Source organism: Aquarana catesbeiana, linkage group LG06 (assembly GCF_042186555.1).
Source record: "Aquarana catesbeiana isolate 2022-GZ linkage group LG06, ASM4218655v1, whole genome shotgun sequence".
Taxonomy (NCBI): Eukaryota; Metazoa; Chordata; class Amphibia; order Anura; family Ranidae; genus Aquarana; species Aquarana catesbeiana.
The window spans coordinates 189087788-189376145 of NC_133329.1; the positions used below are offsets into that span (position 1 = coordinate 189087788).

Consider the following 288358-nt stretch of genomic DNA (forward strand, 5'->3'; position numbering starts at 1 on the left):
GAGCACTATTTATATTTGGGGTGTTTGTTTATTTATATCACTTATCTTTAATAAACATTCTTATTTCACTTTACATGCGTTTTGGTTTCCTCTTTGCAGTCCACACAATCTGGTCACACCGGTTCATGACACCACCCCCCCATGTTGAGGGCATGCGGCCTGGTACAGTTCAGGAGGGGGGGCGCTCGCTCTTCCCCACCTCCTTTCCTGACCAGCCAGGCTGCGTGCTCGGATCGGGGTCTGGTATGGTCTTTGGGGGGACCCCACGCTGTTTTTTTCTGCGTAGGGGGTTCCCCTTAAAATCCATACCAGACCTAAGGGCCTGGTATGCCCCGCGACGGAGCTCGCAAGGTGCTAATCTTGCCGATAAAAGCGGCGAGATTGCCTCCCTTTTCTAGTCCTGTGGTGCCCGAGTCCCGTTCAAAATGAACGGACTTGGCCGTGTGTGGGCAAGTCCGTTTATTTGGAAAGTCCGCCGTAACTCCGTCGAAAGTCCGGCGGGAAGACCGGAGGACCTAGTCTGCCGGAAAGTCCGGTCGTGTGTAGGCAAGTCCGTCCGTTCAGAAAGTCCGCCAGAAGTCAGTCAGGAAGACCGTCGGACCTAATTTCCCAGAAAGTCCGGTTGTGTGTACGCGGCATTAGGATAGCTGTGATCTAAAGGCCCCCTGGACCAGTATCAACCTTTCTTGATGACTTCTCTGCCTGGCTACCCTACTTTCTTTCCTCTGAAATCCCCACAACCATTCTCGGGGACTTAAACATCCCTATTAATACTAACACTCCTGCCCCTTCCAAACTTCTCAGCCTAACCTCCTCCTTTGACCTTAAGCAGTGGATATATGCTCCTACACACTCCAAAGGCAATATCCTTGACCTCGTTTTCTCTCACCTTTGCACTCCATGCAACCTCTCTAACTATCCATTGCCTCTCTCTGATCACCACCTTATTAGTTTCACTTTCTCCCTTTCCTTCACCTCCTCTCCCTCCAACTGCCTTAAAGTTACCCGCAGAAACCTACGTCATCTCAACCCTTCTCTTCTCTACTCTGCTATCGACAACCTCTACGACAAAATCTCATCCCTATCCTGCACCAACCTAGCCACTTCTGTCTACAACGCTTCACTTCTAGCCTCACTGGACTCACTGGCCCGCCTCACTACACACAGAATCAAGCCCAACCCCTTCAACCTTGGCAAACAGATGATACTAGAAGTCTGAAAAAATGTAGTCGAGCTCTTGAGCGCCTGTGGCGTAAGACCAAGTCTCAGAGAGATTTCAACCAATATAAATCTGCCCTCCAAAAATACAATTCCAGCCTCCTCTCTGCCAAGCAGACCTATTTTACCACTCTCATTAGCAACTTATCATCCCGTCCCCATCAACTCTTCTCCACCTTCAACTCTTTACTTCGTCCTCCACCCGCCAACTCACTCACTGCCCAGGAGATCGCCAATCACTTCAAACAGAAGATTGATACAATTCGCGCGGAGATCTCTACTGTTCCGATACCCTCCACGCTTTACACTTCATGCCCACAGGCACAATCATTACTTCCCTCTTTCAACCCCAACACTACAGACGAAGTTGCTAAACTACTTGCTAATGTCCACCTTACCACCTTTCCTCTGGATCCTGTTCCCTCACAAATGCTACATTCACCCTCTGGCTACACTCTCTAACCCACATCTTCAATCTTCCCCTCTCTTCTGGCATCTTCCCCAATTCTCTAAAACATGCACTTGTCAGACCCATACTTAAAAAGCCCTCACTGGACCCATCCAATTAACAACCTGCGCCCCATCACCTTGCTCCCCTTCTTATCCAAACTCCTCGAACGTCTGGTCTACAACCGACTGAGCGTCCACCTCGCTGATAATAACCTTCTTGATCACCTTCAGTCTGGATTTCGTCCTCAACACTCCACAGAAACTGCTCTCCTAAAACTAACAAACGATCTACTAACGGCCAAAACCAATCAACACTATTCTGTACTCCTACTCCTGGTCCTCTCTGCTGCCTTTGATATGGTTGACCACCCCCTCCTCAAAAAAACTACACGCCTTTGGTCTCCGTGACTGTACACTTCGCTGGTTCTCTTCCTACTTATCCAACCGCACCTTTAGCGTTTTCTTACAACTCTACTTCCTCCTCTCCTCTTCCTTTCTCTGTTGGGGTTCCCCAGTGTTCTGTTCTTGGACCGCTCCTATTTTCAATCTACACCTGGGTCAACTGATAGCCTCCCATGGCTTCCAATACCACATCTACACTGACGACACCCAAATCTATCTCTCTACCCCTCAGCTCACTCCCTCTGTCTCCTCATGTATCGCTAATTTACTCTAAGATCAGTCTGGATGTCACACCACTTCCTCAAACTCAATCTATCCAAAACTGAACTTATAATTTTTCCTCCCCCATATGCCCCTGATCTCTCTGTCAAAATCGATGGCACAACTATAAGCCCATCCCCACATGCCAAGGTTCTAGGTGTAGTCCTGGACTCTGAACTCTCCTTCAAGCAACACATCCAATCACTGTCCAAATCCTGCCACCTCATCCTCCGCAACATCTCCAAAATTCGCCCCTTTCTAACCAATGACACAACAAAGCTCTTAATTCACTCGCTGGTCATCTCTCGCCTCGACTACTGCAACTCCCTTCTCATTGGCTTACCTCTACATAGTCTATCACCTCTTCAGTCCATCATGAATGCTGCTGCCAGACTCATCCATCTTACCAATCGCTCTGTGTCTGCCACTCCTCTCTGTCAATCCCTCCACTGGCTTCCGCTCGGCCAAATAATTAAATTCAAAATTCTAACAACTACGTACAAAGCCATCCACAATTTCGCCCCCCGCTACATCACTAGCTTAGTCTCTAAATACCAATCTACTCGTTCTATTCGTTCCTCTCAAGACCTCCTGCTCTCTAGCTCCCTCGTCACCTCTTCCCATGCTCGTCTCCAGGAATTTTCCAAAGCCTCTCCAATCCTATGGAATGCTCTACCCCAATTAGTCCGCTTATCTCCTACTTTATTAGCTTTTAGACGATCCCTGAAAACCCTTCTCTTCAGAGAAGCCTACCCTACCCACACCTAACAACTGTATTTTCTTTTTTTTTTCCATCAGCTCATCCCCCACAGTTATTACCTTTTTGTTTTCACTTGACCCTCCCTTCTAGATTGTAAACTCTAGCAGGGCCCTCTGATTCCTCCTGTATTGATTTGTATCGTAAGTGTACTATCTGCCCTCGTGTTGTAAAGCGCTGCGCAAACTGTTGGCACTAAATAAATCCTGTATAATAATAATACGTTAAGAGCCTACACAAGCACCTGACTTCTGGTAGTTATACTGTAGGTGCAACTGTGCAGGGTACACAGTACAGTAACTGGAAATACGTCAAGAGCCTACACAAGCACCTGGCTTCAGGTAGTTATACTGTAGGTGCTACTGTGCAGGGTACACAGTACAGTAACTGGAAATACTGTAAAAACACCTGCCTGTCAGTATATTAGGAAGAGAAGAACAGGATCTAGCTAAACTGAATACAGTGTGTCTCTCTGTCTATCTATCTCTCTCCACCGCAACACACTACACAGGGCCGATGTGCAGGCGGCCTTATATAGTGTGAGGCATGTACTAAACCCCCTGAGCCATAATTTGCCAAAGCCTCCCTGGCTTTGGCCAGTTACGGCTCTCTGTACACACGATTGGCCAAGCATGCGGATCATAGTGCATGCTTGGCCAATCATCAGCCAGCAATGCACTGCGATGCTGCAATGAATTATGGACCATGACGCGCCACTCGAATTTGGCGTGAACGGCCCATAACATTCGTAATTCGGCAAATGACCGAACACACGATGTTTGAGTTGAACATGCGTTCGACTCGAACACGAAGCTCATCCCTAGTGTAAACACATAAATCCACGTCCTGTCAGGGGAGAGGAGACAGATCTTGTGTTCCTAGTATATAGGAACACCGATCAGACTCCTCCCCCAGTCAGTTCCATTCTCCCCACAGTTAGAACACACAATGAGGGAACATATTTAACCCCTTAATCGCCCCCTACTGTTAACCTCTTCCCTGCCAGTGACATTTATACAGTAATCCGTGGCAATTTATAGCACCGATTGCTGTATTAATGTCAATGGTTTCAAAAAAGTGTTAAGTGTCTGATCTGTCAAATAAAAATAATAAAAAATCGCAGATCGCCGCCATTACTAGTAAAAAAATTAAAAATAATAAAAATGCCGTAAATCAATAGCCTATTTTTGTAGGCGCTATAACTTTTATAAAACCAATCAATATACGCTTATTGCGATTTTTTTTTTTTTTTTTTTCTTACCAAAAATATGTAAAAGAATACATATCGGTCTAAACTGTAGATATTTTTTTTTTTTTTAAATAGGGATATTTATTATAGCAAAAAGTAAAAAATTGTGTGTTTTTTTTTTTTTTTTCAAAATTGTAGCTCTTTCTTTGTTCATAGCGCAAAAAATATCAATTACCACCAAAAGAAAGCTCTATTTGTGGCAAAAATACATCCATTTTGTTTGGGTACAGCGTCGCATGACTGCGCAATTGTCAGTTAAAGCGACGCAGTGCCATATCGCAAAAAATGGCCTGGTCAGGAAGGGGGTAAATTATTCCGGGGCTGAAGTGGTTACAGAAAGAAACTGATATACGTTAGTAATAAACTATTTTCCATTTATATAAGTGAAAAAAGCAGGGCATGAAAAACCTGATCTGAACTTTATCAAGCAAACGTGATGATATTTGAAGATTCAGAAACGAATAAGAGACCCAAAGACTGTGTCAATTTTTTCAAGGTGTTTAGAGCACTTAACCACAAGAGTGCCTTCAATGTCCCTGAGAAAAATGCTGTATGTGTATGTATGTATGTATGTATGTATGTATGTATGTATATATAATATATTTTCTGTCTACTTCATTTCTAAGATATTTGATTAATAAAACTATGAGTACCTTTATTTTAACCACTTGGTGCCTGCTCAGAGTAGATTTACTGCGAGCAGACGGCACAGCCAGGTGTACTTCCTGGTTTAGCAATGAGCATGCAAGCAATTGCCAGTTGAAGCAGAAGAGTGCTGAATAACAATAAAATCATCTGGCCATGAAAGGGGTAAAACCTTCTGGTGGTCAGTTGGTTAAAACATTCACAATTTAGTGCCTAAGAATGTTTCACAGTTCTGTGTTCGCATGGTGCAACCATGGTAAAGTAAGATTCAAAGATATAATTTCTAGTCAAACTACTTAAAATGCGTGAAGGAATATAACACATTGTAATCACAAATCCATTAGCCCTGTTTTATTTTTTTATCAGTAACAAAAACTTGGAAGATGAGCTTTGGATCACTAGGATATTCTCTGACACACCAGAAATACATACTAAAATGCATCTGAAAACAATGAAACAAGACTCTGCAGTGAGTAGTGAACAGCCTTCGTACTAACCTGTAATTTGCATGCTCAGTGACTTGAAATTCTCTCAACTAAAAAACTGTATGATTCTGCTGAGTGCTGTGAATAGGATCACAAATGGCCACACGTTGTGACACAAATGAATACTTTGATTCTTTGCTGTTGTCTTGTAAGCCCTGTCACCTTCGATGCCCAAAAATACCACAGGAATGTAAGAACCCTTGTCCAGGTAAGTTAGCATTCTGATTTTTTTTTTTTATATATTGAACAGGAGCTTGAATGTAACTCATTGTTAGATGTGTAGCAAGTTGGGTACACACTATAAGAAAATTGGACAAAAAATCCCATCTGAGGAACGATCGTTCGATTTTCATATAGTGTGTACACAATTTTCGACATCCGATTCAGACTTTCCAAATGAAAATTTCTGATGGGACAAACCCCAACATTTTTTTCGTACTTTAACGGAACTAACGATTTTTGTATAATGTGTACTGTTTTTCGACATGAAAAATCAGATATGAAAGACTGCTCAAGATCAGAAACAATAAACAACCATAAACTACAATGTTTCTATGTCAAATAAAAAAAAAGCCTTTGTCTTTCGAGAATTTTCATACAATTAGTACTATCCTTGGGTTCAACTTGCTGTGAAACATCAAGGAAATCTGGACAATTGTTTGTTCAATTTTCTCAGTGTGTAACCAGCCTTAGTCTCAAGGTAAATGTATGCAATAATAGTTATACAGTCTAATCTAAACAAGACTGTTTTGAGAGCCAGGTTGTCCTTGGGCAAAAGGATTGTTAGTGAGCCTATTTTTGTAAATCCATGATGTATTATTATCTTAGAACCGTGTATTAAAATGCTAAAGACCAATACATAATTTTAAGTAATGCTGTGTAAAATGTACGGTTTCTGAGCTGACAAGCATTTTGGAAGATCACCTCTCAAAGATCATAAGGTTTCAGAGTCATTAGTAAAGCTGGACATATTATGGTAAACTGCCATGATCCAGCTGTTGAGATTGGGGAGAGCAAGACTACATTTTTTTCACTAGCCTGATTAGCATAAAGATAAAAAAAAGAATAATTATATATACAGTATCTCACAAAAGTGAGTACACCCCTCACATCTTTGTAAATATTTTATTCTATCTTTTCATGTGACAACACAATGTAAAGTAGTGAGTGTACAGCTTGTATAACAGTGTAAATTTGCTGTCCCCTCAAAATAACTCAACACACAGCCATTAATGTGTGTCAGGTGCTGACTGCGCTACCTATAGTACTTTTAATTTCAGCACCTGACACACATTTGCACAATTTTTTCCACTGGTTGGAGAATTATATTTCTTAGACTGCAGCAACCGGTCTTTAAATTTAATTTAAGTTGTTATATATAGGTTTGCACCGGTGTCACATACACAATAAACCGAGCGATCAGCTGTTTTTTTAATTTTATTTCCAATTTACAACAATACTCAAAACACACAACATTCCCACCAACCAACCCCAACAAACAACAAAAAACAAAAAAAACCCCCAAAAAATTAAAAACATTTTTGCGCTTCCATATTATACCTTGACTGTTACTAAACTTTTATCACATCAAACTCAATGAGATTACATTCTCCCTACGAAAGGTTATTGACGATATAATCGAACCATTCTATTTAAACTGATCAGATCGCTACACCTTAACAACATATTATATATATATATATATATATATATATATATATATATATATATATATATATATATATATATATATATATATATATATTTATATCTCACAAAAGTGAGTACACCCCTCACATTTTTGTAAATATTTTATTCTATCTTTTCATGTGACAACACTGAAGAAATGACACTTTGCTACAATGTAAAGTAGTGAGTGTACAACTTGTATAACAGTGTAAATTTGCTGTCCCCTCAAAATAATTCAACACACAGCCATTAATGTCTAAACCGCTGGCAACAAAAGTGAGTACATCCCTAAGTAAAAATGTCCAAATTGGGCCCAATTAGCCATTTTCCCTTCCCGGTGTCATGTGACTCATTAGTGTTACAAGGTCTCAGGTGTGAATGGGAAGCAGGTGTGATAAATTTTGGTGTTATCGCTCTCACTCTCTCATACTGGTCACTGGAAGTTCAACATGGCACAACATGGCACCTCATGGCAAAGAACTCTCTGAGGATCTGAAAAAAAGAATTGTTGCTCTACATAAAGACGGCCTAGGCTATAAGAAGATTGCCAAGAACCTTCTTTCCTTATCCGTTAGAACACCACTCCTTGATCCCATATGCACCAGGATTTCCAACTGATCCCTATAAGATTGAGTAGGATCACTATCTAGACGTTTATACGTTACTTCATCTGAGAGCATGTCCATGATCTGGACATGATAGAACTCTTTTGGGAGTATGACCACTCCTCCTCCCTTATCAGCTGGCCTAATAATGTCTTTTCGTTCTTCTAGCATAGTGATCCCCTCACTAATATGTCTCATATTTATCCCTTTGTTGGGTTTGAGATGTTCCAAATCCTGTAAAATCAATCCCTTGAATACCTCCACTTGATGGTTGGGGTTGTTGAGGGGGTTGAAGAGAGATTTATTTTTAAGACCACTATTGACCACCCCGCCGGGCTTTTGAACCACAGCTGTCGTGCTCGGATTGCATCCTAAAAAGTATTTTTTGATGTTCAACTTCCTAATGTACTTATGGATGTCAATTAAAACATCAAATTTATTAATTGTTTTTTTCAAACCACATTTTAAACCCAGATTTAAAATGTTAATTTCCTTATGTGTTGCTTCTGAGAAAGATTAAAGATGCCTCCTATTCCGATTCTCTTCTTCTTTTTTTGGGCCCTAGATCCTGCCCTACAGCCCCAATGTTTTTCTCCTTTGAATATGGGTGCTGCGGATGGTCTTTCATTCGTTGTGGGTGTTGATCCTTCCAATAAGGGGCCTTGCGATGATCCTGGGGCTGTAGGCCCCTGTGTTGGACCCAAGATTGGGGGTGCGATGGTGGTCTCCCTCTGCGTGGAGGTTGGTTCCGACCCCTTGATGGAACCCCCTCCCTAAAAAAAAGGACGGGGCTGGGGATAATTGACATAATTTCCTTGATTTCCTTGATGTTCCTCTAACGGTTGAAATCTATTGTACACAGGTATGTCATATGTATCAGGTGGATGATATCCATTTTGATTATTCTTCCTTCCAGTCCCCCTCGATTTCCTTCCTCCTTTTTGTATAGGGGTGGAACACCTAGCTGGGGAATTCACATATGAGGTATTTTCTGCATAGGCATTGTCGTATGGATAGTGATTAGTGGATGATGACACAGGTATAGAGTGTCTCGGCTGTTATAAAGGAGCAGGTAGCACAGGGCTGGATTGCTCAAATGCCTCCTTCCCATATGGTGCTTGTTGCCAAGAATATATAGAATTAGTTTTAAAATCTTCTAAATCCCTATGGTATTTCTTTATCTTCTTTTTTTGTGTGTCTCTATCGACTTTTTCCAATTTCTTTTGTATCCTAGCATTAAAATCGATAATTTGTTGGATATCTTTTATGGGGTCTAATTGTTGTTGTAGATCATTGATTTTCAATTCTAAGTTGGCCATTTTGCGTTTTTTCCTTTGGAGGACTAATTCTTGTAACTTGAAGCCTACACCATTAAAAAATCAAACCACTCCTCAGAGGAACCTTGATCATCCAGACCGTCCTGTGGGGCAATGTCCCACCTAAGGCTCCTAATGATGACGTTTTCTTTGATGTATTGCTCAAGACTACATATATCCCACCAAGTGCGTACTTTTTTTTTCTAAAATGTGGCCTAGTGCTGTATAAATTTGTTCACTATAGGGTCATACAAATCCAGTTATATGACCCGTTTTTGTTATTTGGTTGGTGCACGAGAGCACCTTTTTATTTGATATATTTTTGATATGTTTAGCGCGATTCTATGCTTTCCAATTTGATTACTGTGTTTATGTTGTGCAGGAGAATTGCTGCTTTGTATGCATGGTATTAATAAGATAGGACATCCCCCCCAGCAAACCTTCGATACATCAAGCCATGTTTGCCATATTTTAGTGAACTTCTTAGGGCACGCCCTACTCATGTATATAAATTTTAAATATGGGAAGGACCCCATGAACAATGCGGAAGAAGGCATGGGCTGAAAGAGGGCCCACATCCTTCCAGCGCATAAGGATGGTTTTACGTGCATAAAATAATAATATATGTAGCAATGTCCTGGCATGAGTGCGGTGAACATGGTCATTGAGTATTCCCAAGAGTCCCACCTCCGGGGTGTGAGGTATCGGCAGATGGAGGTTGTGATCAAAGAAAGCAAACAGTTCCTTCCAGAAGGTTGACAGTCCGGGACAGGTCCAAAACATATGGAAGAAATTGTCAGCAATCATATCACATCTAGCACATGCAATATTTTGTCCGAACCCCATTCTTACCAGCCTAGCTGGAGTATAGTGCAATCGATGTATGACCTTATAGTGGACCAGTATGTCAGCTGTGCTAATGATATCCTGAAAACATATCTCAGTTGCCTCTCCCCAGTCCTCTTCAGAAAGCTCAGGTATAGACAATAGCCATTTGTGGTGAGAGTTCTGGAAGGGATCAGCTCCCACCATTTGGAGGCGACCGTAAAAGGTTGTCACCAGTTTGGCAATTTCTGGGAATGACAGGAGATCTTCAATAGATGATTCCATGAGCTCAATGGCCAAGGATCCGAACTGCGCCCTGATGGCTTGTCTGAGTAAGAGATATTTGTAGAAAAATGTATTGTTCAGGTCATATTTAAGCCGGAGTACTTCAAAGGATAGTAATACATTCTCTTTGATTATGTGAGTTAGATGCGTGATCCCATGTCGACTCCACAAAGGTCGAGTCTGGATGACCGAAGAGCTCAGAGAGGTTGGGGTTCTGTCATAGAGGGGTCTGTGGCGTGATACCCGTGGAAGATTGTGTTAGGGTTCCCCCCCCTCCCTCCAGGCCATAAAACAAACCTCAAGAGGGGAGAACCTAGAGCCCCCCGATTTCTTTGATCTATGAAGCTCATCCCGCAAGGAGGTAGGAAGTTCAAACAAGGACAACATAAGCGCCATGGCAGAAGTCATTGGTTTAGAGTGTAACCAAGCATGGATATAGGTGAGCTGGGAAGCAATGAAGTAATTTCTTGGGCAAGCCAGGCTGCCCGCAGTCTTTGCCACCTGCAAGGAGGACCTGGCTCTACGGGGTTGACGATCATTCCAAACAAAGGAGGAGAGAGTGGAGTCTATTTTCGCAAAAAACTATTTAGTGAAAAAAACTGGGGCAGCTCTAAAGCAGTATAGAAGCTTGTGTAGAAAGATCATTTTGAATATGTTAATGCGTCCAATTAGGTTAAAGGGCAGCAATGACCAGGTACGGAACCTGTCTATCATTTGTTTGATTATAGGAGTGACATTTAGATCCTCATATTTAAAGATGTCAGCATGTATTTGAATACCTAGGTATTTAAAGGAGGATGTCAATTGAATATGCGATCCCTGGAGATATTCTATAGGAAAGGGGGGGCCAACAGGGAAGGCCTGAGACTTTTCCAATCCCACCTGTAGTCCTGAGGCCACACCAAACTCCTCCACGACACACAGTAATTTACGGAATGAGCTTTCCCTACCATCCAGATATATTAGGGCATCGTCTGCATAGAGGGAGATCTTCTCCTCCAGGGGACCAGAGCGGATGCCCCCTATCTCTGACATCTGCCGCACCGCCAGGGCCAGCGGCTCAATGGCCAGTGCGAACAGGAGTGGAGAGAGAGGGCACCCCTTTCTGGTGCCTCTCTTCAAAGAAAATAGTTCAGATATGTCTCTGTTAGTGCGAACCCTAGCTTTTGGGTACAATAAACGGGTCCATTGAATAAATTGCAGACCGATACCCACTCGTGCCATGGTTTCCCAGAGAAAGGGCCAGCTCACAGTATCAAAGGCTTTTAATACATCTTGGGATAGGACCAATCCCCCTTGTTTTGTACGTGCTGCATTATGGACATGTAGGTACAATCTTGAATGTTGTCAAAGGTGCTTCTGCCAGGCATAAAACCGGATTGATCCGGGGGTACGAGGGACAGAATGAACGTTTGGAGTCTAAGAGCAAGGATCTTAGCTAGAATCTTAGCATCGTTATTTAGAAGGGATATGGGACGGTATGATCCACATTGCAGTTTGTCCTTGCCAGGTTTTGGTATAACCACTATAAGTGCTTCATTCATAGAGTCTGGAACTTTCCCCCGGGTAAGAGATTCCTGGAAAATCTTAAGGAGTTTAGGAGCAAGTTCCTCTATGTGTGTCTGGTACCATACTGAGGGGAGTCCGTCAAGGCCTGGAGTTCTATTGGTCAGTAGTAAACGTATGGCCATGGTTACCTCTTCCAGTGTAATGGGTTTGTCTAAAGAAAGCTGCTGGAGGGTAATGAGAGTTGGGAGGTCAAGTGATTCGAAGAAACTCAGGAAGGTTTGTTCTGAAGGAATAGTCGCAGTGTCGTATAACGTTCTGTAAAAGTTTGCAAAGGTCTGGTTAATAGTCAGAGCATCAGCAGTAGTTGACCCGTTGGGAAGTTGGATTTCAGCAATCGAGCTATCCTGGAGATCCATGTGGGCAAGGTAGGCAAGGAGCCTACCGTTTTTTCCCCCATGTTCACAAATGCGAGCAGAGAGGTATAGTTGTTGTTTCCTGGTCAAATCGACCATAAGGAGCTGGAGTGCCTGATGAGCGTCTGTGAGTATACCTCTGGTCACAGAGGAGGGGCTACCCATATGTTGGGAGCGAGCCTCCTCTAATGATTTTTAGAGAGCCTCCTGTGTAGCCTGCCCAGTGGATCTGTATCTTTTAATGCATGAAATATATGAGCCCCTGACTACTGCCTTAAAGGCATCCCAAACAGTGTCTCCCCCTGCAAAGTCCGTGTTAAGGGACCAGTAGTTAGACATGTCAGTCGGGATGAGGTCAGAGATTTCCGGTGTGGAGATCCAGAGAAGACTGAGTCTCCAGGTCCGGAACGTTGGTCTATGGCCCAGAGTCAAACCAACCTGCATTATGGAGTGGTCAGATATTGTTTGGTATAGGTATGCCATGGACTGGACATGGGGTAAAAAAAAAACCCCGTGGCCAGAGCATTGTCTATTCTGGAGAGGGTTGCATAATATCTGGATTGGCACGGGAACACTTTGACATTAGGATATTTCCAGCGCCATATATCAACATATCCATAGGCACTGCACCACACAGGAAACAACTTAGACTCAGACTTCAGAGGTTTCAACCTGTCCAGGGCCGGCTGCAACACAGAGTTAAAGTCCCCAAGGATGAGCGTGGGACAGTTAGGTAAGGATGCAAAGTGCACACTGAGTTCAGCAAACACTGTGGCCGTGACCGGAGGGGGGAGATAGACAGAGGCAAAAATAAGGGGGGGGGCATATATGGTTGCATATAGGATGACATATTGCAAAGAGAGGACACAAGAAGAGGAGAAAAAATGCTGCTCACCCCTATGAATATACTACTTTATTGGGGGCGTGTGTGCCTCATCATAATGATGAGCCAATCCCGGGTTGGGTCACAAGTTACAGTCTATTTATATGGGGCAAAATGGTGCAATCACACGTGCTACCTAATACCCTCTAAGGTAATGTTTGGATTCACGTTTTTTCTTTTCACTCCCTGGATCCATTTTGTGTACTCTCACTTGTTTTGCTCACTGTTGGTTTTTTCAAAATAATTTTTCACTTATGTCACCATCTTTCTCACATAGCATAAACCCATTGCACAGTTTTTCCTTACTCTCACACTATTGATCCTATGTTCATCACCCTCTCACTTTCCTTCCATTTTCCTCTTCTTTTTTCCCCCTTTTTTTTTTCCCATCTTCTTTCCCTTTTGCCTTCACATTCATCTTACCACTAATTTGACACATGGTATAAATTGAGCTGGCTTGCATCACCATTCTTACTTTTTATGCAATCACTCCATCCAATTGGTTCTCCCCCCCCTTTTCTACCTATTCATATATTTGGCATACATATATCTTCAGAATGCTTTGAGGCTTTCTCTACTTATATACATATGATACATTTGGAGACTTTTGTCTCCTAGTGTTCAATTGTCCATCCATTAATCTTATTAATTTGTTTTATATATAATGGGTGTTCCACTTAGTTTGTCTTTGAACTTCATCACAGGTGTGGCCTGCCTTTCGGCCGGCCCTCTGACCTAGCAGGTGGTGCTTGGTAGTGTGACCTCTCGTAAGTTACATCGCTGGATTACTGCCCCGGTTTTGGCTGCTGTGGCGGTGGAGGTGCCTTGGGACTCCCCTTTGGGGAAGAGGAAAAAGTAATTTTTAAAAGGGATCTCCATGTGGGAGGCTTCTTTCTTTTCTTGCTGGACATACATTGTTGGGTAACTATATTACATCTATGTTTTGTATATTAATTTTATTATACATAAGTAAGATTTCTATATGTGTACCGATCTTATATATATTTTCCGGCAGACTGACCCTCTGAAGAAGACCCTTAGTGTATGGGTTGAAACGCGTCAGTTTAATGTTCATATTAACATTTTTGTTGTTATGGATTTATGTCTGCAAACGTATGTTTAGCTTAACCAGAGTTTTAAAGTACTTTCCACTGGAGCTCATTGTTTTAACTTTCATGTCATGTCATTTTTGTAAAAATAAATACGTCTATTTTTTCATACATTATTGACTCAATCCGTTATTGTGCTACCTAAAAACCCCACCCCGGGGAAACTCCTTTCTTTTATAGGATAACATATTGTCCTTTAGGGTCCAAGATGACTTGGTGACACAGCAACGGTATCCCCTTGCGGATTAGAATTGCAACCCCACATGCGTAATTAGAATAAGTAGAGTGGTAACTATGAGCCACCCAGTGTTTTTTCAGGGCCAGGATTTTGGATCTCATGAGATGGGTCTCCTGGAGGCACAGAATGTGTGGTTTGCTGTGCTTCAGGGCCTCAAAGATAGAAACTCTTTTGAATTTAGAATTCATTCTACGCACATTCCATGAACAAACTGTTACTTGAGACATGGAACCCAGAAATAAATTATTGTGGCAGGGGGGGAGAGGGGGTGAGGGGGAGTCTAAAAAACTCCACAACCCCGGGCACAGCCACCGGAGTTCGCGAGGGTCGCGGTGCTGCAAAAAAAATAAAACCACGCATACATCACACACACAACAATACAACTATGTACAGAACAATAATCATTACCCAGTAAGGGTAGCTTTACCCCTGCCCAGCTCCAGAACAAGGGAGAGAGCCTATACCCAAAACTTGTACCATGCATGGGGTGCATGGCCAGTAACAGGAGACAAAAAAGATGTCAGGGATACAAAAAAAAAATAGAGGGAGTGAACCCTAAGGTAGCTCAGGCCTGTTCAGAAAAAGAACAGGACAAGGTGCTCTCCTCACAGGAGATGTAAATGGTCGACCATAGTTATCTCTGAAAAAGGCTTCGCTGCTGAAAGAAAGGGACATTGGGGGTGGTTAAGGGGAGAAAGAGGAATGCAGGCTCATCAGCCTTTCCAGCAAAAGAAACACATGGGCCGACATCAGGCAGGTGGTTTAGGGGGCTGGGGTAAAGATTCCCACCAGGCCAGGGCATCCTTTGGGGATTGGAAAAATTGGACTTTCCCCTGGTAGGCAACCCGGAGGGTGGCCGGAAACAATATTGAATATCTTGTTCCCGGAGTTTCTGCTTGACACGATGATGGCTCGCTCTGCAATTGCAGACTGATGCAGAATGGTTGGAACAGGGACACCACAGCATTATTGATATGGAGACTGCCCTTTTTTCTGGCAGCCCCCAAGATATAGTCCCAGTCTCTGTAATCGAGGAGACGAATCACGACAGTACATGGTGGGTGTCCTTCAGGAAGGGTGGCGCCCAGGAACACGGTGGGCCCTCTCAATCACAAAACAAGGGGATAATTGAGTGCGGCCAAATTCTTGCTCGAGCCAGCTTTCAAGGAAGGCTACGGGATCAGGGCCCTCCACCTGTTCCGGGAGAACAACCAGACGCAGGTTGTTTCTGCAGAGATGATTCTTGAGGTCATTGACCTTGTCCTCCAGGGTGGCAATCTTCCCCCCATGCGTATTAAGTTTGGGCAGGATGGGGTTAATAGTATCTTCTAGATCACTAATGCCTTGCTCAGTTTCAGTGACCCGGGGGCGCAATTCATGCATGTTCTGCCGCATAATGGTCAGGTCAATCTTCAGCTCATCCACCCTCCCTATAAGGTCCAAATGATTTACCTTGATAATGGCGAGGACCTCTGAAAGAGTGGGTTCCCCGCCACCATCCACGAACACCGGGCCCGGGGTCGCCAGCAGATGCACAACTGGATGGTCTGGGATCTCAGGGGAGGCCGGTGGGAAGGCATCCTGGCTGTCTGCAAAGGGATCCGGAGTGGAGGCTGGGATGCACTAGGCCCATGGCTGGTGGTATGGCAGCCATCTTGGCAGGATCGAGTGGTGATGCTCATCTTTGGCTAATTCCCATCCACCAAAATGCCTCCCCAGGGTACAGGAGATGCCCCGGGTCGTTGTGGGCAAGAAATAAAGCGTTTTCTGGTTATGGTCAATCAGGATGGAGCAGGATTGCAGAAGGAGAGACCGGAGCTACACAGGAACACCTCTGCTCACATCCCGCTCCAGGCCACACCCCCTTCCTCAACAACTTTAATATGTTCACCTGATTACCCAAGTTTGAAACGATGTTCACCTGATTATTAAGTTGGAAACTAACCACCAGGGCCAAATTTTCTAAAACTTTTTTTAGGGCTTCTCCTATGTTTATATGCCAATTCCTCCCATTTTAGATTAAGATTAATCACTTCGGACCATTGCGCTATTGTTGGTGGAGAGTTTGATATCCATTTTTGTAATATGAGTTTACAGGCTATATACATAGATCTTAACCACATCACATGCATTTCGGCCTGGGAGAGTGTCTTCCGGTACAATCCCTAGCAATGCTATTTTTGGGTTAGACTGTACCTGTGTAGAACATAGGGTATTTAAAGTATCAAATACACACTCCCTGTAGCGATGCAATTTAGGACATCACCACAGCATATTCATAAGTGTACCCATATCATTAGTACACCTTGGGCAAACTGATGTAGTTGCTATACCCAAGAATGTAACTTTAACCACTTTAGGACAGAGCCTCTTTTTTTACACTTGTTGTTTACAAGATAAAATCATTTATTTTTTTTTTTGCTAGAAAATTACTTAAAACCCCCAAACATTATATATTTTTTTCCTAACACCCTCGAGAATAAAATGATGGGCATTGAAATACTTTCTGTTACGCCGTATTTGCTCAGTGGTCTTACAAGCGCACTTTTTTGGAAAAAATACACTTTTTTTAATTAAAAAAAAAAACAACAGTAAAGTTAGCCCAATTTTTTTATATTGTGAAAGATAATGTTATGCCGAGTAAATTGATACCCAACATCTCGCACTTCAAAATTGCGCCTGCTTGTGGAATGGCGACAAACTTTTACCCTTAAAAATCTCCATAGGCGATGTTTAAAAAAGTCTACAGGTTACCAGTTTTGGGTTACAGAGGAGGTCTAAGGCTAGAATTATTGCCCTCGCTCTAACAATCGCGGCGATGCTTCATATGTGTGGATTGAACACCGTTTTCATATACGGGGGCTACTCACATATGCATTCGCTTCTGCGCGCAAGCTCGTCGGGACGGGGCGCTTTAAAAAAAAATTTTTTAATTTTTTTCACTTTTAATTTTTTATTTTGACTTTTTTTTTATGTTTGGGTCACTTTTTTTCCTAATAGAAAAAAAGCATGACAGGACCTCTTAAATATGTGATCTGGGGTCAAAAAGACCTCAGATCTCTCATATTCACTAAATGCAATAAAAAAAAAAAAAAATTCTACTTTAAGAGCTATGGGCGGAAGTAACGCTTGACGTCGCTTCCGCCCGTCCATGCCATGGAGCCAAGCAGGGCCATCTTCCCCTCAGTTGGCAGCCAGGCTTACCGGCGGGACCGGTAAGCAGTGGAGACGACTGTAACGCGGCGGGAGAGGGGTTTGCACCTCTTCCACTGCCGATTAAAAGTGATCTTGTGGCAAATCCGCTGGGGAGACCACTTTTATCGTAAAGAGAAACGCACGCCGTTCCCGAAAATACCAGGTTTATGGCAGCTAGCTACTGCCATAACCCTGGTATTTAGCATCGAAGTATCGACATACGTGTACAACGATTTGTGTGAAGTGGTTAAGGGGGTATAGTGGGATCTATGAATAATAAATAGCTGGGTCAGACACTGGGAGGAGGCTAAGGATACTCTGAATAAATTCTTCAAAGTTTGCTCCCACTCCTCATCACTAAGAGTCTCTAAATCCCTATGCCATCGTCCAAGACTACCATCTTTTTTTTCTAGTTCCAGCTGTTCTTTTGTAGGGAAGAGTATACAGTATATCCCCAATAACTCTGTTTAGAGTGTCTTATAGTTACTGCCATGGCTAAAATTAAAAATGGAATATATGGGGCGTGTCCAAGATGGAGACCGGAGCAGACGTACAGTGAGAGAGCTCCGCTCAGTCTCCGGCATAAAATCCTGTTTCCCTGCAGATCGACTTCAATACACAGACCTGATCAGCTGCATCGACGCCGGAGGAAGGTATGACCAAGGAGAAGGGCACACTTTCCGCCCGCAAGTCACACAAGATTCCCCCGAGTACCGCAGCACGGACCCCTCATCCCGCCAACGGATCTAATATGGCGACTCAGGCCAATGACACTGAGCAGGCCCCCTCAGAAAGAGAACAATCTAACTTTGAGGCCCTCATGCAGGCAATAACTAACTGCCAATCCACCCTCACAGGGAAAATCGAGCAAATGCAGCTCGATATCAGTCTTATACGGCGGGACATGGATACTTTTAGATCCCACCTCACTGAGGCAGAACGACGCGTGGGAGATTCGGAGGACACGCTGAGAGACCATACAGTCTCACTCCGCATGCTGCAGACAAAAATAAAGACCCTAGAGAATCGTGCAGAGGACGCCGAAAATAGGAATAGGAGGAATAACCTCCGAGTGGTAGGCCTCCCTGAGGGGGCTGAGGGAGCTGACCCCACGGCCTTCACCGAACAGCTCTTACGTGATCTTCTGCCCGGAGCGCCATTTTCCAACTTCTTTGTGGTGGAGAGGGCACATAGAATGCCTGCTGCCCGGGGGCCCCCGGGAGCTCCTCCATGCACATTTATCCTGAAACTATTGAACTTTAGGGACCGAGACTTAGTCCTCCGTGAATCCAGGAAGATTGAGCAACTGAGTACGAGGGAACTAAATTAATGATATTCCTGGACTTCTCGGTGGATACCCAGAAGCAACGCCGCTCCTTTGACCAAGCAAAACTGAACCTACGCAATAAGAAGATAAAATACAGTATGTTATTCCCGGCAAGACTGCGAGTTCAGGATGGCGAGACGGTGCGATTTTTTACTTCTCCTGAAGATGCAACACACTGAATGGAGACCCTACCCAGAAACTGATACTTTCAGAGAATCGCATGGTCTGCTTGTATTGTCCTATCTCTGTGGTCGCATTGGTTTTTGTTTTTTTGAGCCTCATGAATACTGTTACTAACACTGATTAGACTGCAGTCCTATCTCCCCCCACTGGGGATGGATGGGGAAGAAACGATTGTGCCCTCAGAAACCTCGTGTCCACGTGGTTCTTAAACTCCACCTATGGGGTGCATACTAATGTATTAATTGTACGGGACCTTACATACCACAGATGTGCACATGGAAAAGGTGCGGGGTGAGGTACTTTCAAATTTTCTTTTCGTGGGAAACCTTTTATTTTTAATTTTCTTGTATTTTTTCATATCTACCCACAGTTTATATGATTTCAAGTTTTGTGCCCCCGGAGGAATGTTGGGTCCTCCGGGTGATATTTACTCTTTATTCTGCAGGGAATTTTATTCTAAATTTTAAATAATTTTAAAAGAGTGAACAAAAATCCTGGATGGCTTAACTCCAATGTAAAAATGCATATAAAAGCAAAGGAGAGGGCCTTCAAAAAATACAAGGTTGAGGGATCATCCTCAGCATTCAGACTTTATAAAGAATGCAATAAGAAATGTAAGGGTGCAATTAGGACGGCTAAGATAGAACATGAAAGACACATAGCGGAGGAGAGCAAAAAAAATCCCAAGAAATTCTTTAAGTATGTAAACAGTAAAAAAGGGAGGACAGACCATATTGGCCCCATAAAGAATGAGGAAGGACATCTGGTTACAAAGGATGGGGAGATGGCAAAGGTATTGAATTTATTCTTCTCCTCAGTCTTCACGAGTGAATCGGGGGGCTTTGGTAACCAAAACTGCAGTGTTTATCCTCATGACACAACACAGGAAGCACCTCCATGGTTAACAGAGGAGGGAATTAAAATTAGACTTGAGATACTTAACATTAATAAATCACCGGGACCAGATGGCTTGCATCCGAGGGCACTTAGGGAACTCAGTCAGGTGATTGCCAGACCGTTGTTCCTAATTTTTACAGACAGTCTATTGACTGGAATGGTACCAGCTGATTGGAGAAAAGCCAATGTAGCACCAATATTTAAAAAGGGCCCAAAAAACATCCCTGGGAATTACAGACCAGTTAGCCTAACATCAATAGTATGTAAACTCTTGGAGGGGATGATAAGGGACTATATACAAGATTTTAGTAATAAGAACGGTATCATTAGCAGTAATCAGCATGGATTCATGAAGAATCGTTCTTGCCAAACCAATCTATTAACCTTCTATGAGGAGGTGAGTTGCCATCTAGATAAAGGAAGGCCCGTAGACGTGGTGTATCTGGATTTTGCAAAAGCATTTGACACAGTTCCCCATAAACGTTTACTGTACAAAATAAGGTCCGTTGGCATGGACCATAGAGTGAGTAAATGGATTGAAAACTGGCTACAAGGGCGTGTTCAGAGGGTGGTGATAAATTGGGAGTACTCAGAATGGTCAGGGGTGGGTAGTGGGGTTCCCCAGGGCTCTGTGCTGGGACTAATCCTATTTAATTTGTTTATAAACAACCTGGAGGATGGGATAAACAGTTCAATCTCTGTATTTGCAGACGATACTAAGCTAAGCAGGGCAATAACTTCTCCGCAGGATGTGGAAACCTTGCAAAAAGACCTGAACAAATTAATGGGGTGGGCAACTACATGGCAAATGAGGTTCAATGTAGAAAAATGTAAAATAATGCATTTGGGTGGCAAAAATATAAATGCAATCTATACACTGGGGGGAGAACCTCTGGGGGAATCTAGGATGGAAAAGGACCTGGGGGTCCTAGTAGATGATAGGCTCAGCAATGGCATGCAATGCCAAGCTGCTGCTAATAAAGCAAACAGAATATTGGCATGCATTAAAAGGGGGATCAACTCCAGAGATAAAACGATAATTCTCCCGCTCTACAAGACTCTGGTCTGGCCGCACCTGGAGTATGCTGTCCAGTTCTGGGCACCAGTCCTCAGGAGGGATGTACTGGAAATGGAGCGAGTACAAAGAAGGGCAACAAAGCTAATAAAGGGTCTGGAGGATCTTAGTTATGAGGAAAGGTTGCGAGCGCTGAACTTATTCTCTCTGGAGAAGAGATGCTTGAGAGGGGATATGATTTCAATTTACAAATACTGTGCTGGTGACCCCACAATAGGGATAAAACTTTTTCGCAGAAGAGAGTTTAATAAGACTCGTGGCCACTCATTACAATTAGAAGAAAAGAGGTTTAACCTTAAACTACGTAGAGGGTTCTTTACTGTAAGAGCGGCAAGGATGTGGAATTCCCTTCCACAGGCGGTGGTCTCAGCGGGGAGCATTGATAGCTTCAAGAAACTATTAGATAATCACCTGAATGACCGCAACATACAGGGATATATAATGTAATACTGACACATAATCACACACATAGGTTGGACTTGTGTCTTTTTTCAACCTCGCCTACTATGTAACTATGTAACATTGATCCTTAACAATAGTTGGAGGACTTACTGTGTGTACTGTGACACTCGGGTGTCCTTTTTGTTCATCTTCCCAATTGGCAGTTGCCATGACAGTTCTAGGGATGCAAGCACACCGAAGTTTGGGGGGTGGGGGGGGGACGGGTTTGGAGCACATGGCTTTGCTCCTTGTTGAAATTGTTATTTTTTGTTTTGTTCTTCTATTGGTGTTGCATCTGTCTCAAATTGTGTGCTACAGTATACTGTGTTAAGGCTTGGAGTCGCTCTGGTCTCTCTCCACTAGATGATGCGAGTGATCCGCCTGCCAACATTATAGAATGGATGATTGTTATCCCCCTTTTTTTTTCTGTTTGCTCACACTTAGCTGGACCCTGCTAAGGGTTGCTTGTTCCCCTCATTTAATCTTTACCAAAACGCAATGTCTCCCCTGACACTGTTGTCATGGAATGTTAGGGGGTTAAATTCTAAAATTAAAAGGTCTTTGGTTTTTAATTTTCTGAAAAAGTATAACCCGCATATATGTGTGTTTCAGGAGACTCATTTGGTGGGGAGCAGGACGCTGGCACTTCGGAAACCGTGGGTTGGTGCATATTACCATTCCACTTATTCCTCCTACTCGAGGGGTGTCAGCGTCCTGATCCATAAGTCACTTGGGTTTACCCTACTGGATCTTCATTTAGATCCGGGGGGGAAATAGGTGGCCCTTCATGCAATGTGTGATAGATTAGAATTCTTGATAGTAGGTATTCCTCCCCCAGCTACGATAGATATCCTTAAAAAGCTCACACCAATCATAACTCAATATCCTTCGGCTGGAGTAATCCTGACAGGAGACTTTAACATGACCCCAAACCCAGATTTAGACAGGCCTAGTGTGGGACCCCCGGGGTCACCCCATTATCACAATGGGCTGATAACTACGGATTTACTGACATATGGAGAATGAGGCATCCGGATGAGAGGCAGTATACCTGTCACTCAGCTACACATGCGTCTTTCTCCAGAATCGACCTGATATACACGTCTGACTCCCTTCTCTGCCGGGTACAGGAGGTTGAGATACTGCCGCGGGGTATTTCAGATCACGCAACCCTCCTACTTAAATTGCAAATGGACTCTCCCATGGGCAATGCACTGTGGAGGCTCTCGGGGTATTGGATCACAGACGAGAGGGTGGCTCCTCTGGTGGAGGGCGAATTGGGAGTCTACTGGGCTAGTAATGAGGGCACGGTCCCCCCCCCCCTACACAATGGGATGCCTTCAAGGCATATGCCAGAGGGCAATACAAGATGGCAATTGGGAGGGTTAGAAAGGACACGCGCTTTGCATTGGAAGAGGCAGAAAGGAAGGTCCTCCTTTTGGAAAACATATATGTCCATACCAAAGATGCTCTAACATATGATGCAATGCAATCTCTCAACAGAGAGATTTCTATCCTACGGATTGAGACCACAAAAAAACAACTGCTGGCTCAATCACAAAATCTTTGAGCAAGGGGAAAAGACAGGAAGATTTTTGGCCTGGCTGGCTATAGAACGTTCCTCCTCGCTACATATTGCCCACATAAGAGATGACACAGGGATGCTTCACTCTGACCCCATTGGTATCAATGGTCAATTTGCGCAATACTACAAACACCTTTACACCTCTAAGGCCACCTTTACCAAGGAGGCTATGGCCACCTTTTTGAACCAGATTGACTTCCCACAATTATCAGCTGAGGCCAGAAAGACACTAGACGCTCCAATTACTCTCAAGGAAGTCCAAACAGCGGTAACAGCACTCCAGCCAGCGAAAACTCCTGGCCCTGACGGCTTGCTGGCAGAATTTTATAAGACAAATAATGAAATTCTCCTCCCTAGGTTTCATAGTCTGCTCCTTACATTGTTAGGGGAGGGCTGTCTTCTTCCTATGTCAGAGGCGGTGATTGTGGTCATAGCTAAACCCAATAAAGACCCCACATCATGTGCCTCATATCGCCCTATATCACTTTTGAATGTTGATGCCAAGATAACTACTAAAATACTCGCGAATAGACTTAATTCGGTTATCCTCTCTATAATCCATGGCGACCAGACGGGCTTCATGCTGGGCAAAGGTACCGACATCAACCTACGTCGGCTTTATACTAACATTTCTCATGCAGAGAAGTCAGAATCCCCGGGTGTGGTGGCCTCTCTGGACGCCGAGAAGGCCTTCAACTCGGTAGAGTGGGAATTCCTGTGGAAGGTGCTTGAACGATTTAATTTTGGTCCCAAATTTATCGCCTGGATAAAGCTCCTCTATAGCAATCCCATTGCACGAGTTCGAACGAACGGGGTGCTTTCTCCCCCCTTCTCTCTGGGCAGGGGAACCAGACAGGGGTGCCCTCTGTCTCCGGGCTTATTCGCACTGGCCATTGAGCCTCTGGCTATCCTGCTTAGAGCGTCCCCGAGGGTTGGGGGAATAGAGGTTGGTCCGTTGACTGAGAGGCTTTCATTATATGCTGATGATGCATTGTTGTATCTTCCAGACGCAGCTGCCTCATTGTCGGCGGCCCTGGAAATTATTAATCAATATGGGACCTTCTCGGGCATACGGATCAACTGGTTAAAATCCATTCTCTTTTCCTTGACCCCAACTCCACCTACTATAGATTCTTCTAACCAGCTAGTCTTGGTTTCTAAGTTTAAATACTTGGGAATTGAAATACAGAGAGACCCAATTATGTATCTGACAGATAATATTTACCTGATCTTGCACCAACTCATTACCAGATGTCAGGCTTGGAAATCTCTTCTCCTATCAGCAGTAGGTCGGATTAATCTTATAAAAATGACGTTCCTTCCCAAATTCCTATACGTCTTTCGGAACACTCCTGTCCCCATCCCCAAGTCCTTCTTTGGCAAACTAGATCAAGCGGTTAACTCGTTTGTATGGGGGGGATTAGCCCCTAGAGTCGCCAGGATCACTCTACAGCTCCCTCTGTCCCTTGGAGGCTTGGCTCCCATGCTTCAAAAAATATTATTGGGCAGCGGTTGTAGTGACTGTTCGATGGTGGTTTTCCCAGCCAAAGTCTAACCCCTCAGTTAATTTTGAAGCTGCTATACTAGGTTCCTACTCGGCTCTGAGTAACCTGGTCTTTAGAGGGTCTAGGGCACATTCGGCGGTGACAACTCTGATGCGAACGATGGTAGGGGTATGGGAACATATGTTGAAGAAGTTGTCTCGTCCCAACACTGTTTCCCCTTACATACCACTATGGGGCAATCCTAAATTACAACATCTGCAAACAGTTCCAGATCCGGCCCTGTGGGCGAGGCACGGAATTAAGATACTACAGCATGTATGGTCCGAAGGCAGCATTATCCCTTATGACAATTTGAAAGATGATTTCCAACTCCCCCCTAGAATGTTTTTTCGTTATTTGCAATTGCGGCATGCGGTACAGGCTCAGTACCCAGGAGGAGTCACTTTACAATCCCACGGGGTAGAGAAGTTTTTAATCTCAAAAAATATAGATCGCATTCTGTCCTCCCTATATATTCGTATACTGAGTGAGGAGCAGACTGGGGGAACTGGACTCTATGAGAAATGGAAGGCAGATATACTCGCCCTAGCTCCAGATGATTGGGAAGAGTGTATACAAGAGTGTACATCCCCCTTATGGTGTCAGCAAGGGATAGATATGTTCAGCTCAAATTCCTTCACAGAGTATACTACACGCTGCAAAGGCTGTCTAGAATATACCCAACTCAATCAGACAGATGCCCGAAATGCAATAGGGAATTGGGCACCTTTTATACATGTTGTCTGGTCATGCTCAGTTATACAGCAGTTTTGGTTAGAAGTGGTGGGGTCATCAACTCAGCGGCCAACCTCAATGTACAAGTGAACCCGATTATTCTACTTCTTGGAGTATGTGATAATCTTATATCTAATGTACATAAAAGATTGTTTGTTTTCTATGCCTCATTTTATGCCAGGAAAACTATTCTCCTTAAATGGAAGCAACCCAATCCTCCCACGGTCTCCCAATGGAAGGCTTTGATAAATGCAGTACTGCCACTTTATAAACTTACTTATATTAATCGCAAATGTCCTAAAAAGTTCTCCAAGATTTGGGGAACATGGTCTAAATAATAGAGTTGGCAGGATATGCGTGACGGGCAGTGTGATGTGCCTTGATTGGACGCGCCCTCTCTTATCTCTCCTCCTCTGTCCCCTTCTCCTCCTTTCTATTCCCTTCTAGCCTCTCTTGGCCCTTCTCTCGTGACCCGTTCCCCCCCCCCCCCACTCCATGATCCTTAATAATTTAATGAATGGATATCCTGACCAATAGATAGGGATAAAACCTTTTTTAAGTGATTCCTAATACGGTCAGATAGAGGATAGTACTATTAAGCCGGTGTAAATTATGATATTCTGAACTCCCTGATATTACCCAATATAGAAGTATTCTGATATGAACACAAGGTATATGGAAACAAGTTTGTCAAATATTTTGTATAACTAAGATAGTATATGTATGGAAAAAAGTATATATATGAGATGTAGCAGCAATAAGATGTTTGTACATTTGTTTTGTTTGTATGTTTGAAATCTCTCCTTCTGGAGACAAATAAAAACTTTTCTGTTAAAAAAAAAAAAAAAGATGGAATATATTTTGGTAGAAAAGTCGTGGCCTGACTGCAGAGCGTGCCGTAATTGTAATTGAAAACATTTTTTATTAGACATATGATATTTCTCTGCCAGTTTATCAAATGGTTGTAAAACCTCGTTATCAAAAAGTTGATACCGACTCTTTTCCATAAATCAAAATCTTCAAGTTTTGCTACCTCGGGTAATTGCATATTTTTCCATATGGGCATATATTGGGTATATCCCTCATGAAGACTTTCTTGTTGAACCGTAGTCCAAATTTTATTAATTAAATGAAATGTGGGAAAACAACGTTTACTATAAAGTGATTAGCTACTATTAGCTGCACTGGTGGATCTATCGGCAGAGAAAATATCATTTGCTGTATAGGGTCCTCTCAATTTATGTCATTCCAGCCATATAATTGCTAAAGTTGTGATGCCAGATAATACGATCTGGCATTGGGAACAGCTAAAACTCCTTCATCCTTAGGCAACTGTAGAGTTCCTAATCTAATCCGAAAGTGTTTGTATCTCCATATAAGCTCTCTAAACAAAGTATCTATCTGTCTAAAATTTTTTTGAGGCAACCATACAGGCCAATTATGTAAAAAGTAGTTGTGGCATTCAAACCATCTTTATCAAATTGGCTCTACTGACTACTGTTAAAGTTAACTTACTCCAAAATTTCCCCACTTGTTTAAAGTGCTTGAGTATGAGAACTAAATTCCTCTCTACATATGTGCTCACTTGTGATGTAACTTGGATGCCTAAATGTTTAAATATAGAGACTACAGTTATTTGAGATGCTGTTATTGGCAGATGAGTCACCAATAGGGGACCACAGGTAAAAGAACTGACTTATCCCAGTTTATTGTAAATCCTGAAAAGAGCCATATGAGTTATTCAAAGACATCACTGCTACTAAGGAAGACGATGTGTCTCCCAAAAATAGAAGCGTGTCATCAGCATATAGGGCAATCTTGTCCTCTCCTAAGGGTCTACAGAACCCAATAATATTTGATGATTGACGGATAGCAGCAACCAAAGTTTCAAGATCCAGGGCAAAAAGTAGAGGTGATAATGGATATCCCTGTCTTGTTCCTCGTTGTAAAGAGAGAGGGGCTGATACATGTCTATTTACCTGAACTCGTGCCACCGGCGCAGAATAAAGGAGCAGTGCCATATATACATAGCCTGTATAACAGTGTAAATTTGCTGTCCCCTCAAAATAAGTCACACAGCCATTAATGTCTAAACTGCTGGCAACAAAAGTGAGTACACCCCTAAGTGAAAATGTCCAAATTGGGCCCAATTAGCCATTTTCCCTCCCTGGTGTCATGTGACTCGTTAGTGTTACAAGGTCTCAGGTGTGAATGGGGAGCAGGTGTGTTAAATTTGGTGTTATCGCTCTTACTGTCTCATACTGGTCACTGGAAGTTCAACATGGCACTTCATGGCAAAGAACTGTCTGAGGATCTGAAAAAAAGAATTGTTGCTCTACATAAAGATGGCCTAGGCTATACGAAGATTGCCAAGACCCTGAAACTGAGTGTTTCTCAGTTCTCCTGTGCTCCTAGTGCTCCTGTTCTTCATTCCAGCATCCAGGGTTTTGGCTTGGGCACTCTCCTTGTCTGTCTACCTGCAGGCTGATTAATGTGATCAGTCTCTGGGTAGAAACCAAGCCTGTTATAAGCTAGCTCAAACCTCATTTGGGTGTTTGTGATAGAGTGCTACCGGTGTTTTTGCTGATCAAGCTCCCTGTCTGTCTGCCCTGCTTTGCTAGTTTGGATTTCTCTGTGTATGACTTTGGAACAGATTATTGGACTACTCCCTGAACTCAACCTGCCTTTTACCTGGACTGTCATAAAACCACGCTATCTTTCTCCTAACCGCAAGTATCTATTTCCTTTGCTCAGTTACCATCTGCACTGGCATGGTGGTCAGGCACTATAGCATTGTGTATAAGTCCTGGGGGCAACCGAGTACCGGTAGGCCTGCTTGCCTTATGGAAAAGGGGGATACTATATGTGAAGGACACAGTAGCCAGCTATAGTGTCTGACCACCTGCATTGACGTAGATGTGACACCAAGATAAACGTATTTAGTTCAAATGGTTTCAAGCGTGTGTGGCGGCAACCAGGTGAAGAGTACAAAGACAAATGAGTCTTGCCTACAGTCATGCATGGTGGTGGGAGTGTCATGGTGCATGGGCCGCACCATGAGTGCTGCCGGCACTGGGGAGCTACAGTTTATTGAGGGAACCATTAATACCAACATGTACTGTGACATACTGAAGCAGAGCATGATCCCCTCCCTTCGGAGGCTGGGCTGCAGGGCAATATTTCAACATAACGACCCCAAACACACCTCAAAGATGACTACTGCCTTGCTAAAACTGAGGGTAGAGGTGATGGACTGGCCAAGCATGTCTCCAGATCTAAACCCTATTAAGCATCTGTGGGACATCCTCAAACGAATGGTGGAGGAGCGCAAGGTCTCTAACATCCACCAGCTCCATGATGTCGTTATGGAGGAGTGGAAGAGGACTCCAGTGCCAACCTGTGAAGCTCTGGTGAACTCCATGCCCAAGAGGGTTAAGGCAGTTGAAAAAACTAAAGCCTCTATTGGTATGAGTTGCATGAAAAGTTGGTAAAATGTACCATCATTCAATTGAAAGGGAAAAAGAACTGGGGGATTGAGCCCCACTCAATCACACCATAAGGGAGTTTGGTGAATGACTATCTCGGTACAACTTAAACAGCATAGACTAAAAATTTTGATAAAAAGTAGTTTTTTATTAATGCAAAAAGCTTAAAAACATAAGAACTCCAAGTACTTACTGTATACTTTTATGATGTCTATCATTATCGATCCAGGTATATCACCAGCATTCATGTCCTCTTAAGGAGGATCAGGATATGATGGATTCCCATGGATATCATTGTTCTTGTGGCATTTTACCGCTTCATCAGGTGAATATCTGTAATCAATCATTGGGATAGAAAATACCAGATATAACATAGGGGGAAGAAAAAGGAAGGGGGGGGAGAAAAGGGGGGTGAAAAAAAAGTAGATGGGAGAGATAGAATCTGGGAGCTTGGGAGAGAAGTATGTTTTCCGACGATTAATTTGCTATCTTCAATTCATTCTGTGTTGGTATAGATTTATAGACCATCTATTTTTGGTTTGGACAGGCCCATTGGAAATGCTGAGAGAGTTTATTCAACCACTCAATATTAACAATCTGAATTTACACTTTACTTTCAATGTCAATGATACACAGATCCGTTTCTGGATCTTATGATCATCAAAAACCCAGATGGAACTATCAGTACCAATCTATACTGCAAACCTACAGTTGGCAACACTCTGCTGCACGCCTCCAGTGCGCACCCTAGACCCTTTATGTGCAGTATCCCCTTTGTGCAGTATCTTCGTTTATGCAGAAACTGCGCAAGAGAGGAAGATTTCCACACACAGGCTGCTCTGCTGCGTGGCCGATTTGTTACTTAGAGACTACTCTCGTACCAATCATAGAAAAGCATTCAACTAAGCTTTAGCACGTACAAGAACCTCCTCGCTCTATGAACCTACACAACCTAAATTGCCTAGTGCTGTTAAGGTGATCACCAGGTTTTCGGCCCATCATGGTCAGCTCAGCTCCGTGATGTCCTATCGAAAAACTGGCACATTTTAATAGACCATTATATTCTTAAGAAACATGTTAGAGAAACTTCAGAGCTTGTCTTTAACGGTTAATAAGCAGTCACTATTCCACTACTGGCCATTCCCCAGGTCGACGAGGCATCTCCGAATGTGGACAGTGCCCACGCTGCCCCTGGATCCTTGATGGTACCACTTACAGATTTAATGCTTTGTGAACGCCCAACCCCCCACCCCCCACCCCACCCTTCCTCCTTTCTGTTTGTTCCTTTCACTTTTCCCTATTACGCTCCCTTTCACCTTCCATTCCTCCCTGTTCTTTTTCTCCCATTCATCTTTTTTTCACCCTCTTTGTTTTCCAATTAGCTGTCATGGGTATATTGTTTATACTTACACTGTCATTATTCATCTCAGACATCCGTTCATTTCTTGCACGTCTCCCTTAGCCGCCGTGGGGGGGGGGTTTCTCTATGGTACCTTTACTCCAACCAGGCTTGGGTCCCGGGTAAGTGACCTTGCTCTTTTTTCCCCCTCTCTTTCTTCCATCCCCTTACAATTTTTTTTGTTGAAATGTATCTTATACATTGTTATACTGTAATATCTGGTATTTATTATCCCAATGATTGATTACAGATATTCTCCTGATTAAAGCAGTAAAATGCCACAAAACTTGTCGAGAACAATGATATCTGTGGGAATCCATTATGCTCTGAACCTCTTTAATAGAGGACATGAATGCTGGTGATTATACATAGCTTGTTACTGTATACTTTTATGATGTCTAAATACTATCCTATGTTCTTAGGCTTTTTGTATTAATAAAAAAATGACTTTTTATCAAATTGAGTCTATGCTGTTTAAGTTGTACTGAGATAGTCCTTCACCAAACTCCCTTATGGTGTGAACGAGTGGGGATCGATCCCCCAGTCCTTTTTTCCAGGGTTAAGGCAGTGCTGGAAAATAATGGTGGCCACACAAAATATTGACACTTTAGGCCCAGTTTGGACATTTTCACTTAGGGGTGTACTCACTTTTGTTGCCAGTAGTGTAGACATTAATGGCTGTGTTGAGTTATTTTGAGGGGACATCAAATATACACTATTATACAAGCTGTAGACCCACTACTTTACATTATAGCAAACTGTCATTTCTTCAGTGTTGTCACATGAAGATATAATAAAATATTTACAAAAATTTGAGGGGAATACTCACTTTTGTGAGATACTGTATTTACATATATATAATTGGGCATGTGCAAATTAGGCAGGGAACATTAACATGAAAAAGTAATTGCACCAAAATAATATAAACGTAAAAAAAAAAAACTGTCTATTGTTTGTGAAATTTTTAGGTTGCTATTTGGACTACTGTTTTTTCCTTTTTTGTCTAAAAAAATAACAAAGTACAGCAAAAAAAGAAAGACAAGGAGAAGGCCTAAAGAATTTTTGGACACTTTTTACTCATTTTTTAAACTGTTTTTCTTTTAACAGCATTCATGATCACGCTTACTGATCATGATCACACGTGATAGGAAAAAAAGGAACGCAAAGTTGAAAGTGAGAAAGTTGTGGTTTTTGTCATTTTTGAAAATAGAAGCTTTTGCGATTATAACCCTGGGTTACATAATTACTTAGAATCTTATACCCAGAGTAAGGCACAAAAAAAAACAATAAAGCACAGTCCAATTTGCTTCAGCTGGAAAAATGTACTGCCTTCCAGTTCTGCCAGAAGGTATTTGGACATTCCCTGGATCAACGATCTTTGGTTGCATGCTTGTGTTACTGTGTCTTTAAGAGCTATTTGGACACAAGAAAAAGAATACAAAATGTTTCACATTTTTAGATTTGCTGCAATTTTAAAAATAATTGTTGCCAGGTGCTTGGCTAGAGACAGAGAGCAATTTAGGGCACTCTGCTGCAGTGCTCTCTGAGCTTACAATGAACTTCAGCTGAATGGGTTAACACGGCCTCACCTCCATCCACCGGGGAGAGCTGACTAATAGAAGCAGCTCAGGAGACTTGATACTTGGCAGCAGTAAATCATGGGAAATTAAGTTCGAGAAAGAAACTTTATTATGGCAGTCCATGGACCATTGGACTACAATTCCCAATGCAAGCCGGGTGTAAGGGTAGAGAGAGATGTATTTTCTCAGGCTGAATACCAAGGAACATTCTCTTTGCTGCAAGGAGACTGAGGTGTGCACATTACTACTCCTGTGTGCATATATACCTGCTACAAACCTGTGGCCATGTGCTGAGGACTGGAGTCATTCCAGATAGATCCAGAAGTGGGCTGACATCTGAATAGCAGGACCCCTGTTGCTGTATCACTGGGACTAAGAGAGGACACTCTCTCCAGTCCAGTCCAGTCTGCTGCCATTAACTTGTTGCTACTAGCAAAGACTGAGCACATAAGGACTAGCAATCTAACTAGCAGCATTATTTGCTGCATGCAGACTTTACTCTGGCTGTACTCATGTGCACCACTGTACAGACTGGGCCCCGACACTGGTCAGCTGAAGAACTAGGGCTAAAGACTTCTCACTTGGCTCAAAATTCCACATGTAAGGTGCTTATCCTCAGTATTCATAAACCATCAATATACTGTACCTTTTAAGTATATAAAACAAACCCCATGTCAGTGTCATACATTTATAACCTTAAATGAAAACTGAATATTGTCCATTGAAATGTATAATACACACCACGTGTAAATTTCATGCACATATAACCATAAATAAATGTCCCAGGAAAATGTCTAGAAAAAGTGCAAGAAATTTGGAAAGAAGGTCCAACTTTTCCCTTTCCAGGACACCAGTGAACCAATCCTTTTACCACCACCAGAAGAGATAGCCAAACTGCTTAGCCTGTGATATGACCCCAATGTCACTGGAGGTCAAAATAGTGCTTGTTCTTATACAACCACTCCACAATCATTTCTGTTCCAAACCCCTCTGATGGTTCCCAGGGATCTCCCAGACAACTCACAGGACTCGCATGGAAGGTTTCTGGGTATATCAAAATGGTGCACAGAAATATAATAGATACCTGCAGGGGTTCACTCCAGACTCTGTTCAATGCTGCTATTATAGCCTAGTCAACATATTGTCTAGTGAACTGTGATTGACCTAATCCTTTACTTACTCATTTATGCGGTAACTGCTATTTACTGCAACCCATGAAAATATAGTGGGTTCTTTTACCACCAATCAGTCTGATGTTTGCATTTCGATAGTCGGTAAAGATATTGCATGTGATATTTGGGTCACTGACACATTTTTCCAAATATTTCCTACAATATTGCAAATGTCAATTCACTATTCCTTAATGCGGTATTTACATCAAAAAGCAAAAATGCTTGAGAGCATGCTAATTCATGAATTGTATTTGATACACAATGGGATGGGCTGTGAGGTCTGATCATATCTACAATGGCATCTCCCTTATTCTGTACACAATTGTCATTTACATAAGAATGGCCTATCCCCTGGTGTTAAGGTGTTAGGAGAGCTATGCACAAGTATTCTCCACAAGCACAAACTAGGCTGCAGATCCTCATTGATGTTAGTCTAAACTTACATTTATTATTTTAGCAACATATATGTTCACCTATTAAATCATTTTGAAATGATTACACCAAAGGAGTCTCTATTGTCATAGTTACATAATAAGGCACCATGCACTCTGGGCTAAAAAAAACCTCTGTTCTCTTGGGAGTAAAAAACACTCATATAGAGCATTTTGTGTACAAAGTTTAGACAAGTTTAGGAGAGTTTTTTACGTTTTTTTTTTCTGCCAGTAAGCTTCAATCGGAAACCAGAAGGTTTTTTTACCTGCCTCTAAACGTTGAGCTCAAAATATGCCTGTAATCGTCCTAATGTGCATGGACACATAGGATAATATTGAGCTGCTTCTACAGGCAGAGCACAAAACTCCTGTAGAAGCAACATTTATTACGCCAGTGTGCATGGAGCCTTATGCCGCGTACACACGAGCGGATTTCTTGTCGGAAAAAGATGGCTTTTCCGACGGGATTCCGCTCAAGTTTGCCTTGCATACACACAATCACGCAAAAGTTCGCTGAAATTACGACCGTCAAGAATGCGGTGACGTACTACACTACGACGAGCCGAGAAAATGAAGTTCAATGCTTCTGTGCATCCGTCGAATTGTTTCCAAGCATGCGTAGGGATTTTGCATGTCGGAATTGCCACAGACGATCGCATTTTCGGACAGGAACTTTTCCCGACCGAAAAATTGAGAGTTATTTACTATTTACTAAAGGTTTAAAAAAAAAAAACAATGTAGGAATAATGGGAGTGTTGTAGAAAGGTGCTCATACCCTATTATACTGTATGAGGGGAGGTGCTTTCAAAATATACTGTATGTACCAGCGTCCTCTCCCTTTATGCTGTGTGCTACAGGAAGCAATGCTTAGACCTACTCTGCATAGTCTACACTGAATGCAGAGTGTATGGGGGTATATACAGGCATACCCCACTTTTAAGTACACATTTGGGTTTATTTACTAAAGCTGGAAAGTGCAAAATCAGGCTCACTTCTGCATAGAAACCAATGAGCTTCGAACCCCAGCCTGTTCAATTAAGCTTTGGTAACAAAACCTGGAAGCTCATTGGTTTCTATGCAGAAGTGAGCCTGATTTTGCACTTTCCATCTTTAGTAAATAAACCCCATTGTGTACTTAAAAGTGGGGTATGCCTGTGTATATGTGTGTGTGTGTGTGTGTGTGTATATGTATGTATATATATATATATATATATATATATATATATATATATATATATATATATATATATATATATATATATATATATATATATATATATATATATACACAGTCAGTGCAGGCAGTGTATTAATATATTTATATATACAATCTAGTGTGTATATGTATGTACAGTATCTCACAAAAGTGAGTACACCCCTCACATTTTTGTAAATATTTTATTATACCTTTTCATGTGACAACATCGAAGAAATGATTCTTTGCTACAATGTAAAGTAGTGAGTGTACAGCTTGTATAACAGTGTAAATTTGCTGTCCCCTCAAAATAACGCAACACACAGCCATTAATGTCTAAACCTCTGGCAACAAAAGTGAGTACACTCCTAAGTGAAAATGTCCAAATTGGGCCCAAAGTGTCAATATTTGGTGTGGCCACAGTTATTTTCCAGCACTGCCTTAACCTTCTTGGGCATGGAGTTCACCAGAGCTTCACAGGTTGCCACTGCAGTCCTCTTCCCCTCCTCCATGATGACATCACGGAGCTGGTGGATGTTAGAGACCTTGCACTCCTCTACCTTCTGTTTGAGGATGCCCCACAGATGCTCAGTAGGGTTTTGGTCTGGAGACATACTCGGCCAGTCCATTACCTTTACCCTTAGCTTCTTTAGCAGGGCAGTGGTCATCTTGGAGGTGTGTTTGGGGTCGTTATCATGTTGGAATACTGCCCTGCGACCCCGTCTCTGAAGGGAGGGGATCATGCGCTGCTTCAGTATGTCACAGTACATGCTGGCATTCATGGTTCCCTCAATGAACTGTAGCTCTCCAGTGCCGGCAGCACTCATGCAGTCGCAGACCATGACACTCCCAACAGCATGTTTGACTGTAAGCAAGACACACTTGTCTTTGTACTCCTCACCTGGTTGCTGCCACACACACTTGACACCATCTGAACCAAATAAGTTTATCTTGGTCTCATCAGACCACAGGACATGGTTCTAGTAATCCATGTCCTTAGTCTTCTAAAGTTGATGCGCTAGTTTGCTGAAGACAAGCAGGGGCTTCCTTCTGGGATGACAGCCATGCAGACCAATTTGATGCAGTGTGCTGTGTATGTCTGAGCACTGACAGGCTGGCCCCCCACCCCTTCAACCTCTGCAGCAATGCTGGCAGCACTTCTACATCTATTTTCCACAGATAACCTCTGGATTTGATGCTGAGCACATGCACTCAACTTCTTTGATCGATCATGGTGAGGCCTGTTCTGAGTGGAACCTGTCCTGTTAAATAGCTGTATGGTCTTCGCCACGGTGCTGCAGTTCAGTTTCAGGGTCTTGGCAATCTTCTTATAGCCTAGGCCATCTTTATGTAGAGCAACAATTATTTTTTTCAGATTCTCAGAGTTCTTTGCCATGGGGTGCCATGTTGAACTTTCAGTGACCAGTATGAGAGAGTGAGAGCGAAAACACCAAATTTAACACACCTGCTCCCCATTCACACCTGGAACCTTGTAACACTAACGAATCACATAACACCGGGGAGGTAAAATGGCTAATTCGGCCCAATTTGGATTTTTTCACTTTCACCAACTTTCACTTAGGGGTTATACAAGCTGTACACTCACTACTTTACATTGTAGCAAAGTGTAATTTCTTCAGTGTTGTCACATGAAACGATATAGTAAAATATCTACAAAAATGTGAGGGGTTCACATATATATATATATATATACATACACAGTATACTCTGCATTCAGTGTAGACTAGGGATGAGCTTCGTGTTTGAGTCGAACCCATGTTCGACTCGAACATCGTGTGTTCAGTCGTTCGCCAAATTACGAACGATATGGGCCATTCGCGCCAAATTCGAGTGGTGCGTTGCGGCCCATAATTCACTGCAGCATCGCAGTGCATTGCTGGCTGATGATTGGCCAAGCATACACTATGACCCGCATGCTTGGCCAATCACAGCGCTGTGTGTACAGAGAGCCATAATTGGCCAAAGCCAAGGAGGCTTTGGCCATTTATGGCTCAGGGGGTTTAGTACACGTCGGCCCTGTGTAGTGTGTTCCGGCTTGAGAGAGACAGTGTCATTTGATATATATATTTGATATATATATATATATATGCATCCCAGGTGTGTGTGTGTGTGTGTGTGTGTGTGTGTGTGTGTATGTATATATATATATATATATATATATATATATATATATATATATATATATATATATTGTATTCAGTTTAGCTAGATGCTGTTTTTCTCTTCCTAATATACTGAAAGGCAGGCAGGTGTCTTTACAGTATTTCCAGTTACTGTACTGTGCACCCTGCACAGTTGCACCTACAGTATAGCTACCTGAAGCCAGGTGCTGGTGTAGGCTCTTTGAAGTATTTCCAGTTACTGTACTGTGTACCCTGCACAGTTGCACCTACAGTATAGCTACCTGCAGCCAGGTGCTTGTGTAGGCTCTTTGAAGTATTTCCAGTTACTGTACTGTGTACCCTGCACAGTTGCACCTACAGTATAGCTACCTGAAGCCAGGTGCTTGTGTAGGCTCTTGAAGTATTTCCAGTTACTGTACTGTGTACCCTGCACAGTTGCACCTACAGTATAGCTACCTGAAGCCAGGTGCTTGTGTAGGCTCTTGAAGTATTTTCAGTTACTGTACTGTGTACCCTGCACAGTTGCACCTACAGTATAGCTACCTGCAGCCAGGTGCTTGTGTAGGCTCTTTGAAGTATTGCCAGTTACTGTACTGTGTACCCCGCACAGTTGCACCTACAGTATAGCTACCTGCAGCCAGGTGCTTGTGTAGGCTCTGTCACGTACCTGGTAGGAGTCTGAAATGACGAGGTCAGCCTCTCTTGTATCTCCAATCCAAGCCCCACTGGAGGTGGAACAAATGGTGGCAAGGATCAGGAGGAACACGAGTGCCTGTGAATGCTGCGAGCAGAACTTGCAGGAAGTGTTGCAGACTGGGAAGTGCAGGCAGGGTTTCTGGTGAAGAACTGAAACCACCAAAACTGAGAGGATGGACGGCCAGCACAGGTACTCGGAAACAGCGTGGAGCCAAACAGGAGACAGGAGCAAGGTCATCAGGTAAGCCAGGTTCAGCAACGGGCGGGCAGCAAGGTACCAAGGCATAAACAGGAGCAAGGTTAAACTGGTAATCGGAATAATCAGAGTCCAGAAACAGGGTCAGGAAAGCCAGGGTTCAGTAACAGGAAATCAAGTCAGACAAACAGGGTTTCAGAATCTCGGGACACAGCTGAAGATCAAGCAGCACTTGTCAGAAGTCAGAGCAACCCTTAAATAGGCTGTCTGGTGCCAATTGTGGCCAGATGTGTGCTCCTGCGCGTGCACGCAGTGCGACGTGCACGTGCATTGGTGCGCAAGGAAATCTGCTGATGCCCGTGAATGCGCACGTGTGTGCGCCGGACGCATTCTGACAGTTCTCTTACATTGCCCCCCCCCTTAAGGGCAGCCTCCGGATGCCCTTCAAGTGTATTTTCTCTGGGTGGCATTGAAAAAAGGCTTGCACTAGTTTGGGAGCATGCACATCTGAAGCTGATTCCCAGGAATTCTCTTCCGACCCATAACCTTTCCATTTAATGAGGAACTGTGTTTGGTTATGCCTCTTTCTACAGTCCAACACGGCTTCCACCTCAAATTCCTCATTCCCTTCGATGAGCAGCGGAGGAGGAATTTCAGAAACCCGATCTGGAAATGGATTTGGTACAGCTGGTTTCAACAAAGAGACATGGAGTACAGGGTGGATCTTTAGATTCTTGGGTAACAGCAACTCGAATCCTACTGCATTAATTTTCCTTTTGACTGGGAAGAGTCCCAAAAATTTTGGGCCAAGTTTTCTTGAAGGACAGCTCAGTTTCAAGTTTGTTGTGGAAAGCCAGACCTTATCTCCAGGTTTAAGGTTCACATTACCTCTCTTCTTCTTGTCAAAGAACTTTTTATTGCTTGCTTGAGTCTTGGAGATTGTATCTTGCAGTAATTGGTTATTAGTACTGAGGAAGTTTAATCTGTCTTGTACAGCAGGTACAGATGATTCAATGGCCAGCTCAGGTAAGAAAGAGGGGTGGTACCCATAATTGGCAAAAAAGGGTGATTGCTTGGTTGCAGAGTGGATGGAATTATTGTATGAAAATTCTGCCAGTGGGAGAAGTGATAGCCAGTCATCTTGTGCAAAAGAGGAAAAACACCGTAAGTACTGCTCGAGGGTTTGATTGGTTCTTTCAGTTTGTCCATTAGTTTGTGGATGGTAGGCTGTGGAGAGGCGGAGTTCAATGTTCAGTGCTTGGCATAATGCCCTCCAAAATCTAGCCGACCCAGTACTTTCTTTACATGAGTCCTATGGGATTCTAGAGTTTCAGAGAATATAAGGATGTCATCCAGATACACGATGACGAATAAATCAAGGAAGTCCTGAAAAACGTCATTCACCAGATGTTAGAATGTGGCAGGGGCGTTGCAGAGTCTGAATGGCATGACTTGATATTCAAAATGACCAAAGCGTGTTCGAAAGGCCGTCTTCCATTCATCTCCCTCCCTGTGCCCCACGCAGCCTTTGAAAAAGTTCAGGGATCAGAGGCAGAGGGTACCAGTTTTTAACAGTGACCCTGTCAAGGTCATGATAGTCCACACAGGGCCTCAGGGTATGGTCTTTCTTTTCAACGAAGAAAATACCGGCCCCTGCTGGTGAAGTGGAGGGCCGGATGAACTGTGTTTCAAGGCTTTCATCGATATAAATCTGCAGGGCTTCTAGTTCAGGCTCAGAGAGGGGATCAATTTGCCCAAATGGGATCTCGGCCCCTGGTAAAAGTTCAATAGGACAATCATATGTTCTATGGGGGGGAAGAGTGTCCGCTCCTTTCTTGTTAAATCCAGATATTCGTGATAGGCAGCAGGGACCAGATTAGAGGTTTCATGGTCAGGGAGGATACCCAGGAGGGGTGTGGTATTGAAAGTTTTTTCAGGTAGGCAGTGAATTTGGCAGTCAGAGAAGGAGATGTCTCTGGTAAGCCAGTTAATGTGAGGATTATGTGCCTTCAACCATGGAATGCCAAGGATGATGGGGAACATGGGAGAAGCTATGATATCCAAACGGAGGAATTCATGGTGGCCGGAAGAAGTACGGTAGAAAATAGGTAAAGTCTCTTGGGTAACTGGGCCTGATTTAATGCCGGAACCGTCAGCCAGATGAACATGGAATTCCTGCTTCTTGGCACATACAGGGAGTTGATGGAGAGAAGCAAATGCAGAGACCATAAAACAACTACAGGCCCCAGAGTCTATGATTGAAAGTACAGGAACAGTCTTTTCAGAAAACTGGAGCATAATGGAAAGAGAGACATGAGACCGGTACTTCCCTGAAAGATGCATCATGTGAGGCTAAGGGGAAAAAGACCTGCGGGTCTTTGCCGGGCAAGTCTGTATAAAGTGACCTGCCTCCCTGCAATAGAGACACAGATTGTCCTGTAATCGATGAAGGCGTTCATCAGGAGAAAGGGGTGGTCTTTGAAAACTTCTATGAGGAGTCTTATGCCGTTCCCTCCTTCTGGGGGATGCAACAGATGAGGACGCAGGGATGTCAGACCTTGAAGCCACAGAAAGGGTTCCTTTGGACCTTTCGGATTGCCTTTCACATAATTGCCGATCGATCTGAATGGTTAGATCGATCAGGTCTTCCAGGGATGCTGGTACTCCCACTCTGGCAAGCTCATCCTTTAAGGTGTCAGACAGTCCTAGTCGAAACTGGTGGCGAAGTGCGGAATGATTCCATTGGGTATCTGCACTCCATACACGAAAGTCAGTTACGTATTCCTCAGCAGGCCTTGGACCTTGCTGTAATTTGCCAAGCATGGATTTGGTAGTCTGCTGGTAGAAGGGGTCTGCATAAAGCTGAGCCATGGCTGAGAAGAAAGAATCCGTAGTTGTCAGGACAGGGTCATGTTGTTCCCGGAGATGAAGAGCCCAGGAAAGTGGTTCATCCAATAGTAACGTAATGATAAACCCCACCTTGATGTTTTCAGACGTGAAGGTTCGGGGTAACAGGGAGAAATCTAGTTCACAGGAATTCTAGAATGTGCGAAACTTCTTGCGATTTCCGGAGAATCGCTCAGGCATAGGCACCCTCGGTTCAGGAGCGGAAGCAACCTCATGGAACAAGCCGAGCTCTGTTTGGGTATATGAATCAGAGACCAAAAGCGGAGCACAGGCCAATGCAACATTCTCATCGTAGGGAAATCACTCTTCCATGCGACTCAGATTTTCTTGTAAACTTCTGCACAATATTGGATAGTACAGAAATAGATCTGTAAATGTCCTCTGGTGGAGAGGCCTCCCTTTCAGACTCCATTTGTGGCTGCTTGATACTGTCACGTACCTGGTAGGAGTCTGAAATGACAAGGTCAGCCAGAAACCCTGCCTGCACTTCCCAGTCTGCAACACTTCCTGCAAGTTCTGCTTGCAGCATTCACAGGCACTCGTGTTCCTCCTGATCCTTGTCACCATCTGTTCCACCTCCAGTGGGGCTCCAATCCAAGCCCCACTGGAGGTGGAACAGATGGTGGCAAGGATCAGGAGGAACACGAGTGCCTGTGAATGCTGCAAGCAGAACTTGCAGGAAGTGTTGCAGACTGGGAAGTGCAGGCAGGGTTTCTGGTGAAGAACTGGAACCAGCAAAGCTGAGAGGATGGACGGCCAGCACAGGTACTCGGAAACAGCGTAAAGCCAAACAGGAGACAGGAGCAAGGTCATCAGGTAAGCCGGGTTCAGCAACGGGCGGGCAGCGAGGTACCAAGGCATAAACAGGAAGCCAGTATCAGCACCCGGTAATCAGAATAATCAGAGTCCAGAAACAGGGTCAGGAAAGCCAGGGTTCAGTAACAGGAAATCAAGTCAGACAAACAGGGTTTTTAGAAAGCTACCTGCAGCCAGGTGCTTGTGTAGGCCCTTTGAAGTATTTCCAGTTACTGTACTGTGTACCCCACACAGTTGCACCTTCAGTATAGCTACCTGCAGCCAGGTGCTTGTGTAGGCTCTTTGAAGTATTTCCAGTTACTGTACTGTGTACCCCGCACAGTTGCAACTACAGTATAGCTACCTGCAGCCAGGTGCTTGTGTAGGCTCAGTTACTGTACTGTGTACCCTGCACAGTTGCACCTACATTATAGCTACCTGCAGCCAGGTGCTTGTGTAGGCTCTTGAAGTATTTCCAGTCACTGTACTGTGTACCCTGCACAGTTGCACCTACAGTATAGCTACCTGAAGACAAGTGCAGGTGTTATCATACTAATAATACTACAGGCAGGCAGTTGATTCTGCTAGCTGCAGTATAATCGGTGTATACATATATACATCCCAGTTTTGTGCAGCTCACTGCAGGCCAATAGTATGTCTGGAAGGCCAACAAGGAGAGGCAGACAGTCACAAGCCAATAAAAGAGGGCAAGCAGGCTCTGTCTAGAGGCAACAGTGCTGGTCGTGGACACGGTACATCCTCATCAGCATTTGGCCGTGGGACACGCGTGGCCTTTTTTTTCGGCAGCTGGCAGTGTTGAGCCGCAACATGCGGAAGACTTGGTTGAGTGGATGACTAAGCCGTCCTCATCGTCCTCATCCTCTCTCACCCAGACTCAGGGTACTTTGTCTGGCAAAGCAGCTGCCAATGCGGCCTCTTCCCTTGGCTCAATGGCATCAGTGACTCCTTCCCTAGCCCCACCATGTCCTCCTGAGGAATCTCCTGAACTGTTTGACCACAGTGTTGGGTACATGCTCCAGGAGGATGGCCAGCGTTTTGAAGGCTCTGATGATGGTACTCAGCTAGAGGAAGGCAGTAACGTGACCCCAGACAGAGGGGGTGCCCAAGAAAGACAGCAATCTGGCAGTCATGTTCCCCCTGCTGCAGCATACTGCCAGGTTAGCTCCAGTGATGAGGAGGGAGGGGATGATGAGGTCACTGACTCCATGTGGGTGCCTGATAGGAGAGAGGAGGAGGACGCACATCACCAATGAGGCAGGATGCCCTCCAGGGGCCAGCCTAAGGGCAGCACACTGACTGCATCACACCGCATGTGCAAGGCGCTGCTGTCTCTGCGCGTTATTCCAAAAGTTCTTTGGTTAGGGCCTTTTTTGAGACGAGTGGATCAGATCCCACTGCTGCTATTTGCAACATATGTCTCAAGCGTATCTCGCGTGGCCAAAACCTCTCCTGCTTGGGCACCACATGCTTGATCAGACATATGTTGACCTGCCATGCAGTTCGTTGGCAAGCGTACCTAAAAGACCCACACCAAAGAACAAAGAGGACCTCTCCTTGCTCCTCATCAGCTGGGATCTCCAACCCCACTATACCTTCAGTCCTCTCTGAGACCTGCACTGAGAGGAATGAGGGTGTAGAATTAGGTGTGTCACAGCCAAGTACTTGCGGGCAATCTACTATCGGTACACCAACGTCAGATTGTACCAGGCAAATTTCCCTGCCCCAGCTGCTGCACCGCAGAAAGAAGTTCGCTCCCAGCCATCCACATGCCCAGCAGTTGAATGCTAGCTTGGCAAAATTGCTAGCACTTCAACTGCTACCTTTTCAGTTGGTAGACTCTGCCCCCTTCTGTGAGTTTGTGGAATGTGCGGTTCCTCAGTGGCAGGTTCCCAAACGCCACTTTTTCTCAGGGAGGGCGATTCCGGCTCTCTACCGGCATGTGGAAGGCAATGTCTTGGCTTTGCTGGACAGGGCAGTCAGCGGTAAGGTGTATATTACCGCTGACTCATGGTCCAGCAGGCTTGGGCAGGGACGTTACCTAAGTTTCACGGCGCATTGGGTGACTCTGCTGGCAGCTGGGAAGGATGCAGGACAAGGTGCAGTAGTGTTGGAGGTTGTTCTGCCACCACGCCTCCAAAATGCCAGTACTGGTGATTCTGACACACTTCTCTCCTCCACCCCCTCCTCTTCTTCTTCCTCCATGGCCTCTTCCTGTGCTTTGTCCTCGGAACCACCAGTGCTCCGTAGGCGTTCAAGGGGCTACGCAAGTATGCAGGCCAAAAAATGCCATGCGGTGCTTGAGCTGGTTTGCTTGGGGGACAGGAGCCACACTGGGGCAGAGATTCTGTCAGCTCTGCAGGGGCAGGTTCAGAGGTGGTTGATGCCACGCCAACTTAAGGCAGGAATGGTGGTTTGTGACAATGGCACCAACCTCCTCTTCGCCCTCTGACAGGGACAAATGACCCATGTGCCCTGTTTGGCTCACGTCCTTAACTTTGTGGTGCAGCGGTTCTTGGGCAGGTACTTGGGCTTACAGGATGTCCTAAGGCAGGCCAGGAAAGTCTGTGTGCATTTTCGCCGGTCATATAATGCCAGTGCTCGGCTGGCAGACCTCCAAAAGGAATTTAACCTGCCCAAGAACCGCCTAATCTGTGACATGCCCACCAGGTGGAACTCAACGTTGGCCATGCTGCAGCGGCTGCACACGCAGCAGAGGGCCATCAATGAGTACCTGTGCAACTATGGCACCAGGACAGGGTCAGGGGAGCTTGGTTTTTTCTCCACACCAGTGGGCCATGATCAGGGATGCATGCACTGTCCTGTCACCATTTGAGGAGGCCATGAGGATGGTGAGCAGTGACAGTGCATGTATCAGTGACACTGTCCCCCTTGTCCACCTGTTGGAGCACACGTTGCGTGGAATAATGGACAGGGCACTTGAGGCAGAACAGAGGAAGGAAGAGGAGGACTTCCTTAGCTCTCAAGGCCCCCTTTATCCAGACAGTGTTCCTGCGTGCCCGCTGATCACACAGGAGGAGGAGGAAGAGGAGGATTGTGTCAGCATGGAGGTGGAGCCTGGCACTCAGCATCAGCAGCAGTCTTTAAGGGATCATTTACAGTCCCAAGAAACCCATGGACTTGTACGTGGCTGGGAGGAGGTGGCTGCGGATCATCTCATCCTTAGTGACCCAGAGGACTCCGGACCGAATGCCTCAGCAAACCTACGCTGCATGGCCTCCCTGATCCTGCAAAGCCTGCGGAAGGATCCTCGTATTCGTGGTATCAAGGCGAGGGATCAATACTGGCTGGCAACCCTCCTTGATCCACGTTACAAGGGTAAGGTTGCGGACCTTATCTTACCGTTTCAGAGGGAGCAGAGGATGAAACATCTTCGGGAGGCATACAGAAAGGTCTGTGCAACGCGTTCCCAGAGACTGGGAGGTTACAAACTCCTGTTCCTGGACAACGTGTTGCTGAGGCTTCGGTCAGTCAAAGAAGGAGCGGTGGAGAAGGTGGTCGTCTGACCGATGCGTTCAGACAATTTTTTAGTCCGCAGCCCCAAGGTATGATCAGTTCCAGCAACCATCGCCAGCGTCTGTTTTACATGGTGCAGGAATACCTAGGGGCAAGATCTGACTTGGACACCTTTCCCACCGAAAATCCTCTGGGTTACTGGGTCTTGAGGATGGATCACTGGCCAGAGCTTGCACAGTATGCAATTGAGCTACTGGCCTGTCCTGCATCCAGCGTTCTTTCAGAACGCACATTTAGTGCTGCTGGAAGCTTTGTAACCGATCACAGGGTACGTCTGTCCACCGACTCGGTCGATCGACTGACCTTCATAAAAATAAATCAGTCTTGGATCACCACCAGCTACCAAGCACCTGATGCTGACGTAACCAAATAATTTTTTTTGAAATGTCAGATCCCTTCAAGACTGCCTATGCTGATGCTGAGTGACTATCCTGTTATGCTGAGTGATTATCCTCTTCCTCCTCAATGATCATGCTGATAGCTTGTCAGAACATTTTTGGTTCTGGGCGTCGCCACCAGTGGCTAAGGCCCAATTTATCTGTGAGGGGTTGCAGTGTTGTGGCACCAGCACCAGTGCCTAAGGCCCAATTTCTCAGCCCCTGTTTAACAGGGGTGTGTAATTACAATTTTTGATGCAATACTTTGCAGCAGGGCTCGTTCCTGCGTTCCAACTAGAGTATCTGTGAGGGGTTGCAGTGTTGTGGCACCAGCACCAGTGCCTAAGGTCCAATTTTTCTGCCCCTGTTCAACAGGGACATGTGATTACAATTCTTGATCTAATATTTCACAGCAGGGCCCGTTCCAGCGCCCACCAAGAGTAACTGTGAGGACTTAGTGTTGTGGAACTAGCACCACCACCACCAAAGGCCCAATTTTTCTGCCCCTGTTCAACAGGTGCATGTAATTACAATTCTTGATCTAATACTTCACAGCAGGGCACTGTGAGGGCTTACAGTGTTGTGGCAACACCAACACCTAAGGCCACAATTTCTGCAGAGTATATAGGGCAGGCCCCTACTTTCAAACATCCAACTTATAAACGACTCCTACTTGCAAACGGAAGGAGACAACAGGAAGTGAGATGAAATCTACCCCTAGGAAGGGAAATTCTCTCTTGTAAGAGTTAATATGGGAAAAACTTTCTCCTTTCCACTGATGCTTTATCACCAATCCTTGTTTCACTAAAAACTCCAAATTTTCTAAAAACATTTTTCATTGGGACAGAAAGTGAGGTGAAATCTTCTGAAGAGGAGCACAGACAGCAAAACAAATGTCACAGGGGTGATAACCCTTCCCTATGTTTTCCAAAAAGCTTAAAAATAGATTTTTTTGGCTGGAGCTACACTTTAAAAATGTACCAGTTCAAAATTACAAACAGATTCTACTTAACAACAAACCTACAGTCCCTGTCTTGTTTTCACCGCCTGTATACTGCTGTTCAGAGTATATAGGGCCTGGTGGCCCCACGCCTTTCCTTTTTTTAATTTGGGTGTGGAGTTCCCCTTAATATCTATACAAGACCCAAGGGCCTGGTAATGGACTGGGAGGTACCCATGCCATTTGTCTCACTGATTTTCATCCATATTGCCAGGACCCGACATTACATTAAAGCCGCAATCAGTTTTAAATGACTTTTATTCCTTTAAAAATGTCATTTTGTGCAGGGACTGTTCTAAGCACGGGAAACATGCGCCACTTTACAGGCATACTATAGACACCCCTCAGGTACGATATTTAAAGGAATATTTCACTTTTTTTTTTTTTTTTTTTTTTTACTTTAAGTATCATTTTAATCACTGCTCCCGAAAAAACATCTGTTTTTAAAACTTTTTTTTGCATTGATACATGTCCCCTGGGGCAGGACCCGGGTCCCCAAACCCTTTTTAGGACAATACCATATAAATTAGCCTTTAAAATTAGCAGTTTTGATTTTGAAAGTTCGAGTCCCTTGGACATCAATGGGGTTCTAACGTTCGTGAAAATTTTCGGTCCGTTCGCAGGTTCTGGTGTGAAACGAACCAGGGGGTGTTCGGCTCATCCCTAGTGTAGACTATATATATATACAGTGCATTCGGTGGTGTACAGTATATAATATACTTCTGGCGGTGTATTAATATATATTTATAGTCTAGAATATATTGTAAAGTTTGGGGTTATTTAGCTCAAGTGTAGTGCCCACTAGCGAGAACAGTCCACACAAATGTTTCCTTTTCAGGGCTTGTTGGCCCACTTTTAATAAAAGAAGATCAAACAAAGTTCCAGAAATGAAAACAAAGAGTTTTCCCTCGCAGGGGGTTTCACCATTAGCACCAAATAAAAGGATATTCAGCCTCCTGGCTTACACATGCAACATTGCAAACAAGAATACCAAGCCATATGGTTCTCAAGCAGCAGCACCACTGCTCAGGCTCCCACACTGAGCCCTCCTGACTCCTGTCTGCGACCTCAGGCTTGGGTCTCTGGCTTTCATAGTGCACACCTGCACTCTTTGGATTCTCCCTTGCAAGCCTGGACTCATCAGGAACGTGGAGCCCAGAACCATGGTTAGGTGTCTACAAATAGCCCAGCACACACCTGACCAGTCAGTGTGCTGGTGGATTGCAAAATCAGGACCCAGAGATCCGGATCTCTAAGAAATCCCCGGGCTCCAGGTCCCAAAGTGGACTTTCCTAAACAATGAGGAAACTGAAAAGCCAGTTTCCTCCCAAATAAGCAAATCCCCTGGAGCCCCTCAACCTGCCTGGTTGAGAATCCTTACCCTGGTGGGGTGCCACACTACCACAATATAAATATATATACAGTATCTCATAAAAGTGAGTACACCCCTCACATTTTTGTGAATATGTTATTATATCTTTTCATGTGACAACACTGAAAAAATGACAGTTTGCTACAATGTAAAGTAGTGAGTGTACAGCTTGTATAACAATGTAAATTTGCCGTCCCCTCAAAATAACTCAAGACACAGCCATTAATGTCTAAACGGCTGACAACAAAAGTGAGTACACCCCTAAGTGAAAATGTCCAAATTGGGCCCAATTAGCCATTTTCCCTCCCCGGTGTCATGTGACTCATTAGTGTTACAAGGTCTCAGGTGTGAATGAGGAGCAGGTGTGTTAAATTTGGTGTTATCGCTCTCACTCTCTCATACTGGTCACTGGAAGTTCAACATGGCACCTCATGGCAAAGAACTCTCCGAGGATCTGAAAAAAAGAATTGTTGCTCTACATAAAGATGGCCTAGGCTATAAGAAGTTAGCCAGGACCCTAAAACTGAGCTATAGTATGGTGGCCAAGACCACACAGTTATTTAACAGGACAGGTTCCACTCAGAACAGGCCTCGTCATGGTCGACCAAAGAAGTTGAGTGCACATGCTCAGCGTCATATCCAGAGGTTGTCCTTGGGAAATAGACATGAGTGCTGCCAGCATTGCTGCAGAGGTTGAAGGGGTGGGGGGTCAGCCTGTCAGTGCTCAAACCTATACGCCGCACACTGCATCAAATTGGTCTGCATGGCTGTTGTCCCAGAAGGAAGCCTCTTCTAAATATGATGCACAAGGAAGCCTGCAAACAGTTTGCTGAAGACAAGCAGACTAAGGACATGGATTACTGGAACCATGTTCTGTGGTCTGATGATGAGACCAAGATAAACTTATTTGGTTCAGATGGTGTCAAGCATGTGTGGCAGCAACCAGGTGAGGAGTACAAAGACAAGTGTGTCTTGCCTACAGTCAAGCATGGTGGTGGGAGCGTCATGGTCTGGGGCTGCATGGGTGCTGTCAGCACTAGGGAGCTAAAGTTTATTGAGGGAACTGTGACAGACCTAGCCGGGAAAGAGACTTTTGGAGGGGACTGTATGCTAGCCTCTTGCCGATCGATCGGGGGTCCTTGCATTTGGGGGAACGGTGCTTTTTGTGAGCTGTATGTCTGGGGACCCTGGATTTGCCATATTGGAATAGTGGCTGATTCGTAATGCTGGAACAGATACTGTTAGGAGATGCTGATGTAAATTCCAACACCTGTCTGTCTATTGTCTGCTAAAATGTGTATTGTAAATAAGTCTACTATGGGATCTAAGAGTCATTAGATCCCCATTGTTATTTGTGTTAATTAACTCTGCTATTGTGTGAAGAAGAGTCTATGTTGATTGTGATAATGTTGATTGGATTTTCTGAACTACAAGACGGCCAGTCTGGCCTAACGGTCATGTCTGAGTCATCTAGTCTGTCTAAAGGGATTAGTTAATTAGCTCATGTTAATTAGGTTAATTAGGTTACAGCTGTATTGTTAGAGTAATATGAGCAGGAGGTCTGCACCTACACTTTGAGTGTATAAAAGCCTGTATTTTGTCAATAAAGAGAGATTCCTGTTTGAACTTACATAGAGCCTGCATGGTGTTTGTTCTGAGCTATCACAACTGGGTTAGAACGGCACATAGCTGAAGTTCTAATCCGGGAGCATTGGATGACCGAACCATCAGACGTTGCAATCTGATTCTATAGCTGCAGAGGAGTGTCGGGAGAGTGGAACCGAGTGAGCAAGGGGCTCGTTACAGGAACCATGAATGCCAACATGTACTGTGGCATACTAAAGCAGAGCATGATCCCCTCCCTTCAGAGACTGGGCCGCAGGGCAGTATTCCAACATAACGACCCAAAACACACTTCCAAGACGACCGCTGCCTTGCTAAAGAAGCTGAGGGTAAAGGTGATGGACTGGTCAAGCATGTCTCTAGACCTAAACCCTATTGAGCATCTGTGGGGCATGCTCAAACGGAAGGTGGAGGAGCGCAAGGTCTCTAACATCCACCAGCTTCTTGATGTCATCATGGAGGAGTGGCAGAGGACTCCAGTGCAACCTGAGAAGCTCTAGGGAACTCCATGCCCAAGAGGGTTAAGGCAGTGCTGGAAAATAATGGCCACACAAAATATTGACACTTTGGGCCCAATTTGGACATTTTGACTTAGGGGTGTACTCACTTTTGTTGCCAGCGGTTTAGACATTAATGGCTGTGTGTTGAGTTATCTTGAGGGGACAGCAAAAATGTGAGATATAGTGTGTGTGTGTGTGTATATATGTATATGTATGTGTGTGTAATATATATATATATATATATATATATATATATATATATATATATATATAATATATTACACGCTGCATTCATTGTAGACTATATAGACAGTGCATTCGGTGGTGTACAGTGTATAATACACTTCAGGCGGGGTATATATATTGTGGGACATTAGCTAGTGGGGATCACCTTTTCTGGAAAACAAGGTCAGTGTGCAGGCAATTTCTTTAAAATCGGGCGGGTTTCCAGGTTTATTTAGCAGAGGTTTGCAAAGTAATGAAAACAAACAAAACGTAGTAAAGCAAATCCTTGCCATCCGTTGCTAAAATATACAGTAGTCTCCTCTCTATATGGTGTGGGGCTGGTCCCTGTCACCCACAAAACATGTGGTAAAGCAAACCTTCTTTTTTTAAATACAAACAGAGCTCCTCTCTCTCAGATTCCCTTCTGAGTCTTGGACCAGAGCTCTCCTGTGCTCTCTTCCTGCTCATTTAAAGTCCTCCTGTGCGTGGACTCAAGTGGATCACAACATCCAAACCGGAACCGAGCCTGCCACGGAGGCTGGAAAAACTTGGGCCGGATTCCGCTTCAGTCTCTTGCAACAGAACGCATGCGAGGTGAAATATACATTTATTATCCATTACCTCACATCGCATACCGTCACAATAAATATATATATTTATACATACACACTGCATTTAGGGTAGACTATATAGACAGTGCATTCGGTGGTGTACTGTATATAATCTACTTCAGGCGGTGTATTAACCACTTCGGCCCTGGAAGGATTTGCATCCTTAATGACCAGAGCACTTTTTACAATTTGGCACTGTGCTGCTTTAACGATTTAACTGGTAATTGCGCGGTCATGCAATGCTGTACCCAAACAAAACTTGCGTCCTATTTTTCCCCACAAATAAAGCTTTCTTTTGGTGGTATTTGATTACCTCTGCGGTTTTTATTTTTTGTGTTATAAACAAAAAAAGACCAAAAATTTGGAGAAAAAAAATATTTTCAACTTTTTGTTAAAAAAATACCATAAGCTCAATTTTAGTCATACATTTAAGCCAAAATGCATTCAGCCACATGTCTCGGGTAAAAAAAAATTCAATAAGCGTATATTTATTGGTTTGAGCAAAAGTTATAGCGTCTACAAACTAGGGTACATTTTCTGAAATTTACGCAGCTTTTAGTTTGACTGCCTATCTCATTTCTTGAGGTGCTGTAATGGAAGGGCAGTACAACCCCCCCCCCCCCCCAAATGACCCCATTTTGGAAAATAGACACCCCAAGGAACATGCTGAGAGGCATGTTGAGCACATTGAATATTTTATTTTTTTTGTCACAAGAGATTGAAAAATGATAAAAAAAAAAAAGTTATCATTGAAATTATATATTGCTCACACATGCCATGGGTATATGTGAAATTACACCCCAAAATACATTCTGCTGCCTCTCCGGAGTACAGAGATACCCCATGTGTGGAACTTTTTGGCAGTCTAGCCACATACAGCACCCCGAAAACCAAGCACCACCTTCAGGCTTTCTAAGGGCGTACATTTTTTATTTCACTCCTCGCTACCTATCACAGTTTAGGAGGCCATGAAATTCCCAGATAGCACAAAACCCCCTCAAATGACCCAATTTTGGAAAGTAGACACCCCAAGCTATTTGCTGAGAGGCATGTTGAGTATTTTGCAGATCTCACTTTTTGTCACAAAGTTTTGACAATTGAAAAAATAAAAAAATAATTTTCTTTCTTCATTTTCCAAAACAAATGAGAGCTGCAAAATGCTCACCATGCCTTTTAGCAAATACCTTGGGGTGTCTAAAATGAGGTCATTTGGGGTGGTTTTGTGCTATCTTGACATTTCATGATCTCCGAAACTGATAGGTAGTGAGGAGTGAAATAACCATTTTACACCCTTAGAAATCCTGAAGGCGGTGATTGGTTTTTGGGGTAGCTGTACGCGGCTAGGCTCCCAAAAGTCCCCCACGTGGTATCCCCGTATTCAGGAGAAGCAGCAGAATGTATTTTAGGGTGTAATTCCACATATACCCATGGCATGTTCAAGCAATATATAATTTAGTGACAACTTTGTATAAAAAAAAAAAAAATGATTACATGAAAAAAAAAATATTTTTTTGCTAGAAAATGACTTTGAACCCCCTAAACATATATATTTTTTTAAATCAAAGGCCCTACAGATTAAAATGGTGGGTGTTGCAATTTTTTTTCACACAGTCTTTGAGCAGCGACTTTTTAAATACAATTTAGTGGGAAAAACACTTTGTGAATTTTAATGTACTAAAACGCACTATATTGCTCAAATGTTTGGTAAAATATAAAAGATGATCTTATGCCGAGTACATAGATATGAAACATGACATGCTTTAAAATTGCGCACAACCATGTGTCAAACTACATACATTTTTAAAAGCCTTTACAGGTTACCACTTTAGATTTTCAGAGGAGGTCTACTGCTAGAATTACTGGTCTCGATCTGACGTTCATGGTGATACCTCACATGCATGGTGCAATTGCTGTTTACATATGACACAAGACCGACACTTGCGTTCGCCTTTGCGCGTGAGGGGTGCTTTATTTTTTTATTTTTATTTATTTCGCTTTTTTATTTTATTTTTACATTGTTCCTTTATTTTCTTTTTTTTTTAATCATTTTTATTGTTATCACAGAGAATGTAAATATCCCCTATGATAGCAGTGACAGGTACTCTTTTTGAAAAAATTGGGGTCTATTAGACTCTAGATCTCTCCTCTGCTCTCAAAGCATCTAACCACACCAAGCTCTGTGTGATAAGATGCTTTCCCAATTTCCCAATGGCGCTGTTTATATCCGGTGAAACCAAAGTCATGAAATGCTCGTAGCTTTTGGTTTCTTAGGCCATAGAGATGATTGGAGCTGTTATGGTCTCCGATCAGCTCTATGGTCAACTGGCGGAACCACCGAGTGCATTCTCCGGTTCCCCAGTGGGGCAGGAGAGCCAGGGAAAACCATGGAAGACAGCGGGAGGGGGGATGTTCCCTCCCACTGCTGTAAAAATCAGTCTAGCAGCTAATTAGCCACTAGGATTGCTTTTACATGAAATCTGACCGCCGGCTAAAAAGAATGATACCAAGATGATACCTAAACCTGCAGGCATCATTCTGGTATAACCACTCAAAGTCCAACAAAATACCAGTATGTCGCTGGTCCTTGTTGGGTATATATTGTAATGCTCTTTTTTTTTCATGCAGCCTGTGGGCTGAACAAAAAAAGATTGATCGGTGGGTATGCCCACCAATAGAATACCGCCCTGCATCCACCCACTTCTAATGATGGCCATACATGCACCATTTTTTTTTTAAACTGTGGTGATGAAATCACCTCTTACAATACATCGTGAGAGCAAACCCCATTGTTGTCAAAATAAATAAATCCATGCTGCAGCTGAATGGCGTACCTGAAAAACAAACAACGGTAACAATAAAACATTAACTCAATAAAACAACCACAGCTCTCCACATCATGGGTGAGTCACTCTCTGCCTGCTGTGTTCCACAGGCTGACCTCCTAACTTCATTAGACTCCCCTACATGCTCAAGAGACTGTAATTCTCCAGGCCCTTCCTCAGAGGAGCCTACTCTGGCTGAAATCATGTTAGCTCTAAAAGACTGCAAGGCCTCCCTTACAGTTCAGATGGAAAGCATCCATATTGATTTTTCCCTATTGAAGCAAAACTTGAGGGAGCAAATGGGGGGTGAGGCAGAAGAATGTATCAGCTCCCTGGAGGACACAGTACACCCCTTAGCTGCCACTGTGCATATGGCTACTGATGAGCTTGTGTCCCTCTGAGCTAAAATGGAGGATTTAGAGAACCGCTCTCGCAGGAACAATCTCCGCTTTGTGGGGTTCCCTGGGAGTTCAAAGAGGGGCCACCCTGAAAGGTTCCTTCACTCCTGGCTGTGAGATGTTTTTGGGATGGAGGTGTTGTCCCATGCCTTTGTGATTGAGCGTGCACATCGCACCCCTCACGTCCTCCTCTCTCGGGGGCCCACCCAAGATCCCTGATTGCATAAATCCTCACTTTTCAAGACAAAGTCACCATCTTGGGCCCACTCAAGTTTAATGGTAATAATATCTCCATATATCCGGATTTCTCGACTGAAGTTCAACGCCAGCACATATCCTTTGCTGCAGTGAAAGCCTCCACGCTGAGGGCCTGCCCTATGCGATGCTCTTCCATGCTAATCTGCGGATCATCCATGAGGGTAAAGTTCTCTTTTGCATTTGTCCAAAGGATGCTATGGCTTGGATAGACACTCATTTTGGGAAACAACCTAGACACCGCAACTGATGCTTTTCTCAGTAGGTTTTTTCCTCTCTGCCTCACTACTCATCTCTCCTGAAGCAAGCTTGAGCACCTGCGGGTCACCCTATCCTTCCTTTTGCCTTCTACACTCCATTGCTACAGATGACCTGAGGACTGCACCCATCCCTTCTTTCCTTCAGTTTCCCTATGATGGAACTGTCAGATGCCATTGTAGGCTAGAACACCTGTCCTAATTGGCGGGTAACCCCTGCCTTGCCTTATATGACTACCACTGTTTGTGCCTTCTTTTACAGGTTACTGTTATATCCTGCCGCATGGAACCTTCGCCCTTACAGAGAGCCTCTCTGAACCCACTACCTCCCCCACTCCAGTAGGTGGTGAGGCCACAAGTTTTTGTTTCCTTGTTTAGGGAACCAAAGCTCACTATGTTTGGGACGGTTGAGCAGGGTAGGGGGGGGAAAGGGATTTCATTTTTTTTTTTCTTATTTGGCCCCTTTCACATTTTAGTTGTTGAGACTGGCTGTACTTTTAGGTTTTTTTCTGCTGCTGTTTTGTATGCTCCTATTGCAGATTCATTTCTATTGTTACAGTACATTTATTCTGGTGTCTCTCTCGTGCAATGATTTATATGTTGTATTGCATCTCCTCATGATCCTTCCTATGCTGTTATGCTGTATATGACTGAATATGACTAATGTGCTAAAACTGATCTCTTGGAATGTCAGGGGTTTGAACTCAACTAATGCTGTTCTTGATCCTGCCATGGATCGCTTGGGGGTGGGGGTAGACCCTACCCCTCATTTATCGACTGGACCCAGGTGTATGGTCTTGCTGAGCTGTGGCGGTGGAAGCACCCAGAGGAGCGACATTTTTCTTGCCACTCTGACACCTTCCACAATATGTCACGTATAGATATGGCATTCTCTTCTATTAAAGTACTCCCTATTGTGCAGGCGGCTTCCTACCTTCCCCGAGGGGTATCTGATCATGCCCCCCTTTCTGAGGATCTCCTCCTCCTGCCAAACTCGAGCACTTTTGTCTGGTGGCTGAATTCCCATTGGTTGGAGGATGAGATAGTACAGAATGACTGCAGGAAGAACATTGCCTATTATTGGCATACGAATCAGGGCACTGTTGGGTCCTCAACTGCCTGGGAGGCTTCTAAGGCTGTGCTACGAGGCACCTTTATGTCCATTACTAGAATTTTGAACAAGAACACCCAGCAGTAGGGATGAGCCGAACAACCCCCCCCCCCCCCCCGGTTCAGTTCGCACCAGAACTTGCAAACAGGCAAAAAATCTGTTCGAACACGCGAACACCGTTAAAGTCTATGGGACACTAACATGAATAATCAAAAGTGCTAATTTTAAAGGCTTATGTGCATATGGTATTGTCATAAAAAGTGTTTGGGGACCTGGGTCCTGCCCCGGGGGACATGGATCAATGCAAAAAAAAGTTTTAAAAACTGACTTTTTTTGGGAGTAGTGATTTTAATAATGCTTAAAGTGAAACAATAAAAGTGTAATATTCCTTAAAATTTCGTACCCGGGGGGGTGTCTATAGTATGCCTGTAAAGGGGCGCATGTTTCCTGTGTTTAGAACAGTCTGACAGCAAAATGACATTTCAAAGGAAAAAAAGTCATTTAAAATTACTCGCGGCTATTAATGAATTGCCGGTCCAACAATACACATAAAAGTTCATTGATAAAAACGGCATGGGAATTCCCCACAGGGGAACCCCAAACCAAAATTTAAAAAAAAAATGGCGTGGGGGGTCCCCCTAAATTCCATACCAGGCCCTTCAGGTCTGGTATGGATATTAAGGGGAACCCCGGCCAAGATTTAAAAAAAAAATGGCGTGGGGTCCCTCCAAAATCTATAACAGACCCTTCAGGTCTGGTATGGATTTTAAGGGGAACCCCGCGCCAAAATTTTTTTTTAAAATGGCATGGGGTCCCCCCAAAAATCCATACCAGACCCTTATCCGAGCACGCAACCTGGCAGGCTGCAGGAAAAGAGGGGGGGTGAGAGAGCGCCCCCCCTCCTGAACTGTACCAGGCCACATGCCCTCAACATTGGGAGGGTGCTGTGGGTTAGCCCCCCAAAACACCTTGTCCCCATGTTGATGGGGACAAGGGCCTCATCCCCACAACTCTTGCCCGGTGGTTGTGGGGGTCTGCGGGCGGGGGGGTTATCTGAATCTGGAAGCCCCCTTTAACAAGGGGACCCCCAGATCCCGGCCCTCCCCCCTGTGTGAAATGGTAAGGGGGTACAAAAGTACCCCTACCATTTCACAAAAAAACTGTCAAAAATTTTAAAAATGACAAGAGACAGTTTTTGACAATTCCTTTATTTAAATGCTTCTTCTTTCTTTTATCTTCTTTCTTCCTTCGGTTTCTTCCTCCATCTTCTTCTTCTTCTTCTGGTTCTTCTGGTTCTTCTTCCGGTGTTCTCGTCCGGCATCTTCCTCCGCGGCGTCTTCTTCCCTTCCCGCAGACCCCCACAACCACCGGGCAAGGGTTGTGGAGATGATGCCCTTGTCCCCATCAACATGGGGACAAGGTGTTTTGGGGGGCTACCCCAAAGCACCCCCCCAATGTTGAGGGCATGTGGCCCCCCTCTTTTTCTGCGGCCTGCCAGGTTGCATGCTCGGATAAGGGGGGACCCCACGCCATTATTTTTTTAAATTTTGGCGCGGGGTTCCCCTTAAAATCCATACCAGACCTGAAGGGCCTGGTATGGAATTTAGAGGGACCCCCACGTCTTTTTTTTTTTTAATTTTGGTTCGGGGTTCCCCTGGTTGGGAGTGATCAGGGGGGATTTATACCAGGCCGTTCAACCAGAATGAATATTCGTAGATTGTTCCACAATTTGACCTATCCCCATGACTGTACCTCTACCCGTGTGATTGTGTCACTAGACACTTGTAAAGCCTTCAATAGTGTAGAGTGGCCTTATCTATTTCGGGTATTGCAACTGTATGGGTTTGGCCCTCGACTCGCAGCGTGGATGCGGCTACTCTACACATCACCGCTTGCCCGACTAAGAATTAACTCTCGGGTCACTGAGCCCTTTCCGATTACTAAAGGCACCAGGCAGAGGTGTCCCTTATCACCCCTCCTGTTTGCTTTGGCTATGGAGCCCCTTGCTGGAAGGGTCCGTAGCTCTACGATTATTAAGGGTCTTCCTATAAATGACATTGAAGAGCGTATATCTCTCTATGCTGACAATACTCTAGTCTATCTAGCGGACCCTCATACATCTCTTGATAATCTCTTATCTGAACTTAACACATTTGGTGACGATTCTGGGTGAACTGGGATAAATCTATCCTATTTCCAATAGATCAAACTGTACTCCTGCTGATTCACTCAAACTCTAAACTGCAAGTCGCTACCTCTTTTAGATATCTAGGTGTTAAATATTGTTCAGTTACCACTATCCTTGTATATTGCCAATAATCTACGCCCCTTACTGCTACAATTACAGATACAGACCAAACACTGGAAAGATCTGCCCCTGGATCTCATGGGAGAGCCAATGTCCTTAAAATAATTTACTTACCTAAACTACTGTATGTTATGGCTAATTCAACTTGCAAAATTCCCGAATCCATTTTAAAAAGCATTGACTCCATCTGTATTGCGTTCCTTTGGAACGGGCAGTCCCCTAGAGTTGCCCTAGAAACTCTGCGCCTCCCCTCACATATGGCAGGTCTGGCATTCCCTAACTTCTACTTCTACACCTGACCTGGAAAAACTTCTGAGAGACCCGGACCAGACAAAACTTATATCCACGTATTACTCCACTCTCATGACAGGCACTAACCCTAGGTTTCGGAGGGCTCAAGAGAGGTGGGCCTCCTTTGATATCTCTATAACAGAAGAGGATTGGTCTGAGCTCTGATACTTTCAAAACCTTTCTGTTATCTCCCGAGGGACAGGGTGATTCAACTAAAAATTTTCCCTCATTCACACCTCACCCCTGCTAGACTGTATAAAATGGGACTATCCCCCTCTGCTGACTGCTTCCGCAGTTGCGGACAAACTGCTGATTTTCTCCACTGCTTTTGGACTAGTCCACTGGTACACGACTTCTGGGTTGACATTCCTTCATATCTTCTGCATTGTGTTTGCCAAATATAGTGCACCCTAAAAACTGTCTGCTGGGCATATTTGGTGACCTCACTGTCCAGCCTCAGGCTAAGAGACTATTTTGCATCCTCTATTTCTATGCAAGGAAGTCCCTCCTGCTGACGTGGAAAGGATCAGAGACCCAAACACGGAATATGTGTCTGAAACTTGTCAATGATTTCCTGCCTCTATATAAATTTACCTTTGACATCAGTAAGAGGACTAAAGCAATCCACAAAATATGGGGCAGATGGCTGGCTAGCCCACTGACCCTCTTTCCTGTACTACCATGACAGGGGTTCACCTTGTGAGTGTTGTATTAAACAGGAATTTCTGTTATGCCCAGGATGTTTAAAAACCGTATCGCTTACTCCTCTGTTGATGTTTATATCCACTGGTAAATGTAATATTTAGTTTATTATTGCACACTGCCTACATTTTCATGATATGCTGGATTAGAAGCATTCTGTTATTGGTGTTGCAGTTTTTGTTTGTGCCTTTTGTTTTATGTCTGTATGTCGTAAAACTGCAATAAAAATATCTTTAAAAAAAAAAAAGCATAAAATACAGTAAAACAGAGCAGAACAATTGAGAGAGAACATTTTATTTATATATATATATATATATATATATATATATATATATATATATATATATATATATATATATTATATATATATATATATATATGTGTGTGTATGTGTATATGTATATGTATATATATATATATATATATATATATATATATATATATATATATATATATATATATTTTTTTTTTTTTTACACTTTTATTTAAAGGCGTCTTCTTATGGATTGTTTTAGAAAAGGAAGGAGAAATGGGGAATTGATCTGGGGTGTGCCATGGTCAGTATGCCTAAAAGGGGGCATACCCGAGTATGAATTTAAATGGAAAGTAAAGGAAAGAAATGGAATGGGCAGGTGGGACATGATGTGAGCAATCATCGACAGGAGAGGAGGAATGGAGGATAGCTTTTATGCAGCCTGACTCCTCCTACAAACACAGGTTGACCTGTGGTCAGCCTTACACTTGTACTCAGAGTCTTCTTATGGATTGTTTTAGAAAAGGAAGGAGAAACTGGGAATTGACCTGGGGTGTGCCGTGGTCAGTATGCCTAAAAGGGGGCAAAAATAAAGACAGTAGGATGAAACTATCAAAAGATTTATTGAAAACTGAATGCAACATTTAATCAGTCAAATTTACAAAAGCTCGTGACATCTCGACCAGTGGATCCGGGATATATCTGGAGAAGCATAATGAATTCCACCTTCTTAATTTTGTAATCCCATGAACAGGGACTCCTTGGCAAGAAGCAGCGGAAGCTGCTCCTAAACTGAAAGAATGTCCGGAATATGCTTTGGAGTCCAAACCCAGGTTAGACAGCAGGGTGTGGCAATGTTTCATAAACTGAGCTGTAGAGAGGGAAGCACTAGGCAAAGGCAACAGTGGACTATCCCTGGGCTTGTCTGCTGTTACCATCACGAGCTGGTCTAAGACCAAGACCGAGCACCATGCATTACTGAATATATATGAGATAAAACAGTCTATCACATTAAGCAAACAAATGTGAAGAGACACATAATATCCAAGCAGCGCTCCTGTCAAATTATATGCAATTGTGTCAATTCTCAGTAAAGTAAAATGCACATATAATAGCTAAACGGTAAATCGCAGATCTGACAAGTGAATGAACGTGAAGATAAAGTCCGTGGTTAGCTGCATAAGTGGATAAAAAAGGGGAAATGGTCGCATAGTGCACCAATCACGGAGAGATCAGATCTCTCCCAGTCCCATTGGTGACAGAGTTGGATGGGCGTTGTTGGATTCGGGAAGGTTCCCCCTGAGCTGGATTGGAGTTGATATCTGCTGGAGAATTGGAGTTGGGAGCTCAGACAGAGGAGAAGTTCTCCGGGGTTGGATGTCTACTAAAGATCTGGAAGGAAGATGAAGATGATGAGGGTAAGGAAGTTCCTTTTGGAGTGAGGGGGAAGAGGAGTCGTCCTTCAAGATTGCCAGAAACTTTTCACTCTGAAAGAGGAAAGAAGAGAACATCTCCACTTCACTCCAATCCAAACTACTCCTCCCGGTTATTATTTGTCACTAATTCCACACATCCTCCCCTGAGATAAGGAAGACCAGGAGCATCAGAAATAAAGGGTATCCAGGAGGAGACTGACGTGGATGATGTGGATTTCCAATCCGGCCCAGCAGTAAATCAGTGGGAGATCGTGAATGCTTATCTGCAATTTTGTGGTGAGTTTGAACCCCAGAGGGGCGTGTGGAGCAAGGGTTTTGAATACGGTGATTGGTGCACTATCTGACCATTTCGCCTTCTTTATCCACTTATGCAGCTAACCACAGACTTTATCTTCACGTTCATTCACTTGTCAGATCTGCGATTTACCGTTTAGCTATTATATGTGCATTTTACTTTATATGCAATTGTGTCAATTCTCAGTAATTTGACAGGAGCGCCGCTTGGATATTATGTGTTTCTTCATATTTATTTGCTTAATGTGATAGACTGTTTTATCTCGTATATATTCACCTTTTAGTTTTAAGTGGCAGCCAGTTTATTTGTCTTACATAGTGACTAATCATAGTGTTATCATTTGTTAATCTGTTTGGAAACTCATTGCGCTGAGTTGGAAGGAGATAAGTGAGCTAAGTTTTTATTTCTTTCCTCTTTTTTTGTTACCATGCATTACTGGTCTTGAAAAATCTGATGTTAGTACTGACTCCTGTTTGCTGTGTCTTGCAAGCGTGCAGACGCAACCGGAAGAGTATACGGGATCCTGTCCCAGTACATGTAAACTCCCCAGGCCTCAGGAAACCATAAAAGGCCAGATACATGGCTGCCTTGAGCACCAAGCTAGGTAGCAACCTGAAAGAAGACATGGTGAGTATATCGGACATGCCCCGAAATATATGTACCGTGGTGGGAAGTCTGCTAACCACAGTAGGAGGGATACTCTTCTGAATCACATTAAGGATAGCCTTGATGGGATGTGTTGAAAAAAATGGATGGCTTATTGGGGTCCTGTACAGACAAAAAATGCTGCATACCCACCAGATATGTTCTGATAGTGCTGTGGGCTAGTTAAGCTGAGAGTGGCAAAAGGCAGTGAAAGCCAGTAGATACTAAATGCTGTAGTCATCAACCCTAGGATACTGTGACTGGAAAGCCTGGAAAACATTCCAGGCTGTCACATAAGCCTTTCTGGTATTCACAGACAATGATTTGTCGATCAAGGCTGTCGCGTCAGCCCAGTGGGTATCTAATCCGTCATTAGGTGAAAGAAATGTAGGGATGGAGTAGCACAAGCGTCTGCGACCTGCTTGAAAAACAGTGGGTAGTTAAAACAGGACAGAGCATTCGCCGCTATGTTCTCTACACCATTGATGAACCTGCAGTGTATGCGGAAGTTAAATTGGAGGGACAGCCAAATAAGCCTACGTACAAAAGACATGATAAGGCCTGGATCTGCTTTTGTTGACAATTTCTGATGTGGCCTGATTATCTGTGGAAAAAACCAAGGTCTGACCTGCCCACAAGTGACCCCACACCCGTGCTGCCACAACTATGAGGTAGATTTCAAACAAAGCTGATGTGTCCGTAAACCCTGGAATAGCCAATACTTTGTTCGGCCAAGGCCCCGCCAGCCAGTGTGTGTCAAAAACGACCTTTCGTGGCTGCTGCATCTGTTGAGACTTGAGGGGAAAACCCAGACTCTGCGGGGATAAACATGGTGACACCATTCTAATGTTGGAGGAACTCGTCCCACGTGTGTAAATCAGATAGAGCTGAAGGGTCTAGTTTATTACAAGAATCTGAGTTGAGAACTGAGGGTAACAAAGCCAATAACCTAGAAATAAAAGCCCTCCCTGGGGAATGATCCTCATTGGAAAATTCAGCATACCCAGCAGAGACTGTAATTCAACCCTGGTACAGACTTGGGAGATCGTAAACGCATGTGTATGGTCTCTGATCCTTACTAGCTTGTCTGTATGAAGACTGGCCTGCATGGATTGAGTATCAAGCGTGATTCCCAAGAACGTAAGTGTAGTAACTTGGCCTTCCATCTTCTTAACTGCCATTGGGATGTCGAGTGCCGAGAAAACTGGCGTCAGTTTCTGTAGATCGGCGGGGGCCTGTTTACAACTCTCGATGAGGAGAAAATCATCTAAATAGTGGATAACTTCTTGACAATTTTCTGTGTGAGGATCCAGCTGAGTGCCTGTGTGAAAGAATCAAACAGCCAAGGGCTACTTTTAGAGCCAAAGGTAAGTTTGGTGGCAAAATAATAAAACCCCTTCCACTTAATTCCATGCCACTGCCAGAGTGACGGCAGAATCGGAAGAAGTTTAAAAGCGTCCGCTATGTCAGCTTTGGACAGCCAAGCGCCCTCGCCCCATCCCGATGATACGTTGTATCGCCTGATCCACAGATGCATACTTAAGTGAAAACTCCTCTGATGGAATCAAAGAGTTAAAGTGATTGTAAACCTTTGTGTTTTATTTTTTTTAAAATGACAAACATGTCATACTTACCTCCACTGTGTAGCTCGTTTTGCACAGAGTGGTCCTGATCCTCCTCTTCTGGGGTCCCTCGGCGGCTCTTGCGGCTCCTCCTCGCATCATTTAACCCCCTTGGAGAAGGGCTCTCCCTGGGGGTTACCTTGCGGGCGCACTCCCGAGTCCAACATTTGTGTTCATAGACACGAATACCGGACACGGCCCTGGCACCCTCGTCATTGGATTAGGTTGACAGCAGCGGGAGCCAATGGCTGTGCTGCTATCAATCGATCCAATCCAGAGCTGAGACCCCATGCAGAGAGGGAGAGCTTGTCTCCACCGAGGGACTAAAGGGGCTCAGGTAAAAACGGGGGGTCTAGGGGGCCGGTCACTGCTTTTTCACATGAGGGTTTACAACCCCTTTAAGGCTAGGTACATGCAAACAATGAGGGGCTGACAAGTCGTAAATTAACCGTAATTTATTAGAAAACTTCCCTTTGACAGGACCCAGGGGGTTGACCCTCCAAACCCAGAAGGGTGGGGTTGAAAAAGGACCAATGACAAAGCCCTTCTCGAGTTCAGACTGAAGCAACAAATCCATCGCCTCCATGTCTGTGGCCGATGACCTCAGATTCTGACACTCAAAACACTGACACTGCCTAGTGGAAAAGAAACAAACCCAGTGTGGAACGCCTCAGTGAAACCTAACAAAAATTTGCTCAACAATGGTGACGGATGGGTGGCTAAACAAGCCTGTAAAAAAGGCACGTTAATGCGGCTTAGTCACGTGATCTTGTTCTGTCTCAGTGAACAAGGCGACTTAGGGTGAGCCCTGAAACAACCGATACATATATGTAAAAGACGGCACTGGCAATAGTTGCACGTACCATTGTTGAAGTTGTTACAAATCTGAGATTTACCTAAATAATGAATGGGCCGGCCTATTTGTAAAAAGGTGCAGGATGGACTGGGGTCGGGAGTGAATTACCTGAAGCCCTGGACGTACCTGGTAGTGTGGGAAGTACTGAATTGGGGCACCAGTAAGTGGTGTGAGTGGACGATTGGCAAGTTGCCCAAACTGGTGACCTAAGCCCAGCGAAATGCCAGCAAAACAATTCCGTATCTATATTACTCCAGACTGTCACCACTTGGTATTGAGCAAAACAGGCTGCGGCCTTGGCGGAAAAAGAACGATGATAGTCGTAAAAATTCAAACCCCCCCTAACTTCTGACCTAACTCTACCACTGTATAAAAGTAAAGATCCAGATCTTCCTTCCTTTCTGGACTCACAGAGCAAATGATGTCTCTGAACAAACTAAAAGCCAGGACAAACTCTAGGATGGAGAGCTTGCGGTTGAGCCTATGATCCCTGGTCTTCACTACCACAGAAACATCACCACAAGCGTACAATCTATTATCGGCTACAACATGGGCAGCTATTAACAGGGATGCCAAGTTAACATCTTTGCCCTCCAAAATGTATTTTTTGATGATCTCAGGAATGAAATGTGCCGGGAGAATGGAAGGAGCCCTCATGCTATTACCTGGGCCTATAGGTACAATGCTTGGTACCAAGGGGGTCCTTGGAAAGGTAGAAGCTCCTGGAGCTGGATTCGGCTGACTCTCCAATACCTCAACCCTGGCACACGATTCCTGACAGGAAGTTGCCAGGGAATTCAGGGCAGCGTGAATCTGTGAGAGGGATGAGTTGACAGTCCGAAAGGTAACCTGCTCCGCACTAGAGCCTGAAGCACAGGGAAATAGCAACCTGAACAGCTCAGCTTTGCGCGCCGAAGCAGGGTACAAAATACCCCAGCGCTGCAGCTCCACCATGAGTCTTGGGACAGTCCAGGTTCTTAGGAAGGGCGTGCTACTGTGTTCTGAACACCTAGCCGGAGAAGGAGGGATGGATGCAAAGTCCTCAATGACCGCTGCTTTTGACCTGACCTGCATAAACCGAGTACCAACACTGTCATAAGCCAAAAATGTAAATCAACCGTACCCATCACTTACCTTTGACCCCCCCTTTTTTTTTCCTAACGGTGACTGTGAAATGATGAAGAAAATGTTTGTGCAGGACTGAAAACGCGTCAGTCTTGTGAATTTACAAGGCCGAGTTACCTGAGGCGTATCAACGTAAACTCAGGCCTTTGAACCTGAAAACGTGTCAGGTATTGATGTGAGTAGTGAAATGTCAAATGTAAAAAGATCGTAACGTAAGTTGTATGAGAAATGGGATACTTGCCACTGCACAAGCCAGTTAGAAATGACCATCTTAATCCGTTGATGCCTATAAACGTGATAGGTAATGCTGCAGGTGTGATCCTAAAACATGTATGTGATGACAACAGACAAATGACATGAGAACCCAAAATGCAGAGAAGTATACGTAGTATAATGCCCCGTACACACGGTCGGACTTTGTTCGGACATTCCGACAACAAAATCCTAGGATTTTGCACAAAGTTGTCGGAATTTCCTATCGCCAACAACGCGGTGACGTCAACCGCGTACGACGAGACTAGAAAAGGCCAGTTCAGAACCAAGCGTGGCACCCTTTGGGCTCCTTTTGCTAATCTCGTGTTAGTAAAAGTTTGGTGAGAGACGATTGGCGCTTTTTGAGACTGGTGGCTTTCAGATCGTTTTCCGCGGTTCAGTTTGTGCTTGTGGGTTTGTATCTGCTCTTCAGTGCGTGCAAGCAAGTTCCGCGTGACTTTAATTAGTCATTGTGTTCTTGTTCGTTCGTTACTGTTTTTCAGGTCGCTCTTCACAGGCCTTGCTGTTCTTCAGTGCGTTCTGTTACTTCGTTCTGACCATGTTGCTTATACGTACTCCTCGTAGAGTTCGTGCTGTGCAGGGGCTTGGTGTTGGGGTCCTGACCTTGACACAAGTCCAGTCCATGAACAGGGTGGGGAGGAGTTCATGGACCAAGAATTGGTTGCTTCAGCGTGACCAGTTCTCTCATATGCCTTTGCTCCGTGAGATCCGTGAGAATAATCCTGATGATTTCAGGAACTTTCTCAGGATGATGGACCCCGTATTTCACCGTCTGCTGGCTTTGCTGACCCCCTATATCAGCAGGCAGGATACCTGGCAGGATACCTGCATGAGGCAAGCCATCACTGCGGAGCAGAGGCTCGTCGCTACCCTGCGGTACTTGGCGACAGGGAGAAGCCTGCAGGACCTTAAGTTCTCGACAGGCATCTCCCCCCAGGCTCTGGGTATCATTATCCCAGAGACCTGTTCTGCCATCATCCAGGTCCTGCAGAAAGAGTATATGAAGGTAAGATTTATCCTTTAATATCACATTTTATTGTATATAATGTTTGATAATATATTGTATTTCTTTCCTCAATCCCTAATTACCATGATTGGAATATGCTGTGAATGTCCCCTTTGTTCTCATTCATGCTGGATTTTTATGTAATTATTTTTTTAGTCCTTCATACATATTTGCCTTCAATAACCTCCCCAGCATGCTCTCCTGCCCCTATATTCACCTCATGTAGTCACTTAACAATGTATTTTCTCAGCTCCATAGTACTGCTTTACCCCAAACACCCCCTAAAATTTTTCCAAATGTGATTTTGGCTTTAAATTCAGGCAGAGTGGCAGAGGCTTTGTTTTTTAGTGTCCCCAAATCATTTTTATAAACCCTCCCTCCCCCCAACTGCTAAGTCAGCTGATCCCAATTCTCTATCTATCCTCAATCATCTATCTGCTGACTTTGCCAAACCCATACACACTATACCCACCTCTTTTGTGGTCATATTTATGGATGAATTCCCCAAAGCATGTAGTGCAAGGGCCTGCCTGAATACTTTCAAATGGTACTGTTTGAAGTTTTTCTATCCTATTATTATCTTGATAGGTAATAGCAGAATGTCAAAATGTGCTCTAATGTGTACAATGTGTATTTATATCTTTGTATTATGACACTTCTTTTACCTGTCCAGTGGGCTGCCAATAGTGTAACTAAGGAGGGGCTGTTCCAAGTAATACCCTGTATTTAGGCATTCATCTCTCAATGAAGTGAAGAGGGTTACCTGTCCAAGATTCCCCCCCCCCCTATAATGTTAGAAATGGCCCATGAGTGGGGGTGGGAGGGGGAATATGATAGGTGTATCTTATACTTTGGTGTTGTAAAATTCCCTTTAATAAATGTGATCTGGATGTTGGGCAAGAATGTTTTGTGTCTATAATCTGCTTTCCATGGTTATGTGCAAAAATAATAATTTTTTTTTTTCCTCAACAGTTTCCTTCCACGCCACAGGAATGGCAGACTGTGGCCTCCCACTTTGCCCAGCGGTGGAACTTTCCTAACTGCGGAGGGGCAATTGATGGGAAACACGTCCACATTGTCCCACCACCCAATTTGGGGTCGTACTATTTCAACTATAAGGGGTTCAATAGTATTGTGATGTTGGCGGTGGCGTCGGCTAATTACGACTTCTTGTATGAGGACGTGGGGAAGAATGGCCGGATATCCGATGGTGGAGTCATCGCCCAGACGGAGTTCTACAGGCGTTTACAGAATAGCAGCTTGGACTTGCCACCTCCAGAGGACAATGTGGAAGGACTCCCATTCGTCTTCGTTGCTGTTGAAGCGTTTGCGTTGGGGGACCATCTTATGCGTCCATTCCCTGTGATGACCCTCACCCCGGAACAGAGGGTTTTTAATTACCGGCTGGCCAGAGCCAGAAGAGTGGTGGAGAACACATTTGGAATCCTGGCCAGCCGGTTCCACCTATTTCTGACACCCATCCATATGGCGGAGTATAAACTTAATCATCTAATCCTGGCGTGCTGTATTCTCCATAACTTTTTACGCCAGCATTCGGCCAACTATGCTGGCTCAGTTGGGCCTGAGGCAGGAATGATACATGAAACAACAATGACGGCGCTTGAAAGTGGCCGTCCTGGCTTGCCCTCCCTGAGTGCCCGTGATGTCCGGTTACGATACCTGGAGTTCTTTGTGGGTAGGGGGGCCATCAATATGCCAGTAAAATTGTGAAGCCTTTATCAAATAAAAAAACAAAAAAAGAAACTGTTTGTTGACATTTACTGCTTGTGTTTGTTTTAGATGACACTGACAGAAATGTGGTGAGTCCCGAAAATGGCGTGATTGTGTAACCTTATACAAAGCACTGTTGGGTGTTATTTACTAAAGGCAAAGACACTTTGTACCACTTGAAACTGCACTGAAACTGCACTTGTAGTGCAAAGAGGATTTGCCCTTAGGAAATAACCCCCATTTTCACAGAAAGCAGCAATTAGAGCCCCAAAAAAGTGTTGTAGCGTTGAGACAATAATCCACACATTCTTGATTAACAATCTTTTTAATACCTGCACAATCACATGTGCATTTAGAAAAGGTTTTTAAAACAAACCAACATGTTTGTTGTATAACAATTTTTGGGGTATCATTATAAAAAATAGAAATGTCCATTTAAGCTAAAACAGGCATGTGTAAAACAAACAAGAAAGACACAAATCTTGAACTTACAAAGTTCACATTTGCTAGAATTTGAAGGCAATATCAGACATGAGTATTTAGGAACTGTGTTTGATATTGCGTTCAGATGGGGTGAAGTCACCCCAGGAAAAGCCAAATTTGGAAGATGCACACAAATTTCCCAATGTCAACATGTGCTAGCTGCCATCACTGGGGATCAAGGGACGTGTTTTGGGGGAACAACCCCTTCCTCTCAGCTACTTTATTATTGAGGAAGGGGTTGCACCCCCAAAATGCCTACATTGATCTCCCGTGATGGCAGATAGCACATGTTGGCACACTGTGTGCATCCTCCAAATTTGTTTTTTTGAAAAATCGCTAACAAATTTAGAACATTGTAGCACACCAAAAAACAAAGGGATTTGGAGGGGTTTTAAACTCGCCCCAAAACATCAATGATGTTTGTATTTTTTTGAATAACATCATTGATGTTTTTCTTGATGTTTTCCAATTGTAAATTACACCCCATGATCTCCCTGATCAGGATCTGGGCACTTTCTGATGTGAAAGGATCTGGATCCACAACATCACGATCACCTAAAAAGAGAGAAACCAAAAAAAAAAACAGGTATCAAAAATATGCCGGCATCCATCTCTTACCTGAGCCTGTGGTCACAGACACTCACCTGTTGTGGTGACAATTTCCACCACGTCTTCTTCCTCCTGCTGTTGGGTGGATTTCCCCTTCTTCCAGAGGTGGGGGGGTCTCTGGTCTCCTCGGATGAGGGGTGTCCTCCGAGTCTTTTCTCCCCTATGTAAAACAAAAATGGTATACTTAGCACCCAGATATTTGATGGCAGAACTATAAATATGAAACATTGCTTGGAACCCACTTCAAATGTCAATTTTAGCAGATTTCCAAGATGTAGCATTTTCAGTGTCCTTTGTCAAGCTGCAATACTTTACCTGTCTTGTACAAGCTTCACAGATGGAGACCCCCCTATAGTATACACTGGGGCACCTGTGTGGGCCCCCTAATAAAAAGGGTGTTCTTGTGTCCCACACTAGTGCTCCAGTGTCCAGATGTGAAAACAGCTGCTGAGTGTCCTCTCCTTACACAGAATCTAGTTTGCATTTCATTCTAGTAACAAAGCCATCTACACAACCAAATTAGTTTCAGACAAGTAGGGCGTAAAAATTGTGGCCAAATGCATATGGCCTAAACAATGGTGTTTTATAGGCCGAAAGAAAAATGTTTGATACGAACGAATAATGTGGCCATGAACATGAAAGTTGCCATTTAAAAATGTACACTTGTAAGAAAAGCACATGGAGCAGCACGAATGTAATAAACAGAAAGAATAGGAACACAGGACAACTACTTACTTTTTTGCAGCACTCTCCGGATCTTTCTGTACTGATCATGTTCTCGTAATTTGAGGTCCGACCACCGCTTCCTGAGCTGATCTTTCGATCGTCGTACCCCGAAATTCCGGTGCAGACTCCTGACCGCTTTCGCCATGATCTTGGCCTTTATGACATTGGGGTTGTGGTAAGGTCCATACTTCCCCTCATAGTCGGCCTTCTTCAGGATGTCCACCATCTACAACATCTCCCCAAAGGACATATCTGAGGCCTTAAATCTCCTTCTGGATCCAGACGTTTCAGGCTCCGGGCTTTCCTCCCCCTCCTCCTCGTTGCTGTAATTAGCACGCACCTGCTGTGTATCCACCATGTGCTCTTCCCCCACTGCGCCGAACGAAAAGGGGCGGGGAATAGACTAGAAAGAACATCAGGGGCGGGCGGAGTTACACGCATGCACAGTGTGTATAAAGCATAACACGCGTGCGTATTACGTACGATCTGTGGGCGGAGGAAGGAGCATTGGAGGGGCCGATCGTGATAACGAAGGTAAGATCTAAACTTGGGCCTATACTGCTTCGAAATGGAAGCCTATATTGTAACAAGATTAGGGGAGTTTGGCCTGACCTTAGGGTTTGTCTTGTGTTGTGTCTTGCAGAGAAAATGGATGGCTTCAACGACCACAATTTCCTCCCCCTGTTCATAGACAAGTACAGGGAGCTGCCCTGTCTGTGGCAGGTGAAACATCCACATTATAATCATAAACAAAAGAGGCAGGCAGCGCTGGAGAAACTGCTGGAGTTGGTGAAGCCGGTGGTCCCCACAGCAACCATCCCCTATTTAAAAACCAAAATTGGTGGCCTGAGGAGCACTTATCTAAGGGAGCGCAAGAAGGTCACAGATTCCCAGAGATCCGGAGCTGCAGCAGATGAAGTTTATGTCCCCAGGCTGTGGTACTATGAGAGACTGCGATTTCTGCCAGACCACACTGAAGTCAGGGAATCCCTCTCCACTCTTCCTTCCACTCTTCCTTCCACCCCAGCTGAGGCTTCCGATGTCCAACCTGGGCCTTCCAGCCAGGAAGAAGTGGAGGAGCCCAGCTGGAGTCAGGTATAGCATTCTTCTACTGATTTCTGGTCAATAAATAAATGATGTTTATTAGATGTTATTATTGATCACTAATTGCTGATTGAAAAAAGTGTTTGACATATCAATAGACAGTAGTGGGCACCCAAAATTGGGACAAGAATGAAAAATCCTGGGCTCAGAAGGATAGTCTGTTTTATTTGTTAACATTCAATTTGCAACAGTCAGGAGGTGAAAATTGTGTGTGATTGATGAAGAAAAAACTAAAACAATGTCCCTTTTTCATACACAGGAAGACCTAAGCCAGGAGGAGGTTGTGGAATGTGGCAGTCAGGAGGAGGCGGGGATTAGTGGCAGCCAGGAGGAGGCGGGGCTAAGTGTCAGCCAGGAGAAGCCTGGGACCAGTCGCAGCCTGACTGAATCGCAGGTTCCTCCCCTCCGCCTTCCATACAAAAGAGCGAGGAAGACGACTCCCATGCAGGATTCAGCGCTCCGGCTAATTCAGGAGGCTTCTGCGTCCCTCCGAGCCTTACCCACTCCTGAAGAGGCCTTTGCCTGCATGGCTGCCACAAAACTGCAGGGCATGCAGGAGGGTCAACGCAAGCTATGTGAGGACCTGCTTTATAAAGTCCTAAGTAAGGGGGTGAGTGGGGAACTAACACCCAAGACCGACGTGATTGAGTTGGACCATCCTCCTCTTCCTCCTCTTGCTGCCACAACTCCACCACCACAGCCACAGTGTGGAAGGAAGCGTGGAAAGAAGACCAGAGAGTGATGGCCTTGGGTTCAGTCTGGTCTGACAGAAGTTGCAGTCTCTCGTATGACCACAGCCTGGGGACACAGATGTCATCTGCTGCTTTCCGGAGCTCTGGGACTTCTGGACCAGACTGCACTCCCTTAGATAAGGACTCCTCAGGCCCCCAATTTTGCTTGAAATTAGTTGATGTGTGCCCTGGGGGTCCAAGGCTTCACCCATTTCTGCAGTTTCTCCAGCGTTGCCTCCCTCTTTGTTTAGTTGTGAGCCCTTAATAAATGTTTTTTTTTTTGGAAATTATACTCTCCTATGTGTGTTTGCATCCAAAAAGGACAGTTTGTTGGTGACGATTCAGGTACATTTCTAAAATACAATGTGAAATTAACAAGAGACAACAACACCAAAAAATCTCCTACAGATTAAATAGAACAACATATCAATGGTGTTGTGGTAACTTGACACAAAAAACACACACACAAATTTTCGGGAGTAAAAATAAAAATCCAAAAAAACAAAAATCAGCCTTGAAAAAAAAATACAAAGCAAAAATAACTAATCTGCCTTAAAACCAAAAAAACAAACAAAAAACACCAAAATAATGTTGTCAGATGTGACTAATCAAAATATATTGAGGGAATCCCGATAAATAATAAAGAAATAAGTTTGTGAGAAGTGTGTGTGAATTTGAGCAGCAAAACTACTTCATTCTTCTCACATTATAAAGAAGAAGAGAGTGCGCTGTATTAAACCATATTTAACATTGCAGCGTGACGAAAGTGCTGTATCCATTGCAAACGCTAATTTTACCAGACCGAGCTGTTCCGTGTCGGAATTTCTTCTGAGCATGCGTGGCACTTTGTGCGTCGGAACAGGCCACACGGTCGGAATTGACGCGATCGGATTTTGTTGTTGGAAAATTTTATAGCCTGCTCTCAAACTTTGTGTGTCGGAAAATCCGATGGAAAATGTCCGATGGAGCCCACACACGGTCGGAATTTCCGACAACACGCTCCGATCGGACATTTTCCAACGGAAAATCCAACCGTGTGTACGGGCATAAGACTAAATTGTGTGCGATTTGTGACTTCCCCTGAAGCGTAGCAGGCAACTCAAATGTGAACTCAAGCCTATAGAGCCTGAACCGTGTCCGGCCAAATGATATGATCGATTGACTACTCGTGAACGGATGTCTGCGTAAGAAAGTTAGTAACGTAAGCTGCATGAGAAACGGATGAGGAGACTTGCCAACATACAAGCCAATGAGAAACAATCACCTCAACCCGTTGGTACCCATAAACATGATGGGTAAATACTACAGTGGTGTACAGCCGTGAGACACAACGTGTAAAGACATGACGCACTGCGAAATATGAAAACAGAAAAACCAACCTGAAATGAACTGAACCGGGAAAACAAACAAAATGAACTCCAAGAACCTGTTGAAATGTAGAAACCACCACTATGGAAAAGAAAACAAATACACAAAAGCTACCACTTAGAAAGAACGCATATGGACCGACGAGTCGGGTTTTAGAAATGAAAGTAAACCACCCCTGAAAATCCATCATAAAGGAACCAAACAATACCCACGTGAAAGCGACTGAAACCGCAAAATATAAAAACGTTGTGAATACTGTTGATGTGTAGAAAAACCAACTATGGAAAAGGAACATAAGCATACAAAACTACCACTCAGGATAAATACCTATGGAATGTTGAAGTTTCTGACATCATACCCCGGTCATAGAGATGTGGGAGTTTGGCGTGCATCAGTGAGGGTGGTCTGTGAAGCCATGCATGCACATGTGACCCCCTAAGCCGGAGTATGGGGTGCTCCAGTGCTGAGCACTGGGGGGGGGGGGCTGCTAGCCAAATCCTGGAATGGAAACATAATGGTGAACCATATGAGAGCCCTGCGGTTGTTGCCTCTCAGCAACAGAAGAACGGGGTCGGTTTGCCTGACCTTAGCAGGGACCACTACTCCATCGTCAGAGCTATCTGTCAGGGTGCCGCTGCTCTCTACTGGTTCCTATACTGAGGCTGAATCTGACAGTGAGGCGGCTTCCCCTTTGCTCTCATCTGTCATGCTCAGCAACGTGTAGGCCTCTTCACTAGTGTACCTCTGTTTGGACATTTTAGCCTCTAAATTTATAGGTACAGCTAGTGCGACTGTCAGAGCCTGCTTCAATCGCTACCAGGGATTAGGCGTGACTCTGCGAATGCTGCGGTTACGTGTGCTGTGTTTTGTAAGTGACAGTGATCGATTGATACTGCACGTGGGTGGGGTGGGCTGGGCTGGGTGGAGGGGCTAAACGCAGGTACTAGCATATGTCTGGACTGATCCTGCTAATGTCGCATTTTTGGGAAAACAACTATTGGGGACACTAGTATAGATCTGATCAGATCAAAGATATTGATCTGTTCAGACACTATACTAGTAAGGGAGGTGTATGGTGTGGGTGTTAGCACTACTGGCACTAATCTGATGCTGTCTGGGATTGGCGGGGCCCTACCGCGCAGTACAGCTATGGTGATTTGCACAGCAGTGCCAACCGGCGGCTGGTCGGCAACTGGTTAATATATATATATATATATATATATATATATATATATATATATATATATATATATATATATATATATATCTTAGATTGTAAGCTCTAAGGAGCAGGGCCCTCTGATTCCTACTGTATTAAAGTGTATTGTATTTGTACTGTCTACCCTCAAGTTGTAAAGCGCTACCTAAACTGTTGGCGCTATATAAATTCTGTATAATAATAATAAAATATATATATATATATATATATATATATATATATATATATATATATATATATATATACATACACACACACTGCATTCAGTGTAGACTATATAGACAGTGCATTCGGTAGTGTATATAATCCACATCAGGCAGTGTATGTACAGTATATAATACACTTCAGGCAGTGTATTAATTGATACAGTATCTCACAAAAGTGAGTACATCCCTCACATTTTTGGAAATATTTTATTATATCTTTTCATGTGACAACCATGAAGAAACGACACTTTGCTACAGTGTGAAGTAGTAAGTGTACAGCTTGTATAACAGTGCAAATTTGCTGTCCCCTCAAAATAACTCAACACTTAGCCATTAATGTCTAAACTGCTGGCAACAAAAGTGAGTACACCCCTAAGTGAAAATGTCCAAATTGGGGGCAAAGTATCAATATTTTTTGTAGCCACCATTATTTTCCAGCACTGCCTCTTGGGCACGGAGTTCACCAGAGCTTTACACGTTGCCACTGGAGTCCCCTTTTACTCCTCTATGACGACATCATTGAGCTGGTGGATGTTGGAGACCTTGCTTTCCTCCACCTTCCATTTGAGGATGCCCCAAAGATGCTCAATAAGGTTTAGGTCTGGAGACATGCTTAGTCAGTCCATCACCTTTACCCTCAGATTCTTTAGAAAGGCAGTGGTCATCTTGGAGGTCGTTATCATGAAATACTGCCCTGCAACCCAGTCTCTGAAGGGAGGGGATCATGTTCTGCTTCAGTATGTCACAGTACCTGTTGGCATTCACGGTTCCCTCAATGAACTGTAGCACCCCAGTATTGGCAGCAATCATGCAGCCCCAGGTAGGGATGAGCTTCGAGTTCGAGTCGAACTCATGTTCGACTCGAACATTGGCTGTTCGCAAGTTCACCGAACAGCGAACAATTTGGGGTGTTCGCGGCAAATTCGAATGCCGCGGAACACCCTTTAAAAGTCTATGGGAGAAATCAAAAGTGCTAATTTTAAAGGCTAATATGCAAGTTATTGTCATAAAAAGTGTTTGGGGACCTGGGTCCTGCCCCAGGGGACATGGATCAATGAAAAAAAAAGTTTTAAAAACGGCCGTTTTTTCGGGAGCAGTGATTTTAATAATACTTAAAGTCAATCAATAAAAGTGTAATATCCCTTTAAATTTCGTACCTGGGGGGTGTCTATAGTGTGCCTGTAAAGGGGCGCATGTTTCCTGTGTTTAGAACAGTCTGACAGCAAAATGACATTTTGAAGGAAAAAACTCATTTAAAACTACCCGCGGCTATTGCATTGCCGACAATACACATAGAAGTTCATTGATAAAAACGGCATGGGAATTCCCCAAAGGGGAACCCCGAACCAAAATTAAAAAAAAAAATGACGTGGGGGTCCCCCTAAATTCCATACCAGGCCCTTCAGGTCTGGTATGGATTTTAAGGGGAACCCCGCGCCAAAAAAAAAAAAAAAAACGGCGTGGGGTCCCCCCAAAAATCCATACCAGACCCTTATCCGAGCACGCAACCTGGCAGGCCGCAGGAAAAGAGGGGGGGACAAGAGTGCGGCCCCCCCTCCCTCCTGAACCGTACCAGGCCACATGCCCTCAACATTGGGAGGGTGCTTTGGGGTAGCCCCCCAAAACACCTTGTCCCCATGTTGATGAGGACAAGGGCCTCATCCCCACAACCCTGGCCGGTGGTTGTGGGGGTCTGCGGGCGGGGGGCTTATCGGAATCTGGAAGACCCTTTAACAAGGTGACCCCCAGATCCCGGCCCCCCCCTGTGTGAAATGGTAAGGGGGTACATAAGTACCCCTACCATTTCACGAAAAAAGTGTCAAAAATGTTAAAAATGACAAGAGACAGTTTTTGACAATTCCTTTATTTAAATGCTTCTTCTTTCTTCTATCTTCCTTCATCTTCTGGTTCTTCTGGCTCTTCTGGTTCTTCTGGTTCTTCCTCCGGCGTTCTCGTCCAGCATCTCCTCCGCGGCGTCTTCTGTCTTCTTCTCCTCGGGCCGCTCCGCACCCATGGCATGGGGGGGAGGCTCCCGCTCTTCTCTTCTTCTCTTCTTCTTTTCTTCTTTTCTTCTTTTCTTCTCTTCTTCTCTTCTTCTTCATTTTCTTCTCCGGGCCGCTCCGCAATCCATGCTGGCATGGAGGGAGGCTCCCGCTGTGTGACGGCGCTCCTCGTCTGACAGTTCTTAAATAACGGGGGGGCGGGGCCACCCGGTGACCCCGCCCCCCTCTGACGCACGGTGACTTGACGGGACTTCCCTGTGACGTCACGGGGAATGCCACAGGGAAGTCCCGTCAAGTCACCGTGCGTCAGAGGGGGGCGGGGTCACCGGGTGGCCCCGCCCCCCCGTTATTTAAGAACTGTCAGACGAGGAGCGCCGTCACACAGCGGGAGCCTCCCTCCATGCCAGCATGGATTGCGGAGCGGCCCGGAGAAGAAAATGAAGAAGAAGAGAAGAAGAGAAGAAGAGAAGAAGAGAAGAAGAGAAGAAGAGAAGAAGAGAAGAAGAGAAGACGAGAAGAGCGGGAGCCTCCCCCCCCATGCCATGGGTGCGGAGCGGCCCGAGGAGAAGAAGACAGAAGACGCCGCGGAGGAGATGCTGGACGAGAACGCCGGAGGAAGAACCAGAAGAACCAGAAGAGCCAGAAGAACCAGAAGATGAAGGAAGATAGAAGAAAGAAGAAGCATTTAAATAAAGGAATTGTCAAAAACTGTCTCGTCATTTTTAACATTTTTGACACTTTTTTCGTGAAATGGTAGGGGTACTTATGTACCCCCTTACCATTTCACACAGGGGGGGGGCCGGGATCTGGGGGTCACCTTGTTAAAGGGGGCTTCCAGATTCCGATAAGCCCCCCGCCCGCAGACCCCCACAACCACCGGCCAGGGTTGTGGGGATGAGGCCCTTGTCCTCATCAACATGGGGACAAGGTGTTTTGGGGGGCTACCCCAAAGCACCCTCCCAATGTTGAGGGCATGTGGCCTGGTACGGTTCAGGAGGGAGGGGGGGCCACACTCTTGTCCCCCCCTCTTTTCCTGCGGCCTGCCAGGTTGCGTGCTCGGATAAGGGTCTGGTATGGATTTTTGGGGGGACCCCACGCCGTTTTTTTTTTTTTTTGGCGCGGGGTTCCCCTTAAAATCCATACCAGACCTGAAGGGTCTGGTATGGAATTTAAGGGGAACCCCACGTCATTTTTTTTTTTTAATTTTGGCCGGGGTTCCCCTTAATATCCATACCAGACCTGAAGGGCCTGGTATGGAATTTAGGGGGACCCCCACGTCATTTTTTTTTTTTTAATTTTGGTTCGGGGTTCCCCTTTGGGGAATTCCCATGCCGTTTTTATCAATGAACTTCTATGTGTATTGTCGGCAATGCAATAGCCGCGGGTAGTTTTAAATGAGTTTTTTCCTTCAAAATGTCATTTTGCTGTCAGACTGTTCTAAACACAGGAAACATGCGCCCCTTTACAGGCACACTATAGACACCCCCCAGGTACGAAATTTAAAGGGATATTACACTTTTATTGTTTGACTTTAAGCATTATTAAAATCACTGCTCCTGAAAAAACGGCCGTTTTTAAAACTTTTTTTTGCATTGATCCATGTCCCCTGGGGCAGGACCCAGGTCCCCAAACACTTTTTATGACAATAACTTGCATATAAGCCTTGAAAATTAGCACTTTTGATTATTCATGTTCGTGTCCCATAGACTTTAACGGTGTTCGCATGTTCGAACGAACTTTTTTCCTGTTCGCATGTTCTGGTGCGAACCGAACAGGGGGGTGTTCGGCTCATCCCTAGCCCCAGGCCATGACACTCCCACCACCATGCTTGACTGTAGGCAAGGCACACTTGTCTTTGTACTCCTCACCTGGTTACTGCCACACACGCTTTACACCATCTGAAAAAAGTGTCATTTCTTCAGTGTTGTCACATGAAAAGATAGAATAAAATATTTACAAAAATGTGATGGGTGTAGTCACTTTTGTGAGATACTGTATATACAGTCTAGTATATAAATATATACACACTGCATTCCGTGTAGACTATATAGACAGTGCATTCAGAGGTGTACAGTATATAATCCACTTCAGGCGGTGTATTAATATATAAAAAGGCCAGTAAGATGGCCTGAATTTATGGGAGGAGCCCGGGGGGTATTTAAGCAGACCACTCACCTGTGGTCATTGTTGGTTTCGGTGCGTGATAGCTCACATCTCTAGGCTGGCTCTTCCCAGCTCACCTCAGTTCATGAGTCTGTGTGTTCGATTTCCAGTGTGTTGCGGCGTCTCCGTTTGTAGTCTTTATTGGCGGTTCTCGCTCGCTCTTGCAGGTAGGATTCAAACCTTTTTGATATATAATATATCAGTTGCGATTCGTTATGTTTATTATCCCGCATCCCTTTCGTAGCTAGCTGCCTCCAAGGCATCGCCGGTCGTGTCCTGACATCATTTGGCACAGGCCTAGTGCATTCGTACGTTCCCTCTACCTTGTTTGTACCCCCTTCTACGAATGTATGATTCATTCGTAGATCCAAGCCGCTGGCGGTCATTGGCCGACATCACTCGGCACAGGGTTAGCTTGCTGCAGATCAGAAAAAGCAAGCAAGGGTTAAGGTACAGTTAAGCATTTATAATCTGTCTGCTCATGCTCATATGTGGTTCAGTCATAGGGCCTGGGGGCATACTAGAAAGAGAAAATGTACGGTACTCTCTCCCCAAAGAGAGGGGACAGCAAAAAGGAGGACCATGAATGACTGGGAGTGCAGATCGCTCACAAATCGTGTATAGTTTTATTAAACAAAGAATATTAAAATTGTGTTGCTGCTTAACATAAACAGGTATAAAAATCCGATTTTTTCTAGATAATGGAAGTTAATGCACACTAGCAGAGTCTAAGACACTAAAACCCAGAATGGGTGAAAGAACAGAAAACTGTAGCAAAATACAAAAAAAACCCCAAAAAAACACACATAACTGTTCGGACGCAAAGTTAATTGGCACACAGGGGCTCCTCCACGGCTGCCGCTGTATGTCAGGTGTAGTAATCGATCTAGGAGGTGTGCCTGTGTGCCAACCCCTTGGAGGCTCGAGCTTCAGGGCTGAGGGGGACCAGGAGAGGTGATAATATTCTAATAATCTCTGTGTAACAGTGACACATGCTAAAGTTGACTAGAATAACAAAGTAAAGCGCTTGAGTCCCTAATGGGAATATCCACGTCAGTCCATGTAAATCACAGAAGGTATTTCTATTGGGTGGAGTAATTGGTGGAGGAGTATTGTAGATCCTAGGAATTATTCAGAGTGAAAAGCATGAAAAGGGGGAGGGTTGCTTCACTGTTGCTGTATGCAGGAAAATTCTGCTGGTGTTCCTCTCAAATTCACTGCCAGTGTCTCTCTAACTACCTCTGGTGTGCAGTGTATGTGTAAGGGAGAGAGCAGTTCCCAGGAGCTAAGAGGGCCCGGTGCATATCAGGTTGGGAGGGGATATAGTTGTTAGCCTTATTGACATCTGCCGTGTACAATAACACAGTTTACACAAATACAGTGAAAGTGTCAGATGGCTGTACTTATCCCTTCCATTGGAGTAGAGGTGCCTGATCCTCCGCGGTATTCACCCGCCCGTTTCCGTGGTTGGCGCGGTTACTGGCTGGAGTGTCCGTTTCAGTTCAGCCTGTGGTATACCGGTTTGGGGGCTGGTGATATCATTGCGGGTTTTTCCTCGTTCACTCTCGTTGTCAGGGCTGGGCTCTGCCCTTCCTTCTCAAAGCTGGCCGCTCAACTGTCGGCTAATTGCCAGCTCCTATCTCTCCACAGTGATTCACCTGTTGATGATATCCTGCTTGTCAGTCCTGCCTACTTACGCCGTCTAGTCCAGATGATCTCTGCCTTCGCCTTGGTCACATCTCTAGAGACTCTCTCCTGTGTTCCTGTTAAAGACTTGCTTGGCTGACATTCCTTCTGGCTCCAGATCCTGTTTGCTGTTCTACTGCGCTGTTCTCTGGCTCCCTGACATTTTGGCTTGTCTGACTATCTGTTCTGGTTCCTGAACTCTGGCTATGTTTTGACTACGTTTACTCTGTTTACCATTTTTTATTATTATTAACAAGTGTGATTTAACTGTACTTCTGTCTCAGTCTGATTCGTGGTTTCTGACACTTGTCCTCTCCCATCCGTCAATAAGGTCTGCCCAGCTGCTGCTGCCACCAAGTGGTGCCAAGTGGTACTCTCCTAGGGAACAGTCCCTCATGCGCTCGCCAACACTATAGGGGATGCTTGTGTGGCATCCGGGCGATGATGGCAGTGATGATGTCAACGTGTTTCGCTGTGCAGATGCGTAGCTTTGTCTGGACATCAGGTGGGTATCCAAGAGCTCCCTTTCAGTATCTCGGATAGAACCGCCCCTTTCTTGGGAAGTCTTAAAGGGACCTACTGGGTTTTTTTTTTTGCCCTGGTGTTAAAGTACAGGCTGGAGGTACTAGTCCATGTTACATTTAAGGAGTAAGTATATATTTTTTTTAGCCGTTTCTATTTCCATTCAATCCAAGAGGCCATGTAACACTCTCCAGCTATCTATTATTGATCTGAAAGAGGGGGAAATGGTAACACAGGGACATTGGGTCATAGACAAAGACATTAACAAAATAAAATAAAATCAATAACGTGCAATCAGGGGTATTCATTCATCAGATATAAAGAAAGTTAGTTATAGATATTTTTAGCTCAATTCATGGAGCTATACAGTGGGGTTGATTTACTAAAGGCAAATCCACTTTGCACTACAAGTGCACTGCAAGTGCACTTGGAAGTGCAGTCGCTTTAGATCTGAAGGGAAGATCTGAAATGAGGGGAAGCACTGCTGATTTTATCATCCAATCATGTGCAAGCAAAAATGCTGTTTTTTATTTTCCTTGCATGTCCCCCTCAGATCTACAGAGACTGCACTTCCAAGTGCACTTGTAGTGCAAAGTGGATTTGCCTTTAGTAAATAAACCCCATAGGTTGGTTTATTGAGACTGCTGTGGTACCATTCTCAATGGTTTTATATATATATATATATATATATATATATATATATATATATATATATATATATATATATATATATATATATATATATATATGCTCTATATCCTCACTGAGTCCCTAGAATCACCCATAGTGCAGTGCTAGCGACCCATGTGTATTTATCCGGGGAGTCACATCGCATCCAATCTGTTGACTGTATGGGCTCAGTCCACCCATCCTCCCGATTTTTATTAATGGTGGGGAGGATAAAATATATAGAGTATATAGACCATATTTGGGGTAGGTAGGGAAGGGTACAAATATGTTTTAGGATCCATTAGTGTGCGTGCATACCCACTGGGTATATAGATATGCACGCCATCATGAATTTAAATAGGTATTTCCTCGATATCGTGTGTTTATTGTTCTAAAAAGACCTGAATATTTAATGTGTTTAGGCCTCTTGGTACAAGAGATCGCAATCTATAAATCCACCACTTTTCTTTTTGGAGGAGTATCAAGTCAAAGCCCCCCAATCTTGGTGATAATTTCAACAGGTATACGGCCTTGACTCGCATACCCTCGAGTTTACCGTCATGAAATTGCGCAAAAAATGTTTAGCTAGTGGTTTATCCGGGTTCTTTTCTGTTATCTCATGCATATGTTTCCCTAAACGTATTCTAAGTTGATGTCTTGTTTTCCCTACATACAGTTGTGCTCATAAGTTTACATACCCTGGGAGAATTTATGATTTCTTGGCCATTTTTCAGAGAATATGAATGATAACACAAAAACTTTTCTTTTACTCATGGTTGGTGTTTGGCTAAAGCCATTTATTATCAATCAACTGTGTTTACTCTTTTTAAATCATAATCACAACAGAAGCTACCCAAATGACCCTGATCAAAAGTGTACATACCCCAGTTCTTAATACCATCTATTGCCCCCTTAACATCAATGACAGCTTGAAGTCTTTTGTGGTATTTGTGGATGAGGCTCTTTATCCTCTCAGATAGTAAAGCTGTCCATCGCTCTTTTCAAAAAGCCTCCAGTTCCTGTAAATTCTTGAGCTGTCTTGCATGAACTGCACGTTTGAGATCTCCCCAGAGTGGCTCAATGATATTGAGGTCAGGAGACTGAGATGGCCACTCCAGAACCTTCACTTTATTCTGCTGTAGCCAATAACAGGTCGACTTGGCCTTGTGTTTTGGATCATTGTCATGTTGGACTGTCCAAGTACGTCCTATGCGCAGCTTCCTGGCTGATGAATGCAAATGTTCCTCCATTATTTTTTGGTAATATACTGCATTCATCTTGCCATGAATTTTGACCAAATTTCCTGTGCCTTTGTAGCTCACACATCCCCAAAACATCAGCGATCCACCTCTGTGTTTCACAGTAGGAATGGTGTACCTTTCATCATAGGCCTTGTTGATTCCTCTCCATATGTAGCATTTATGGTTGTGGCCAAAAAGCTAAATTTTGGTCTGATTACTCCAAATGACTTTGTGCCAGAAGGTTTGAGGTTTGTCTCTGTGCTGTTTGGCGTATTGTAAGCGGGACACTTTGTGGCATTTGCATAGTAATGGCTGTCTTCTGGCGACTCGACCATGCAGCCCATCATTCTTCAAGTGCCCCCTTATTGTGCATCTTTAAACAGCCACGCCACAAGATTTCAGAGAGTCCTGTATTTCCCCTGTAGTTGTTTGTGGTTTTTTCTTTGCAACCCGAACAATTTTTCTGGCAGTTGTGGCTGAAATTTTAGTTGGTCTACCTGGTTTCAACAGAACCCCTCATTTTCCACTTCTTGATTAGAGTTTGAACTCTGCTGATTGGCATTCTCAATTCCTTGAATATCTTTTTATATCCCTTTCCTGATTTATACAGTTCAACTACCTTTTCCCGCAGATCCTTTGACAATTCTTTTTGGTTCCCCCATGACTCAGAATCCAGAAACATAAGTGCAGCACTGGATGAAAGATGCAAGGGTCTGTCAGGAGTCCAGAAACTCAATGACCTTTTATACACACACACTAATTACAAGTAAACAGATCACAGGTGAGGATGGTTACCTTTTAATAGCCATTCCAAACCCCTTTGTGTCAACTTGTGTGCATGTTATCAGGCCAAAATCACCAGGGTATGTAAACTTTTGATCAGGGTCATTTGGGTAGTTTCTGTTGTGATTATGATTTAAAAAGAGTAAACTCAGTTGATTTGATAATAAAAGGCTTCAGCCAAACACTAACCATGAGTGAAAGAAATGTGTTTATGTTATTCATATTCTCTGAAAAATGGTGAAGAAATCATAAAGTCTGCCAGGGTATGTAAACTTAGGAGCACAACTGTACTTACTCCCTAAATTTAACATAGGACTAGTACCTCCAGCCTGTACTTTAACACCAGGGCAAAACCCAGTAGGTCCCTTTAAGACTTTCCAAGAATGGGGCGGTTCTATCTGAGTCTGTGATACTGAAAGGGAGCTCTCGGATACCCACCTGATGTCCAGACGAAGCTAGGCATCTGCACAGCGAAACGTGTTGACATCATCACCGCCCGGATGCCACACAAGCATTCCCTATAGTGTTGGCGAGTGCATGAGGGATTCCACAAGGAGGACTGTTCCCTAGGAGAGTGCCACTTGGCGCCACTTGGTGGCAGCAGCAGCTGGGCGGACCTAATTGATGGAAGGGAGATGACAAGAGAGTGAACGAGGAAAAACCTGCAATGATATCACCAGCTCCCAAACCGGTATACAACAGGCTGAACTTAAACGGAAATGGATATAAAAATACTGCGCTATAAATGAAAACAAAAAAGGGAGCTGCGACTGAAAAGTGTTATACTACACCAAACAAATGTATAAAAAGAGCAAAAAGTTGCGCTAATCAATGAGTAGTGCAAAATGAAAAGCAAAAATTAGGACGTAAATAGCAAACAACCCCTACTAAGAATTAATGATAATACAAATATACATCTAAAGATGAAACTGAAGTGCATCTGCCGGCACATATCATGGTTATGCACCAGATGTGCAAGTACAAATGCTAAAGTGAGTAAAAAATTGTGACATGGTGGAAAATCAAAATAACAAAAGTCCGTGAAAATCAATCCATAAATGAAAAAATAAAGTCTATATTGAAAGGTAAAACTTCAAAAAATCCAATAGTGAAGGTAAGTCCACAGTGATAAATAGTGAAGGTCCACCCCGGAGTTACAAGTGCAATATATGAATCTCATCCACCGCTGAAAAATACTTCCGCTTACTAGAAAGTGTTGGTCCCTTATCACAGGGGACCACACTGGGCGGATGGCTACAACCCCAGCACGGGATCTCCCTGGCAAGCACTGGTCTCCAAACCGTCAGCAGAAGTAGCCAGCAGACAGGATCGGTATTGTGACAGTATTAAGCCGAAAAAACAAGAAAACTCCACATAGTGTAAATCCTTATACATTTATTCAGGTAAAAAGACAAGTGGTAACTTACATAAAGATGGATAAAATGCGCATAATAAAAGATAACGAGCCGTCCGGCTTTCACAAAGCCCGTATGCTTTCGGGACTACAGCGGTGACGTCAGGACATAGCTCCTCCTACCTACGTCGTTTCGTCACTAGCGGACGTGGTCACGGGATACGGGCGGCGTCCTGATGCACTGCTTTAATAGCAAACTAGCAGCCCCACCTCACTCAGAGTCACGGGGTAAGAATCACAGGGCGCCATCCCACTGAAGGGAAAGAACTAAGGGCAAACCCGACAAACCATCTGGAAACCATAAGCAATGGCTCTCCAGTGGGAACAAATGAAAATTATGGGATATGTTAAAAAACGAAATAACAAAAATAAGGAAAGAAATGAGCTAAACGTCTACTGCAAAATAGGAAAGAAATGCATAATATGAGTGATAATCCAATGTTAAAATTTACCTAGTGGCAACATACCGCAACCAATAGGTTAAAGGCTAGAGCCACCAGAGCGAGCCCAAACATACCACACGTAAAAAAGTGGCAATTTTATCCATCTTTATGCAAGTTACCACTTGTCTTTTTACCTGAATAAATGTATAAGGATTTACACTATGTGGAGTTTTCTTATTTTTTCGGCTTAATACTGTCACAATACTGATCCTGATTATTTTGATTTTCCACCATGTCACAATTTTTTACTCACTTTAGCATTTGTACTTGCACATCTGGTGCATAACCATGATATGTGCCGGTAGATGTACTTCAGTTTCATCTTTGGATGTATATTTGTATTATCATCTTAGTAGGGGTTGTTTGCTATTTACGTCCTAATTTTTGCTTTTCATTTTGCACTACTCATTGATTAGCGCGACTTTTTGCTCTTTTTGAACTTAAACGGACACTCCAGCCAGTAACCGCGCCAACCACAGATACCGGCAGGTGAATACCGCGGAGGATCAGGCATCTCTACTCCAATGGAAGGGATAAGTACAGCCAATCTGACACTTTCACTGTATTTGTGTAACTGTGTTATTGTACACGGCAGATGTCAATAAGGCTAACAACTATATCCCCTCCCAACTGATATGCACTGGGTCCTCTTAGCTCCTGGGAACTGCCCTCTCCCTCACACGTATACTGCACACCAGAGGAGGTTAAATAGACACTGGCAGTGAATTTGAGAGGAGCACCAGCAGAATTTTCTTGCATACAGCAACAGTGAAGCAACTCTCCTCCTTACCACGCTTTTCACTCTGAATTATTCCTAAGATCTACAATACCCCTCAACCAAATGCTCCGCCCAATAGAATTACCTTCTGTGATTTACATGGACTGATGTGGATATTCCCATTAGGGACTCAAGAACTTTACTTTGTCACTCTAGCCAACTTTAGCATGCATCCTTGTTCCACAGAGATTATTAGACTATTACCACTCCTCTTGGTCCCCCTCAGCCCTGAAGCTCGAGCCTCCAAGGGGTTGATACACAGGCACACCTCCTAGATAGATTACTACACCTGACATACGGCAGGGCCAGCTTAAGTACATCATGGGCCTGGTGCTCAGGATTTTGGTGGGGCTTTTTGTAAAAAATAAAAATGCAAACAATTTTTTGTTACAACAAATATAATTAAATAGAGAGAGGGAGGATGAGAGAGAAAGGGGATGAGAGAGGGGTGAGGGGTAAAGGAGGGAGGATGGGAGAGAGAGGAGGGATGAGAGAGAGGACGCGCATGAGCATGCATGGAAGTGACAGCAACACAGCCCGACCAAGGCAAGTGAACGAAGGCACAAAACCGACCGATTGAAGATGGAAGCACCCGGGACCAGCTGGATTGATCACAGCACAGTGCTGGAGGGCTCAGTCTGACAGGTAAGTGTACCCTAATGTGCTAATATGCTGTGCATACTTGTACATTATGGCATAACCTACCTCAGGGCCTCTAAAAGGTAGTAATGTTAGTGAAGTTTACTACCGCTTTAATATCACAGGATCCCAGGAGCCTCTGATGATCCGGTGGCCCTTGGGCAGTGCTCAAGTACATAGTTGTCAACATTTGAAAACATTTTTTACCAGTGACAGATTTACAGTAGCTGACATCCCCTATGTTCCTCTATACATTACAGTAGTAATCACAAAATTAAATGAGTACTACTAATGGACAGAACAAATATGAGGACTGAGAAGATTTCCTTTAGTTGAAGAGGCATAGGGGGGGAGAGTATGGATGATATAAAAGTGGGAACTATGTGCAGGTGAGGGAGAAGAATGTGGAGGGGGGTATAGCATTGGGCACTATGTACAGGAGAGGAGTGTGGAGGGTATGGCAGTGGGCACTATGTGCAGGAGAGGAGTGTAGGGGGTATGATAGTGGGCAGTATGCACAGCAGAGGAGTGTGGAGGGTTGACAGTGGGCAGTATGTACAGGAGAGGAGTGTGGAGGGTATGATGGGGGCAGTATGTACAGGAGAGGAGTGTGGCGGGTATGATGGGGGCAGTATGTACAGGAGAGGGGTGTGGAGGGTATGATAGGGGCAGTATGTACAGGAGAGGAGTGTGGAAGGCATTATGTACAGGAGAGTAGTGGGGAGAGAAAGACAGTTGGCTGTATGTACAGGAGAGGAGTGTGGAGGGTATGATGGGGCAGTATGTACAGGAGAGGAGTGTTGTGGATATGACAGTGGGCAGTATGTACAGGAGAGGAGTGTGGACCGTATGATAGTGGGCAGTATGCACAGGGGAGGTGTGTGGAGGGTATGATAGCCGGCACTATGTACAGTAGAGGAGTTTATCAAAGTGGGCAGTATGTACAGGAGAGGAGTGTGAAGGGTATGACAGTGGGCAGTATGTACAGGAGACGAGTGTGGAGGGCAAGACAGTGGGCAGTATGTACAGGAGAAGAGTGTGGAGGATATGACAGTGAGCAATATGTACAGGAGAGGAGTGTGGAGGGTATAACCATGAGCAGTGTGTACAGGAGAGGAATGTGGAGGATATGACAGTCAGCAGTATGTACACGAGACGTGTGTGGAGGGTAAGACAGTGGGCAGTATGTACAGGAGAAGAGTGTGGAGGATATGACAGTGGGAAGTATGTACAGGAGAGGAGTATGGAGGATATGACAGTGAGCAATATGTACAGGAGAAGAGTGTGGAGGGTATAACCGTGAGCAGTGTGTACAGGAGAGGAATGTGGAGGATATGACAGTCAGCAGTATGTACAGGAGACGAGTGTGGAGGGTAAGACAGTGGGCAGTATGTACAGGAGAGGAGTGTGGGAGCTATGACAGAGGGTAAAATGTACAGGAAAGGAGTGTGGAGGGTATGACAGTGGGCATTATGTACAGGAGAGGAGTGTGGAGGGAAAGACAGTGATCAGTATGTACAGGAGACCAGTGTGGAGGGTAAGACAGTCGGCAGTATGTACAGGAGATGAATGTGGAGGTTATGACGGTGAACAGTATGTACAGGAGAGGAATGTCGAGGGTATGACAGCTGGTACTATGTACAGGAGAGGATTGTGGGGAGTATGACAGGGGGCACTGTGTATAGGAGAGGAGTGTGGAGGGTATGACAGTGAGCAGTATGTACAGTAGAGGAGTGTGGAGGGTATGACAGTGAGCAGTATATACAGGAGACGAGTGTGGAGGGTAAGACAGTGGGCAGTATGTACAGGAGAGGAGTGTGGAAGGTATGACAGTGGTCACTATGTACAGGTGAGGAGGAGGAAGGAATCTGGGAAGGAAAAATGTAAAGGTTTGTGGAAGGATGTTTAGGGACTGCGTAGTGGTTAAGCGGGCCATACATGGATTGAAATTAAGCCAATTAAGCAGAAACCAGCCATAGTCGATCTATGTATGGGCTAGCTGGTTGTACACAAGTCAATCTATTAATCAACTTGAGTACAACCAGCCTGTCAGGTTTTTCCCAAAACAATCAGTGCTGCCAGCTATGGTTAGCAACACTGATCATTGTATTCTGTGGGTAGGGAAGGCTCCCCACTGGCACAAAACAATAACACTGCGGGAGTTATCCCCCCATTCACAGGTCAGCAAGTGAGAGGGTGTGTGGGGACAGACTGGGGAGAGAGGTCTGTCAGCAGGGGGTTGTGAGGTGGTCATGGAGGGATATCAATCAGTGGGTGGGGGGAGTAACTGGGAGTGATATCTTTAGGAATAGGGCCTGTCATCTGCAGGTTGGGAAATGGTCACCTGTGATATAAGTTGAAGGGAGGTGGCTAACATAGGAAGTGGCTGGGGAGTGATCTGGTTGGTGGCGAGTGCGAAATGCATGATGTGTTTCAGGTTTCTTTCACATTTGAGGTAATGCTTACTGCCCTGTGAAAAGTGATTTGTGGTGGTTTGCAACAAGTGGTATAGCAGCAGCTGACAGGCATTCATGAGGTGCTATTGCTGCCTCCTTGTTTTTTTTTTTTTTTTACATTGCTGAATGGCTGTTTTACATTGTTGGACTATGCTGCTTGTTGGCTTGCAGTTTCAGATTGGCCCCATTGAAATTAATAGGCAAGTTTGAAAGGCGGTGCCGCATGTCAAACTCTGCAAGCTCCGAGCTGTTCATTGAGCTCAGTGCCTCTGAGGAGAGGCACTGTGAGCTCATCCTCTCAGTCTGCTGCAAAGTGTGCCAGCTTGTATTTAAAATGGCTGCTCTGTATGTATGTAGCTTTTGACAGGCTGCGCGAGGATCCCCGTATCTCCGGAACCATAGGTCGTAGGAGCCCCAAATTTTGACCAATGGTGGAGTGGGCCTTCAGCTAGATACCTCCCAAATTGTGACCTTGGTCGCTGAGCCATGACCCTCAAAATTGATCATTTTTTGGGGCGTTTGTTTGGCAAATGGGCCTATCTTAAGGTAAGGGGCCTGGAGCTGCAGCTCCAATAGCCCTTATGTTAATCCGGTCCTGCGTGGAGGAGCCCCTGTGTGCCAATTAACTTGACGTCTGGACGGTTATGTGTGTATGTTTTTTGTTGTTTTTTTTGCATTTTGCTACATGTTTCTGTTTTTTCACCCAGTCTGGGTTTTAGTGTCTTATGCCCTGTACACACGACCGGTGTTGCCATCGGAATAAACTCTGAAGGTTTTTCCAACGGAGTTCTGACGGAATTTCGCTCAAGCTGTCTTGCATACACACGGTCACACCAAATTCCGACCGTCCAGAACGCGGTGACATACAACATGTACGACGGGACTAGAAAACGGAAATTCAATAGCCAATAGCCAATAGCTTCCGTCTCGTACTTGCTTTAGAGCATGCGTTTTTGTTGCGTCGGAACAGCATACAGACGAGCGGTTTTTCCAATAGTAATTTGTTCCGTCTGAAAAATATAGAACATGTTCTCTATCTAAGTCTGTCTGAATTTTCGACGGAAAAAGTCTAATGGGGCATACACACAGAATATACGATGAAAAGCTCCCATCTGACTCTTTCTTTCGGAAATTCCGCTCGTGTGTACGCGGCATTAGATGCAGCTAGTGTGCATTAACTTGCATTATCTAGCAGAAATCTGATTTTTATACCTGTTTATGTTAGGCAGCAACACAATTTTAATATACTTTGTTTAATAAAACTATACACGATTTATGAGCGATCTGCACTCTGTCATTCATGGTCCTTCTTTTTGCTGTCCCCTCTCTTTGGGGAGAGAGCACATTTTCTTTTTAGCTTGTTGCAGGATTCATAGTCTATGGGGTTGGAGTTGTGCAGTTATTTCATTGCACAGGTTCTGTGGCTGATTGAGATGGTAATTAAACCCACCTGGTGCCTTGTCTGCATGGATTAGCATCGGGGGCTGGGTGGTTGGTATGTGTTCGGTTTGGAGGGGTGATGTAGCAATCCCAAGACCCCATACACACTGTGCAACTTTTGTTGTCTGATTTCCTTTAGGTTTACCAGAGCCATTTAGTGCAGGGGCCTGCCTGATTGCATACAAATTGAAGCCCTTGAGGTTTGGCCTCGTGTGGCATAGTTTTGGTGAATCTGGGGGAGGGGATCGGCAGAAGATTGTACAGTGTGTATCCAGCTTTCCCTCTACCACAGCCCGTTTTGAGTCCAGTCGCGTTGGCGGCAGAACAAAGTGTATCAGTTTTATTGCATACATTTATTTAATTTCATATCACATACTACAGTCTGATTCAAGTCCAGTCGCATCTGCGGCACAACAATTCGTATCGGTTTCATTCATACACTCTACAGTCCAATTCGAATCCAGTCGCATCTCCGGCACAACGATTCGTATTGGATCCATTTCATACAGTCTCAGTTACGGTTGACAATCAATCAGGGCTATAGTTCCCCAGTGGCACATCGGCCACTCACCGTTTTCTGCCTGTCGTTTCTCATTTAGGTCAGTCGAGTTCAGGTTGTTTCATTCTGCACCAGGTTGGACGTTATTTCAAAAAATATATATATTTCACAGGGATCGCATCTTCACCAGGAGGTCAGTCGCATCAAGGGGCGGGGCAGGTCATTTAAAATAAAAAAAACTGCACTTCTATGACACCCTTACTACAGGTCCCCGGTCGACTGAGTTTTCGACCTTAACCAAGGCTTCGCATCTAGGGTGTCAGTCAGGTGTGTAGTACATGGGCTCCCCTCTCACATGACCATGCAGCACTCTTTCACTAAACGTTCACTTCACATACACGTTTTGGGCTGCTCATTGGGTGTTAGTCACTGTCACATGTTTATTTGCATTACACTCTGTTTTAGAAGGGCAACCCTTCACCTACACAGACAAGGCCGCCAAACGTTGAGTTTGCTGACAGTGCAATCCGTTGGCAGGTAGAGCCTGTTGGCCGTCATGAACTACAGAACGCAACATTCCTACTTCGGCCATACCAGACTTCAGTTTCTCGCCCCAGTACACCCCGGGGCTCTTTTGAGTTTTCAAAAATTTTCACTCAACAGTGTTCGTACACAAACTGGCTTCTTCACTACGTCTGTCATTTCTTTTTCTGTCCTCCTTTTCCTCCTTTTTTTTTCTGTATACAACTCCGCTCACTATCCTACCTTTTACAACTCCTCCTACAAATGCACCCCCCTCTCCTTGCCTCATGGCTGCTAGAGGGAGATTGCTATTGCCAGTTTACTTCTAGTTGCATTTGGGATGTTGGCAACTTATCTTGGGGTTTTGTAGTGGTTCATCAGCTCCTTCCCCTTCACCTTGTCTTACAGCTGGAGCCATGTCGCAGGCCGACAGCGAAGACCACACCTCCGCCCCTCTGTCACCCTTCGCGGGTTCAGAGCACGGCAGCGTTCAGTCCCTCACAGGATGGACCATTCCCAAACTCACAGCGGAGCCGTGGCGTAGGGGAGTTCCCTACCCAGCCACAGCCAGAAAAGCCAAGCTCTTCAGGATGCTCTCCCTACCACCAGCGGCAGCTGAGCCCGGCACCCAGCAGGCATCCCTGCAGTCTAATTCAGTCACATCGGCGGCACAACGGTTCGTCTCCTCTGCTCCACATATCGGTTCTATCTATCACGTAGCTTACTACAGTTCGGTCTCTATTGTGAGGCATCTGCCATAAGCTACTAATTATTACACAGACTAAGCCACTCGTACATACTCATAACTCAGCCAATACTCTGCTTCCCGTACTGTCAGCTCATTCACACATCCTACTGCCACGTTGGCGGCGCAACGATCTGAATTTTCAGCACGATACTACACGATTCCATTTGTCACATAGCTTCCGCAGCCCAGTCTGCATCGTGAGGCACCTGCCACAAGCCACCAGTGGTTACTCAGTACATCCATTCGTACGTACTCTCAATCTTTGACGATAAGCAACTCAATTTTAACTACGGGACTCGGAACTTTAGCCAGTGCTGGCTGCTTCACCTTGCGTCATGGGCCACAGAGTGCATTTTAAGGTCATGTGCTACCTCAAGCAGCACAACACTTCATGGCTAGGCCAAGTGGATGTCCTGTGGCTGGGGTTTTACCTTTCCTCACACCTGACTCCCTCATTGGTGCACGGATTTATGTCAGGGTTCCACACCGGCCTCATCACGCCACCCCACTCGACCCATGAGTGCAGTCTTCTTCTCTCAGCTGCCGGGCGCATGGCTGCCCAAAGTGGACATGTTAGATGCGTCTTAATTACTGCCCATTGAGCCATCTCTCTGGCAGTGGCATGGCATCAATTGGAAGGTACAAGACCCCGATCAAGTTCTCAGCAGCCAGCTAAAGCAGATGTAGGACGAATTCCGTGCAAACTGGAACAGCATATCCATGTTTATTCCCTTAGTATTAGCTTTGTCACCTGAGGTAGTCACGGATGCCACAGCCTGCACAGGCTTCACTAAAATTTTTCCCATCACTGGTTTGCAGGACCATGGCCACCAGAAATCCTTCTAATCCCCAGTTTTGGTCAGTCATCCTCGCTTTTCGAACTATATCCCATTGTGGCAGCTGCTCAGGTCTGGGGCCATACCTGGACAGAACAAACGACAACCAGGCCACGCCCAAAATTATAAACAAAGGCAGGTCCAAGTCGCTCACCATTATGTCCTTCCTACGCAGGGAGGTGCAGTTGTCCCTGCAGCATCAATTTTATTGTTCACTGCGTTTCTATCCTGGGCAGGCACAACGTCGCAGCAGACGCACTGTCCCGCTTAACTTAACTTCATTCTTTCAGCAGAAACCTGGAGCTGACCCAACCACTTCTTTTATCCCATCTTGGTGGCAGCTGACCATGGGTTAAAGACACACCTTCACAACGCAACCCATCTTGATAATCAGGCATTCTTCTGCCACACACTGAGGGCCTATCACCCTGCTTGGAACGCCTATTACAGGTTTCTAGCCTCATGCCCCGCAGCAGCAACAGGAGACATCAAGCACGTCCCAGCCTTTATGTATGTATTGCCACACGCAGCTGGCTCTATCTCATAACTAGGGATGAGCTTCGAGTTCGAGTTGAACTCATGTTCGACTCGAACATTGGCTGTTCGCAAATTCACCGAACAGCGAACAATTTGGGGTGTTCGCGGCAAATTCGAATGCCGCGGAACACCCTTTAAAAGTCTATGGGAGAAATCAAAAGTGCTAATTTTAAAGGCTAATATGCAAGTTATTGTCATAAAAAGTGTTTGGGGACCCAGGTCCTGCCCCAGGGGACATGGATCAATGCAAAAAAATTTTTTAAAAACGGCCATTTTTTCAGGAGCAGTGATTTTAATAATGCTTAAAGTCAAACAATAAAAGTGTAATATCCCTTTAAATTTCGTACCTGGGGGGGTGTCTATAGTATGCCTATAAAGGGGCGCATGTTTCCTGTGTTTAGAACAGTCTGACAGCAAAATGACATTTTGAAGGAAAAAACTCATTTAAAACTACCCGCGGCTATTGCATTGCCGACAATACACATAGAAGTTCATTGATAAAAACGGCATGGGAATTCCCCAAAGGGGAACCCCGAACCAAAATTAAAAAAAAAAAAATGACGTGGGAGTCCCCCTAAATTCCATACCGGGCCCTTCAAGTCTGATATGGATATTAAGGGGAACCCCGGCCAAAATTTAAAAAAAAAAATGACGTGGGGTTCCCCCTAAATTCCATACCAGACCCTTCAGGTCTGGTATGGATTTTAAGGGGAACCCCGCGCCAAAAAAAAGAAAATAAATGGCGTGGGGTCCCCCCAAAAATCCATACCAGACCCTTATCTGAGCACGCAACCTGGCAGGCCGCAGGAAAAGAGGGGGGGACGAGAGTGCGGCCCCCCCCCTCCTGAACCGTACCAGGCCACATGCCCTCAACATTGGGAGGGTGCTTTGGGGTAGCCCCCCAAAACACCTTGTCCCCATGTTGATGAGGACAAGGGCCTCATCCCCACAACCCTGGCCGGTGGTTGTGGGGGTCTGCGGGCGGGGGGCTTATCGGAATCTGGAAGCCCCCTTTAACAAGGGGACCCCCAGATCCCGGCCCCCCCCTGTGTGAAATGGTAAGGGGGTACAAAAGTACCCCTACCATTTCACTAAAAAACTGTCAAAAATGTTAAAAATGACAAGAGACAGTTTTTGACAATTCCTTTATTTAAATACTTCTTCTTTCTTCTATCTTCCTTCATCTTCTGGTTCTTCTGGTTCTTCTGGCTCTTCGGGTTCTTCCTCCGGCGTTCTCGTCCAGCATCTCCTCCGGCGTCTTCTATCTTCTTCTCCTCGGGCCACTCCGCACCCATGGCATGGGGGGGAGGCTCCCGCTCTTCTCTTCATCTTCTTCTCTTCTTCTTTTCTTCTTTTCTTCTCTTCTTCTCTTCTTCTCTTCTTCATTTTCTTCTCCGGGCCGCTCCGCACCCATGCTGGCATGGAGGGAGGCTCCCGCTGTGTGACGGCGCTCCTCGTCTGACAGTTCTTAAATAATGGGGGGCGGGGCCACCCGGTGACCCCGCCCCCCTCTGACGCACGGGACATGACGGGACTTCCCTGTGGCATTCCCCGTGACGTCACAGGGAAGTCCCGTCATGTCCCGTGCGTCAGAGGGGGGCGGGGTCACCGGGTGGCCCCGCCCCCCGTTATTTAAGAACTGTCAGATGAGGAGCGCCGTCACACAGCGGGAGCCTCCCTCCATGCCAGCATGGGTGCGGAGCGGCCCGGAGAAGAAGAGAAGAAGAGAAGAAGAGAAGAAGAGAAGAAGATGAAGAAGATGAAGAAGATGAAGAAGATGAAGAGAAGAGCGGGAGCCTCCCCCCCATGCCATGGGTGCAGAGCGGCCCGAGGAGAAGAAGATAGAAGACGCCAGAGGAGATGCTGGACGAGAACGCCGGAGGAAGAACCCAAAGAGCCAGAAGAACCAGAAGATGAAGGAAGATAGAAGAAAGAAGAAGTATTTAAATAAAGGAATTGTCAAAAACTGTCTCTTGTCATTTTTAACATTTTTGACAGTTTTTTAGTGAAATGGTAGGGGTACTTTTGTACCCCCTTACCATTTCACACAGGGGGGGGGCCGGGATCTGGGGGCCCCCTTGTTAAAGGGGGCTTCCAGATTCCGATAAGCCCCCTGCCCGCAGACCCCCACAACCACAGGCCAGGGTTGTGGGGATGAGGCCCTTGTCCTCATCAACATGGGGACAAGGTGTTTTGGGGGGCTACCCCAAAGCACCCTCCCAATGTTGAGGGCATGTGGCCTGGTACGGTTCAGGAGGGGGGGGCCGCACTCTCGTCCCCCCCTCTTTTCCTGCGGCCTGCCAGGTTGCGTGCTCGGATAAGGGTCTGGTATGGATTTTTGGGGGGACCCCACGCCGTTTTTTTTTTTTTTTTTTGGCGCGGGGTTCCCCTTAAAATCCATACCAGACCTGAAGGGTCTGGTATGGAATTTAGGGGGAACCCCACGTCATTTTTTTTTTTTAACTTTGGCCGGGGTTCCCCTTAATTTCCATACCAGACCTGAAGGGCCTGGTATGGAATTTAGGGGGACTCCCACGTCATTTTTTTTTTTTTTTAATTTTGGTTCGGGGTTCCCCTTTGGGGAATTCCCATGCCGTTTTTATCAATGAACTTCTATGTGTATTGTCGGCAATGCAATAGCCGCGGGTAGTTTTAAATGAGTTTTTTCCTTCAAAATGTCATTTTGCTGTCAGACTGTTCTAAACACAGGAAACATGCGCCCCTTTACAGGCATACTATAGACACCCCCCAGGTACGAAATTTAAAGGGATATTACACTTTTATTGTTTGACTTTAAGCATTATTAAAATCACTGCTCCTGAAAAAACGTCCGTTTTTAAAACTTTTTTTTGCATTGATCCATGTCCCCTGGGGCAGGACCCAGGTCCCCAAACACTTTTTATGACAATAACTTGCATATTAGCCTTTAAAATTAGCACTTTTGATTATTCATGTTCGTGTCCCATAGACTTTAATGGTGTTCGCGTGTTCAAGCAAACTTTTTTCCTGTTCGCATGTTCTGGTGCGAACCGAACAGGGGGGTGTTTGGCTCATCCCTACTCATAACACCATCATGCTATATTTAGCCAGCATCCAGCATTTTGTCCTTACAGGACCCCGAAAAGCCATCCTTCTTCGCAGCCCATACAGTCAAAATCCGTCCTACGTGGCATCCAGAAGCATCAGCCCGTAGCCAACTACAAACACATACCTATCACAAGTGCTATCTTCAGGGACATGTTGACCATCCTTTCACATTCCCCATTTGGATTTCTACCCAGCCTGGTCATCCAAGCGGCTATCTATTCGGCTTTCCATGGCTTTTGCATCCTAGGGAGTTTACCTTAGTGGCCCTGGCGGCCAGATACTCTGCAGACGCCACCTGGCTCACTGTCGAGATCATTTTGTTTACACCTTGTAGTGTCTAAACCTATAAAATCTGGCCCCGGGGTCATCATCAAGCTCTTCCCAATCAACAACATCTGGTGCCCAGTAGTGATACTCAACCAGTTACAGTCTCACCTCCCCAGCCAGTCGAACTCCAGCCCTTGCTACCTTTTCCGACCAGCCCCCTTAATGGCAGCCAGTTCATCAGGCATGGTAGGTTCCTCCTGGTAAACCTAGGCCTTGACCCTGGCCTCTATTCCGGACACATCTTTTGGATCGGAGTGGCCTTGGCCGCATCTCAGCACAGGGTACCAAACCATGTCTTTAAAAAGGATGGCAGGTGGAAATCCGCCTGCTTCGCTCGATGCACTCCGAACCCTCAGGAAGAAATGTCGCAAGCCTTCACCAAGCTTGCTCAATAAATGTCACAGGACCAATAAAGAGTAACTTCCCTATCTGAGTATTTTTGCCCCCTTTTTGGTATACCGGCCAGCAGACCAGGGCACACTTCAGGTCTATGTTACGTTGTGAGTCTTGTGGCGTGTTTATGTGGTTCATATCTGTTCTTCGACCATAAATAAGAAGGCCAGTAAGGTGGCCTGAATTTTGGGAGGAGCCCAGGGGGTTTTTAAGCAGACCACTCACCTGTGGTCGTTGTCGGTTCTGGTGCATAATACCCTCCCTCCCATGCCCCTTTTTCAGGGCACTTATCAGCACATTTCTCTCCACAGTCATCCATTACTTATCTTGGGTATCCCCCTTTTTTGGTATACCCGCCAGCAGACCAGGGCACACTTCAGGTCTATGTTATGTTGTGAGTCTTATAGCATGTTTATGTGGTTCTGTGGTTCATATCCGTCCCGGTTTATGGGCTTTGACCATAAATATATATACAGTCTAGTGTATATGCGTACACATACATACATACAGTTAAGCTCATGAGTTTACATACCCTGGCAGAATTTATGATTTCTTGGCCATTTTTCAGAAAATATGAATAACACAAAAACATTTCTTTCACTCATGGTTAGGGTTTGGCTGAAGCCATTTATTATCAATCAACTGTGTTTACTCTTATTTACATCATAATGACAACAGAAACTACCCAAATGACCCTGATCAAAAGTTTACAGTTTTTAATACTGTGTCTTGCCCCCTTTAAAATCAATGACAGCTTGAAGTCTTTTGTGGTATTTGTGGATGAGGCTTTTTATTGTCTCAGATGGTAAAGCTGCCCATTCCTCTCGGCAAAACCCTCCAGTTCCGGGGACTTTGATATACGTCACACGTCCCAGGATTAAGAAAGAGGAAACAGCCCCCTAGGGTGGGACTTTAAAGACACTACCACCTAAAAAAATGAGAAGTAGTAGAAAAATATTGAACATTTATTAGAAAACATATATAAAATATTGCACATGACCGTGGATACAAAAATGCAAAGAAAGATATGACTTCCTGAATCCGACGCGTTTCAGAGATCAATGCTGTCTCCTTCATCAGGGATTTTCACAGAAAATATAATATCTACAAAATTCAAATGCAAAATGCACAACAGTGATTGAACCCTTCCAAATAATACTGGATAATCATACACCAAATACTGAGGGTATTGAAAACTTACATCATAGTTATTTGCATGTACATAAGAGTATCCACATTAATTAAAAAAGAAGAAATGACACTGTCACGTGAAGTTCCCTGCGTTTCCCGTCCACATAGTTGTTGCTTCAATTCAGAATGGATTTAGATGGGGGAATAAGCAAGTATTGTGTGGGGATCTAAATCCATTCCGAAGCATTTCTCTAGTGATGTTGCCATGAATAGAACTCCATAGGAAATAATGACAAGCTTAAAAAATGTATTGTGTCCTTATTAATATGAACTACAGCAGCAGCAGTTAAAAGGATAAATAATGGACATATAAAAGGCCTAATCTCATATGGAGAGAACTAAAACAATACATATATTGGCCTGGGTGAGAGGAACTTAAAAAAGCCCCAACCATTGTATTTTAGTATTTAATATTTAAAATAATTGACATAAAATATATAATAATAATTTTACCCTTAATTGGAATATATTGTTAAGACAGAGGAGACTGAAAAATCCCTCACTACTAAGAGGAGAAGATGGGACATACCAAAAAAGATAATAATAAAAAATGTAATAAAAATTATTATACAAAATTAGATAAGCCACTAAATCGGTGTATCTACTATCTGACTATAGGTTTAATTACATGGCCGAGGAGTGTCGATGATTTAGTGATTGCATTGTTTCATATTTTAGCATCATATTGACAGTCAAATATAAAATGTAAATAAAAAATAATAATTGCATACTTTATTGTGACGACCCCCCCTGGGAGTCGTAATACCAGCACTAGTATACTGCTCAAAACCCCTAAACTACTTCTAAACCAAATCTCATAAGCAACTGCCCTATAATAACTGTGACCAGGAGGGCAAACACCTTCCTACATACTCTAGGGAAAGCTGAAGATAGCATATATACCCTAATAACAGCATACACAGTGCATTCGGTGGTGTACAGTATATTATACAGTGCAGTCGGTGTTTAAAAGAAAAAAAAAAATCCCCATCATGTCCGGAAGGCCACCAAGGAGAGACAGATGCTCACAGGCCACTAAAAGAGGGCAAGCAGCCTCTGTGTCTACAATGAAAATGGTGATGGCAGACATGGTGCATCCACTGCAGGCAGGTCACGCCTGTCCTTTTTTTCTGCTGCTGGCCATGTTATTGAGTCACAACATGCAGAAGAGTTGGTAGAGTGGATAACTAAGCTGTCCTCATCCTCCTCATCCTCTGTCACCCAGGTCATACTAGATTGCCTTCCAAGGCAGCTGCCAAAGCGGCCTATTCCACCGACTCCTTGTCCACAGTTACTCCTTCCGTAGCCCCACCATCATGCACAGAGGAGTCACCAGAATTATTCGACCATAGTGTCGGTTACATGCTGATGGAGGATTCACAGCATTTGGAAGGCTTCGATGTTGGTTCCCAGGTTAAGGAAGAGAGTAACGTGAGCCTAGAGAGAGGGGGTGCCACAGAAGGCACCCCCTCCAGTGTAGTATATATAAAACAGTGCAGGGTATATAGTGCAGTTAGGAGTATATAATATAGTGTATTGAAGTGGTTAAAGGGAACCCTATCACAGAATTGATTAAAAAAATGGCATGGGGTCCCCCCCCCAAAATCCATACCAGGCCCTTTGGGTCTGGCATAGATTTTAAGGGGAACTCCACAGCATTTTTTTTAAAAAAGACAGCGTGGGGTCCCCCCCCCAAAATCCATACCATACCATGTTGATGGGGACAAGGGCCTCCTCCCTACCACCCTGGCCCAGTGGTTGTGGGGGTCTACGGGTGGGGGCTTATCAGAATCTGGAAGCCCCCTTTAACAAGGGGGCCCCCAGATCCCAGCCCACCTATGTGAATGGGTATGGGGTTCATTGTACCCCTGCCCATTCACCAAAAAGTGTCACCAAAAGTAGAAACCACAATAGACAGTTTTTGACAATGTCCATCCATCTTCAATCACGCTGCCTGACGGGCCCGAAAATTAGAAGAAAAAAAAGCTCTGCCTTGATGGGAGGCCTCCTGGCACCTGCTGTCTCTTGGCTGTGACAGCTGTTATATAGGCAAGGGCGGGGCCACCAGGTGACGTAACCGAGTGACCCCACCCCCTTCTGACATCATGTGATGTCATGTGACATGCGCCATGTGCGGGGTCATCCGGTTACATCAACAGGTGGCCCCGCCCTTGCCTCCCATAGAGGCAGAGTTTTTTCTTTATTTTCTATTTTTCAGGTCCGCCGGATGGCGTGGTTAAAGATGGATGGACATCGCGGGACACTTTTTTTTTTTCTTTTTTAAGGAATTGTCAAAAACGGTCTATTGTGGTTTTAACTTTCTGACGCTTTTTTGGTGAATGGGTAGATACCCATTCACATAGGGGGGGCCGGGATCTGGGGGACCCCTTGTTAAAGGGGGCTTCCAGATTCCGATAAGCCCCCACCAGCAGACCCCCACAACCACAGGGCCAGGGTTGTGGGGACGAGGCCCTTGTTCCCATCAACATGGGGACAAGGCGCTTTGGGGGGGACCCCAAAGCACCCTTCCCATGTTGAGGGCAAGTGGCCTGGTATGGTTCAGTGGAGGGGGAGCGCTCGTTCACCCCCCCTTTCCTGGCCTGCCAGGCTGCTTGCTCGGATAAGGAACTGGTATGGATTTTGGGGGATCCCAACCAAATTTCTTTTTCAATTTTGGTGTGGAGTTCCCCTTAAAATCTATGCCAGACCCAAAGGGCCTGGTATGGATTTTGGGGGGACTCCATGCTGTTTTTTTAAATTTTTTAATCTTGCCGTGGAGTTCCCCTTAAAATCCATACCAGCCCAAAGGGCCTGGTATGAACTGGGGGGTAAACCCACGCCCATTTTTTCCTAGATTTTTTATCTATATTGCTGGGAGCCGGCAATACATTACAGCTACGAGCAAATTTAAATTACATTTTTTTTCCTTTTAGAAATGTCATTTTGCTGCAGCACTGTTGTACACATCACACAGATGCGCCACTTTACAGGCAGACTAAGGGGACCCCCGGGCAGGATATTTAAAGAAATACTTCATTTTTATTGTTTCATTTTAAGCATTATTAAAATCGCTGCTTCTGAAAAAATGTTTGTTTTAAAAACAATTTTTTTGCATTGATACATGTCCCCTGGGGCTGTACCCAGGTCACCATACACTTTTTATGGCAATAACTTGCATAAAAGACTTTAAAATTTGATTTTTCATGTTCGTGTCTCATAGACTTTAACAGGGTTCGCATGTTCGCACAAATTTTTTGATTGTTCGCATGTTCTGGTGAAACCGAACCGGGGGGGGTGTTCGGCCCATCCCTACTGATAATTGTGTCTATGTTGTGAGTCCTGAAAATCTTTTGTTTTGTCTACGTATCTGCATATGGAACAGTGCCCACATGCAAACATGCCTTTCAGAAGTGGCTGTAAATTCAAGGGGGTCGATTTGCGCCTCCTTAAATTCGCTGCGGACTAGGGTATCGCCTATGGACGGTGCTTTATTAGCAATCATCCAAGGTTTGTCCCCTATAATGTTCAACAACCTTCGATCTAACATTAAGATGGGCCAATGTTTGTTTTATAGTCCTTAGATATGGTACCCATTGGGACCAATTACATCTTGTAACAAGGACTATTTTGTCCATCCCTGTCTTTTCTTTTTTCTTTTTATGTTTTTTTCTGTTGTAGAATTTCTCCTCTATCTTGTTGTAGAGCTCTGAGTCTGCTATTTTCTAGGACTGATTTAGGGTATCCCCTCTAATTCTATCTCTCATTTCTAAACTCTCTTCTATGCTTCTACATAGGGGATTCCTCTGATCAGGGGCCATGGATGGTGACTGGTAGCATGGAGGAGTGTGTTACCATTTCCTGGTTTTCTAAAAGTGGTGGTTACTATTTTAACCTTTTGGATTTTTAAATCAAGGAACTCCATTTCCATAAACACTCCTTCAAGGGGGGCATGACCGGATGTCAGAGTGAGTGGATGTGTGCGAGCTAGCTCCTGCTCTCACTCCATAGTATCCTGTTAGCCCTGTGCAGAAGGCTGAGACAAGGAGACAGGTGACTGGTGGGGAGTGAGTCAGCCCGGCTTAATAGCGGAGATCACCTGGCACAGAGAAAGTGACAGAGGCGGAGAGGAAGGAGGGGTGGTGAGAGAGCCCATGAGTACCCCATCAGCTGTGTGTAGTGGGTCGAGATAAGGAGGTGAAAGAGCCAACAGGGAGTGAGCCAGCGCAGCTCTACAACAGAGGCTTTCCAAAGTGGAGATAGTGAGGGGAGGGAGCCTGTGAGACTGAGTGGAGCCAGGGTGTGCAGAAAGCCTCAGAACAGACAGGCTGTGTAACAGCCATGACGCGGAAAAAGGGAGAAGAGATGGCTCAGCATGAAGTTGCTGGCACACAAACAGCCACAGTGAGCTGCAAAAAGAAATCAGGTGGCGGCAGTGTCAGAAACCATGAAATCAGACCGAGACAGAAGTACAGTTAAACCACACTTGTTTAATAATAAAAGTAAATAGAACAAACGTAGTCAAAACATAGCCAGGTTCAGGAACCGGAACAGATGTTCAGACAAGCCAAACGTCAGGGAGCCAGAGATGAGCATAGTAAAACAGCAAGCAGCCAGAAGGGATGTCTGCCAAGCAAGTCTTTTAACAGGAATGCAGGAGAGTGTCTCTGTGATGTTGACTAAAGCGAAGGCAGAGCTCCTCTGGACTGGACGGCTTAAGTAGGCAGGACTGACGAGCAGGATATTAGCAACAGCTCAGTAACTGTGGATAGATAGGAGCTGGCAATGAGCCAACAGCTGAGTGGCCAGCTCAGAGAAGAAAGGGCTGAGCCCTGTCCTGACAGTATCCTCTCCTCGGAGGATGACCACCAGGCTTGAGGGGAAAACTTCTATGTAAATCACGGAGGTCAGGGGCATGTATTTCCAAGGATGAGACCCTAAAGCGTTCCTCTGGACCGTACCCTTTCCAATGCACCAGGTACTGTATGTGCCCACGGAACCTATGGGAGTCAACAATGGACTGTACTTCATACTCCTCATGGTTCTCAACCTGTACAGGGTGAGGACATGGCATCGAGGTGGTAAAGCGGTTGCAGACCAAAGGTTTTAATAAGGAGACATGAAATACAGTTGAAATACACATATCAGAAGGGAGGTCTAATGCGTAAGCCACTGGGTTAATCCTGCGAAGAATACGGAAAGGCCCAATAAACCGTGGTGCAAACTTCAGTGAGGGAACATGAACTCGGAGGTTGCGAGATGACAGCCAGACCCTATCCCCAACCTGGTAGGAAGGCGCAGGCAGGCGTCTGCGGTCAGCATGAAGTCTGTACCTATCATTAGAATGTCGCAAAGCCTCCTGGACTTGTACCCAAGTGGAATGAAGACCACGGAGATGCTCCTCTAATCTAGGAATATTCTGTGGAACAAACGAGTCAGGAAACATGGAAGGTTGGAAACCATAATTCGTCATAAACGGGGACAATCGGGAATCAGAATTCAAGGCACTGTTGTGAACAAACGCTGCCCACAGTAATAGGTCTGACCAGTTGTTATGATGGTCAGAAATATAGCAACGTAGGAATTGCTCCAAGGACTGATTGGCTCGTTCTGCAGCCCCATTAGACTGCAGGTGATACACAGAGGAGAAAGAAAGTTGAATTCCCAACTGTGCACAAAAGGCTCGCCAGAACTGGGACACAAACTGGCTACCCCTGTCCGAGACAATCACCCCGGGTAGCCCATGTAAGCAAAAGATCTCCCGAGCAAAAATGGAAGCCAGTTCCTTAGAAGTGGACAACTTAAGTGAAATACAATGACACATCTTTGAGAACCGGTCAACCACCAGAAGGATAACTGTGTTGCCCTGGGAGTTGGGTAACTCCACAATGAAATCCATATACAAGTGGGTCCAGGGCCTCTCTCCATTGGGTATGGGTTGTATGAGGCCCACTGGAAGGTGTCGTGGAGTCTTACTCTGAGCACACATGGAACAGGCAGCTAAGAAGGCAGTTACATCAGCACGTAGACTAGGCCACCAAAATGTTTGGGAAATGGCCCAAAAGAGTTTAATCTTCCCAGGGTGGCCAGCAGCCTTGGGAGAATGGTAAGTCTGGAGCATGGCAGAACGGAGGCTCTCTGGGACAAAGTAGCGGTCACAAGGTTTCTCAGGAGGAACATGGACCTGAGCAGCAAGAATTTTGTCACCCAAAGGAGAAGTGAGACTGGTGCGAACCGTAGCCAGAATACGATCAGGAGGAATCACTCCGGAACCGGCTCCAACTTGGAAGTGGAGAAAAATTGTCATGACAAGTCGTCAGCCCTTACATTTTTAGTACCAGGTAAGATTGAGACAATGGAATTGAAACTTGACAAGAAAAGAGTCCATCGTGCCCTTCTGGGAGAGAGGCGTTTAGCCTCAGACAAGAATGTGAGATTTTTATGGTCAGTAAAAATTCAAAACGGCACAGTAGTACCTTCAAGGAGATGTCTCCATTCTGTAAGCTAAAATGATCGCCAACAGCTCTCTGTCACCAATCTCATAATTGCACTCTGCAGGTTGCAACTTCTTGGAAAAGTAGCCATAAGGATACAAAGCGCTCTCAGAGGTAGGACGTTGAAACAAAAGGGCGACAACTCCAGTCTAAGAAGCATCGACCTTAAGGATAAAAGTTAACGTAGGATCAGGATGTGCCAACACAGGAGCAGAAACAAAGGCAGCCTTGAGACTGTCAAAGGCCTTTACAGACTCCGGAGACCAACTCTGTGGGTTACCGTCCTTTCTGGTCATATCAGTCAGGGGCTTCACCAGAGATGAGAAGTTACGAATAAACTTCCAATAATAGTTGGCAAAGCCCGGGAAATGCTGCAGAGGATGTAAACCCATGGGTCAGGGCCACTGTAGGACTGTTGAAAGTTTCTCTGGGTCCATCGAAAAACCAGCAGTGGAAATGACATAACCCAGGAATTTACCCTGTTCACGATGGAACTTGCACTTCTCCAATTTACAATAGAGATTGTTCTCTCTTAGTTTCTGAAGCACACGACAGACATCCGTGTGGTGGCTCTCCAGGGACTTGGAAAATATGAGGATATCATTGAGATAAACCACCACACATAACTGCAACAAATCTCGGTGGACATTGTTAATGAATTCCTGGAAAACTGCCGGGGCGTTACAAAGGCCAAAAGGCATTACGAGGTACTCATAATGGCCTGTTCTGGCATTAAACGTAGTTTTCCAGTCATCGCCCTCCTTAATCCTCGCAAGATTGTATGCCCCTCTCAAATCAAGCTTCGTGAAAACTGTTGCTCTCTTGAGGAAGTTAAATAACTCCGTAATCAACAGAATCGGATAGGCATTCTTAATCGTGAAATGATTGAGACCCCTATAATCAATACAAGGTCTCAGTTCACCACTCTTCTTCATAAAGAAGAAATCAGCACCAGCAGGGGATGAGGATTTGCGGATGAAACCTCAAGAAAGTGCATCTGCAACATACTCCTCCATGGCCTTATCCTCCAAGAACGACAAAGTGTAAACTCGGCCATGAGGGGGTATAGCATCAGGTTGTAGGTCAATTGCGCAATCATACGGCCGTTGTGGAGGCAAACTACCGGCTTGACCTTTGTCAAAGACATCGCTAAAATCACGTTACTCCTCTGGTAGGAAGCATGTCTTACTGCATTGTGGCAACCAGGAGAGAACCACAGCACGGAGCCAATCAAAAGAGGGGTTGTGCCTCTGTAACCAAGGATAACCAATAACCAGTGGAAACTTAGGTGAGGAAATAACTTGGAATTGGATTATCTCATGGTGAAGAGCCCCTATGGCCATGGGCAACAGAACCCTCTCATGAGTCACATGGGCAGACTGTAAAGGTCTCCCATCAAAAGCCTCAATGGCAAGTGGAGTGTCACGCAGCTGCAGTGGAATCGAGTGCTTCTATACAAAGGCAGCATCGATGAGCAGGCCTGCAGCCCCAGAGTCGATTAGAGCCTGTATCTCGACGGACGACTCGGCCCAAGAAAGGGTGACCAAAACCAGGGGCTTATCCTTCTGGATAACTGGGGACGAAACAACTCCACCTAAGGTCTGTCCGTGACAGGACCTCAAGGTTCGGGCATTCCCTGGACGGGTAGGACAAGACTTCAAAAAGTGACCTGCCTGGCCACAATAAAGGCACAATCTCTCCCTCCTCCTAAAGGTTCTCTCATCCGCAGAGAGACGCGTGAAGCCCAAGCGCATGGGTTCATCTTCACTGACCGACTCGATACCAGGAGGCATGGGAGGTGAGGGAGGCACAGGTGGGACTGCAAAGCCCGGAGGCAAACATACAGGAGGCTTCCGCAAGCACTCCTTAAAAGAGAGTCTTTCTCTGAGTCTGGAGTCAATGAAGATGGCAAAAGTGATCAACTTCTCCAGCTCAGAGGGTAAATCTCGGGCTGCTATCCCATCCTTGATGGGATAGGAATCAGAGAGACCATGAGAAAAGCAGCCACGAGGGCCTCATTATTCCATGCAACCTCTGCTGCCAGAGTACAGAATTCAATGGCTCAGTTTGCAAAAGATCTCGTACTCTGATGGACATGAGGCACTTGGCAGCGGAATTGGAGAGTGCAGGAACGTCAAATACCCTTTTAAGGAGGCCACAAACTCAGGGTAACTCAAGACAACAGTTTTTTGCGTCTCCCATAGAGGGTTTGCCCAGGCCAAGGCTCTCGCAGAAAGCAAAGATATCACAAAACCTACTTTGCTTCTGTCCGTGGGAAACGCCTGGGGCAGCATCTCAAAGTATATCTCAACCTGGTTGGCAAACCCTCTGCATTGAACTGGATCACCCCCAAATCGCTGGGGAAGCGGAGCAGAACTAGACATACCTCTTATAGAGGTAATACTCGAGGCGGGTGCTTGCACAGAGACTGGCACAGCAGCAGAGATGGCCTGCAACTCAGGTTATACCAGAGCAGCCACAGTGGGAGATTCCAGGTGAGCCATGCGATTCAGGAGTGTTTGTAACGCCATTGCAAACTGATCCATGCGATGATCTTACTCATCCAATCTGGAAAAAATATTACCAACAAGTGGATTGACTGTATCTTCTGAATTCATGGCCTTTGCCTACTGTCAGAAACCATGAAATCAGACCGAGACAGAAGTACAGTTAAATCACACTTGTTTAATAATAAAAATAAATAGAACAAACGTAGTCAAAACATAGCCAGAGTTCAGGAACCGGAATGGATAGTCAGACAAGCCAAACGTCAGAGAGCCAGAGATGAGCGTAGTAAAACAGTAAGCAGGATCTGGAGCCAAAAGGGATGTCAGCCAAGCAAGTCTTTTAACGGGAATGCAGGAGAGCATCTCTGTGATGTTGACTAAGGTGAAGGCAGAGCTCCTCTGGACTGGGCGGCTTAAGTAGCCAGGACTGACGAGCAGGAATTCAGCAACAGTTGAGTAACTGTGGAGAGATAGGAGCTGGCAATTAGCAGACAGCTGAGCGGCCAGCTCAGAGAAGGAAGGGCTGAGCCCAGCCCTGACAGGCGGCTAAGTTGGAGAGATTCTCCTACACCCCAGCATAATCATCAGCAAAGGAGGACCAGCAGCTGCAAGTTAAAAGCCAGCCTGGGATTGCATCTGTGAGAAGGAGCCAAGGACAAACCACAGCAGCGGATAGAGCATATAAACAACCTGACAACAGAGGGAGAAAGCCTTGAGTCTGAACCATCCCCTAACGCTGGAGTCTCAACAGAAGGAGAACCATCGCTAAAAAAAGTTCTGCAAGCAGTCAACTCCTGTAAGTCATCATTATGTGAATTGTCTGATCAATTGAAGGGTATTAAGGAGGAGTTATCCTTTGTAAGACATGACGTACAAAAAGGACGGGAGCAGACAACAGTCTTAGAGGGGAGGATTAGCTCAGTTGAGTATGACCTGAATCCAATAAAGCAGGAGATTAAAAACATAAGCGAGAAAATAAATATATGTGACTAAAATGGACGATATGGAAAATAGACTGCGGAGGAACAATGTAAGGATTGTAAGTCTGCCTGAGTGAAGCGAGAGCTGTAACCCTATAGTGTTTTTGGAGAAATGGCTCAAGGAGATTTTTGGAAAGGACACTTTTTCACTACTTTTTGCAATCGAAAGGGCACATAGAGTACCTTCTAGAGTACTGCCACCAGGAGGTCAGCCCAGGTCACTTCTCTTTAAAATGTTTAATTACAAGGACAAAGTTACTATACTCCAAAAGGCTAGAGAAATGGGAAACATTCTTCATAATGGAACAAGGATCTCAATGTACCTGGACTTTTCGCCAGAACTGCAGAAACAGAGAGCTAAGTTTATAGAAATACACTGAGAATACACTGCAACAACTTAAAGTTACATATGGTCTGTTATACCCTGCAAGTCTACGGGTAATAGCTCTGGGTGAAACCTGATTATTTGATACCCTGGCTCTGGTGGCGGTGTGGTTGGAGGACAACAAGAGCTCAAGATGAGCACGAAAATGCCTATAGACTGCATAGAGGATAATTTAAAGTAGTAATTTTCACATATATTATGTAATGGAGTGGGGGCGGGAAGTCACACGTAAGACAAGGGGAACAAGGAGTGTGAGGTTCCCTTATTTTGAAGAATTGTTGGACATTTTGTTTTTTGTTTTTTTTCTCAAAGAGAATATATACGTCACTTGGGACATGGAATGGTCATTTTAGAGGCCCCCAGAATAGGCATAGGGAGGTTTGGAGTTAGAATGAATCAGGGAATATGTGGGGTGTATGCTTTTTGGGGAATGAGCAATTGTTTGAATGAATACTCAGAGAAGTTCCAACTAATGAGGGGAATGAGGCAGGGGTGCCCTCCATCTCCCCTGCTCTTCGCTTTTTGGCGATGGAGCCTTTAGAGATGGCTATCAGATCATCCCCAGACATGCAGGGCTTTCGAAGGGTTGTGGGAGAAGAAAGGATTGCACTATATGCAGAAGATGTATTGCTGTTTCTGGGGGACACTCAGTCTTCCCTAGTGACAGTAATGAACATAAATAAAGATTTCAGGTTTTCCTTGGGACTAACCATAAATTCAGGGGAAAATCGGTGCTTCTTCCTATAGACACTCTTAGTAATCCTTTACCACTTGAAGCCCCAACTAGAAGTATTAAAATAAAATGAAATAGAGAACCCCTAAACAATATATTAATAATACATTTTGGCCAATAGGCTGCTCCCGCATATCCCGAGTCTTGTCCATGGAGACCAAGCAGGTTTCGTGCCCCTCGAGACAATACCATCTGGGTGGTGGTGAACTTGATCCATGCAGCCAGGTCCTCGAATCGGCCTCTTCTCGTGCTGTCCACGGACGCAGAGAAAGCCTTCGACCGGGTAAACTGGTCCTTCATGCGAGCCACTTTAAAACATGTTGGTCTACGGTCCTCCATGCTGAGTTGGATATTGTCCCTCTATTCAAAACCCACGGCCGCAGTCAAGGTCAATGAGACGATATCTGACTCTTTTAACATCCATAACGGCACACGACAGGGATGCCCTCTGTCCCCTTTGATTTTTATACTCACCTTAGAGCCTTTCCTGTGCACGGTTAGGGCGGACTCTGCCATCGCCTGCTTTCAGAAAGCTTCTGGGATGCACAAGGTGGCCGCATTTGCGGATGATTTGATTCTTTTCCTTACGAACCCACTAACCTCCCTTCCGAAACTCCTTCAGTCTTTACAGGAATACGGTGCCCTCTCTTTCTTTCAAATGAATGTATCGAAATCGTCTACTCTGAATATCATGGGGGGAAAAGACCTGATCACATCACTTCGCCCGGCGTTCTTCTTCCACTGGGCAACTGACTCAATTCGCTACTTGGGTGTCGATATCACCCCCGACCCCTCCACTTTATATTCGGCAAATTTTATACCCTTTCTTACCCACCTCAGAGTAGATCTTCTCTATTGGCACTCACTCACATTAACGTGGTTTGGTCATTGCAATGCCCTCAAGAAGATATTACTGCCCAGGGTGTTGTACTTGCTGCAAGCACTCCCCATTCACTTTCCCCCATTGTTTTTCAAACGGGTGAACTCAATGTTTAGGGATTTCTTCTGGTCCTATCGCAAGTCTCGTATCAGGTTGCAACTTCTCCATCTTGCAAAGCATAGGAGAGGAGTTGGTCTCCCAGATGTGAAAGCTTATTACAGAGCAATACACCTCACCAGGTTAGTGGACTGGCACTGGCATGCGAAACATTGGGTGGCCATGGAGATGGAGGACTCTGACGACAAAGCCAAGAGCTGGCCGTGGATTTCATCACCACTCCTAAGGACCCTCACTGACCACCCTACACTGGGTAGCACTCTTCTGGTGGCCAGGGACACATTTGGACATACTTCAGTGTCACCACTACCCTCTCCTACGGTACCAGTATTGGGCAACGCGGAGTTCCCGCCCGGCCTTCAGAATCCCCATTTCCAGTGGTTAGTCACAAGTGGACGACTCCGCCTTTGCGACTTTGTGGGTTCTGACGGCCAACTCACCCCCTCTGCAGGGGTGTCTGCCACAGATCCTCCGCTGGAGCTCTGGAGCGTTTTCCAGCTATGCAACTTCTTGCGTGGCTGACACTGGACGCCTCTCGCCAACTCACGGAATTGGAACACCTGTGTTGTCAAGGGGAACCAGCCTGTCATGGCCTCTCAATAATACATGCCTCTTTGACTCGACCGGTGCATGGATATATTCCACCCTTCCTAACCAAATGGGAGTCAGACTTAGGCACCCAGTTTACTCACTCTCAGAAAGAGAAGATCCTTCATTTCTCCCAAAAGTCCTCTATAGCCACGAAGATCCAGGAGACATGTTACAAGATCTTGACCAGATGGTACAGAGTGCCTACCACTTTGCCCCGTTTCCTCCCACATGTCCCCAGTGTATGCTGGCGATGCGGAAATGATGAAGGGACGATGCTCCATATTTTCTGGGATTGTCCCAAACTTGCCCCCTTTTGGCATGAGGTGATCTGTATAGTCAAGCACCTGACAAATGTTGACCTGGAAGGGAACCCGGTGGCCTGTCTGCTTCATCTTTCAGAAAGACCGATCAAGAAATATAAGGCCTCCCTCACAATCCAGCTACTGGACGTGGCCAAGGCATGCATCCCCCTTTGCTGGAGATCGGAAAACCCCCCCATCAAAATCTCTGTGGTTCTCTAAGGTGAACGAATTGAGAGACATGGAGGAACTCACTGCTCCATTGCATAACCGGGAGGAGACCTTCCGAGAAACCTAGAGACCCTGGAACCACTTTGTGTACACTGACACATATCTACAGGAGGTGGCACAAACGAGCTAACCTTCCCGGATCCAACTCTACTCCCTGGGCAAAAGGCCCTCTCTGCGTTCTGTTTTTCTCCCTTTCTTCCCCCTACATCCAGCTTTTCCTGTTCTGGAGACATCTACTCCCAACATCCCCTCCCCCTCTTGTTGTTCCCCCTCTCCTACTCCCTTCTTTTTTTTTCTCTTTTGAGACCCAGTGATGGAATATGCCTTTCAGATATCATGTATATCCTTGTCTATATCTTGCTTTTATATTGCCCCATCCCTGGGCTTATTAGGCCTAAGGGAAATACTGCCTCCCGCTAAGCTAATTGAAAAGTTCCAGTGTAAGTTACTATATTCTATTATATATTTTATTTTATTTTACTGTTTCATGCATCAAAGCATATAAGCCTTGGTCCTCTATATACAGTATCTCACAAAAGTGAGTACACCCCTCACATTTTTGTAAATATCTTATTATATCTTTTTATGTGACAACACTGAAGAAATGACACTTTGCTACAATGTAAAGTAGTGTGTGTACAGCTTGTATAACAGTGCAAATTTACTGTCCCCTCAAAATAACTCAATACACAGCCATTAATGTCTAAACCGCTGGCAACAAAAGTGAGTACACCCCTAAGTGAAAATGTCCAAATTGGGCCCATTAGCCATTTTCCCTCCCCGGTGTCATGTGACTCGTAAGTGTTACAAGATCTCAGGTGTGAATGGGGAGCAGGTGTGTTAAATTTGGTGTTATCGCTCTCACTCTCTCATACTGGTCACTGGAAGTTCAACATGGCACCTCCGTGGCAAAGAATTCTCTGAGGATCTGAAAAAAAGAATTGTTGCGCTACATAAAGATGGCCTAGGTTCTAAGAAGACCTTGAAACTGTGCTGCAGCATGGTGGCCAAGACCATACAGTGGTTTAACAGGACAGGTTCCACTCAGAACAAGCCTTGCCATGGTCGACAAAAGAAGTTTAGTGAACGTGCTCAGCATCATATCCAGAGGTTGTCGTTTGGAAATTGACGTATGAGTGCTGCCAGCATTGCTGCAGAGATTGAAGGGGTGGGGGGGTCAGCCTGTCAGTGCTCAGATCATACGCCGAACACTGCATCAAAATGGTCTGCATGGCTATCGTCCCAGAAGGAAGCCTCTTCTAAAGATGATGCACAAGAAAGCCCGCAAACAGTTTGCTGAAGAAAAGCAGACTAAGGACATGGATTACTAGAACCATGTCCTGTGGTCTGATAAGACCAAGATAAACTTATTTGGTTCAGATGGTGTCAAGCGTGTTTGGCGGCAACCAGGTGAGGAGTACAAAGACAAGTGTGTCTTGCCTACAGTCAAGCATGGTGGTGGGAGTGTCATGGTCTGGGGCTGTATGAGTGCTGTCGACACTGGAGAGATACAGTTCATTAAGGGAACCATGAATGTCAACATGTACTGTTACATACTGAAGCAGAGCATTATCTCCTCCCTTCGGAAACTGGGCCGCAGGGCAGTATTCCAACATGATAACAACCCCAAACACACCTCCAAGATGACCACTGCCTTGCTAAAGAAGCTGAGGGTAAAGGTGATGAACTGGGCAAGCATGTCTCCAGACATAAACCCTATTGAGCATCTTTGGGGCATCCACAAAAGAGGAGCACAAGGTCTCTAACATCCACCAGCTCTGTGATGTCATCATGGAGGAGTGGAAGAGGACTCCAGTGGCAACCTGTGAAGCTCTGGTGAACTCAATGCCCAAGTGGGTTAAGGCAATGCTCGAAAATAATGGTGGCCACACAAAATATTGACTCTTTAGGCCCAATTTGGACATTTTCACTTAGGGGTGTACTCACTTTTGTTGCCAGCAGTTTAGACATTAATGGCTGTGTGTTGAGTTATTTTGAGGTGACAGCAAATTTACACTGTTATACTGTTTTTGGTGGGTGGGAAGATACAGGGGAATATTGCAGGTGGAAAAAGTATGTACTATAAATTGAAAGTTAAGCTAGCAATATTTCCCCTTAGAGTAAGGCCCCTTTCACACTGAGGTGGTTTGCAGGCGGTATTGCGCTAAAAATACCGCCTGCAAACCGCCCCTAAACAGCCTCCGCTGTTTGTTCAGTGTGAAAGCCCGAGGGCTTTCACACTGAAGCGGTGCGCTGGCAGGACGATGAAAAAAGTCCTTCACCGCTCCTGCCCATTGAAATCAATTGGGACAGCGCGGCTATACCGCGGCAATACCGCGGCTATAGCTGCGCTGTACGAGGGATTTTAACCCTTTTTCGGCCGCCAGCGGGGGTTAAAACCGCACCGCTAGCGGCCGAATACCGCTGCAAGAACGACGGTACAGCAGCGCTAAAAATAGCGCTGTTGTACCGCCGACGCCCCCACCGCCCCAGTGTGAAAGGGGCCTAAGGGGTAGGGAAAGGCTGAAAGGGTAAAATGTTATTTTATGGTTTGTATGTATTTTTCAATAGAGAATACTGAATTAAGAAAAAGGAACTCCATTTCCTGTTCGTCCACTTTATAAGTAAGAAAGATATTTATATCGTTCTCATTCAATATTGCACTGAAATTATGGAATTCCTCTACACTACCCCTCCATGCCACCAGAATTTAATTCATATACCGTGCCCAGAGTTTTACTTTTACTTGAAATACTTGGCTGATATAGACTTCTTTTTTCCCACCATCCTAAATTCAGATATGCAGAGGTGGGGGCACATGAAGCACCCATCGCAACTGCCCTTGTCTGGTGATAACACTTCCAATTAAACATAAAGAAGTTATTTTGTAGTATAAATTCTAAGAGCTCTATCAAGAATAGATAGAGTAGCCAAACTATATGGGAATGCCCACGCTGTACAGAAGGGTTTAATACTTAGGGTTGAGGTTCCAAGAGACAGGATTAGAAATGGTTAAGTATTGTGTATATATAAAGGAAACCTAATTCGACCCCTCATATGCCCAGATGAAGCCCCAGTTAGTAGAAGGGGCGAAACGCATAGATGGAGGGGTACACACGCCACCCCCCCCCCTCGTGGTCCACAGATTGTCTCTATACTGGCTATGCCGGCCAATTGCCAGCATTAATGAATCTATGTGGGCATAAATCCAAGCCCGAGAGAAGGTCCAAGCATTGCTACTTGCACACCGCATAAAGAGAGCAGACACTCTGGAGGAACTACAACTGTCAGCATACAGCATCAAAGACTGGACATCTCTATCAACATGGAAACTCAGCTGGAGTCATGAATGATCGATGGGAGTGGGGAGCGGACAACTGATTACTTTTCATACTCAGTACATGAGCAGTGCCTTTTACCTGACAGGACATTCACCTTGCGGTGATAAGATAGACGCCATTCCTGCACATTGATGGCTGTTTACTAATAGACTGGAGACTGTAAGTCATTATCTTCTATACCCCAGCATACCTGGATTTGGCCAATATAAGAACTGTCTTCAATCCAGTTCTTTGATACATGCAGTCCATTGTAAAAGGTAGACATATACATGCAGATAGCCAGTTGACTTCGATCTCTCACGAGCACCACCCTCAAGTTGAGGTTTAATGTCTCTAATGACACAAGCTACAATTGCATAGGAGGCTGATACGAGTGTTCAGACCAATGGGCTAGCATGGTATGTCGATCAACACTGGTTGGGAGTGTTTATCCTGAGGACATTTATCCTAGTCATATGCTATTTGTATTGTCTAGTCTACCAACTCTGAGGTACACACAACAGGAATTTTCATTCACATTCAGATGGTCAGTTGATCATAGATTTCTCACAAGCATCACCTCCCAGCAGAGGTCAATCAGCTGCTGAGTGTTATGTTGACACTAGCTTTCAGTGCATAGCAGGCTGGACCTGAGGGGAGTTTATGGGAGCTGAATGTGAGATAACAATCAACAGAATCACAGACCAGCATGGTATGGAAGGTTCCTCTGCAATGATAGGGCGTATATACATTTTTCATCTTATGATTGTGTAACCTGAGTTGTTGTACATCTATACATCACAACTATTTGATACGCTCATCATATATACCAGCCTACAGTCCTGCAATTATCGCCTATGGAGAACGCTGCTGCTCCATTCATTTGTAGTCCTAATATTGCCCCTATGTGTCTGTGTCAAACATAGATATATAGTTGAGTGAATTGGACACAATTGATGCTACAGACAGTTACACAAAGTTATAAAGCAGGTAGATATCACCTCGATCACAGGCTTTCAGCTATTCAGTCACCATTAGATATTTACACATAGATCACTGACATAACCAAACCACTTAGCCATCGTAGGGGGAGCTTAGGCTTTACTAGAGTGGGTTACAGGGGGGAGGCTTTCAGGTAAAGCAGGATTGCTCTGGGGTGATCAGAGTGGGGTGGGCTTTGTTGGGTGTGTGGAGGGGGAGGGGAGAAGAGTTGCAAGGGTACCTGGGTGGAAGTGAAGATATTTCCTAAGTGGTTATTGTAAGGAGGGTTTTTTCTCATCTTTGCCATTGTTTTTTGACATATGTATGTCCAATAAATAATAATTTTGTATTGAAATTGGTAGCCTTTGTAGGTGCATATTCCTTTCGTGGTTGTTTTGGTATTTACAAAAGGTACCAAAGGTTACTAAGCCCACCTACAGCATCCAAAAACCATGAAACCAGGCTGGTTGGTTAGTGCTGTTTTTGTACCAGTCAAGGTGTGGGATTATTATTAATAATTATTATTATTTGTGCTGCTTTATTTTTTTTAGATATAACAGTTTTTTCCGTTAGGGTAAATTATGTAACCCAGTACCCAATCTGACTCCGATTTCACCCAATTTTGACTGGTTTGCTAAGGCCTTGGATGCATCTATTTGTGTTATTTATATAATTGATCTACTTTATGTGCCTACCAGAGTGCCCTTTTACTCTATATGTGCCAATCAGAGTGCACCTATAAATCCCATTCAAGTGAATAGCATACCTGCACATGTCCATTAGGACACAGCACGGGTGGGAGACTGGAGAAGGGAGGAGTTGCAGGGAGTGGGAACTGGCAAAAGGAACAAGCTGCAGGGAGCGGGAGCTGGGTGGAAAAACTTGCTACAGGGGGCAGGGCGCATATGTGATGACTGGTTGTTGGAACACCGGCAGTCCCAGCAACTAATGACTGCAGAGCTGCAGGTATTGCCCGCTGCAGACTAGTGGGCTGATGGTCCGGACAGGGGCATCACTAGGTCCATGTCCAGACCATGGTTCGCTATTAACTGGCTGCTCTAAACATTTACAACCAGCTCATGCACAGTACAGCTTGGAGATTTTGATAAGTTGCAGATCTTGACAGAACAACGGTTTAGGTTTAACTGCACATTAAATTTTACATTGTGTCACCTCAAGCCCTGCCCACTTTGCATCCCATCTTATTACATTTTAAATGTAAATGTACCATTCATTTGTGCTACTTTTTGTGCCTAAAAATATTTATGCCAGTTTGGTTTCTGAGATATCACATCTTAACCACTTGCTGACTACCTACCGTACTTTTACTGTGGCAGGTAGGCTCTATTGCCTGAAACTGGGGGGGTTGCGCACTGATTGACCACAGGGGATGCCAATCAGCGGGTCTGGCGGACCCTATTTCCGCAGGCGACCCACGATCGTTTCCCAGAGAGGCAGAGCGGCAATCTGCTTATGTAAACAAGGCTGATCGCCATTCTGACAGGAGAGAAGATAGAGATCTTTGTGTCCCTGCTAAGCAAGAAGACCAATCCCTGTCTTTATCCAGTCAGAGCAACTCCCACACAATTAGCAAGCACCAGCTAGGCACACACTTAACCCTTTGATTGCCCCTGTTAACCCCTTCTCTGCCAGTATCATTAGTACAGTAACAGTGCACTTTTTTAGCACTGATCACTGTAATAATGTCACTGGTTCCCAAAAAGTTGTCAAAAGTGTCAGTTAGGTGTCTGATTTGTCCTCCGCCAGTGGCGGAATTACCAGGGTCGCAACAGTCGCAGTTGCAACTGGGCCCAGCATTCCGCCACTGTGGGGGGGGCCCAGCGGGGTTGATCTGCACACACGTCTCTGAGCGGAGATCGTGTGTCATAGAACAATAGCACAGAGACACCGGCGGCATTAATGTTCTATTTGTCGGTCCTCTCTGGCACGAATGAGAGAGGACACACAGCTGATCTCACGGCTCCCCCTTCTCCCCCCTCCCTCTCCTGTGTGCTCCGCGGGCAGTCAAGTGTGAAGCTAAAGAGCTCACATTTCCTGCGGAGCACACAGGAGAGGGAGGGGGGAGAAGGGGGAGCCGTGAGATCAGCTGTGTGTCCTCTCTCATTCGTGCCAGAGAGGACCGACAAATAGAACATTAATGCCGCCGGTGTCTCTGTGCTATTGTTCTATGACACACGATCTCCGCTCAGAGCCGTGCTGTCCTGAGAAGGCAGACAGCACTGATGGAAATTAATAGAAGGCACTGATGAGCACTAATAGAAGTTACTGATGGGCAATGGTAGAAGGCACTGATGGGCACTGATGGCCACTGATGAGCACTGATAGAAGGCACTGATGAGCACTGATAGACGGCACTGATGGGCACTGATGACCACTGATGAGCACTGATAGAAGGCACTGATGAGCACTGATAGACGGCACTGATGAGCACTGATAGAAGGCACTGATGAGCACTGATAGACGGCACTGATGAGCACTGATAGACGGCACTGATGAGCACTGGTAGAAGGCACTGATGAGCACTGATAGAAAGCACTGATGGGCACTGATGGAAGGCACTGATGGGCACTGATAGGAGGCATTTATGGGCACTGATAGGAGGCACTGATGGGCACTGATAGGGGGCACTGATGAGCACTGATAGGCCACATTGATGAGCACTGATAGGCCACATTGATGAGCACTGATAGGCAGCACTGATAGGAGGCACTAATGTGCACTGATAGGCTGCACTGATAGGCGGCATTGATGGGCACTGATAGGTGGTACTTATGGGCACTGAGGAACACTGATAGGCAGAACTCAGGCAGTATTGATGGGCTTTGATGGGCAGAATTGAAGAGTACTGATAGGTGGCACTGATGGACGCTGTTAGGTGGCATTAATGAGCACTGATAGGTGGTGCTGATAGGCAGAATTGATGGGCACTAATAGGCGGCATTAATGAGCACTGATAGGTAACACTTGTAGGTGGAAGTGATGGGCACTGATAGGTGGCATTGATGAGCACTGATAGACAGCACTGATGGGCACTGATAGATGGCACTGATGATTGGGGCACTGATTATCAGTGTAAACAATTTACTGACATTCTTGACAGTTAACGGCAGTCCTTTCCTCACACAAACACAGCGTGTGAGGAAAGGGCTGTGGATAACCAGTCTGTTTACATGTGATTGCGCTGGATGCATGTCCCACGGGTTATGTGGGAAGCACGGTTTTGGGAGGATGTCCATGGACACCCTCCCAAAATTGGAAGCCTGGGGCTCGGATGGAAGGGGGGCCCATCATGGTTTCTTGCACTGGGGCCCTGAAGGTTCTAGTTACGCCTCTGTCTGCCGCAATATCACAATTCCGCAAAAAATTGTTGATCGCCGCCATTACTAGTAAAAAAAAAAAGAAGAAAGTCTTAAAAATATCCCATTGTTGTAGATGCGATAACTTTTGCGCAAAGCAATCAATATACGCTTATTGGGATTTTTTTTTACCAAAAATATGTAGCAGAATACATATTGGCCTAAATTGATGAAGAAATTCGATATTTTTACATTTTTTTTTTATTGGATGTGCTTCATAGCAGAAAGTAAAAATTATTGTTTTTTTCTTCAAAATTGTCGCTCTTTTTTTGTTTATAGCGCAAAAAATAAAAACCGAAAAGGTGATCAAATACCACCAAAGGAAAGCTCTATATGTGGGAAAAAAGGACATACATTTTATTTGGGTACAGTGTCGCATGGCCACGCAATTGTCAGTTAAAGTAACGCAGTGCTGTATCGCAAAGAATGGCCTGGTCATTAAGGGGGTAAAACTCCCTGGGGCTGAAGTGATTAATATTTTTCCTCCCACCTTGCACCCCATGTAACAGTAAAAGCTTACTTAAGTGTTCTCCATGTATCAGTGTCTTAAACACAGCACAACCTGAGTATATATATATATATATATATATATATATATATATATAATCTATCAGAGATGTGCAGTCAGGGGAGGCAGGTGAGGCAGAGCCTCATTTGCCATGAACATAAAAACAAAAACAAAAAAAGATTGAGCTTCAAGGGTTGTAGCTCGGCGACCTGGGGTCACAGAAATGCCAAATTTGAGGAGTAGGTAGTCCTTCCCCACCAAAGTCCTACCCTACCACTAAGTGCATTGTGTGCTCCAGTCCTCTGTCTCAGGGCTTATTTCCAGATTCCGCTCCCATGCCACTTGATATGATAGCCTGGTAAGAGAGATAGTAAACTATTTATAGAGCACAGAGATGCCCCCCTACCCCGGAGGGCAGCATTCTGCACGCACCTGTTTTTGACCATGGTGCGTACTGCCAGGTCAGACCCGTCTTTCCGTAATGATTGAAGAAACTGTTGAATTTGTTGTAAGTGGAAGTTGTAGTTTGTAGTCTCAATCATATTAATAAGTATTAGTATATAGTTATTTAATGAAGTTAAAGTTTGGTAATATGTGTTCATATTATGTAGATGTTTGGTTATATGACATTACATGATCAGCACATTACTTCAAGTATGGAGTGTTACATAACTCTATATGTATTTTGATGTACCGGAACAACCGTACTTGCTCTTCAGCCCCTGAAAAACGGCAAAATCAAAAAATGTCCCAGACAGAAAGGGGACCAGAAGAAGATTCATTGAAGGGCAACATGTGGTATGAATGAAATATCAAAATATGTTTATTGTAGTGAAAAAGTTATATATATTAAATATGTGGATAAAAGAGTATAGACCAAATACTATACTGCCCTGGGTATAAAAGATCAGCTGGCCTCAAGGGGTCAGTCAAAACAAACACAGACTGGGGGGACAAAAACAACATGTAACAAAAGGACAAACAAAAGAGTCCGGACGCCAAAGAAATTGATGTCTGCTTAACCAGCTAACAATGAGAAGTGTCCAGTAATTGCTGAATGTGGTTGCAGACTGACATCAATCCCCCAGGGGGTGACTCGAGCCAAGAGGGGCGGGGGGGGCACGAAGTGGGGCACTGGTAGATCACTGTTGTCTGTGATAAGAGTGATCCCATGTGTGGTCTGTAAACAGTGCTAGGCAATAAAATTAGAGCAACCAGTCCAATGTTGTGTATGGCATGGTACATCGGTATGCAAAGAAGTAATGTGCATATATCCTGATTGAAGGTGGTTCAGTCAATATGAAGCACCTTGGCCACACTATTGGTAAACAGAAGAAACAAAGGTAACCTGGTACATTACCACTTCCGGGTCCTGGGTTGAAATCTTCAGATAATACTGTAGTGTTGTATCCCATTCATTATGTTCCATTTCCAGTGTTTGCTTGTAATAGCATGACAATGTTGCTTGCACAAGCGCTATGCTCTAAAAAGCACTGTATAGATGAACAGGTGACAGTCCATGAAGGTGTGCCTAGTTACTCCTGTGGAGCGGCCCCGACCAGCTGATCATGTTCCTACCCTCGGTATGTGAGCCGGCCAACTCCTACAGGGGATGACAGCGGGATGTGACTTCCGGACGGAATGACGTCAACGCGTTTCACATTACAAAAATGTGAAGCTTCATCTGGACGTATAGGTGGCGTTCGAGGACTCCTTCTTATTGACGTCTGTTCCTTGTACACGCCCACCCAGCTGGCAAATTTAAAGGAGATGCTCCCAGTCTGTATAGTAACCAGATTGTCAATTGTCTGTTAGTTGCTGCTTATCATGTTTTAACAGATTCTTACTCAAACTGTGATATTCTTTGGATACAACTTATCCGGTCCGCAACCAGTAAGGGTAATAGAGCTCTGGTAGTGATAGTACTGCATGTTAAAATCCCATATTTGATCTCAAATTCAGAGAATATTCTCATCAATGGGTTATAGTCATGCTTACCTTACGCAACATATTTAAGACTATAAACCCAAAGGGGACAGATACGGGATAATGGGAAAGCAAGGAAGGGAAAGGAAAGGGGGAAAAAAACACACTCATATAGACCCTGAAAAAAGCTGGCGAGAACAGGGGCACTGCAAAACCCCAGGTAGTCCCACTAGGGGGTGCCTCAACATTTATTTGGTCTAAGTTACCAAAAAGGACTGTAAATTTAACTCTGTGTTAAGGCCTAACAGAATAAGAGAGCCCAAACGAAAAATGGGAGAGTCCCATACAAGAGGCAGTCCAAACTCAATATCAGGTCCAGCAAGATGCCTCCACTTAATAAAAATAGGTGGTTGAGCCTCTTCTTGGACATGATACAAATGGACTTGGCCAAAGTAGATTGGAACGTTAAAAGTGAGGATAATATTTCCCCTGGGGAACGAAAAGCCATTAGGGAACTCTCAGAAGCCCAGCAGTTAGTGATAAAAAGGAGTGACAAAGGTGGGAATGTGGTACTTCTAGATGAAAAAAAGATTATGAAAAGTAAGTGTTTCACCTTCTTGGCGACACTACAACATATAAAAAACTACCCAGTGACCCCTTCCCTAAACTTGTCACTAACCTTAACAACAAACTCAGTCTAGCAGGGGAGGCGGGATTTCTGAGTAAACGAGAGTTAGATTATCTCACCGTCAAGGAATTTAATGTACCAGTATTCTACATTATCCCTAAAGTGCACAAGTCCTTGGTTAATCCCCCTGGGAGACCAATTGTTTCGGCAACATAGGTGTCCGCAGCCTCTTGCATTAGGGTGTGCACCCCAAAGCTCAAATACATATGCATCATGTATTGATGGTGTCAGTAGGGCAGTGGACAGTGTAATTTTGTTAATTTTCTTTTCCCAAAATTTTTGGGCTTGTGTAACATTTTTGGGGGGGTGAAATATTAGTGGTCTAAACAGGGGGGAATATGCAGCACACAAGGCAATTAGGGTGTGCACAGGCACACCTGGCACACCCTGTGCGCACGCCTATGTTTGGCAATCAAGGGTCCCTTGGAGAGGGTTGGAAAATACCTGGACAACCTTCTCAAGGAGATAGTCACTGATCTCAGGTCATATGTCAGAGATACTGGCGATGTCCTGAGACATATTTCCCAGATTGACTTGCAGGGGGAGCTCCTTCTCGTGGGGATCGACGTGGAATCTCTCTACACATCGATTCCCCACGAGTGGGGGATTAGAGCAGTGGAGATCTTCTTAGACAAGCACTTCCCCAACTATGGACCCCAAAATGAACTTCTGGTGGACCTGCTGACCTTTGCCCTTAAAAATAATTATTTCCAATTTCTGTTCAACTATTACCAACAAATTAATGGCACCTCCATGGGTGCACCATGGGCTCCTGCATACGCATGCCTCCACCTGGGATTGTGGGAGGAGAATCTGGTTTATGCCTCGCCGATGTACCTGAGCCATGTTCACACGTGGCTCAGGTACATCGACGATGTGTTTGTTATCTGGATGGGTGATCAGGATTCGCTTGCGCTATTCATAGATCTCTTGAACTCCAACGATTGAAACATCAAACTAACCTATGTATGGGATCGAGAGAGGATTTCCTTTCTGGATCTTTCAATTGGTAGAAAAGATCGGTCCCTTGTGACCTACACCTTTCGGAAGGAGACTTCAGCCAATACACTTTTGCGAGCAGATAGTCACCATCCAAAATGACTTAAGCATAGTATTCCAGTAGGTCAATTCCTCCGCATTAGGCGCAATTGCTCCAACAGTGAGGATTACAGACGAGAAAGTGACGAACTGTATAAGCGATTTCAGGAACGTGGATACTCTCGTAAACAAATAAGAAGGGCGAAGCCATTCTCCCGTCCTCCACTGCCCCCGACCCAGTGAGAATCATTACACAATTCGGTACCCAGTGGGACACGGTCAGATCCATCCTACAGAAACACTGGGGTATTCTTACAAGCACCCCTGGTATAGCTCAGATAGTAGGGCCTGTTCCAAAAATGGTGGCAAGAAGAGCTAGAAATCTAGGCGATTGTTTGGTTCAATCCAAACACATTAAAAGTACGGACACTTCCTGGTTATCCCAGTTCCCTAGAAGTAAGGAGATGTTCCCCTGTGTTTATTGTCAAGTATGTCCATATGTACACAGGACAGCTATTTTCAGTGACTCTCAAAATAAAAACAGTTTTGAGATCAAAAGTCTCATTAATTGTGCAACAACTAGGGTAGTTTACATGTTAACCTGTCCATGTAAAAAAAAATATATCGGTAAGACCAAACGTCAATTTAGAATCCGCCTAGGAGAACATATGAGGGAAATCCTGGAAAAGAATCCAGACAAACCGGTGGCCAGACATTTTGCCCAGTTTCACCAGGGCAAACTGTCTGGCATGCAGGTCAAGGGAATATATGCCCTAGACCTTTCCTCCAGAAGAGGGGACTTCGACCAGGTCTAACAGCAAAAAGAAAAGAGATGGATTTTTCGTTTGGGCTCTCTTACTCTGTTAGGCCTTAACACAGAGTTAAATTTACAGCCCTTTTTGGTAACTTAGACCAAATAAATGTTGAGGCACCCCCTAGAGGGACTACCTGGGGTTTTGCAGTGCCCCAGTTCTCGCCAGCTTTTTTTCAGGGTCTATATGTGTGTGTTTTTTTCCCCCTTTCCTTTCCCCTTATCCCGTATCTATCCCCTTCGGGTTTATAGTCTTAAATATGTTGCGTAAGGTAAGCATGACTATAACCCATTGATGAGAATATTCTCTGAATTTGAGGTCAAATATGGGATATTGACATGCAGTACTATCACCACCAGAGCTCTATTACCCTTACTGGTTGCGGACCGGATAAGTTGTATCCAAAGAATATCACAGTTTGAGTAAGAATCTGTTAAAACATGATAAGCAGCAACTAACAGGCAATTGACAATCTGGTTACTATACAGACTGGGAGCATCTCCTTTAAATTTGCCAGCTGGGTGGGCATGTACTAGAAACGGACGTCAATAAGAAGGAGTCCTCGCACGCCACCTATACTTCTGGATGAAGCTACACATCTTTGTAATGTGAAACGCGTTGACGTCATTCCGTCCGGACGTCACGTCCCGCTGTCATCCCCGTAGGGGTTTTCCGGCTCACATACCGAGGGTAGGAACGTGATCAGCTGGTCAGGGCCGCTCCACAGGAGTAACCGTAGGCACACCTTCATGGACTATCACCTGTTCATCTATACAGTGCTTTTTAGAGCATAGCACTCATGCGAGCAACATTGTCATGCTATTACAAGCATCCACTGGAAACGGAACATAATGAATGGGATACAACACTACGGTATTATCTGAAGATATCAACCCAGGACCGGAAGTGGTAATGTACCAGGTTACCATCACTTCTTCTGTTTACCAATAGTATGGCCATACAAGGTGCTTCATATTGACTGAACCACTTTCAATCAGGATATATGCACATTACTTCTTTGCAAACCGATGTACCATGCCATACACAACATTGGACTGGTTGCTCTAATTTTATTGCCTGGCACTGTTTACAGACCACACATGAGATTACTCTTTTATCACAGACAACATTGATCTACCAGTGCCCCACTTCGTGCCCCCCCGCCCCCCCCCCTGTCCTCTTGGCTCGAGCCGCCCCCTGGGGGATTGATGTCAGTCTGCAACCACATTCAGCAATTACTGGACACTTCTCATTGTTAGCTGGTTTAGCAGACATAAACATAACGTAAACATTCACTCTGCATGAATTTAAGGACAGGAATAAGATTGGGACACATTTTAGGGGCTGTTTAGGGTAAACATAAAAATGAAGCATAAAAAATACAGTGTTAAGTTACTAGGCTAGGTGTGTTTGGGCCCCGGGGAGCATGCTAGGGAGGTTAGTGAAGGAAATTATGCATGTAGGCCACCAAAAAGGTTACAGCATGCATGAGGACAAAGAGGACATTCATTCACAGCATATTACAAAAATGGGAAGGATGGAATACAACATTTATAAAATACATTATAAAACATGAAAGTGATATTAAAGAAAAAAACTTACACAAATATAGTCCTTCTGCAGGACTTGGATAATAGCACTACATGTCTCAGGAATAATGACTCCCAGAACCTGGGGAGAGATACCAGTGGTAAACTTTATATCCTGGAGACTCCTCCTTGTCGCCAAATAACGCAAGTTGGCTATGAGCCTTTGCTCTGCTGGAATAGCAGCCCTCATGCAGGTGTCCTGCTTCATGATATAGGGGGACAGCAAGGACAATAGTTGCTGAAAGCAGGAGTCCGTCATCCGGAGATAATTCCGATAATCATTTGGATTATTCTCCTGCAGCTCACACAGCAAGGGCATATGGCTAAATTGGTCACGATTAAGTAGCCAAGTTTTGGCCCAAATACTCCTCATCCTACTACTCTGACTATTCCTGGACTGGGCTAGAGTCATAGCAAGAACTCCAAGCCTTTAGCGGCGCACTGCAATATTTTTTTTATAGTAAAAACTATACATATATTTTGCTATTAAATAACATTTCTAATCATATGAAGTTAATAACAAGAGTACCCCTTTACATAGGAGTCCACAGAGTTTCCCTTTTACATCTGAACTTGCAGAGTTCCCTTTCACTGTAAGAGGGGACTCTGCAGACTCTGATGTAAGGGAGAATCTGGGGCCTCTAACATAAGGGATCCTCTGGGAACCCTGATTTAAGGGGGAACACTGAGAACTCTGATGTACGGAGAAGACTCTGATGTAAGGAGAAACACTGTGGCCTCTGGTGTAAAGGGGAAATCTGATGTAAGGGGTGCTCTGAGAACCCTTATTTGCCTTAGTGTACTTACTCAGAGCCAGGAGAGAGAAGGGGGAGACTTCAGTTACAGACAGGTATGGGTGGTGAGCTCACTCACCCCTTGGCAATCAGCACCTCTCATCCAAATGTATGTGAGGCTGCTGGACTTCAAATTTCCGGCACCAACTTACTTTCCTATTCTGAGGCACAGCACCGGGGATTGGAGTGTGGGCAGACACAAAGGGGTAGGGGTGGAGGGAAGAGGCGCAGATCGCACCCTCTCTCCTCTTCTGTCTGTGTGTGTGTTTGGGGGGGTTGTTAGTGCTGGCTTTGGGCAGTGTGAAAGAGTGTAACAGACACTCTCAGCTTAGACAACTGCAGCCAGCAACCCTGCTGAGAAGCTATAATCCAGTCTAAATAATGTGTCCGGGTTTCAGGCAGTCTGAAACCCAGACGCATAATTCCAAACCTGAACTGTCCGGGTGAATCCTGGACAGGTGGTAACCCTAGGTATCAGGTAGCAGTAAAGCTCATCAAGGATTCAAACCCTTCCCATTCCAAAACTAAAAATGCGTATTGGCGACATATACTTTAATACTATACTATTTATTTCAGAGCAGTCACTAATAATTCACTGTTACATGGGAAACATTAAGGTGTGAATTTTTAATTATTGAGACAGTGCTGTGCCTTGTCATGATGTCAGAAGGGTTGGGTGTCACCAAAGGTTCTCACTTTTGCAAGTTGGGGGGGCTCTGGGATGTCTGTTCTGAAAGTGTGACCCGGAGGAGAAAATTGGACGGAGGGTCGGCATGACTATGGGAGGAATAGGTCTGAAAGGGTTAAAGTGTTCACTGTGGTAGTTTTGGTTAAGGGGTGGCTTACCTTATTGGTGCAGCAGGTCAGGTGTTCAGGGTGGAGCCGGAAAAAGGGGCTTGGGTGGTCGCACGGGCTGCTGGGTAATCATTTGGGAAGAATTCTTGGTGAAGAAGTTCTGCCGTTCCCCTGCGGAGAGAATTCAAGTAAGATGAGCGATCTGGAGGCCTTATGGGACCAGGTCAGGGCCGCAGCCTCTGCACGGGGTCCGCAGTGGCTCCAACAACAGCTGCTAGGCATGTTAGGGGGCTCGGGGGTTGATCCGTCCTCTCCTGGTTCCCCCCCTTCCTCTAAGCGCGCTAGGAGGGTGCGCCCTCCTGAGCGCTTGAGCCCTTCACATAGCCCCCGGGTCCGGCGGCCGCATGGGAGCTCCGTCAGGAACCCTTCAGTGTCCCCCGCTGTGCCATCCGCTTCTGGCTCCAGCGGAGGGCCTGGGAGGAATCCCCGACATCGGCGGGACCTGCGGGAGGAGGGGACACTGCGCTCTCTCTCCCCCTCCTCCCCCCCTTCTACTGTGGTTCAGGACATGGCGGCCGGCTCTCCTGCTGATGTGCCTAGCAGGAGGCCGGCTCGGCGTGGGATTAGGTCAGATGCAGGGAGGGGCAGGAGCCCTGTCCCTTCTACAGCTGAGTGGATGGATGAGCCCGTTAGCCAGGAGGTCCGTTACCTTCGATCCTCGGCAGCAGCATCAGCTGGTTCGGCTTCCTCCCCTGTGGCTGGGAGGAAGGCTCAGCGTGGGAAGTCTACAGCTAACAGCAGCAGACGGCAGTCAGCGCCCTCTGCTGCTCCTCCAGCGTCATTACAGCCTGCTTCACAGAATGAAAGAGTGACAACTGCACGGGGGAGTGGCCAGGCACAATTAAAGGGCAAGCGACCCCCTTCCACAGTTGGGGGTGCGCAGGGACCCCGCAGCTTTCCCGTGGAGATGGCAGAAGATGATGGCACGCCGGGGCCGGCAGCATCGAGGGGACGGCCGCCCGCGGCGCATTCTAGGCGTGAGTCGTCAGCAGAATCCGGCGAGGTATCCAGCGATGACGGCGATGGGCAAGCATCAGCCATGCGCCCTACTGTGCGGAGCCAGCTGGGATCCGGAGTTGCGGCTGCTCGGGATTCGGGACGCAGGCAGCCTGGTGAGTCCAATTTTCTTTCTGCTTCTTATGTTGATCAGGATGTTGGGTCTGTAGCGGGTGAGACGGGGGGGTCTCAGGGCAGGGTCCACTCGGGTCAGGCAGGAAGGGAACAGGGTGTGTTGGGTTTGGCAGAATTTTTCGCGGGTTTTCGGGAATTATTGGACCGTTGCGCTCCGCCCGGGCATTCTGGACCCGTGGCGGGGCCGACGGGGGCGTGGGTCCCTGCTGTGGCCACGTCGGATGGTTCGGGCCGTGATGCCTCCATCATGCGTAATTCAGTGGTGCCGCCAGCAGTAGACACGGTGCCTCAGCGGGTTGGACATATGGACGCGGCGGTGGGTGTAGAGGTTCCCTTATCTTCGGCGGTGGTCGAGGCGGCTTCACAGACGGTGAGGGTCAGTGGTTTGGAGTCGGGCAAGGCCAAGGAGTCGGGGGATGATGGGGTTCGGTTGGGAGATAAGGCACAGGGCGAGGTCTATGTTTGCTTCGAAGGTCCGTTGGGGGTGCATCTGAAGCCCGAAGTTAGGGAGAAGATTTGGCGTGGGGAATACGTGGAGATATTCTCCCTTTTGCCATTAGAGAAGTTTAATATAGATAAAGGTAAGGCGGATGAGAGTAAGAAGGAGGAGGAGGAGCGGCGTCGTTGGCGGCTTATCCCTAGGACGTTTTCCAATTGGCTGCAAGCCTTTGCGATACTGGCCAGCGTCATTGGTGAAAAGGAACCGGAGAATTGTTCTTCGCTTTTCTGCTATTTAGACGCTATCGGGGAAGCGTATAGAGTGTATGGGGGATTGGCATGGCTTCGCTATGACGAACAGTTTCGTCAGCGGAAAGCTGTGAGGCCTCAGATACGCTGGGACCACAAGGATATTGGGCTTTGGATGAAGCTCATGGTGCAGGCCCGGGCTTCAGGCCAGCCCTTTCCAGGGGGGGCCGGCGGTTCAGGCGCTGGACAGTCGGCCTCACAACGAAAAAACTATTGCTGGCAGTTCAACGAAGGAGCGTGCCGTTTTGGCGCGGCCTGTCGTTTCCGTCATGAGTGCTCCGGATGCGGGGGCTCACACGGTTATGCCAAATGTTTCAAAAAAGGGAAGTTGCAATCCGGTGAGTCCACTTCAAAAAGGGAGGACGCCGGTAAACTTGTCCGCGATGCGGCCGTACCTAAATAGGTATCCCCGAAGGGAGGCGGCGGTTTTCCTGGCCGAGGGCTTCGCCAACGGTTTTCGTATTCCTTGTTCCTTACCTTTGTCCGGGACGTTTGTGCCCAAGAATTTGAAATCAACATATCAGTTTCCTCAGGTAGTGACGAAAAAATTGGCTAAGGAAGTGGAGCTGGGCAGAATGTCTGGCCCCTTTGATTGCCCACCTATACCCGCGTTGCAAGTGTCCCCTTTGGGGGTGGTTCCTAAGAAGGAACCACATAAATTTCGGCTGATACATCATTTGTCTTATCCGAAAGGATCTTCGGTGAATGATGCGATTGAGCCTGATTTAACTTCGGTGTCTTATACATCGTTCGATGCGGCCGTCCGTTGGGTTCAGCTGTATGGGCAAGGGGCGCTGTTGGCGAAGACGGACATTGAGTCCGCTTTTCGTCTATTGCCGGTTCATCCGGATAGCCAGCCGTTGCTGGGTTGTTTTTGGGATGGACAGTTTTTTGTCGATCGTTGTCTTCCCATGGGTTGTTCCATTTCTTGTTCTTATTTCGAGACGTTTAGTACCTTCGTTGAATGGGTGGTTCGGGAGGAGTCACAAGTGCGCTCGGTTCTGCACTACCTTGACGACTTCCTTTGTATTGGTCCCCCGGGATCCACGGTTTGTTCGGTCCTGTTGCGGACTTTAGAAGGTGTGGCGCGTCGTTTCGGGATTCCTCTTGCGCCAGAAAAGACGGAAGGTCCCTCCACAGTGATTCAATTTTTGGGTATCATCATTGATACGCAGGATATGGAGTGTCGTTTGCCAGTTGCAAAGTTGGAGGACTTGCGAATGATAGTGGGGGCGGCCCTGCGGGCCAGAAAAATTAGGCTGAAACATTTGCAGTCTTTACTGGGAAAACTTAACTTCGCATGCCGCATCATGCCGATGGGGCGCATTTTTTGTCGCCGCCTGAGTGCCGCTACTGCGGGGGTGCGTTTGCCGCATCATTTTATTCGGCTTTCCGCCGAGCACAAAGCGGATTTACGGGTGTGGGAGGAGTTTCTGGCCTCGTATAACGGCAGGTCCTTATGGATGGCTCCGGTGGTGTCGGCTTTTGATTTTGACTTGTATACGGATGCGGCTGGCAGTTTGGGTTTCGGGGCGTATTGTCAAGGGGCATGGTGTGCGGAGGCGTGGCCGGATGAATGGCGCGTCGCAGGCTTCTTGAGTAATCTGGTGTTGTTGGAGCTTTTCCCGATTGTGGTGGCAGTGGACATCTGGGGGTCGCGATTTCAGAATCGACGGGTTTGCTTTCACTGCGATAACATGGGGGTGGTGGCAGTTGTGTCTAGTTTGTCTGCGTCATCTCCGCCAGTGGTGCGCTTATTGCGTTTTTTAGTTCTTCGTTGTTTGAGCTTGAATTGTTTTGTAAAAGCTGTGCATGTTCCGGGAGTTGAGAATTCCATTGCTGATGCCTTGTCTCGTTTTCAGTGGGACAGGTTCCGGAAGCTGGCGCCGGCGGCGGAGCAGAGGTCGGTTCCTTGTCCTGCGCATCTGTGGAGACTGGTATTGGATTAGCTGGATTTTTGGTGCAGCGCTCGGTGAGTGTGGGAACTTGGGCGGCCTACGCTTCGTTTTGGCGTGAATGGGACGGCCTGGTAAGTTCAGTGGGGGGTTGTTTTTCAGATCAGGACAGGCTGTCATTGTTGTTGTATATGATTGGGATGCAGTTTTCCAGGGGTGAATCGGTATCAAAAATGAACCGGAGATTGGCGGCGATGGCTTTTCTTTATAAGCTACGAGGTCTGCGTGATGTTTCAAAGGAATTTCTGGTACGTCAGGCTATGAAAGGTTTCCGGCGCGGACGCGTGGTAAGAGATACCAGGCGCCCGGTGTCTTTTGAGCTGCTACAGGACCTGGTGGGAATCTTGCACAGGGTCTGTTCCTCACCTTACGAGGTTCACCTGTTTACGGCAGCTTTTTCTTTGGCCTTCTTTGGGGCCTTGAGAATTGGGGAGTTGGTTAGTAAAAACAAACGCGGTGATGGGGGTTTGTTGTTTTCGGAGGTGCAAATTGCTGAGGATAGTATTCAGCTCCGCATCAGCAGATCAAAAACTGATCAGCTGAGCAGAGGGGTTTATGTGACGTTGTTTAAGGTACTCCCGGAGACGGTGTGTCCGGTGCTTGCGGTACAGCGCTTCGCGCAGTTTCGGAAGGGTGTACAAGGGACATTTCTGCAGCATGAGGATGGCTCATCCTTGTCACGTTTTCAGTTTGTGGCGATTTTTAAGCGATGTTTGCTGACGGTTGGCATGCCAGCCTCCCAATACAATACTCATTCTTTCAGGGTGGGGGCAGCTACGGAGGCATCTCGTTGGGGACTGAGTCCAGAGATAGTGAAGCGGATAGGGAGGTGGGAATCTGACCGCTTCAAAATTTATGTCCGTCCGCACATGTTGTAATGCTGTTTCATGATGTTAATTTCTCCTGTCAGTGTTGTTTGGTCCTAGGTTTTTCCTCTGATTGTTTGTTACAGGTTTTCCGCAAGGCCTGGTGTGGATTCTGGGTGACTCTTATGTCTTCTGGGGGGCTATCAGAGCGGATGCGCGACCCGAAGGGAGACAGCTTGGCGTTCCCCGGAGTGAAGCAGTCTGCAAATGGCTGGGAGTCAGAGGCATGATGTGGGGCCGGGTTCTCCCGGAATTTCACTATTATTCCAGAGTAGATAGGCCTCCTGATGTTTTGGTACTTTCGGTGGGAGGGAATGACATGGGGGTACGGGCTGCCAGGGATATGGTCCGGGACGTAAAGTTCGACATTTTAAGGTTGCTGCGTGATTTCCCTGGGGTTATTATAGTGTGGTCGGACATAGTGGCCCGACACAATTGGCGTCATGCGCGTTCTGTTGCGCGTTTAAATAAGGCCAGGATAAAAGCCAACAGGGAGATAGGTCGTTTTGTGTCTCGTATTGGGGGAGTGGTGGTTCGTCATCGGGAGCTGGAGGACTTGTCTGTTCGCTATTGGAGGGATGATGGTGTACATTTGAATGCAGTTGGCACAGATTTTTGGTTTCTGGGATTGCAAGAGGGGGTTCAGAGGGCCCTGCAGGTGTGGAGGGACTCGCTTAAGTGAGGTTTTCACTCAAGCTCGCATGGCGGGTCAGGGGGTCTTTGGGGGGTTAAGAATTTGAACAGAATGTTGAAATTTGGGGGACCCATACAGGGTATGGGGATCCCACCGTGGTTGCTTGTTGGTGGTTCTCCCAGGACTTAGGTCCCATGGGAAAGAAGTTGGAAAGTCGCAATGTCTTCGAGCCGGCTGGGGCACAGCTGAAGACACAGTGGTTATGGATCAAAAATGGGACCCCAAAGACCCCCTCCTGGTGTTATTGTTTTTGTTTGATTGATATATAATTTGTTAATAAAGGGCTGTTGTGGCCATTTACAACCCATGTCACGCAGCGTTTGTGTGGTTATTATTATAGTGTTTAAGATAAGTGTAAGACCGTAATTGACGAATCCTATAGTCAAGTGTGACCCGGAGGAGAAAATTGGACGGAGGGTCGGCATGACTATGGGAGGAATAGGTCTGAAAGGGTTAAAGTGTTCACTGTGGTAGTTTTGGTTAAGGGGTGGCTTACCTTATTGGTGCAGCAGGTCAGGTGTTCAGGGTGGAGCCGGAAAAAGGGGCTTGGGTGGTCGCACGGGCTGCTGGGTAATCATTTGGGAAGAATTCTTGGTGAAGAAGTTCCCTCCCTCCCGCCCTACATCTAGTTGGGGTGTATATAAAAAAAAAAAAAAAAAAAATTGTAAAAATAAATAAATAAATAAATAATAAATTAAAAAAAAAAAAAAAAAAAATTATATATATATAATTTAATCATACATATATTTCTTTTACATCTGTCACAACAGCTGGCGGGTCAGGGGGTCTTTGGGGGGTTAAGAATTTGAACAGAATGTTGAAATTTGGGGGACCCATACAGGGTATGGGGATCCCACCGTGGTTGCTTGTTGGTGGTTCTCCCAGGACTTAGGTCCCATGGGAAAGAAGTTGGAAAGTCGCAATGTCTTCGAGCCGGCTGGGGCACAGCTGAAGACACAGTGGTTATGGATCAAAAATGGGACCCCAAAGACCCCCTCCTGGTGTTATTGTTTTTGTTTGATTGATATATAATTTGTTAATAAAGGGCTGTTGTGGCCATTTACAACCCATGTCACGCAGCGTTTGTGTGGTTATTATTATAGTGTTTAAGATAAGTGTAAGACCGTAATTGACGAATCCTATAGTCATGTTGAAATCAGCTTCAGTTTTTTTCTAGGAATGGTAACTCCTTGATTGGGTCCACATTGTACAGGAAAACCATCATCCTGGTTGTGTAGGTGTGCATAGCCCTTTTAATCCAGGAGTTGTCTATGGTTCAGTGCTCCTTGCCCCTGGAAACAAGCTGCTGCATGAGCAGCATGTGTTAACAGACACTGGGAGACTGTCTGCCCTATTCCGCCCTCAAGGACAGGTAAGCTGGCCAGACCGAAGTCTGAGAGGGGTATAAGGAGACTTTGTAGTTAAGCAGGACCCTGTGCAGCCCAAGTAGGGCAGTTTGTTGGCCTCAATAATTAATTATATATCTTGGTGAGTCTATGTAGGGAATGGGACTATGGAATCTATATAGCCAGGAGCCTGGAAAATGTATATTTTTCATTGTTATGCTGAAAACCCCTGTGAACTTTTTTGTGTTTTTGAACTTCGCCTTTGAATAAAAGGGGGCAGAGAGTCCTGAAATTTACTTCACTGGCTAGATTGAAGTTCATAAAGGCACTACGTTTGGGTTAACCTCCTACAACATGTATGTTTTATGTTCTCCTTATTATTGTTGCTATCTTTTGTATTTTTGTTCTACATTTGGCAGTATTTATTAATGCCAGCATAACTGTTAAATGCTAGCGTTTTTTAAACTTGATTATTCTGTCTGTGTATTTGATAAAAATTATTAAAAAAATACAGGCATTTCTGATATAGTCGAAAATGAGTCATGGACATGTAAAGAGAAATTTAAAATTCTACCTACACTATGATTTTTACTGTTCCGGTAAGACCTGCTTCCTCTTGACCAGGGATCTCATATGCAATTTTGCATAGCATGTTAATGTTCATTGCTGTAGTTTTCTGCAAACAACTACAAAAAAAAAAAAAAAAAAAAAAAAGTTCCTACTTATTAACTTAACCTATTGTCTGACCTTAAAGTGGTTGTAAAGGCTGAAGGTTTTTACCTTCATGCATGAAGGTAAAAAAACCTCAAGTGTGCAGCTCCCCCCCCCCCCCAATACTTACCAGAGTTGGATTCCGATCCAGTGGTGTGCACAACACCAAACAAGGCTCTCCTGGGTCTCTCCCTCCTGATTGGCTGAGATGCAGCAGTGGAGCCATTGGCTCCGGCTGCTGCCAATTACAGTCAGTGAGTCAGGAGCAGGGGGTGGGGCGAAGCCGCCCCAGGAGTGAGCATGTGCAAATTCCCCATGGCAAGTGACTTGCTATTGGGGCACTCAGCGAGGAGGAGGGGCCCAGAGCGCCAGCGAGGGACCTGAGAAGAAGAGGTTCGGGGATGCTTTGTGCAAAACCACTGCACAGAGCAGGTAAGTGTAGCACTTACCCCCGAAGGAGGTGCTGGTAATTGATTGGGCCTGTACTCTGCTTTTCCACTCCCAATAATTTGGCTCAACCCACTTGACACAGCTGTGTAACAGTGTTGGTGTGAAGCCCAATAATAAGGAACAACCCAATAATAACAATATACATATATTGTACCTTTGCCGTTACCTGGATATCCGGGAAAACCTCACACCAGTTGTTGTTCTAACCAAACTATAGATTTACTGAAGCTGGTCCAAACAGTAATTACAATAACTGTAATAACACACAAGCTTAACACAATAATGAAATGAGTATATGTAAATGGTTAACACTCAAGGTTTACTTAAATGACCTCTGCAGGCACATCTCCAAGTGGGACTAATGCTCAGGGTGATAAGATCTTTACACTGGGCACCTTCCCACTTCCAGTCCGGCCATAAAGACACACTATGCAATGTTATAAACAATACGACACTGTATAATTGTTCAAGAGCTCCCCTTAAAGTGTAATACAGTCCTTGCATGTGATTGAAACTGAAGATCTCCCAATGAGTGGTATAGTCTCTGATCTTCTTTCTTCAGCTAGCTATTATACTGCAGTGTTTGTAATCCAAAGGTTTAGCAAGTGGTAAAGTATCATACAATGATGGATGACAGCAATTCTGGCTATGCGACACTTCTATAGCTTCCTCTTGTGAGAGCACGCCCGAACACTCAGTCAATACTTAGTGGAATATGAGCTTTAAAACCTGGTTGAACTCATCAATCTAAAATGAGACCTCTCTGTGGAACTGCAGGTCTCAGCAACACTGTGATACTAGTCTCTAGCGTGTTAGATGCTTTATATAACTTCTGGGCATCAGCCCCCTCACCACAGGACTGAAAAGTTGGATGCCTCTGCTCCGGTGAACTCCGTCCTATTGCCAGCCGGCCCCGTCACGCTGCACCACTCCGCAAGATGACCGGGACTCTCGTTTGGCTCAGTCAGGTGTTCTGGATCCTCCGACCCAATCACACTGCTATCCGGCACACTGTGGCAAGACACTCTCTGTGGCATCCACTTCGCTCTGCGCCGAACAGGCCGCGCTCTTCGGAACACTCCCACACAGATTCCTGTAGGTAGGCCACGCATCCCAGCAGAAGAGAGCGAAGATGGCCGCACTGGGCCTTTTTATTACCTACTGTTACGGAAATATTTATACCTCACTTAAACGATTAACGATACAAATATAAGTGATTAAACCTTTGTCTATATAAAAATAAAAACGAGTGATAACAGGGAAAAAAGATAAAAATTACATTTATTTACACAGAAAAAGAAGGTTAGAATGATTAGAATTTATCATATATCTCTATAGTGTTGGCTCTAGGCTGCAAAGTTAATTCTAAGTTAATTCAGGCATAAACTCATAATTGTTTTCAATGGACATATACAAGATATACAAAGTTATAAGATAAATCCTAGGATTAAAAAAAGGTTAGAAAGAAAGATAGACATAGATACTTTACACAGACAGCATGTCCCTCAGATGTTCTCGGGCTGGACTGCCTGTAACCATTTAGCCCACTTCCTTTTATATGCATTCTCCACCAATCAGAAGATGCCACAAATGAAAGAGATGTCTCAAAATTCATGCTCGGACATTGCTGTTACAGTGCGACCCCCTCGGTGCCTACCAGTCTATGAATTAATGAACAATCTCCTTTGATCTCCTAGCCCAAACAGTCCCGACCGTAGTATGTTAATGGCCCCTGGTGAGTTGATTACCACCTAGGGGACCTTCCCTGATTCCCATCAGTGTATTGGAAGCATGTTAATGGCCCCCTGAAGAATGAATGCCTTAAGGTCTGCCAATAACCTTTGATCTAATCAACACCTCTAGGGCTTCTCGGGTTCAAATCAAGGTAACTACATTTCTTAAGGTGAGCTTTGTAATATTAAGAAACATATTCCCATATATGAAATATATATAGATACCCACATATACACGTAGATATATATATCTATATATATAGATATATATATATATCTATATATATACATACATACATACATACACATACACATCCTATGAGGCAAGGCAGTTTAAATTGGAGTCCTTGCAATGGTCCACTTGAATCTCATTGATATAAATATGATATCCAATATTTCCATCACATTTCCCCCTGAAGTTCATTCTTGAACTTATGTCCTCCTTCAATGATCTTGCACCCACCCACAACAGCCCAGAAGCCCCGACCCTTCTCCACCACCACTGCGGCCTCCTCTTCCTTTCTTGAACACGCCGGAACAAAGTAGGCTTAAGATAGCAAAGAAATCTTGGTCCATTGGAGACTTCACATCCAAACCATGAGTGTCTGTATTGCAATGTTTCATCACTCCTCTGCCTTGGAGGAGCGGAATTCCAACATTGATGGCGGGATCCTAGCATATCTAGTCCTGTATCTTTGTAAGACCATGTAATGGTTGCATTGATTGGATCGGACCGCGAGACAGCACTTTTCAGCATGGTGAAGGAAAGTCCAGGAAAGTCTTATTCGTGACACATTTATCTCAAGAAATAACTTGGTGGTCGCTGCTTCTTCAGGTGGAGTCGGGCAGGCCTCCAGACAGTCGTGCATGAATACAAAAAGAGAGAGGAGAACGTTAGTGTACAGATATTGGAGAAATGCTGGACAGGAGCAGAGTGTTGGCCATTAAGACTAAATACTCATAAAGGGTGTAATGTGGACGAGTAGAGTGGGTTCCCCACAGGGTACAGAGTCTGAGCAACAGCCAGTATCATCCATGGCCCTTGATGGTAGGGATAGACAATACTGTCTGTTATTGCCAGGTCCCTGGGTTCACCACACCTGCTCACGGGGCTCAGGTTAAAGTAGTAGGTAGACTAGGGGAGGTGAAATTACATTAAGACATAAAACTGGATGTTCAGGGATACTTTAGTTAACAATATGGTCAAAATAAGTTTTTTTTAAACCAAAAATGATATGACTGATGTCTTAGTTACATTATCTTGAGAAGATAGATGATAGAAATCAAAGGAAAAAACTCAGAGAGCATAATATTAAAGAAGAAAAAGGAATAGAAGAGAGGTGAGTAATGAAAATGAACAGGAAAAATAGTGGGAATAATAATGAAAAAAAAGAACAAAAGATGGAAAAAACTACAGATTGAACGCTGCTCCAACCAAGACTGTTAAAGAGCCTTGAATCTGTATATAAAAAAGAATGAATACATTGGTTACAAAAAACATAATAAAAAAAAAATAAATAAAAACAAAACAAATGTTTTTTCTAAAAAAACTCCTCTCCCATGAACAGTATTTTTGCAGGTCAGGTACACAGATATTAACAACAAAAGGGAGAGGAAAAAAAATTAAAAAAAAGATTAAAACTTTTGGAATTTAGGTAAACCTGACTGCACTTTATTACTAAAAATTGAAGAGGCTTATCCCTGGAACAAGAAAAATATAGTTCTAGGGTCCTCTCTTAAATGCGCAACTTCTTTGTACTGGTCTGGATTGGATCTGGCTTCCTCAGAGATTTGTTTCTGAGTTAGTGGCCTTTCTGTTCCTTGTGAGAAGATATCTTGTTGAGGTACACATTCTCATAGCTTTGGCATTCATTCTCCTGATAGTAATGCACATTATTACCTGCATCAGGAAAAGCAATAAGGCTGCACAGGTTAGGACAACAACAGGGTGGAGCAAAATGTTTAGGAAAGCTGTAGCGTTCGGACTATACCCAAATAAACTTTCCCACCAGGAAATCTTAGCGTCTGCGTCTAAAGCGTGGGATACTTGGATTAATCTATTTTGATCATGGGTGAGTCGTATGGTGGCTTGTTTCTCAGCATCTCTTAGTACATTTAATATTTCATCCTGTTGTCCGAAATCCATCAGCCAAGCTTTTAACTCAGCCCCAAATACCAGAGGAAGTTTCTGTAGGTGTAAGGGGATGTCAGGTTTGCTATAAAACCTTTCTTCAGGGGTGATCGGGGTACAACCCGGTGTTCCTGCTATATCCATGCCACGGGCCAGAGGAGGTGTACTATAGACTCCCCGAGGTAGTGTACCCTGCTGAGTACCATTTAATCTGATGCTGAAGACGGTGCATCATTAGACATGTGATACTAGCACCAGTACCCTGGTCTCCAGTCTCAAGTAGTTTTAACTTTGTTTAGGACCAGTTGGGACACTACCCCGGCATCCATTAGACATGACCCCCCCCCCGTGCCAGCATTGTTGCCTTTTCCAATAGCACAACCCCTACCTTCCTCTAGCACTCATCAGTACCAGTCATCTGAGGCTGTCCAGACTCAAACCATCAGAACAAGATGGACTCCGGGGTGTAATCCAGTAGAGTCTGATAGGATAGTATCCAGACTGACCGTGATATCTGCACAATGTTCCATCCCTGCCATTAGGGATGAGAACAGTGCAAGTAAGATTTTTGACGATCCTGGAACTGAGTCATCCACCAATCTATTACGACTCATAGGCAACCTGGATACTACCCCCACCTGTCTGTCCCTGCAAAGTGATGCTGGACAGAGCAAGTTGGCTTTCCTAACCCCTTCCCTGATATGTAGCACAAGACCCCCCCAATATGATCCTGAATAGCTTCAGCTCCATAGTGTGTTAGGGTACCCAGTGCCCCACCTCCAGCTCCAAAGACAGTCTCCATTAAGCCTCTCTTTCCTAAGGATGGGAAATAGTCAGAATACCCGGATTGAAAACCACCTGCCACCAGGTACACAAGTTTCTTTATAGAGGCTGCACACCTTCTGGGGCACTGGTCTTCCTGTCATGCAGGACACAGACCACTAGTTAAGGTACCGAGGAGTCTAGGACAGGAAGGACACCTATGGGTATCCACTGAGGAGAATACAGCGTGCCCACACAACTCCATCCCTGTGCCTGGATTTCAGAGACCATGCCCAGGGTATACAATGCACCTCTACCTATGGTTAGGTTCAAGGAACCCTCTAGTTCCCTGGTTAACGTTACATTGGTATTCCTTAGGACCCAGAAACAAACTCGTCTATGTCCCAAATAATACCCAGGTGCTTCCTTCCCAGCAATGACCTCTCCATCCAGAACACAGAGTGCAATATCTTACACAATCTTCCTGCACCATTCTTCTCCAGGCTCTCCCAAAACTATACACTCTCAACTTGTATGCCATCAGGCAGGCCCTCATACTACACATCTGAAGGAAATTGGAAAACAAAAATTGCATAATGTGTATCCAACTCAAGGAACTTCTGCTACCAAACACAACTGGCCAAAGGGCAAAGAAATATCCCTTGCAGCACTGAGGGATCACTGAACAGTAGTGGGTACATGAGCCGACCGATGTGCCCTTTAAAGCCAGGAAACCCAATTATCAAATCTGAGAAATAAAACACTGATAAAATTTAGTAATAAATATTCCATTTTCCTCCTAGAAACAAAATAATCCAATGGTTATATACCTGTAACAATACATTAGCATATGAAACACAAATATACATTACATTACATAAACAGTGCACTTTCTTTTTAAGATACCAAAAAATTGTTGAGCTCAACTTATCATTAATATGTATTACTTAATACACATTAATACCACGTGGATTTTTTGTTTTATGGTATACCAATAATTCCAAAAAAAAAAGAATGTATTCACCATGGTTGAAAAAAAAATTAGCAATCCGTAAAAAACCTTTTAGCAGTACCATTTGTCAGCAGATCATAATACCTCATCACAAAGAACCTCTCCAGTACCGTTTTCCTGAAAAACAAAGTCATTTTAATACATGTATCTTTCAATTCACTAGTACAGATAATTATCTTGGCTCAGGTCATTTGCATGTCAATACAGTTCGCTGTACCTTTTCACAGACCTGGTGAGAAAGAAGGGGGGTCATTTGGGTGGGCTGTCAGCAGCTGAGAACAAACGTCACACAACACAAAATATATTGCATATTCCACACACACACACACAAATGGCTAGGTTATAGATGAACTCTAGACATCACACATATCAGCATGTTTCCTGTAATACCCTGTACTTCTTCTTAAACCCATAACATCTGTTTGGTAAGGTTGAAATTCTTTCAGAGATCCATCCCATTTCATTAGCCCCTTCTCATGAGTTTGGAATGGGACCCCTGACTCAGGTGGTCCATACTTCCTACCTCTAGGCCATGTGGCGAAGCGTGCAGAGTACACTTCAAAATCACGTCTTGTGGTCCTATATGGATTATGCTTACCGACTTTTTGACTGGAATTGGATAGACAGAATCTCGCAATGTGACCCAGTAATCCGCATAAGTGGCATTTTATCTTATTTAAAGTGGTACAACATCTCTTAACAAAGGGCTTTGTTTTAGATGACTGTGGGATGGACTTTTCTGCACTCGTAGCTTTTACCTGCGGCTTACAAAATATAGGGGCAATTTTTAAAGAGCCCTTACCTTCCTGGGATTTATTCTTGTTGATACATACCCTAGGTGTGGAGGACGTCCCCCTGAATTCAGACCTTCCCAAATAAGTTACCTTGTTATCTTCTCTATCGAAAAACTGATCCAACGGCTCCTGGAAGCTGACAGATAATGGTTTCGCCCCACCTTCTACATCCTTCAGTCTCTTTCCCAACTGATGAACGTCTTCCTGTAATCTTTTGTTTTCTAGTACTAATTGCTGGTGGGTAGCCTCAGAATTTAACATAGAAGCTTCTAAAGTACGGATGGTACCTTTGGTTATTTCTAGCGCTTCTTTCAGGGATGTAATCTGCACTTTCAAATGTTCATACTGATTAGCTAACCACCTGGCCACAAAGATTTGCGGTGTTTTTCCCGTGCTCTTACTACAGCTTCTTTCAGTGAAATTTAATTCCACATCCTCTCCCGTAAGCGGGACAGAAAGTATCCCTTCTGACTGGAAACTTTCCTCCCTTAATGCCAGCATGGCCATTTCCTCTCCATGTCGTGGTGGCCTACTCTGTCTTGGAGCTGTACACTCCTTCTTGAAGTGTCCGGGTCTGTGGCAGTTGAAGCAAACTGGTTTCCCTTTTGGTGTTTGGCCGAGATCTGCACTGTTCAACTGATCAGTGACAATGCAGATCCTTTGAGGTTTCTGTGACTCCCAATCTGCTATATTGCTTTCAATCGCAGTTGCAAGTGACAACAAAGAGGAGAGGGGTTTATCTCTCCAGTCTGGATTTGCAGTCATCAATTTTTCTCTGATGTTTCCTCTCAACCCGGTCATGAAGCTATGTATCAATACGGGTGATAGGGCACTGTTAGTAATGTCCTCACCAGCTGATTCTACGGCTTGTTTAAAGTGATTGTAGTATGTCATACAATCTTCCTTTGGACCTTGGATCACTCCTGACACCTTGGTCCAAGACTGGGGAGGGTAGACTTGTTTTAATCAACTGTGCTAATTGTTTAGTGAGTATATCTCCTTGATGGCTGGAGTCCACATACAGGGTTCTTGGAATATTGGTTTTACTAAGAATTTCATCCAAGTCCCCTTCTTCACAAACCCTCTTCATTATTTGAAGCATATCACCCCAGTTTGCATTGTAGCTTGCCTGGATGTCCAGAAGCTCTTTGGCAAATTTAATGGGATCTGTCCTTGGATGGGGGATAACACTCAGAAATCCTTTCATCTCAGAGGGAGTCCACGGCACGTGATGTGTCATCTTTCCCGTGGATCTCCCACTGTTGTCATAAACCACCTGTTCTCTTACAGGATAGACAGATAAGTCATCTGAAAAAGATATCAGTTGTGGATTGGTCTTTTGGGATTCTGTCACAGAATCCCAATAAGACTGTGGAAGATTGTTTCTGCCAGGTGGGGGCACTTTATCCAACTGCAAAGTGCCCTGAAGGGTGGCATTAACAGTCCCATGGTACACCAGTGTGCCCACATTGGGTGATATCCTTTCACCATCAGAGTGACACCACACAGGTCCTTGCTGTGGGATGCTAGTTACTTGGGGGTATAAAGGTACATGGGCTGTGTACTCTGTAGCAGAACTGCCAGTATTGCTTACAGCAGCAGGGTTGCTAGTTAACTGCCGTTTAGGGGAGAAGGCTGGCTCGCAGCCCGTAAATGGGGGATTACTATATTCGGGAGGGTCTTCCGTCCGAGGGGAAGAAAGTTTCCCTTTTGATGGTATCTGGTCTCTGGAACTGGGGAGACTTTTCTCCCCTGATTCCAGCATTCCCTCCCCCTGGTTTGCTGTGCTATCTCCTTCCTGTGGTTTCAATGCTTCACAGGAAGAGTTTTTCTGTGATTCATTGGGGGTTTTAACTGGGGTGTTAAACTTGGCAGCAAGTTGTAGCTTCCCCTTTTTTTCATCTGTTGATAGATGACAATTCCTATCACTTTCTGAGTATCTGGCCAACAAGGACCGGGCGACTGTATGAGGCCCCAATCCTGGCCATTCCTCATCATCCCCCTGTTCATCACTGTCACTACTCTGGGGATGTGGCTCTAGTGGCTGTCCCTGCTTGTCCCTACTCCGCAGCATCATCTGGTGTTTTTTCTCCTTAACTCCCACCGTAAAAATATTCACATCATCAGTTCTATGCATGGATTCTACCATCCACGCGCTCCACGCATCTCTTTCATTTGTTCGTGTCATCTTCCCGCGGTGATTGTACCACAGGGCTTCCCAAGCGTTCGGCTTAAAAGTACCTCTTTTAGAATACTTTTTCCCAGTCCAACTATCCCAATCTTGCAAATATTTCACAACCCAAGGTCCATATTTATCTATCATCTCTTCCCTCGGGGTCAAGTGGTATGGTTCCCCACGGTTAGACGCCCTCTTTGAAGCGATTCGATTACCCATCCTTTACGGACTCCGGACCTTGAACTGATTCCCCCAACCTTTTTACAGGTTGCCTTTACTTCAGAGGTAGCTACTCTCTGACCAAGAATTGGGTTGACAGGTACCGCCCCTGTCACCCTTGCCGATTTTTTTTCGCTACTTGCCAGGTCAATTCCCTGTCCTGGCTATAGTCCTTCAAAATATCAGCCTGGAGATTTCCCAAACTAAATAAAGTTTAATCCCCCCGTGGACTTTTCTGAAGTACTCTAAAAGAAATGCTTAACGAAAGGTTATTACTAATGCGTGCTTGTAGTACAGGAGGTAGTTAACTGATGCACACCTAGTTGCAATACGATTTGTAGGAGTTACAACATTACAGATCTAATCACAAAGCTTACGATTCCCAGTTAGTAGTTTACACAGAAAGATAGATACATACATCGAAGATGATTCAGTGTGTACTAGGCCCACAGGTGCAATTCGATCTTAAAGACCGGGAAGCGTCTTGACCTAGACTCATGCAAGGGTCAACCAGAAGCGCTTGTTGGCAGAAAGGCCCAGATCCTACTTCTTTCCACTGCCTTCAAACGTCCAATCAGAACCCCTTATCATTCACGCAGACACCCTCCTGCAGTGTTGGCCCAACCGAGCAGGATGCCTTCTCATACACTCTCAGTACAATTTTATTTCACTTATACTGTTCATATCAGTCTCATCAAAGTATTAGTACAGACAAAAGGTTATATATATAAACAATGTTCAAAGAAGCTTGCTAGTTTGGGTGTTCATACAGGGGAGACAGACATACAAACAGAGACATAAAAATGCTTACCGTTCCTGGAGTTAGACTTGTCCTCCAGCCGCAAAATCACTCAAACGTGAAGCTTCCTCACACGTTGGGGCACCATTTGTTACGGAAATATTTATACCTCACTTAAACGATTAACGATACAAATATAAGTGATTAAACCTTTGTCTATATAAAAATAAAAATGAGTGATAACAGGGAAAAAAGATAAAAATTACATTTATTTACACAGAAAAAGAAGGTTAGAATGATTAGAATTTATCATATATCTCTATAGTGTTGGCTCTAGGCTGCAAAGTTAATTCTAAGTTAATTCAGGCATAAACTCATAATTGTTTTCAATGGACATATACAAGATATACAAAGTTATAAGATAAATCCTAGGATTAAAAAAAGGTTAGAAAGAAAGATAGACATAGATACTTTACACAGACAGCATGTCCCTCAGATGTTCTCGGGCTGGACTGCCTGTAACCATTTAGCCCACTTCCTTTTATATGCATTCTCCACCAATCAGAAGATGCCACAAATGAAAGAGATGTCTCAAAATTCATGCTCGGACATTGCTGTTACAGTGCGACCCCCTCGGTGCCTACCAGTCTATGAATTAATGAACAATCTCCTTTGATCTCCTAGCCCAAACAGTCCCGACCGTAGTATGTTAATGGCCCCTGGTGAGTTGATTACCACCTAGGGGACCTTCCCTGATTCCCATCAGTGTATTGGAAGCATGTTAATGGCCCCCTGAAGAATGAATGCCTTAAGGTCTGCCAATAACCTTTGATCTAATCAACACCTCTAGGGCTTCTCGGGTTCAAATCAAGGTAACTACATTTCTTAAGGTGAGCTTTGTTATATTAAGAAACATATTCCCATATATGAAATATATATAGATACCCACATATACACGTAGATATATATATCTATATATATAGATATATATATATATCTATATATATACATACATACATACATACACATACACATCCTATGAGGCAAGGCAGTTTAAATTGGAGTCCTTGCAATGGTCCACTTGAATCTCATTGATATAAATATGATATCCAATATTTCCATCACACTACCCAGCATGCAGTTCAGCACTTAGTGTTCATGGGTAGTTGAGTGAGCATTGTGGGCAAGTGAGTCCTTCCACAGAATAATTAAGTCACTTCCTGTATAGACTTTCCTTACGCTCTTATGTGAAAAATATAAACAAGTCTCATTCACATTGCATATCACTAGGGGGAGCCAAATACCAATCTAATAGCATGGTCTTATTATATAGCATTATATGGCAAAAAATCCAGTGCTACATAAGTATGACATTTTTGTTATTTTTTTCAAAGAAAATGTTTTCCTTTACAGTCACTTTAACAGTTAACCACTCTTATATTTAAACTTTAAAATAAAAACTAACCTCTAAAATTGACCCTTTACACTTGCTCTTGCCACATTAACAAAGTCCTATGCCATATAGCTTGATCTGTATTTTGCTCAACAGGCCCAGCATAACTGGTCTGTAAGTAAAACTTTAATGAAAATGTCTGTGAATATCACTTAAGATTTGTCTTTTTTGTTTTAGGTGTTTCTAGACCCGTGACTCTTAATGACACACCCTGTATTATTTGGATCTTGCTGGTTATGTTAGTGCTGCTAATATCAATTATTTTATTTGGAACCTTTATTCTGCACAGATCAAGAAAAAAGAAGTTTCACAGAGGTAAGCTGTTTGCTATGATTGGAAAAAAAAAAAGGAAAAAATAATACCACTGTATTATAATTGAGAAAAAATACTTATGGTATACTCTTGATAAAGATGAAAACTTGTCTTGGAAATTTAAAGAATGTTTAAATTATACCTATTGCACAATTTTCACTGCCCCGGTATCGCCTTGCTGACGAGTAGGGTTGCCACCTGTCCGGGATTCACAAACATATGTCTGGGTTTCAAACTGCCTGAAACCCGGACACATTATTCAGACTGGACTATGGCCTCCCAGCAGGGTTGCTGGCTGCAGTTGTCCAAGCTGAGAGTGTCTGTTACACTCTCTTTCACACTGCCCAAAGCCAGCACTAACAGTTCCCCCCCACGTACAGATGGGAGAAGGGAGAGGAGAGAGGGCTCAATTTGCTCCTCTTCCTCCCAGTGGGGGGCTGGAAATTTGAAGTCCATCAGCCTCAGATACTGTACATCTGGATGAGAGGTGCTGACTGCCAAGGGGTGAGTAAGCTCACCATCCATCCCTGTCTGTGACTGAAGTCTCCCCCCTTCTCTCTCTCCTGCCACTGAGTGAGTACACTATGGTAAATCAGGGTTCACAGAGTACCCCTTATACCACAGTTACCCTTTACACCCGAGGCCATAGTGTTCCCCCCTACATCAGAGTCCTCACCGTGCATCAGAGTACTCAGTGTTCCCCCTTTAAATCAGGGCTCCCAGAGCATCCCTTATGTTAGAGTCCCCAGAGTTCTCCCTTACATCAGAGTCTGCAAAGTCCCACCTTACAGTGTAAGGGAACTCTGAGGATTCATATGTAAAAGGGGAACACTGAGGATTCAGATGTAAAAGGGGGAACTCTGCGGATTAAAATGTGAAAGGGGGAACTCTATGGACTCTGATGTAAAGGGGGACTCTTGTGATTAATTTCATATGATTAAAATTTTTATTTAATTGCAAAATATATGTAGAGTTTATACTATAAAAAAAATTGCTGTGCACTGCTAAAGTGTTCGGGTTTGACTTGAAAGAAAAGGTGGCAACCTTACTGACGAGGGACCAAGCTCCACTTGTGTTACACTGTGTACACTGCAATTTTGTATGGTCCATTCATTATCAATGCCTTATGTGCCTAAAAATACAATACTCCTCAATGTTTTAAATCTTAAAATTAACATAAACCTTAAGCTGACACTTACACTTAACTACTCTTTCATTTTAATTGTAAAACTAACCCTTAACACTTGCCACTACCACTTTAACAAAATTGTTTGCCAAGTAGTTTGACCTGTAATTTACTGCATCTGTGTCTGTGTTGTATATCACAATTTCCCCAGATAATATTATTGGGGGAATATAGGCAAATAATGTACACTGCTGGAGGTAGAAGTGCACTAAACAATACTTTCTTATTAGCTGATAGAGGACAGTAATATTTTTACATGGATATTTTTTCAGGTTGATAACAGCTGGAACTTCACAGTTAGTCATAAATGCCTTATTGTGCATGCACAGCACACAGAGGAAACTCAAAGTGAAAGCTTTGGGATTTTCATGTATGATATATCTGTCTGTATTTGCATAAACATTACAGCTGTTGTTCAGCTAGGCAACTTTGACAAATAGCCTAGGAAATTCCTTTTAACAGTCTAAAGAATTAAGGTGATATATACAGGGCCAGATTAAGAACATCATGGGTCTGGTGCTGAGGATTTTGGTGGGGCTTTTTATAAAAAAATAAATAAAGAAAAATGAACACTATGTACAGGAGAGAAGTGTGGAGGGTATGCAAGTGGGCAGTATGTACCAGAGAGGAGTGTGGAGGGTACGACAGTGAGCAGTATGTACAAGAGAGGAGTGTGGAGGGGATAACAGTGGGCAGTATGTACAGGAGAGGAGTGTGGAAGGTATTATGGGGGCAGTATGTACATGAGGAGTGTGGAGAGAAAGACAAATGTCAGTATGTACAGGAGGGAAGTGTTGAGGGTCTGATGGGGGCAGTATGTACAGAAGAGGAGTGTGGTGCATATGACAGTGGGTAGTATGTACAGAAGAGGAAGGTAGATGGAATGAGAGTGGGCAGTGTGCACAGGAGAGGAGTGTGGAGGGTATAACAGCTGGCACTATGTACAGTAGAGGAGTTTATGAAAGTGGGCAGTATGTACAGCAGAGCAGTGTGGAGGGTATGATACTGAGCAGTATGTACAGGAGACAAGTGTGGAGGGTAAGATAGTGGGCACTATGTACAGGAGAGGAGTGTGGAGGGTATGACAGCAGGCAATATGTAAAGGAGAGGAGTGTGGAGGGTATGACAGTGGGCAGTATGCACAGGAGAGGAATGTGGCAGTGGGCACTATGTACAGTGGGCACTATGTACAGGAGAGAAGTGTATAACAGTGAGAAATACTGTATGTACAGGAGAGGAGTGTGCAGGGTATGACAGTGAGCAGTATGTACAGGAGAGGTGTGTGGACGGTATGACAGTGGGCACTATGTACAGGAGAGAAGTGTGTGACAGTGGGCACTATGTACAGGAGAGAAGTGTATGACAGCGGGCAGTAGGTATAGGAGAAAAGTGTGGAGGGTATGACAGAGGGCAGTATGTACAGGAGAGGAGTGCGGAGGGTAAGACAGTGAGCGGGGGGGGGCGAGCACCGCCGTCAGCCTGGGTTGAATGAGAGTTCTTCTCCCAGAGATCGCGGAGGAGAGCTCTGGGGCATCTGGTGGCGAGTAACCCTTGAGGCCTGGCTAGTAGCCTATAACTTAAAATTTTGAGCCCTGAGCTAGCTGGTTGTACACAAGTCAATCTATTATTTGACTTGAGTACAAACCAGCCTGTCAGGTTTTCCCCAAAACAATCAGTGCTGCCAGCTATAGTTACCAACACTGATCATTGTATTCTGTGGGTACCACTGGCAGAACACAATAACACTGCAGGAGTGATTCCCACATACACAGGTCAGCAGGTGAAAGGGTATTTGGGGATAGAGGTCTGTCAGCAGGGGTTGTATGGTGGTCATGGAGGGATATCAATCAGCGGGTGGGGGGAGTAACTAGGAGTGATATCTTTTGGAGTAGGGTTTGTTATCTGCAGGTTGGGAAATGGTCACCTGTGATATAAGTTGAAGGGAGGTGGCTAATATGGGAAGTGGCTGGGGAGTGACCTGGTTGGTGGTGAGTGTGAAATGGATGATGTGTTTCAAGTTTCTTTCACATTTGCAATAATGCTTACTGCCCTCTGAAAAGTGATCTGTGGTGGATTGCTTTTCAACAAGTGGTATAGCAGCAGCTGACAGGCGTTCATGAGGTGCTACTGCCGGCTCCTTGTTTTTTTTTTTTACATTGCTGAATGATATTTTTACATTGTTGGATTATGCTGCTATTGCAAGCAGGAGTGGCCCCATTGAAATCAATAAGCAAGTTTGACAGGTGGTGCTGCCTGTCAAACTCTGCAGGCTGAGTTAAAGATGCTGCAGCTAAAAAAATATAAAAAAGACAGTCGCAGCTGTGAAGTAAAACATCACAGCTATGGCATTCGTACAGCCATGTCCAAATACATTTTTAAGATTTGGGTCAGGGACGTGCAGTGAGGTTAGTGGCTGGTTAGGTTACATATGCCGCGAACATTGGATCGAGAGCAATAATTCTAGCACTAGACCTCCTCTGTAACTGTAAACATATAACCTGTAAAAAAATTTAAAGCGTCGTCTATGGAGATTTTTAAGTAATGAAGTTTTGCGCCATTCCACAAGTGTGCGCAATTGTAAAGTGTGACATGTTTACTCTGCGTAACATCATCTTTCATTGTATACAAAAAAATTTTTAAATCGTGCTAACTTTAGTGTTTTTTGTTTTTTTTTAATTCATGAAACTACTGCGCAAATACTGTGTAACAAAAAAAATTGCAACGACTGTCAATTTATTCACTAGGGTGTCCGCTAAAACGTAATATACAAATAATTATTATATATTGTTTTTAAGGTAATTTACTATATCTTCAAAAACTGTACTCAAGCAGGTGGCTTAAAGGGGTTGCAAACCCTCGTGTTTTTTCGCCTAAATGCATCCAATAGCGAGGACGCGCAGTCCCTCTGCCCGGGGTTGTCGGCACTTGATTAAATAAATTGATAGCAGCGCAGCCATTGGCTCCCACTGTTGTCAATCAAGTCCAATGACGCAGGCGCCAGGGGGTGGGGTAAAGTCCAGCATTCGTGTCTATGGATGCATATGTTGGACTCGGGAGTATGCCCGCAAGGTAACCCCCTGGGAGAGCACTTCTCCTAGGGGATTACCCTAGAATATAGAATATATATATATATATATTCAGTCTAGCTTTCAGTCTAGAATATGAATATATATATATATATATATATATATATATATATATATATATACACTGTATATACAGTTTAGCTAGATCTCACTGCATCTCTCTGCGTTCTTGGTGTACTGTTGCAATATACTTCAGACAGGCAGGCGATACAGTTAGCTGCAGTGTATTTAGTATATACATATATACATCCCGGCTTTGTGTGTGTGTATATATATATATATATATATATATATATATATATATATATATATATATATTTATACTGTGTACAGTTTAGCTTCATCTCACTGCAGACCATTCCTGGTGTACTGTTTCTAATACACTTCAGGCAGACAGTTGTTTCAGCTAGCTGCAGGGCATTTAATATATATATTTATTTATTTATTTTATTTCAGGTACTTATATAGCGCCGTCAATTTACGCAGCGCTTTACATATACATTTGTACATTCACATCAGTCCCTACCCTCAAGGAGCTTACAATCTAAGGTCCCTAACTCACATTCATACATACTAGGGACAATTTAGACAGGATCCAATTAACCTACCAGCATGTCTTTGGAGTGTGGGAGGAAACCGGAGTACCCGGAGGAAACCCACGCAGGCACAGGGAGAACATGCAAACTCCAAGCAGGTAGTGTCGTGGTTGAGATTCGAACCAGTGACCCTTCTTACTGCTAGGCGAGAGTGCTACCACTACAGGCTTGTATATATATATATATATATATATATATATATATATATATATATATATATATATATATATATATATATAGTCTAGCCAAGCCTATACCTGACTGTAGGCCATTCCTGGAGTACATGTTCAAAGACACTTTCAGACAGGCAGGCTGGTGACTCAGTGAGCTGCAGTTCATAAAATATATATCCACTGCATTGTAGTCCAACCAAGCCTATACCTGACTGTAGGCCATTTCTGGAGTGCGTGTTCAAAGACACTTTAACCACTTGCCGACCGCCTCACGCATATATACGTGAGCAGAGCGGCACGGGCAGGCAAAATCACGTACCTGGTACGTGATTGCCTTCCCGCGGGCGGGGGGTCCGATCGGACCCCCCCCGGTGCCATCGGCGGTCGGCGTTTGGCTGGGAGAGTTGAGAGACGAGGGGGAGACCATCCGATCGTGGCCCCCCCCTCGCGATCGCTCCCAGCCAATGAGAAACATCCCCTGCCTCTGTATAGTACACAGAGGCAGAGGATGTGATGTCATCTCTCCTCGGCTGGCCAGTTTCCGTTCCAGCACCGAGGAGAGAAGACATGTAAGTGCACAACACACACACACAACACAGTAGAACATGCCAGGCACACTAAACACCCCCGATCCCCCCCCGATCGCCCCCCGATCCCCCCCCAATCACCCCCCCCTGTCACAAACTGACACCAAGCAGGTTTTTTTGTTTTGTTTTGTTTTTTTCCTGATTACTGCATAGTGTCAGTTTGTGACAGTTAGCAGTGGTAGGACAGTTAGTATTAGCCCCCTGTAGGTCTAGGGTACCCCCCTAACCCCCCCTAATAAAGTTTTAACCCCTTGATCACCCCCTGTCACCAGTGTCGCTAAGCGATCATTTTTCTGACCGCTGTATTAGTGTCGCTGGTGACGCTAGTTAGGAACGTAAATATTTAGGTTCGCTGTCAGCGTTTTATAGCGACAGGGACCCCCATATACTACCGAATAAATGTTTTAACCCCTTGATTGCCCCCTAGTTAACCCTTTCACCACTGATCACCGTATAACTGTTACGGGTGACGCTGGTTAGTTCGTTTATTTTTTTTAGTGTCAGGGCACCCGCCGTTTATTACCGAATAAAGGTTTAGCCCCCTGATCGCCCGGCGGTGATATGCGTCGCCCCAGGCAGCGTCAGATTAGCGCCAGTACCGCGAACACCCACGCACGCACCGTACACGCACCGTACACCTCCCTTAGTGGTATAGTATCTGAACACATCAATATCTGATCCGATCAGATCTATACTAGCGTCCCCAGCAGTTTAGGGTTCCCAAAAACGCAGTGTTAGCGGGATCAGCCCAGATACCTGCTAGCACCTGCGTTTTGCCCCTCCGCCCAGCCCACCCAAGTGCAGTATCGATCGATCACTGTCACTTACAAAACACTAAACGCATAACTGCAGCGTTCGCAGAGTCAGGCCTGATCCCTGCGATCGCTAACAGTTTTTTGGTAGCATTTTGGTGAACTGGCAAGCACCAGCCCCAAGCAGCGTCAGATTAGCACCAGTACCACTAACACCCACGCATGCAGCATACGCCTCCCTTAGTGGTATAGTATCTGATCGGATCAATATCTGATCCGATCAGATCTATACTAGCGTCCCCAGCAGTTTAGGGTTCCCAAAAACGCAGTGTTAGTGGGATCAGCCCAGATACCTGCTAGCACCTGTGTTTTGCCCCTCCGCCCGGCCCAGCCCAGCCCACCCAAGTGCAGTATCGATCGATCACTGTCACTTTTTTTTGTAGCGTTTTGGTGAACTGGCAAGCACCAGCGGCCTAGTACACCCCGGTCGTAGTCAAACCAGCACTGCAGTAACACTTGGTGACGTGGCGAGTCCCATAAGTGCAGTTCAAGCTGGTGAGGTGGCAAGCACAAGTAGTGTCCCGCTGCCACCAAAAAGACAAACACAGGCCCGTCGTGCCCATAATGCCCTTCCTGCTGCATTCGCCAATCCTAATTGGGAACCCACCACTTCTGCAGCGCCCGTATTTCCCCCATTCACATCCCCAACCAAATGCAGTCGGCTGCATGAGAGGCATTTATATGTCCTCCCGAGTACCCCTACCCAACGAACCCCCCCAAAAAAGATGTGTCTGCAGCAAGCGCGGATATAGGCGTGACACCCTCTATTATTGTCCCTCCTGTCCTGACAATCCTGGTCTTTGCATTGGTGAATGTTTTGAACGCTACCATTCACTAGTTGAGTATTAGCGTAGGGTACAGCATTGCACAGACTAGGCACACTTTCACAGGGTCTCCCAAGATGCCATCGCATTTTGAGAGACCCGAACCTGGAACCGGTTACAGTTATAAAAGTTACAGTTACAAAAAAAAAGTGTAAAAAAAAAAAAAAAAACACAAACAAAAATAAAAAAAAATAGTTGTCGTTTTATTGTTCTCTCTCTCTCTATTCTCTCTCTGGTGTTCTGCTCTTTTTTACTGTATTCTATTCTGCAATGTTTTATTGTTATTATGTTTTATCATGTTTGATTTTCAGGTATGCAATTTTTTATACTTTACCGTTTACTGTGCTTTATTGTTAACCATTTTTTTGTCTTCAGGTACACCATTCACGACTTTGAGTGGTTATACCAGAATGATGCCTGCAGGTTTAGGTATCATCTTGGTATCATTCTTTTCAGCCAGCGGTCGGCTTTCATGTAAAAGCAATCCTAGTGGCTAATTAGCCTCTAGACTGCTTTTACAAGCAGTGGGAGGGAATGCCCCCCCCCCCCACCGTCTTCCGTGTTTTTCTCTGGCTCTCCTGTCTCAACAGGGAACCTGAGAATGCAGCCGGTGATTCAGCCAGCTGACCATAGAGCTGATCAGAGACCAGAGTGGCTCCAAACATCTCTATGGTCTAAGAAACCGGAAGCTACGAGCATTTTAGGACTTAGATTTCGCTGGATGTAAACAGCGCCATTGGGAAATTGGGAAAGCATTTTATCACACCGATCTTGGTGTGGTCAGATGCTTTGAGGGCAGAGGAGAAATCTAGGGTCTAATAGACCCCAATTTTTTCAAAAAAGAGTACCTGTCACTACCTATTGCTATCATAGGGGATATTTACATTCCCTGAGATAACAATAAAAATGATTTAAAAAAAAATATGAAAGGAACAGTTTAAAAATAAGATAAAAAAGCAAAAAAATAATAAAGAAAAAAAAAAAAAAAAAAAAAAAAGCACCCCTGTCCCCCCTGCTCTCGCGCTAAGGCGAACGCAAGCGTCGGTCTGGCGTCAAATGTAAACAGCAATTGCACCATGCATGTGAGGTATCACCGCGAAGGTCTGATCGAGGGCAGTAATTTTAGCAGTAGACCTCCTCTGTAAATCTAAAGTGGTAACCTGTAAAGGCTTTTAAAGGCTTTTAAAAATGTATTAATTTTGTTGCCACTGCACGTTTGTGCGCAATTGTAAAGCATGTCATGTTTGGTATCCATGTACTCGGCCTAAGATCATCTTTTTTATTTCATCAAACATTTGGGCAATATAGTGTGTTTTAGTGCATTAAAATTTAAAAAAGTGTGTTTTTTCCACAAAAAATGCGTTTGAAAAATCGCTGCGCAATTACTGTGTGAAAAAAAAAAATTAAACACCCACCATTTTAATCTGTAGGGCATTTGCTTTAAAATAATATATAATGTTTGGGGGTTCAAAGTAATTTTCTTGCAAAAAAAAATAATTTTTTCATGTAATCAAAAAGTGTCAGAAAGGGCTTTGTCTTCAAGTGGTTAGAAGAGTGGGTGATGTGTGACATAAGCTTCTAAATGTTGTGCATAAAATGCCAGGACAGTTCAAACCCCCCCAAATGACCCCATTTTGGAAAGTAGACACCCCAAGCTATTTGCTGAGAGGCATGTCGAGTCCATGGAATATTTTATATTGTGACACAAGTTGCGGGAAAGAGACAAATTTTTTTTTTTTTTTTTGCACAAAGTTGTCACTAAATGTTATATTGCTCAAACATGCCATGGGGATTTGTGAAATTACACCCCAAAATAAATTCTGTTGCTTCTCCTGAGTACGGGGATACCACATGTGTGGGACTTTTTGGGAGCCTAGCCGCGTACGGGACCCCGAAAACCAAGAACCGCCTTCAGGCTTTCTAAGGCCGTAAATTTTTGATTTCACTCTTCACTGCCTATCACAGTTTCGGAGGCCATGGAAAGCCCAGGTGGCACAAAACCCCCCCAAATGACCCAATTTTGGAAAGTAGACACCCCAAGCTATTTGCTGAGAGGTATAGTGAGTATTTTGCAGACCTCACTTTTTGTCACAAGGTTTTGAAAATTGAAAAAAGAAAAAAAAAAAATTTTTTTTCTGGTCTTTCTTCATTTTCAAAAACAAATGAGAGCTGCAAAATACTCACCATGCCTCTCAGCAAATAGCTTGGGGTGTCTACTTTCCAAAATGGGGTCATTTGGGGGGGGGGTTGTGCCATCTTGGCATTTTATGGCCTTCAAAACTGTGATAGGTAGTGAGGAGTGAAATCAAAAATGTATGCCCTTAGAAATCCTGAAGGTGGTGCTGGGTTTTCGGGGCCCCGTACGCGGCTAGGCTCCCAAAAAGTGCCACACATGTGGTATCCCCGTACTCAGGAGAAGCAGCTGAATGTATTTTGGGGTGCAATTCCACATATGCCCATGGCCTATGTGAGCAATATATCATTTAGTGACAACTTTTTGTAAATTTTTTTTTTTTTTTTTTTGTCATTATTCAATCACTTGGGACAAAAAAAATAAATATTCAATGGGCTCAACATGCCTCTCAGCAATTTCCTTGGGGTGTCTACTTTCCAAAATGGGGTCATTTGGGGGGGTTTGTACTGCCCTGCCATTTTAGCACCTCAAGAAATGACATAGGCAGTCATAAACTAAAAGCTGTGTAAATTCCAGAAAATGTACCCTAGTTTGTAGACGCTATAACTTTTGCGCAAACCAATAAATATACGCTTATTGACATTTTTTTTACCAAAGACATGTGGCCGAATACATTTTGGCCTAAATGTATGACTAAAATTTAGTTTATTGGATTTTTTTTATAACAAAAAGTAGAAAATATCATTTTTTTTCAAAATTTTCAGTCTTTTTCCGTTTATAGCACAAAAAATAAAAACGGCAGAGGTGATCAAATACCATCAAAAGAAAGCTCTATTTGTGGGAAGAAAAGGACGCAAATTTCGTTTGGGTAGAGCATTGCATGACCGCGCAATTAGCAGTTAAAGCGACGCAGTGCCGAATTGTAAAAAGTGCTCTGGTCAGGAAGGGGGTAAATCCTTCCGGGGCTGAAGTGGTTAACCGGTTTAATACAGGGCAATTTCACCCCCTTCCTTCCCAGGCCAATTTTTAGTTTTCAGCGCTGTCGCACTTTAAACGTCAATTGCGCGGTCGTGCCACGTTGTACCCAAAAAAAATTGACGTCCTTTTTTCACCACAAATAGAGCTTTCTTTTGGTGGTATTTGATCGCCTCTGCGGTTTTTATTTTTTGCGCTATAAACAAAAGAAGAGCGACAATTTTGAAAAAAACACAATATTTTTTACTTTTTGCTATAATAAATATCCCAATTTTTAAAAAAAAAAACAAATTTTTTCCTCAGTTTCGGATGATACGTATTCTTCTACATATTTTTGGTAAAAAAAAACGCAATAAGCGTATATTGATTGGTTTGCGCAAAAGTTATAGCGTCTACAAAATACGGGATAGATTTATGGCATTTTTAAAAAATATATATTTATTTATTTTTTTAGCGGCGATCGCGATTTTTTTTTCGTGACTGCAACATTATGGCGGACACATCGGACACTTTTGACACATTTTTGGGACCATTCACATTTATACAGCGATCAATGCTATAAAATTGCATTGATTACTGTGTAAATGTGACAGGCAGTGAAGGGGTTAACCACTAGGGGGCGGGGAGGGGTTAAGTATGTTTCCTAGGGAATGATTCTAACTGAAGGGGGAGGGGACGTACAAGGGAAGGAGACCGATCAGTGTTCTTCCGTTCTGGGAACACAGATCGCTCTCCTCAGAGCTGACAGGCTATGGATCTGTGTGTTTACACACACAGATCCACATGCCGGCCCGGTTAACGGGCAATCGCGGGTGCCCGGCGGACATCGCGGCCGCCGGGCACACGCACCGGGTCCCGAGCAATGCGGCGGGCGCGCCCCCTAGACAGCCGGGAATCCCAGGACGTCATATGACGTCCACCCAGGATGGGAGATCCCATCTGTGGACGTCATATGACTATGGGCGGGTAGTGAAGTGGTTAAGGCAGGCAGGCTGGTGACTCAGTGAGCTGCAGTTCATAAAATATATATCCACTGCATTGTAGTCCAGCCAAGCCTATACCTGACTGTAGGCCATTCCTGGAGTGCGTATTCAAAGACACTTTCAGGCAGGCAGGCTGGTGACTCAGTGAGCTGCAGTTCATAAAATATATATCCACTGCATTGTAGTCCAGCCAAGCCCATACCTGACTGTAGGCCATTCCTGGAGTACTGTTTTTAGTAAATTTCAGGTGTTGTTTTGCTAATCTAATTGTACAGTATGTCTGGAAGGCCACCAAGGAGAGGCAGACGCTCACAGGCCACTAAAAGAGGGCAAGCAGGCTCTGTGTCAACAGCCAACAGTGCTGGTCGTGGACATGGTGCATCCTCAGCACGTGGCCATGGGGCATGCTTGTCCTTTCTTTCGGCAGCTGGCCGTGTTGAGCCACAACATGCAGAAGAGTTGGTAGAGTGCATTACCAAGCCGTCCTCATCCTCCTCATCCTCTGCCACCCAGGCTCAGGGTACTTTGTCTGCCAATACAGCTGCCAAAGCGGCCTCTTCCATCGGCTCAATGTCATCAGTTACTCCTTCCCTAGCCCCGCCATCATGCCTTGAGGAGTCCCCTCGACCACAGTGTAGGGTACATGCTGCAGGAGTTTTGAAGGCTCTGATGAAGGTACCCAGGTTGAGGATGAAGGCAGTAACGTGAGCCCAGAAAGAGGGGGTGCCCAAGAAGGACAAGAAACTGGCAGTCATGTTCCCCCAGCTGCAGCATACTGCTAGGTTTGCTTCAGTGGTGAGGAGGGAGGGGATGATGAGGTCACTGACTCTACGTGGGTGCCAGATAGAAGAGAGGAGGAGGAGGCACATCTCCAACGGGGCAGGATGCCCTCCAGGCAGGCAACCGACTGCATCACACCGCAGAGCTCCACATGTGCAGGGCGCTGCTGACTCCGTGCGTTTTTACAAAAGTTCTTTGGTGTGAGTCTGTTTTGAGAAGTGTGCAGCAGATCGCACCGTTGCTGCTTGCAACATATGTCTGAAGCATGTCAAGCGTGGCCAAAACAGCAGCCGCTTGGGCACCACATGCTTGACCAGACATATGTCGAACTACCATGCTGTCTGTTGGCAACAGTACCTAAAAGACCCACACCAAAGAACAAGGCGGACCTCTCCTTGCTCCTCATCAGCTGGGATCTCCAACCCCACTATAACTTCAGTCCTCTCAGAGACCTGCACTGAAAGGAATGAAGGTGTAGAATTAGGTGTCCCAAGCACTTCCGGGCAATCTGCTAGCGGTACACCAACATCCGATTGTAGCAGGCAAATTTCCCTACCCCAGTTGCTAAACTGGCAAAAAAAATGTGACCCCAGCCATCCACATGCTCAGTTGAATGCTAGTTTGGCTAAATAGCTAGCACTCCAACTGCTGCCTTTTCAGCTGGTAGACTCTGCCCCCTTTCGGGAATTTGCGGAATGAGCGGTACCTCAGTGGCAGGTTCTCAAAGGCCAATTTTTTTCACAGAAGGTCATTCCGTCTCTCTGCGGACATGTGGAAGGCAATGTCTTGGCCTCGTTGGACAGGGCGGTCAGCAGTAAGGTGCATATTACCGCTGACTCATGGTCCAGCAGGCATGGACAGGGACATTACCTTTCTATTATGGCGCACTGGGTAACCCTGCTTGGAAGGATGCAGGACAGGGTACAGTATTGTTGGAGCTTGTTCCGCCACCATGCCTCCAAAATGCTGGTAGTGGTGATTCTGCCACACCTCTCTCCTCCACCCCTCCTCTTCTTCTTCCTCTATGGCCTCTTCCTGTGCAGATTTGTCCTCGGAACCAGCGGTGCTCCATAGGCGTTCTAGGGGCTACGCAAGCACTCAGGCAAAAAGATGCCATGCGGTTCTTGAGTTGGTCTGCTTAGGGGACAGGAGCCACATTGGGGCAGTGATTTTGGCAGCTCTGCAGGGGCAGGCTCAGAGGTGGTTGAAGCCACACCAGCTTCAGCCAGGAATGGTGGTTTGCGACAATGGCACCAACCTCCTTTCCGCCCTACGACAGGGACACTTCACCCATGTTCCCTGTTTGGCTCACGTCCTTAATTTGGTGGTGCAGCAGTTCTTGGGCAGGTACCCGGGCTTACAGGATCTCCTGAGGCAGGCCAAGAAAGTCTGTGAGCATTTTCGCCAGTCATATAATGCCAATGCTTGGCTGGCTGACCTCCAAAAGGAATGCAACCTGCCCAAGAACTGCCTCATCTGTGACATGCCCACCAGGTGGAACTCAGCGTTGGCAATGCTGCAGCGGCTGCACACGCAGCAGAGGGCCATCAATGACTACCTGTGCGAGTATGACACCAGGACAGGGTCAGGGGAGCTTGGCTTTTGTTCGCCACGCCAGTGGCTCATGATTAAGGAGGCATGCACTGTCCTGTCACTATTTGAGGAGGAGGCCACAAGGATGGTGAGCATTGACAGTACATGCATCAGTGATACTGTCCCTCTTGTCTATCTGTTGGAGCACATGCTGCGTGGAATAATGAACAGGGCACTTGAGGCAGAACAGAGGGAGGTAAGAGGAGGACTTCCTTACCTCTCAAGGCCCCCTTTATCCAGACAGTATTCCTGCAGGCCTGCCTATCACACAGGAAGAGGTGGAGGAGGAGGATTGTGTCAGCATGGAGGTGGGGCCTACGAAGCATGGCCTCCCTGATCCTGGAAAGCCTGCGAAAGGACCCTCGGATTTGTTGTATCAAGGAGAGGGATCAGTACTGGCTGGCAACCCTTCTTGATCCACGTTACAAGGGTAAGGTGGCATAACTTATCCAGCCCTCGCAGAGGATGAAACATCTTCAGGAGGCAGAAAGGTTTGTGCAATGCATTTCCAGAGCCTGGGAGGTTACAATTTCCTGGTACTCCTGGACAACGTGTTGCTGAGGCTTCGGTCAATCACAGAAGGAGCGGTGGAGAAGGTGGCCATCTCACCGATGCAGACAATTTTTTAGTCTGCAGCCCCAAGGTCTGATCAGTTCCAGCAACCATCACCATCGTCTGTTGTACATGGTGCAGGAATACCTAGGGGCAAGATCAGACTCTGAGACCTTTCCAACTGAAAATCCACTGGGTTACTGGGTCTTGAGGATGGATCACTGGCCAGAGCTTGCACAGTATGCAATTGAGCTACTGGCCTGTCCTGCATCCAGCGTTCTTTTGGAACGCACATTCAGTGCTGCTGGAGGCTTTGTAACCGATCACAGAGTGCACCTGTCCACTGACTCGGTTGATCGACTGACCTTCATAAAAATGAATCAGTCTTGGATCACCCCCCGGTTCAGTTCGCATCAGAACATTCGAACGGACCGAATCTATGGGACTCGAACGTGAGAAATCAAAAGTGTGAATTTTAAAAGCTAATATGCATGTTATTGTCCTAAAAAGGGTTTGGGGACCCGGGTCCTTCCCCAGGGGACATGTATCAATGCAAAAAAAGTTTTAAAAACGGACGTTTTTTCGGGAGCAGTGATTTTAATGATGCTTAAAGTGAAAAAATAAAAGTGAAATATTCCTTTAAATATCGTGCCTGGGGGGTGTCTATAGTATGCCTGTAAAGGGGCGCATGTTTCCCATGTTTAGAACAGTCCCTGCTCAAAAAGACATTTCTAAAGGTAAAAAAGTCATTTAAAACTGCTTGCGGCTTTAATGTCATGTCTGGTCCCGGCAATATGGATAAAAATCATTGAGACCCCCCCCCCCACCTATTACCAGCCCCTTTGGGTCTTGTATGGATATTAAAGGGAACCCCGCACCCAAATAAAAAAAAGGGAAGGCGTGGGGACCCCAGGCCCTATATACTCTGAACAGCAGTATACAGGCAGTGCAAACAAGACAGGGACTGTAGGTTTGTTCTTGTACATTTTTTATGTGTAGCTCCAGCCAAAAAATCTATTTTTAAGCTTTTTGGAAAACATAGGGAAAGGTTATCACCCCTGTAACATTTGATCTTGCCCTTAGGTAGTCCTGCACCATGTGAATCAGACGCTGGCGATAGTTGCTGGAACCGATCATACCTTGGGGTTGCGGACTAAAAAATTGTCTGAACGCATTGGTCAGATGGCCACTTTCTCCACCGCTCCTTCTGTGACTGACCAAAGCCTCAGCAACACATTGTCCAGGAGGACCAGGAAATTGTAAGCTCTCAGGCTCTGGAAACGCGTTGCACAAACCTTTCTGCAAGGCGTCCGAAGATGTTTCATCCTCTGCGACGGCAAGATAAGGTCCGCAACCTTACCCTTGTAACATGGATCAAGGAGGGTTGCCAGCCAGTAATAATCCCTCTCCTTGATACCATGATTACGAAGATCCTTCCGCAGGCTTTGCAGGATCAGGGAGGCCATGCAGCGTAGGTTTGCTGAGGCATTCGGTCCGGAGTCCTCTGGGTCACTAAGGACGACATGATCTGCAGCCACCTCCTCCCAGCCATGTACAAGTCCATGGGTTTCTTCGGACTGTAAATGATCCCTTGAAGACTGCTGCTGATGCTGAGTGCTAGGCCCCACCTCCATGCTAAATGTGAGTGAGATCCTTTGCGCTATCAAAGTGAATATATAGACTGATTAAATGAGTTGCAGCTGGATCTAAAGTGTCAGAGTGCACTTGAATGGTATAAAGTGAATAATGATCAGCGCAGCTTAATGATATATGTAAATAATAAACAAAATGCGATATATTATGTGCAAAATCGCTATACTGCGACTGTGCAAAATGCTAGTGATATTGTGCAAAATAATTATAAGCAACGGTAGCCCTGTGTTTAGCATTGATGGACACTGCAATTCTAATGTTGCAACTGTGCAAAAAAAGCATAATGATACTGTGTAAAAATTGCTAATAGCAACAATAAACAGTGCTACACAAAGCAATATAAATGAGTGCGCAAAGCGCTGTGCAAATGCAATAGTGATCCTGGGTGTTAATACATTAATTACAGTGTAAATACAAAATATGCAATAATAAATAAATAAATATTTTGAATATTTATATTCAAATATGACAATACTTGTGCTAATAGTTGTAACTATGTGCTGACAATTCCCAATATCGCACAGTTATCACAAAAAATGCAAGAGTTCACATAGTGAAGGTAATAGAGTCTATGATAAATAAAAGTGCAGATAGTGCTCCAATGTGCTCTTCTATACAATCGCCGGTGAATCACTCTTCGTGTATAACACTCAGTGTGCACTAGCCTCTTACCTCTATGAGGATAGTGAATAGCAATGGAGATAAGTGTGGCTGGAGACCTTTGTAGGGTATTATGATGGATATCCCTTAGACCGTGATGTAATGGATGGTGGCTTAGGATGTGTTCATTTCCAGCAGATATATACAAAGGATAAAGAAGAATCTCCCATAGTGTGAAAATGTATAAACTAGTAGATTTATTTAAAGCCAAGTGGGTACTTACAACAGTATGAATAAAAAACAGCAAGACTGTAAATTGTACGGAGTTACAGGCGCCTCTGTGCATTACTTCCGGTTCTCGTGCGGTCCGGTCCCTCCCTATGCATTGCGTCACCTCACACGACTTCCTCAGGGGATCCGGATTGGTTGAAACCGCTGTCATTTTATAAGGAAGAACAGGAAGTGTTTTGTTGGCCATTTTATTGGAAACCTCTCTCCAATATGGGGGTGGCCATTTTTGGTTGGTTCAGTGCTAAATATAATTCTATGTGTTGTAGTGGCGGCGGTCATTACATTGGTGGGTAAACACACCACTGGATATATAATTCCACCTACGTTCCGGGAACCTATGTATCAACACCTATACAAAAGTATCCGAATTAGTAAAGAAGGAGGGAAATATATAGTACTCAAATTAGTCCGCCCATGTAATACCTATATCATATAATGGATAATTAGAGATAAGGTATTACAGTAAAAGTGCTGTTGATGGCTACATTACATGGAAAACCGGAAATGGTGTATAGAGGTTAAAAACATGTTATAGTACATAAACATCTTTATTAAGTGTGAGATAAAACTGTTATAAAATAAAGGAAAGAATTAGAAAAATTAGAAAAATTATAATAAAATTAAAAAAATTAAAAAAAAAAATGCAAACAAAAATAAAAAAATATAAAAATAAAAGTAAAAATAAATATAGATATAAAAATAAAAATAAAATAAAGTAAAAATTGGAAGTACACCTAAAAATATTAAAAATTACTTAAAAAGCAAACTCTACGTTGAGTCCATCTGGTACTAAAGTTTGGAGAGAATATATCCATTTGGATTCCTTTTGGCTAATTGACCTACAGTAACTTTATGAGCTCCTATCCACGTTTTTTAATATTTGTCAATACCCCAGAAGATTAATTTTGAGGGATCTTTATTATGTACCTGTAAAAAGTGCTTACTGAGGTTGTGCTTAGGGAACCCCTTATATATGTTTTGGATATGTTCCCTCATTCTGACCATTAAAGGTCTTTTGGTCCTTCCAACATATTGCAAATTGCAACTACATTGTATCACATATACAACTCCCTCAGTGTGGCAGCTAATAAAGTCTTTAATAGGGTAATTTTGTCCCGTATGTGTGGATATAAATTGGTCTCTTTTAATTTGTGTTTTTTTGGAGTGTCGGCATGCGTAACATTGTTTACAAGGGAAAAAACGTTTCCTGTAAAGAAAGTATATCCGTTTGGAGGTGGTGGTTCCACTACATTCTTTACAATAATGTCTCCCAATGTGGGAGCCCTTTTGTATACCACATTGGGGGCCTCTGGTAATATCTGTTTGAGGTGCCTGTCGCTCTTTAGTATATGCCAGTGTTTCTTTATCAATTTCTCCACTTCTTTGTGTTGAATGTTAAAATCTAAAACTAGAACCGGGGCGTCCATGTTACTTTGGCTTGGATTTTTTCCTTGTAACATTTTTGTTCTGTACATAGATTTGACAATGTCTATTTGTTTATTAATGAATTTTTCTGAATATCCCTTGTCCTTGAATCTATCTCCTAAAAAAGTGGCCTGTGATATGAAGTCTTCTTCCTTTGTGCAGTTTCTCCTAATCCTGACCATTTGGCCTTTAGGAATATTCCATAACCATGGTTTAAAGTGACTGTGCATAGATAAATAGCTGTTAGCATCTATGTTTTTGAAATGTGTCTTTGTGGTTAGTTTATTTCCTTCCAACATAATGTCCAAATCTAAAAAATTCACCTTTTTATTGCTTATATTCCAGACTAATTTAATATTTTTATCATTCTCGTTAAGTTGGCTTAAAACGTTTTCTAATGTTTCTCTACTCCCGTTCCATATAATGATGATATAGTCGATGAATCTTTTATAAAAAGTCAATTCAATTGGAGGTTTGTCATAAATCGATTTCTCTTCCCATTGTACCACAAATGCATTGGCTATGCTTGGGGCGAATTTCACGCCCATCACTATGCCTGTAATTTGTTTATAAAAATATTGCTTGTGCCAAAAGTAGTTATATTGCAAACAAAATACAATACACTTTATTAAAAACTTCCTTTGTTTGCATATAAGTGTTGTGTATTCTCTCAGCAACCATTTAGTGGCATTGCAGGCCTGATGGTGTTGTACTATGGTGTATAATGACGTCACATCAGCTGTGGCTAGTAGAGACCTTCCTTCAAGTACTGGAACTTCTTCTAAAAGTTGTAGGACATGCTTGGTGTCTTTTAGATATGCCTTCCTTTGTTGTACAGCGGGTTGAATAAAGTTATCTAAATACTGCCCCATTCTAGACGTAAGGGATTCGATGCCGTTAACAATAGGCCTTCCTGGTGGGTTAATTTTATCTTTGTGTAATTTAGGAACTGTATATATCACAGGGATTCTGCATGATTCAGGGTTCAGGAATTTAGACTCTTTTTTATTTAAAACCTCCTTCTTTTATTCCAAGATGGACTAGTTTCTCCAATTCTTTTTTATACTGTGTTGTTGGGTTACCCAACAGCTTCACATATGTGGATTCGTCTAGTAACTGTCGATCTATTTCTTTCAAATATTGTTCTTTTGATTGGATCACTACTCCACTGGCTTTATCTGCCGGGCGTATTACTATGTCTTTCCTTTTTGTGAGTGTTTGGATTCCTTTCTTAATATGTATGGGGTCGGAAGCCCGTTTAAGTTTTAATGTGTCCAAAACTTGTAGAACCAGTTTTTTGAAAACCTCAATATGTTGGTTGTCACTAACTTGTGGGTTGTATATGGAGTTGTTACGTAGAGTTCTATGTTGAACTTTGTTTATTGTTCTGTGTTGTATTGTCTCAAGTGAAGCCGGATTACTGAGCATATACTTTTTAATGTTGATTTTCCGTATATATTTTTGTATTCCAATATATGTATTGAATTTGTTCAGATTTTTAACAGGGGCATGTTTCAAACCTTTATCTAGGACAGCCATTTCTTCTGTGGTTAGGGTTTTTCCACTCAAATTGAAGACACTTTCGCCAATTACTCTCGTTTTCTTTATTATTCTCGTTCCTGCTCTGCATCCCCTCTTCTTTCGCTGCTTCTTCTTACTCTTTGTACTTGTGGGCTTCTTCTCTGTGATTTTCGAGATTATTAACACCCAGGATCACTATTGCATTTGCACAGTGCTTTGCGCACTAATTTTTATTGCTTTGTGTAGCACTGTTTATTGTTGCTATTAGCGATTTTTACACAGCATCATTATGCATTTTTTGCACAGTTGCAACATTAGCATTTCAGTGTCCATCAATGCTAAACACAGGGCTGCTGTTGCTTATAGTTATTTTGTACAATATCACTAGCATTTTGCCCAGCTCCATGCTGACACAATCCTGCTCCTCCTCCTCTTCCTGTGTGATCGGCAGGCATGCAGGAACACTGTCTGGATAAAGGGGGTCTTGAGAGGTAAGGAAGTCCTCCTCTTCCTGCCTCTGTTCTGCCTCAAGTGCCCTGTCCATTATTCCACGCAGCGTGTGCTCCAACAGGTGGACAAGTGGGACAATGTCACTGCTCACCATCCTTGTGGCCTCCTCAAATGGTGACAGGACAGTGCATGCATCCCTGATCATGGCCCACTGGTGTGGGGAAAAAAAAACAAGCTCCCCTGACCGTGTCCTGGTGCCATAGTAGGTACTCATTGATGGCCCTCTGCTGCGTGTGCAGCCGCTGCAGCATGGCCAACGTTGAGTTCCACCTGGTGGGCATGTCACAGATGAGGCGGTTCTTGGGCAGGTAAAATTCCTTTTGGAGGTCAGCCAGCCGAGCACTGGCATTATATGACCAGTGGAAATGCACACAGACTTGGCCTGGCCTTCCTCAGGACATCCTGTAAGCCCGGGTACCTGCCCAAGAACCGCTGCAACACCAAGTTAAGGACATGAGCCAAAAAGGGCACATGGGTCAGTTGTCCCTGTTGGAGGATGGAGAGAAGGTTGGTGCCATTGTCGCAAACCACCATTCCTAGCTTAAGCTGGCGTGGCGTCAACCACCTCTGAACCTGCCCCTGCAGAGCTGACAGAATCTCTGCCCCAGTGTGGCTCCTCTCCCCCAAGCACACCAACTCAAGCACCGCATGGCATCTTTTTGCCTGCGTGCTTGCGTAACCCCTTGAACGCCTACAGAGCACCGCTGGTTCCGAGGACGAATCAGCACAGGAAGAGGCCATGGAGGAAGAAGAAGAGGAGGGGGTGGAGGAGAGAGGTGTGGCATGATCACCACTAGTAGAATTTTGGAGGCGTGGTGGCGGAACAACCTCCAATACTACTGCACCCTGTCCTGCATCCTTCCCAGCTGCCAGAAGAATTACCCAGTGCGCGGTGAAAGATAGGTAACGTCCCTGTCCATGCCTGCTGGACCATGAGTCAGCGGTAATATGCACCTTACCGCTAACCGCCCTGTCCAGCAAGGCATGGACATTGCCTTACACATGCCGGTAAAGAACCTGGAATCGCCTTCTGTGAAAAAAAGTGGTGTTTGGGAACCTGCCACTGAGGTACCGCACATTCCACAAACTCACGGAAGGGGGCAGAGTCTACCAACTGAAAAGGTAGCAGTTGAAGTGCTAGCAATTTAGCCAAGCTAGCATTCAACTGCTGGGCATGTGGATGGCTGGGAGCGAACTTCTTTCGCCGGTGGAGCAACTGGGGTAGGGAAATCTGCCTGCTAGAATCGGATGTTGGTGTACCGATAGCAGATTTCCCGCAAGCACTTGGCAGTGGCACACCTAATTCTACACCTTCATTTCTCTCAGTGCAGGTTTCTGAGAGGACTGAAGGTATAGTGGGGTTGGAGATCCCAGCTGATGAGGAGGAGCAAGGAGAGGTCTGCCTTGTTCTTTGGTGTGGGTCTTTTAGGTAGTGTTGCCAACGGGCTGCATGGGAGCTTGACAAATGTCTGATTAACCATGTGGTGCCCAAGCGCTTGCTGTCTAGTCCACGCTTGATACGCTTCAGACATATGTTGTAAATAGCAACGGTGCGATCTGCTGCACACGTCTCAAAAAAGGCCCACACCGAAGAACTTTTGGAATAACGCGCGGAGTCACCAGTGCCCTGCACTTGCGGAGCTGTGCAGTGTGATGCAGTCGGTTGGCTGCCCTTAAGCTGGCCCCTGGAGGGCATTCTGCCTCGAAGATGTGCCTCCTCCTCCTCCGCCACCTTCTCCTCTCTCCTATCAGGCACCCACGTAGAGTCAGTGAGCTCATCATCCTCTCCCTCCTCATCACTGGAGCAAACCTGGCAGTATGCTGCAGCTGGGGGAACATGACTGCCAGTTTGTTGTCCTTCTTGGGCAACCCCTCTCTCTGGGCTCACGTTACTGCCTTCCTCAAGCTGGGTACCATCATCGGAGCCTTCAAAACTCTGCGCATCCTCCTGCAGCATGTACCCGACACTGTGGTCGAACAGTTCAGGGAACTCCTCTGGTGGGGCTAGGGAAGGAGTAACTGATGATGACCTTGAGTCCAAGGAATAGGTTGCTTTGGCACCTGCATTGGCAGCCAAGGTAGCCTGGGTGACAACGGATGAGGAGGATGAGGATGGCTTGGTCATCCACTCTACCAACTCTTCAGCATGTTGTGGCTCAACAAGGCCAGCTGCTGAGAAAAAGGACAAGCATGCCCCACGGCCACGTGCTGATGAGGATGCACCGGGTTTACAACCGGCACTGTTGCCTCTAGACACAGAGCCTGCTTGCCCTCTTTTATTGGCCTGTGACTGTCTGTCTCTCCTTGTTGGCCTTCCAGACATAGTGTCTTTGATGTATTGGAATAGGTACACAAGGAATGGCCTGCAGTGAGATGTAGCTGCACAAAGCTGGGATGTATATACAGTGGGGACGGAAAGTATTCAGACCCCCTTAAATGTTTCACTCTTTGTTATATTGCAGCCATTTGTTAAAATCATTTAAGTTCATTTTCTTCCCTCATTAATGTACACACAGCACCCTGTATTGACAGAAAAACACAGAGCTGTTGACGATTTTGCAGATTTATTAAAAAAGAAAAACTGAAACATCACATGGTCCTAAGTATTCAGACCCTTTGCTCAGTATTTAGTAGAAGCACCCTTTTGATCTAATACAGCCATGAGTCTTTTTGGGAAAGATGCAACAAGTTTTTCACACCTGGATTTGGGGATCCTCTGCCATTCCTCCTTGCAGATCCTCTCCAGTTCTGTCAGGTTGGATGGTAAACATTGGTGGACAGCCATTTTTCGGTCTCTCCAGAGATGCTCAATTGGGTTTAAGCGGCTCTGGCTGGGCCATTCAAGAACAGTCACTGAGTTGTTGTGAAGCCACTCCTTCATTATTTTAGCTGTGTGCTTAGGGTCATTGTCTTGTTGGAAGGTAAACCTTCGGCCCAATCTGAGGTCCTGAGCACTCTGGAGAAGGTTTTCGTCCAGGATATTCCTGTACTTGGTCGCATTCATCTTTCCCTCGATTGCAACCAGTCGTCCTGTCCCTGCAGCTGAAAAATACCCCCACAGCATGATGCTGCCACCACCATGCTTCACTGTTGGGACTGTATTGGACAGGTGATAAGCAGTGCCTGGTTTTCTCCACACATACCGCTTAGAATTAAAGCCAAAAAGTTCTATCTTGGTCTCATCAGACCAAAGAATCTTAATTCTCACTATCCTGGAGTCCTTCAGGTGTTTTTTAGCAAACTCCATGCGGGCTTTCATGTGTCTTGCACTGAGGAGAGGCTTCCATCGGGCCACTCTGCCATAAAGCCCTGACTGGTGGACAGCTGCAGTGATGGTTGACTTTCTACAACTTTCTCCCATATCCCGACTGCATTTCTGGAGCTCAGCCACAGTGATCTTTGGGTTCTTCTTTACCTCTCTCACCAAGGCTCTTCTCCCCCAATAGCTCAGTTTGGCGGGACGGCCAGCTCTAGGAAGGGTTCTGCTCATCCCAAACATCTTCCATTCAAGGATTATGGAGGCCACTGTGCTCTTAGGAACCTTAAGTGCAGCAGAAATTTTTTTGTAACCTTGGCCAGATCTGTGCCTTGCCACAATTCTGTCTCTGAGCTCTTCAGGCAGTTCCTTTGACCTCATGATTCTCATTTGCTCTGACATGCACTGTGAGCTGTAAGGTCTTATATAGGCAGGTGTGTGGCTTTCCTAATCAAGTCCAATCAGTATAATCAAACACAGCTGGACTCAAATGAAGGTGTAGAACCATCTTAAGGATGATCAGAAGAAATGGACATATATGAGTGTCGCAGCAAAGGGTGTGAATACTTATAGGACCATGTGATATTTCAGTTTTTCTTTTTTAATAAATCTGCAAAATCGTCAACAATTCTGTGTTTTTCTGTCAATATGGGGTGCTGTGTGTACATTAATGAGGAAAAAAATGAACTTAAATGATTTTAGCAAATGGCTGCAATATAACAAAGAGTGAAAATTTAAAGGGGGTCTGAATACTTTCCATCCCCACTGTATATACTGATTATACTGCAGCTAGCTGAATCGCCTGCCTGCCTCTAGTATTATTAGAAAGAGAACACCAGCATTTGTCTGCAGTTAGCTTTAGTTGCACACTGTGCCCAGTATCCAGTACACTAATATACTGCAGCTAGCTGAATCAACTGCCTGCAGAGAACACCAGCAATTGTCTGCAGTTAGCTTTAGTTGCATACTGCACAGGATACAGTACACTGACTAAAAATACTGCAGCTGCCTGCCTGAGGTATTATTAGAAAGAGGACACACGCAATTGGCTGCAGTTAGCTTTAGTTGCACACTGTGCCCAGTATACAGTACACTAATATACTACAGCTAGCTGAATCAACTGCCTGCCTAAGGTATTATTAGAAAGAGAACAACAGCAATTGTCTGCAGTTAGATTTAGTTGCACACTGCACAGGATACAGTACACTGACTGAAAATACTGCAGCTGCCTGCCTGAGGTATTATTAGAAAGAGAACACCAGCAATTGTCTGCAGTTATAGATGAACGAAGAGATCTGGACAGCCGCACACCGGAATGAATTATGTTTGTCTTTATTCGTAAAACAGGATCATGGGGTACACAGGGCACCACTGTGGGTGGTACAGAACAACAACTGACGCATTTCACACTTATATTAAGTGCTTACTCATTGCTCAGCTGCCTGTAAGTATATTAGGAAGTGAATAACAGGAACGGATCTAGCTAAACTGAATACAGTGTATATATTTATATACAACACCTGGGATGCATATATATACACAATACACTGACTGCAGCTGACTCGCCTGCCTATTCTATCTAAATCAAATTAAATGGCACTGTCTCTCTTTCTCTATCTCTCTCTCAGCACGCCGGAACACACTACACAAGGCCAACTTCCAGGCGGCCTTATATAGTGTGGGGCGTGTACTAAATCCCCTGAGGCATAATTGGCCAAAGCCACCCTGCCTGTGAACAAATATGGCTCTCCGTTCCTACCGTGCTGTGATTGGTCAAAGCATGCGGGTCATAGTGCATGCTTGGCCAATCATCAGCCAGCAATGCACTGCAATCCCGCAGTGAATTATGGGCCGTGACGCGCCACTCAAATTTGGCGCGAACAGCCCATAATGTTCGCAATTTGACGAACGGTCGAACGGCCGATGTTCGAGTCGAAGCTCATCCCTAATGCTGATGTAACCGATTCATTTTTTTATGAATGTGAGATCCCTTCAAGACTGCCTATGCTGATGCTGAGTGACTATCCTGCTATGCTGAGTGACTATCCTATTCCTCCTCAATGTTCATGTTGATAGCTTCTAAGAACATTTTTGGTTCTGGGCACCATCACCAGTGGCTAAGGCCCAATATTTCTGCCCCTGTTTAACAGGGGCATGTAATTACAATTTTTTCTGTAATATTTTGCAGCAGGGCTCGTTCCTGTGCTCAACATATCTGTGAGGGGTTGCAGTGTTGTGGCACCACCAAATTTTTCTGCCCGTTTAACAGGGGCGTGTAATTACAATTTTTGATCAAATATTTAAGAGCAGGCCGTATAGTATATACAGGCGGTCCCCTATTTTCAAAAATCCGACTTACAAACTACTCCTACTTACAAAAAGGTGGAGGGAGACTCCTGTAAGAATTAATATGGGAAAAAGGTGTCTCCTCCACTGATTTATAACCAATCCTTTTTTCCCTTAAAAACCCCAAATTTTCAAAATCCAATTGTCATTGGGACAGAAAGTGAGGTGAAATCTTCTGAACAGGGGCACAGACAGCAAAACAAATGTTACAGGGGTGATAACCCTTCCTTATGTTTTCCAAAAAGCTTTAAAATAGATTTTTTGGCTGGAGCTACACTTACAAAATGTACCTGTTCCAAATTACAAACAGATTCTACATAAGAACAAACCTACAGTCCCTGTCTTGTTTGCACCACCTGTATACTGCTGTTCAGAGTATACAGGGCCTGGGGGCCCAACGCCTTTTCTTTTTTTAATTTGGGTGCGGGGTTCCCCTTAATATCCATACAAGACCCAGAGGGCCTGGTAATGAGCTGGGGGGGGTACCCATGCCGTTTGTCTCACTGATTTTCATCCATATTGCCGGGACCCGACATTACATTAAAGCCTCAAGCAGTTTTAAATGACTTTTATTCCTTTAGAAATGTCATTTTGTGCAGGGACTGTTCTATGCACGAGAAACATGCGCCACTTTACAGCCATACTATTGACACCCCCAGGTAAGATATTTAAAGGAATATTTCACTTTTATTTTTTCACTTTAAGCATCATTAAAATCACTGCTCCTGAAAAAATGTCAGTTTTTAAAACTTTTTTTTCCATTGATACATGTCCCCTGGGGCAGTACCCAGGTCCCCAAACCCTTTTTAGGACAATAACTTGCATATTAGCCTTTAAAATTCGCACTTTTGATTTCTCACGTTCGAGCCCCATAGACTTTAACAGTGTTCTAATGTTCGTGCGAACTTTCGGTCCGTTCGCATGTTCTGGATGCGAACCGAACCGAGGGGTGTTCGGCCAATCCCTACCTGCCATTTCCACCACATGCCAAGATACTCCAAGTGGCTAAAGAATCATTTCAGATCTTTATTTACATATTGAGAGGATCGTTCAAAAGAATTTTGAGGAACAGTATGTCAAAATGTGGACAGTTTCTCCAAAATCTTTTGACTACTTTGGAGCAGGGGTAGGCAACAGATCAATCTGAACAAAATTAAAAAGATCACTTATATAAACTTATATAAACTTAGCCTACCATAAAGGACAGTGTCAGAAGTGGAGTGGACGGTGTCAGCAGGGCAGAGAACGGTGTCAGTAGGGCAGTGGACGGTGTCAGTAGGGCAGTGGACGGTGTCAGTAGGGCAGAGGATGGTGTCAGTAGTGCAGAGGATGGTGTCAGTAGGGCAGAGGTTGGAGGTAGGCAAGTGTACACGGACACAAATCTGTTTACATCTGCCGCTCCATAGAAGTGAATGGAGGGTCCGATTGGGTCCACCTGAAAAACAGACAGGTGGACCCGATTGGACTGATTGTATGAAAGGGGCCTAAGGCTGCTTTCACACTGATGCACTGTGGTTGACACACACCTTGGGTGCAGCGCAGTGTACCTGTGGCTTTCCTGCAGGTTAGTTGCCATGGAATTCTATTATATACTGCAGGTGTGATGGATGCACTTTGTGAAAGCGCACCAAACCTGCAGGTAATAACAGAAGTCTTTTGCTTAGTGCAGGCAACCCGCAGCTGCACCTGTGGATTAGTTTGAAAGCAACCCAGTGTAGAAAACAGACATGTTCATTGCTGTTTGATTTTATAAAAAACTGACCTCAATCTTCATGGCTGCTGCTGTCCTCCAGGGTGGGTATGGCTGGCGGCTGCTGCTGTCTTCAGGGCAGGTATGGCTGGCGGCTGCTGCTGTCCCCCAGGGCGGGTATGGCTGGTGGCTGCAGCTGTCCCCCAGGGCAGGTATGGCTGGCGGCTGCTGCTGTCCCCCAGGGTGAGTATGGCTGGCGGTTGATGCTGTCCCCCAGGGCGAGTATGGCCGGTGGCTGCCGTTGTCCCCCAGGGCGTGTATGACTAGCGGCTGCTCCTGTCCCCAGGGCGGGTATGGCTGGTGGCTGCTGCTGTCCTCCAGGGTGGGTATGGCTGGCGGCTGCTGCTGTCCCCCAGGGCGGGTATGACTAGCGGCTGCTGCTGTCCCCAGGGTGGGAATGGCTGGCGGAGGCTGCTGCTGTCCCCCAGGGTGGGTATGACTAGCGGATGCTGCTGTCCCCAGGTTGGGTATGGCTGGCGGGTGCTGCTGTCCCCAGGGCGGGTATGGCTGGCAGCTGCTGCTGCTGTCCCCCAGGGCGGGTATGGCTGGCAGCTGCTTTCCCCCAGGGCGGGTATGGCTGGCGGCGGCTGCTGCTGTCCCCCAGGGCAGGTATGACTAGCGGCTGCTGCTGTCCCCAGGGCGGGTATGGCTGGTGGCTGCTGCTGTCCCCAGGGCGGGTATGGCTGGCAGCTGCTGCTGTCCTCCAGGGCGGGTATGGCTGGTGGTGGCTGCTGTCCCCCAGGGCGGGTATGACTGGCAGCTGCTGCTGTCCTCCAGGGCGGGTATGGCTGGCGGCGGCTGCTGCTGTCCCGCAGGGTGGGAATGACTAGCGGCTGCTGCTGTCCTCAGGGTGGGTATGGCTGGCGGCTGCTGCTGTCCCCAGGGTGGGTATTGCTAGCAGCGGCTACTGTCCACCAGGGCGGGTATGGCTGGCGGTGGCTGCTGCTGCTGTACCCCAGGGCGGGTATGGCTGGCGGCTGCTGCTGTCCACAGGGCGGGTATGGCTGGCGGCTGCTGCTGTCCCCCAGGGCAGGTATGGCTGGCGGCGGCTGCTGCTGTCCCCAGGGTGGGTATGGCTGGTGGCTGTTGTCCCCCAGGGTGGGTATGGCTGGCGGCTGCTGCTGCTGTCCCCCAGGGTGGGTATGGCTGGTGGATGCTGCTGCTGTCCCCCAGGGCGGGTATGGCTGGCGGCGGCTGCTGCTGTCCCCCAGGGTGGGTATGACTAGTGGCTGCTATTGTCCCCAGGGCGGGTATGGCTGGTGGCTGCTGCTGTCCCCAGGGCGGGTATGGCTGGCAGCTGCTGCTGTCCCCCAGGGCAGGTATGGCTGGCAGCGGCTGCTGCTGTCCCCAGGGTGGGTATGGCTGGCAGCGGCTGCTGCTGTCCCCAGGGTGGGTATGGCTGGTGGCTGCTGCTGTCCCCAGGGCGGGTATAGCTGACGGCTGCTGCTGTCCCCCAGGGCAGGTATGGCTGGCAGCAGCTGCTGCTGTCCCCAGGGTGGGTATGGCTGGCGGCTGCTGCTGTCCCCAGGGCGGGTATGGCTGGCGGCTGCTGCTGTCCCCAGGGTGGGTATGGCTGGCGGTGGCTGCCGCTGCTGTCCCCCAGGTGGGTATGACTGGCGGTGGCTGCTTCTGCTGTCCCCCAGGTGGGTATGGCTGGCGGTGGCTGCTACTGCTGTCCCCCAGGCAGGTATGGCTGGCGGTGGCTGCTGCTGCTGTCCCCCAGGTGGGTATGGCTGGTGGTAGCTGCTGTCCCTCAGGCAGTTATACCCACACTGGGGGACAGCAAGCCAGCCAGCTATACCCACATGTGGCCCGCGGGCCAGCGGCTGAGCACCCCTGACATAATGTGACAGGGAGGTGGAACAGGCCCCTGGAGCATGGGCCGGGCACTATGCCATTATGTCCACAGGGGTCCTGCTGCTGCCTGCACACTACAGTTCCCAGCATGTTCAGAACTTATCCCTTCCATATGCTGGCTCCTGTCACTCCAGGGGGAATCCAGGGAAGTCTCAGTCCTCCTCCCTTTTAATAGAAACCCCCAGCCCTGTTAGTTTCCTGGACAGTAGAATATACTAAATCAGTCACCCCCATCCTCTGCTCTCACAATAAACATGCTTGCTTGTAGGATCTACTGCACCCGCTTAGAGAGCACTTCCTCGGCCGGACCCTTGCCATTACTGAGGACAGGTGGGGGTGAGAGGGAAAAAATAAAGCCAGGAGAGATCAACAGGGAATGAATTGGAGCAAAAGGTGAGGGGAGGAGACCAGCAAGGAGAAGGCAGGACCAGCTCACCGAGGGGGTGGGGCCAACTCACGGGGCGGGGTCAACTCACGTATGGGGCGGGGTCAACTCACTGAGGGGGTGGGGCCAACTCACAGAGGTGCATGGATAGGGAGGACAGGGGGTTGGGAGGCAGCGTCATTCTAAGCAAGAAAACAGCCCCTTAGCAGATGACCCGCCTCCTCCACTCAGCAGCGTTCCAATGGCACCTGTGTGCAGGGGAGGGGAGTGGTCTGTCCTATAGCATACCGGCCCCTCATGTGAGCCCGCTACCCACACACAGCAGCGACATAAAACCCAATGTAACAGGGACCCACACAACCCCCCTGAAGCATGGGCGGGGTCACAGTTGCAACTCCTCACGCTACACCCTTTGTCCCGGCCAGAAGTGTATGAATGCCGGGTCTCCACTGGTTGGATGACAGAAGGAGGGCGGGTCTGGGTAGCAGTCCCGCCCATACCCGACATCACACTCTCGATTTGACAGGTGAAGTCTTCCTTCCTGACTGCACAGTGTACATCCAGCCAGCTTGTCCACCAATCCCTGGCTGTGCTGCATGATCACACTGCTGCAGGTCCTACTGAGCCAAAACCTATCATATAATCAACAAACTTATGCGGGAAAATGCACCTGCAGGGCGGGACAGAGACTCGAGCTATGGGCTCCAGATTCGGGGCTCCAGCCTCGATAGCCACCCCCTGGCCACGCCTATGGGGGGGGCAAATGGGCCTATCTTAAGGTAAGGAGCCTGGAGCTATGTTAATCCAGCCCTGATCACAGGTGCTTGAGGCCTATATAACCGTGTGTAGAGCACATCTGAAATTGCCAGACTGCTGGTTGGAAGCTAAACAGTGGGGACCTTGAGTAGAGAGTGAACAAGTCTTGCTATTTGACTGCTGGTGATTGCTGGGTTGCATTTTTAGGTTATTTTGGGGGCTTTTCCTTGTAGCTTTTTAACACCTTTTTCTGACATGTTTTAAACAGCTTCTTTTTTTTCCCTTTGCTTCCTTCAGCCTACTAATTAAGGGGAGTGGTTAATTGGTCACAGATTGGTCACAGGTGCTTGAGGCCTATGTAACCTTCTGTAGAACTCATTGTGAGCTTACCCTGCTCATCTTTGAGTCTGCTGGAACTTAAACCAAGTGGAACTGGTCTAAGTGGTGAGTTAAAAACCAGTTAGTGGAACTGGTCTAAGTGGTGAGTTAAAAACCAGAGTTAGTGGAACTGGTCTAAGTGGTGAGTTAAAAACCAGAGTTAGTGGAACTGGTCTAAGTGGTGAGTTAAAAACCAGAGTTTAAAACAGGAGGTTATAACAGGGGTCATAGTACCTGTGTAGTGTGAGTACCTGAGTGTTGTCTGAGTAGTATGTGTGGATCGTTAGTAATTGTGTATTGCGAGTGCACGTAGGTCTGCGAGTGGTCTGCGAGTGCACGTAGGTCTGCGAGTGGTCTGCGAGTGCACGTAGTTTAGTGAGTGCACGTAGTTCTGCGAGTGGTCTGCGAGTGCACACAGGTTGCGAGTGGTCTGCGAGTGCACGTAGTGCTGCAAGTGCACGTTGGTCTGCGAGTGCACGTAGTTCTGCCAGTGCACGTAGGTCTGTGAGTGCACGTAGGTCTGTGAGTGCACGTAGTTCTGCGAGTGCACGTAGGTCTGCGAGTGCACATAGTTCTGTGAGTGCACTGTCATAGAAAGATGGCTGTAAGCTATGCACACAGCCATATCTCCTGTGCTAATAAGCACCCATTTCCATCTTAATGCTATAACGTACCTTTTGATTGTATGTCTGCCCTCTGGTTCCCCATTCCCCAGTAAACAGACATCAGCACATTCTTACATTCTCAGCTCAGCATGACTGCCTCTCTCAGCCATGAGTCTCTTTTATTAACACAAAAGCTTTCACAAACAGGAAGTGATGGTTCCAACAGCCAATCACTTCTTACATGGCAAGTGGCATCACAGGATATGACCATATAAGGATTTAACAACACAGGATGTAAGCACAGGACATGATACAATATACAATGAACAATGACTACAGGAGTCTTATAGGTGTGTCTGAGCAGAGACAGGGTGCATGCATGTTTTTAGAAGCCACATGGCTTTCAAACATTGACTCTGTCTCCAACCATAACAACCCAAAAGACTCCCTATTTCCGTTGATAGAAGTCTTTATTACACATTGTTCCAGAGAACAATGTATACCTGTATTATTCTACTATCTTTGTGGACGAGAGATTATCGGCAGGCGTACACTCATTGGGCCACAAATATGTTGATCAGGCACACAGGGGCAACATGAGCGCACACTTGTTAAACCGATAATGTCTTTGCAGAGCGAACACACCCCCACCAGACGATCGTTCTGTACATCGCACAGGGGCCCTTAGCTGGAGGACATGTCCCCACTCCGCAAACATTTCTCTATATCCCCAAAGAGCTTTTCACTACCAAACGGATCTCAAACAGCGTCAGTCTGCCCCAGTCTGCTCTTTAGAGCGGGCTGCGAGAGAACGTACACTGGGAGACTTATGACAATACATTAAAATACATCTTCATAAAATTTTCCACAACAGTCCCTCCTCTTGTCATATGATCCCATGTGTCCCTTGATGAATCCTGATCTTCTTATTAGTCCATAAAAAGGAAAACACGGCTTCACATGTAGACTCTGTACTTCAGGAGAGATGACATGGTGGGCTGTAGTAGTCGCCGGTCGGTCTGGGATCCTCTGTGTCTTGTACGTGGGTCGGGCTTCGGGGCATCTCATCAGGGAAGATGTGGTCATCTGCTCAGGCTCTAGTCACGCGTCCAATCAGACAACAGGAGCACCTCATCACGGCATATAGAAGGAATAGAAACAAAAACAACATGAGTATATATACCCCTACTTCCTTCACTATGATACGCTGCAAAATAAAAAAATTAAATCCCCACCGATTCCCAAACCCTTAAAAGGATTCCAACCTTCACTAGCTATAGCTCTGGCTTTGCCTTGTAGGGATCTAAGCCTTATCCATATGGGCCTAAACTTTGTCACTACTATCCCCGATCCAGATATAACAATCTTTACTTATGAATTCCCAGAAACCCCCTTGGACTGTGGGAACTTCCTTGTAGCTTCAACAGTTAAATGAAAACATCCCATACTCAATGGATAAGAAATTGTTCAAGCGTTTCATAAGCTCAAGCCCCCACCGTGTACAAGCAATTCCCTTCCAGCTGTCCCTGCCATTCTTACCTTCTCTCGCGCCATCAGATCCTCACGATCGGCCGCGACATAAGATGCTGGGACGAGTTTCACCAGCACACATGAACCTCTTGCCTTAGGGGAATTACCTTATAAGCTATAGATCCGCATTAATACCAAACTACAGTTGAAGCACACTTGTGGGCTACCTAGTGATCCCGATACCAAAGCTGGCAAGAACCAGAGCTATTGTTAAAATTATTACCCTCTAGAAATGTTTTGTTAAGTTCCATTGACAAGTGTCTGTTTGGATGTTACTAGTTTGTCAAAACTCCTCACATCAATATGAACGTCACATATAGCATGTACCGCCGTCATCGCTGGGGCACTTGTAGACCCGACCATGGGTCCTGTTCTCTTTCTTAGCTAGTTGGGATGCTTTTCATTGTTACCCTTGCTGAAATTTATTAAACAAAAAATATATAAATAAACAAAGATACTCCTCTATTCTTTGTGGTTGAACCACTTCTTGCAGTGGCTGGCGTGGTCTCATCCCCCAAGCTTCTTTACAATGACCCAGTCACCTGGTTGGAAGGAATGTAAACTGGTCATTGTGTCAGGGTCCAGGAGAGACTCGTGAACCCTGTGGTGGACCTTTTGAAGTTCATGTTACAGTGATTGCACCTACCCCATCAGCTGAGAATGTAGGTGACAGCAAATGAGGAAAGTACAACTCTGGTTTTGGTTGACCTCCAAACAAACCTCATATGACAATAACCCAGACATCGGGACTGTGGTCACTGTATAACCTGTGCGTGGCTTACCATCTAGGAGGTGTAATACCTGGAACCAGTGACAAAAAGGTTCTTAGCATCTGGGATGGGAGCCTACTTCACCAGACTGCTGCTTGCTGATTCTATCAAAGAAAGACAGTCTTGGCACAAACTTGGTTAGAATTAGAGCAGTTAGTATTATTGGTTTGAAAATTTGTCATTCTTACCACTCTCATCCCCCCTTTTCTTCCTCCTCATTCCAAACTGGAAGAAGACATGCAGCATTTAGAAGGGTGCAGAAAAAAAAACAAACTGTGAAACAGCCTATGACACTTTTACCTTCTTATACACCTGCTTTCTATGTACATAATCTCCTTGGACCTGAAAAGATACTTATAAACAAAGGTTATTACTCTATGCTTCAAAGAATGGTAAACAATACAACATTCATGTACATTGGTAAATTGTCATTGACATTCCTCAAAACCGATAATAACTAAACCCTCTGTAACTCTTCACGTTCTTACTAAAATACAACAAACGCGACACGTAAGAGGGCTGTCGTGGTAGGTTTAAACATCTTGTTACCACATACAAACATGAGACAAACATTTAGATACAAATGTGGGGGAGATATTTCATAGTTCCGAAAAACGAAAATGAAAAAAATAAAAACAACCAGATGGAATGCTGCCTTCATTCTTTTAGCGATAGAAAAAGAATACAATTTGAAAAGCAAGAGAGCATCTCAAAATCTTTGCATGGACCAGCCACCCAAAGTTCAAAAACAGGCCTGTATATTTTTAATCACACAAACGTGTACTACGCATCCATCAACTCACTCAACATTACAGATTTCTGAAGCCATAGCTGAACTACTTCCAATTTATTTTTTTTTCTGGGGTCTCGTACCTCCAGACATCAAAAGTACCTTTCAAAGGAATACACCTTACTGTACCCTCTGACCATATATGTGGCAAACTTTAAGGGGTCTCATGTCCGGAGCCCCAAACCCAGATCTCATGTGCAGTGCAGCTCTATGACTGGTGTGGAGCCTCATTTTTTTCCTCCAACGCATGGACCAACATTACCCATGATGATTCGAATCGCTTATGACGGTCCCTGCGTCCAGGCCACCCTTGCACTAGTTTTCGGATCAGTACTGCTTAGTGACTATTTTTACAGTACTGGCACCTGGCACTCTCCGATTATTTTACATGGCCTCCCGGTGTGCTAGCGTACTAATCCTCACATTTACATGCTCTACAGCCGGTTATCGGTAGCCCTATAAATGTGTTGTCAGGCAAACTACAAAGCACCATGAAATCCTCCTCTATTCAAAACAATATTATGGCTTCCTTCTACCTGCATCTAGATGTTACAACAATAATGGTGATGCCCCCCGTTTACTTTCTACCCAAAACTGTATTACAGTATAAAACTAAAAAGACAACTGTAATTTAGTGTTTTCCATTGTCCTTCCAAGCACAAATCTCATTTGCTTGTGTCATAGGACCCCAAGCTCCTCCTACCAACTTCCTGTGGATACATAAAATGCTGAAAAGAACTTCCTGTTGCATGCCCAGCTCTACAAACCCCTCAAACTGGTTTATTTACATATCAATGTACAGGAAAAGGGAGGGGAGGGTAAGCCTAGCTTCATATACTGCAGGCTATACAATACAACCCTCAGCTAAAGACACAAAAACACAAAACAAATAAAAATTAAACACACACCGCTAAAAGTACAAAAACTCACAGTTAAAGCTAGTCTTGTTACCCATTGAAATTCAATGCAAAGTAGAGGTTTCACTCAAAACCAATATTCAATTCAGAAAACGCAATAGCTTCCTTGAAAAGTATGTAAAAAGTACAAAAATAGAATTCACTTAAAAGGAAATGGTGCCCAGAGAGAAGGTGGCAGCCCAAACCACATGGCTACACATAACACAAAGGAAATTGGAGCAGCTTCCCCTGTAGGATGACCCACAGGTCTTCAAAATGGCCGCCGATCCACATGGTGACTACAACAAAAGCCAGACCACAACAAAATGGAGCATTTTCCCACCAAAACTGAAATCCAGTACAAAGGTGGCCACTCTTCTACTGCAAAGTTAACAAAAAGTACAAACACAGCTCACCTACAATAGCTTACATTCGCTTAAAAGAAAACAGAAATGATGCCTATAAACAAGATGGTGGCTCATGTCACATGGTTTCACACACAAAGGAATTGAAAATGGCCGACCGTAGCCACATGGCAGACAACAACAAAAGGAAATGGCAGACAAAAACCAGGCCACGACCACATGGTAGACTACAGCAAGATGGCCGACAAAAACCACAGCACAGTCACATGGTAACAACAACAAAAGGTAATGGCAGACGAATGTCAGGCCACAACAAAATGGCACATTTCCCACCAAAATCAAAATTTCTCCTGACAAAACTACACATTTGAGATACTAAATGAACACTTACAAACATTTAAAAGTGTTAAAGTTACGAAAAAGCACAACTTTAAAAAAATGGTAGATGAAATCTGGACCACACTAAAACACAAGCACATGAAATGCAATTGTTGAACACTTAAACCATAATACAAACACTTTAGGAACAGTTCTACTGAAAAGCATGTAATCTCACCGCACAATTGAGAATGCACGCTTAGGAACACATGCTATCCAATGAAACAACAAAGCCACATAAACCACAATCACACGGCTGAAACATACCCTCTTTTCTCAAACAAAGTTCACATCAGCTTTCACAGGAACAAGACATTGAGAAATACAGACAGTGAATGCTTGTATGTCTGCTCAGAACATTAGAGCTCCCTTCCCACAGGGCGTAGCCTTCAACACAAAAACAACAATGCCTTCCCCTCCTCCAGTAAAACGCATGGCATCTTTACAAACAGATTCAGCTACTTACAAAACTGCTCAGAACACACACACATCCCATGTTGCAAATAATCCCATATCATACATTTCTATTTCTCATATACTTATTACACAACATACAGTTACTTACACATACACACAGCACACAGTCTCCTTACACAAACATTCAAGCTTGCAAATACAAATCACACACACACACGCAGGCACACATACACCAGACATACGATCAAACTTCCAGCATTATCTCAAAAAGACGGAAAATCAGTTCTTTTGCAGAGCCTCCCCAACACATCGGAAAGAAATGTCCTGGACTGTTCTCCCCCTTTCTTGCCGGTGTGGAGGGGGCTCTGTCTGCTCCATAAGGACCTGGCTCACCATCTGTCGTAGAAAGATGGCTGTAAGCTATGCACACAGCCATATCCCCTGTGCTAATAAGCACCCATTTCTGTCTTAATGCTATAACGTATCTTTTGATCGTATGTCTGCCCTCTGGTTCCCCATTTCCCAGTAAACAGACATCAGCACCTTCTTACATTCTCAGCTCAGCATGACTGCCTCCCTTAGCTGTGAGTCTCTTTTATTAACACAAAAGCTTTCACAAACAGGAAGTGAAATAAATGGCTTAATATTGTATAAAAAGCCTTCAATAATGATGATTCTCGTGAGACGAATTTTGGAATTATTTCTGCTTGAGTCAGCTTAAATCAAAACCGTGTGTTTTATTGTACACACATAAACTTGGAAAATACTTACAAAAATAGTACATTCATATTCAGAATTAGTGTTGTTTCATATATGCAAAAAATTTTCAAAATATATAGTTCATTTGTTTTAAAGATATGAAAAGAGTTCTTAAAATCATTAGACCATGTGCTTTCCTTTGTCATGGCCTATTAAAAATGGCCGATTAACTTCTTGTGTCCTGGCTTGAATAGGTGTATGTAGCTTGGAGAGCTGTTTGTCTTGGAGAGAGAGAGATGTGTCTTGGAAGCAGGAGATGTGTGTCAAGAGACAGGATGCTGTTTATCCTTTGAATATATGAACTCAGTCTTTCAAATTCGCGCCCAAACACAAATCCTTCCCATACACTCCCTTTTCTCCTCCTTCCAAAAAGTGGGGGCTAACAGAGAGCAACATCTGTTTTTAACTCAACCAAACCTTTTAAACATGAAACCAGATATATGTGAGAGGCTATCAGACTAAACATCAGACCTCTTAAAACATAAACGCATAAATCAAACAGAGTATCGGTTACATAGGAAAATTTTCAACTCATACATATATTATTTACAAAATCCATCAAATTCTGACAGGGTCTTGACCTGCATTTTCAGTCAATGAATGGCCATCTGGATATCACTAGTTCAAAGTCCTATCATTCATACAAATATGGAAAATGCATATTCTTTTTAATAAAGCCAATTAAAATTTAGATATTAAGAATATAACATTCCCCTCTGAAATATGAATAACAATCATATTTTCAAGGTTTAAATTCATTCATAGCATCCATGTCCCATTCATTCAGACTTTGATCCAATAACTCCAAATGTATTTCCATCACCAACCGAGTTTGCAATACCAAACCCCATCTTTCTCTTAAGCTTATTTTGCAATAAATCATCTCCTTTCTTGATTTCATTTCTAATTCGATAATATCATTTTTTCATTCTAAACATCAAACATAACTGGAATATAATGAATAACATAATAATAATAAAAAGAATAACTATAGGATGTGATAAAATATTTCCTGCTGCTGAGGTTATTGAAGTTTTTCCCCAAATTGATACACTATTACTGAATTTTTTCCACCAATTACTTCCTGAAAATTCTGACCATTGATGAGATATCTCTTGCAAATTACCTTGTTTATGTTTAAATAATATTTCTGCATTCTGAAGTTCCTTAGCCAAAGCTATCAATAAACCTTTATCCTTATGAATTACATTTGCCCATTCTTCCCAAGGAAATTCATCTATCTGAGATATATTATATTGTGTGGGAAGAGCACTTATATTTTTCATAAGCATATTTGTTAAATTTGTTCTAAACCCATTAATACTTATTGCTACAATGTCTCCTTCTGTACAATACAAGCCTTGATTTAGGTTTTCTGTATTTGTACAAGAAGAGAAAAAAGTTTTAACCCTTTCTGTATCTGACATGATCTGGAAACAAACCTTCTTTTTATCTACACGAGTAATTAATTCAGAAATTGTTTCAACTTTTTCTATTCTTGCTGAACACAATGTATGATTATGATAACAAGAATGAAAAATACTTTTATCTTGATTAGGTAAACAAATAACTTTAGACTGAAATTGTAAACATGATGACAAATCTAATTGTTCTAATTCAGAATTTTCATTGTTAAATGCAAAATCTGTATACTGTAATTTATAATACAATAATTGTGTATTGCTGACGGGTAATCCCAAGACAGTGATTGGAACCAAAATGTGTTCTTGTCCTGCTATTGGAATCATAGAAGAACTATAACAAACATCCTGTTTACATCCTATCCATTTATTTACCCATAAATCTGTATGATTTATAGCATATACATATTCTCTGGGTAAATTCTGTAAAATGCCAAGAGGGGTTATTCCACTCTGAAATGCTTGTGCAATTATTTTAAAATTAGTGGAATATTCAGTCTGGATTTCTAAACATGCTCTGGCAATATGAGAATGTTGTTCACTTAACATTAAATCAAGAGTAATATTTTGAAGATGTAAAATAGATGGATCCATTATATTAGCTGTTTTAATAACCATATTTTCTAAAATTTCATTTAAATTTCTCTGTATTTTAATCCCGTTACTACCCACTAAACCAGCTGTCTCAAGATCAGACTTTAAAGTATTAATGTCCATACTATTAATAATACTCCCAATTGTGCCAATCCCTCCTAAAATACCTTCAACAATACCACGCTTATTTCTGTTATGATTTATATTATTAATTCCAAACCATCTTTCAATACCCAATTCCATATTAACCAAATGTCCTTGACATTGTGGAAACCTTGTAGAAATTTTCCATTCTGAAACATTAAAGTTCCACAATATAATGACAAACTTTCCCTCTCTCAAAAGAGTTCTGGATTGGAAATGGTTAATCTGAAATGGATTTGCTGAGACACTTTCCTTACCAACACATGGAGTTTTCCTAGGAGACCTTACAACAACACTTCCCTTCGCACATTTCATTGGATAATTTACTATTGATATGCAACATTCATATATACCAGTATCATTCAAAGATACTCTCATTTGTTCATAAACAAATGTATTATTGATCCAATTCACACTACCATAAATTCCTTTATGAATTATCATAGTAGAACTGTGAAGAAAACTTCCCAAAAATTAATCGTTCCTTTTCCAAGTCACCAATGAATCTTGAGGTACATACTGTATATTTTTGTTTTACATATCAAATGCAAACTATCTTTATCTTCAAAAATATTTAAAGATTGTTACCTTTTACAAATACTGACCAAAAACTCCTTCCCAATATGATACATTCAAAAGTTCCGGGTTCTGTTGTTTAACCTATAAGATCCCAGCTTTTTAACAAAATTTGTTTTGGATTCTATTTTACCGTTGACCTCAATATCATTTCTACGAATGAAATATAATTCCATACAGCAATCATATCCCTGTCCTACAAATTCATATCCATACAATTCTCCCACTGTATTGTTATCAACGTATCTAAAATCATGATTCTTGTCATTTGTATTTAAGATCAATATCTTTATCACTCTTGTCCTCTGTATTAATATCAATGTCTTTATCACTTTTGTCATCTATATTGATATCAGTATCTAGATCTCTTTTGTCTCTGAATACTGTAATGACTTTGTTGTGTAATTCTTCAATCCTGTTAACCTCTGCATAGCTGGAACAGTTTGTGATATATTTTACCACAGATACAATTGTCACTAGGGAAAAGATGAATCCTGTGATGATGATAAATCTTCTCTCTTTAACACTTTCTTTTGTTGAACTGTCATCTTTCTTCTTTTTTTGGAATCCATGATTCCTCCAGGTTAATGAAATATAATTAATTCCTAGAAAAAATAAAAGCAGCATCATTTATCTTAGAATATTACATTTGTTATACCCACATTTTTATTTATACATGCTTTTTCACTAAATTGAGAAATCCTTGAACTAATATCATTGTCCCTTGAACATCCAAGATGTCAAATGGACCTTCCCAATTACTTTGCCATGGTCCACTTCTCCTGAAACTTTAGTTCCGCCTGTGACGTGTATCTCACCATCTCTGGGTGTGACCTTACACATGGCAACTCTTTAATCACCATATTTCTTTCTGTATAAACTTGTGCTAACATCATCTAATTTTTGATTTAAATAAATCTTTCCGTTCTTAATCATCAATCTTGATAAACCGTTTATCTTGAATAAAAGATAATTTTGGTTTTAATAATAAAATAACAAAATGTTACAAGAATCAGATATGTGTGTGTGGATATAACAGCAATTCTCATACTGTGTATATGTCTTGTGTATACTGGAGTGAATGTCTGTTGCAACATCTGCTGAAGTGCATGTCTGCCAAAAAACTCTGTTACAGGCATTCTACTCCTAAAAAAATAAACCCCCTCCTTTCTTATTCAGAAAGGTTCTTTTTTGTCTTGTAGTCCCGCAGATGCAGACTCTCAATGAGTAGTCCCCCCCTCCTTTTTAAAAAAGTGGGTGTCACATCACTCTCAAATTCCTAAGGGTCGGGCTATGTGCTCTGTGAGTAACCATTTAACTTATACAATACAAGTTTCTTTAAACTTTTAAAACAAATACTACATATCAGTATATATACAAATTGTCTTTTAATAATCTCATAAACAAGGAATATTGTAAAATAAGGAAATTATGATCTTTTAACTCAAACTTAAAAATGTGTGGAAGGACCATTTTTCATACAAGTAACTGCATGTAACACCAGTCTGTTCAAATTGTCCTGTATCGTCTATAACCAAAACACTCTTATGCAAAAGGAAAATACCAAAAAGAAATATCATTTTCTGAATGACATTCAATACCTTTAAATAACATCCTAATATCCCTTCTCAAATCACAAGCATTGCAGTACAATACACTTCAAAGGGACACTAACAATCCTTGCTGTATATTGCCAACCAAACGTTCATTGTGAAAAAGTAAATTCTTCCTGTCATTAATTCAAATGAAGAATACTTTGTAAATGAAAAAACTGTACCTGCAATCTGTGAATGATATGATACATGAAATCTCTGTCCTATTCCCAAGATATTACACATTAGCTGCATGATTTTACCTATAAATGGAATCCTCTGCCACTACTGAGGTTTGCTAGTATACCCCAAACTAGAAAAACATGATTAATCCATATCCTGTCAGTAATTAAAATATCTTTGTACACAGATTAGACAATATTTAATTACTCTGTCTACTGTCTTTTCCAATTTGTCCCAATAGAATTTCTCTTTAAGAATTTCAAGCAATTTTTGCTTACCAATGTGATCTAAACTGTCATAATTAAATTTAGTGAATTCCACCTGTAGGTGTTGTGGTACATTAAAATATAGAAAATCCGTCTAAGTCATGATATTAAATCCAGTTTTCATAAACAAAATATAGATATTATATCACCCGATGAGAACTCAAAAGATTGATCCACCTTTTAATTCTCTGAAAACGAAGGAAAATCTTATATTTGCTTTTTTCCACAACATAATTTTGAGCATATTCAGGTTAAAATCACTAATTCTCCATACAAATCTGCATCCTTAGCTAATTGAGTACAAAGCTGTTAATTACCCCCTTTTCAGGTGAACTAAACCTCTCAATGTTCCATCTGAACAAAACATGAAAAATTAAAATCATAATAATCATAACTGGGAAAAATTAATAAAAAATTAATAATCCAAAGGATTATCCTTGAAAATACTAAAAATATATCAAATAAAAACCAAATCTCTGAACCTCAAATCATAACCTTATTATCCATAGCAAAAAATATCAAATAAAAACCAAATCTCTGAACCTCAAATCATAACCTTATTATCCATAGCAAAGAATCAATAACCAGAAAATCCTTACCATCCATGCAGTTCATTTAAGGACTGCTAACATTGTTTTTCACAGTGTTATATGATACATAGTGATACCTTTCCTGTCTTAATGGACTATTTGCAGTTTGCAAACTTTGCATTTGGGTCTTAAAAGGGAAATTAATTTGATTATTATGGCCTCTATACCTCAAATTACTACACCAGCGCACAGAATACACTTCATAGCGTTTTGGCATTGTTTTTGGATAATACAACCTCTTTTGTATATCGTTATTATTAGCCATCACACAAAACCTAGCTATGTGACCCTCTCTTTTGCAAACTAAACATTTAAGAGTTGTTTTTTTTGCATATACCTTTCTTTGAGTATATGGCGATGAAAATTTACATTTCTGTTGAATATTACTATTATTCAAATCAACAGACTTCACACTTTCATTGTCTGAGGAAATATTAACCTCCTCAAATGACTCCACTGTGTCAAATCCAGAATCGGCATCATTATCCCTCGCCTCTGACTTTGTCACGTGTTCATAAGCTAAACACTGAGCATGTGCAGAAGCCTGAGTTTGCAATAATTGCATTTTAAGCAAACTTATAACATTCTCTTGTTCAATTTCTTTCTGATTTAAAAAAGCAATACAACTTTCTTTTTCTTTAACCGATTCCAATAATGCATTCATTTTATGTTCTAATGCATCTTTTTCAATCATTAATTGTTCAATATGTAAATTCTCCTGTGTTTGTGCAATTTCTGTTACACTTTGACTTTGTTTTTCTGGCATATCAAAAACCATTGCATTGAAGACTGTAACTAATTTCAACACATTGCTTAATTTTCTCTTAGATTTAGCTAATGAAAATCTATTCTTCTCAATTTCTTTATTTGCCTGTAGGCATTGATTATACATTGATTGCCATAACTTAGTGTCTGAAATATAACTGGCTAAACCTTCAAATTCTAAATTACTTTCGTCAGCTATAACATTTATAAATTCCATATTTTGGTACTCACCGAATATAAAACTTTTCCGTTTTCCGCTGGACTCTAATTAACCTGTCTGTCAAGACTTCTGTATCCAAAATCCTCTGGTCTTCACACAATCATCAAAAACGTCAATCGAACGATTCTTCTAGGTTCTTTCAATAATTGCAAAGTTTTTCCTGTTCATCACATTTCCTTCCCCTCTGATCAACGGAAGAACGTGGCAAAAACTTCTGACGATTGAAACTGGCTGGCGTCCGCCAATGAAATAAATGGCTTAATATTGTATAAAAAACCTTCAATAATGATGATTCTCATGAGACGAATTTTGGAATTATTTCTGCTTGAGTCAGCTTAAATCAAAACCGTGTGTTTTATTGTACACACATAAACTTGGAAAATACTTACAAAAATAGTACATTCATATTCAGAATTAGTGTTGTTTCATATATGCAAAAAATGTTCAAAATATATAGTTCATTTGTTTTAAAGATATGAAAAGAGTTCTTAAAATCATGTGCTTTCCTTTGTCATGGCCTATTAAAAATGGCCGATTAACTTCTTGTGTCCTGGCTTGAATAGGTGTATGTAGCTTGGAGAGCTGTTTGTCTTGGAGAGAGAGAGATGTGTCTTGGAAGCAGGAGATGTGTGTCAAGAGACAGGATGCTGTTTATCCTTTGAATATATGAACTCAGTCTTTCAAATTCGCGCCCAAACACAAATCCCTCCCATACACTCCCTTCTCTCCTCCTTCCAAAAAGTGGGGGCTAACAGAGAGCAACATCTGTTTTTAACTCAACCAAACCTTTTAAACATGAAACCAGATATATGTGAGAGGCTATCAGACTAAACATCAGACCTCTTAAAACATAAACGCATAAATCAGAGTATCGGTTACATAGGAAAATTTTCAACTCATACATATATTATTTACAAAATCCATCAAATTCTGACAGGGTCTTGACCTGCATTTTCAGTCAATGAATGGCCATCTGGATATCACTAGTTCAAAGTCCTATCATTCATACAAATATGGAAAATGCATATTCTTTTTAATAAAGCCAATTAAAATTTAGATATTAAGAATATAACAGGAAGTGATGGTTCCAACAGCCAATCACTTCTTACATGGCAAGTGGTATCACAGGATATGACCATATAAGGATTTAACAACACAGGATGTAAGCACAGGACATGATACAATATACAATGAACAATGACTACAGGAGTCTTATGGGTGCATTTGAGCAGAGACAGGGTGCATGCATGTTTTTAGAAGCCACATGGCTTTCAAACATTGACTCTGTCTCCAACCATAACAACCCAAAAGACTCCCATATTTCCGTTGATAGAAATCCTTATTATACATTGTTCTCTGGAACAATGTATACCTGAATTATTCTACTGTCTTTGTGGAAGAGAGATTATCGGCAGGCGTACACTCATTGGGCCACAAATATGTTGATCGGGCACACAGGGGCAACATGAGCGCACACTCGTTAAACCGATAATGTCTTTGCAGAGCGAATACACCCCCGCCAGATGATCGTTCTGTGCATCGTACATGGGTCCTTAGCTGGCGGACATGTCCCCACTCCGCAAACATTTCTCTACATCCCCAAAGAGCTTTTCACTACCAAACGGATCTCAACCACACTGGGAGACTTATGACAATACATTAAAATACATCTTCATAAAATTTTCCACAACAGTACGTAGTTCTTCGAGTGCACGTAGGTCTGCGAGTGCACGTAGGTCTGCGAGTGGTCTGCGAGTGCACGTAGGTCTGCGAGTGCACGTAGGTCTGCGAGTGCACGTAGTTCTGGGAGTCCACGTAGTTCTGCGAGTGCACGTAGGTCTGCGAGTGGTCTGAGAGTGCACGTAGGTCTGCGAGTGCATGTAGGTCTGTGAGTGATCTGCGAGTGCATGTAGGTCTGCGAGTACCTGTGTATTTGGATAATTTGGTAATTTGGAAAGGGTATAATCCCCAATCCTTATTAAATTTAACAGGTACGATAGAGTGGGGGGGAGCGAAGGGAAAGGAAAGACAGATTCTGGTGGTAGGGGACTCAATTCTTAGAAGGACAGAAAGGCCAATCTGTAACAAAGACCTGAAGCGCCGAACAGTATGTTGTCTACCAGGCGCTCGGGTTCGGCACATCACGGATCTAGTGGACAAATTACTGGGAAGGGCTGGGGAAGACCCAGCTGTTATGGTGCACGTTGGCACCAATGACAAAGTCAGAGGCAGATGGAGTGTCCTAAAGAACAATTTTAGGGACTTAGTAGCTAAATTGAGGAAAAGGACCTCCAAGGAAGTATTCTCAGGAATACTACCAATACATCGAGCCACACCAGAAAGGCAGAGGGAAATTAGGGAAGTAAACAAGTGGCTGAACTGTTGTAGTAAGGAGGGGTTTGGGTTCCTGGAGGACTGGGCTGACTTCTCAGTCCATAACCGGTACTATAGAAGGGACAGACTGCACCTAAATGAGGATGCAGATTATCTGGGAATGAAGATGGCCAAAAAGTTAGAGGGGTTTTTATTAATCAAAAATTTTTATTGTTTATTTCATTTATATATACATCATTTATACGACATTCTATATCCCTTTGTTCAATCAATAGAAACATACTACACATTACATCCTACATCACCTACCACCGTTTTCCCCCCTGTCCCAGCGGTCGACATTTACATATGCGAGGAGCATAAAAACCCCCCTCCGTCTATAATAGTGCTTAAAATTAAAAAAAAAAAAAAAAAAAAAAAAAGGAGTTCCCCCCTTATTCTAATTGGTGTCTTAGTCCCTTCAATTCCTTGTTATGTATTGTGAAGGAGAAAAAAAAAAAAAAAAAGGGGACCCACCCCACCATGTTTATCGTGCTTATATTTATAAAGTGTTTAAAAATAAGATTATAAATAAGTTCCTCCTTATTATTATTAGTGTCATTAATCACTTCATTTCATAATTATATATTGTGAAAAAAAAAAAAAAAAAAGGTTCCCCCCTTATTCTAATTGGTGTCTCCTTCAATTCCTTGTTATGTATTGTGAAGAAGAAAAAAAAAAAAAAAACCTCCGTGTATAATAGTGCTTATGATTATAAAGTGCTTAAATAAAAAAAAAAAAAAAAAAAAAAAAAAAAAGCCCCCTTCCGTGTATATTCGTGTTTGTGATTATATAATTTATAAAGTGTTTTTAAAGATAAATTTATGAATACATTCCCCCCTTATTCTAATTCGTGTCATTCATTACTTCAGTTCATTATTAAATACAACCCCTTTATTCTAGTTCGTGTCACTAACCACTAAAATTCATAATTACGAAAATGTGCATAAAAGAAAAAAAAAAAAGGGGAGGGGGGGGAGTAATATCCCTATAGTTCATAATTGTTATTAATCGTGTGCCTATCTCCTTCCCCCCTCCACCTCCAATGTTTGTCAAAACTGGGACAAGAGGGAAATAGTAAAAAAAAAAAAAAAAAAAACAGAAACCACATATACATTTAACCATACATTATCTTACCCCCCTCCCTCTTGATTAGCATTAGAGAAGTTATATGACTATTTACATCTACCCTTCAGGGCCATTCTTCTTATATCTCTATTCTAAATGACTATACCATTCCTTCCTCCTACCCATCTGTATTTCCCTCTTCTATTATTTCCTCAGCGCATTGTTCCCAGTTTGCCCATGTCGTTTCAAATTTCTTTCTTTGGTTTTTAACCACATGAACCCATCTCTCTGCTTCCTTTATTATATTAACCTCATTTCTCCACTCCATAACTGACGGGATCCGGTCCTGTCTCCAGTACTTCGGAATTAATTTTTTCGCTGCATTTAACAAATGTGGGGTTATACTTTCTCTATATTTTTTGACAGGTCCAGTCATTCCATGAAATAAATATTGTATGGGCCCAAACTCTATGTGCTCCGTCGTCATTTTCTTAATCCAGGGGGCTACTTATTCCCAAAAACGCTTAATTATTGGGCATGTCCACCATAGATGAAGAAAAGTTCCCCTCTGTCCACAGCCCCTCCAGCATTTGTCATTAGCTTCTGAAGAGATTTGTGCCATTTTAACTGGTGTCCTATACCATCTCGCTAGGAATTTATATGCCATTTCTTGCACCTTTGTACTTATGGAGGTAGTAAATGTTAACAATATCATTTTATTTATTTGTTTATCTGTCCACACTTGGCCTAGCTCCCTCTCCCATTCTTTTATGAAGTATGGGGGTTTCTTTTCTTGTTCTCCTAGGATCATTCTGTACGTCCGGGATAATGTATGCCCATCTTCCGATGTCTGTGCACACTTCCTCTCAAATGCGGTAAGTGTATTTATGGATCTTAACGGTTTTATTTTCTTAAGGAAGCTCGTCATTTGATGGTGTTTCCATTCCGCCATTCTTGTCTCCCCAAATTTCAAGATCATCTCTGCCAGTGGTATTAAAACTCCACTTGGGGCAAACTTACCGCATCTAATATTCCCATCTTGTCCCCACGCCCCCAGACTTCCCGTCTTCTCCCCCGGGGGGAACCACGGAAATCCCTCCAGAGGAGTCAGAGGGGAGGTCTGTGGGGCATACCTACCCTCTTTATTCATTCTATCCCATACTCCTAATGTATTCAGGGTTATTGGTGATGTCCATTGTGACAGCCCTCTCAGTGACCCTTGGATCCATGGTGCTCCTGCCAGGTTTCTCCCCGCCATCATCATTTCTGCCTGTACCCATGGTTTTCTATCTAGGTCATGGCACCAGTCTATTATTCTAACTAGCGCCATGGCCTTATAATAGGATGTTATATCCGGGAGTCCTAGGCCACCCTCCGCTCTACTCCTTCTTAAAATGTCGTACACCAGTCTAGGCCTTTTATCGTTCCACACAAAGGCCATAAATAGCCGACGCATTTGTTTAAGGAGACTCGCCGGCAACCTGATTGGCACTGTACGCAGCACATAAACTATTCTTGGCAGTATACTCATTTTTATGGCACTGATTCTTCCGAACCAGGTCAAGTATTTCCCCTTCCATTTCTTTAGTTCTTCTGTTATTTCTTTCACTAATGAGCCATAATTATGCTCCAACAATAGTTCATAGTCTGCGCTTATCTGTACCCCCAGGTATGTCAGCCACTCCCTGTTCCATATAAATGGGTATTTCTCCTTCAGTGTTCTCTCCATCTCCGCTGGGACATGACTAGGAAGGATGACTGATTTCTCAAAATGAATCTTAAAGCCAGACACCCTTCCAAATTTCTGTACTTCTACCATCAATGCGACTATAGATGTCTGGGGAGCGGACAGAAAAAATAATAAATCGTCCGCATATGCTGCTACTTTATGTTCCGTATGGCCTATGTGCGTCCCCGCTATCTCCTTATTCTTTCTAATTCTACGCAAAAAAGGTTCCATTACTATTGCAAATATCAATGGGGACAGTGGACACCCCTGCCTGGTACCGTTTTGTATGTTAAAGCATTCAGATACTGTCCCATTTACCTTAATTCTTGCTCTTGGTTTTGTGTATAGTGCCATAATCCATCCCAGCATCCTCTCCCCCAGTCCTATCCTCCCCAGTACCTCTCTCATAAAGCCCCAGTTCACTCTGTCGAAGGCTTTCTCCACATCCATCGACAGAGTGATTCCTGGGGCTTCACCTGGGCCATGTTGCATCCAATGCAGTATATGGAGTGCGCGGGTGGCGTTATCTCTTGCTTCTCGCCCCTTTACAAACCCTGCTTGATCTGGGTGCACTAAATCTCCTACATCTTCCTGTAGTCTCAGGGCCAGAATTTTTGCCAGTATCTTGGTGTCTGAGTTCAGCAGAGAGATTAGCCTGTAATTGGCACATACCTGGGGATCTTTTCCCTCTTTTGGCAAAACCGTTATGTACGCCAGTGATGCTTCTGAGGAGAGTGGATTTCCAGCACCCATAGAGTTGAAATAATCACAAAGTGGCTTTACCAAAATTGGGAGAAATTTCTTGTAATATATGTTTGTCAGCCCATCCGGGCCTGGGCTTTTCCCTGGGGGTAGGGCTGCTATCACTCTGCTCAACTCTTCCACCGTGATTGGGCGTTCCATAATCTCGGAGGTTTCTCTAGTTAGTATGGGCATGTCTGCGTTCTCAATGTAATCCTCGATCTTATCTCTCCTTTGTTCCTCGCTTTCCCCTTCTTCAAATGGTTCTGTTTTGGAGATGTTATATAGTACCTCATAAAATTTACTAAATTCTTTTGCTATCGCCTTTGTGTCTATTATTTTCCTACCCTGAACTAGTAAGCTGTGCACGTGTCTGGAGTCCTGTTGTTTTTTAAGTTGTTTTGCCAGTAGCCTACCGCATTTATTTCCTTGTTCATATACTCTATTTGCGAAAAACCTAATTTTGTTCTTCGCTTTATATTCTAAATATTGCGCAAGCTCTGCCCGTACACTCTCCAGACATCTACCATCCACTGGATCGAGATTTTCCTTATGCTTTATTTCTAGGGTTCTGATCTTCTCTAGTAATTCGTCCATTTCTCTTTTGCTTTCCTTTTTCATATATGTGCCAAAGGCAATTAAGTCCCCCCTCACAACCACTTTGTGTGCTTCCCACACCACTTGATCTGACACTCCTTCCGTTTTATTTATTTCAAAATACTCCTTTATCCTAACCCTTAATTTCTCCACTATGTCTTCTTTATCCAACAATGACTCGTTCAGACGCCAAGTTCGTTCCACCCGAGTCATTTGAGTTGGTTGAAGGGTCAAAATTATTGGAGCATGGTCAGACATAGTTATTGGTTCAATTGTACTTGTGCTGACATTCCCCAAGTAGAATTGATCCACCAAAAAGAGGTCTAGCCGTGAATACATATCATGTATTTTAGAGTAATAGCTATAATCCCTGATACCTGGATGTAAAGCTCTCCAAGTATCCACTAGGTGTTGAGAGCGTAAGGTTTGCTTAACCCGCTTTATGGCTTTAAAAGACACAGCAGTTCTACCCGTAGAGGTATCTATACTCGGCTCTAACACCATATTAAAATCTCCTCCTACCACTACACACCCTTCCTTAAATTCTTCCAGTTTTCTAAATACTTTAACCAGAAAGTTAGCTGTCCCAACATTGGGCGAATATATTGAAGCAAAGGTATATCGTCTCCCCTGTAGCGTACCCTTTACAAACAAGTACCGACCTTCTGGGTCACTTTGCAGGGTCTCCGTAGTCCATGGGCACAATTTTTTGAACGCAATTGTGACCCCTCTTGCCCTCGCTATTGGGGATACTGCATGATACCACTGATTCAGTACATTCTGGGGTAAGCTTGGAATTGAGCTGCTCTTGAAATGGGTCTCCTGCAGGAAAACAACATCAGCTCCCCAATGTTGCAACTCAGCCCATAAGCGCCCTCTTTTATTTGGTGAATTCAAACCCCTCACATTATATGACAAAATTTTCAAAATGGCTGTCATTTTATTTCATTTTTAGAACACCCAGCCCCTTGCCCTTGTTCTCTATCTTCTCCTCTGCCAATCCCACCCCCCCTTCTACCCCCCCTCCCCATCATTCATTACTTCCGAACAAAAAACACAAAAAAAATAAAAAATATACCACTTGCATATCATAAATATATGCCTTACATACTTACATCCTGTCCTCCCATACCACAAACCTTTCATTAGGGGTATATCTAAAAATCGGGTATTTAGCTTGCGCACACCCACACCTCCTGTGCGCCTGCTACCTCCCTTCCCTGCCTTCCGCAGGATTATTCTCCCCTTCCATTGGGGCTGACCTATTGACCTACCTAAGGTACACATTTCCACTACACCTTCCCTTCCAATCCCCCCCCCCTCCCCGGCATTACTCTATTAACCCCCTCCTGAGTGGGAAGGACAGAAAAAAAAAAAAAAAGTCCTCCAAGTCCTTCTCTGGGCTATTCCCCTATTAACCTTTGCTGGTACTTCTTGCCATTTCTCTGCTCGTTGTAGGGGGGGCCCTAGACAACTTATTCTCCAGTCCACAAAATCCACCATCGGGAGGTCTAATTTTTCCACATACTTTTAGATCATCCTTCGTTCGCAATGTTGCGGTTCTTCCATTCCTGGAAGCTGTTAGACTGAAAGGGAACCCCCACCTATACTTGATCTCCGCCTTCCGTAAAATTTCCAGCAGTGGGCGAACCGCCCCACGTTTAAAGAGAGTCCTTTTCCATATATCTGGGTACAGAGCTATGTTTGAACCTTCAAATGTAATCCTAGGGTTATCACGTGCCATCTTCATTATACTCTCCTTCACTGCATATTTGTGAACTTTACATATTACATCTCTGGGTACGTCAGTTTTTGTACTCTTGGAGTGGGCCCGGTGTATCCGGTCTATTTCTATAACATTAGGGGCTTGATCCCCTAAAATCTGTCCAAACACTTTTTGTGCCACTGGGGCTAGTTCTGTCGCTGTGATTGACTCTTTCAGTCCCTTTATACGTATATTTTGGCGTTTATCCCTATTCTCGTATTCATCCAGCTGGTCCCTGTATGCATTTAAAGTTTCTTCATATTTTTTCATGGACTCTTGAGTTTCCGTCACAGCTTGTATAATAACTTCTTGTTCTTTTTCCATCCCCTCTACTCTGTATCCCAGGTCCCTGACGTCCTCTTTTAAGCTTGCTACTGCTTGAATACAAGATTGTTCAACTGCATTTATTAATTGCTGAATATCACTTTTAGTGGGGAGGGCCTTCAACAGGCCCCAGATATCCCTTTCTGGGTCTACACTTTGTCCAGTCCATCCTTGTGGGTTCCCTTCACCGTTTTGAGGGCTCTCCTGGTCACAGTCCATGACATGTCTCTGCGGTGACCCACATCTTCCCTCTCCCCCACCTTTTATACTTGGGTATTCCTGACTATTACTTCGGTCCATGTTGGGGGTTGGGTCCTCTCCTTCTCTTGCTCTCATCCTCTCCATATCTATGGTCTCAGACTCTTCTTGAGTCTGTCTATTATCCTCCCCCTGTGTTACTGTACCCCGGCTTCCCATTGATGTACTTTGTATAGCCGTTTCTAGATGTCCATTACCAGGAACTAGCTGGCCTATATTTTTAGCCCCTTTCACCTGGGGGCACCCACCACCACTACCGGGAGGGCTCTGCTCCGGGGTCCTCCTCCCTCTTCCCGCTGTAGGAGGTCTCTTACCGTTCACGATGACACTGTCCCCTTTCGGCTGTACATCCGCCCGCTTTATCCCAGACTCCCACTCTGTTTTCTCCACACCGTCAGTTATGGTGGCTCCGCTCCTCCGCTCCGTTTTTTAATATCCAGCCGTCCAGTTGGCTCAGGTGTGCGGGGGGACATGAAAGCCTTAATGCCGTCCATTGATTTCCTTCCTCTCCCTGCTGTTGGCTGCGCGGCTACTTGTCTGCGAGTTGTCATCCTCATACAATAACACAGTGGAAACTGTGGTGTAATAAAGCGGTGACCCGACTTGGCCAGTAACACAGCAGTGGAGTTATGTAATTAAATAGAAGGGATTTTGTACAATGACACAGTGGGAGCTGTGATGTAATGAAGCAGTGACCCAGCCAGCCAATAACACAGCGGTGGAATGGTGTAGTTAAGTTGAAAATAATTTCATACACTGACACATTGGGGACTGTGATGTAATGTGGCAGTGACCCAGCCAGCCAGTAACACAGCGGTGAAATGTTATGGTTAATGGTATAGTTAAATTGCGTACAATGACACAATGGGAGCTGTGATATAATGAGGCAGTGATCCAGCCAGCCAGTAACACAGCGGTGGAATAGTAAAGTTAATGATATAGTTTAAATTGATATGATTTGATATGAATTCTTACACTGACACAGTGGGAGCTGTGTTGTAATGAGGCAGTAATCCAGCCAGCCAGTAACACAGCGGTGGAGTAGTATAATTAGATTGAAGGGATTTAATACAGTGACACAATGGGAGCTGTGGTGTGCTGAAGCAGTGACCCAGCCAGCCAGTAACACAGCGGTGGAGTGGTATTTGTAAATGGTATGTGTAGATAGAAGGGATGTTCATAAAGGGATCAGGAGGAGCCGCCAATCACCTCTCACCTCACTCTCCTTCCACTTTCGGTTTTTGCCGCCCGTCCGTTTATCCTGGGAGCTTCAGTGTGTGTTTGCCTGCCGTACAGTGTGTAACAGGATTGAAGCCAAACAGCTAGACAGGCATGCCCAGGCAGACAAGAGAGCTCTGGTGTGTATCCTCCCAGCATTCAGCAGGACTGAAGCCAAGTATTTCGGCAGATATGCAGGCAGACACGCTCTCTCTCTCTCTCACTCTATGTCTCAGCGTCTCTCAGCGTCTCTGTGTTCCATCTGACAGCCGGATGATTTCTCGTGCTCTTAGCCCGGGAACATGAAAGGGGGGGGGAGCACTCACTCACTCACGCCCATCCTCTCCGTAGTCCCCTCGGAGTCAGATGGTAGACGCACCAACTATAAATTAAGCGTTACTGGATCTACTGATTACCAACAATACAGACCTAATCACGGATGTGGAAATACGGGGCAATTTAGGTAACAGCGATCACAGGTCAATTGGCTTCAGTATAAATCACACAGATAGGAAACATAAGGGGAATACAAAGACACTGAATTTCAAAAGAGCCAAATTCCCTAAACTACAAGCCTTGCTAGAAGGCATAAATTGGGATAAAATCTTAGGAACAAAGAACACGGAGGACAGATGGATTTGCTTTAAGAGCATATTAAATAAATAAATAATTAGCCAATGCATCCCATTGGGTAATAAATTTAGAAGAGCGAACAAAAGTCCTGGATGGCTTAAATCCAATGTAAAAATGCATATAAAAGCAAAGGAGAAGGCCTTCAAAAAATACAAGGTTGAGGCATCATCATCAGCATTCAGACTTTATAAAGAATGCAACAAGAAATTTAAGGGTGCAATAAGGATGGCTAAGATAGAATATGAAAGACACATAGCAGAGGAAAGCAAATAGAATCCCAAGAAATTCTTTAAGTATGTAAACAGTAAAAAAGGGAGGACAGACCATATTTGCCCCATAAAGAATAAGGAAGGACATCTGGTTACAAAAGATGGGGAGATTGCGAAGGTATAGAATTTATTCTTCTTCTCAGTCTTCACAAGGGAATCGGGGGGCTTCAGTAACCAAAACTGCAGTGTTTATCCTCATGACACATCATAGGAAGCACCTCCATGGTTAACAGAGGACAGAATCAAAATTAGACTTAACATTAATAAATCACCAGGACCAGAAGGCTTGCACCCGAGGGTACTTAGTCAAGGAATTGCCAGACCATTGTTCCTAATTTTTACTGACAGTCTACTGACTGGAATGGTACCAGTTTATTGGAGAAAAGCCAATGTAGCACCAATATTTAAAAAGGGCCCAAAATACATCCCTGGGAATTACAGACCAGTTAGCCTAACATCAATAGTATGTAAACTCTTGGAGGGGATGATAAGGGACTATATGCAAGATTTTCGTAATGAGAGTAAACCAATCTATTAACCTTCTATGAGGAGGTGAGTTGCCATCTAGATAAAGGAAGGCCCGTAGACGTGTTGTATCCGGATTTTGCAAAAGCATTTGACACGGTTCCCCATAAATGTTTACTGTATAAAATAAGGTCTGTTGGCATGGACCATAGGGTGAGTACATGGATTGAAAACTGGCTACAAGGGCGAGTTCAGAGAGGGGTGATAAATGGGGAGTACTCAGAATGGTCAGGGGTGGGTAGTGCGGTCCCCCAGGGTTCTGTGCTGGGACCAATCCTATTTAATTTGTTCATAAACGACCTGGAGGATGGGGTAAACAGTTCAATCTCTGTATTTGCGGACAATACTAAGCTAAGCAGGGCAATAACTTCTCCTCAGGATGTGGAAACCTTGCAAAAAGATCTGAACAAATTAATGGGGTGGGCAACTACATGGCAAATGAGGTTCAATGTAGAAAAATGTAAAATAATGCATTTGGGTGGCAAAAATATGAATGCAATCTATACACTGGGGGGAGAACCTCTGGGGGAATCTAGGTTGGAAAAGGACCTGGGGGTCCTAGTAGATAATAGGCTCAGCAATGGCATGCAATGCCAAGCTGCTGCTAACAAAGCAAACAGAATATTGGCATGCATTAAAAAGGGGATAAACTTCAGAGATAAAACGATAATTCTCACGCTCTACAAGACTCTGGTCCGGCCGCACCTAGAGTATGCTGTCCAGTTCTGGGCATCGGTCTTCAGGAAGGATGTACTGGAAATGGAGCGAGTACAAAGAAGGGCAACAAAGCTAATAAAGGGTCTGGAGGATATTAATTATGAGGAAAGGTTGCGAGCACTGAACTTATTCTCTCTGGAGAAGAGAGACGCTTGAGAGGGGATATGATTTCAATATACAAATACCATACTGGTGACCCCACAATAGGGATAAAACTTTATCGCAGAAGGGAATTTAACAAGATAGGCCACTCATTAAAATTAGAAGAAAAGAGGTTTAACCTTAAACTACGTAGAGGGTTCTTTACTGTAAGAGCGGCAAGGATGCGGAATTCCCTCCCACAGGCGGTGGTCTCAGCGGGGAGCATCGATAGTTTCAAGAAACTATTAGATAAGCACCTGAACGACCGCAACATAGAGGGATATACAATGTAATACTGACATATAATCACACACATGGGTTGGACTTGATGGCCTTGTGTCTTTTTTCAACCTCACCTACTATGTAACTATTCATAAGATCTCTGATTTTTGCTGAAAATAAGGGTAGTATATATACCACTGAAAAATACATGTCTAAGGGCTTTTACAAACTTACATTCAGTACTTTCTTATCAAGAGTTAGGCTGCTTGACTAGATAACAAGAAATAGCTAATGTTTTTTGCTGAAACAAATTCAGCTTAACCACAATATCTCATAGGGTGCGGTTCTATGCAAACTTTTAAGCTGATTATGGTAAAACACAAATAGGAAAAGTTCACTTCTACTGTATGTAAAATGGAAGAGAAGCTTTAAGATGGAGTCACAGTTGTTTATACATTCTATTACAAAAAAGACCTCAGATCTCATATTTACACTAAAATGCAATAAAAACAAATAATTTGAAAAAAAAAAATGTCTCTTTAACCAGTTCAGCCCCGGAAGGATTTACCCCCTTCCTGACCAGAGCACTTTTTGCGATTCGGCACTGCGTCGCTTTAACTGACAATTGCGCGGTCGTGCGACATTGTACCCAAACAAAATTGGGTTTTTGTTTTCCACAAATAGAGCTTTCTTTTGGTGGTATTTGATCACCTCTGCGGTTTTTATTTTTTGCGCTATAAACAAAAAAATAGCGACAATTTTGAAAAAAACACATTAGTTTTTACTTTTTGCTATAATAAATATCCCCAAAAAAAATATAAAAAACATTTTTTTCCTCAGTTTAGGCCAATATGTATTCTTCTACATATTTTTGGTAAAAAAAAATCGCAATAAGCGTTTATTGATTGGTTTGCGCAAAAGTTATAGCGTCTACAAGGGGATAGTTTTATGGCATTTTTATTGATAATTTTCTTTTTACTAGTAATGGCAGCGATCAGCGATATTTATCATGACTGCGACATTATGGCGGACACATCAATCACTTTTGGCGTGATTTTGGGACCATTCACATTTATACAGCGATTAATGCAATTAAAAATGCATTGATTACTATGTAAATGTGGCTGGCAGTGAAGGGGTTAACCACTAGGTGGTGCTGTAGGGGTTAAGTGTGTCCTAGGGAGTGATTCTAACTGTGGGGGGGAGGGGCTGTGTGTGACACATCACTGATCACCGCTCCCGATTACAGGGAGCTGTGATCAGTGACAGTGTCATTAGGCAGAACGGGGAGATGCTTGTTTACATTAGCATCTCCACGTTCTTCCTCACCGCGAGATGATCGCGGGTATCCCCACAGACATCGAGTCCGTGGGATCCGCGATCACGGTCATGAAGCCTCCGGCGGGCGCGCCCGCAAGCCGCCTCTTAAAGGGCAACGTACAGGCACATTAATCTGCCTGTACGTGCCCTTCTGCCGCAGTAAATCTGTGTGAGGCGGTCGGGAAGCGGTTAAGATCTATGGGCAGAAGTGATGTCTTGACATCGCTTCCGCCCTGCAGTGATATGGAGACATCTTAACCTCACTCATCTCCATACCACAGACGTGACAGGATCCGATCACCTCTGCCGCTACCAACGATTCCGGTAAGCTGCCGCCTATAAAAGTGATCTGAAGAAGAGGATACCAGGGGTTATGGCAGCAACGATATCCCTCTTCAAAGTACCGATGTATAATGAGGGCAAGGGGTCTGTAAGCGGTTAAAGAGAAGTAAAAGAATTTTTTTTTCCCTATTCATACTTTCCTAGGTGGATGCAGCATGGGTCCAATGCTGCATCTGTCCCCCAGGGCCTCTGCACTAAGAACCAAGTGATCGAACATCGCCGATCGCTCATTTTTTACAGCCCCATAAGCAGAGAGCTGCAGACTGTCCTGTGGAGGGGCGGAGCGGATGTCTCAGGCTCTCAGCGGCTGGGCTGACATTGGTGATGTCATCTCTCTGCTGAAAACGGGTCACAGGTGTGCAAAACAAATTGCACTCCTGTGATCCATAGGAGAAGTACTGCCAAATGAGCTTTGGCTGGACTTCTCCTTTATACGCTTCAATTTGCAAAATACAAATTTCAGGGACTCAGAGCCGTCATTCATGCTAGCTTGTAGGCAGGCTTATGATCTAAGTGGATTATCATTGAGAGTCCGTAAGGTTCTACTCTATCTGTCCCTAACACTATTGCTTTGGTGACAGTGGTGGAACAGGCTTGAGGCTGGTCAACTGGGAATCCAGGAAGAGGAAAACTAAACTGGCACAAACAGTTAGAGAAGGAGAACATCGTGAGACTCACTAGAGCAGAGCATTTCTTGATAAAGCACACCGTAAGCAAATGATGTATTTGCTTACCGTTATATGACACTGAAGGGAATGCTTCAGGAATTCAGGAGGAGTTTCAGAAGGTAGTTTTTGTGCTTCTAGGCAGGCAGCGGGCAAGGTAGGCAAGGCATTGGTTGAACAGGCTGAGGCTGGTCAACTGGGAATTCAGAGGAGAAACCTATGGTTAAAAGAGGGTGTCAAGGAGAACATCATGAGACTCACGAAAGCAGATAATTTCTTGATAAAGCACACCGTAAGCAAATTGTGTATTTGCTTATCATTATATGACACCAAAGGCAATGCTTCAGGACAAGTTCCAACAGGCGGTGGTGCTTGTGGGCAGATAGTGGCCCTTGTGTTTGGTGCAGTGAACTTGATGGAAGGAGGGCTGAGGATGAGGGTAGCAGGCAAGGTAGACAAGGCTTTTGTGACAGTGGTGAAACAGGCTGAGGCTAGTCAACTGGGAGTCCAGGGAGAGGAGAACTAACCTACATGTCAGGGCCTGGACTTGAACCTGGAACCTATGCTGTGTCTGGCAATGGCTCTTCCTGCAGAGCCACCTGGAATGCTGCACAGCTCATGGGACAATTCCATGAATGATCCTGCCTTGAACCTTTTTTGTCTTGAACCTTGAACTTTTTGCTCTTCCCATGAACTTACTGCCATGTCTCTGCACTTCCTGTTTGCCAGATTGTGCTCACTTCAGCCAGCATCTCACTTTTGTCTCTCCTGCTACCGTCCGTATCTTCGCTACTATTCGCTACTGATCTTTGGCTTGTTCCTTAACTATGCTGCTGCTTGATCCCTACCTGCTAATTCTGCTACTGGACCCTGGCTTGCTCACCTCCTGGTGGGGCAATCCAGAGGACTGCGACCTGGAAATAACACGCAGCAAATCCCCATCTCCACCTTTAGGAGCTCTGTTGAATAGACCCTGCACCTCAGGTGAACCTGTGTCATCAGTGTCACAGATCAGCTGCGGAGCTCATCTGTGTCTCACCTTTACTGCTGTAGGCCGGCTGGCACCTGTTGTTCCACTAGCTTGTGTTCAGCTCGGCTGCACTCTGCAGCTATGGGTGTCACTGGTCTCCCCTGTTGCTTAATGTATGATTCCTTCCTGCTACTTCCTGTTCAGCCCCTCATGTGCTTCTCTATTTAATTCCCTCTCAGGCTAGTCTGATTGCTTGAGCAACATTTGTTTCTGAGCTCCCTTCAGGTAACCTGCCTTAACCTGACCTCTCATGAACTGATCTCTTGTGTCTCGACTCGGCTTGTTCTGATTACGTTGTTTGCAGCCCGCCCTGACCTTGGCTCGCTATCCGGCTCTCCTTTGCTTCATCCATCCATCCTTGTCTGACAGTGCCTTCTGGTAACTCCCTAGCGAGCAGAGTGAACCCCTGGGTCGTGACCTGGGGTCAGCACACAGCTAAGCCCAAACCCTTGTGAGGGGGTCCCTGGCAGAATACCGGCTGGACCTTAGACTCCACGCCCTGGGGGATCCCGTGTCACCTGCTTGCCTGTGGGCTCACTGAATCTGCCACTGAACCAAATGCAACATCTAGTTCAGAGACTTAACTCCCAGCAAGCAAATCAAGAGAAAATAATGCTGGTCCTTCAGGATCTTGCCTCCCGTCTGGATCGTTTGCAAATCGCTGCAACTTCAGCTCCTCCCATTCCTGCTTCTGCTTCAGCTGCTCCCGTGTTACCTACTACACCTGGCAATCCCTGCCTGCATCTGCCGCCACCACCTCATTTTTCTGGCGACCCTAAGGCTTGTCGGGGCTTCATTAATCAGTGTTCCATCCACTTTGAACTTTCCAGCCATCATTTTCCAACTAATCGCACCAAAGTCGCATATATCATCTCTCTCCTCTCCGGTGATGCTCTAGTTTGGGCCTCCCCACTCTGGGAATCACACGATTCTATCACCTCCGACCTTCAGCTCTTTTTGGATGCATTCCAGAAAACTTTTCATGAGCCCGGCAGAGTGTCTACGGCTGCTGGGGCCCTCCTTCGTTTTCGTCAGCAAGGAATGACAGTCAGCCAATATGCAGTTCAATTCCGTACGCTGGCCGCTGAACTCAAATGGAATAATGAGGCCTTTACTGCTACCTTCTGGCAAGGCCTATCTGAGCGTATCAAGGATGAACTCACTGGACGCACCATTCCTACCACATTGGATGTTTTAATCGCATTGAGCATTCAAATAGACATTCGCTTCCAGGAGTGGGCCCTTCAAATCTTCTCTGAGGCCTAAGGGCAGAGGGCAGGAGGGGGAGCAGGTTTTGACTGAACCAGGACTTCCATCTCCTTGTGATTGCCCTCCCTGGATCAACACCATACATTTCCATGCTGCGGGTGGCAACATAGCAACAATTGAAGCCTTGCGCCCTGATTGCCCTCCTGTACCATCAAAATAAAATGACATGGTGTAGGGCATAGAACCAGGGCACTTTGCAACCATGTGGACTTGGTATTGCTGAGGCTGAGTAATGCCCCCTGGCCCTTTCACTTCCTGATATGTCATTGGCAGGGGGCAGGATGTGAAGCAGGTCTATGCTGAAACAAAACTTCCATCCACTTCTGAATGCCCTCCCTGGATCAAGGACATCTTTTTCCATAGTGCAGGCTGACTGGCCACTGGCCACATAACAATGAATGATGCCATGCATCCTGGTTGCCCACCTGCACCATGGAAATGAAAGTTTATGGCCTGGAGCTGAGTGAAACTAGGAGGAGGGCCAGCATGACTGGGTGAATTAGAATGATGCAGTCTGCTTAGCAGATTGAAGAGTTCAAGGCAGAGGGTGTGTCCTGTAGTGGGTAGAAAGGAGTGGGGGGGATCGTGTCACAGCTTAGTCAGAGCTCATCACAGCATCAGACAGTTTTATTCTTTGTTCCTGGACTTCACCTGTAGGAAGAACAAAAGGTGGGTGACTTGGGCAACATGCTGTCCCAGCTTAGAGCTGCGGCTGTGGCCAGAGGCCCTGGGTAGCTACAAGACAAAAAATCAGACTATTATTGCAGGAGCCCAGGCAGGTCTTTCCTGGGCCCTCTTCTAGTCGCCCATGTGCTAGGAGGTCTAAGCCTTCTGAGTGCTTCATTCTTGAGGTGATATCCCAGGTTCAGTGCCATTTTGGGAGCCTCTCAAGGGGCGCTCTGACCCCACCAGCCAAGCGCATGCCTGCTTTTCCTGGTCTGCAAGTCAGGAGGATTCCCCTTCTATGGTAAACCCAGTGAGGGAGTTTTTCATCTGGCACCCACTCCCCTGCCCTCACACCTCGCAATTTGGATGATGTGGCTGGTTATACGGACTCCTTGCCTGTGTCTGGTGCAGCCTGGCATGGGAGTGGCAGAGCGGCAGGTGCCAGCCAGGTTCCAGGAGCGACCCCCAGTGACAGCAGACACAGGCAGGGAGTCTTTCCGCTGTGTCCTGGCATCGCAGAGAACGCCCCACTGATGGATGGAGCCGGGCGTCGGCTGGTGAGGCTTCCTCCATCCCTCACAGAGCCCAGCATGGGAGTAGGAACGGGACCTCCTAGGTTTCCGGTTTGGCGGCGGCTGCTGACATCATCAGCGGGCACCCGCCGGGCTTTGGGGCTGGCAACTGCACCCTAGAGCCTGCTGAGGGGAGAGAGCGACAGTGCAGCTTGGTGAACAGAGCCAGTCTGAAGGGTGCTTAGCAGCTCTGAAGATTATGAACTCCTGCACACTGCACATGGATCTGGATCTGCGGCTGGATGGCAAAGGCAGAATTTTGTTGATAGATTTTTATCAATGGGCTGTGCCATTTCTTGTTCGTTGCTTGAAATGTTTAGTTCCTTTTAGGAATGGGCGGTTGGGGATGCTTCTGGGCTTAATTCAGTCATACACGACTTGAATGATTTCTTGTGCATACAGAGGCAGCCATGTGTGCCTTTTGTTTCATGTCCTCTTTCTTATTCTTGCTCTGTTAAAGGGGACTCCGGGGGGGGCTTAGTTGACAGCTCAGCAGGGATTGGGGCAATGGGGGGTTTGCTGGAATTATGGGGTGGAGTGCTCGGTCCTCAGTCCCTTCTTTGGTGGGGGCCCCTGGCACGTATGCTGTCGCACACACCCTGTTAGCAGGTCTTAGGGAGGTGCTGGTGTGCTGTGAAGCTGGGGTGACGTCTGGGGCTTCTTCCTCTCTGGTAACTGCATGGTCCTAAGCACAAGCTGCCACCTCCAGTGTCAGTGGTCAGGCGGTCAGGGTTCCATCTGAGGCCTCACTCGCCCTCTTGATGTGGGTGCAGGACCATCGGATTACTCCAGTCAACGGCTGGTGGCGTCTGCACTAGCTACAGCTTCAGACAACAAATCGTCTGACAAAGGAGTCACCGGGGTTGATGGGGTACATATGGCAAATGCTGCAAAAATGCGATGTGTATGTGTGTTTTGAAGGGCCTTTGGGTGCGCATCTAAAACCGGAAGTGAAGGAGCATGTATGGAAGGGTGAGTATGTGGAAAATTTTTTCTTTGTTGCCATTGGAGAAATTTTACTTTAAAGTTAGACCAGATAAAAGTAAGAAGGAGGAAGAAAACGGCAGTATCGGTTGATTCCCCGTACCTTCTCAAACTAGTTGCAGGCGTATGCAATTTTAACTAGTGTCATAGGGGAAAAGGCCCCTGAGAATTGCTCCCCACTTTTTTATTTTGTTATCTGGACTCTATCGGCGAAGCCCAGCGAGTCTAGGGTGGGGTTGCTTGGTTTCGCTATGACGAGCAATTTCGTCAGCACAAGGCAGTCCAGCCCTCTTTATGGTGGGACCACAAAAACATCATTCTCTGGATGAAACTGATGTAGTCTCCACAAAGCTTGGTTTTTCCCTTTCAGGGTGGGGCCGAGTGTGCGGCAGCCTCTTCACAACTCATAGGGAGTTATGTTGGCAATTCAATGCCGGATGTTGCTGGTTGTTTCTCATATGGCAGATAGCTTGCAGTCATCTTGTTTACATCCAGCGGTCATTTTCAGGAAAACTTTTCAAACTAGTTGCTTTGGGGCGCATGGCTGGCAGTTTTGATTCACTGCCAGTATTTCCCCTTTGGGTATTATCCCCAAAAAAGAACCTAATAAGTTACACCTCATTCATCACTTGTCGTGTCCTATAGTTCTTTTGATATGGCAGTGTAGTATGTTCCTAGATATGGTAAAGATACGTTGTTGGCCAAAACCGATAATGAGGCGGTCTTTTGATTGTTACCGGTACATCCTAGTTGTTGCCATCTGCTGGGGTGCAAATGGCAAAGGCAGAATTTTGTTGATAGATTTTTATCAATGGGCTGTGCCATTTCTTGTTTGTTGCTTGAAATGTTTAGTTCCTTTTAGAAATGGGCGGTTGGGGATGCTTCTGGGCTTAATTCAGTCATACACGACTTGAATGATTTCTTGTGCATAGGGCCTGATGGAAGTATGCCTCAATTTTGGCCACGGTCCAACATGTTTTCCAGTTTTTTGGTGTGCCATTGGCCCCTGACAAGATGGAGGGCTCAGCCACTGATGTGTGGTTTCTAGGTATTGTAATTAACACCGTGGCGATGGAATGTCGCTTGCCTTTGGACAAATTTGAAGATCTGAAGGGGGCGGTTTCTGCCACCAGGCAATGCAAAAACATTAAACTTCATGCTTTGCAATCTCTCTTGGGCAAGTTGAATTTTGCTTGTTGCAGTATGCCCATAGGCCATGTTTTTTATACAAAAAACAGAGAAGAGAGAGGGCGCACCGGCCTTGTGAATTATAAAAGAACACGTAAAAACTACTACTCACAAGGGTGGATGAAAATTACGCTTGAATAATCAATAATTGGCTAATGGTGATCAGTCCACTGGTGGCAGTCTCCAGATCCTATGGAGAGGACGTGCGGACTGCTGCTGGCTGACGCGTTTCGAAGGTAGCACCTTCTCCTTCAGAGCCTAACAGTGTTCATCTCTTACAGCTACTTAAATGCATGTACTCATCAAAGAAGCAAAAATCACACTGACTTAGTGGCCACTCCCATATGGATGGGTGGTCCAGAGGCGGACTCTGACACAGTGCCATGGGAACCATTTGCGTACACATATACAACAACACATGGGCATGTCCAGGGGGCATAAAATCACGATGCATAAATGTGAGTCTAGTACCAAAGGAAGGGGGGGGGAGAAGGAAAGGAAAAAGGCGCGGCCCTCTGCAGCCAGCCATCAGGTCAAGAAAAGATAGCAGGGGTAGCATATGTCAGCAAATCGCTTGCGACACAGTAAACAGCCAGGCAAGCTCACAAACACACGTCCCATAGATGCGACCATTAACATAAGCTAAAACAATACTAAAGTAGCAGCCAGATCATCTAATGTGCAAATGTGCACTATAGCCAGCTTATACAGGATGCCAGAAGGGAGACCAGAGTGCATAGGAATAAAGTGCATAAAAACACAGTGCTAATAACAAACAGGGGCGCTCACCCTGACATATGCACCCAGCTAGGGCTGCCTAAAGCAGTCATCGATGTGAACAAATCCCTTTGTTTCCAAAGTTGAGGTGATCGGAGGAATATACCTGGAGATATCTATGATGGCTACAGGCGGCGGTTGGAACGCACGCCATGTTTGTTGTGCTGACTTGCAGTCCAGGGGGCGGAAGTGACGGCTCTGCATCACTTCCTGTGCACCCACTGTCGCACTGGTGATGGTCAGCAATGGGAATGCCTTCTACCATGTATAGGAAGGCATATAGTAACGGCTAAAGGCAGACACCCAACTATAGGGACAAAGGCAGATATGCCACATAAAATAATTTATATATATATATATATATATATATATATATATATATATATATATATATATATAAAAAACCTGTGATAAAAAATATGATAAAAAATGTACATGTACATAGTGAAAGCATCTATGCACTTGTATGTAATACAACCCCATATGAAATTGAAGTATAAGCAAAGGGCAGCATGTCTGTCAATGATGGTCACTGAGTGGATGTTAGTGTGGGTAGCTAAACAGCTAGCAAGGCATGTACGCCTAAATGTGAACACACACACACATATATATATATATATATATATATATATATATATATATATATATATATATATATATATATATATATATACACACATATGTGTGCCTAGACATATGCATAACGGCGTGCATGCCAGATGACTTGCGTAGGTAAGAGATGGAAACCTGCACTCTACATACAAATAGAAATACATAAATATACATAAATAATATATGAACAAGAGTGCATGGTTATCATAAAATGGTATACAATGACATTTATGTGGATAAACAGAGTCAAGGGTCCTCAAATAAAATAAAATAAAATAATACAATATCTTCCAAAGGATGTATATGTCTGTATGTGTATATAGTATATTATACCAACACATCCTATTTGAGAGATTGCCTTGGCTGCAAAAAAGAAACAGAAGAAAAGATCACAATTGATAAACTGTGAAGTTGGACATATATATATATATATATATATATATATATATATATATATATATATATATATATATATATATATATATATATATATATATATATATATATATATATATATATACATATATATATATACATATATATAAAAATACACACACATATGTGCATATATGTATAAACACACATGCACATACATGCAAACGCGCAGTGTAGAAAGACAGACGTGTGAAACAATAAGTAAAACCGCACAACTGTGCGTACTTCTGTGATGTGAAACCCTCCAAAAGCTAAAAATCGGATAGATGTAAAATTCTAAAAAGAATATGTATTCCAAAGAATATATTAATGTATAGGGATAAGGGGTAGGGGGTGAAAGGGGAGGAAAGGAAAATCCTTATATTTTTGTCTCATATCACCATCACACTATTTTGTGTATTTCGGGGTCTTCGTTGAGACCTCCGGGAGCGAGACTACCAAGGGTGAAAATCCAGTAGGCGTCGTGCTTGCATAGTCTCTGGTGTTTCCTCCCTGAGTCTAATTCGCCTCCGATTGACTCAATTCCAAATACCCTCATACCTGCAGGGTTCCCTTGATGAGCTTCTAGAAAATGACAGGGAACTGGGTATTTATCCCTTAAATTAATGATACCACACTTGTGTTCTCCTATTCTGACGCCCATCGGGCGCTGAGTTCGGCCAACATAGAGACGACCACAGGGGCAAACAATGTCATAGACTATATACTCAGTCCCACAGTTCATGAACTGTTTGAGTTTATGGACTCTTCCATCCCTCCCTTCGACAGTTTTCTTTCTGTGCCACAGTTTTTTACGCCGCACTTATAGCTCCCTTTTTGATCGAATATTGTTGTCCAAAGACTGGTGGGTCTGTTGGTAGTTGTATTAACTCTACTGGGAGCAACAAGGCTCCTAAGGTCGCGTGGTTTACGAAATACAATATTGGGATGATCCGGGAGTGTGTCACCTAGCACAGGGTCATGTTTAAGGATATTCCAGTTTCTTTTCAAAATATTCTGGATCTCGAAGGCCTTGTTGGTATACTGGGTGGAGAATCTAACCTGTTGGGTATCGTGGGTGGTATGGCGTAGGGGTTCAATGATGTCATCTGATAGATTGTCATAGAGGACTAGATATTTGTTGAAGGCTGTCTCGATATGGCTTAAATCATACTCTTTTTCTCTAAATTTCTGTATAAGAAGCTTACTCTGTTCCAAGTAGTCTTCTTTTTTAGTACAAGTACGCCTCAGATGGCAAAATTGACCATAGGGCACATTATGTATCCACCTTGGGTGGTGATTACTTTTGGCAGATAAGTATGAATTACCTCCACTAGGTTTAAAGTGGGTTCTAGAACAGATATCACCATCAGGGTCTCCCTAAAGTTCTAGATCTAAAAAGACTAGACACTTGTTATCTATAACATGTGTAAATTCTATGCCAAAAGAATTGTCCTTACAATACTCAAGAAAATTGTAAAGATCATCATCTGACCCATCCCATATGATTAAAATATCGTCAATATATCTGGCATACAGCACCAGATTGGCCCTGAAAGGATTGTTTTTCCATATATAGGTGTTCTCCCAGAGTGCCATAAAGATATTGGCATAACTAGGGGCAAACCTCGCCCCATAGCCGTGCCCCTAGTCTGCAAATAATATTCACCCAAGAAAGAGAAATAATTGTGTGTAAGGGAGAACCTGACACAGTCCAGCAGAAATTTGGCTTGTGACAGGTTCAGTCTATCATCCTCTAATAGAAAGTGATTCATGGCTCTAAGGCCATGTGTGTGGTCAATGGATGTGTATAGCGAAGCCACATCAAGGGAATGCCATCTGTAACTAGGCTGCCATTTATAGCTGGACAGAATGTCAAGCATATGACCGGAGTCTCTTACGAAAGATGGTAAATTAGTCACTGTGTCTTGCAAAAAGTAATCGATGTAGGAGCCCAAATTACTAGAGAGGCTATCCATCCCAGCTATTATTGGCCTACCCGGGGGGTTGGTTAGGCTCTTGTGTACCTTAGGTATATGATAAAAATGCGGGGTCACAGCATGCCTATTGTACAAGAAGTAGTATTCATTTTTTGTAATAACTCCCTCCAATAAAGCCTCATCTAAAAGTATCTTAAGCTCTTTAGTATATTCCACTGTTGGATCTTTGCTTAATTTGGTGTGTCTGTATCACCCAAAAGTCTCCTTGCCTCTTTGATGTACTCATCTTTATTTTGGATGACCAAGCTTCCCCCTTTATCAGCCTTCCATATAATAATGTCCTGATTCTGTTTCAGGCTATCTATAGACTTAAAAAGAGGGTCGGTGTTTTTGGCATTGCTAGTCTCATTATTATTAAGATGATCAAACTTGGTTTTAAAAGTATTAAAAACTACATCATAAAATGTGGAAATAAATTTCCCTTTGGCCCGTAGAGGGCAAGCCACTGGTAAAGAGGTAGTCTGTCCATCGGGTTATGCCTCAAGATAAAGCTCTTCCAATATATTAAGTATGGAGTCTTCATCTACACTTTTTTTCTGAGGGTAAAGACGTCTCCACCTCTGCTCCAATATTAATATCATCAACATCAGTATCCCTTCTCGCTTTTTTAAGAATATAATATCTTTCAATAGTGTAAGGAGGGAAGAGCGTTCTAATCAAAAAGATAAATAACCAAGTAAAAGTACCATCATCCCAAATGTCTAATACAATAATAATGAGGATGAGGTAGAGAGCGGTCGCAGTTAGCTGCCTCTGTCGGCCAGCATCTCAATACCCCATACAAAAGAACTACAACCCCTAAAGAGGGGGGGGGAGGGGGGACTATTGCGGTACTTGATGTAATGAAAGTTACAGTGAACAGGGATGGAGAAAAAAAGCAATAATGTAGTATAAAAATTCAATTTTAATAGAAAACATGATTAAAAGATTGTAACAATGTCACATAACAGTTGTAATTTAAAAACGGAAGCAGTCAATACAACCAATTGGATTACAACCCATAGTGATAGTAGACACAAATAGAGCTTGAATTCTCGACCGGTTTCGCGGTTTTACCGCTTCCTCAGGAGAGCAATATCTGTGGTGCAACATACGATAATTATAGTAAGTACAACACACAAAAGTTGCATGGTAACGTTATTAATGCAGCAAAAACATTTAGACAGAATATTACACAATTATATACAATTTAGATAGGAAAAGGATGAGCTCACCCGTTCTATAGTTCCCTGTGGGTATACACGGCCCCAAGCGAATCCCCCTGTGGCAGACACAGGGGATAGCTAAACAGCCTCTGAATAAATAAATTTAAATGATAAGGTAAAGGGGATTGGACTGGGGAATCAATCAGAAGGAAGGTAGGGTGAGGGAGTGCCATTAGTGTGCCTCTAGGGTTGAAACAGTGTGCAAGAAAAGGGACCAAGAGGAGTGTAGATGGAAAAGGATAGGCAGTGGGGGAAGGAAAGGAGAGAGGGTGGGGGGGTGAAAAAGGGGGGGGGGGAGGGGGGGAGGGGGAAAAGGAGGGGGAGGAGGGGAAGGAAGGGGGGGGAGGGGGGAAAAAAGGGAGGAAGGGGAAAAAGGGGAGGGGGGGAGGGGGGGAAGGGGGGGGAAAGTAGTGGGGTGAGTGAAGGGATAGCTGCGGATGAGTATGCAGGAGAAGAAAGGTTGGGAGAGATTGCACACAAGGTATGGAACTAGCACTCACCCCTAAGGTACTGATGTGATATAAACACATAGGTTGAAATGAGTGAAAACCAGATACAGATTGTGTGGTGAACGAAATGAGGCCAGCTGCTGTTGGATTGGTAGTAAAGGATCCCCAAGGAAGATATTAGTATGCACTGGAAGCGATTACAATGACAACTGTAACGACAATGGTAATGAAGTTACAAACGGAGTATGCAGGTTATAGGCGTCAGTGAACAGTGCCCACAGGAAGAAAAATCTGCCTGAAAGCAAGAGAGGTGGGGGGCAGCAACACTTACCAACAGCAGTGGTCCTCAATTCGCCAGCGTCCAGGGGCTGTAGGCTCACATAGCGGCCATGAACGGCCGCTATAAGAGCACCCCAACCCGGAAGTCAGGGACGGCATGAGAGGCGGTCCCTGACGTCACCGGGTCTGCTCGTCCGCACTGCGCAGGTGCAGTGTGACATGCTACTGCGCAAGCGCGCGCTCCAGTCAAAGGGAATCAAGTTCCCGGACAAGGAGACGCAAGCAGCTCTGGGGCTGCCAGGGCGAGCATGTGTCCGCCGCCAAGAGAGGACTCAAGGCAGAGCAAAGCCACAGGAAACCAATGGGGGAGGTCATCCTTGTACAGCAAAAAAGTAAAAAAATATAATACACCAAAACAAATAAATATATGCAAAAGAAATAATCTGTAATATTATAACTAAGCAACAAACAGTCAGTAACAACCATCTAGAGAATTAGCCTAAAATGGAAAGGTATCATAAATGTTGAGACCCAGTAGTGCGGGGAGGGAAGGGGGAGGGAAAAGGGAAGGGGAAAGGGGAGAATGAAGGGAGGGAGGGGGGAGGGAGTGGGAGAAGGGAGGGGACTGAGAGGAGAGGAGAGGGGGAAGGGCGGGGGGGGGAAGGAAAGGGCGGGGGGGAGGGGGGGGAAATATAAGAGAGGGAAGAAGAAGGGGGATGGGATTGGGAGGGGGGGGGGAAGGGGGGGGAGGGGGAGTGGGGAAAAAAGGAGGGGGGAGGGGGAGGGGGAGAGGGGGGGGAAAAAGGGGTGTGAAAACCAAGACCACATAGGGACCTCATAGGAAGGCCCTGTAGGACACTGATTCATTTAAACCAGGGGGAATAGTGGCGTTGAGTCGCTCAATCCACAGAGATTCTCTCTGGAGTATTAAGCGATCCCAATCGCCACCCCTGGGGTTGGGTTTAACAACCTCCAAAACTAGGAATTTAACCACGGAATTATCGAATCTATGATGTAGGCCGATGTGTCGGCCGATAGTTGTTAGTTTGCCATTTTCTGAGTCATACAAGTGGTCCCTGATTCTCTGCCTAAGTTCCCTAATTGTTTTGCCCACGTAGAAGGCTTTGCATACGCAGTTCATGAGATAGACTACCCCTTTTGTACTGCAATCGGCGGAGGTCCGTGGGACCAGGGTCTCGCCGTTGGGTAGAACCACAGTTCTGCTTTCAAAGATCCAGGGGCATCTGGGACATTCTCCACATTGAAAGGTGCCGTTAGGACCACTCCTAGTAGATCTAGTAGGGTTGTAATGGCTGGCGGTTAATTGGTCACGTAGTGACCGTGCTCTACGGAAGACCACTTCCGGTGTATGTCTAACGTATTTGGTTAATACATGATGATCAGCCAGTAGGTGCCAATGTTTCGTTAGGATGTTACGGAGTATACTGTGGTGTGCAGAATAGGTCGTGATCAGTTTTACAGTTTCTAAGGGGGGAGAAGGTTTATTATTTTTAAATAGTAAAGAAGTCCGTGGGCGTGATAGGGACTTGTTAAATGCTTTGCGCAGGTTGGTGGAAGAATAGCCCCGTTGTAAAAGGCGTTCGCGTAGTGCTTTGGCTTGACGTATAAAATCGCTATGATGTGTACAATTCCTGCGTAACCGCAAGTATTGGGCATAAGGAATGCTCCGTACCAAGGAGTTTGGGTGAGCACTAGTGGCAAACAACAAGGTGTTTCCAGCTGTGGGTTTCCTATAAAGGTCGGTGCCCAACGTTCCATCGGGTTGTTTAATGATAAGTAGGTCTAGGAAGGAAATTTGTTCTGGCTCGATTTTGAAAGTGAATTTAAGATTCAGGTCGTTATTATCCAAAAGATGTAAAAATTGTAAGAGTTTAACTCTGGGACCAGTCCATACCATAAACAGATCATCAATAAAACGGTACCATAGGAGAATATTGTCCAGGAATTCTGTGTATTGATCATGGGCATGAATATGTCGCTCCCAGCCGCCTAGATATAAATTGGCATAAGCTGGGGCACACGACGTCCCCATTGCGACACCTTGTATTTGTAAAAATAATTGACCATTGAAAGTAAAATAGTTTTTGGTCAATATGAAATACAATAGTGTCAGTATAAACTGGTTCAAAGGCCAAGTAGTAGTGTCTTGTTCGGCCAAGAAGGAACCAGCCATCCGTACACCCTGCTCGTGGGGGATACTGGAGTACAAAGCCTCAATATCAACAGCCACGAGCAGGGCGTCCGGAGGGATCTGGATTCCCTCAAGGCGCTGCAATAGGTCGGTAGTGTCCCTGATGTAGGACGGGAGGCTGCGAACATGAGGCATTAGAAAAGCGTCAACAAATTTGCTCGCATTATCCGTTAGAGAGCCTATCCCAGACACTATGGGTCTTCCCGGTGGAAAACGCGCCGCTTTGTGGGTCTTGGGTAAGGAATAAAAGGTAGGGGTGCAGGGAAATTTAGGGACCAGGAACTCCAAGGTGTCTTTGTCAATGAGGCCCATAATATAGGCCTCAGTGCAAAGAGCCCAGAGTTCCTGTACAAAGGAGGATATATGTGTGGGAGGGATGGGTCTGTACCATTGTTTGTTATTAAGGATAGCAAGGCACATGGATTCATATTGGTGATTGGTCATCAGAACAATATTGCCGCCCTTGTCTGATTGTTTAATCACAACATCAGGACGTTGCTGCAAGGATCGAAGAGCTCGAATCTGACTGGGATCAAGGTTTGAGGGATGATCGGGCCATTTTTGTTTCTTAAGGTCACTGATAGTGGCTCGCAAAAAAGCCCAAATCTCAGGACAGGTGTTGAGATCGGGGAATCTCCGGGATCGTAAACGGAAGGGCTTGATTGAAGGAGTTGGTTTAGTGGTAATTGGGGGACCCGACCTGTTAGATGCAGGGAGGGTCGGTGGAAATGTCCCTGCTCCACATTCACTTGAGGGGACAATAACGGGGGCCCCTGGGTCTTGTGAGGATCCGGGGTCTCCGGTGTCACCTTCATCGTATAAGAGCATCAGGTCGCGAAGCGCCCTGAACTCATCCATGGAGAAGCCTTTGGTGCGCTCCGCGAGCTCACGCTCCAGTCCTAGGTTAACACGATCCTTATCGTAGATGAATCTAAATGTTAAATTGCGTGCAAAAAGATACAAGTCTTTAATTGTTTCAGTGACCCTAAGGGTCGGTTCACACTGGGGCGACTTGGGATCCGACTTGTACGCCCTCAAGTCGCCCCAAGTCGCCCCAAGTCGCTTTGTATTTAGATTAACATGGTAGGCAATGGGAGCGTCTTAATTGACACTACTGAAGTCGCTCCGACTTCAGAAAAGGTTCCTGTACTACTTCTATCCGACTTGTAGGCGACTTGTACCCATTCAACTCAATGTAAGTCGCCTGCAAGTCGGATCTCTCTGTAAAGTCAAGCGACTTTGCAGAGAAAACCCCTCCCTCCCCCCCTTCCTCCCAGAGAGGTGATTGGCCACAGGCAAAGTCGCCTGTCATGGAGGCGACTTCAAGTCGCCTCGTAATTTGCCGAAGTCGCGCTGAAGTCGCGCTAAAGTCGCGCTAAAGTCGCGCTGAAGCCGCGTTGAAGTCGCGGTACAAAGTCGCGCTAAAGTCGTGTTGCCCATGTGTGAACCGACCCTTAGTGCATCAAGAGGACAAAAACCCAGACATAATTGTAACAGCGAGATTTCCTCGCTACTGAAAGTAAAGGGGGTAAGATTTATGACGTTACGGTCGGTGTGGTCTGGGGCAGAGGGTTTTGTTGGGGCAGTGAGGGTTTTAGGACGTACGCATCTAGATTGCTCTGTTGTTTTTTCAGATCTAAAAAAAATCGCGTCCTCATTGATTTTCGTGTACTTGTTAGTCAGTAAAGTAGAGTTGAGGATTTTGGGAATTGTGCCATGCAAAGTGGAGTGGCCATTGGCCCCTTCTACGGGGATATTAGTGTCATGTGGGGTTTGTGTGGAGGGTGTTTGAGTGGATCTCGGGCCTTTTGGGCCTTTTTTGTCTTTTTTAGGGTTCGTTGGCGGGGTGTTACCCCCAAAACGAAGTCTCTTACGTGATGAGTTGAGTGCAGATGAAGTGTTGGGTTGGGTGGTGCTAAGGGAGGATACAGTGGAGGATAAAGATGAATCTGATTCAATGTCAGTGGTAAAGTTCCTATTATTAGTTCGGGGAGGGCCTCGTCTACCCCGGCCTCTCCCCGGCCAGTGGTAGGCCAGGCCCTCAGTAAAGGCAGCTTTGTCCTTCCCAAATTTGATCTGTTTTTTAATGATGATGTCTTTATTCATAGTTTCCAAGCGTTCTCTAAGTTCTTTCCACTTGGTTTTGAAAACCGTATTGTCAGTCAGATGGGAGGAGGAAGCGGTAAAACCGCGAAACCGGTCGAGAATTCAAGCTCTATTTGTGTCTACTATCACTATGGGTTGTAATCCAATTGGTTGTATTGACTGCTTCCGTTTTTAAATTACAACTGTTATGTGACATTGTTACAATCTTTTAATCATGTTTTCTATTAAAATGGAATTTTTATACTACATTATTGCTTTTTTTCTCCATCCCTGTTCACTGTAACTTTCATTACATCAAGTACCGCAATAGTACCCCCTCCCCCTCTCTTTAGGGGTTGTAGTTCTTTTGTATGGGGTAGTGAGATGCTGGCCGACAGAGGCAGCTAACTGCGACCGCTCTCTACCTCATCCTCATTATTATTGTATCTTTCAATAGTGAGTTTACGTATATATTTATTAAGATCAATAAACAGCTCAAATAGATTAGGGACACTAGGTGGAGCATAGTTGAGGCCTTTCTTGAGGAGGTCCAGTTCCGTTTCCGAAAAAACAGAGCTGGATAAGTTGTAAATTTTAATGGTGGAATGGGTAGTGTCTAGAGTCTGCCTCTTTTTACGTCCCTTTCCTCCTCTTGTGCCTCTTCTTGTTCTTCTTCTCTTTTCCTTATTTTTTTTGTCATTGATGGAGTTAGCACTAGAGGGTCCAATATCTTGTTGCTCATTGCAGGGCCCTCCATCAATGCAACTTCCGTCTCGAAAAAAAACAAGGGTGGTGTAATATCTGATATGATGGCACTGTTATCATCCGACTCTAGATTACTGAGGACTAGAAAGGGATTATGAGACTGTAGGCCATTGAACGTCTTGAGATCTATATCTAGTTCTGTAATAGTACCTCCAAATGACACTGTAGAAGTACTAGCCATAGGTGGAGGTATATTACAGTTGTCATTGGCCAATGGTAGGGCGAGTCCCTCTCCTCTGGGCTGTGTATTTAAATCTTTCTTACTTGCATTAGTGGAATATGTGATAGATGGGGTATTTCCTCCTTTTATATCTTTAGATGGATTATCTTTGCCTCTGCTGGTGCTATTATTCTTGGGGAGCAAAGGTGGCAAATGCTTAGTAGGAGTGTTGTTCCTCACAGGGTTGTATTTCTGGGTGTTACTAATACATCCATTAGAGTCCCTATTGTGTTAGTATTGTTGTTGAAGGGGTTTTATTGTATTTTGGAGGTACTATTACAGAACTAGATATAGATCTCAAGATGTTCAATGGCCTACAATCTCATAATCCCTTTCTAGTCCTCAGTAATCTAGAGTCAGATGATAACAGTGCCATCATATCAGATATTACACCGCCCTTGTTTTTTTTCAAGAAGGAAGTTGCATTGATGGAGGGCCCTGCAACAAGCAATAAGATATTGGACCCTCTAGTGCTAACTCCATCAATGACAAAAAAAAAAAAGGAAAAGAGAAGAAGAACAAGAAGAGGCACAAGAGGAGGAAAGGGACGTAAAAAGAGGCAGACTCTAGACACTACCCATTCCACCATTAAAATTTACAACTTATCCAGCTCTGTTTTTTCAGAAACGGAACTGGACCTCCTCAAGAAAGGCCTCAACTATGCTCCACCTAGTGTCCCTAATCTATTTGAGCTGTTTATTGATCTTAATAAATATATACGTAAACTCACTACCCAAAGATATTATATTCTTAAAAAAGTGAGAAGTGATACTGATGTTGATGATATTAATATTGGAGCAGAGGTGGAGACGTCTTTACTCTCAGAAACAAGTGTAGATGAAGACTCCATACTTAATATATTGGAAGAGCTTTATCTTGAGGCACAACCCGATGGACAGATTACCTCTTTACCAGTGGCTTGCCCTCTACGGGAAAGTGCAATAGTCCATACCCTATTTAGACCCAGATCCTCTTTCTTTCCCCATTGGGCCAAAGGGAAATTCATTTCCACATTTTATGATGTAGTTTTTAATACTTTTAAAACCAAGTTTGATCATCTTAATAATAATGAGACTAGCAATGCCAAAAACACCGACCCTCTTTTTAAGTCTATAGATGAAACAGAATCAGGACATTATTATACGGAAAGCCGACAAAGGGGGAAGCTTGGTCATCCAAAATAAAGATGAGTACATCAAAGAGGCAAGGAGACTTTTGGGTGATACAGACACTTACACCAAATTAAGCAAAGATCCAACAGTGGAATATACTAAGGAGCTTAAGATACTTTTAGATGAGGCTTTATTGGAGGGAGTTATTACAAAAAATGAATGCTACTTCTTGTACAATAGGCATGCTGTGACCCCGCATTTTTATCATATACCTAAGGTACACAAGAGCCTAACCAACCCCCCGGGTAGGCCAATAATAGCTGGGATGGATAGCCTCTCTAGTAATTTGGGCTCCTACATCGATTACTTTTTGCAAGACACAGTGACTAATTTACCATCTTTCGTAAGAGACTCCGGTCATATGCTTGACATCCTGTCTAACTATAAATGGCAGCCTAGTTACAGATGGCTCTCCCTTGATGTGGCTTTTCTATACACATCCATTAACCACACACATGGCCTTAGAGCCATGAATCACTTTCTATTAGAGGATGATAGACTGAACCTGTCACAAGCCAAATTTCTGCTGGACTGTGTCAGGTTCTCCCTTACACACAATTATTTCTCTTTCTTGGGTGAATATTATTTGCAGACTAGGGGCACGGCTATGGGGGCGAGGTTTGCCCCTAGTTATGCCAATATCTTTATGGGACTCTGGGAGAATACCTATATATGGAAAAACAATCCTTTCGGGGCCAATCTGGTGCTGTATGCCAGATATATTGACAATATTTTAATCATATGGGACGGGTCAGATGATGATCTTTACAATTTTCTTGAGTATTGTAAGAACAATTCTTTTGGCATAGAATTTACACATGTTATAGATAACAAGTGTCTAGTCTTTTTAGATCTAGAACTTCAGGGAGACCCTGATGGTGATATCTGTTCTAGAACCCACTTTAAACCTAGTGGAGGTAATTCATATTTATCTGCCAAAAGTAATCACCACCCAAGGTGGATACATAATGTGCCCTGTGGTCAATTTTGCCGTCTGAGGCGTAATTGTACTAAAAAAGAAGACTACTTGGAACAGAGTAAGCTTCTTATACAGAAATTTAGAGAAAAAGAGTATGATTTAAGCCATATCGAGACAGCCTTCAACAAATATCTAGTCCTCTATGACAATCTATCAGATGACATCACTGAACCCCTACGCCACACCACCCATGATACCCAACAGGTTAGATTCTCCACCCAGTATACCAACAAGGCCTTTGAGATCCAGAATATTTTAAAAAGAAACTGGAATATCCTTAAACATGACCCTGTGCTAGGTGACACACTCCCGGATAATCCCAATATTGTATTTCGTAAACCACGTGACCTTAGGAGCCTTGTTGCTCTCAGTAGAGTTAATACAACTACCAATAGACCCACCAGTCTTTGGACAACAATATTCGATCAAAAAGGGAGCTATAAGTGCGGCGTAAAAAACTGTGGCACATGTATGTACATGTGGCACAGAAAGAAAACTGTCGAAGGGAGGGATGGAAGAGTCCATAAACTCAAACAGTTCATAAACTGCGGGAATGAGTATATAGTCTATGGCATTGTTTGCCCCTGTGGTCGTCTCTATGTTGGCCATACTCAGCGCCCGATGAGGGTCAGAATAGGAGAACACAAGTGTGGTATCATTAATTTAAGGGATAAATACCCAGTTCCCTGTCATTTTCTAGAAGCTCATCAAGGAAACCCTGCAGGTATGAGGGTATTTGGAATTGAGTCAATCGGGGGCGAATTAGACTCAGGGAGGAAACACCAGAGACTATGCAAGCGCGAGGCCTACTGGATTTTCACCCTTGGTAGTCTCACTCCCGGAGGTCTCAACGAAGACCCCGAAATACACAAAATAGTGTGATGGTGATATGAGACAAAAATTTAAGAATTTTCCTTTCCTCCCCTTTCACCCCCTACCCCTTATCCCTATACATTAATATATTCTTTAGAATATATATACATATTCTTTTTAGAATTTTACATCTATCCGATTTTTAGCTTTTGGAGGGTTTCACATCATAGAATATTAGTACGCACAGTTGTGCGGTTTTACTTATTGTTTTACACTTCTGTCTTTCTACACTGCGTGTTTGCATGTATGTGCATGTGTGTTTATACATACAGTATATGCACATATGTGTGTGTATTTTTATATATATGTATATATGTATATGTATATATGTGTATATATATATATATATATATATATATATATATATATATATATATATATATATATGTCCAACTTTACAGTTTATCAATTGTGTTCTTTTCTTCTTTTTCTTTTTTGCATCCAAGGCAATCTCTCAAATAGGATGTGTTGGTATAATATACTATATACATGTACAGACATATACATCCTTCGGAAGATATTGTATTATTTTATTTTATTTTATTTGAGGACCCTTGACTCTGTTTATCCACATAAATGTCATTGTGTACCATTTTATGATAACCATGCACTCTTGTTCATATATTATTTATATATATTCATGTATTTCTATTTGTATGCAGAGTGTAGGTTTCCATCTCTTACCTACACAAGTCATCTGGCATGCACGCCGTTATGCATATGTCTAGGCACACATATGTGTGTGTATATATATATATATATATATGTGTGTGTGTTCATATTTAGGCGTGCATGCCTTGCTAGCTGTTTAGCTACCCACACTAACATCCACTCAGTGACCATCATTGACAGACATGCTGCCCTTTGCGTACACATTATACTTCAATTTCATATGGGGTTGTATTACATACAAGTGCATAGATGCTTTCACTATGTACATGTACATTTTTTATCATATTTTTTATCACAGGTTTTATATATATATATATATATATATATATATATATATATATAAATTATTTTATGTGGCATATCTGCCTTTGTCCCTATAGTTGGGTGTCTGCCTTTAGCCTCTACTATATGCCTTCCTATACATGGTAGAAGGCATTCCCATTGCTGACACATCACCAGTGCGACAGTGGGCACACAGGAAGTGACGTGGAGCCATCACTTCCGCCCCCTGGACCAGCAAGTCAGCACAACAAACATGGCGTGCGTTCCAACCGCCGCCTGTAGCCATCATAGATAGCTCCAGGTATATTCCTCCAATCACCTCAACTTTGGAAATGAAGGGATTTGTTCACATCGATGACTGCTTTAGGCGGACCTAGCTGGGTGCATATGAATGTCAGGGTGAGTGCCCCTGTTTGTTATTAGCACTGTGTTTTTATGCACTTTATTCCTATGCTCTCTGGTCTCCCTTCTGGCGTCCTGTATAAGCTGGCTATAGCGCACATTTGCACATTAGATGATCTGGCTGCTACTTTAGTATTGTTTTAGCTTATGTTAATGGCCGCATCTATGGAACGTGTGTTTGTGAGTTTGCCTGGCTGTTTACTGTGTCGCATGCGATTTGCAGACATATGCTACCCCTGCTATCTTTTCTGGACCTGATGGCTGGCTGCAGAGGGCCGCGCCTTTTTCCTTTCCTTCTTTTCCTCCCCCCCCTTCCTTTGGTACTAGACTCACATTTATGCATCATGATTTTATGCCCCCTGGACATGCCCATGTGTTGTATATGTGTACGCAAATGGTTCCCATGACACTGTGTCAGAGTCCGCCTTTGGACCGCCCATCCATATGGGAGTGGCCACTAAGTCAGTGTGATTTGTGCTTCTTTGATGAGCACATGTATTTAAGTAGCTGTAAGAGATGAACACTGTTAGGCTCTGAAGAAGAAGGTGCTACCTTTGAAACGCATCAGCCAGCAGAAGTCCGCACGTCCTCTCCATAGGATCCGTAGACTGCCACCAGTGGACTGATCACCATTAGCCAATTATTGATTATTCAATTCAATTTTCATCCACCCTTGTGAGTAGTAGTTTTTACGTGTTCTTTTATAATAAACTTTTTTAAGGTTAATGCACAAGGCTGGTGCACCCTCTCTCTTCTCTGTTTTTTGTTTGATTGCTAGGATATCCCTATCCTTGAGGGCAGCAAGGCTGAAAGCTACCGTCCACCCTGAACTTTGAACTGCGGGACATTTATGCGCAAGAGTTTTTGTTTTGTTGTATTTGCCATGTTTTTTAGAGATGACTGGTGGCTGCTACAGCTGGCATTAAGGTGTCACATCCTTATATTCAGCAGGGGCAGGATCAGCATGAGGACTTGCGAGTGTGGGATTTATTTTTGGTTTCTTACAATGGTCTCTCTTTGGCTGGAGCAGGTGATTTCCAATTTGGATCAAGAACTGTTCACTGATGCAGCAGGCTCTGCTGGTTATGGAACCTACTGTCAGGGTTGTTGAAGTGCTGAGAGTTGGTTGGCCAGTGGAATGGAAGGAGGTTGGTTTAGTGCATCATTTGGCTGCTCAAGAACTGTTTTCCCATTGTACTGTCCATGGAATTGTGCATGTTCCAGGAGTTGATAACTCAGTGGCTGATGCTTTGTATCGTTTTCAGTGGGACAGATTCCATCAGTTGGCACTGGAAGCAGAGCAGAGTGGAATTCCATGCCCCAAGCATTTGTGGAGCATTGCATTGACGCTTCCAAGTTCTCAATTCGTCATTCAGTATGTGCGTCAACGTCCTCATGCTGCAAAGTGTGGCAGGAATGGAGCGATATGGTGAGTGAAGATGGGTGGTGTTCTTGTGAGGATGATGTACAGTTGTCAGATCACAGAGATGTTACAAAGGTTTTTCTGGCCTGGCAGGCTATACGGCATTATGGGAGGGGTCGCTCTGTGGCAGACACTCGACGCCCAGTTTCATTTGAGGTTCTTGGTGCTGTAGTGGGTCACTTGGATAGGGTTTGTTCTTCTGCCTATGAGGTTGCCTTGTTCTGGGTTGTCTTTGTGCTGGCCTTTTTTGGGGCTTTTCGGGTGGGGAAATTGGTAGGCCAGAACAAACGAGGTGAGGGTGGTTTGAGTGTACAGGATGTGTGGTTACGGGACACTAGATTGGATTTTCTGTTAAGAAAATCTAACGCTGATGAGTCAGGGAGGGGTTCTTGGATTGAGTTGTGAGTGGTTCCCTCTTTTCCAGTTTGCCCTGCCCGAGCTGTGGGTTTTTTTTCATGGTGTTACCCATTTTCTATATTTGAGATTTAATATCTCGGATATGATTTAGGTTAAATGAGAGTTCTTTGACGATGAGTGAAAGCTTTAACACAATAACAACAATTTATCGGTAAGTAGTAAGCAGGTCTAAACTAATACACAGCAATCTATCTATTTGTACAGGAAAAGGGTAAGAATCATGGATTACATGAAGGAACACAGAGTATATTCCTTTAAACATTAATCTACAAACAGTAGGACAGAAAAGACATAAGACAAACATAATTAGTTACAAGTAAAAGGCATAGTAAAAAAGGGGCATGATTAGGGCGCTCAGAGCTTCAGTATAACATAAACCAATGTCTCTATACAAAAGTCCGACAGTAATGGTGGTAGTAGTGATGTGAAGGAATCTTCAGCGCTAATGGCTGCAGCTTAGCAGAATGAAGCAATATCTATAGAAACACAAACAAGAAAAAGGCGCCTCTAAGTGCAGAAGTAAACATGTTTTAATATACCAACGGGGTTAAAAATACTTACAGGATGAGGAAATAAAACAGGCACATCATGGGAGTATGTGGATGGATGCGTTCTGCAGCATTGGAAAGGGTCACGGCGGGAGGAAGTCCTCAGGCTTGTTCGTGTATGACACTCTGTGGATCAGTCACAGTCAACATCAGAGTGAAACGCTGCAGCGCCGATGGAACTGACGTGATCCAAGGAGAGAAGAGGAAGACCCGGAAGTGATGTCAATGCTGAGGGACTGCAAACCAGCCTGGACCACAGCGCAGAGCAAAGATAAAATTGTATAAGATAAAATTGTATAAGATTGTTACATTAAAAAATATATGTAAAAAAACAACATATATGTGAAAAAAAGCTTACGGCAATCAATAATAAGATATAAATGTGTATAAACCAATGTGTTGTGCGGGCTTACAGATAGCATGTAAGCCTATGCATGCACACACATATACATATACATGCACATATACACTGGATTATAACATAAATAGATGTATATGCTGAATGTGATAAGACGGGTAATGTCACATAATAGCAAGATCATAAAATAACTCTTAAGCAGGAAAAAGAAAATAAGAGGTGTGGAGTATATAAAATCTCAGAGTATTGCACTGACTTCAAAGTCCTCATTTAACCCTCCAGGGGCCAAAACGTTTGATAAAAAAATCCAGTACATTTCCCTATGACAAAGTCTTCTATAGCGCTCAGTTGGAGGAAGGTCCCTAGGCATTGCCTCAATGACCCAAACCCTAAGGCCATCTGTGGATTTATCATGAAATTGAAGGTAATGTTTGGGGACACTATGATTGTCCAATCCACCAGTAATTAAATGGCGATGTTCACCAAAGCGTTTACGCATTGGCCGCATGGTTCGCCCTACATAAAACAAGCCACAAGAGCATGTAAGGCAGTAGACGACATGGTCATAGGAACAGGTATGGAAGCCCTTTATCTGATATGTTTTACCTTTTGCATAAAAATCTTTCTGACCATGCGTCACAAAATGGCAGGTTTTACAAAGAGGCTTGCGACATTGGTACATCCCAGAGATGGCTAAAAAAGTTGGTATGTGATGACCAGGGGGCGGGGGTTTCACCTTAAGTTTACTGGGTGCTACCTTACTTTTTATATTAGGCGCTTTTCTATAAGCAAATTGGGTTTTTTTGGGCAAGGCAGAAAGAAGATGTTCATCTTGAAGCAATAATGACCAGTGTTTCTTCACAATATTTTCCATCTGTCTATGTCGGGAGTGGAACTGAGTAATAAAACGTAAGTTGTTCATCTGAGTACTGGCACGAGGAGAAGGGTTTACTACAAAAGATGCATCCTTATATTGTAGATAAGCTGTTTCTACAAGGTTAACTGGAAAACCTTTATCAAGAAATTTCTCTTTAAGGATTTTGCTCTGGGTGTCATAGTCCTCACTCAAGGTGCAGTTCTTTTTCAGTCAACAAAACTGACTTTTGGGTACATTATTAAGCCATTGAGGGTGGTGACAGCTATTGTAGTGGAGGAACGAATTTCCAGCTGTGCGCTTAGTATAATTTTTAGCATGTATTTGCTTACCAACCCAAAAAAGTTCAAGATAAAGAAAAGCCAACCTATTTTGGTCTGTAACAGAAGTGAAATTGAGGCCCATATTGTTAGTATTGCAATATGTGACAAAATCCGAAACTATGGATGCACTGCCATCCCAAATAATAATCACATCGTCTATATATCTACCATAAAAGACGATGTGAGAGGAAAATTGGTTGTTGTGCCATATAAATAAATGTTCCCAGTGCCCCATAGTAAGGATGGCATATGAGGGTGCAAAATGTGCCCCCATAGCTGTTCCATTTACTTGGAGGAAAAAATCGTTCTCAAACTTGAAGTAGTTATGGGTCAAGCAGAAAGAGGTAGCCTCAACAATGAAGGAGGCTTGTCTAGGATTCAACATGGGATCTTGGCATAAAAATAACTGTAAGGCATTGAGACCCACATCATGTGGTATGGAGGTGTACAATGACTGTACATCTAGGGAGACCCAGTGGTAGCTGGGCTCCCAAGAGTACGTGGATAAAAGCTCTAACAAATGGATGCTGTCTCTAATGTAAGATTGAAGGGATTGGGCGAGTGGTTGGAGGAACTGATCTACGTATTGTGAAAAACCTCCTTGACCAAAAATGATGCTTCTTGTTGCGTGATGATATGGTCACTCAATGCTTCCCTAACAAGAGAGGTGGCTTCAAGGGTGAAACAGGGCAATGGGTCTTTATTTAATTTAATGTATGTGTTAGCATCAGATAAAAGTCGAGTGGCTTCCATGACACAGTCAGCCCTGTTTTGTATGACTATGCCTCCTCCTTTAGCTGCACTTTTGATGACTAAATCAAAATTGTTGGTTAACCACTTAAATACCAGGCACTTAGACACCTTCCCGCCCAGGCCAATTTTCAGCTTTCAGCGCTGTCGCAATTTGAATGACAATTGCGCGGTCTTGCTACACTGTACTCAAACAATTTTTTTATCATTTTGTTCCCACAAATAGAGCTTTCTTTTGGTGGTATTTGATCACCTCTGCAGTTTTTATTTTTTGCGCAACAAATAAAAAAAGACCAAAAATTTTGAAAAAAAACAAGTTTTTCTTTGTTTCTGTTAAAAATTTTGTAAATAAGTATGTTTTCTTCTTCAATGACGGGCACTGATATGGCTGCACTGACGGGCACTGATACGGTGGCACTGATGGGCACCAATGAGGTGGCACCAATGAGGTGGCACTGATGAGGTGACACTGACAGGCACTGATGATGGGCACTGATAGGCGGCACTGATGGACACTGATAGGTGGCACTGATGGGCACTCATAGGTGGCACTGATGGGCACTCATAGGCGGCACTTATGGGCACTCATAGGTGACATTGATGGGTACTTATGGGTGGCACTGATGGGTACTTATGGGTGGCACTGATAGGTGGCACGGATGGGCACTGATAAGTGGGCACTGATGGGCACAGATGGGCACTGACAGGTGGCACTGGGTGGCACTGATGACACTGATTGGTGGCACTGATGCCCCTAAGGGTGGCATTGCTGGGCATCACTGCAATATAATGGTGCCAATCAGTGCCCATTTGTGGGCACTGATTGGCACAGATTGGGCACTGACTGGGCACATTGGGCACATGTGGATGGCCATGGGGTACATACCTGGTCAGCCACATGTTGCCCCCTTCCCTGGTGGTCCTAGTGGTGATCCCTGGTGGTCCAGTGTGGTGATCTGAGGGGGGCTGCGCAACAAACAGCACAGACCCCCCTGTCAGGAGAGCCACCGACTGTCTCTCCTCTACTCGCGTCTGTCAGACGCGAGTGAGGAAAAGCCGATCAACGGCTCTTCCTATTGACATCGTGATCAGCCGTGATTGGACATGGCTGATCAACGTGGTAAAGAGCCTCCGCCGGTGGCTCTTTACCAAGATCGGTGGAGAAATGTGTGTCAGACTGACACACCGATCCACCGATCGCCAGAATGCGCGCCCCCGCGGGCGTGCGGCGGCATGTTATCCTGCTGGACGTCATATGATGCCCAGTCAGGATAACTGAACCACTGCCCGGCCGTCATCTGCTATGGGCCGGGCAGGAAGTGGTTAAAGTATCAAGAGCTCTTTTTTCGCAATTGGTAAGATTGGAGGTAGCTTTAAAATTATTGTTATTTTTATTTTTGACTGAATTGCACATCTCTTGTATTTCAGCGTGAACAATGCGGTAAAACGCATCAATACACAAAACTTTAGGGTAAAACACAGACGTAGGTCTGAAGGCGGTGTTCTGAATAGGTGGGGAAGTAATAAGATGCTGTGTGTATAATGAATAATCAATCTCTGAGCCATCTGGGCAGAGAGAGTGAGTAGAGGAATGACTGTATAGTTCCTCTAAAGTGATTAGGGAGCCAGAATCAACATTAATATCAATATTATTACATGAAATGTCAACTACATGAGAGTCAGTGTGAGGCTGATGTTTGGAGGACTGGATATTGAAAAATCTCTTGAGAGTGAGACAGCGAACAAATTTTTTCAAATCCTTAAAAAGAAGAAAGGGATTCGGCTGGGCAGATGGTGCAAAATTTAAGCCTCGACTAAGTAAAGAAATTTCTTCTTAAGTTAAAGCATGGGTGGAGAGGTTAAAGATTTTGACAGTGCTCTCTTTTTGCTGAAGTCTGGGTTTGGATTTGCCCCCTCTACCTCGACAGCCTCTCCTTCATATTTTCTTTTTTGGGGTTTGGCCCGGCGAGGGTCGAATGCTAAAAAAGGGACTGCAGTAAAATCAGAGGAATGGGTGGTGGTGGTGGATGTCACAAGGAGAGAATTGGGACCAAAAGAAACTGATGGAATGGAAGATTCTCTATCTACAAGACTAATACGGGTGGATGCTGTACTGGCAGAAACATCTTTATGAATATCAGTGGATATAGATGAACAGGTGGTCACAGGAGGGGCATCCAAGATGGTAGGGGACACATTGTGGACAATACAAATGGAGGCTATAGGAGCCTCTTGTTGTAACTGGCCAGGGTCTGGATTACCACCCTCAATGGCTTAATAATGTACCCAAAAGTCAGTTTTGTTGACTGAAAAAGAACTGCACCTTGAGTGAGGTCTATGACACCCAGAGCGAAATCCTTAAAGAGAAATTTCTTGATAAAGGTTTTCCAGTTAACCTTGTAGAAACAGCTTATCTACAATATAAGAATGCATCTTCTGTAGTAAACCCTTCTCCTCGTGCCAGTACTCAGATAAACAACTTACGTTTTATTACTCAGTTCCACTCCCGACATAGACAGATGGAAAATATCGTGAAGAAACACTGGTCATTATTGCTTCAAGATGAACATCTTCTTTCTGCCTTGCCCAAAAAACCCCAATTTGCTTATAGAAAAGCGCCTAATATAAAAAGTAAGGTAGCACCCAGTAAACTTAAGGTGAAACCCCCGCCCCCTGGTCATCACATACCAACTTTTTTAGCCATCTCTGGGATGTACCAATGTCGCAAGCCTCTTTGTAAAACCTGCCATTTTGTGACGCATGGTCAGAAAGATTTTTATGCAAAAGGTAAAACATATCAGATAAAGGGCTTCCATACCTGTTCCTATGACCATGTTGTCTACTGCCTTACATGCTCTTGTGGCTTGTTTTATGTAGGGCGAACCATGCTGCCAATGCATAAACGCTTTGGTGAACATCGCCATTTAATTACTGGTGGATTGGACAATCATAGTGTCCCCAAACATTACCTCCAATTTTATGATAAATCCATGGACGGCCTTAGGGTTTGGGTCATTGAGGCAATGCCTAGGGACCTTCCTCCAGCTGAGCGCTATAGAAGACCTTGTTATAGGGAAATGTACTGGATTTTTTTATTAAACGTTTTGGCCTCTGGAGGGTTAAATGAGGACTTTGAAGTCAGTGCAATACTCTGAGATTTTATATACCCCACACCTCTTATTTTCTTTTTCCTGCTTAAGAGTTATTTTATGATCTTGATATTATGTGACATTACTCATCTTATCACATTCAGCATATACATCTATTTATGTTATAATCTAGTGTATATGTATATGTGTGTGTGCACGCATAGGCTTACATGCTATCTGTAAACATTGATTTATACACATTTATAACTTATTATTGATTACCGTAAGCTTTTTTTCACATATATGTATTTTTTACATATATTTTTTAATTTTGTAACAATCTTATACAATTTTATCTTTTTAAAATTCCTTTTTTGTAAAGTGCTATATACATTTTTATACATACATTTTCTATATATACAATTTTCCTTATACAAACTTTCTTTCAGAACGCTATTTTATTTTGTTTATTTTGTCTATTTCCTGTTCCCTTACTATTGTACCCCCCCATGGCCAACCCATTGAATATAAATAGTGTTCAGCTATTCCTATGGTCATAGGTTGACAAAGGAACCGTCCAGAGTTTCGAAATGCATCCCTTTCTTATGACCTCATCGGCTCTGATCTGCGGTCCAGGCTGGTTTGCAGTTCCTCAGCATTGACATCACTTCCGGGTCTTCCTCTTCTCTCCTTGGATCACGTCAGTTCCATGGGCACTCCAGCGTCTCACTCTGCTGCTGACTGTGACTGATCCACAGTGTGTCATACACGAACAAGCCGTGACCCTTTCCAATGCTGCAGAACGCATCCATCCACATACTCCCATGATGTGCCTGTTTTATCTCCTCATCCTGTAAGTGTTTTTAACCCCGTTGGGATATTAAAACATGTTTATTTCTGCACTTAGAGGCGCCTTTTTCTTGTTTGTGTTTCTACAAGTAAAAGGCAGACAATTCATAGGTACCAGGCTACAGCCCACAAAGGTTCCATTCAGGTGGCTGCTCTGCCAGAGAGTGTATGCTTCCCTCCTATCTAGTCTGTGTATATCAATAGAAGTTGATGCCTCATTGGTTGGCATGGTGTGGCTCTGCTTGGTGGGCTTTCCTCTTCCTGGTTAAGGGTTGGCTACATCTCCAATCCCTATACTTTGCATAAGTCATCCCCCTTTAATGCAAATCCTTGTCACTATTCTGAGCGGGAGATTTAACTTGACCCTTTTCAAGGAAGTTAAGCATTGATGACGGGCTGGCCACCTTCATTGCATATCTAAACATGGGATCCTTTGAAGTGAATATGTGTAGAACAAAAGAGGTTTGGGTTCCATTGTTTAGATATACAACCGTAGGCACTGAATCGTCTGTATAACAGACTTCTGTGAAGCTACTGTTTCGAACCCACTCACACTGATACAAATCTAAATGAAATATATTCATAATTACAATATTTTACAGCTATTAATGGAGATTTCACATAAACGCATAAGGAAACAGATGCCCCCTTGTGGTCAGTTGAGAATATGAGACTCAGCCACACCTAAAATAATGGTTTATTGTAATCTCTTTTAATATTTGTAACTTTTGGCTTTGCCTTCTGAAACAAAACAAAAAAAACTCTTTGGAAAAAAACTTTTCAACTCTCCATCTCTACAGTCCATATTTCTGTATCTTAGTATCTGTAGTCATCACTTGTTCTGGATGTAATAAGACCATAATAAAAATAATAGGAAACAAAACACCAACAAAAAAAAAACAAGAAGAAAAAAAAAAAAGAGGATCCTTGTTCTCAACAGTTCATTAATAGTACGAAATTACATAATGCCAATCTGGTCATGTTCACCTTGCTTCCCTTCCATGGTGATTCCAATTGGATACAGCATACAGTAATAGCCTTTGGACCAGCTTTCCTGGCTTTCTGAGATTATACTTTAATAATGTGGACAAAGGTAGGGAAAGAAAAACACGAGTGCTTCTAAGACATATGCATTCAAATTAATGCTTATCCTGTAATTCTGAGTAGTACGGATCTTTGATTAGAATTGCAACATAATAATAAGACCCTTTCCCAGTGACACATGTAATGAATGGTTACTCCCTTCACCCAGGTTGTCTGATTTTCATCACCCATCTTTCATCCTCCATTGTCATATAACAGAGACTTCTGTGAAGCTATCTAACCCACCCACATTGATACAAATCTAAATGAAATATATTCATAATTACAATATTTTACAGCTATTAATGGAGATTTCACATAAACTCATAAGGTAACAACGGCTTCAGCCAAATCTTCCGGGAGTTTTCTTTATGCATGCGGATGGGACAGGAATATCTCAATTCCAGTTTAGGGCAGTGTGCAGGAAATGCCTGTTGTCTGCTGGTTGGAGTGCAGACAACTATTCTCATTACTTTCGGATTAGGGCAGCAATAGAAGCAGTCCGATAGGGACTTAATGACCAGGTCGTTCAGCGCTTTGAGTGGTGGGAATCAGTCAGATTTTGGTAATATGTGCGCCCTCGTTTATTGTAACTTATAAGATTTGCTATCTGTTGGGTCAGGCTAAGTTTTGTGGTCCGATATGGCTGCCAGACCTGAGTGGGATATGGCTTGCTCTGTTAAAAAGATCACCAAAGCCAGGATAATGCTTTGAGCTGGAGGATAAGACCTGTTGATATCTGAGAAGAGATGGTGTGCATCTGAATGCCATCGGCTTAGATTTATGACATCTGGGATTGCAGGAGGGTATTCAGCGGGACTTCTGATTTGGGGGACAACACGTGTGTAAGGTGTCACACTCGTGTGCTGTGGCAGGGGGTCTATTGGGTCTTTGAAGGTGGTGCTGGTTAAATAATTATGGAAAATGGGTTGGGCCCATCTAAGGTATGGGTGTCCCTTCCTAACAATACAGTGGTAACATCAGGGTATTAATTAGGTGGTATCTGTTAGTACGTAAGTGGGTAATTGTCCCTGGGCCGGTGTAGTTGGCGCCTTTGATTGGGTGGCAGATACAACCAGGAAATCGTGAGTATATAGGCCTTCAAAGACCTTAGACCGGGCATAAGCTGAGTTTGGTTTATTTGTTATGAATTGACTGTAATATATGCCTTAAACTTGTTTTCTTGTGAATGTTGTATTCAATGGTTTGTAATAAAAGGCTGCTATGGCCATTCGACTCCAAATAAAATGTGTCGATTGGTTATTTTGGAAGGGGGGATTGGTCAAGTGTTTAATGTTTTATAGATAATCGGAGCCTCTGCATTCTGCAGGTCCCTCAGTCATGATGCAGCCATGGGGACTTGGCATTGCTGAGGCTGTGCAATACATCTATGATCTCTCTGCTTCCTGATACTGATGACACTGGTCCTGAGTGGGATGACTAAAATCTTGGTGGGCACAGCCCACACCAGCACACTCTCTCCCCCCTCCCCCCAATGATCCTGCATTGGGGCACTTGCTGAATGTAAAATTCTATTTCTATGGAATAATTTTCATCATAAAGTTGCTAAGCTATTCCAGTGCACTTTTTTTTATAGTTGCTGTTGTTGGATGGAGGGTGCCTTCTCCTAAAAATGGATTGTAAAGCTACAGAAGGCTTAGTATTGGTTTTAGAATTGAATTTGTTGGAGAGAATACAAGATCAGTTGGTGAGCTTGGATTCACGCATGAAGTATTCCAGCACAAATGACTAGTTTCTGCTACCACAACTACAAAGTACAGTTTATACTTTACATTGCTAAAACATAACAATGTTGTTAATAAAGCCTTTGTTGCATAACTAATTCCATTAAACTCTGTTTACAGATTCACTTGAAATGGCCAATGAGTTTATCCTAAAGAATGCTGAAAACATATTGAACAGTGTGGAGCCTACTTGCAATGAAGTGAAAACACCGGTGGTGGAGAATGAAGACGTAGGGGGGCGAGCAGTTGGCAATGACTATGACACCGATTTATCTGACTATTTGTTTCCTCTGCCAGCTGTAGAGGAAGGAGCTGCTATTCTTGTCACCACAAAAACATCTGCTAGTTTTAACCCAGATCCAGGTGTGAGAGGAGATAATTTTGTGGAACTGTCACAATGCATGGTTTTGGAACAAGAAAGCAAATGATGTGACAATAAACAGCCCCCAAATACATTCTGTATATGGATTAATAGCAATATATAAACCTTTTTTTTACCTAAAACTGTAAAAAAATCATATTGCAATGTTCAGTAGAAGTAATGTATTGTACCTTGTTAGCCATCAATTAATGCCAAAAGTATGGAGTTTAGCTGTTATCTTTTAATGGCTACTTTAGGCTATTATAGAGGCCATATTTCAAAACATTTTGGAATCCATGCTCAGAAATATAATTATTCTTAAAATCTCTAGGAAAGTTTATTAAACTGTAACTATACAACTACAGTATATCTTCCTAACACTATTGACTACTGTAATACGTTAAGATACATACATACATACATGTTTACTAAGGATGAGCCAAACACCCCCCCCCGGTTCAGTTCACACCAGAACATGCGAACAGGCAAAAAGTTCTAGCCAACATGCAAACCCTATTAAAGTCTATGGAACACGAACATGAAAAATCAAAAGTGCTCATTTTAAAGGCTTATATGCAAGTTAATGCCATAAAAAATGTATGGGGATCCGGGTACTGCCCTAGGTGACATGTATCAATGCAAAAAAAGTTTTTAAAACAACCGTTTTCTCAGGAGCAATTATTTTAATAATGCTTAAAATTAAACAAATAAAATGAAATATTCCTTTAAACATCATGCCTAAGGGGAACTCCACACCAAAATTAAAAAAAAATAATTGGCATGGGTTCCTCCTCAAAATCAATACCAGACCCTTATCTGAGCATGCAGCCTAGAGGTCAAGATGGGGGGGGCGAGTGAGTGCCCCCCCTCTTGAACCATACCAGGCCACATGCCCTCAACATGTGGTCTGGTATGGTTCAACATGTGGCACCTTGTCCCCATGTTGATGGGGACAAGGACCTTTTCCCGACAACCCTGGCCATTGGTTGCCGGGGTCTGCGGGTAGGGCTTATCGGAATCTGGAATCCCCAGATCCCACCCCCCATGTGAATGGGTAGGAGTACATACCCCTACCCATTCACCAAAAAAAGTGTCAAAAAGTAAAAACCACAACAGACAGTTTTTGACAATTCCTTTATGAAAAAAGAAAAAAAAGTGCCCCGCGATGTACATCCATTGTCAATCCATTGCTGAAAAATAGAAAAAAAAAGAAAAAACTCCACCTCCATGGGTGGGCTCCTGCCAACTGCTGTCTTTTTGCTTTGACAGCTCTTATATAGGCAAGGGCAGGGCCGCCTGCTGACGTAACCGGATGACCCCGCCCCATCTGATGTCAGAAATGGGCGGGGTCACTCGGTTACGTCACCGGGTGGCCTCAGCCTTGTCTATATAACAGCTGTCAGAGCCAACAGACAGCAGTCAGCGGGAGGCCTCCCATCGAGGCGGAGCTATATTTTTTTTCTCTTGTTGGGTCCATCGGGTGGCATGATTGAAGATGGATGGACATCACAGGACACGTTTTTTTACTTTTTTAATAAAGGAATTGTCAAAAACTGTCTGTTGTGGTTTTTAGTTTTTGACACTTTTTTTTGGTGAATGGGTAGGGGTACAATGTACCTGATACCCATTCACATACTTCCAGATTTCCGATAAGCCCCCCGCCCGCAGATCTCGACATCCAATGGCCAGGGTTGTCGGGAAGACAGCCCTGAGGCTCTTATCTCCAAAGCACCCTCCACATGTTGAGGGCAACCGACCTGGTATAGTTCAGGATGGGGGGTTCACTCATTCCCCCCCTTTCCTGGCCTGGTAGGCTGCTTGCTTGGATAAGAGTCTTGTATGAATTTTGGGGGGGCCCACGCCAATTTTTTTAATCTATGCCAGACCCAAAGGTGGAGAAATTGGCCGCCAGACCGATGCCTTTAAACAATTTTTTAGTTCTCAGGGCCCAGGGCTAATAGGTTCAAGCAACCATCGGCAGCATCTGCATTATATGGTGCAGGAATATCTAGGGGCAAGAGCAGACTTAAAGACCTTTCCAACTGAGCATCCACTGGGTTACTGGGTCTTGAGAATGGACCACTGGCCAAAACGTGCTCAATATGCAGTTGAGCTACTGGCCTGTCCTGCATCCAGCGTGCTTTCTGAACAGACATTTAGTGCTGATGGAGGGTTTGTAACGGATCAAAGAGTGCGCCTGTCCACAGACTCTGTTGATAGGCTCACATTTATAAAAATGAATCAGTCCTGAATTATCAGCTATCAAGCTCCTGATGCTGATGTAACTGAATTTGCTAGGGATCTGGGATCCCTTGAAGACTGCCTATCCTATGCCTGAATCTTGATGATGTTAGCTTCCTACAATATTTTTGCTTTAGGGCACCACCAACACCCAAGGCCCAATTTTCTGCACCTGTTTGACTGGGGCATGTAATTTGAATTATTGAACTCATTTTTAACAGCAGGGCCAGTTCCTGCACCTAACAAGAGTAGCTGTGAGGGGTTACAGTGTTCTGGCACCACCAACACCTAAGGTCTAATTTTTCTTCAGGGTGTATAGTGCAGTCCATATAGAGTGTGTGTGTGTGTGTGTATATATATTAAAAAATATATATATATATATTAAAAAAAAAAAAATGCTGTTTTTTTCCTAATTCTGTCATAGGGTTCCCCTTAACCACTTCAATGCACTGTATTATATACTCTGCACTGCACTATATACCCTGCATTATAACATTGAACTGCATTATATACACACACACACACACATTATATGGACTGCACTATAAACTCTGCAGAAAAGTTAACCCCTCACAGCTACTCTGGGTACCTGGTCAAGAAAAGCTGCCCCACCAAATTCAGGATGTGTGCCAAGCATGGAAGATGTGTCAAGTGTCCCTGTCAGAGGGCGGAGAGAAGGTTGGTGCCATTGTCGCATACAATCATTCCTGGCTCAAGCTGCCATGGTGTCAATCACCTCTGAGCCTGCCCCTGCAGAGCTGACAGAGTTTTTGCCCCAGTGGCGGAACAAGCTCCAACACTGAACCCTGTCCTGCATCCTTCTCAGCTGCCTGTAGAGTTACCCAGTGTGCTGTGAAGGAAAGGTAATGTCCCTGACCATGCCTGCTGGACCATGAGTCAGTGTTAATGTGAACCTTGCTGCTGACCACCCTGTCCAACAAGGCCAAAACATTGCCTTCCACATGATGGTAGAGCGCTGGAATGGCCTTATGTGAAAAGAAAATTCTTTTTGGAACCTGCCACTGTGGTACAGCACATTCCACAAATTTATGAAAGGGAGCAGAGTCTACCAGCTGAAAATGCAGCAGTTGCAGTGCAAGCAATTTGGCCAAGCTAGCATTTAGACGCTGAGCATGTGGATGGCTGGGACAGTATTTTTTTTACGATTCAGCAACTGGGGTAGCAAAATTTGCCTGCTTAAAGCAGCAGTTGGTGTACTGCTAGCAGATTGGCTGCAAGCAGTTGTGGCACCTATTGCTATACCTTCATTCCTCCCAGTGCAGGTTTTTGAGAGGACTTGAGGTTTAGTAGGGGTTGACATCCAAGATGAGGAGCAAGGAGAAGTCTGCTTTTTTATGATGTGGGTCTTTAAGGTGCTGTTACCAACGGACTACATTGCAGGTCATCATATGTCTTGTCAAGCATGTGGTGCCCAAGCAGCTGGTGTTCTGGCCACGCTTGATCCACTTCAGACAGAGATTGCAAACAGCAACGGTGCAATCTACTGTACATGTGTTGAAAGAAGCCCATACCAATTAACTTTTGGAAGTCAGCAGCACCCTGCACCTGTGGAGCTCTGTGGTGTGATGCAATAGGGTGGTTGCCCTTAAGCTGGCCCCTGGAGGACATACTGCCTCTTTGGAGTTGTGCCTCCTCTCCTCCTCACTTTCCTCCTCTCTTCTCTCAGGCACCCAAGTACAGTCAGTGACCTCATCTTCCCCTCCCTCCTCATCACTGGAGCAAACTTGGAAGTATGCTGTAGCTGGGGGAACATGACTGTTAGTTTCCTGTCCTTCTGTGGCACCCTCTCTCTAGGCTCATGATACTGCCTTCCTCAACCTGGGAACCAACATCGGAGCCTTCAAATTGCTGTGCATCCTCCAGCAGCATGTAATCTACACTATGGTCGAATAATTCTGGTGACTCCTCCAAGCATGATGGTGGGGCTACAGAAGGAGTAACCGTGCACAATGAGCCGATGGAATAGGCCACTTTGGCAGCTGCGTTTGAAGGCAAATTAGTATGAGCCTGGGTGACAGAGTTATTCACTCCACCAACTCTTCTGGATGTTGTGGCTCACTAATAAGGCCAGCAGCAGAAAAAAAGGACAAGCGCATCCCGCTTTCAAAGGATGCACCATGTCTGCAACCACCACTTTTCAATGTTCACTGTAGACACAGAGGCTGCTTGCCCTCTTTTAGTGGCCTATGAGCGTCTGCCTCTACTTGGTGGCCTTCCGGACATGATAGGGATTTTTTTTTACACCACACTACACTGTATTATATACTGTGTACACCGCCTGCACCGTATTATATACTGTGTACACTATATCAAAAAATATGTTAAAGAAACCAAAGTCTTTTAAACATTAGCAGCGCTTAAGAAGTTCATATGTGAAATAAAATATAAATAAAGATGGAAAGTTCCACTTGTGTCTTAAATGTGTACAGCAGGGTGTGGGGTGGTAGCTGATCCATTTATAAAGAATGTTGAACACCAACTCTCTGCTGATCAAAATCCCAGATAAATCCTTCAACACATTGCTTTTATGGGAATCCCCTATAGGTAATTCACTTACCAAAAGTTGATGGGTTAACAGCGTGCCTTTCACTGGTTTAATATCGACGGACTTAGTTCACTCCAATAGGACTGGATCCGTGAATGGATATTTGGATAGCTGTCAGCGCACTCTGCATACTTCCATCTAAATTAAGCTCATAACGAGCGAAGAAATAGAAGTGCCCATAGCATAATCCAGTGAATTAAAATACTTTTATTTAAAAAAACAAAGTGATCCCATATAGATGTACATTTACAATGTATTAAAATAATATAAGCATGTATCATAGATCGTTGAGTCCCGATATACCTTATTACCGCTGAGGGTAAGGTATCACAGAAGATCAACGGCGTGGGTAGCTGTATGGTCATGCCCTGACGCGCGTTTCCTCAATGCTTTCGTCAGAGGGCGTGACCACACAGCACAGCTCCCAGCTTTTATACATGTATTAACGACCGGTAATTGACCCTTTCATGCTTGTATCTTTACTCATGACACCAGACGGCCATTCACCGTCCTTATGCCAATAGCAAAGCAATAAATGTCTATTATCATAAGTATTAAAAATTACCCGACTTTAAAATACACCTCCGATACCAATTTCCATCTACAACGGATGGATTGGTATTGAATCATGGTTACCAGGTGAGTGATAAAAAACCTAGGCTGATCGTAAGCATGATTGATCGCTCAATGTGTGGAGCCAGCTGCTTTCAGTATACAAATGAGTGCAATAATCGGAACTATATTTGAGTTTATTGTAATTGAATACCCCCATTAGTATTCACTCGATATTAGGGTGATATCAATCCAGTAAGTATAATACCAAAATGAATATCCTTAAGCTGAAAAAATAAATGATTCTGCAAATAAATGCATTAATTATTTTACACTAACTCCATACATTAGGCAATCACGTATTAAAATTCAGTAAATGCAATCGACTATTAAAACATAAAAGTTCATAAAAATACATGTTTAGATATTACAAAATTGCACTAGCCCATATGATACTATTAATTACATTCTGTCCTCATTAATTAATTGATGGACCAATCATGTTTGTTTAAACAATAATAAAATATCATACATAATACCACTAAAGAACATAATATCCGCACCTGGTGGGATATTTGCACATTCAAGTGGTATTTAAAGGATAATATCATTATGAGAAGCCTTAAATGGGGAGTCTTCCCACAGGACGGTTTGAATGATGAGGGGTTTATGAGTGAGTGGTTAGACTTTTAAAATAGTGGATTTACAAAAGAAATTAGATCCAATTAAGGACACACAGCAAGTTTTAGACTTTAATGCTGACATGAAAAAGAAATTAGAGAAAATAGATAGAGAAACACAAAAGGAAAATTAAAAGGTTCCACAGAGATATGGGTGATTTTAGGAATAACACCATTTATTTATGGCAATCCACAATTAATGAGGTAAAAGATGTGGATGAGAAGGCCAAACTAGTGCCAGCAACAGTGAGAATGAACTCGAAAGTAAAAATAAATACCTACCCACAAACACCTACATGGACACAGGTGCCAAAAAAGATTACACAGAGAGGAAGAGGAGAACAACGAGGAAAAAAAGGGAGAAAAAATCAGATAAATAAGAGTAATGATCAAAATCTGAATTCACATTACCAGCACCCACCTTATTCTTCTGATCCCTCACAAAGGCCTCCCTCTTTTAATAATGCTAATAAAAATATGGACCATTATAGCCCATATCCCAACAGAGAACGACAACGAAATAATGGATGGCCTAATCAACAGAATTATGATGATAGAGAGCAATGGAGCCCATATCAAATACCAACCTTCAATTATTATGAGAGGTTAAATGACTACAGTAATAGCAGTCCTAAACCAAATAGGCCTTTTTTAGGCCTGGGGGGAAGGGGGGCTCAAAGAGGTCGGAGAGGGAACCAGTGGAAAAACAGACCCCCAGGGAATATCCAACAACCCAAAGAACAGGGATGGGGGAACCCTCCACAACGCGATCAACAATCCAAAGAACAGGGATGGTGGAACCCTCCACAACACGATCAACAATCCAAAGAACAGGGATGGTGGAACCCTCCGCAACGCGAACAACAAACAAACCTACTAACAGTCAACAAAACATAGAGGCTGTAGAGGAGGACGGAGAGTCCGAAAAAAGAAGACAGGAAACCAATTAGAAGGAATTTTTAATCTAGCACAAATTCCACTCAACAAAAAAGAAGTAAATATTCTGAATGCAGGACTCAAATGTGCCACAAATAAACCAATTAATAAGTTCAGTGTCTACATCGATGTCCAGAAATATATAAGAAAAATAAATATGAAGCGATATTTTCTGGGCATGAATTCCCAGATAATACTAAAATAGACCACACTACTATAGGTGTAGATAGTGGATTAAAAAATAAATCACTATTTAATCCTCCCCAACCCTCTAACAAACATGTGGAAGTGTTCAAGCAGATTGTGTTAAGAGATGTGGAGAAACTAACACCCAAAAAAAACGTGAACCCGAAATATATGGAGGATGGTTTAAAATCTCTAGAAACAAAGAAAGATGTCATTATCAGGCCAGCTGATAACGGGGGGGGGGGGGGGGGTGGTAATTTTGCATAGTACTTTTTACCACTCACAATTGAACGCTATGTTGTCAGACACAAACACTTATAAACAGGGCTTTTTTTCAGCGGGAACGCGGGGGAACCTCCTGGACTGACTGTATGTAATGGCAAGGGGTGCTGGGGTGTGCTGCAGGGTATTGATGCTCACTGCTGGGGGATCTATTCTAGCTTGAGGGGATCTATTTTTGTAGGGGGGGACTATTGTTGCTGAGTAGGGATGAGCCGAACACCCGCCGGTTCGGTTCGCACCAGAACCTGCGAACGGACCGAAAATTTGCACGAACGTTAGAACGCCATTGACGTCTATGGGACTCGAACGTTCGAAATCAAAAGTGCTAATTTTAAAGGCTAATTTGCATGGTATTGTCCTAAAAAGGGTTTGGGGACCCGGGTCCTGCCCCAGGGGACATGTATCAATGCAAAAAAAAACTTTTAAAAACGGTCATTTTTTCGTGAGCAGTGATTTTAATGATGCTTAAAGTAAAAAAAAAAAAAAAAGGTGAAATATTCCTTTAAATATCGTACCTGGGGGGTGTCTATAGTACGCCTGTAAAGTGGTGCGTGTTTCCCGTGCTTAGAACAGTCCCTGCACAAAATGTAATTTTTAAAGGAAAAAAAGTCATTTAAAACTGCTTGCGGATTTAATGTAATGTCGGGTCCTGGCAATATGGATGAAAATCAGTGAGACAAACGGCATGGGTACCCCCCAGTCCATTACCAGGCCCTTTGGGTCTTGTATGGATATTAAGGGGAACCCCGCACCCAAATTAAAAAAGGAAACAGCAGTATACAGTCTCTGTACTCTGAACAGCAGTATACAGGCGGTGCAAACAAGATAGGGACTGTAGGTTTGTTGTTAAGTAGAATCTGTTTGTAATTTTGAACTGGTACATTTTTAACGTGTTTAGCTCCAGCCAAAAAATCTATTTTAAGCTTTTTGGAAAACATAGGGAAGGGTTATCACCCCTGTGACATTTGTTTTGCTGCCTGTGCTCCTCTTCAGAAGATTTCACCTCACTTTTTGTCCCAATGACAAATGTTTTTTGAAAATTTGTTTTTTTTTGTGAAACAAGGATTGGTGATAAAGCATCAGTGGAAAGGAGAAATGTTTTTCCCATATTAACTCTTACAGGAGAGAATTTCCCTTCCTAGGGGTAGATTTCATCTCACTTCCTGTTGTCTCCTTCTGTTTGCAAGTAGGAGTCGTTTGTAAGTTGGATGTTTGAAAGTAGGGGCCTGCCCTATATACCCAGCAGAAATTTGGGCCTTAGGTGTTGTTGTGGCCACAACACTGTAAGCCCTCACAAGGCCCTGCTGTGAAATATTAGCTCAAAAATTGTAATTACATGCCCAACAGGGGCAGAAAAATTGGGCCTTTGGTGGTGGTGCTGGTGCCACAACACTGTAAGTCCTCACTCACTCTTGGTGGGCGCAGAAACGGGCCCTGCTGTGAAATATTAGATCAAGAATTGTAATTACATGCCCCTGTTGAACAGGGGCTGAAAAATTGGGCCTTAGGCACTGGTGCCACAACACTGCAACCCCTCACAGATACTCTAAGTATTGCATCAAAAATTGTAATTACACGCCCCTGTTAGGGGCTAAAAAATTGGGCCTTAGGCACTGGTGCTGGTGCCACAACACTGCAACCCCTCACAGATACTCTAGTTGGAACGCAGGAACGAGCCCTGCTGCAAAGTATTGCATCAAAAATTGTAATTACACGCCCCTGTTAGACAGGGGCTGAAAAATTGGGCCTTAGGCACTGGTGCTGGGTGCCACAACACTGCAACCCCTCACAAATACTCTAGTTGGAACACAGGAACGAGCCCTGCTGCCAAGTATTGCATCAAAAATTGTAATTACACACCCCTGTTAGACAGGGGCTGAAAAATTGGGCCTTAGGCACTGGTGCTGGTGCCACAACACTGCAACCCCTCACAGATACTCTAGTTGGAACGCAGGAACGAGCCCTGCTGCAAAGTATTGCATCAAAAATTGTAATTACACACCCCTGTTAGGGGCTGAAAAATTGGGCCTTAGGCACTGGTGCTGGTGCCACAACACTGCAACCCCTCACAAATACTCTAGTTGGAACACAGGAACGAGCCCTGCTGCAAAGTATTGCATCAATAATTGTAATTACACGCCCCTGTTAGACAAGGGCTGAAAAATTGGGCCTTAGGCACTGGTGCTGGTGCCACAACACTGCAACCCCTCACAGATACTCTAGTTGGAACGCAGGAAGGAGCCCTGCTGCAAAGTATTGCATCAAAAATTGTAAATACACGCCCATCTTAAACAGGGGCTGAAAAATTGGGCCTTAGGCACTAGTGGCGGCGCCCAGAACCAAAAATGTTCTTACAAGCTATCAGCGTGATCTTTGAGGAGGAAGAGGATAATTACTCAGGATAGTCACTCAGCATCAGCATAGGCAGTCTTTAAAGGGATCTGAGATTTCAAAAAAAATTATTTGGTTACATCAGCATCAGGTGCTTGGTAGCTGGTGGTGATCCAAGACTGATTCATTTTTATGAAGGTCAGTCGATCGACCGAGTCGGTGGACAGACGCACCCTGTAATCGGTTACAAAGCCTCCAGCAGCACTGAATGTGCGTTCCGAAAGAATGCTGGACGCAGGACAGGCCAGTAGCTCAATTGCATACAGTGCAAGCTCTGGCCAGTGATCCATCCTCAAGACCCAGTAACCCAGAGGATTTTCGGTGGGAAAGGTGTCCAAGTCAGATCTAGCCCCTAGGTATTCCTGCACCAAGTAAAACAGATGCTGGCGATGGTTGCTGGAACCGATCATACCTTGGGGCTGCGGACTAAAAAATTGTCTGAACGCATCGGTCAGATGGCCACCTTCTCCACCGCTCCTTCTTTGACTGACTGAAGCCTCAGCAACACGTTGTCCAGAAACAGGAGTTTGTAACCTCCCAGTCTCTGGGAACGCGTTGCACAGACCTTTCTGCAAGGCCTCCCGAAGATCCTCTGCGATGGCAAGATAAGGTCCGCAACCTTACCCTTGTAACATGGATCAAGGAGGGTTGCCAGCCAGTATTGGTCCTTCTCCTTGATACCACGAATACAAGGATCCTTACGCAGGCTTTGCAGGATCAGGGAGGCCATGCAGCATAGGTTTGCTGAGGCATTCGGTCCGGAGTCCTCTGGGTCACTAAGGACGACATGGTCCGCAGCCACCTCCTCCCAGCCACGTACAAGTCCATGTGTTTCTTGGGACTGATCCCTTAAAGACTGCTGCTGATGCTGAGTGCCAGGCTCCACCTCCATACTGACTCAATCCTCCTCCTCCTCCTCCTCGGCAGGCACGCAGGAACACTGTCTGGATAAAGGGGGCCTTGAGAGCTAAGGAAGTCCTCCTCTTCCTGCCTCTGTTCTGCCTCAAGTGCCCTGTCCATTATTCCACGCAGCGTGTGCTCCAACAGGTGGACAAGGGGGACAGTGTCACTCATGCATGTACTGTCACTGCTCACCATCCTTGTGGCCTCCTCAAATGGTGACAGGACAGTGCATGCATCCCTGATCATGGCCCACTGGCGTGGGGAAAAAAAACAAGCTCCCCTGACCCTGTCATCGTGCCATAGTCGCACAGGTACTCATTGATGGCCCACTGCTGCGTGTGCAGCCGCTGAAGCATGGCCAACGTTGAGTTCCACCTGGTGGGCATGTCACAGATTAGGCAGTTCTTGGGCAGGTTAAACTCCTTTTGGAGGTCTGCCAGCCAAGTACTGGCATTATATGACCGGCGGAAATGCAGAATTTCCTGGCCTGCCTCAGGACATCCTGTAAGCCCGGGTACCTGCCCAAGAACTGCTGCACCACCAAGTTAAGGACGTGAGCCAAACAGGGCACATGGGTCATTTGTCCCCGTCGGAGGGCAGAGAGGAGGTTGGTGCCATTGTCGCAAACCACCATTCCTGCCTTAAGTTGGTGTGGCGTCAACCACCTCTGAACCTGCCCCTGCAGAGCTGACAGAACCTCTGCCCCAGTGTGGCTCCTGTCCCCCAAGCACACCAGCTCAAGCACCGCATGGCATCTTTTGGCCTGCATACTTCCGTAGCCCCTTGAATGGCTACGGAGCACCGCTGGTTCCGAGGACAAAGCACAGGAAGAGGCCATGGAGGAAGAAGAAGAGGAGGGGGTGGAGGAGAGAGGTCCGTCACAATCATTAGTAGTGGCATTTTGGAGGCGTGGTGGCGGAACAACCTCCAACACTACTGCACCTTGTCCTGCATCCTTCCCAGCTGCCAGCAGAGTCACCCAATGCGCGGTGAAACTTAGGTAACGTCCCTGTCCATGCCTGCTGGACCATGAGTCAGCGGTAATATGCACCTTACCACTGACCGCCCTGTCCAGTGAGGCATGGACATTGCCTTCCACATGCCTTTAGAGAGCCGGAATCGCCTTCCGTGAAAAAAAGTGGCGTTTGGGTACCTGCCACTGAGGAACCGCACATTCCACAAACTCATGGAAGGGAGCAGAGTCTACCAACTGAAAGGCAGCAGTTGAAGTGCTAGCAATTTTGCCAAGCTAGCATTCAACCGCTGGGCATGTTAATGGCTGGGAGCGAACTTCTTTCGGCGGTGTAGCAGCTGGGGCAGGGAAATTTGCCTGGTACAATCTGACGTTGGTGTACCGAAAGCATATTGCCCACAAGTACTTGGCTGTGACACATCTAATTCTACACCTTCATTCCTCTCAGTGCAGGTCTCAGAGAGGACTGAAGGTATAGTGGGGTTGGAGATCTCAGCTGATGAGGAGCAAGGAGAGGTCCTCTTTGTTCTTTGGTGTGGGTCTTTTAGATAGCCAACGAACTGCATGGCAGGTCAACATATGTCTGGTCAAGCATGTGGTGCCCAAGCGGGAGATGTTTTGGCCACGCGAGATACGCTTGAGACATATGTTGCAAATAGCTGCGGTGCGATCTGATGCACTCGTCTCAAAAAAGGCCCACACCAAAGAACTTTTGGAATAACACGCAGAGACAGCAGCGCTCTGCACATGCGGAGCTTTGGGGTGTGATAAAGTCAGTGTGCTGCCCTTAGGCTGGCCCCTGGAGGGCATTCTGCCTCCTTGGTGATGTGCCTCCTCTTCTTCCTCCTCTCTCCTATCAGGCACCCACGTTGAGTCAGTGACCTCATCATCCCCTCCCTCCTCATCACTGGAGCAAACCTGGCAGTATGCTGCAGCAGGGGGAGCATGACTGCCAGATTGTCCCCCTCTGTTCGTGCTCACGTTACTGCCTTCATCTAGCTCAGTATCATCATCATCAGAGCCTTCTAAATGCTGGGCATCCTCCTGGAGCATGTACCCAACACTGTGGTCAAACAGTTCGAGGGACTCCTCAGGAGGACATGGTGGGGCTAGGGAAGGAGTCACTGATGTCATTGAGCCGAGGGATGAGGCCGCGTTGGCAGCTGCTTTGCCAAAGTACCCTGAGCATGGGTGAGAGAGGATGAGGAGAATGAGGACGGCTTGGTCATCCACTCGACCAAGTCTTCCGCATGTTGCGACTCAACATGGCCAGCTGCCAAAAAAAAGGCCAAGCCTGTCCCACGGCCACGTGCTGATGAGGATGCACCGTCTCCATGACCAGCACTGTTGCCTCTAGACACAGAGCCTGCTTGCCCTCTTTTATTGGCTTGTGACTGTCTGCCTCTCCTTGTTGGCCTTCCAGACATACTAATGGCCTGTAGCTGTACTAAGCTGGGATATATATATATCTATATATATAGATATATATCTATATATATAGATATATATCTATATATATATAGATATATATCTATATATATAGATATATATATATACTGATACTGCGGCTAGCAAAATCAACTACCTGCCTGTAGTATGAGAACACCACCAACCTTCTACAGGTATCTTTAGCTGAGCACTGTGCAGAGCTTGCAAAAAACTAACTTGTAGCTTATTTAGCTGCCTGCGGTAGTGATAGAATCAGGAAAACACCACCAACCTTCGACAGGTAGCTTTAGGTGAACACTGTGCAGAGCTCGCAAAAAAATAACTTGTAGCTTATTTAGCTGCCTGCGGTAGTGATAGGATCAGGAAAACACCACCAGCCTTCTACAGGTAGCTTTAGGTGAACACTGTGCAGAGCTTGCAAAAAACTAACTTGTAGCTTATTTAGCTGCCTGCGGTAGTGATAGGAATAGGAAAACACCACCAACCTTCAATAGGTAGCTTTAGGTGAACACTGTGCAGAGCTCGCAAAAAACTAACTTGTAGCTTATTTAGCTGCCTGCGGTAGTGATAGGATCAGGAAAACACCACCAACCTTCTACAGGTAGCTTTAGCTGAACACTGTGCAGAGCTTGCACTACACTACCTTGTAGCTTTAGCTGAACACTGTGCAGAGGTCGCACTACACTAACTTGTGGTTTTAGCTGAACACTGTTCAGAGGATGCGCTACACTAACTTGTAGCTTAAGCTGGAGACTGTGCAGAGGTCGCACTACACTAACTAGTAGTTTTAGCTGAACACTGTTCAGAGGACGCACTACACTAACTTGTAGCTTTAGCTGAACACTGTGCAGAGGTCGCAGAACACTAACTTGTAGTTTTAGTTGAACACTGTGAGGAGGACACACTACACCAACTTGTAGCTTTAGCTGAACACTGAGAGGAGGACGCACTACCCTAACTTGTAGCTTTAGCTGAACACTGTGCAGAGGTCACACTGAACTAACTTGTAGCTTTAGCTGAACACTGTGAGGAGGACGCACTACCCTAACTTGTAGCTTTAGTAAATTGTATTTTAAATTTTATTGGCTTAAAATTACAAAATTATATATAATACTCTAAAAACAATACGCCATACATATAACAGCAATGTTGCGAACATATCAAGTGGATATTAGATATTAGATGGTAGATGCAAGGAAATATCCACTTGATATGTTCGCAACATTGCTGTTATATGTATGACGTATTGTTTTTAGAGTATTATATATAATTTTGTAATTTTAAGCCAATAAAATTTAAAATACAATTTCTACTTTTTCATAGCATTACTACCTATGTGTCCTCAAAGTCCCATTTTTTGTAGCTTCCCATTTTGTAAACTTGTAGTTTTAGCTGAATACTGTGAGGAGGACGCACTACACTAACTTGTAGCTTTAGCTGAACACTGTGCAGAGGTCGCACCACACTAACTTGTAGTTTTAGCTGAACACTGTGAGAAGGACGCACTACACCAACTTGTAGCTTTAGCTGAACACTGTGAGGAGGACGCACTACCCTAACTTTTAGCTTTAGCTGAACACTGTGCAGAGGTCACACTAAACTAACTTGTAGCTTTAACTGAACACTGTGAGGAGGACGCACTACACTAACTGTAAATAGTCTAGCTGCCTGACTGTGGTACTAATAGTATCAAAAGAACACCAGCAATTTTCTTCAAGTAGCTGTAAATACTGTAACAAGACAAGCCTGCCTATCAGTAGGAAGATAACAGGAACGGATCTAGCTAAACTGAATACAGTGTATATATATATATATATATATACACACAACACCTGGGATGCATATATATACACAATACACTGTAAGTGCAGCTAACTGACTGACTGTCCTGCCTAATCTAGCTAACTCAAATGAAATGACACTGTCTCTCTGTCTATCTAAGCAAGCTGGAACACACTACACAGGGCCGCCGTGCAGGCGGCCTTATATAGTGTGGGGCGTGTTCTAAACCCCCTGAGCCATAATTGGCCAAAGCCACCCTGGCTTTGGCCAATTACAGCTCTCTCTACTAACGGTGCTGTGATTGGCCAAGCATGCGGGTCATAGTGCATGCTTGGCCAATCATCAGCCAGCAATGCACTGCGATGCCTCAGTGAATTATGGGCCATGACGCACCACACGAATTTGGCGCAAACTATCTGGCGCGTTGTTAACCACAGATTAACTAAAGCTCTCCCAGATAACCCGGTCTTTATTTATAGAAAAGGACCATCCTTTGGAGACAGAGTAGTTAAAAAAATAATTTTATTTCATGTTAGTCCACTCAGTATATGCGCTCCAGTGCCCTTGTAAACTCATGTATATAGGACACACTAAACGCACTTTAAGTAAACGAGTATCAGAACATATTAATAACATCAGGATTGGTTACAAGGAACATAGCGTTTCCATGCATTTTAAAATGAAACATAAAAGTGATCCCTCAGGATTGATATTCTGGGGGATAGAAAAAACGCATCCCGATTGGCGAGGTAGTAACAGGGTAAGGGAATTATCCAAATGTGAAACCAAATGGATATATTTGACAGATTCTCTTAGCCCAAAGGGAATGAAAGTCGAGCTGGACTTAAATTGTTTTATTAGCGACTATTTATTTTATGAATTTATTATAAGAATGAAGTATCAAAAACATGTTTTAGCATATTTGGTCTTTAAGGCTAGGTTTCCACTAGTGCGACTTTTCATGCGATTTGGGACTGAAAAGTCACATGACGGGTCACACCCAATGATTTCCGATGAGTGCCGTTTGTGTCTGTGTGACTTCAAGTCACAGCGACTTCGGAGTGGTCCCTGCACTGCTTGAGGTCCATAGACCTCAAGAATACACAGGCTGGTGGGCCTTTGCGCCCAATTGATGCAAACTTAATGTACCCAGCATGGCTACTACTTTAATAGTGTCTTGGAACGTCCGAGGTGTACATGATCCGTTGAAACGCACTATGATAAATATATGCTTAAAGAAATTTCATCCTGCTATTGTGGGTCTGCAGGAGACTCACCTCACTGGGGATACGGTGGGACTCCTGCAATATTCCTGGGTGGGCAGGGCTTATCATTCCACACACTCTGCGTACTCTCGTGAGGTAAGCGTGTTGGTCCATAAGTCCCTGGCCTACCAGGAATTGGATTCTATTGTTGACCCCTTGGGTAGATATGTGTTTATATATTGCAAACTGTTCACGCTGACTGTGATTATTGCTTTTGTGAATATTCCTCCCCCATTCTCTAGAGAGGTACTGCAACTCCTTCTGTCGTACCTGGTCGACAAGCCCGATGTACCCATGATGATTATGGGTGATTTTAATGGTTACCTAGATCCAAAAATTGTCCGGCATCCTCCATTCCAGGCTCCACTAGGGGGTAGGGGCACCATTTTGAGCCGCCTGTTGCAGGAGGTGGGCTGGACAGATGTCTGGCGAGCAAAGTATCCAGTATCCAAACAGTTCTCCTGTTTCTCTAAAACACATGGCTCACTTTCACGCATTGACCTATGTGTAGGGTCCTCCCATGTTATAAACTTGGTCACAAAAGTGGAATACTTCCCTAGAAGTGTGTCAGATCACTCCCCACTGGTGGCACACTTAGTAACCCGTCCAATAGTCTCCTTACCCAGAGCCCCTTGGAAGCTCAATGCCTTTTGGCTAAAACTTTTTACATCCCAAGAATGTGTAGTGAAACAAATTTAACTATATTTTTACGAAAACCGATTTCACCCAGACGATACAATAAAATGGGACGCCTTTAAAGCATGCCTTAGAGGCACATTTATAACTGAAATAGCGGCCATTAAACATAACTCATCGGCCCTTTTGAAACAGGTTGAAGACCAGGTACGACAGCTTGAGCTATCTTATGTCACAGACCCATCAGATTCTGTGAGGGAGGCATGGATATGGGGCCAGGATTCCCTGGACTGGTTGAGATCCTCCGCCGCAGAGAGGAAAAGGTTCTTTACTAAGCAAGCCTTTTACGAAGAGGGGGAGAAGACTGCCCGGCTGCTGGCTAGAATTGCCAAGTCCCAACAATCCTCCCCAACCATAGGAGCCATTCGGTGTTCCACCGGGAGAATGGTGAATGACCCCGAACTAATAATTAATGAACTAGCTTCCTTTTATACAGACTTATACAAGCCATGTGAGAACTACTCAGCTGAGGCATTGCAGGGTTACCTAGATACAATCTCCCTACCAGCTTTAACACGTCAGGAGCACATGGAGCTTGAGGCCCCGTTTACGCTAGATGAATTGAAGGAGGCGGTTGCCTCCTTCCCTACCTGCAAGGCGCCAGGAGATGACGGGCTACCAATGGAGGTATACACTCAGTATGGTGAGGTAATTTTGCCTAAACTACTGGAGGTATTCAACTCCTCCTTCGAGTCAGGGAGACTGCCAACAACCATGACAAGAGCTAATATTATATTATTGAAAATCTGAATCACTCCTAAGGAAAGGACACACAGGAGATGAAGAGTGGCGCTACCCCCCTAATGTGGGTTTGAGGTGAGTCGTAACCCCCTTCTCTGATAAATCATGAATCACAATGTGAAAAGTGATGAAAACAATAAATGAACATAACATACAATCAAACTGATGAAAAATGCTGCAAAAGACCAAAGAGGTCAATGATGATGACCACAAACATGGGCATCAGTTACTGGTGCAATAAACATATGAACTAGTGCCCACCAATCATAAATCTTTAACATAACATAAGAATGATGAAAGGGTTAATGTATAAGTGGCTACAGTAACCCCTAGTGACACCCCGTGAGAAGTGAATCAGTCCGGTATCAAAATACCAGAAAAATGACAGTGATAAATAGTTCAATGAATGAAATACTGAAAAAATATTCAAAAATGGTGGAAGAAACCAAAAATAGTCCACATCAATGTGAAAAGATCAAATGAGAGAGTTCCAAAGGTGCAAGTGTCTCCAATCTACAGATGCTGTTGACCCGTGTTCACCACACCTCAGTGACGTGATTCCACTCCCTTGTGCATTGCAAACTCACCAGCTGTAAAGGCCTTACACTCTCGTGTTTGGCCGGACAAAACCTCAACCCACTCTCATAGGGGTTATCATGCGGCCAATGATATCCACTGCTAAGTACCCCGAACACTTTCCTTGAGGTGGTGTTTCCACATATAAAATAGGAAAAAAATGCTCCAATGGCGTGATATCGTTTAAAACATTTAAATTCAAACTAAAATCAACCCATATGCACTCACATGGTGAATAAAATAAACAAGGCACTTCACAGCAAATGGAACTGTATCACAGCAGAACACAGCAGTGCATGCAGTAACACTAGCACAGGACGGCCACAGCGGACCCAGGGAATGTGAATGCCGGCGATCGTCTCACCTGTTCGCAGCCCACGTTCCTCAGCTGATCCCTGCTCCATCCCCCGTCACACCTTCCTCTAACAGACGTCTACGATTGCCGTGTAGCCACGCCCCGACATGTTTCGTCACAGGGACTTAATCATGGGGAGTGGAATCACATCACTGAGGTGTGGTGAACACGGGTCAACAGCATCTGTAGATTGGAGACACTTGCACCTTTGGAACTCTTTCGTTTGATCTTTTCACATTGATGTGGACTATATTTGGTTTCTTCCACAATTTTTGAATATTTTTTCAGTATTTCATTCATTGAACTATTTATCACTGTCATTTTTCTGGTATTTTGATACGAGACTGATTCACTTCTCACGGGGTGTCACTAGGGGTTACTGTAGCCACTTATACATTAACCCTTTCATCATTCTTATGTTATGTTAAAGATTTATGATTGGTGGCACTAGTTCATATATTTATTGCACCAGTAACTGATGCCCATGTGTGTGGTCATCATCATTGACCTCATTGGTTTTTTGCAGCATTTTTCATTGGTTTGATTGTGTTATGTTCATTTATTGTTTTAATCACTTTTCACATTGTGATTCATGATTTATCAGAGAAGGGGGTTACGACTCACCTCAAACCAACATTAGGGGGGTAGCGCCACTCTTCATCTCCTGTGTGTCCTTTCCTTAGGAGTGATTCAGATTTTCCATATATTAGTTTTAAAGTGGCAGCTTGCATTGGGTCATCATTCACTTCATTGAGCGCAGTGGTGGTAGGACAGGATTGGGCAGTTTTTCTTGTCTACTCACAGTTTTAATATTATATTATTACTTAAACCTGGAAAAGACCCAGTAGATCCGGGCTCATACAGGCCCATCTCATTACTGCAAAGTGATGTGAAAATATTGGCCAAGGTTCCAGCCATGAGGTTCAATAAGGTTATTCTCTCTGTCATTCACCCGGACCAAGCAGACTTTATGCCTAGGAAATCTACCGTGACCAACCTTAGACGGCTTTTTTTGAACATGCAGACCCAGACAGATATGGCAGGTTGCAGAGCACTGTTGTCTCTTGATGCTTATAAAGCATTCGACAGTGTTAGCTGGCGATACCTCTGGCTGTACTGTCCAAATTCGGGTTTGGTCCTAGATTCATTACATGGGTACGGTTACTGTACGCCTCCCCACAGGCCCGCAATATGCATGTCAGATAGGATGTCACATATCTTTGCATTGGGCAGGGGAACTAGGCAGGGGTGCCCCTTGTCTCCCCTGCTATTTGCATTGGCTATTGAACTGCTTGCCGCACAGGTCACAGACTGTCAACAAATTAAGGGATTTCGATATGGCTTCATGAGAAGATAATACTCTACGCAGATGACATGCTCCTCTTTTTGGAGGACGTGGATGCCTCATTGGCTCATGCAATGTCCCTCGTTGCGAATTTTGACTACTACTCCGGCCTTACTATTAATTGGTCCAAGTCCGCATTGATGTTTCTGGATGGGACCCCTGACCTACATGCATATTTACCTTGTCCTGTCCCCATAGTGACCTCCTTTAAATACTTAGGCATTTAAGGCGGCACAGTGGTGTAGTGGGTAGCACTCTCGCTTAGCAGTAAAAAAGGGTCGCTGGTTCGAATCCCAACCACAATACTACCTGCCTGGAGTTTGCATGTTCTCCCTGTGCCTGCGTGGGTTTCCTCCGGGTACTCCGGTTTCCTCCCACACTCCAAAGACATGCTGGTAGGTTAATTGGCTTCTGACCAAAAATGGCCCTAGTATATGAATGGGGACTTTGGATTGAGGGTAGGGACTGATGTGAGTGTGGGATGTACAGGGTTAGGGACAATTGTAGACACACACCCACACTCACTCAGGTTGAACTGGATGGACTGGTGTCTTTATTCAACCTTACTAACTATGTCACTATGTCATATCCCCCAAACTGACTGATTACTATAGGCTAAACATTTACCCCCTGCTGACTCGCTTTAGAGACAAAATAAATATATGGAACAGACTCATAATGTCCTTGGCGGGGAAGACGAATCTCATTAAGATGATTCTGATGCCCCAACTCCTATACCTACTACACAACACACCGGTAGTCATCCCACTGAAAATATTTAAAGTGATCAATTCTCTATTCAGGACACTACTGTGGCACACAAATCCCCAGGATCAAACTGGATCAAACCCAAAGGAGGGGGGTGGTCTTGCTCTCCCCAACCCTTGGATATATTACCTGGCTGCACAATTACAACACCTAATAGAAGCCATGGCTCCATCTCCTGCAGACTTGTCAGCTAAACTTCTCCTGATTGGCGCAGGATCGGAGTTGATACCAGAGGGTCTGGAAGCTCAGAAGTTTCAGCGACCTAACAAACAAATGTCTACTTACACACTTCTCCAAAAAGTGTGGAACAAGGTTAAACAACTGCAACATGTCACGGGGTATACAGCATACAGCCCAATCTGGGGGAACAATTCTTATGAGGAACTGGCCAAGCTTCAACAGAATCCCAGGTGGCGTTCCCTGGGAATTACTCACTTCAGACATATTTTTCACAATGGGAAACTGCTTTCCTTTGCGGATTTACAATCTAAATATGCACTACCTTCTAATATGCTTTTTTACTACCTACAATTAAAACATGCAGTGCGTGCGCAGGGTGATGCAGTGGAATGGGTGCAGTCGCCCACCCCTATCTTTCATATGTTGCAAAATGCAACAGATACAAAGGGTATAATATCCCAATGTTACCTTATGCTTCTCTCTTCATTTCTGGAAGGGCATCCCATGAGGGTAGCATCACAATGGGAGGCAGACTTGGGTCCCATCACAGGGGAACAGTGGGAAAAGGCCCTTCAGGCTGTAAACACCTGTTCGCTAAATGTATCACAAAAAGTCTCCCAATTATATATCCTATTAAGAGTGCATTGCACTCAAGTAAAACTCCATAAGATGGGGAAAATGCAGGATTCATTGTGTGGCAGATGCAGAACTGTGCCGGGTGACTTGATACATCTCCTCTGGCGATGTCCCAAGCTCCATAGGTATTGGACAGGGGTTTTGGCCCTACTTAACCGAGTTTTTCAAACTAATGTCCCTCTTGATCCACTAGAGTGCCTTTTAGGGGTACTGGAGGGGAAAATCCCGGAGAAGATGACAAGGATGGCCTTTGCCAGAGCATTGTTTCAGGCAAGGAAAACAATACTTATGAGCTGGAAATCGGCCATACCACCGATGGTTAAAACATGGATTCAACAGATGGGTAACACTCTTGTCATGGAGAAATATATATATCAGCATAAGGGGAACCCTGGAAAATTTGAAAAATTATGGGATGCATGGCTTGATACGCCGGGTATAAGTCCTGGAGAATTGGTACAGATGAGGTTGCTTAGAAGTATATAGAGTTACCTGGAGACACACATGAACAGACAAAAATAGTAACCCTGGAGCAGAGGTGGAGTTGTTGAGATTGTTGAATAGTTGACTAGAAATTGAATGGACACACTTGTTAAATAATGCCATCTTGTTTATTACAAACTGTATATATACATTTACATGAGTACAGTGAGATGTGATTAATGGATGTAAAATTGAAGTTACAAAATGCAATGCCTTACATGTATGGTGATGTTCTATGTTTCTTGAGCAATAAAAACCTTTTTGATTTAAAAAAAGAATACACAGGCATTGCTTCAAGTCGCGGCAAAAAATCACGGTAAAATCACAGCAAAATTGCGCGACTTTGGGGACGCAATAGTGGAAACATAGCCTAAAGAATTGGGTTTTATGTTCTTTAGTGGTATTATGTATGATATTTTATTATTGTTTAAACAAACATGATTGGTCCATCAATTGATTAATGAGCACAGAATGTAATTAATAGTATCATATGGGCAAGTGCAATATTGGAATAACTAAACATGTATTTTTATGAACTTTAATCTTTTAATAGTTGATTGCATTTACTGAATTATATGCGATCACGTGATTGCCTAATGTATGGAGTTCGTTTAAAATGATTAATGCATTTATTCGCAAAATAATTTATTTTCGGCTTAAGGATATTCATTTTGGTATTAAACTTACTGGATTGATATTATCCTGATATTGAGTGAATACTAGTGGGGGTATTCAGTTACAATAAACTCAAATATAGCTCCAATTATTGCACTCATTTGCATACTGAGAGCAGCTGGCTCCACACATTGAACGATCAATCACGCTTACGATCAGCCTAGGTTTTTTATCACTCACCGGGTAACCATGATTCAATACCAATCCATCCGTTGTAGATGGAAATTGGTATTGGAGGTGTATTTTAAAGTCGGGTAATTTTTAATACTTATGATAATAGACACTTATTGCTTTGTTATTGGCATAAGGACGGTGAATGGCCGTGTGGTCTCATGAGTAAAGATACGAGCATGAAAGGGTCAATTACCGGTCGTTAATACATGTATAAAAGCTGGGAGCTGTGCTGTGTGGTCACGCCCTCTGACAAAAGCATTGAGGAAACGCGCGTCAGGGCATGACCATACAGCTACCCACGCAGTTGATCTTCTGTGATACCTTACCCGGGAATACCGCTCTCAGCGGTAATAAGGTATATCGGGTCTCAACGATCTATGATACATGCTTATATTATTTTAATACATTGTAAGTGTACATCTATATGGGATCACTTTGTTTTTTAAATAAAAGTATTTTAATTTACAGGATTATGCTATGGGCACTTCTATTTCTTCACTCGTTATGAGTTTAATTTAGATGAAAGTATGCAGAGTGCGCTGACAGCTATCCAAATATCCATTCACGGATCCAGTCCTATTTGAGTGAACTAAGTCCGTCGATATTAAACCAGTGAAAGGCATGCTGTTAACCCATCTCCTTCTGGTAAGTGAATTACCTATAGGGGATTCCTATAAAAGCAATGTGTTGAAGGATTTATCTGGGATTTTGATCAGCAGAGAGTTGGTGTTCAACATTCTTTATAAACGGATCAGCTACCACCCCACACCCTGATGTACACAATTAAGGCACAAGTGGAACTTTTCATTTTTATTTATATTTTATTTCACATATGAACTTCTTTAGTGCTGCTAATGTTTAAAAGACTTTGGTTTTTTTAACATATTTTTTGATACAGTTTACATTTTTATAGTAGCAGCTATATATATTTTCATTTATCATATTTTTTTTTATATATATATATATGCCACTAACTAACCTGCCTAATCTAGCTCAAGTTCTCTCAATCTCCACATTATCACACTACATACGGCCGCTGTGTAAGCAGCCTTATATCGTGTGGGGCATGGACTTAGCCCCCTGAGCCATGATTGGCCAAAGCACCCTGCCTTTGGCCAATCATGGCTCTCACAGCAGATTGTGCTGTGATTAGCCAAAGCATGCAGGTCAGGTGCATGCTTTGGCAAATCATCAGCCGTCAATGCACTGCGATCTCGCACTGCGCTCTATGGGGCACTCCGCGTCGCTCTAATTTTCCGCAAACTAACTCATATGTTCAAATTCTTTTGCGAAAAAACAAATACCCAATGTCGAGTCGAAAGTATGTTTGACTCGAACTGCGGGACTGCTAGTAATCAAACCTTAGGAATGCTATTGCAATAACTGACTAATGTTTTGGAGATGAGAGGTCCAGGCCAACTTCTCAGCCGTCTCAGTTTTACTTGGTGAAAGTGAAACCATCCCTCTGAAAAAAATAAAAATAAAATCGATCTACAGTGGATTGGTTTTCAGAGGCATTTGACAGGATCTTCCTGGACCCTATTTTTGCACTTGAAAGGCTACATCATCTTGGTTGTGGCACAACCCCATTCACTTGAATAAATTGTTTTTGGCTTTGGTACTGCCCACCAAATAGGGACAATAGAATCATCTTTGCTGTTCCACATCACAACTGGGGCGGTGTGAACTAAAATGGTGCCCATGCTAATCAAGGCTGAGTGGTCAGGGGGTGGTAAAACTGCAGCTCAACCACCAATTTTAATCGCCCTCTCCGATGCCCATGTAAATGAGGCTTTAAAGCGGAGTTCCACCCAAAAATGGAACTTCCGCTTTAAGAGAAGGTGACCCCCTGACATGCCACATTTGGCATGTCATTTTTTTGGGGGGAAGCGGATACCCTCTTTTCAGAGGGTTCCAGCTCCCACTTCCTCCTGGCACACCCTCAGCGCCAGAAGGAGGATCACCTCTCCCCCCCTCGTTCTCGGCAATCATCTGGGACACGTCACGGGTCCCAGATGATTGTGCGGCCAGTCACGGCATGCGGCGGGGCTCGCGCATGCGCAGTGGGTGCCCGGCTGTGAAGCCACAGCCGGGCGCCCACAGTTACAATGCCAGCATCGCAGAGCGGAGGGGAAGACAAGTGGGGCTTCGATCTCCTGCATCACTGGACCGTGGGACAGGTAAGTGTCTGATATTAAAAGTCAACAGCTGCAGTATTTGTAGCTGCTGACTTTTATTTTTTTTTTTAAGCGGAACCCCGCTTTAATCAAAGGCCTGAGGGAATACAGGCTTTTTGTCAGTTGTCAGAACTTTAATTTAATTTATAGTGGCACATAAAATTCCTGTCCCTATTTAGGCCACAGCATTTATGAGTGGTGAGCCATATGTAAGAGGGACTTTGTGGTTGGCTGGTTTCGGCGCTAAAGCACAAGTCCCTACCCCTACTCCAGCCCTGCCCCCTGCTGAGGCTGAACCCTCCTTCATCTTGTGTCCTGCTCCTTGCTATATGCCTCCACACAACATTTCCGGCCATAGACCATCACATCCCCAGGAAGGAATGTCCACAAAGAAAATAGTTTGCTGCACTTTACTGGTGGTGTTCAAAAACTGGCATTACAGTCACATCACAAGTAGGGATGAGCCAAACACCCCCCCCGGTTCGGTTCGCACCAGAACTTGCGAACGGTCCAAAACTTCAAACAAACGTTAGAACCCCATTGAAGTCTCAAACATTCGAAATCAAAAGTGCTAATTTTAAAGGCTAATTTACATGGTATTGTCCTAAAAAGGGTTTGGGGACCTGGGTCCTTCCCCAGGGGACATATATCAATGCAAAAAAAAGTTTTAAAAACGGCCTTTTTTTCGGCAGCAGTGATTTTAATGATGCTTAAAGTGAAAAAAAAAGTGAAATATTCCTTTAAATATCGTACCTGGGGGGTATCTTTAGTATGCCGATGCAAACAAGACAGGGACTGTAGGTTTGTTGTTAAGTAGAATCTGTTTGTAATTTTGAACTGGTACATTTTTAAAGTGTAGCTTCAGCTAAAAAATCTATTTTAAGCTTTTTGGAAAACATAGGGAAGGGTTATCACCCCTGTGACATTTGTTGCTGTCTGTGCACCTCTTCAGAAGATTTCACCTCACTTTCTGTCCCAATGACAAATGTTTTTTGACAATTTGGGGTTTTTAGTGAAACAAGGATTGGTGATAAAGCATCAGTGGAGAGGAGAAACGCTTTTCCCATATTAACTCTTCTCAGAGATAATTTCCCTTCCTAGGGGTAGATTTCATCTCACTTCCTGTTGTCTCCTTCCGTTTGCAAGTAGGAGTCATTTGTAAGTTGGATGTTTGAAAGTAGGGGCCTGCCCTATATACTCTGCAGAAATTGGGGCCTTAGGTGTTGCCACAACACTGTAAGCCCTCAAAGGGCCCTGCTGTGAAATATTAGATCAAGAATTGTAATTACATGCACCTGTTGCACAGGGGCAAAAAAATTGGGCCTTTGGTGGTGGTGTTGGTGGTGCTGGTGCCACAACACTGTAAGTCCTCACAGTTACTCTTGGTCGGCGCAGAAACGGGCCCTGCTGTGAAATATTAGAACAAGAATTGTAATTACATGTCCCTGTTGAGCAGAGGCAGAAAAATTGGGCCTTAGGCACTGGTGCCACAACACTGCAACCCTTCACAGATACTCTAGTTGGAACGCAGGAATGAGCTCTCCTGCAAAATATTGCATCAAAAAGTGTAGTTACACGCCCCTGTTAAACAGGGGCTGAAAAATTGGGCCTTAGGCACTGGTGCTGGTGCCACAACACTGCAACTCCTCACAGATACTCTAGTTGTAGCGCAGGAACGAGCCCTCCTTGCAAAATATTGCATCAAAAATTGTAATTACATGCCCCTGTTAGACAGGGGCTGAAAAATTGGGCCACTGGTGGCGGTGCCCAGAACCAAAAATATTCTTGCAAGCTATCAGCATGATCATTGAGAAGGAAGAGGATAGTCACTCAGCATAACAGGATAGTCACTCAGCATCAGCATAGGGAGTCTTGAAGGAATCTGACATTTCAAAAAAAATTATTCGGTTACATCAGCATCAGGTGCTTGGTATCTGGTGGTGATCCAAGACTGATTAATTTTTATGAAGGTCAGCCGATCGACCGAGTCGGTGGACAGGCGCACCCTGTGATTGATTACAAAGCCTCCAGCAGCACTGAATGTGCGTTCTGAAAAAATGCTGGACGCAGGACAGGCCAGTAGCTCAATTGCATACCGTGCAAGCTCTGGCCAGTGATCCATCCTCAAGACCCAGTAACCCAGAGGATTTTCGGTGGGAAAGGTATCCAAGTCAGATCTTGCCCCTAGGTATTCCTGCACCATGTAAAAAATACGCTGGTGATGGTTGCTGGAACCGATCATACCTTGGGGCTGCGGACTAAAAAATTGTCTGAAAGCATTGGTCAGCCGGCCACCTTCTCCACCGTTCCTTCTTTGACTGACCAAAGCCTCAGCAACACGTTGTCCAGGAACAGGAGTTTGTAACCTCCCAGTCTCTGGGAACGCATTACACAGACCTTTCTGCAAGGCCTCTCAAAGATGTTTCATCCTCTGCTCCCTCTGCGACGGCAAGATAAGATCCGCAACCTTACCCTTGTAACGTGGATCAAGGAGGGTTGCCAGCCAGTAACGATCCCTCTCCTTGATACCACGAATACGAGGATCCTTTTGCAGGCTTTGCAGGATCAGGGAGGCCATGCAGCGTAGGTTTGCTGAGGCATTCGGTCCGGAGTCCCCTGGGTACTAAAGGACTACATGATCCGCAGCCACCTCCTCCCAGCCACGTACAAGTCCATGGGTTTCTTTGGACTGTAAATGATCCCTTAAAGACTGCTGCTGATGCTGAGTGCCAGGCTCCACCTCCATGCTGACACAATCCTCCTCCTCCTCCTCCTCGTCCTCTTCCTGTGTGATCGGCGGGCACGCAGGAACACTGTCTGGATAAAGGGGGCCTTGAGAGCTAAGGAAGTCCTCCTCTTCCTGCCTCTGTTCTGCCTCAAGTGCCCTGTCCATTATTCCACGCAGCGTGTGCTCTAACAGGTGGACAAGAGGGACATTGTCACTGATGCATGCGCTGCCACTGCTCACCATCCTCATGGCCTCCTCAAATGGTGACAGGACAGTGCATGCATCCCTGATCATTTCCCACTGGCGTGGGGAAAAAAAACAAGCTTCTTGGGCACCCCCGCTGTCTGGGCTCACGTTATTGCCTTCCTCTAGCTGAGTACCATCATCGGAGCCCTCAAAACGCATCCTCCTGGAGCATGTACCCAACACTGTGGTCAAACAGTTCGGGGGACTCCTCAGGAGGACATGGTGGGGCTAGGGAAGGAGTGACTGATGCCATTGAGCCGAGGGAAGAGGCCGCGTTGGCAACTGCTTTGCCAGACAAAGTACCCTGAGCCTGGGTGAGAGAGGATGAGGAGGATGAGGACGGCTTGGTCATCCACTTGACCAAGTCTTCCGCATGTTGCGGCTCAACACGGCCAGCTGCCGAAAAAAAAAGGCCAAGCGTGTCCTACGGCCACATGCTGATGAGGATGCACCGTGTGCACGACCAGCACTGTTGCCTCTAGACTCAGAGCCTGCCTGTGCTGTTAATAGTATCCGAAGAAGCACACAAGCACCTGGCTTCAGGTAGCTATACTGTAGGTGCAACTGTGCAGGGTTACACAGTACACTAACTGGAAATACTTCAAGAGCCTGCCTGTGCTGTTAATAGTATCATAATAAGCACACAAGCACCTGGCTTCAGGTAGCTGTACTGTAGGTGCAACTGTGCAGGGTTACACAGTACACTAACTGGAAATACTTCAAGAGCCTGCCTGCCTGCCTGTGCTGTTAATAGTATCATAAGAAGCACACAAGCACTTGTCTTCAGGTAGCTATACTATAGGTGAAACTGTGCAGGGTTACACAGTACACTAACTGGAAATACATCAAGAGCCTGTCTGTGCTATTAATAGTATCAGAAGAAGCACACAAGCACCTGGCTTCAGGTAGCTATACTGTAGGTGCAACTGTGCAGGGTGCACAGTAAACTAACTGGAAATACTTCAAGAGCCTGTCTGTGCTATTAATAGTATCAGAAGAAGCACACAAGCACCTGGCTTCAGGTAGCTATACTGTAGGTGCAACTGTGCAGGGTTACACAGTACACTAACTTTAAATACTTCAAGAGCCTGCCTGTGCTATTAATAGTATCAGAAGAAGCACACAAGCACCTGGCTTCAGGTAGCTATACTGTAGGTGCAACTGTGCAGGGTACACAGTACACTAACTGTAAATACTTCAAGAGCCTGCCTGTGCTATTAATAGTATCATGGAAAAACACCTGCCTGCCTGTCAGTATATTAGGAAGAGAATAACAGAAATGGATCTAGCTAAACTGAATATAGTGTATATATATATATATATATATATATATATATATATATGTATATATATATATATATATATATATATATATATATATATATATATATATATATATATATATATATATATATATATATACACACAACACCCGGGATGCATATATATATATGTACGCAATACACTGCAAGTGCAGCTAACTGATTCAACCTGCCTACTCTATCTAACTTAAATCAAATGACACTGTCTCTCTGTCTATCTATCTCTCTCCACCGCAACACACTACACAGGGCCGACGTGCAGGCGACCTTATATAGTGTGTACAGAGAGCCATAATTGGCCAAAGCCAGGGAGGCTTTGGCCAATTATGGCTCAGGGGGTTTAGTACACACAAAATCCCCTGAGCCATAATTAGCCAAAGCCTCCCTGGCTTTGGCCAATTACGGCTCTCTGTACACACAGTGCTGTCATTGGCCAAGCATGCGGGTCATAGTGCATGCTTGGCCAATCATCAGCCAGCAATGCACTGCGAAGCGCGCAGTGAATTATGGGCTGTGACGCGCCACTCAAATTTGGCGCAAATGTTCGTAATTCGGTGTCCCATCAAACACACGATGTTCGAGACGAACATGCGTTCGACTCGAACACGAAGCTCATCCCTAATCACAAGGACATACATACTTGTCTATCATAATATTGGGCAATATACACTGTATTGTGCACAGTTCCTCCTCCAAGATTTGCAAGAGAATTCTGTGGAGATAGAGTAGAGATATTAAATAGCCATAAATGCTTGAGAAACCAGATTACTGTATACAAGGAAGGAGAGCAAAAAAAGAAGAGTTTCATAGATGTCTGTTAAAGAGCTTCTGTTTCTCTCTTCTCTGTCTCTGCAGAATTATCTTGCAAGTCTTGGAGAGGCAATGTTCAACAATACAGTGTATCTTGCTTTTAAGGACTTTGTACATGCTCTGGCATTGTTCGCAGGATTATTTTATGAGTTTTTGAATGAATTCACAATCATGCACTGGTTTGTGTTAGATGCATAATAACATGATTTTATCACAGTATGCTAATATTGGATATATGACTGTATGCTGTATATATTCCACTTTATAATATACAATTTTTTTAGCGCTGCACTTTTGGATTTTATTTTATGATGGATTTTGTGTCAAGAATTTTGGAGCTAGCTGCTTAAATTTTGCACTTAATTATTCCAAGCGCTGATTATTTCTGTTTTTTTATATACATTCTGGAGTCACTTGACATTATACAGGCCGTCACAGGGAAGCAGCCCCAAACAGGGATCTCCAGACTGGCCTAAAAAGCCTTTTGCAATCCACCCTATTCCCCACCTCCATAAGGGACAGAATGACTAAAACTGGCTCCTCCTATGTACAGGTCCACTCCACCCAGCCTCCTGCCCTGTCCAGGGCCTACATGTGCAGGCTATATTCTCACAGATGTTGGGTGTTTAGCTCCCATTCACCAAAAAAGTGTGTGGTCCTTCCTACCTGACTTATGTATGGGGACTGACTCACCCCTGACCTCACTGCGGGAGGGCTCTACCTTAAAGGGCCTAGCACCCACCACACTGCCTTCTTTGAGCAGACACTATCCTAAAACACAGCCATCTAGTGGCAAAGCAGCTAACTGCACCTGCCTACACATATCCGGTTTCAATTCAATGAATGTTTAGCAAACATTATCTAAGATAGGATCAGAAATGCAAACCCCTTTGAAATCAATGGCCCCCAAACATTCTTTTTCAATAATAGCTATTTGCTAAGCTAAAAATCAATGGATTGGCAAAGAATGGGTATGGGGGGTAGACACTGACCATGTCCCAAAGAAAATAAAGTTATCGCTCAACTGGGAGAGGCCATTTTGGAGCAGCTAAAAGGGCGACAGAAGAAATTTCCAGTTCCTTTAAATAACATGCTTGGGGGATGATTTAAAGTGTGGAATTAGAGAATATGATAGAATTAAAAAAAAAGGAGGCTTGTGCTTTTTTTTTTAGACACCAACGATGGAAATAGAATAAAGGTTTGCACATCAGGCTGCAATATCTGAGAGATTAACCAAGGGAGTTTAACAAGACATGTAGCCACTCATTAAAATTAGAAAAAGAGGTTTAACCTTAAACTATGTAGAGGGTTATTTACTGTAATGCCCCGTACACACGGTCGGATTTTCCGATGGAAAATGTGCGATTGGAGCATGTTGTCGGACATTCCGACTGTGTGTGGGCTCCATCTGACTTTTTCCATCGGATTTTCCGACACACAAAGTTTGAGAGCAGGCTATAAAATTTTCCGCCAACAAAATCCGGTCGTGTGGCCAGTTCCGAGGCACAAAGTGCCACGCATGCTCAGAAGAAATTCCGAGACGGAACAGCTCGGTCTGGTAAAATTAGCGTTCGGAATGGATACAGCACTTTCGTCACGCTGCAATGTTTTAAATAGTTTAATACAGTGCACTCTCTTCATCTTTACAATGTGAGAAGAATGAAGTAGTTTTGCTGCTCATATTCACACAGACTTCTCACAATTTCTTTATTATTTTTCGGGATTCCCTCAATATATTTTGATTTGTCACATCTGACCAAATTTCTTTTTGGTTATTTTAAAAAAAATTTTTTTTTCAAGTCTGTTTTTTGGTTTTTTTTGGATTTATATTTTTTTCAAGGCTGTTTTTTTATTTTTGTTTTTTTTGTCTTTTACTCCATAATATTTGTGTGTGTGTTTTGTGTGTCAAGTTACCCCAACACCATTGATATCTTGTATTATTTAATCTCAAGGAGATTGCTTGGTGTTGGTGTCTCTTGTTAATTTCACACTGTATTTTTGAAATGTACCTGCCTCCTCACAAACAAACTGTCCTTTTTGAAGGAAAACACACATAGGCAAGTATAATTGAAACAAAAATTCCTTTATTAAGGGCTCAGAACCAAACAAAGAGGGAGGTTGGAGAAACAGCAGAAATTGGCGAAGCCTTTGACCCCCAGGGCACACATCAATTCTTTTACAGCAAAATTGGTGGCCTGAGGAGTCCATATGTAAGGGAGTGCAATCTGGTCCAGAAGTCCCAGAGATCTGGAAAGCAGAAGATGACATCTGTGTCCCCAGGCTGTGGTACTACAAGAGGTTGCATATTTTGCCAGACCAGACTGAACCCAGGGCCATCACTCTCTGGTTTTCCTTCCACGCTTCCTTCCCGGCTGTGGCTCTGGTGTTGGAGATGTGGCAGGAGGAGGAGTAGGACCTGGAGGAGGAGGAGGACCATGTGTGAGGTCACAAATGTGGGTAGCACATGTTATTTGGCCCCTCAACCCCTTATTGAGAGCTTCCAAAATTAGGAACTCACACAGGAGTCGTTGGCCCTCCTCTATCTGCATCATTTTGCAGGCAAAGGCAAAGTCCTCCTCCACACTGTGGGGGGTTCTCACGGCCTCTGTAGCCTTCCAAAAGAGACCTATGGCAGCCTCCTCCAGGTTACTCCTCTTCCTGCTAGTTTGTCTTTGAAGGTGTAGGGGAGGAACCTGGGTATCAGGCAGCCTGCTTGGCCCACCCATCTCCCGGCTGAGACTTCCCTGTGTATGAAAAAGGGACATGGTTTTAGTTTTTGCTTCATCAATCACAATCATAAATTAGTACTCCAAACTATCATCTAGTTAACATCATTGATTGGACAACCATGAAGATTTAGAGGAATGCTATACCTGGCTCAAGCTGGGCTCCTCCACATGTTGCTGCCTGGAAGGCCCAGGTTGGGCGTCAGAAGCCTCAGCTGGGGGGGAAGGAATCCTGGAAGGAAGATTGGAGAGTGCTGGCCTGGGTTCAGTCTGACCTGCCAGAAAATGCAGCCTGTCATAGTACCACAGCCTGGGGACATAAATGTCATCTGCTGCTCCTGATCTCTGGAAATCCTGGACCTTCTTGTGCTCCCTTAGATATGTACTCCTCAGGCCACCAATTAGGATCTTCAAATAGGTGATGTCTTCCGTGGGGATCACCGTCTTCACAAATTCCAGGAATTGATCCAGTGCTGCCTTCCTCTTTGTTTGGTTCTTATATTCAGGGTGGTTTATCTCCCATAGACAGGGCAGCTCCCTGAACATATCAATGAAGATTGGCATAAAGTCCTTATCTTTCAAGATATCCATTTTCACTGCAAGACACAACACAAGACAAACCCTAATGTCAGCCTAAAGTCTTCTAAACTTGTGCAAATACAGTCCTCAATCTAGAAGCAGTATAGGCCCAATGTTAAATCTTACCTCCGCAATCACGATTGGCACCTCCGTTACTCCTTCCTCCGCTCACAGATCATACGTACTACGCACGCGTGTTACGCTTTATAGACACTGCACATGCGTAAAATTCCGCCTGCCCCTGACGTTCTTTATAGTCTATTCCCCGCCCCTTCTTGTTCGTCGCAGTGGGGAAGAGCACATGGTGGGGTCAGAGCAGGCGTCTTATAATTATACCAACGAGGAGGAGGAGGAAAGCCCGGAGGCAAAAACGTCCCGATCCAGAAGGAGACGATTTAAGGCATCAAATATGTCCTTTGGGGAGATGTTGGAGATGGTCGACATCCTGAAGAAGGCTGACTATGATGGGAAGTATGGACCTTATCCCAACCCCAAAGTCCGAAAGGCCAAGATCATGGCAAAAGTGGTCAAAAGTCTGCACCGGAATTTCGGAGTACGTCGATCGAAAGATCAGCTCAGGAAGCGGTGGTTGGACCTAAAATTAAGAGAGCATGAGCAGTACAGAAAGATCCAGAGAGTGCTGCAAAAAAGTAAGTAGTTGTGCTGTGTTCCTATTCTTTTTATGTTTATTACGTTCGTGCTGCTCCATGTGCTTTTCTTAACTGTTATCCAGTTTAAAATGTCAACTTTCATGTTCATGGGCACATTATTCAATCGTATCAAACTTTTTTTTTTCGGCCTACAAAACACCATTGTTTTGGCCATATGCATTTGCCCACATTTTTTAGGGCCTACTTGTGTGAAACTAATTTGGTTGTGTAGATGGGTTTGTTACTAGAATTAAATGCAAACTAGATTCTGTGTAAGGAGAGGACACTCAGCAGCTGTTTACACATCTGGACGCTGGAGCACTAGTGTGGGACCCCAGAGCACCCTTTTTATTAGGGGGCCCACACAGGTGCTCCAGTGTATACTATAGGGGTGTCTCCATCTGTGAAGCTTGTACAAAACAGGTAAAGTATTGAAGCTTGACAAAGGACAAGAAAAATGCAACATCTTGAAACTCTGCCAAAACAGACAATTGTACCCCACTTCCAAGCAATGTTTCATATTTATAGTTCTGTCATCAAATATCTGTGTGCTAAGTAGACCTATTTTTTTTTACATAGGGGAGAAAAGACTCGGAGGACACCCCTCATCCAAGGAGACCAGAGACCCCCCACCTCTGGAAGAAGGGGAAATCCACCCAGAACAAGCACAGCAGGAGGAGGAAGACGTGGTGGAAATTGGCACCACAACAGGTGAGTGTCTGCGACCACAGGCTCAGGTAAGAGATGGATGCTGGCATATTTATAATACATGGTGTTTTTTGGTTTCTATCTTTTTAGGTGATCGTGATGTTGTGGAACCAGATCCTTTCACCTCGGAAAGTGCACAGATCCTGATCGGGGAGATCATGGGGTGTAATAGGGACTTGGAAAACATCAAGAAAAACATCAATGATGTTATTCAAAAAATGAAGAACATCATTGATGTTTTAGGAAGAGTTAAAAACCCCTCAAAATCCCTTTGTTTTTTTGTGTGCTAAAAATTTTAGACATTTTTTGACAAATTTGAGAAAAGCCAAATTTTGAAGATGCACACAGTGTGTCAACATGTGCTATCTGCCATCACGGGAGATCAATGGACACATTTTGGGGGTGCAACCCCTTCCTCAATAATCAAGTAGCTGTGAGGAAGGGGTTGCACCCCCAAAACATGTCCCTTAATCCCCCGTGATGGCAGCTAACACATGTTGACATTCGTAAATTTGGCTTTTCCTGGGGTGACTTCACCCCATCTGAATGCAATATCAAACACAGTTTGTAAATACTCATGTCTGATATTGCCTTCAAGTTCTACCAAATGTGAACTTTGTAAGTTCAAGATTTGTGTCTTTCTTGTTGGTTTTAAACATGCCTGTTTTATCTTAAACGGACATTTCTACTTTTTCTAATGTGACCCCAACAATTGTTATACAACAAACATGTTGGTTTGTTTTAAAAACCTTTTCTAAATGCACATGTGATTGTGCTGGTATTAAAAAGATTGTTAATCAAGAATGTGTGGATTATTGTTTCAAAGCTCCAACACTTTTGTGGTGCTCTAATTGGTGTTTTCTGTGACAATGGGTGTTATTTCCTAAGGTAAAATCCACTTTGCACTACAAGTGCAGTTTCAAAGTGCAAAGTGTCTTTGCCTTTAGTAAATAACACCCAACAGTGCTTTGTAAGGTTACACAATCACGCCATTTTCAGGACTCACCACATTTCTGTCAGGGTCAGCTAAAACAAACACAAGCAGTAAATGTCACCAAAGATTTGAGTAGTTTTTTTTATTAGAAAAAGGTTTTAGACATTGTCTGGCATATTGATAGCCCACCTACCCGCAAAGAATTCAAGGTATCTTAGCTGAACATCACGGGCACTCAGGGGGGGCAAGCCAGGACGGCCACTTTCAAGCGCCATCAGGGTTGGTTCATTTGGAATTGCAGCCTCAGGCCCAACTGAGCCAGCATAGTTGGCAGAATGTTGCCGTAAAAAGTTGTGTAGAACACAGCACGCCAGGATAATATGATTCAGTTTGTACTCCGCCAAGTGTATGGGTGTAAGAAATAGGCAGAACTGGCTGGCCATAATTCAAAATGTGTTCTCCACCACTCTTCTGGCTCTGGCCAGCCGGTAATTAAAAACCCTCTGGTCCGGGGTGAGGGTCCTCATCGGGAATGGCCGCATAAGATGGTCCCCCAGCACAAATGTTTCATCCGCAACGAAGATGAATGGGAGTCCTTCCACATTGTCTTCTGGAGGTGGCAAGTCCAAGCTGCCATTCTGGAGATGCCTGTAGAACTCCGTCTGGGCGAAGACTCCACCATCGGACATCCGGCCATACTTCCCCACGTCCACATACAGGAACTCATAAGTAGCCGACACCACTGCCAACATCACAATACTATTGAACCCCTTATAATTATAATAGTATGACCCCGAGTTGGGTGGTGGGACAATGTGGACGTGTTTCCCATCAATTGCCCCTCCGCAGTTAGGAAAGTCCCACCACTGGGCAAAGTGGGAGGCCACAGTCTGCCATTCCTGTGGCGTGGAAGGAAACTGTGGAGTCAAAACAAAAAAACAATTATTCATTTTGCACATAAATAGGGAAAGCAGATTAGACAAAAACATTCTTGGCCAACATCAAGATAACATTTATTTGAGGGAGTTTTTAAAGACCAAAGTATAAGGTACACCTATCAGATTCCCCCCCCCCCCTCTCATGGGCCATTTCTAACATTATAGGGGGGAGCTCTTGGACAGGTAACCCTCTCCACTTCATTGAGAGGTAAGAAGTGTCATAAGACAAAGATATAAATACACATTGTACACATTTTAGCACATTTGGACATTCTGCTATTACCTAGCAAGATAATAATAGGATATAAAAACTTTAAACAGTACCATTTGAAAGTATACAGGCAGGCCCTTGCACTACATGCTTTGGGGAATTCATCCATAAATCTGACCACTAAAGAGATGGGTATAGTGTGTATGGGTTTGGCTAAGTCAGCAGATAGATGATTGAGGATAGATAGAGAATTGGTATCAGCTGACTTAGCAGTTGGGGGGAGGGAGGGTTAAAAATGATTTGGGGACCCCAAAAAAAAGCCTCTGGAACTCTGCATGAATTTTAAGCACCAATCACATTTCAAAACATTTTAGGGGGTATTTAGGGTAAAGCACTACGATGGAGCTGACAAAATACATTGTTAAGTGACTACATGAGGTGAATATAGGGCCAGGAGACCATGCTGGGGAGGTAAGTGAAGGAAAATATGTATGAAGGAGAAAAAAAGTTACATAAAAATCCAGCATGCATGAGGACAAAGGGGACATTCACAGCATATTACAATCATGGTAATTAGGGAATGAGGAAAGAAATACAATATATTATCAAACATTATATACAATAAAATGTGATATTAAAGGATAAAAATCTTACCTTAATATACTCCTTCTGGAGGACCTGGATGATGGCAGAACAGGTCTCTGGGATAATGATACCCAGAACCTGGGGGAGATGCCTGTCGAGAACTTCAAGTCCTGCAGGCTTCTCCCCGTCGCCAAGTACCGCAGGGTGCCGACGAGCCTCTGCTCCGGAGTGATGGCTTGCCTCATGCAGGTATCCTGCCTGCTAATATAAGGGGTCAGCAAAGCCAACAAACGGTGAAACACGGGGTCCGTCATCCGGAGAAAGTTCCTGAAATCATCAGGATTATTCTCACGGATCTCACGGAGCAAAGGCATGTGACAGAACTGGACACGCTGGAGCAACCAATTCTTGGTCAATAAACTCCTCCCCACCCTGTTCATGGACTGGACTTGTGTCAAGGTAAGGACCCCAACACCAAGCCCCCGCACAGCATGAACTCTACGAGGAGTATGTATACGCAACATGGCTAGAAAACGGTCGGCTGCTCAGAACGAAGTAACAGAACGCACTGAAGAACAGCAAGGCCTGTGAAGAGCGACCTGAAAAACAGCAACGAACGAACTAGAACACAATGACAAAGTCACACGTAGCTTGCTGCATGCACCGAAGAGCAGATACAAACCCACAAGCACAAACTGAACAGCAGAAAACGATCTGAAAACCACGAGTCTGAAAAAGCGCGAATCGTCTCTCACCAAACTTTTACTAACACGAGATTAGCAAAAGGAGCCCAAAGGGTGCCGCGCTTGGTTCTGAAATGGCCTTTTCTAGTCTCGTCGTACGTGGTGTACGTCACTGCGTTCTTGGCGATTGGAAATTCCGACAACTTTGTGCGACCGTGTGTACGCAAAACAAGTTTGAGCCAACAACCGTCAGAAAAAATCCATGGATTTTGTTGTCGGAATGTCCGATCAAGGTCCGATCATGTGTACGGGGCATAAGAGCGGCAAGGATGTGGAATTTCCTTCCACAGGCGGTGGTATCAGCGGGGAGCATCGATAGTTTCAAAAGAATATTAGATAAGCACCTGAACGACCACAACATACAGGGATATACAATGTAATAATGAAATATAATCACACACATAGGTTGGACTTGATGGACATGTGTCTTTTTTCAACCTCACCTACTATGTAACTATGTATCCACTTCAGCCCTGGAAGATTTTACCCCCTTCCTGACCATAGCACTTTTTACAATTTGGAACTGCATCACTTTAATGGACAATTGCACAGTCATGCAAAGCTGTACCCAAATGAAATTTGCGCCTTTTTTCCCACAAAAAGAGCTTTGTTTTGGTGGTATTTGATCACCTCTGTGGTTTTTATTTTTTGCGCTATAAACAAAAAAAGAGCGAGAATTTTGAAAAAATTTTTACTTTTTGCTATAATAAATATCCCCAAAAATGTTTTTAAAAAACAAATTTCTTCATCAGTTTAGGCCAACATATGTTCTTCTACATATTTTTTGTAAAAAAAAAAAAAAAAATCACACTAAGCTTATATTGATTGGTTTACGCAAAAATTTATAGCGTCTAGAAACTATGGGAAAGATTTATGGCATTTTTATTATTTTTTATATTTATTTGCTAATAATGGCTTTGATCTGCGATTTTTAGCGGTACTGCGACATTGCGGCGGACAGATCGGACACTTTTGACACATTTTTGGGACCATTCACATTTATACAGCAATCAGAGCTATAAAAATGCACCAATTACTGTGTAAATGTCACTGGTAGGGAAGGGGTTAACACTAGGGGGCGATCAAGGGGTTAAATGTGTTCCCTGGATGTGTTCAAGCTGTATAAGGATAGGGCTGACTGGTGGAGGAGACACATCGTTGTAGGAAATCCCATGAATCCCCATGCTGGATCTTGTGCCTGCAATCGTACATGGAAGGTGGCCGGCCACGCGCATCGGGTCCCCCGCCGTGCTGCGGGCGCGCGCACCTCGGACGGCTTTTAAAGGGAACAACATACCCATACATTGTTTTGCCCAGCCAAGACATTCTGTCAAAGTATATTGGCAAGAGGTTAAATGGAATGTATGGAATTTTGAAATGATAATCATACATGCACACCTCCATGCTGCAGCATCTGTGTGATGCTGCAGGCTGCAGCTGTCTCACATCAGCTTTAAGATCAAGAACTGAGTGATCATTTGACTGCTGATTGCTCAGCTCTTGGTCAGTAACAGTGCCCACTGGATCAGCGGTCTGGGAAGGAGGTAGGAACAGCTGCCTCTGGATCTCAGCCACATGCTGAGAGGCGGAGCCAGCTGTCAAGCAGTGGGGTGGATCCAAACAATATTGTTGGAATGCTTCCCAAGGCTCCATTTGCTCTTCTCCATCTTCTGATAGCAGGCAATAGGCCTCTATAAGTTGACTTTGGGTTACAGGAGCATTATTGTACTCCTTTGACCCACAGGAAAAGTATTGCCAAAAATGTTTAAAAATTAAAAAGTTTTAAAAGTCTTTTGAGCAGGCATTTAGCATCTATTAATAAAAATATTGGAGCGAGAGGTGATCGCGGTGGGCAGCTGACTGCTTTATGCGCTCAAGATTCGTTTCTTACACAGTGAGTGCATCTTGTTTTGTGTTACCAGGAGGCCTTAATAGTTCACTGCACAATGAAAGTTTTATATATTTTGTTTGCATGAACGAACATTAAATCAGTGGAGCCCTAATGCCAGTGGATTCCCAACACCCAGCGGGGCATTGTGGACGAATTTGGAATGTAAGCCGACCCCCCATCAAATTAGGGAGAAGGGCAATCTACTAGTGAACACCAGCTGTCTATATACACTCACTGAGGACTATTATATATAGGCAATAAAAGACATCTACAACTACATATTAATTTTTAGGAACAACATAGGCATTCTCTAATAATTTAAACTACCTGTGCAATATATTTTAATTACGCATTCTGATCACATATTTATTTATACTTGTAATTTTATCACTATATTTTGAAAAACTATCAGTGCACCATTTCACTTTATATAATTTTCACTGTTTTGAGTGGTATTGGAACACCTAAAGCTGATGAGCATGAGTTGATTGTTTTAGGCGTAACACAAGTGGTTTTAATAAGTGCAATCACCGGTGGCATTTATTTATATATAATATGTTCTACTTTTTATGGAATTTAATAATATTTTATGGAATTTATTATTTATTTTTATCACCATATCGTGTAAAAGTATTTTTAGCGCACATCTCACATATATAATTTCTAACTTTTCGAGTGATATCAGAAACACTTTAACAGAGGTGCAGCTTTATACACATATATATTATCTTCAATAAACCCCATTAAGGTAGAAGTGTATTAATCAACACACACTATCCAAGCAATTATTTCACCTTAAATATTTATATATCTCATCATTTGCACTAAGGATTATCATGTTTTTTAGGATAAAATTTTAAACTTTCTAAGATCACATCACTACTTTTTTTATATATGCTTCTAAAAATATAATATTACACAAGACACTAAAATAGTTCATTAGCGCGTCAGTTTATTATAATATTTAACACATGGCAGCTGGCCGCCTAATACGAACGCCCATCCACTTGGACTGCACACGCGATGACGTCAGCACGTCAGCTCCTCCCGACGCGTGTTTCGTCATATAATGACGTAGTCTGGGGCACGGGCGACGCACCGATGTATCGCGCATTATATACATATGGATGAACCAGGCCTTGATTTGGATCATAACCGGAAATCTTCTACCACCTCACCCGGAAGACTGGCAAAAGACCAAATTCGCCCTATTGGACTTTGGCAAAAAAACTGTTACAAACACTAGCGGATATAAAAGTATAAAAATAAGAAGATAGGGAGATAAATAATCCCGGGTGTCTGTAACAACATCATAGCCTTTTATAAGAAAAATACAAAAAGGCCTAAAGGTTTAAAACGCTTCCCACCACCATCAGTTACTTAGGCTACGAGCTATTATACTGGATGGTTGGGCAGAAAAAGCAAAAAAATAAATTGTACATATTAAGATATTAGATATAAAACACCCCTATTAGGTGCACCACAGAATAATCAAGCATATCTAAATTAATTAATCCATAAATTAAATTAATATTAAAAATTAATTGATCAATTAATTAAATGGGTATAATTAGTGGACAGCAGCAGTCACGTGAAAGAAATAAAAAAAATTGCATCACACGAGCGCTGCATGAACAAATACAAAAGTAATGCCCATAAGGGGAACAAAGAATAATTGTTCAATTTGAATGTTGGTCAGGTAGGAAATGACCTTCGTTGATCCACAAAGGGCCCATGCCATCCCCAGATTACGCCATAACATTAGGCACAATAACCCACCAATATAAGAAAATTGTATAACATTCCCATCAAATCAAATGCCTCAAGAGTTATCTATAAATTCATTAATGTCTATATCGACATTAAGACCATATGGGGTATAACATTTAATTTTATGAACCTATAGCATTTCAAGTCTGGAAATGCTCCTAACAAGGGAACTCCCTCTCCATTGGGGACGATATTTGTCAATCCCCCAAAAAATTGTTTTAGAGGGGTCTTTGTTGTGTGCCGTCAAATAATGTTTGGAAATGGAATGTTTGGGAAAACCGTTCTTGATGTTGGTGATATGTTCATTTAATCGGGCGGAGAGGGGTCGTCTAGTCCTGCCCACATATTGTAGCCCACAAGGGCATTGGAGCAGGTAGACGACCCCCTCCGTCGAACATGTGATGAAAGGTTCAATCTCATGTTCAGTATGCGTACTATGGGAAATAAACCTGTGGGTCCTTCTTTGTGTGCACCCATTGATGGAGCACACTCGACACCGTCCGCATTTATAGAAACCTGTAAGGTTATCAAAAAAGCCTTTTTTATTGGTAGGGGGATCTAAAACATTTGGGGCCAATTTATTCTTTAGTGACGGTGCAGCCCTAAAAACAATCTGTGGCCTATCTGGTAAAACTGATCCTAATATAGGATCGTTGCCCAAAATGTGCCAGTGCTTCCTCATCAAATTTTTAATGTTGTTATGATGAACCGAATAGGTAGTGATAAATGAAGCAAGGGACAAATACTTCTCACAAGGCAGTCTCTCAGTAAGGAGGTCCCTCCTATCCAAGGTATTAATTTCGTTCAAAGTGACATTTAAAGATTCCATAGAGTAGCCCTTCTCTAAAAATCTCTTCATAAGGACATCGGCTTGCTCTAAAAATTGGTCGGCGTCAGTGCAGTTAAGTTTAAGGCGTAAAAATTGGCTCTTTGGTATGGATCGGAGCCAGGATTTATGGTGGCAACTATCTATAGGAATATAGGAGTTCCGATCCGTGCTTTTGGAAAACGTGGAGGTAACAAAAAGATTGTGTTGAATGGTTATATTGAGGTCCAAGAAATTGATACTGGACTGACTTGCCTCAAAACTGAGGTGAATACCTCTAGTGTTCCTATTGAGGTCCTCCATAAACAAATCCAATTCTTTGCAAGTTCCATCCCATAGGAGGAGGATGTCATTGATGTACCTAGCCCACAACTTGAGTTGGGGTCTCTGGCAAACATGGACAACATCCTCCTCCCAGAGGGCCATGAAGAGATTGGCGAGACTGGGGGCATATTTAGCCCCCATAGCTACCCCCCGATCTTAATTTAAATTTCTTGTCAAACCAAAAGTAATTATGGGATGCCGCATACCTAAGGAGTTCCATAATAAAGTGGATTTGTTCGTCAAAAAGCTCAGAGTCCCGCCTAAGGTAATATTCCATGGCAAAGAGACCTAGGTCAAGAGGTATTACCGTGTAAAGTGATGTTACATCTGCCGTGACCATCCACATGGTATTGGTTGGGATATAGTTAGATAATAGATTAATGACATATTTGGGATCTTTAATGAGAGAGGGCATTTTAGCCACTAGAGGTTGTAGAAAGAAATCTATGTACCTGCCCACACGGGATGTGAGGGAATCAATCCCACTAACAATAGGACGTCCAGGGGGGCAGATAGGATGTTTGTGGATTTTGGGCAGATAATAAATAACCGGGGTCCGGGGTGCTTTAGGGATAAGATAGGCTTTTTCTTTCTTACTGAAAACCCTTTTTCTATAATCTCAACTAGTTTCTTTTGATATGAAATCTTAGGGTCAGAATTGAGAGGGGTATATGTGTCTTTATCACTCAAAATCTTGTACATTTCTGACAAGTAGTCTCCTCTATTCAGAATCACGATCCCCCCCTCCTTTATCAGCGAGTCTGATGACCAGCTCTTTGTTATTGCATAATGAATCAAGGCCTGTCTGGAATTCTCAACTACTTTTTGTCCGTTTGATGGGCATCTTGTCGAGGTCCCTAAGTAGAACATCTCTAAATACCCTAATAGAAGGGGCTACCGCCCCAGGGGGGTTGAACAGGAAGGCATTAGCAAGACCTGAATGATGGTAATTATTAAACACCTCTCTCTTATCAACAATTGGGTTGGAGAGCATATATCTCTTAAAATTTAATTTATGAATAAACCTGTGAATGTCCATGTAGGTTTCAAATTTATTAAGCCTACGGGGGGGTGCAAATTTTAAGCCCTTATCAAGTACTTGTTTTTCTTGTTCATTCAGGGTGACCGTACTTAAGTTAAAAATACCTGTCCCAGCTAAAGCCTTTTTCTTTTTAATTCGTACTCGTCTCCCCCCTCTGGTTCCTCTCCTTGGTCCGCAGCTCGCTTGGTACCCTGGCTGGGCCTGTGAAAACCCCATTGTTCGGGGTCCTGGCCAAACGACCCTGGGCCACCATGTGCAACCCCCCTATCATTGACAGGGTATTGGGGCATTACAGAGACCTCCATGACTCCAGATGGATATGGGGTAGCATCTCTACCTTCAAACTCCGCTATGGGACCTTCCAAATCACGTAGAGGAAAAAATCTATTTTGCATGATGCCACCAAAACAATTGTCTGTAGTTGGAGTTCCAGATGAATTTTGTTGAATAGCACTCGGCATATAAGGATGGTTATATCCAGAGTTATTATAATTACTTGGGCATAAATCTCGGGGTGGTGGGAAACCATTAGTTCCTCCACCCTTTTGGTAGTTTTGCACCCGGTCTGGGGGGGCACGCCCCTGATAGTGTTTTGGACCATAATGGAATGTATCTTGATAATGGGGGGGCGCGTCCCTGATTATGGTTAGAGCCATAATAGGGTATACCTTGATTACGCGCTCCCCTATTATCATGATTAGGTCCATATGGACGCAGGGAGGGTGGCGGGTATTGTATAGATGGTTGTCCCCCTTTTCTATTGTTTTGAATTCTATAGGGGGTTTGGTGAGAGCCCCCCTATAGTATGCCTGTAAAATGGCGCGTGTTTCCCGTGCTTAGAACAGTCCCTGCACAAAATGACATTTTTAAAGGAATAAGAGTCATTTAAATTAAAAAGACGGGAATCCCCCTAACGGGGCTTTAAAACAGCCAGTAGTGTGATGTTACACAGTACAAAACGGGTAGGTAAAAAATAATTTTATTGGTACAATAAAGTATATAAATACTGACATCAAAAAGTCAGGACATGAACTGGAATACAAAAATGGTAAAAAACAATACCAATGACAAAGTGCAGTGCACAATAGGTTACACCATAAGCAGCAATGATACAATAGCACAAAGGTCTAAAGTGTAGAATGCTGACACGTTTCGACCACCAGGTGGAAGCACTGGGCTGGTCGCTATCCCTTTTCCCCGCCAGCGGCATTCCGGATCTCTTCCGGATGCCGTGAAATTGCTCATGCACGCGCGACACGTCACGGCGCCTGCGCATTTGCGGCGGAAGTGACGGTGGACCCGGGAGGAATTCTCCTCCAGAACGCCGGGGGTCACACACTGAGCGCCGCCATTGCGTCGCTCTCCCCCTATGGGGGAATGGATGAAGGGGGAGGCATGCCTGCACCTGTGATACCTTTGGGTAAATTAGTTCCCCTATAAATTACTTTGGCGGTATGGGAGGTTCAGTGGTACTGCCTGGTCCCACCGGACGCTCCTGTGTTGCCGCAATATGGACTGACTGGTAAGAACTCATGTATTTTCTCACTGTCCTCTTGATGTGTAGTCCACATCATGCCTGTGTCACCTCCTTTTAATTTCAACAACCATTTTGACTTTCTTACACTTGTGATATTACAGAATTTTATCTTGATTACTTTGCCCTTTGATTCAATCGATTGGTTTCACATCTAAGGTAATGCTCCCTTATTCACCACATGTCACTCACACTTCACCTCTTTACGGTTTTCATGGATTTGTTTTGTTTTGTTTTGTTTTTTTTCACGATATCACCTGTTCACTTTTGCTCCTCACCTCTGCTCCTCCTGACCCCTTGTTGGGCCTCTCTTACACCGTTTGAAGTTTATGCACTTACACCTTATCGTCATTACCCTCTAGGATTTTGACGTTTATAATGGGAGTCGGTCCATACTTTTTTGTTGTCCATGTCATTTGTCCTTGTCATCTTTGTTGTGCGTTTTTCTTTTTCTTCTTTTTCTTTTCTTCTTTTTCCCCTGTCACTCATGATCCCCCACCTTCCTCCCCCTCCCCCTTTTCACCTTCCCTGTCTTTCCTTTCTATTTTTCCCATTCCCTCCCCCCCTTCCCCCCCTCTTTCCTTTCCTTTCCCTTCCCCATTCCATCCTATCCTCCTCTTTCCTTCGCGTACCATTCCTCCCCATTTTTTCCTCACCTCACCTTTTCATGTCTTTCCCCTAGGCTTCTCTACATGGACCCACTCTCATCCCACTTCTGCCAACACCCCTAGCTAATTGCCCAATAATAACATAAATATGATACCTTTCTTTTTGCCCCTAGGAATTCCCTTTTGAGCTTATTACTTAGTACAATTGTTATTCTATCGCAGGTGCAGTGCATGTCCCTCTTCTCCCGCAACCCTTGGGGATATCTAATGTGTGATTCCTTGTAAGGCATGTGTGTGCGATACTTGCTCCTCTTAGGATTGGCCTACCCGCTGGGAGATCGAGGATACACAAGAGAGCAATTCCTCCATATCATGGCCACCTACAACCATTGAGTACATCGTGACTGGTAATGATGTAATATATGGATTTGTTCATGTATTCCTTCTCTCTTTTTTGAAAGATTTTTGACACACGTTTACATCCTTACAGTTGTTATATATCTAGCTTCTGAAGAAGACCCACTGGGGTCGAAACGCGTCAGCATTCTACACTTAAGACCTTTGTGCTATTGTATCATTGCTGCTTATGGTGTAACCTATTGTGCACTGCCCTTTGTCATTGGTATTGTTTTTTACCATTTTTGTATTCCAGTTCATGTCCTGACTTTTTGATGTCAGTATTTATATACTTTTTGTACCAATAAAATAATTTTTTACCTACCCGTTTTGTACTGTGTAACATCACACTACTGGCTGCTTTAAAGCCCTGTTAGGGGGATTCCGTCTTTTTAATTTACTACTTGGGGTGCGCAGCCCTTTTGTCTGTACTCTTATGAGTGTCCCCTTCAACATTTTAGAGTCATTTAAAACTGCTTGGGTCCTGGCAATATGAATGAAAATCAGTGAGACAAATGGCATGGGTAACCCCCAGTCCATTACCAGGCCCTTTGGGTCTTGTATGGATATTAAGGGGGAACCCCGCACCCAAATTAAAAAAGGAAAGGCGTGGGGCCACCAGGCCCTATATACTCTGAACAGCAGTATACATTCGGTGCAAACAAGACAGGGACTGTAGGTTTGTTGTTAAGTAGAATCTGGCTGTAATTTTGAACTGGTACATTTTTAACGTGTTTAGCTCCAGCCAAAAAATCTATTTTAAGATTTTTGGAAAACATAGGGAAGGGTTATCACCCCGTGACATTTGTTTTGCTGTCTGTGCTCCTATTCAGAAGATTTCACATCACTTTCTGTCCCAATGACAAATGTTTTTTGAAAATTTGGGGTTTTTAGTGAAACAAGGATTGGTGATAAAGCATCAGTGGAAAGGAGAAATGTTTTTCCCATATTAACACTTATGCCCCGTACACACGGTCGGACATTGATCGGACATTCCGACAACAAAATCCATGGATTTTTTCCGACGGATGTTGGCTCAAACTTGTTTTGCATACACACGGTCGCACAAAGTTGTCGGAATTTCCAAACGCCAAGAACGTGGTCACGTACACCACGTACGATGAGACTATAAAAGGGCAGTTCAGTACTAAGCGTGGCACCCTTTGGGCTCCTTTTGCTAATCTTGTGTAAGTAAAAGTTTGGTGAGAGACGATTCGTGCTTTTTCAGACTCGTGGTTTTCAGATCGTATTTCTGCTGTTCAGTTTGTGCTTGTGGGTTTGTATCTGGTCTTCAGTGCGTGCAGCGAATTCCCATTGACTTGTCATTGTGTTCTTGTTCATTCATTACTGATTTTCAGGTCGCTCTTCACAGGCCTTGCTGTTCTTCAGTGCATTCTGTTACTTCGTTCTGAGCAGCCGACCGTTTTCTAGCCATGTTGCGTATACGTACTCATCGTAGAGTTTGTGCTGTGCGGGGGCTTGGTGTTGGGGTCCTTACTTTGACACAAGCCCAGTCCATGAACAGGGTGGGGAGGAGTTCATGGACCAAGAATTGGTTGCTCCAGCGTGACCAGTTCTGTCACATGCCTTTGCTCCGTGAGATCCGTGACGATTTCAGGAACTTTCTCCATATGACGTACCCGGTATTTCACCGTTTGATGGTTTTGCTGACCCCCTATATCAGCAGGCAGGATACCTGCATGAGGCAAGCCATCACTCCGGAGCAGAGGCTCGTCACCACCCTGCGGTACTTGGCGATGGGGAGAAGCCTGCAGGACCTCAAGTTCTCCACAGGCATCTCCCCCCAGGCTCTGGAGATCATTATCCCAGAAACCTGTTCTGCCATCATACAGGTCCTGCAGAAGGAGTATATGAAGGTAAGATTTTTATCCTTTAACATCACATTTTATTGTATTTAATGTTTGTTAATATATTGTATTTCATTACTCATTCCCTAATTACCATGATTGTAATATGCTGTGAATGTTCCCTTTGTCCTCATGCGTGCTGGCTTTTTAGTTAATTTTTTTTGTCCTTCATACATATTTGCCTTCACTAACCTCCCCAGCATGCTCTCCTGGCCCTATATTCACCTCATGTAGTCACTTTTTTTTTTTTTTTTTTATCCACTTCAGCGAAAGTTTTCCGAGAGACATTATTTCAACTTTATGTGTCAAACTTTATCTCTTCTCCTTTTTCACATCATTGTGGATTGTTTCCGTCACATCTTTATTATTTTTCCCTTCTAGGATATTCTTAAATAATTTTAAAAACCGACGACAAAACGCCTTCTATAATTATAAACCCTATTATTATCTTAATCTCTCTCAGTCCCTCTTATTTCCCTCCGCCCCCCCTCCCCCTCGCCCCCCCCCCTCCCCTGTGTCTGGTCCGTTCCTTTATGTTGTTTATTTATCCACTTGGCTCTGCACCTATTCTTTCTTTTATCCTATCTAAATAAATATCCAAGACTTTGTAGTTTTTCCAACTTTCCCATCTACTATTATCCCCTTTCTCTCCTCCTTCCATTTTGTAGTGATAATCTATTTCCTTTAGCCAGTTTCTAATGTCTGGTTTTCCACTTTTTAGCCAATTCTTGGGAATTAAGGCCTTGGCCGCATTCAGGAGGTTAGGTATTATTGATTTTCTATATTGTTTCTTAGGTTTATTGTAGATATGGAAGAGGCAAGTCCAAATATTTTGTTCTATTTCTTCTCCAGTTATTTCTTTTATGTTATTTAACACTTCCTTCCAGTACTCCATTATTATTGGGCATTCCCACCATATGTGTGTGATCGTTGCTATTTGGCCACATTTTCTCCAACACAAGGAGGTTCTATCTTGATGGAATCTGTGTATTCTTACTGGGGTCATATACCATCTTGATACTAGTTTATAATTCATTTCTATGGTCTTCATGTCCCAAGCCTTATTATATCCCATTT

The 288358-nt window shown here is 44.2% G+C and overlaps 1 protein-coding gene across 1 annotated transcript; it reads left to right on the top strand.

Moving 5' to 3' along the window:
- The first annotated feature begins 5504 nt into the window (after positions 1-5504).
- Positions 5505-238924, top strand: TNFRSF17 (TNF receptor superfamily member 17). Its single transcript, XM_073591169.1, has 3 exons — positions 5505-5675; positions 146992-147129; positions 238590-238924. Exons 1-3 carry the CDS (start codon positions 5564-5566, stop codon positions 238895-238897), a joined length of 558 nt encoding a protein of 185 aa, XP_073447270.1. The 5' UTR covers positions 5505-5563; the 3' UTR covers positions 238898-238924.
- Positions 238925-288358: the final 49434 nt, after the last annotated feature.

Bases quoted from the DNA above. Each gene is read 5' to 3' on its own strand.
- TNFRSF17 (XM_073591169.1), top strand. From the start codon at position 5,564: ATGGCCACACGTTGTGACACAAATGAATACTTTGATTCTTTGCTGTTG. The intron at 5,676-146,991 runs GTAAGTTAGCAT...TTTTTGTTTTAG, and splicing joins ATGTAAGAACCCTTGTCCAG to GTGTTTCTAGACCCGTGACT. The intron at 147,130-238,589 runs GTAAGCTGTTTG...CTCTGTTTACAG, and splicing joins AAAAAAGAAGTTTCACAGAG to ATTCACTTGAAATGGCCAAT.